The sequence below is a fragment of the Homo sapiens genome, chromosome Y (assembly GCF_000001405.40).
Source record: "Homo sapiens chromosome Y, GRCh38.p14 Primary Assembly".
NCBI lineage: Eukaryota > Metazoa > Chordata > Mammalia > Primates > Hominidae > Homo > Homo sapiens.
The window spans coordinates 7,621,944-7,901,769 of record NC_000024.10 but is presented as its reverse complement, the minus strand read 5'-3'; the positions used below and the strand labels follow the sequence as shown (position 1 = coordinate 7,901,769).

Genomic DNA, 279,826 nt, shown 5'->3' with positions numbered 1-279,826 from the left:
ACCAGAAGTTAACTCATTGCGTCTATCAATGATCAATTAAACAACATTTTGTCTATCATACTGAGGATTCTTCATTGAGGATTTTCCCATTGAAAATATAGAGATAAAGACCGGAAAAAGTAAAATAGCAACACCATGAAATCATCAGATGAAATGTAGAAATGTCATCTCCTAACATCATTAGCATTTTTGCAGAAATTTGCATGTGTATCTACCAATAAAGCTGATATTTTCACAATAAATCAGTTATATGTCAAGTGAACATATATTAAAAAAAATCAACTGGGAGTGGTGGCTCACACCTGTAATCCCAGCACTTTTGGAAGCCGAGAAGGATGGATCACTTGAAGTCAAGAGTTCAAAACAAGCCTGGCAAATGGTGAAGCACCATCTCTACTAGATATTTAAAAAATGACAGGCACTTGTAATCCCAGGTGCTTGGGAGGCTGAGGCAGGAGAATCACTTAAATCCATGAGGCAGAGATTGCATTGAACAGACATCGTGTCATTGCACTCCAGCCTGAATCATAAAGCAATTATCTGTCCAAAAAAAAAAGATACTCTTTTTAAAAACACAAAGACACACTTATGGTCTAGATATGCTCTGATGTGGAGTGGAGTGGGTGTGACCCTGTTCTGGGAAAAAAGAAAGAACAGTCAGGATCCTGGATTATGTGTGGGGGATCCATTGGGACACAAACAAAGAGGCAGTCAGGGCTTTGGCCTAGCAACACTGAGGCTTGCAGGGGCCTTCTGAAAGCAGCAGAAATGACCCATGACACTGAATGCTAGATGGGCCTGTAGCAATGGAAGATCTGTCCAGGGATCTTAGCAGTCTTGCTAGGATGCCCTGATCATACTTTTCATTGAAGACTCCTAGGGTACAGTAGCTGTCAGAGAGCCCCAGCAAACACGAGTCTTGACTGCTATGGCTGGGCCAATCTAAAATATCTCATCTCTTCTGTTTTACAAAGCAAAATATAGAAAAATACATAAGAAAAATCAAGAGAAATAAAATATAAAAATAAATGTAAAATAAGTGAAAAATGTAAGGACAAATAAAATAAACTGAAATAAAATAGAGAAAAATAATGAGAAATGCAATTAAATCAGTGAGATAAAAATTAAGATTAAGATAAACAATAAATACAAAAAAGAAATAAACAGAAATGAAATAATTTGCAGTAAAAATTTTCAGAATAAAGAAAAAATAAAAATTAAATAAGAAAAATTAATATGAAGGAATATGAAGAGAAATAAATAAAAGTAACAATATAAAATTAAACTGCTACAAACAAGATACAACTTGGAGTATATTGGAGATGAAGAGAATATAACGAGAAATAATATAAATTAAATTAACAGAAAAAATGAAAATAAATAAAAATAAAGAGAAACAAAATAAAGATGACAAATGCACAAAGAAATAAAAATGTTGAACAGAGAAATGAGATGTTAAGTTAATCTACAAAACACTTTACCCAACAATAGCATAATACATAACACTACTAATTGCATATGACACCTTTTCTAAAATAGGCAAACTTCTAAGGTAGCATACTATTTTTAGCATATTTAAACAGATGGTATTCACAAAAAGTATTATTTCTGACTACAGTAAAATATAACTGGAAGTTAAAACAAAACTAGCATGTTTGCATGTATTTGAAAAATAGATATATTCTTTACCATACTATTTTTCAAGAGTTAGAACATGCAAGATTTTTAGATATTAATGATATACAAAGTGATCTACACATCAGTGAGAACTCTTTAAACAATGATAATTTTTGCAGAAATACTAAATTATGATAAAATGTTTGAATCAATATTTACCTGTGTCACTCAGGCTGTAGTGTCATAATCATTGCTCACTGTATCCTTGAAGTCTAAAGCTCAATTGATTCTCCCACCACAGCTTCAGAAGTGCTGAAACTGCAGGTGAACGCCAGTAAGCTCAGAAAGTTTTTGTATTTTTTTTTTTTTAAGAGACAGGGTTTCACTATATTTCCCAGGCTGGTCTCAAACTCCTGGACTCAAGCAATCTACCTACCTTGGCTTCCCAAAGTTCTGGATTTACAGGAGTGAGCCAACAAATATTGCCCTATAAACACTCAAAAAAACCACAAGAAAGAAAACAACCTAAAAAAAATCTCAGAGGAATAATTGTTTTGTATTTCCAAACATATTGCAAAGTTACATTAGTCAAAATTGTGTGGTGATGGCATAAAGACAGAAAAATAATTGTTGAAACCAGTAAGAGAAGCCAGAAAGAAATCCACATGCTTATACTCAGCTTACCATAAATGAGGATTCACAATCCTCATTTTGCAGAACTTTCTCCTCACTTCAGCAAAATTGGGTTCTTCTCACATGACTGTGGAAGATGAGGCTCAGGGATACTCTGAAGGATGAGGAGTAGAGTTGATTGGGTAAAAAGATAAAAAGAAGAAAACATAAACTGTCAACAAAGTGAGTGGGAGTCCTAGGAGGAGGCCCCACCTTCCAGGTAGATTAACACTAAACTGTAACACAAGAACTGCAGAGGCCAGTCTTCTCCTTGAACAAGAGTGAACACTCCGTGGCTCCATGGCTCCAATCACTTCCCCCATTGTGGAGGTGGACATTATTCAGAATGAATTGGTTGAAAAAAGGGTGGCTTCCTCCAGGAGAAGCAGTCTGATTTTTCAGTCATTATGGTGTTTTAGGCTTGAAGGTGGGGTTTCACCCAGGACCATTTGGCTGTTTTCTAACTCTGTAAGTTCCCCATATAAAGAGGTATATCTAACTGCCATTAGAATAAGGAGAAGGATCAGGACAAACACCACTTTTAAGAGCTTCCTGCTAACAGGGGGCACTGTTTTGGAAAACCAGCAGTCAGTTTTTCCTAAAATCCCTACCTAAATGTCTCTAGTGAAAGGGGACTTGTCTGAGCCTCTGGTGGCATGAGTGTCAGAAGTTTGGTAGCCTAAATGTGAGAAGAATCAAACTGGGTTATTAAAAAACATGCATTAAAATGAAACAAGGAGAAGGTGTAAAGTACAGCGCAAAAATTCCAAGATATTTTTTCCAGTTTGCACAGGAAGAAGGGCAATGAAGGCACAACTTCAAAAGAAACTTTTTTTTTTTTTTACCCTTTTGCAAGCATGTCTGGCTTCTGTGTTCCTCTGTCCTGAGTCCAATCCTAAGCTAAGCCAACCAGTCTAAGCTTTGGGAAATTAACTATTCCAAACTTCTAGGATGCATCTGAGGTGACTGTCCCGTAGTATAAAGACATGAATACCTGTCTATAAACAGAGGACAGAGGAGAAAAAAAGGTAAAAAGTAAGCACTTTTTCAAAGGAGGCCCAAAATTTTAGGATGCATTTAAAAGGAATATAGACTGAAAATGAATGACTACACATCTAGAAAGAGAGAGAAGGTATTCCTGATTCCTTTATCTTTCTACCAAATATCCAGTGTATGTTGAGAGATAGAAGAAGGAATGTTGTCTTTCCCCCTTGCATCCTTGTATCCTCAAATCCCAGTGATTGTGATAGGGTGCAACCCATGGATGTCAAAGCAGCTTTCACTCATGTTAACATGGACCCCTGTTGGGGGTGGAAATATCTGCTGTTACCTACATATGTCATATCTCCCCTGCTGTCAGTAGTTCTGGAGTTCACTAGATCTCATTTACGTAACAGATAGTATCATGACCTTTATCCATGAAATGTGAGGCTTGGCTTAATCCACTGGAATTAGTCATGCTCTCCTCCACTGTGAATTTTAACCCCCATAATCATCTACTTCTGGGTTTCTCAGCTCCAGTATACTTTCTTAGGACTTCAACTTGAGGCTAGGAATTGAGGTTGGGACAAAAATGTTTCTCAGGGGATTGCACGGACTCCTTATTAATAGCTGAATGCTAAGATAAAGTTGTGGAATTTAGTCCTCTTTCCACAGGAAGAGAAAATAAAAATGTCTTGTGACAAACCCAGATAACTAGTGACAATAGTTAAACTTGCTAAGATGTGGGTGGGCATCCTATTTATTTTCACTACCTGAAAAATTTGCAGGATAACTGCCCAGAACCAGAATATTAAACCAGACTTTTACATTACTCATCCCTTTTTGTTTCTTCTGAGCTGCAGTTGAAGATTGCAAGTTATTTCACAGGAACAAGCATGGTTGATCTAAAATGTGGGCAAAAATTCAAACTCATGGTTTTAAAATTTAATGACAAATGCATAGTGAGTTTTGATACATAATCTTTCTCTGTCCAGTCCTCTAATTTAAAAAGACAAATCACAATAGGACTGATTTGTTTGTGAAATAAACTTTAGTCTTATATAGGGCCTAATTATTTGCATAAAGTGCAGCAAGAATAATTTTGTATCCGTAGGTCTTTTATGTTAGATTTGATGGAACTCTGTTCCAGAAGAAATTTCCGATAGGACTTTCAAAATTCATGCCAAGCAATTGGCTTGTATCATCAATTAATTATGACTTGGGTAATCTCCTGCTATGATCCCAAGAGAAACTTGGAGCTACTGGGCCTGTCAGAAAGTTTCATTCTTTACTTACCACAGATCAGGAACCCTGTGCAAGGACTGTGAAGACAAGGTATAAGCCCAGTTCTTCCAAGGGACTTTCATTGGCTCTGCAAGTAGAACTTGACTCCTTAAAGGAAAGCAGACCATTTTAGTCACGGCTTTGGTAAAACAATCAGTTTTTTTAGTTGTGTCCTGTTGTAAAAGAAAAGTTATTATTATGGCACTGATGCAAATAGATACATTGTCTAAAGTTAAAAATAGTCACAACTATTTTTCAAATTGTGCAGAAGCCAGGCAGAGAGAGAAAAACATGCTCTAAATTTTGGTCACAAGAGTACAACTTAGTCAAACATTAAAGGCTATAAGAAACTCAAAATATGTTTCCTTGACTATGATAAACAATACAATGATCATTAATGGTACAAGCAAAAGTGAGAAAGATTATTTTGGTTCTCTATTCTTCCAGTCTGTTCAGTTAACTCTTGTTTTGTTTCATAATCATGAACATTTTAGCTCTCCATGAGTCCTGTACATTTTTTCTGTTTTCTAATATCACAATCTTTAATTTTAACTTTAATTTTACTTTAACTTCAAATTTAATTAATTTGACTTTAACTTTAATTTAACTTTTATGTAAATCTACAAAGTTATCAGAAACCTGTATTTGAGAGCATCTGTGCAAAGTTCTATAGCTGATTCATCCTTTTTTTGAAAAAAATCAAAACAGGAAAAGAACTATCTGTGTATAACAAATGTCTAGGGTAATTACAGTAAGAAACATGATTGATAAAATATTTTGGCTATTTCTTTGACAAAAAAAAATTGTTTATTTCTGTGGTTCCAACAACTTAACATAACAACTTTAATTGTGGTTGATAGCATATACTTCAGATATTAGAATTTTAGAAATCCCAAACAGTTTTAAAACATGTACTAGCATTACTCACCAAAACATCATCTAAAGAATATTGAACACCATTTTGTCAATTTAATGTAACTAATCATGTCATATAATCCTGTTTGCCTCTCTTGTGGATACTCCATGGGCCCTCTGTATCATCTAAAAGCCAGAAATTCAGAATGACAATTTTATAACAAACATTGATTTTGAGAAGCATGTTACATGTTAGTGGTTTAAAACACTTAATGTTATGAAATAAAATTCCAGATTATCATAAATAACTTATTTAACCAAAACGATGACTTAGAAATGTAAAAAGCAGAAACTTTTAATAATTCTTCAAAAATTATGCTAAAGAGCAGATTATTGCATTAAGACTACTGTGCTGTTTTTATTTCAATGTTTAATTTACAAAATCTCCATATAATACCTTTAGAATTTAATTAATGTTCACATGAAGAATTTCTTTGTCATCATTTAGTTTTACAATACTTCTACAATTTGTTTGAACTGTTAACTTCATTTTATCTATTTCAAAACAATTGTTCAAGCCTAGCCAAGAATTTATATTACCATGACTTCTTATAATCTAAGTCATTTGTAAATATATTTCCATTGGTTTTGATTACATGTTGTAATGGCAAATTCTAGTAATTTTAACTTTAATGTAATGCCAGGTAAATTGTTGTTATTATGTACTAAGTGCAGCCAAGGTTTTGTCTCCTTTCAGCTTAAGGGTGTGGTTAATTCCATTTGTTCTCAGGCCTTACCAATTGTAAAGCAAAGTTGAACTGTTCTCTAAAACCAAAAAATCAGTTTATAACCTTAAAATATTTAGCAAGCCTAGTATCTGACCTGCATAATTTAGTGCACCTACTCATACATTGATGACATTTGTGTTGTTGTTTTTTTTATCATCTTTAAGGCTGTTTTTATGTCTCTAAGATGAAAATCATGTGAACTTAAAGGTATATAGCTTTTATCTTCCCTTCAGAAAATGTTTGATCCAAGGTCTTATCATTCTTTAAGTGAATTTATTAGAGCTCTTCTTTATAGATGTCACTCACATAGCACATATATAACTACACAGACTGGCAAACGAAAACCCAGTAGCCAATATGTTTTTTATTTGCGATTTTCCTGATAGAATTACTGGACTCTCATTTATGCAGGAGAGTGGCAAGCCCAAATAAAGAAAAATAATTCAGTTAGCTGAGAAAAATCCTTTCCCCAGCCAAACAAAAACCCAGAAGAGAAAAATATGTCTTTTAACCATACCTATTATTTGGATATGTACTTTTAATTGAGTTGAGTACTCTTTAAGAAAATCCTTTTACATGCTTATTACCTGATGCAAGAAGTACCAAGTAGCCAGTATTTCTGGCTTTCAAACTTTATCAGAGATACCTTACCAGGTGCTCAGAGAAGAAAAGGTTAAGGTAGTTTGTGAAGGGGAAGAGAATCTGCAAATAGCAAAATCACATGCTGATGTGAAACCAGAAGAGACACATTCCCTAAGCCAGAATTAAACCTGGGCCACCATCATAAAACTGAAGAGGCCAAAATAAAACATTACAACCTGGTGACAGGTCATGTTTCTAAAGCATAAAACAAGATGGAGGCCTGCTGCACAATTTTCTAACAATCATAGAGAATCACATAGAAAGCATGCCAGATTGGCCACAGCTCAAGATCAACCTCAAAAATACCCTTTCACGATTAAAACAGTACAAAGAATATAAGCAGTGATCGTTGGGGTCTTATCCCAGCAAAACATTTTCTATGAAGAAAAATTAAAAAACCCTTTTATTTAAAAGGAAACTGCAGACAGTGTGAAGAAAAACAACAACCATAAGACAATACAAACAATAAAAGACACAAAAACAAAAATGAAAGTCTAAAGTGTAGGGGAGGGAAGAAAATATTCATTCTTCTGCAAATGGTTTTTATCAACAGAGAGAAAAACAATTGCTTTTAGAGGAGACTGAATCCCTTGGCCAGTGAAGGGGTAGACACCATGAATGCTTGGCATTTTCCATCCCAGAGGAGATAAGGGTGAGGGCCACCATACATCTCTCCATGGGATGTGCCTGGGGCTTGTGGGGTGAGGTGGTGCAGTTTCCTCTAGCCTCAGGAGAAATCCAAGGATGAAAAGTCTTATAAACAAAATATAATTTTTTTTTTTTTGGTATACCTATTACCCCTCCTCAAGCCCCACATCTAGACACTGAAATGTTTTAGAAGTTTTTTTCTTTCTTTTCTTTATTTTGTTTTTTTTTATTATTATTTGTTTTTTGGAAAGCTAAAACCAGGATCTTGTCACATGATCAGGAGTTAATAGGCTAAAGGACACACTGAAGGGGGAAGAATAAAATTTATTGGGCAAAAAGAAAAAAATACAAACAAACAAAGAGAAAGAAACCTGTCAGCAAAGTGAGTGGGACTCCTTTTAATAGGCCCCTTTTCACAGGTTGATGAACGCTAGTTCACCACATGCCAACGAAAAAGTCCAGGCTCCTGCCCTGCCAAAAGGTGTGAATTTAAATGTCTCCACTTCCTTTTCCCAATGTAGAGGTAGATATTACTCAGTGAGAAGAGATTAGAAAAGGGTGAGTGTGAAACAAGCTATCCAGTTTTTCAGGCTTCAGGCTGTTTTAAGCTTGAAGATGGAGTTTTGGCCAGGACCTGTGACTATCTCTTGTCTCCATCACTCAAAAAGAGAATAGGTCCCTTGGCTATCTCCTGTCTTCATCACTCAAAATAAAAATTTCCCTTGACTATCCCATGTCTCCATTACTTAAAATGAGAAAAAGCCCCTTGACTAGCTCCTGTCTCTATCACTCAAAATGAGAAAGAAACAGTCTTTTTACCAAATTGGTTGGAGCGAGAGTGCTGTATGTCCGAATTACAACAAATAAAGTTGAACTGGTTGGGTGCGGTGGCTCACGCGTGTAATCCCAGCACTTTCAGAGGCTGAGGTGGGTGGATCATGAAGTAAGGAGATCGAGACCATCCTGGCTAACTGGTGAAACCCTGTCTCTACTAAAAATACAAAAACATTAGGCAGGAGTGATGGTGGACACCTGTAGTCCCAGCTACTCAGGAGGATGAGGCAGGAGAGTGGCGTGAACCTGGGCAGTGGGGCTTCCAGTGAAGCGGAATCATGCCACTGCACTCCAGCCTGGGTGACAGAGAAAGACTCTGTCTCAAAAATAAATAAATAAACAAATAAACAAACAAAGGTGACCCTTTCCACAAACATAAAATTAAAATTAAGTAAAACATATATTATAGCTCTTCTAAATATTTTTTCTTTAATTTTTTTTTCAGACGACTTATTGGTGGCATACCAAAATGCTTCTGCTGCAAGACTCTATCTCAAAAAAACCCTGCTTCTACTAATTTTTGTATGTTAATTTGGTATTCTGCCACTTCATCGAATTTTTTATTAATTCTCAAGATTTTTAGTGCAGTATTTTAGGTTTGCTATAGAGACAATCATGTGATCTGCAAACAGAGAAATTTTGATGTTCTAATTTTTTATTTGGATGTGCTTTATTTCTTTATCTTGCATAAATGATCTTTCTGGGCCTTCCAGTACTCTGTTGAATACAAATTGTAAAAGTTGACATAATTGTCTTGTTTCAGATCTTCAGTAAAAAGCACTTTCCTTTCCAGTTTGCTGTGATAATATGAGACAGGACTAGCTGGATTTCCTAGGCTGATTAAGAAATTCCCAATCCTAGCTAGGGAAGGTGACTTCACCTACCTTTAAACATGGGGCATGTAACTCAGCTCACACCTTACCAATCAATTAGTAAAGAGGGCTCAATAAAATGCCAATTAGGCAAAAGCAGGAGGTAAAGAAATAGTGAAATCATATATCACCTTAGAGCACAAGGGGATGGACAATTATTGGGATACAAACTAAAGCATTAGAGTGGGGGTGTCAATCCCCTTTGGGTCCTCTCCCACTGTAAGGGAGCTCTGTTTTCACTCTATTAAATCTTGTAAGTACACGGTCTTCTGGTCTGTTTTCTGGCTGGAGCTGAGCTTTTGCTCACCATCCACCACTACTGAATGCTATCATTGCATACCCACTGCTGAATCCCATCTCCCTAGATCTAGCAGGGTGTTCACAGCACTCCTGATCCAGTGAGGATCCCATTGCCACTCCTGATTGGGCGACAGGCTCATCATTGTTTCTGCATGGCTAAGTGCCTGGGTTCATCCTAATCTAGCTGAACACTAGTCACTGGGTCTGATGGTTCTCTTCCATGACCCATGGCTTCTAATAGAGCTATAAAACTCACCACATGGCCCAAAGTTCCATTCCTTGGAATCTGTAAGGTCAACAAACCCAGGTCAGAGAACAAAAGGCTTGCTGTCATCTTGGGAGCAGCCCGCCCCATCTTGGCAGTGGCCCCCCATCATCCTGGGAACTCTATGAACAAAGACCCACTGGTAACATTTGGTGACCCATATGGGGCTTTTCCAAAGAGGCGAGTAATATCAGACCACTTTCACTTGCTGTTTTGTCCTATCCTTTCTTAGAATTGGAAGAAAATACTGGGCACCTCTCGGCTGGTTAAAAACAATTAGCATAGCTGCCAGACTAAAGACTCAGGTGTGAGGCTTTTGGGGAAAAGGCTTTCTAATAACCCCCAACCTTCTGCATTGGGAGCATTGGTCTGCCTGGAACCAGCTTCCACTTTCACAATTATCCTGGGGAAGCTGAGGATCAACTAGAGGCAGAAAACTGTCGTCCCAAACTCCTGGCATTGGTTGGTCAAGATCATTTCACATCCAGAAGTCTCTACTCAGCAGTCACCCATGCATGCACCCCTACCTCTCCTGACCAATACCTCCTGGGTCCTGACCATGATTTCTTGAAAATGTATCAACAAAATTCTCATTACCTCTGAATCTATTTCCTCTGATCCCTGCCTCCTAGATACTAATGCTTCAGACTTTCACTTTCTTTCCCAAATTGAGTAATTAAAGGGTGGCACATATTCCTATAGTGGCAAATTGGAGCAACAAGCAACTGTACTTCTACTGTGTTTCCAAAATCCATCTGCAAAGAGAGAAAGGAGAGAGAGAGGAGAAAAGAGAGAGAGAAGAGAGATAGAAACAGAGAGGAATGAGAGAGAGACACAGAAAGAGAGAGAGACAGAGAGTAGACAAAGAGATACAGAAAGGAGAGAGAGACAGAGATGAGAGAGAGAGAGAAACAGTGGAAAGAGAGGACAGAAAGAGAGATAGGAGAGAGAGAGAGACAAAGAGGGAGACAAAGAGAGAAAGAGAAAGATAGAAGTAGTAAAGAAAAAACAGTGTGCCCTATTTTAAAAGACAGGCTAAATTTAAAACCTATAATTGATAATAGAAGGTCTTCTCCATGACCCTATAACTCTCCAATTCTACCTTGTTGTCAGTATAAACAAGGGCATAGCCTGAAAACACTTAGACCACTGACAACCCGTAGCCTTCCTATCAAAAATCCTTAACCTAGTAATGTACGGATGGGCCAAATGCATTCAGCTGGTATAAGCAACTGCTTTGCTAAAAGTAGAAAAATAACCTTTAGAGCAAACCTCATTGTGAGAACACCTCACCAGTTCAGAGCTATCCTAAATCAAAAAAAAAAAAAAAAAGCAAAAAGTTAACTTACTAACTCACAAATCTTAAAGTATGGGGCTATTCTGGTAGATAAATGTGATTTAACATTAACCACTGAAAATTCTCTTAACCCAGCAGATTTTGTAACAGAGGATTTAAATTTTAATTACCTTACAAAGATCCGACCACATCTAGGAGGAACTCCCTTCAGGACAGGAAGATAGACAGTTCATCCCAGGTGTTTGAGAAAAAAAAAAAAAAAAACACAATGGGTATTCAGTAATTGTGGAAACAGAGTTAGGAGAACTACCTAATAACTGGTCTGCTCAAACGTGCAAGCTGTTTGCACTCAGCCAAGTCTTAAAGTACTTACATAATCAAAAAACTCTATCTCAATCCTGACTCAAATAGGTTACCTACACCCTCTCTGAAGCGAATTTCCATAAGAACTCTTTATGGGAATGCATCTTGATTGGGCAACTGGGTTGTTATAAAATACTCAGGAACTCAGCCTAGCTCTAGAACTCACCCCTGAGTACAAAGGCAATGTTGGGTATGCTGGTAAAGGACCACTAGAATCCAGCAGCCTGGTTCCCTTTCTCTGCAGTCAAAAAAGGCAGGAAAAGGGGTTCAGAACTTCTACATCAGTGAGCATAACTAATCTGATAAGCAGAGGTCCATGGGTGGTTACACACCCTGGATAGAAACTCACCTCTGAGCACAAAGGCAATGTTGGGCATGCTGGTTAAAGGACCGCTGGATTCCAGCAACCCAGACCCATTTCTTTGTGGTCAAGAAAGGTGGGAAAAGGGGTACAGTACTGCTACATCAGTGAGCATCGCTAATCTGAGAAACAGAGGTCCATGTGTCGTTATGCACCCTGTAAAGGAATAAGCATTAGGACCATAGAGGACGCTCTAGGAACTAACGCTTATCAGAAAATGACTAGGGGTGTTGGCATCCCTGTGTTCTTTTTTCTGATGAGAATCATTCCCCCCAAGTCAAAAATGCCCCTATGATATATACTGGAGAATTCGGCGCAGTCAGAGTATCTGTACCTTTTTCCCTTTCAGACTTAAAGCAAGTCAAAATAGACCTAGGCAAATTATCATATAACCCTGATGGCACTACTGATGTTTTATAAGGGTTAGGGCAATCCTTTGATCTTACATGGAGAGACATAATGTTACTACTAGATCAGGCACTCACCCTAAATGAAATAAGTGCCTCCATAGCAGCAGCCTGAGAGTTTGGTGACCTCTGGTATCTCAGTCATGTCAATGATAGGATGATAACAGAGGAAAGAGAACAATTCCCCACAGGCCAGCAGGCAGTTCCTAGTGTGGATGCTCATTGGAATGCATAATCAGAACATGGAAAGTGGTGCCACAGACATTTGCTAGCTTGCATGTTAGAATAACTAAGGAAAACTAGGCAGAAGCCTGTGAATTATTCAGTGATGTCCACTATAACAAATGGAAAGGAAGAAAATCCTACTGCCTTTCTGGAGAGACTAATGGAGGCATTGAGCAATCATACTACTCTGTCACCTGACTCTATTGAAGGCCAACTAATCTTAAAGGATTAGTTTATCACTCAGTCAGCTGCAGATATTAGAAAAAAAAACAAAAGTCTGCCTTAGGCCCAGAGAAAAACTCAGAAACACTATTGAACTTGGCAACCTCTGTTTTTTTATAATAAAGATCAGGAGGAGCAGGCAGAATGGGACATACATGATTTAAATAAATAAATAAATAAAAGGCCACCACTTTAGTCATGGTCCTCAGGCAAGTGGACTTTGGAGGCTCTGGAACAGGGAAAGCCTGGGCAAATCAAATGCATAATAGGGTTTGCTTCCAGTGCAGTCTATGAGGACACTTTAATAAAGATTGTCTGAATAGAAATAAGCTCCCCCTCATCCAAGTGCCTTATGTCAAGGGAATCACTGGAAAACCACTGCCCCAGGTGACAAAAATCCTCTGAGTCAGAAGACATTAACCAGATGATCTAGCAGCAGGAATGACGGTGCCTGGGGCAAGTGGAAGCCCATGCCGTCACCCTCACAGAGCTTTCACTTGTCTTTCGATTAGGTACACCATTTGTTGTACCTTACTTGAAGAGGGAATTAATCTTGAAGTCTGGGCAACAGAAGTACAAAAAGGACAAGCAAAGATTGTCCATCCCATTAAAGTTAAATGAAAAGATTCTGCCTCCTTTCCCTACCAAAGGCAGTAAACCCTTAGACCCAAGGCTCAACAAGGACTCCAGAAGATGTTAAGGACCTAAAAGCCCAAGTCCTGGTAAAATCATGCAATAGTCCCAACAATGCTCCAATTTTAGGAGTACAAAAACCAAATGGAGAGGGGAGGTTAGTGCAAGATCTCAGGATTATCAATAAGGCCATTGTCAATCTATACTCAGATGCATCTAACCCTTGTACTCTACTTTCCCAAATACCAGAGGAAGTGAGTGGTTTACAGTCCTGGATCTCAAGGATGCCTTTTTCTTCATCCCTGTACATCCTGACTCTCAATTTTTGTTTGCCTTTGAAGATCCTTTGAATCCAATGTCTCAACTAACCTGGACTGTTTTACCCAAGGTTTCAGGGATAGGCCCCATCTATTTGACAAGGCATTAACCCAAGACTTGAGACAGTTCTCATACTTGGACATTCTTGTCCTTCAGTATGTGGAAGAATTACTTTTAGCCACCCGTTCAGAAATCTTGTGCCATCAAGCCACCCACATGCTCTTGAACTTCCTTGCCACCTGTGGCTACAAGATTTCCAAACCAAAGACTCAGCTGTGTTTGCACCAGATTAAATACTCAGGGCTAAAATTTATCCAAAGCCACCAGGGTCCTCAGTGAGGAATCCATACAGCCTATACTTCCTTATGCTTATCCCAAAACCCTGGATCAATTAAGAGGGTTCCTTTGCATTATCAGGTTTCTGCTGAATATTGATTCCCAGGTACAGTGAAATAGCCAGGCCATTATACACACTAATTAAAGAAACTCAGAAAGCTAATACCCATTTAGTCCTCCATGCCCACGCAGCAATATGAAAAGAAAGGGAATTCCTAACTTCTAAGGGAATACCTATCAAACATCAGAAAACCATTAGGAGATTATTATTGGCTGTAGAGAAAACTAAAGAGGTGGCATTCTTACACTGCCAGGGTCATCAGAAAGGAAAGAAAAAGGAAATAGAAGGGGACTGCCATGCGGATATTGAAGGCAAAAGAGCCCCAATGTGGGACTTCATTAGAAATGTTTATAGAAGGACCCATAGTATGGGATAATCCCCTCTGGGAAATCAAGCCCCAGTATTTAGCAGAAGAAATACAATGGGGAACCTCATGATGACATAGTTTCTGCCCTTTAGGATGGCTACCCACTGAAGAAGAAAAAATAATTTTGCCTGCAGCTAACCAATGGAAATTACTTCAGACCTTTCACCTAACCTTTCATTTAGGCATTGATAGCATCCATCAGATGACCAAATCATTATTTACTGGACCAGGCCTTTTCAAAACTATCAGTTAGATAGTCAGGGCCTGTGAAGTGTACCTAAGAAACAATCCCCTGCACTTCAAGCCATACATTTCAATCCCTGTACCTTTAACCATCTTGTTAAGTTTTTCTCTTCCAGAATCGAAGCTGTAAAAACTACTAATCATTCTTCAAATGGAGTTCCAGATGCAGTCCATGACTAAGATCTATCTTGGACCACTGAACTGGCCTGCTATCCCATGATCTGATGTTAATGACATTAAAGGCACCACTCCTGAGGAAATCTCAACTGCACAACCCCTACTACACCCCAATTCAACAGGAAGCAGTTAAGAGCCATCTCTGTCCAACCTCCCCAACAGCACTTTGGTTTTCCTGTTTAGAGAGGGGACTGACAGATAGGACAAGCTGGATATCCTGGGCTGACTAAGAATTCCTAAGCCTAGCTGAGGAAGGTGACCACACCTACCTTTAAACATGGGGCTTGTAACTCAGCTCACACATGACCAATCAGATAGTAAAGAGGGTTAACTAAAATACAAATTAGTCAAAAGCTGGAGATAAAGAAATAGTCAAATCATATATCACCTGAGAACACAGACGGGAGAGACAATGGTTGGGATATAAACCCTGGCATTAGAGCAGGAAGGGGCAACCATGTTTGGGTCCCTTCCCATTTTATGGTAGCTCTGTTTTCACTCTATTAAATCTTGCAACTGCACAGTCCTCTGGTCTGTATTTGTTCCTGCTGAAGCTGAGATTTTGCTCTCCGATAATCACTGCTAAATGCTGCCATGGCAGACCAGCCACTGACTTCCACCCCTCTGGATCCAGCAGGGTGTTCATGGTTCTCCTAATCCAGCTAGACATCCATTGCCACGCCTGATTGGGCTACAGGCTCACCATTGTTCCTGCATGGCTAAGTGCCCAGGTTTGTCCTAATCGAGCTGAACACTATTTGCTGGCTTCCATGGTTCTCTTCCATGAACCACAGCCTCTAGTAGGGCTATAACACTCACCGCATGGCCCAAGATTCCATTCCTTGGAATCCCTGAGGCCAAGACCCCAGGTCAGAGAAGAAAAAGCTTGCTGTCATCTTGGGAGCTGTCTGCCTCATGTTGGGAGCAGCCTACTACCATCTTGGGAGCTCTGAGAATAAAGAAGACCCACCAGTAACAATAACTGCTATTGATTTGTCATATTTTGCCTTAGCTGTGTTGAAGTACATAACATCTATACCTAATTTGTTAACTTGTTTTAATTACAAAGGCATGTAAAATTTTCCAAATACTTTTTGTTTATCTAGAATAAAAAATAAAGGTGTGTAGAAGTAGACTTAATTAAAAAGAGAAAAAGTCTCCACACAATAAATTATAAAACATTGGTAAAAAAGTAAAAAAAATAGATATTTTTCTCATGAGTTATAAAAAATATAGGTAAGATAGCTATGCTACACAAGAAATCTACAGATTCTATGCAAACTCTCTAAAAATATCATGAATATTTTTGTATAGAAATGAGATAAAGAGGCACAAAATTTATGTGGAACCAAAACAAACAAACAAACAAACTCTTGAAATAGCTAAAGTAATCCTGTGAAAAAAGAACAAAGCTGACAATATCAAACCACCTGAATTCAAAACATACTGCAAAGCTATAACAAGCAAAACAGCATGATAATGGCATAGAAAACAGACACATAGACCAAAGTATCCAGTGATCCCAGTAATAAAATTCATAAACCTAGAGCCAAGTAATTTTTGAGTGGTTCAGAACATACATTTAAGAAAAGACAATCTTTTCAATGAATGGTACTGGGAAAATTGATTATTTAAATACAGAGGAATACAACTAGGTTCCTACCTGTTACCATATTAAAATAATTTAAATAAAAATAAGTAGAAGATTGAAATGTAAACTCAAATGTATAAAATTATTTGAATAAAACATAGAGAAATTCTTTACCAAATAGGACAGGAAAAAAAATTTAAATAAGACCTCAAAAGAACAGGCAAGAAAAACAAAAGCGGACAAATAAAATTACCAGATTCTAAAAAAAATAATAATAATAATTACATAGCAAAAATAAATTAACAGAGTGAAGGAACAACTTACAGTGTGGGAGAATATACTTGCAAAATATACATATGGCAATGGAAAAATATAAAGAATATATGAGAAACTTAAAGCAAAAATAACAGAAAATTTAGTAATAGGCAAGAGACACCAAGTGACATTTCTCCAAAGAAGACATAGAAATGGCCAAGCGTGTGCAAAGATGCTCAACATTATTATTAGAAAAATGCAAATCAAAGCTACAATAAGATACAAAATGACTATAATTATAAATGATACCTGCCTAGCCCTTTCAACAGGTGGCATTGTAACATATCTATGGGCCTATCATTTAGGTAATATGACTCTCTTCTTCTGCCTGACATTACCCACAAGAGACACTGTGCCGTAGAGTTGGGCATAGACCCCCGAAGTTATGTGATTTTTCTGTGAAGAACCTGCCTACAAAGAGAATATTGGAACATTTCTGTCTCAGCATTTACGTTATGTGACTGTCATGCCTGTTTCATTACTACAGAGTAACATTTGACAAATAACTAGGCACAGCTCACAGGCATGATAATGACTCATATGTGGACCCCTGAAATAGGAGTAAGTTTGACTCATGTAACTTGGTTTAGCAATGCAAGTGATGTCTCAGATATCTTTCTGGTAAAAAGTTCACAGAAGATTATAGCAGCCTGAGATATTTTACAACTTTTGGCTTGTGCAGATAATGCCATAACAAAACCCAGCCAAAAGATGAAATTGGGAGTCTCATATACATATCCAGCTGACAGGAAGTATTGTCTGCATCTCATAAATATGAAGCCTACTGTGAAACATGAAAACAGGACATGTATGTTATTGTAAATCTCATCTCTGCAATATCCTCCAAGTGTGAATGTCATTCATATCTTGCCAAGCATCTGTGTGATTTGACTCTCCAGACAGGTTCTAGCACATATATGGGATTATAATCTCTACCTCATCCTGATCCAATGTCTAGGTGATGTGATTCTCCTGCCTGGTCCCTTTTCTCAGTAAGGATAATGACATATCACTGGATCTAACATCCAGATGATGTTATATTCTTGCCTGGACCACACCCACAGATATCATTGTGACATATTACTGTGTTCACCTCTTAGGTGATGTAACTCCTTTCTCTGGAAGGTGCCCTGAGCACAGAGGATGGGGTGACATATTGGTAGATCAGGAACACAGGTAATGATACATTTTGCCAGGGCTATATTTCAAGGAGGTCCTTGTGACATATCTCTGGGCTTATCACCTAGGTGATGTGACTGAATACTTGGGCCTCACCTGTATAGATCACTGTGACATAAAAGTTAAACCTGCACCAAGGTAATATAATTCTTTCACTGCAGTTCTGTCCTGCCTATGCCAGAGCCACAGAGAGTATTTTGAAATATCTTTGACTTATTCTTAAGTGTTTTGGCTCTCATCACTTTTTTATGTTTTTCAACATGTGGAATTGACATATTGCTGGTTCCAGCACCCAGTTAATGTGACCCTCCTTCCTAGATTCTGCCTAGAGGGAACATTCTGACATGTTGATTGCCACATCACCTAAGTGATGTTACTCTTTTTCTAACTTTTTTCCCACTGATGGGATTATGGAACATACCTTGCTCAGTTCACAGGCATGATGATCAAACCTATATTGGGATTCAGCCAATAGAAGATATTTTGCCTCTCATCACTAGGCTTATGGCAATAGAAAAAATTCTGGGTTGCATATTTGTACAAAGCTCATGGAAGTTTACAAAAACAATTCATTTTTGTATAAACTTTATGGGTGGTACAGAGAGTTTCATAACAAGGCCCAGCAAAAAGTTAAAATTTTGACTCTCAGTTGCACACCCAGGTGAAAGTAAAATTGTCACCATCCCACAATTACAAAGTATACTGCTGAGTTACTAAGTTTAACATGAGAAAACAGTACAAAAATGGAATTGTGACTCTCACATGTGCATCTGGCCTCAGGTGCGATCGTGACTTATTTTTGGACCCACCTCACAGGCATAAAAATGGTTCTCCTTCCTGAACGTAGCCCAAATGAGAGATGTTGACTATTGTACCTGAATTTAAGGCAATATATAAGATTGTGAGTTCATACAAGCATATGGGCCTCAGAGAAGTTTGCAAATATAATTCATGCCATATGAAGCCCTGGGATGTTGTAGACAATGTCATTTGGTGTCCCAGTACACATGTGACCGTGTGACTTTGTTATAGACCCCAAGCTAACAGTTAAAAGTGTCACTCTCAAAACTTAGGATATTGGGCTGAGTGTGGTGGCTCAGGCCTGTAATCCCAGCACTTTGGGAGGCCAAGGAGGGCAGATCACAATGTGAGGAGATCAAGGCTAACATGGTGAAACCCCGTCTCTACTAAAAATACAAAAAATTAGCCAGGCATGGTGGCGGGTGCCTGTAGTCCCAGCTACTCGGGAGGCTGAGGCAGGAGAATGGCATGAGCCTGGGATGCGGAGCTTGCAGTGAGCTGAGATCATGCCACTGCACTCCAGCCTGGGTGACAGAGCAAGACTCTGTCTCAAACAAACAAACAAAAAAATAGGATATTGTGTCATATCACTGGGCCAAGTACCCATGTGTTAAAACTTTTGCTTACATTGTTTCCCATGTGTGTATTTTGGCATATCATTGAGTAAGAATCATAAAAATGTGACTTTTCTGCCTGGGCCCTGATAGCAAGGGATATTATCACATTTCTCTGAGCCTATCAGTTAGATGATTTGCATATTTTTCCTTTGCTTTTGCCCCAAGGCACATTGTGACATTGCTGGTCATAGCATCTAGGAAATGTGACTCTCATCTCTTGCCTAGGTTCTGCTCACAAAAGGAATTGTGACATACTACTGAGTGCAAAACCTAGGTAATGTAACTCTCCTCTTTATTCTGGAATCAGCCAAAAGAGGAAATTATTACATATTGCTGAGCTAAGCACCTACATGGTGTGACTTTTTTTTCTTCAACCATGTCTACAGTTTACATGGTGCCATATTCCTTGAGGTTGTTACAATTTGACATGACTCTTCTGACTTGGCCTGCATGTGAAGGAGATTATAATGTATTCTGTGCTCAGAATCCAGGTAACATGACTATGCTGCTTTGTTTCTGCCCTCAGGGGAAATTTTGACATGCATCTGGGTTCAGCTTACAGGCACAAATTTAATTATCTTACCATTACCCAGAAAGGAGCGATAATTTGCCTCTCATAGTCAGCTTCATGGCCATAAGTAAAGAAATGAGTCACCTAATTGTATAAAGTTCACAAAGGATTATGACACTCAGGCATATCATATAAAGCCTGAGTGGTACAAAAACTGTCGTAACAGGGAACGCTAACCAGGTGTGATTGTGACTCTTGGATACACACCTAGCTGGCATGATTGTCATTTTCTCACAAGAATATTATCTACAAATAAGGTACTAAATCTCACACAAATGAGCAATTTAAGGTTGAAATTGTTCCTCTTATACACGGACCTGATTCATGAGTGATTTGGTTTTGCATGATTCTGCACACCTGTGAGGCTGTGACTCCCCCACTGGAACACAGTCTTCAAGTGGGATTGGGCATCTTATACATGGATCTTGCCAATTTTTGAGACTGGGACTCCTCTGCTTTGACCCAACTCACAGGAGGTGTTAACTCACATACACAAAGCCAGGAGTTGTGTGGGACTGTGAAACTTATTTCTGAATATCGTCTAGTGTGTGATTAGGACATAACAGTTATCCCAGCTCCTGAATAATCTGACTGGTTTTTTTAGGCCATGACCACAGATGAAATTGTGATATACTTGGACCATACACCTAAGCATAGGTTCTTGGGCCTATATAAAAAGGGCCCTTTTACATGTCAACTAGGACCATCTCCCAGGTGATGTGAATTATTTGCCTAATCCCTACCTATAAAAAGCACTGTGGCTTATGTCTGGGTTCATCATGTAAGTGATGTTATCCAATTCTAATCCCTTGGCCCTGCATTAATGGTGCATTGTTACAAATAACGGGGTACTGCTCCCAAGTGATGTGACTGCATTTTGGGTTTTGCCATCAGAAAGCTTTGTAACACATAACTTGGCTCAGCACAGCACCTAGGTGATGTTTTTCCTCTCTTGCCTTGCGCTGACCACAAGGGAGATTGTGACATATGGCTAAATCCAGCACCAAGTTGTGATCTCTTCCAAACATTAGTCCTGCACACAGTGGCCATTGTGACACATATGTACACCAATTGCCTAGGTGAAGTGAGTCCCCTCTCCTTTCTAAGCCCAGCCCAAAAGGGGAATTTTGATAAATCAGTTAAACCAGCATCCAGGTGATGTGACCCTTCTTCCAGAATTCTGCCCACGATGATTGTGACATCTCACTGGACCAACATCCACCCAGGTGATGTGATATTTTGCTTCCTCTGCGCTCACAAGGGATATTGTCCCATATAACTGAGACCAGATAAGAGGACTAATCATGACTCTTAAACCTAGAGCCAGGTCATAGGCATGATGGTGACTCCTATTCCTGGAATTTTCCACTAGTGTTATAGTGACATATACTTTTGCCCAGCCCCTGAGTGATTTAGTAATCCTGCCTAGGTGCAGCACACAATTGAGATTTGGACATATATCTCAGCTGAGCACTTTGGTGATTTGACTCTCCTGGCTTAACAGTATCTTTAGGAAGCTTTGTAACATGTCTCTGGACCCTCAATCTAGGTGCCTCACTGTCATGTCCCGCCTGGATTCTACTTCCACTGGAGATTGTAGTATTTCTAAGGACTGCATTTAAATGATATGATTTTCTTGCCTGGTCCTTTCAACAAGTTACCACTATAACTTATCTCTGAACCTACCATTTATTTAATATTTCTCTCCTCTTCTGTCAAACACTGCCCACAAGGGGTGTTGTCCCATACAGTCGGGCGTAGCCCCAAAGTTATGTGATTTTTCTTCTAGAAATTTGCCAAAAAAGAATATTGGAAGATTTCTGCCACAGCATTTAGATTATATGGATCTCATGCCTGTTTCATTACCACAGAGTAAGTTGGGACATATACCTAAGAAAAGCTCACAGGCATGATAATGACTGTCATATGTAGACTCCCTCCACCAAATAGGAGTAATTTTGACTCTCTTAACTTGTTTTAGAAACACAAGTGATTAAATCTCTTTATGGTAAAAAGGTCATGGAAGATTATAACAGTATAAGTGATATGGAAAAGGCTTTGTCTTGTATAGAAAGTGTCATAACAGAACCTGTCAGAAAGGTAAAATTGTGAGTCTCATATGAACACCCAACTGACAGTAAGGACTGTCACCACCTCACATATATAAAGCCAATTGTCACTAATGAAAACAGAACATGTGTGGTATTGTTAATCTTATCCTGGGAATTTTCTGCCAGTGTGATTGTGATGTAAATATTTTCTGAGCATTTGTCTGATTTGACTCTCTGACTGTTTCCAGCCCAGTTACGTTATTTCGAAATCAATGTGGGACAATCTTTAGGTGATTTGACCCTCCTGCATGGGCCCTACTCTCAGTAAGAATCGCCTGAACCATGCCCACAGAAATCATTGTGACATATCGCTGTGTCAACCACCTAGGTGATGTAACTCTCCTCATTAGAATGGACCTTGCACACAGTGGGGAATAGTGACATATGGCTGGGCCAGGCACACAGATGACAGTACTCTTTGGCTAGGGCCATGTCATAAAAAGGGCAATGTGAAAAATCTGTGGGCCTATCACATAGGTGATATTGCTCTCCTGCTTGGGTCCTGCTTACCTAGATTGTGACATATTGCTAGGCTAAGCAAACAGGTAGTGATAGTCTTTCAGCACTTCCTTGAGGCCATGCCTCAAGGATGACATTGTGACATATCTCTGGGCTTATCACCTAGGTGATGTGACTCCCTGCTTAGGCCCTATCCACATGTGGCATTGTTACATAAGGGCAGAACATGCACTTATTTGCTGTAACACTCTTGCCTGGGTACTGTCCTAAGGGAGCCTTGAGACATATCGTAGGTTCCACCATCAAGTTGATGTGACTCTTCTGCCTGGCTTCACCTCACATGTTAGATTTTTTCATATAAGGAGAGAAGGACTTAGGTGATATGACTCTTATTTTCTGCCTGAGCCCTACCTACTTGGGACATTAAGCCATATATGTGAGTCTGACTCATAAGTGATGTGACTCTTCTTCTGCCAGCCTTTGAAATGGGGTTATGTGACATATTGCTAAGCCCAATGCTTAGGTAATATGACACTGTTTTTTGTCCCAAGCAATGCCCAAGAAAATGAATTTTGATGCATTGCAGGGCCCAGCACTCAGATGATATTCCTTTTCTGCCTAGGTCAGGCATAAAGAGATAATTATGTCCTATTGCTGCCCACACCCCAATCCTGATGATGTAACTGTCTTGCATGTGTCAGAGAAACAGAAAGCATTTTTATATACCTTGTGCACACTCTGTAAGTGATTGTGCTCTCATTATTTGGGTGGGTTTACTTTTTCTATATTTGGGATTTTGTCATATTGCTGGGCCAGTACCCAGTTAAGGTAACCCTCATTTCTAGAGAATGCATTGTTACATATTGCTTGCCAAGTCCTAGATTTCCCACCTGTAGGAACTGACAGAAAAGTATGCTACCAGGCATATCATATAAAGCCTGAGGGATACAAAGAGTATCATTAGAGGCACCTGCAACCAGGTAGTATTGTGACTTTTGGATGTACACCTAGCTGACACAATTGTATTTCTTACACATGAACAGAGCCTACCAGTGAGGTACTAAATCTTACACACATAAGCAGTCAAATATTGAAGTTGTGACTCTCATACATAAATCTGATCCACAGGTGGTTTTGTGACATTTCAACCGTGATTCATCAGAGGTTTGGTCATTTGACTCTTCTACTGGAACACAATCTTCAAGCAGGATTTGGGCTACGATACATGGATCTTGCTCATTGTTGAGACTGTGACTTCTGTTACCCTTCAAGCCAACTCATAGGACGTGTTAACTCTCATACCAAAAACCAGGACTTGTGTGGGACTGTGAAACTTATTTCTGAACGTTTTCAAGGATACAATTGAAAAGTATGAGCTTACCCAGCATCTGAGTACTTTGACTATCATTTCTAGGCCCAGAACACAGTTGAAATTGTGACATAGGTGCACCAAGCACCTAAGCAAAAAATAACACTTTCTTTGGCAATGTGACAAAGGGCACTTTTACAGACCACTTAAACCAGCACCCAGCTGATGTAAAATCTTGGCCTTAACACTGATTCCAAAAAGCACTATGGCTTTTATCTAGGTCCATTACATAAATTATGTGACTTTTTTCTACTGCCTTGGCCCTGCACTTAGGGTGCACTGTGACTCATAACTGGTTATTCAACACAGGTGATGTGACTCTTTTTGGAGAGGATTCTCCCAACAGAAAGCTTTGTAACATATCACTTGGCTTAGCACCTTGGTGATGTGTCTTCTATTTTTTCTGGGCCCTGACCAGCACAGAGATTGCGACATATTGCAGAACCAAGCACCCAGGTGAGATCGTTCTCCTGCCTTGGTCCTGCACATAGGGGCCACTCTGCAACATATCCTGACCAACAGCCTAGGTAGAGTTTGTCTCCTTCACTGCCTGAGTCCTACTCACAGGCAGGATTTAGATATATTACTGAAACCTGCATCCAGGTGATGTGAATCTTCTACCAATATCCTGCTCACAAGGAGAATTGTAACATTTCACTGTACCAGTACCCACTCAGATGATGAGGCTTTCCTTTCTTCTTCCAACCCATGGGTTATATAGTGCCATATAGCTGAGACCAGATAAAAAGCCTAATAATGACTCTTGTACCTGGAGCCAGGATACGCAGGATGGTGACACTCATCTCTGAATCTTTCCACAGGGGTTATTGTGAGTTTTACCATCCCCATATCCTGAGTGATTTAATAACCCTTCCTAGTTTCAGCCTCCACATGTCATTTTGACATAAACCTGGACAAAAAACCTCAGTGATTTGATTCTCATGTTTTAACACTGTCCTCAGATGGGATTTTAACATATCTCTGAATCAATAATCTTGGTTATGTGACTCTTCTCTCCTGCGTAAACCCTGCTTCCAGTGAATAATGTACCATTTCTAAGCACTACATACAAATTACATGATCCTCTTGCCTAAGCCTTTTCAACAGGAGGCATTGTCATATATCTGTGGTCCATCCTTTATGTGGTATGTCTCTCCTCTCCTGCCTGGACACTTTCCACAAGGGACATTACACCTTAAAGCTGTGCATAGCCCACAAATTTTGTGATATTTCTCTTATGGCCGTGCCAACAAAGAGAATATTGAAATATTTGTGGCTTAGGACTTAGGTGATGTGTTTGTCCTGCCTGTTTTATAATCACAGTGGGGATGTGACATATTCCTAGGCACAGTTAAGAGGCATGATAATGACTCCCATATGTTGACCCAGCCAATAAGGCCACTTTTATAACAAGGTTGAGGGACATGAGTGATGTCCAGGATCTCCTTCTGGTAAAAATGTCAAAGAAGATTAAAACACTCACACATATTTTATAACACCCTTGCATTGTATAGAGAGTGTCATAACAGGGTCTAGCACACAGAGGAAATTGTAAGTCTCTTATGCACACCCAGCTGACACTAAAGGCTTTCTCCATCACAGATGGATGAAGGCAATTCTCCTACATGAATATAGGACTTATATGGTATTATACATCTAAGCCCTAGAATTATCTTCCATTGTGACTGTGATATATATCTTTGTCAAACACCTGTGTGATTTCACTCTTCAGACAGGTGCGAGCCTACAAATGGAATTTTGATATTTAACTTGGTCAACCTTGAAGTGATGTGATTGTTCTTCTTGGGCCCTGCTCTCAGTAAGTATTGTGACATCACTGGATCCAGCACACAGGTGATGTTACATTCTTGGCTGCACCATTCCCACAGACATGATTGTGACATACCACTGTGTCCCTCAGTTATGAGACAAAACTCTTCTCTGGAATGGGCCCTGCACACAGTGCAAAATAGTGACATATTCCTAGGCCATACACACAGGTGATGATATTCTTTTGCAAGAGCCATTTCCAAGATATGACATTTTGACATATCACAGGGCATATCATGTAAGTTATATGGCTGTTCTGTTTGGGAATTTCCTACTTGAATAGTGGCATAATTCTAGGCCAGGCATTGAGATGATGGTACTCTTCTGACAGGGTCATGCTTTAAGGAAGGCTTTGTGACTTATCTCTGGGACTATCTCCTTGGTGACGTGACTTACGGCTTGGCCTTGCCTACATGAAGCATTGCGATATAAGGATGAATCCTGCACTTTGGTGACATAACTCTCTTGCCTGGGTAATTTTTTTAAGAGGGACTTGTGAATATCTCAGGTACCTGGGCCAGGTGATGTAGCTCTTCAGCCTGGTTTCTACCCACATATAAAATTGTGGCATATACCTAAATAAGCACCTAGGTGATATAACTTGTTTTTTCTGCCTGAGCCCTGCTTACTGCTAGCTTGGCCTTATGTCTGAGCCCATGACCTAAGTGATAAGACTCTCTTCTTCTATCTTAGCCTTAACAATGGCAGGACTGTAATACACTGAGGAGTCCAGCTGCAGCACTTAGGTAAACTGACACCTGTCTTGTTGCTGAACAATGCCCACAAACAGGACTTTTGCTGTATATTTCAGCGCCCAGAACCCAGATGCTGTTTCTTTTCTGCCTTGGTCATTAATAAAGAGGGAATTATGGCATATTGCTTCACCCTGCTCCCTAATGATGTGACTCTTTGGCTTGTGCCAGAGCCACAAAAGGTATTTTGAAATATCTTTGGCCCATTCTGTAGGTTTTTTGGCTGTCATCAATTTGTTGGGTTTCTTCCTCGTGTGGTTTTTATTGCATTGTTGGCTGAAGACCCCAGTGTCTCTCCTGCCAGTGTACTACCCACAGGGAACACTATGACATATCGATAGATGTAGCATCTAGGTAATGTGACTCTCCTCTCCTGCCTGGATTCTGCCTGCTGAAGAAATTGTGACATGCCACTGAGTGCAAATCCTAGGTGACATGACTCTACTCTTTTTCCTTGACGCTGCCCAGAAAGAGAACTATTACATACTGCTGAGCCCAACACCCAGGTGTTGTGATTCTGTTTTTTTTTTTAATCTTAAAATCTGTTTACATTGGGTGTGGTGACACATTACATCAGGATGCACCCAGGTGATGTAGCTTTTCTGTCTGTTTCTACCCACTCATGAGATTGTGACATGTATCTAGGGAAGCACCTAGGCAATATGACTTTCCTTTTCTGCCTGGAACCTTCCTATAGGGGACACTGGGATATATCTATGAGCCCATGATATTAGTGAAGTTACTCTTTTCTCCTACCTGGTCTTTACAATGGGAGGATTGTGACATATTGCTGAGCCTAGCACTCAGTTTATTTGATTCACCTTTTTTTTTTTCTCAAACCATGCCCACAAACACAAGTTTTCATTTATTGGAGGGCTCAGCATGCAGTGTTACTCTTTTATCTGCATCCTGCATATAGAGAAAATTAGGGCATATTACTGGGCTCAGCAACCTGAAAATGTGATGCTCATGCCTGTGCAGGAGCCACAGATGGTATTTTGTTATATCTTAGGCCCATTACATAGTATTTTGGCTCTGATAACTTAGCAGTTTTTTTCCACATGTGGGATGGTGTCATATTGCTGAGTCCATCACCCAGTTAATGTGACTCTAATTCCTATACTCTGCCTCAAGAGGGCATTGTGACACACTGCTTGGTACACCACCCAAGTGATAGTACCCTCCTGCCTAGTTTTTTCCCCACATATGGGACTATTACCTATACTTGACTTCTGTTCACAGTAATGATGGTCAAACTTAACCTGGGATTCAGCCAGCAGGGGACATTTTTGCCTTTCATCATTAGACTTAGCACAATAGTTAATGTCCTGATTTGCATATTGCTACAAAGCTCACAGGACTTTACAGCACTAACTCATAATTTATAACCTCTTTTGGTGGTACAGACAGTTTCATGACAGGGACCAGCAAAATATAACATATTAATATAACATATAAGGTAACATATATATAGGCATGGCTCACAAGCATGATAATGACTCTCATACGTGGGGTTAACCAATAGAGGATATTTTGACTCTTACAACTAAGTTTAGGGACATATGTGATGTCCTTCATCACCTTCATGTACAAAGTCATGAAATAATATAACATTCATACATATTTTACAAAGTCTTTGGTTTATACAGACAGAGTCAAAGCAAGGCTCAGCACACATTTAAAATTTTGAGTCTTGTATGTAAACCCAGCTGACAGTAAGTACAGTCATCATTTCACATGCATAAAACCAACTGTCACACATACAAACAGGATACATGTGGTACTGTAAATCTCATCTTTGGAATTTTCTGACAATGTGATTGTGATATAAATCTTTGCCAAGAGCCTGTGTAATTTAACTCTCCAGATTTATTCCAGCTCATATATGGGATTGTGATATCTACCTTTGCCAACCTTGAGGTGATGTGACTTTCCTACCTGGGCTTTTCTAACAGTAAGTATTGTGACATAACCCTGGATCTAACATCCAATTGATGTTACATTCTTGCTGTTCCGTGTCTTCAAAAATTATTGAGACTTATTTCTGTGTTCCCCTCATAGGTGTTGTTACTCTCCTCTCTGGAATGGGCCCTACACAGATAAAGGATAATGACATATTACAAGGTCAGGCAAACAGATGATAGTATTCTTTCACCAGAGCCATACCCAAAGGAGGACATTAAAACATATCTCTGGGCCTATCACGTAGGTTTTTCACTTTCCTGCTTCAGCCTCGCCAACCTGAAGAGTGGCATAATTCTGGGCCGGGGCAGAGGTGATGGTACTAATTTGCCAGTACTGTGCTTCATAGAAAACATTTTGACATATATCTGGGCCTATCACCTAGGTGAAGGGACTCCCTCCTTGGACTCTACCCACATGTATTATTGAGGCTTAAGCAGAGAACCTGCACTGAGGTAATGTAATTCTCTTGTCTGGGCTTTTCCTAAGAGTGGCTTGTGACATATCTCAGGACCCAGCACCCAAGTGATGTGGGTCTTCTGCCTGGATTCTGCCCTCATATTACACTGTGACATATTTCTAGGAAGCACCTAGGTGACATGACTCTCCTTGTTGACCTGATTCTTTCCTACTGGGGACGCTGATATATAACTCTGAGTACATAACCTAAGAGAAGTGACTCTCTTTTTCTGTCTGGGCCTTCACAATAGAAGGATTTTGACACATTGTTGAACCCAGCATTCAGGGTATGTGAGTCTCATCTTTCTCCCTAATGATGACCACAAAAAAGTAATTTTGATGCATTACAGGGCCAAACACCCAGATTATGTTACTCTTCCACCTGGATTCTGCATAAAGAGGAAATTATGGCATATTGCATATTGCTGGGTGCAGCATATTTTGGATGTGACTGCCCTGTTTATGCTGGAGCCAGGAAACATATTTTGACATATCTTGGGCCCATTATGTAGGTGTTTTGGCTCTCATAACTTGGCTTGAATATTTTCCACACGTGGAATGATGTTATATTAGTGTGTTAAGAATCAAGTTAATGTAACCCAATGTCCTATACACTGCCTAGAGAAGGCATTGTGATGTATTGCTTGGCAAAACATCTAAATGATGTTACGCTCCTTCCTAATATTTCTACCCACAAATGGGATTATGACATATACCTGTCTTCAGTTCACAGGCATGATAATCAAACTTGTATTGGGATTCAACCAATAAAAGATATTTTGCCTCTCATTGTTAGGCTTAGGGCATTTGATAAGATCCTGGGTTGCATATTTGTAACAAGTTCACAGAATCTTTCTACATTAATTTACATTGTATAAGCCCTTTGGTGGTAGAAAGGGCCTTTAGAGAAAGCAGGGCCCAGCAACAAGTTTAGATTGGGACACTTAGTTACACACACATGCGAAATTAAAGGTTGTCATCATCTGACATTTACCATGCCCACTGTTGAGGTCCTGAGTCTAACAAGGGGATACAGCACAAAGTTGGAATTGTGACTATTGCCTTGGTTCCATGCACTTACAGTGCATTGTGAAATATAACTGGGCAAAGCACCCAGGTGATATGATTCTTCTTTTACGTTCTGCCAACAGGAAGCATTATATAATATATCACTTGACTCAGCTTTTACAAGATGTTTCTTCCCTTTTGCCTGTATTGTGACAACAGGAAGATTTTGATTTATTGCTGTGCCCAGCACCAATGTGAGGTCACGCTCCAGGCTTGGTACTGCACATAAAAGTCATTGTCACTTATATCTAGGCCAATTCCCTAGGTGAAGTTAGTCTCCTTTTGTGTCAAATTTCTGCCCAGAGAAAGCGTTTTGATTTGCCACATAGATGATGTAACTTTCTTGCCTTCTCTCTGGTCACAAGTGATATTATGCTGTATATCTGAGACCATAAGACAAGCCTAGAAACAACTCATATGCCTGGAGCCAGAATAAGTGCAGAATGGTGACTCTTATTCTGAAACCTTTCCACAAGTGTAATTGTGCCATACACCTTTGCCCAGTTCTTGAATGATTTAATAATACTGCCTAGGTGTAGCCCACAAATGAGATTTTGACAAATACCTGGGACAAGCATATTGGTGATTTAACTGTGTTATTATAAAAAGGTGCCTAGGTGGGATTTTAACATACTTCTGGACCAATCGTTTAGGTTACATGGCTCTCCTCTCTTGCCTGCACCCTGCTTTCTTTGGAAATGGTAGCATTTATAAACACTGCATCTAAATGTTATGACACTCTTGCCTGGGCCCTGTCAACAAGAAGCATTTTGACACATTTTTGGACCCAGATTTTAGGTTATATGACTCCCCTCTTCTGCCTAGACACTGCCCACAGGGGACATTTTGCCACATAGCTGGACCTAGAACACAAGTTATGTGACTTTCTGAAGAGACCTTGCTTACAAAGAGAATATTGGAATATTTATGGCCCAGCATTTAGGTAATGTGGCAGTTCTGCCTGCTTCATAATCACAGATGGAATTGTAACATATACCTAGGCACAGCTCATAGGCATGATAATGACTTTCATATATGGACTCAAACAATAAGGGATATTTTGACTCTTATAACTAGGTTTAGGAACATGCGTGATGTCGTGGATCACCTTCTTGTTCCAAGGTTACAAAATATTACAAGACTCACACATATTTTACAGCCTTTGGGTTATACAGATAGAGTCAAAGCAGGGCTCAGTAAACAGTTAAAATTGTGAGTCTTGTATGCATACCCAGTTGACAGTAAGAATGGTCATGATCTCACATGGATAAAATTAATAGTCACATTTGAAAACAGGACATGCATGGTATTGTAAATCTTATCTTTTGAATTTTCTGACAGTGTAATTGTGATATAAATCTTTGCCAAGCACCTCTGTAACTTGACTGTCCAGACTTGTTTCAGGCCATATATGGCTTGTGATAGCTACCTAGGCCAACCGTGGGGTGGTGTGACTCTCCTGGATGGGCACTTCTCTCAGTAGGAATTGTGATATGTCACTGGATCTAGCACCCAGGTGATGTTACATTCTTGCCTGCTCCATTTCCACCACAATTATTGTGACATATTTCTGTTTCCACTTCATAGGTGATGTAACTCTTCTCTCTGGAATGGGGCCCACACTAAGGAATGATAGTGACATATTGCAAGGCCAGGCACACAGATGAGGATACTCTTTTGCCAGAGCCATGCACAATGGCAGGCTCTGTGACATACTCTGGGCCTACTACCTAGATTATGTGGCTCTACAGTTTGGGCCCTGTCAACCTAGAAAGTGACATATTTCTATGCCATGCACACAGGTTATGGTAGTCGTTTGCCTGGCCTATGCTTCATAGAGAACATTTTGACATATCTGTAGACCTATCACCTTGGTAAACTGGCTCCCTCCTTGTGCCCTACTCACAAGGAGCATTGTGATATAAGCAAAGAACCTGCACATAGGTTATGTAACCCTCTGGCCTGGGTGATGTCATAAGAAAGTCTTATGAAATATCTCAGAACCAAGTTCCCAAGAGATATGGCTTTTCTGCCTGGTTTCTGTAAACATGTTAAATTGTGACATATTCCTAGGGAAGCACGTATGTGATATGACTCTCCTCATGTGGCTGAACTCTGCCTACTGGTGATATTGGGACATATCTCTGAGTCCTTGACATGTTTTGACTCCCTTTTTCTCTCTGTGTATTCATGGTAGAAGGATTTTGACACCTTACTGAGCTCAGCTCTTAGAATATGTGGCTCTCCTGTTTTCAAATCATGTCCACTAAAAAGGTATTTTGACCTATTGCAAGGTGCATAATCCAGATGTTACTCTTCTGCCTGGGTTCTGCATAAATACAAAATTATGGCATATTGCCTATTGCTGCACACAGCTACCTTAATATGACCCTCCTGGCTGTGCTGGAGCCACTGAAGGTATTCTGATATATCTTGTGCTCATTATGTAGGTGTTTTGGCTCACATAAATTGGCTGGTTTTTTTTCCACATGTGGGATTGGTTTCATATTGCTGGGTCCAACATCTAGTTAATGTGACTCAATTTCTTATACCTTGCCTAGAGAAGGCATTGTGACATATTGCTTGGCACAGCACCTAAGTGATGTTACCTTCCTGCCTACTTTTTTGCCCACAAATGGGATTATGACATATACCTTGCTTCAGTTCACAGGCATAACGATCAAACTTCTATTGGGATGCAATGAATAGGAGGTATTTTGCCTTGCATAGTTAAGTTTAGGGCAATAGATAAAGTCCTGCATTGCATATTTGTACCAAGATCATAGAAGCTTACAACACTAACTTAGTGTGTAAACTCTTTGGTGGTAGAGAGTTTCTTAACAGTGCCCAGCAAAATGTTCAGATTGGGACTCTCAGTTAAAAGTCAAGTTAAAATTGTCCACCATCCCCCATTTACAATGAGCACTGTTGAGGTCCTAAATCCAGCAAGGGAATACAGCACAGAGTTGAAATTGTGACTTTTATGCCCGGATTGGGCAACAAGGTGGATGCTGACTCATTTTGGTGCCCAGCCCACATACAAAATAATGGGTATTCTTCCTTAACCTTGATATTGGGAGATATTTTTACTATAAAACCTGGGTTTAGGGCAACATGTAAGATTGTGGGTCCATACCAGCATGAAGGCCTCAGAAATGTTTGGAAGTCTCATGCATGTTTTATAAACCACTCAGATGTTGTACAGAGTACCATACATTTACCCAGCACACAAGTGAGATTTTAACTCTAATGTACATGCTCAGCTATAAGTTAAAGGTGTCAATCTACAAAATGAAGAGACTGTGTCATATCACTGGGCCTAGTACCCAGGTATTGAGACTTTTTAACTCAAATACTTTCCCACAGGTGCATTTTTACTAAAGAAGCACCCAGGTGATATGACTCTGTTTTCCTGCCTGGGCCTGTCTACTGGGGACACTGAGATAAATCGCTGAGCCCATGACCTAAGTGTAGTGACTCTTCTTCTGCCTGGTCTTTACAATGGAGAGATTGTGGCATATTGCGGAGCCCAGCATTCAGGTTATTTGACACTCCTTTTTGTCCTAAACCATGCTGACAATCAGAAATTTTGGTCTATCACAGGGCCCAGCACCCATATAATGTTACTCTTTCACCTGAGTCCTGTATATACAGAAAATTATGGCATATTCTAGGCCCATTCTCTGATAATGTTACTTTCATTACTGTACGAGAGGCACATGAGGCATTTTGACATATCCTTGGCCCACTATGTAGGTGTTTTAGCTCTCATCTTTTGGCTGTTTTTTTTTCCCCCACATATGGGATTGTGTCATATTAGTGCATCTAGTATCAAGTTAATGTGACTCTAATTTCTATATCCTAACTAGAGAGGGCATTGTGACATGTTGCTTGGCACATCACCTAGGTGATGTTATTCTTTGGTCAATTTTTTTGCCCACAAATGAGACTATAACAAATACCTTACTTCAGTTTTAAGTCATGATGGTTAAACTTATACTGGGATTCAGCAAATAAGAGATATTTTGCCTTTCATTTCTAGGCTTAGGTCAATAGGTAAGGTCCAGTAATTCATATTTATACCAAACTCACTGAAATTTACAACACTTACTCACAAAGTGTCAACTCCTTGGGTGGTACTGAGAGTTTTGTAGGAGATGTATCAGGGTGGTGGAAAAATTATAGGAAAAACGCAAACCTTCTTGGAAGGCTGGGAGATATTCCAAACTCTTCAGAAAATAATTTGGGCTGAAAGCAGACAAATTCTCTTACCCAGAACCTGAAAGCAAATATTAGATAACAAGGAAATATAAAGAAAGTTATCTAGATAATTTGGTGTATTTATGTTTCCAGAAACCAATCTTTTTTTCATTCACATGAATGAACAAAGAATGCTGTCTAGTCAGGGAGTCAAAAATCTTACTACCCAAAAATTTTGTTTGTGTCAAGCCTTTGTCATTAATTCTGTACTACCTAAATGCAAGTGTCACTGGCTTCTGGGGGCTGCACTCTTGCTGTTGTTATGATGCACTCTTGGCAGCTGCTACACTGTATCAGTGGCTACTGCATTCTCTTTGTGGTGGCTGCACTCTTGGCTCCTGCTGCTGCTGCAGTCGTTGTTGTTGTTGTTGCTGCTGCTGCTGCTGCATGCTTGCCAGTGATGCTGAGCATGCAGTCCTTTTGTGGAGCTCTCAGGCAAAATACCTGTGTCAGCAAACTTCTTTCATCCATTGCTCAGCCAGAGTCCATGAGACAGACGCAGCAGGTGGTGTCCTGTGTGAGGAATGCTGCAACAAATCATGATGAAACCCTCAAAAATGAAGGTGAAAAGACTGTGCAGTGAGTAAGTCATTGATACCTGCTTGGGATTTCCAAATTTGAGGGAATTGTTCAGGCTAGGGTTTCATCATGGGACATCAGTTATTAGCTCAACAGCAACAGTATATAAAAATAGTGAAACAGCTGCTTAAAGCTAGTGGAGCCTCAGTTTCAAAGTCTTAATTAAGGAACCTAATGCAAACTGGGTTTTTTTTGTTGTTTTTTCATAACCAATTGTTCCCAGAAGGCACACTAAACATAGACCTCTGGGAATGAGTGGGCAGAAATCTTAAATAACATCAGGCACAAGAGTAAGTTTCCAGTAACATCTTTAATGTTATGAGCCTTAGTTAGGACTGATTTTGTCTCACTCTACACAGAAGAGAATAAGAAGAGAAGGGAGGAAGAATCATCACCTACCTTACAACCTCCTCCTCCTCCCTCAGTTCCACTATTTGAGAGTAAAAGTGCCACAGAGAAAATGGAGGTTTTCCCCTGAGCTCCCTCCTCCAATAAATTAGAGAAAGGACAAGGAATATGCTACAGATATGGGACCCTGTCTTAGGCAAGTGGCATTAGAAGGGGAAATCTTGTCCTGCCCAAAAATCAACAAGGCAATCATGTACATAAAGAAATAAGAAAAAGCATTAGAAAAAATGTAACCACTAGCCCATTTATGAGAGGGTTAATCAAGGTCACTTTACAGACTTCTTTCTGATAATGGGCACTGTTATTCCTCCCCTTCCCTGGACATGGCTCTCTTAAAATGCGATTTGGGGAGAACAGAAGCTTTTAAAGGGAGAGAAGTTACAACAAGCCCATGAATAAGCTGAGGAGCAATCAGAAGCTGGCTATATAAAGACATCAAACAGCCCTCGGAATTTGCCCTTTTTCTTCATTCAAAAAATGTCTCACAAATGGAGATTGTGCATGATTTATGGCCTATCAATGCTAATTTGCACACCCCTTCAACAGGAGATTCTTTTCACCCATGGCTATTCCTCAAGATTGGTCTATGGTCATTATTGACTTAAAAGGCTGCTTTTATACTATTCCCATTGAAGAACAGAACATAATAATTTGCATTTACCATAGCAGCTAGCAATAATGAAAGGTCAGCTCACAGATTTAATTAGAAAGTACTTCCTCAAGGGATGCTCAGCAGTCCTACTGAGAGAAAAGGCTAGCTGGATTTCCTAGACCAACTAGGAATTCTAAGCCTGGCTGGGGAACGTGACCACACCCACCTTTAATCCCGGGGCTTGTAACTCAGCTCACACCCAACAAATCAGGTAGGAAAGAGAGCTCCCTAAAGTACCAATTAGGCTGAAAGCAGGAGGTAAAGAAATAATCAAATCATATATCACCTGACAGCACAATGGAAGGGACAATTATTGGGATATATATACCCAGGCATTTGTCCCAGCAGAGGCAACCCACTTTGTGTCCCCTCTCATTGTATGGGACCTCTGTTTTCACTCTATTAAATCTTAAAACTGCACACTCTTCTGGTCCATGTTTGTTCCAGCTTGAGCTGAGCTTTTGTTTGCCATCCACCAGTGCTGGTCACCACCATCACAGACTCGCCACTGACTTCAGATTCATCCTAATAGAGCTGAACACTAGTTGCTGGGTTCCACCATTCTCTTCCATGACCTACATCTAATAGCTCTATTAGAAAATAGAGCTATAACATCCACCACATGGTAAAAAAATTTCAATCCTTTGAAACCATGAGGCCAAGAACACTTGGTCAGAGAACAAAAGACTTGCCACCATCTTGGAAGTTGCCTGCCACCATCTTGGCAGCTCTGAGAACAAAGACCCACCAGTAACACTACTGTGTGACAGTTATCACGTAAAGCAGGCTTTGATCCTCAGTAAAAAAGGATTGCCTAATTGCAAAATTATTCTGGCATATGTCATCTCACAATTGACACAATTTTTTCATATATGGAGTGTCCTACATTCCACAGGCATCCCATATAAACCCCAAGGACACAATATGTCCATTGCTCTCTTAAATATTGCCTCAGAAAACAAAGAAGAAGGAATATGAGTAAAGACCCTGCAACACTACTAGTACAAGTTTTCTTTACCCTTAATTTCTTAAATTTAAATGACAAATTTCAGCTATATAAAAGAACTTTGCTAAAACCTCTCAAGACATAAACCCCACAGTTTTATAGAAAGATTTGGTTAGTCATGTATGGTATGGTCCAAATAATTTGCTAACATGGGTAAGAGGGTATGCTTATGTTCACACCTCCTCAGGCCCTCTTTGAATTCCAATACAATATATCAAACCTAAACATAGCATAGCTAAAATGCAACCCGGTACCAGAAATAAAGGAAATAACCATGCAAACCCCACAGTCCCCCAGAATGTGGCTTATTTATACAACTCATGCCCCCAGACATTACCAGAGGGAGGCTGAAGAAGACAATTCAGAAGGCTGAGTGAATCCTGCTCTGGACACAGACACGATTCACTCCAGAAAATTTGTTCCTTGTTATGTTTTATTAACCTTTCTTATTTTCTTACTTTGCCTGCATCCCATATCTCCTACACTCTATTAGGCACATCTTTTAAATCAGCCTTTCTACTGTCCTGTTACTTAGACAGAAACCCCCTTCCCAGCTTCTAACAATGCAACTGCTTGGATAGAAAGTGTTAAAATACCCGCAGTGGGATTCGTTAGTAACAGCACACATTGAACTGAGGTGCCAATTAACACTACATGCCACTCCTTGATTGGAATAGAATGTTTATGATTATATTCATGTTTGTCTTCTGTTATTTAGTAATTCTAGGATGCAAAGCCAGAATACCACTTATAAGCACGGTATCTGACAATCCTGTTGCTGCAGACATCTGTAGTCTTCAGTAAACAAAACTTGATGAAAAAAAAAGAAAGAAAAGAGGGAGATGTAGGACATCAGTCAGGGTGTGATGGAAAAAATGATAGGAAATATGCAAATTTTCCTGGAACACCAGGACTTCTTGCAAAACTTTGGAAAAGAATTTTCTCTGAAGGCATCCAAACTCTCTTACTCAGAGCCTGAGAGTAAAGGGAAGATAATGAGGGAATGCAAAGGGGCTTATCTACATACATTGGTTTACATATGTCTCCAGAAACCAACCTTTGATCATTTGCATGCAGGACTGCTCTCTAATCGAGAAGTGGAAAATGTTTATTAAACACAAACTGGGTTTGCTCCAAGCCTTTGTTATTAAATCTCTACTAAATAAATTTGAGCGTCACCGGATGTTCACCGCTGCACTCTCAGCTACTGCTGCTCTACACACTTTGCTGCTGTTGCAATTATACTCTCTCAGCAGCTGCTGAATCCTTTTGGTGGGTCTTGCACTCTCTTCATAGTGGCTACAGTCTCAGCTACTCCTTCTCCTGATGCTGTTGCTGCACTCTCATCGACAGTGTTAAACATACAGTCAGCTAACCACACTCTCAGGAAAAATACATGTGTCAGTGATATTCTTTCATCCATCACTTGGGCTGTTTCTGTGGGGCAGACTTGGCAGGGTTTTATGAAAAAGACCTGCATAAAGCTCAGATTGGGACTATTGATTACACATCCAGGTAAAAGCAGATGTTGACACCATCCCATGTGTCCAAAACACACTGTTAAGGTCCTGATTCTAACAAGTGAATTCAGTACAAGTTGGTATTGTGCCCATATATGGATCTGGCCACAGGTCAGATGGTGGCTCATTTCTGGATCCAGCTCATAGGCATAATAATGGTTTTCATACCTGGACCCAGCCTACAGCAGAGATACTGACTATTATTTGTGGTTTTAGGGCAGTATGTAAGATCGTGAATCCATAGGAGTATGAAGTTCTCCAAATGGTTTTCAAATCTCATGCATGCTGTATAAAGACTTAATATGTAGTACATATTAAGGTTCATACAACAACCCAGGAAACACATGAGATTGTGACTCTCATATACACATTCAGCTCAGAGTTAATGGTGTCACCCTCAAAGACAAGAAGATTTGGCATATAACTAGGCCTAGTACCCAGGTGTTGAGAATTTTTGGTTTAAATTTCTTCTCTTGGGTGCATTGTGGCATATCTCTGGGTTAGAATCATAATAATGTGACTCTTCTGTGTGGAACCTGCCAACAGGGTATATTGTCACATATCTCTTGGACAATAAGTTAGGTTATTTGTCTCTCCTGCCTGTGTCCTGCCCCCAGAGGAAACTGTGAAATATGATTTGACTTAAAAACTTGGTAAAGTGACTCTCCCCTCCTGCCTGGGTCCCACTTACCAAATAAATTGTGACATACCTCTGATTGCAAAACCTAAGTGATGTTACTTTCCTTCATATTCTATACTTTGCCAAGAGGAAAGTTTATTACATACTGCTGACCCCAGCATCTAGGTGGAGTGATTCTCTCTCTCTCTCTCTTTTTATTTATTTATTTTTTTAAGACAAAGTCTCTCACTCTTGCCTGGCCTGGAGTGCAGTGGTGCAATCTCAGCATACTGCAACCTCTGCACCACAGGTTAAAGCAATTTGCTTTCCTCAACCTCCCATGTAGCTGAGATTACAGGCACCACCATCATGCCCTGCAATATTGCTGTATCTATGTATCTATGTATGTATGTATGTATGTATGTATGTATGTATGTATGTATCTATCTATCTATCTATCTATCTATCTATCTATCTATCTATCATCTATCTATATAGTGTTTTTAGTAGAGATGAGGTTTCACTATGTTGGGCAGGCTGTTCTCTAACTCCTGAGCTCATGATCTCCCCACTTTGGCCTCCCATAGTGCTGGGATTACAGGCATGAGCCACCACACCTGGCTGACTCTTCTTTTCTTCTTCACTGTCTATAGCGGGCTTGGTGAAATACTATTTGAGGCTGTAACCAGGTAATGTGACTCTTGTTATTAGGCCCAGCTTAGTAATGAGATTATAGTGTATCACTGACTCAGCACCGAGTTGATGTGACTCCCTTGCCTTGTCTCTGCTCACAGGTGAAATTGTGACGTATGCCTTGGTTAAGCACAGATGCACTACATTAAATTTCGTCTCTGGACCCAGCCAATAGAGATATTTTGGCTCTTATAGCCATTCTTATTGATAAAGAAAAAGTCCTGGGTTTTTAACTTGTATAAAGTTCACAAAGGATTATAACAGTCAGGTATGTCATCTAAACCCTGTATGGTACAAACAGTGTCATAACAGAGAGCAGCAATCAGGTAAGAATGTGACTTGTATGCACACCTAACTGATACAATTGTGATTCTTACATATTAACAGGGCCTAGTAATGAGGCACTAAACCTCACACATAAAAGCTGTCAAAGATTGAAATAATTACTCTTATACATGGATTAAATTCACAGGTGTTTTGGTCATATTTGAACCATGATTCAGCCTGTCTCTGGTGCTGTGAGTCCCCTACTGGAACACAATCTTGAAATGGGATTGCAACTCCTGTGCCTGCATCTTGCCCATTGTTGAGATTGTGACCCATAGTTCCACCAAACTCATAAAAAGTATTGACCCACATACAGGAAACCAGAACTTATGTGGAATGTGAAACTTATTTGTGAACTTTTCTGAAAGTGTGACTGGGACAGGCAACTTTTACCAGCACATGAATGATATGACTCTTTTTCTAGGCCCAGACCGCAGATGAAATTATGCCATAAGTATAACAAACACCTATGCAATATATAGCATTTATCATGGTTCTGCCTACAAAGGGAATTTTTATATATTACTCATATTGTTACCCAGGTTATGTAAATTATCTGCCCAAAACCTGATTACAAAGAGAATTTATGTTTTATATCTAGATCCATCACATAAGTAATGTGACTCTCTTCTATTGCCTTGGCCCTGCACTTACAGTGCATTGTGACACATAACACTGTACCCAGGTGATGTGATTCTTTCTCAAGGGCTCTGCAAACAGAAAACATTGTAACATATCGCTTGGCTGAGCACCTAGCTGATGTTTGCCCACTTTAACCTGTACGCTGACCACAGGGAGTTTGTGACATATTGCTGGTCCCAGCACAAATGTGAGGTCACTCTGCAGCTTTGGTACTGCACAGAACAGACATTGTGACATATATCTAGGCCAATTGCCCAGGTGAAGTAAGTCTCTTTCTTGCCAAAGTCTTGCCCACAGATGGTGTTTTCATATGTCACTGAAATCAGCATTCAGGTGATGTGACTTTTCTGCCTGTGTCCTGTCCAAAAGGTAAATTGTGACATCACACTGGAGCCATACCCACATAGGTAATGTGAATTTCTTGCCTTCTCTCTGGCCACGTGACATTGTGCCATATACCAGAGACCACAGCAAAAGCCTAATAACAGCTTATAGGAGTGGAGCCAGGACGTATACAGGTTGGTGACCTTTATTCTTAAACCTTTACAGAAGTGTAATTGTGACTTATACATTTACCCAGCTCTTAAGTGATTTAATAATTCTGCATAAGTGTAGCCTACAAATGAGATTTTTCACAAGAACCTGAGCCAAGTAACTTGGTGATTTGACTGTGCTATCTTAACAATGTCCTCAAGGGGATTTGTAACATATTTCTGGACCCATCATCTAGGTTACACAACTCTCCTCTCCTGCCTGTAACTTGCTTCCTTTAGTAATTGTAGCATTTCTAAACACTGTGTCTAAATGATACGACTCTCTTGCCTGGGCCCTGCCAACAGTAGGCATTGTGACATATTTTGGGGCCCATCTTTTTGATGATAGACTCTCCTCTCCTGCCTGGACAGTGCCCAAAAGAAACATTAGGACACAGAGCTGGACCTAGCACACAAGTATGATATTTCTGACAGAACCCTGACTACAAATAGAATATGGAATACTTCTGGCCCAGAACTTAGATGATGTGCCTGTTCTGCCTGTTTCATAAACGCAGAGGGAATTGAAATCTATACCTAGGCATGGCTAAGAGGGATGATAATGACTGTCATATGTGGACTCAGGCAAAGATGCAATTTTGACTTCTATATCTAGTTTTAGGGACATGCCTGATGCCCTGGATCACCTTTTATAGAAAGGTCACAAAAGATTATAACACTCATACATATTTTACAAAGTTTTTGGGTTATACAGAAGGAGTCAAAGCTGGGATCAGCACACAGGTGATATTGTTAGTCTTGTATGCACATCCATCTCACAGTAAGAACTGTCATTACCTCACATGGATGAAGTCAACTGTCAAAGATGAAAACAGGACATGTTTGGTATTGTAAATCTCACCTTTGGAATATTCTGGCAGTGTGATTTTGATATAAATTATTGCCAAGCACTTGTGTAATTTGACTCTCTAGACTTCTTTCAGTCCATATATGTGATTGTGATATCTACCTAGGCCAACCTCAAAGTTTTGTGACTTTCTTGCCTGGGTCCATCTCTCGGTAAGGATTGTGTCTTATCACTGCTTTTAGCACCCAGGTGATGTTATATTTTTCCCTCTGCCATGCCCACAAAAATTATTGTGATATATCTTTCTATTCACCCCACAGGTGATATAACTCTTCTCTCTGAAATGGGCCCTGCACAAAGGAAGTAGAGTGACATATTGCAAGGCCAAACACACAGATGAGAGAATTATTTTGCCAGAGTCATTCCCAAAGAAATGCATTGTGACATATCTCTGGGCCTGTCACCTAGGTTATGTGGGACTCTTGCTTGGGTCCTGTGAACCTGGAGAGTGACATTTCTAGGCCAGGTACACAGGCCTAGTTTCCAGTGCTATGCTTCACAGAAGACATTGTGACACATCTCTGTGCATATCCCCTAGGAGATGTGAGTCCCTTCTTGGGTCCTACCCACATGGGGCAGTCTGGCACAAGAAGAGAACCTTCAGCTAGGTGATGTAACTCTCTTTGTTCTGTGTTTTGTTAAGAGATCCTTGTGAAATACCTCAGGAACTAGCACTTGAGTGATGTGGCCCTTCTGCCTGGATGCTGCCCTCATATTGCACTGTAACACATTCCTAGGGCAGCACCTAGGTGATATGATTCTCCTCATCTGCCTGAGCCCTGCCTACTTCGGACACTTTGAAATATCTCTGAGCCCTTGACCTAAGTGATGTGACTGTCTTTTTCAACCTGGGCCTTCAAAATAGGAGAATTTTGACATATTGCTGAGCCCAGCAGTCAGGACATTGACCCTCCTGTTTTTCTGGAATTATAACCAGAAAGAAGGAATTCTGACCTATTGTGTGGCCCAATACCATGTAATTTTTTTCTCTTCTTCCTAGATCGTGCATAAAGAGAAATTATGGCATATTGCATATTGCTGGGCCCAGCACCCTTATGATGTGACTCTTCTGCCCATGACAGAGCCACCGAATATACATCGACATATCTTTGGCCCATTATGTAAGTGTTTTGTGTCTTATAACTTGGCTTGATATTTTCCACATGTGGGATGTTGTTCAATGCTGAGTCTAGCATCAAGTTACTGTGATCCAATTTTTTTATACCCTACCTAGAGGAGGCATTGTGACATATTGCTTAGTACACCATCTATGTAATGTTAACCTACTGTCTTGTTTTTTGCTCACATATGGAATTATGACATATACCTTGCTTCAGTTCCCAGGCATGAAGATGAAACTTACATTGGGATACAGCCAATAGGAGATATTTTTCCTCTCATTATTTGTCTTAAGGCAATATGTAAGGTCCTGGGTTGCATATTTGTACCAAACTCACATTAGCTTACAACACTAACTTATATTGTATAAACTGTTTGGTGGTAAAGAGTTTCATAACAGGGTCCAGAAAAAGGTTCAGAATGGAACTCTTGGTTACACACCATAGTGAAATTAAGAGTTGTCACCATTCCACATTTGCAGTGCCCACTCTTGAGGTCCTGAGCCTGACAAAAGAATACAGCACACAGTTAAAATTGTGACATTTTTATGTGGATTTGGCCACAGGGGCGATGGTGACTCATTCTGGACCCAGCCCACAGGCACAATAATGGATCTTCTCCCTTAAACCTGCCTATAGATGTTGACAATACAACCTGGTTTAGAGCAATATATAATAACGTGTTGGTCACTTTAAACAGCATGGACATATTCACAACATTAGGTCTTCCAATCATTGTAAAACAACATGACAAAAAGGGCGCTGTAGCTGGGTGTAGAGGCTCATGCCTCTAACCCAGCACTTTGGAAGGCCAGGGAGGGCACAGGGCTAGTTCAGGAGATCGAGACAATCCTGGCCAACATGATGCAACACTGTCTCTACTAAAATACATAAAATTGGCTGGGCAAGATGGTGCATGCCTGTAATCCCAGCTACTTAGGAGGCTGAGGCAGAAGAATCACTTGAACCTAAGAAGTGAAACTTGCAGTGAGCTGATATTGCTCCACTGCACTTCAGCCTAGTGAAAGAGTGATACTCCTTCTCAACAAAACTAAACTAAACAAAACAGGAAACTGTGTTGTTTAATCTTTATAAGTTTTGAATTTTTCAGCTTTTCTGCTGTTACTGTGTACTAGTTTCTTTCCTCTTGGGCTACAAATAATTGTAAAATTTTAGTTAAAAAATTATTAAGGCTTCTTATGTCGTGTCACATGTGGTCCATCTAGAACAATGTTTTATAAGCTATTGAAAAGAATGTGTATTCTGTTGTCTGTATACATTTGTTAGGTGTAATTATTGTATAATGCATTCAAATTTTCCATTCCTTCATTGATATTCTGTCATGCTTCATTTATTACTTAGAGTGAAATATTGATGTATTATTCCATTATTATATTGCTGTCTATTTTGGTTTCAATTCTGTCAATGTTTGCTTTATGTGTTTGGGAAAATTGTCAGATATTTATAAGTTCTTAGTGAATGAACCCTCTTATTATAATTGAATGTCCTACTTTGTCTCTTGTAAATTATGACTTAAAGTAAATTATATGAATTATGGAAGTTTTCACCTTAATAAATTGTTGCCTCTTCACCTCTCATTTGGTTAACACTTGCGTGAAATGTATTTTTATCCTGCCATTTTTAGTCTTTTTTTATTAGATATGAGTGAGTCTTTTCGAAGACATGACATAGTTAGCTGTTAATATAGATCATATTATATTTAGAGCTTTTTTTTCATTTTGAAGGATACTGTTGCAAAATATAGTATTTTTGCTTACACCTTTTTCTTTCAGGGTTTTAACTATGTCATCCGACCCCCTTCTTGCTTGAAAGATTTATGTTCATACATTTACTGGTAATCTTGCAGAAGCATGAATATAAATAATACATCTGTTTTTTTTCTTCCTGCATTTCTCATTCTCTTTTCTGTGACTTTCAAAACTTGTGTCTTGTAAATCTCTCTTACATTAATTTTATTTGAAATTTGCTGAGCTTACTGATTTTCTCATATTTTTTCTAATGTTGAAGGGAATATTAATCTTTTTTGTACTTCCACTCTACGATTTTTATTTCTTTTTGAGCTTTATATTTTTTGTTGGTTTAATTTATGTTATTTCACTTATTTCCATTTTCTTAATTTCTTTATTTCCATTTTATTCATTGAGCATCAGTGAGATGGTAATGCTAACTTTTAAGGGTAATTTATTTTTTTTTCTTTTTAAAAATGTATCTGGACTTTAACTCAAATTGTCTCTGGTAATTTTTACATCACCTTTTTTTAGTTGATTTCTGGATATATATTTTTATATTTAAATTAACCATATTATCTTGATGTTTTGAATATGTTGTAATCTTAGGTTGCAATTTGTATAATAAAAAGTGGCATCAAAATCTTTATTAAGTTTTTTATTGTCTGGGGGAATATAATACAAATTTTTTAGGCTAGATATTCTTGGGTCTCTGAAGCCTATTCTATGGATGCTTTGTCTGAGTTTGTGTGTTTTTCAGTTTAAAAAATTTTCCCTTGGGAGGCTGAGGTGAGTGAATCATCTGAGGTCAGGGGTTCGAGACCAGCATGGCCAATATGGCAAAACCCCATCTCTACTAAAAATACAAAAATGAGCCAAGTGTGGGGGTGAGCTCCTGTAATCCCAGCTACTGGGGAGACTGAGGCAGGAGAATCACTTGAACCTGGGAGGCAGAAGTTGCAGTGAGCCAAGCTGCCTTCCAGCCTGGGCAATAAGAGCAAGGCTCCATCTCAAAAAAAAAAAAAAAAAAAAAAAAAGAAAAAAGTTTTCCATGTTTTTTCTTCTTTTCTTTTCGTTTCGTTTCATTTCGTTTCATTTCTTTTCTTTTCTTTTCTTTTCTTTTCTTTTCTTTTCTTTTCTTTTCTTTTCTTTTCTTCCTCTCTCTCTCTCTCTCTTTCTTTCTTTCTTTATTTTTGAGTGGGAGCTTCACTCCTGTTACACAGGCTGGAGTGTAATGGCACAGTCTGGGCTCACTGCAACCTCCAACTCCTTGGTTAAAGCGGTTTGCCTGCCTCAGCCTCCTGAGTAGCAGGAATTACAGAAACCTGCCACCACGCCCATCTAATTTTTGTATTTTTAGTAGAGACAAGGTTTAACCATGTTTACCTTGCTGGTCTTGAACTTTTCACCTCTGGTGATCTGCCTGCCTCAGCCTCCCAAAGTGCCAATATTACAGGTGTGGGCAACCACTCCCAGCATTCCCCATGTTTCTTATTGAAATCCTGTTGTCAGTTGCTATACCCATTGTCTGTCTTTGATACTAAAGTCTTTCTTCACTTGTAACAGTCATTTATCTTTGATCTTAGATATCCAAAACTGTCAGTTACCAACTTTCCTTTCAACGCTACCATGGAATATAGAAATTAGCCTATGGTAAGGTCTCAGAAACCCAGAAGCATGGACAGAGGTGCCAATACTTTATTGCTGGATGGGGGAGATGGAAGCTGGGAGTCTATATTTAAAGTCATCATAGGATGAAGAATGGTTGTTGTGGGTACATACAAAACACTTTTTTAAAACTACTATGTGGTTTTTTGCATTTTGCTCACTTACGGTGCTGCAAACTTATACCTGATTCTTAGAGTTCTCACAAAGGCATTTTGTGAGTATATTACTGTTAAGTATAAATTTATATAAATTTATATAAATTTATATAAATTATATAAAAGAATTAGAGCCTGTAATATTTTATTGTCACCTTATTAATGTGCTTTGGTTAATTATATATTTGCAAAGTGTATTCACCTGGGTCTAATGAGGGAGAAATTTGTAGTTCTTTTTTTTTTTAGCTGGGTCTTTTTATCTTACTGTAGATATATTGCTGGAGTATGACATAAAAGAATCATTTCAAAAACTGATCCTGATAAAATATGGAAGATATGACCTTCATAGTTTAAACTTAAAGAAAGACTACCAAAGTGTGGGTAATTCCAAGGTGCAGAAAAGCAGTTATAATGGCCCTCATCAATGTTTGTCAACTACCCACAGCAAAACCTGCCAACCTAATAAATATGGCAAAGCTTTTGAGTTTTGCTCAACCTTCACTGAACATAAAAAAGCCTTAGCAGACAGAAATGCTGCAAATGTGAAGAATGTGGCAAAAACTGTAGGCTGTTCTCAGATTTTACTATAAAAAATTCATACACAGATGGTGTAAATGTGAAGAATGTGGCAAAGACTTTAAAAGTTTTCAAAACTTTCTGAACATAAGAGTTTAAACAGGAGATAAACCCTACAAATGAAAAGGATGTGATAAAACCTTTTCCTGCTCCTCAACTCTTATTAAACACAAGAGAAATTATACTGGAGACAGAACCTACAGATGCAAAGAAAGTGGAAAAGCCTTTAAGTGCTTCTGAAACCTTACTAATTATAATAGAATTCATACTACTGAGAAACCCTACAAGAGTGAAGAATGTAACAAAGCCAATCGATAGTTCTCAGAACTTCATGAACATAAGACAACTCATACTGAAGAGAAACTCTACAAAGGTGAAGAATGTAATAAAGCCTATAAGTGGTTCTCAGACCTTACTAAACATAAGATAATTCATACTAGAGAGAAACTCTACAAATACAATGAACATGGAAGAGCCATTATGTAGTTATCTCTCCTTATAAACATAAAATAATTCATTCTGGAGAGAAACCCTATATCTGTGAAGAATGTGGCAAAGCCTTTACCTACTCCTTAACCCTTACTAGCCACAAAATAATTCACATGGAAGACAGACCTTACAAATATGAAGAATGTGGCAAAACCCTTAAGTGCTTATCAGACCATACCAATCATAAGATAATTCACACTGGAGAGAAACCCTACAATTGTGGAGAATGTGGCAAAGCATTGAGCTCATTCTCACATTTCATTAGACATAAGATAATTCATACTAGAGAGAAGCTCCACAAGTGTTCAAAGTGTGGAAAAGTCTTCAACAAGTCCTCATTTTGTGTTCAACATCAGAGACTTTATACTGAACCAATGTAACATAAAGGTAATGGCTGTTGAAGAACATTTAACTTATGATCTACGAGGGTCTCTAAGAAGTTGCTTTATAATCTGAGTGCTTTTTTGGGGGTGTGTGTGTATATATAGACCTTTACTATTATGTAATGTCCTTCTTTGTCTTTTTTTAAAACCTATATTTATGTAAAGTCTGTTTTGCCAGAAACTAGGATTGCAACCTCTGCTTTTATTCTGTTTTCTATTTGCTTAGAAGATTTTTTTTTCTCTTTTCATTTGAGGTTATTTGAGATGGGTGTCTTGATTACAGCATACCATTAGATCTTGTCTGTTTGTTCAGCTTGTCACTCTGTTTTATTTTTTTGTTTTGTTTTGTTTGAGACAGAGTCTTGCTCTGTTGCCCAGACTGGAGTGCAGTGGTGCAATCTCAGCTCACTGGAAGCTCCTCCTTCTGGGTTCATGCCATCCTCCTCCATCAGCCTCCTGAGTAGCTGGGACTACAGGCACACACTGCCACACCTGGCTAATTTTCATGGCTAATTTTTTGTATTTTTAGTAGAGACGGGGTTTCTCCGTGTTAGCCAGAGTGGTCTTGATCTCCTGACCCTGTGATCTGCCCATCTTGGCCTCCCAAAGTGCTGGGATTACAGGTGTGAGCCACCGTGCCTGGCACCACTTTGTTTTTTAATTGGGGAATTTAGCCCATTTTCATTCAAGTTTAGTATTCATGTGTATGGATTTCATTTTGTCACTATGATCTTTGCTATTTTCAAATTTATGTGGTTGCTTTATAGTGTCAGCAATTTATGTATTTTAGTGTGTTTTTGTAGTGACTGGTTATAGTCTCTTTCTTATTTAATGTTTTCTTTAGAAGCTCTTAAAAGGCAGGTCTTGTGGTAAAAGATTTCCTCAGCATTTGCTTAACTGAATAGGATCATATATATTTTTTTATTTCTGAACCTTACTTTTATCGGATATAAATTTTGGTTTAAAATTCTTGCTTAAGAATGTTGAATATTGGCCCCTCATCTCTTTGACAAGTAGAATTTCAACTGAAAGATTTATTATTTGTTTGATGTCCTTCATTTAGAGGTGACTTGGCTTTCCATGGATGATATCTAGAAATATGTATTTCAAGTGGTTTTCATTCTCTCCATCCCCTTCAGGTACTCTTTTTGACCACAGATTTGGATTCATTACATAAATCTTATATCTTAGATGTTTTGTTCATTCCTCCTTATTATTATTATTATTGTTATTGTTTTTACTCTTCTTGTCTAATTTAAGAAAGCCAGTGTTGAAGCTCTGAGATTCTTTCCTCTGCTTGGCCTATTCTACTGTTTATACTTGTGATTAAATTATAAAGTTTTTGTATTGTGTTTTTTCAGCTCTATCAGATTGGTCATATTTTCCTCCTAAATGGCTGTTTTTTTCTATCCATTCCTGCATTTTTTCCCCTTCATTGCAATGGGTTGAAAGTTAAATTTGTAGCTCAATGAAGTTCCTTATTCTGAATTCTACTTCTGTCATCTTAGGCCTCACTGGAAATGTAATTTCATCATTTGGATGAAAGAAGTCACTATGACTTTTTGTGTTTTCAAAATTTTTGTACTGATTTTGTCTAATGTTTCCATGTATATCTTTGAGGCTGCTGACCTTTGAATTTTTTTATCCCATTTAATGGTCTGGAGTATTTGATGTGGAATAAGGTGTTTGCAACCAACAAGCTTTGTTCCTGGGAGATTTTTAGGCCTCACTGGAAATGTAATTTCATCATTTGGATGAAAGAACTCACTACGGCTTTTTGTGTTTTCAAAATTTTTGTACTGATTTTGTCTAATGTTTCCATGTATATCTTTGAGGTGGTTGACCTTTGAATTTTTTTATTCCGTTTAATGGTCTGGAGTATTTGATGTGGAATAAGGTGTTTGCAACCAACAAGCTTTGTTCCTGGGAGATTTTTTTCTTGGTGGTGGAGGGGCTATGCTCAGCTCACAATTCAGAGGCTGCATACTCTGGGGAAATTGTATCGAGCTCCAACTGTCTTTTCTGGCTCCTTGATATTTGGAGTCCACCACTCTTTGTGACTAAGGTGTCACAGCTTTAGAAGAGAGTTAGTGGATATGGGGTTTCTCCCTGTCTTTGGGCATTCACCTCAGTGGCAAAGACAAAGCAGCTGAGAGTGAGTCACCTGTACCTGCTGGAGACTGTGTGGTCTGTTGCACTAAAGGTGGTGTTGGCTTGGGCAGGATGCGGGCCAGTGAAGGTTATGATGCCTTATTTTTGCCCCCCCCGCCCATGAAGTAATAATTGTTCAGAGAGTGGGAGAATACACTCTTTGTTACACAGTGTTAGCAGAAAAGCAGGGATGAGGCTCTCTGGCTTTCTGCCTACCAAAGTTTTATCTACTGTAGAAGTTCCTGAGGGTAGTAGAAGCATACTGCATTCCCATTTGCTGGTGGGGCAAGCAAAGTCAAACCCACCTTTGCAGACATGTGCCAGCAAAGTAACATGGGGAATTGCCATGGTGTCAGGGGAAGCTGCAGTATGGGAAAGATACATGTAGGCTGCAGAATGGGGAAGATACATGTAAGCTGCAATGATAGTGTCTGCCTTCCTGGAGCTCTTCAGGGGCCAAGCATTGATTACCAGGCTGATGCTATGGTATGGGCTTCTAGGGTACCTGAGACTGCCCTGTAAGAAGCTTTAGCTAGACTGCGACCCTGGGAGAGGCCAGGTGGCAAAAGAGTCCTCAGTTGGACCACCCCCTTCTGATTTGCAACATCATCCTGTAGAAATTAGTTCCAATGGTTCCCCTCAGGCTAAAATCTCTTATAGGAGAAAGTTCAGCCTAGAGAACTCGCCATCACTGGCCATATTTTGCTATAGATGCTCTTGCACCAAACCCTTAGAAATCAACAAGCTGGCTTGCTGCCCCACCTGTATGCCAGTCTTCTGAAGGGCTGCAACTAAGAGAGATGTAGGTGATCAATCCCTCAGTGCAGTCAGCCCTGGATGGAAAATCTGTGCTTTTGGCCAAGTTAGGGGCTCACTGTCTGGTGAGGAGCACTGGGGAGTCTGTGGGACCCATGGAGGATGGACTGACCTCCTTTCCTTTGGTATGCTGCAGCTTGTTTGAGGTGTGAATAAGGAACTTAGGGTTTTGGATTTTTCATTAGTTTCAGGACAGCAAGGACAATTCCACTGCAGAGACAGTGAATAAATATATGCAGTTGCCCCCAGAAGCTCTGTCCATGGAGTTCTTATGTTGTTACTTGCTCAATAGCTGTGGCAATGATTGGCTAGTGGCCCAGGCCTGAAGAACCTACCCAGTGAAAATATATAAGAACAGAAACACATGTAACAGTCTGTCCACTTCTGTGAAGAGCTGCTGCAACTGCAATAGGCTGGGTGTCCACTGCAGTATCTAGTCACCTCAGAATTTCCAGCATCTGAAGTTATCACCAGTGAATGTGCAAAAAAGTAACAATGGCAGCATGCCCTTTTCTCTGGGACCTCCATCCCAGGGATGTATAAACCTGTTTTCAGCCCAAAAGCACCTGTAGGATGTAGCTGGAAATGCCTCTTGAAAGGTATTCCCCAGTGAAAAGAAAGTGATTGGGGATCCACTTAAGAAAGCAGTCTGCTGGGTGCAGCAGCTCATGCTTGTAATCTCAACACTTTGGGAGGCTGAGGTGGGCAGATCAACCAGAGTCGGGAGTTAGAGACCAGCGTGACCAACATAGTGAAACTGAATCTCTACTAAAAATACACAATTATCCAGGCGTGGTGGCACATGCCTGTAATCCCAGCTAGTCGGAAGGCTGAGGTAGGAGAATTTCTTGAACCCAGCAGGCAGAGGTTGTGGTAATCTGAGATTGCCCCAGTGCACTCCAGCCTGGGCAACAGGGGGAATACTCTGTCTCGAAAGAAAGAAGGAAGGAAGGAAGGAAGAAAGAAAGAAAGAAAGAAAGAAAGAAAGAAAGAAAGAAAGAAAGAAAGAAGGAAGGAAGGAAGGAAGGAAGGAAGGAAGGAAGGAAGGAAGGAAGGAAGGAAAGAAAGAAAGAAAGAAAGAGAAAGAAGGGAGGGAGGGAGGGAGGGAGGGAGGGAAGGAAAGGAAAGGAAAGGAAAGGAAAGGAAAGGAAAGGAAAGGAAAGGAAAGGAAAGGAAAGTCTAGCCACATTTTTGTAGAACAGCTCTGCTTTGCAGAGGTACCACTTCCATCCACAGTTTATTTGGATCCTCCAAAGCCAGGAGGCAGGAACAGCTTAGTCACACAAACAGGAAAAAATGGCAGCTCACTCTTTGCTCTAGGAACTATAGCCAAAAAAGATTTCAAAATTCCATCTACGAAACAGGGCCAGTGATGTTAGCTGGAGATACTCATTGGGAAGTACTTTTCAGTGAGGAAGAAGGAGATTGGGGACCTGCTTTAACAGGCAGTCTGGCCATGTCTTTTTAGAGCACCTGTACTGTGCTAAGAGATCCTTTGTGCTTCTAGTAAGCTTGGGCTCCTCGAAGTCTGAAGGCTGGAATGGCTAAGTTTATCAAGCAGCAAAGATTGTGGCCAACTCCTTTTTCTGATTGCTTGATCCCAGGGAGGTGCAGTGCTTCTACCAATCATTGGCTGGAATTCAAAGCCAGTACATCTGTGAGGCACTGAGAAAATGTTTCCTACAGACCATCACTGCTAAGCCCCCTGGATTCTGCCTTTTTCCTATGAGTATGTACAGGGTTGTAGCATCCTTCTTTTCTGGAATTGCAGCTACTTTTTCTGGGAAGCCTAGAAACATATCTATCTAAGGCTTTTGAATCACTGCACAATCCTGAGCGGCTGCTCTGCTGAGACTCCATGTAGCTATGTGTCCTATACAGAAGGCTTTGGTGAAGTGGGTTTATGAGGGGATCACCTCACCAGAGGGTTGCAAAGATCTGTGGAAGAATCATGGGTTCCCAGGATCTCACATTCACATTCTGCCTTACTGGGTGTGACAGTTTCCCTGCCTCCATGTTGTTTTCAAGAGTCCCAGTGTCCTGTCTTGCTTTACTCCATTCTTCTTATGTTAAGTTGCTTCTTTGATTAGTCCTGATGGAAATAACTGGAAGTTTCCACTGAAAGTTATGTATTTATGCACACCTTGCATTCCTGTCTATGGGAACTCCGCAGTCTAGCTGCCTCTTTCTAGTCAGCAATCTAGATCACTTTCCCCTAAAGGGAATCTATATTTATATTAAAATAATTTAATATTTTTTGAAAATAATAAGTATTTTCAAAAACAAATATTGATGTAATTTATCTCTTACTTTGATGTTATATCTTTATTTCTGGAATGTATGTGAAAGAACATGGTCAATAGTTGCTGCACCAGAGTTATGAGAGATTCTTCTATATTAGAAGGACAGATTTATATACTTTTCCATGGAAGATGAGGAAAACCAAATCTAATATACTTGAAGAATTTATATGTGCAGAGGCAACTTAGTGGATGGTTTAATTGGGTATCATAAATGACAGTATGATAAGAGTGTGGTAAGGGCAACATTCTGCATAGTAAAAGAAACAATTTGATTTTTAGTTGGAAATTGATTTACCATTTGCAAATTAAGGTAATCAAAATAAAGTGAATTCTAAAATGCCTTTTTAATGACAATGTGTGGACTCTATTTGTTTTAATAAACCAATATTGTTGTTATCATGTTAAAGCTATTGTACATTGAATGTGTATCTTGCCACCGATGTTAAGTTATCCCATATTAACCAAGGCTATAGGTAACAGATGGTAACAATATGCTACTTGGGGACAGGGGAATAACATCTCTAGTAATGTTTTTGTGTTGTCAGTGTTTTTTAACTTAAAATAATTTGGAAAGTATATTTCTTAAAACTTATATTTTTGTTTTCTTTGTAACTACAGCTTATTATGATGGTGGTAATGAAGATATAAATTAGTATAATGGAGCTATATGTTTCTGAATACTAAACAACTATTTACAACTTTTATCCTACTTTTGTTCTATTAAATATATGACATCTCTGCTCTGATAAACACATACAGAACTTTAGTTTTGATTTACATGAATTTAAATATAAGAAGCATATTACTGTAAAATAAACTTTAGGCATGTAATAAATTGATAGAAAATAATCATATTTGTTTATCATTGCTTACATTGAGAAGAAAAGAAAAATATTAGAATAAAACAGATAATTTTACAAGTGTTCATATCTTACCAACAAACCAGAAACTTCAAAGATTTTCAAAGCAAATCTATTTTCTCTGCTTTGTATTAAACTCCATGATGTAAAGTGTTATTGCTAGTGGCTTAGAATAATCTTCTGCAAATTTTTCTCTTTTTTTGTATGTTTGCCTGTTGCTCACCCTAAATATAATATATAATTTTTTCATCTAATTTCATAAAACACTCTTTGGGCTGGACTTGGTGGCTCATGCCTGAAATTCCAGCACTTTGGGCAGCCAAGCCAGGTAGATCTCCAGAGATCAGGAGTTTGAGACCAGCCTGGCCAACATGGTGAAACGTTGTCTCTACTAAAATTACAAAAATTATCTGGCCATGATGTTGGGCTCCTGTAATCCCAGCTACTCAGGGGGCTGAGTAATGGAGAATCACTTTAACTCAGGGGACAAACATTAAAGTGATCCAAGATGGTGCCATTGCACTCCAGCCTGGGCAATGAAGTGAAACTTCATCTCAAAAAACAAACAAACAAACAAACAAACAAACAAACAAACAAACAGGCATTCTTTCTACACTCCCCTCAGAAATTATGAAAGTGACTTAGATAAAATTTAATGCTTTTCAGAAAATAATTTTCACATGTGAGTAATTTTATAGTGTGTATATGTTATTTATTTTGTACATTTTACATTTTTCAATTATAGAATTCTATTTAATCCAATAAGCCAATATTTGTTTAGTTGTTGTCTATTTTACTCTATAAAAATGACATAATTGAGTTTATTAATTTTATTGGCCCAATATATTCAAGTAAACAATAGAATTCTTAATAAGTCATGAGGTTTTTTTGACATGTACATGAAGTAAACAAAGATAATACTAACTATGTAAAGGAAGCTACATAATTATAAATAAGTATTCTTTTTAAAATTAGACTGTGGTCTCAAGTGAAACATTTAAAATATCTATAGTAAAAAATGACATTAATTTTGCATATGAAGAGAGCATAATTGTACCAATGCTGCAAGACCACATCTCAAAGTTGAAACAAGATTAAGAGATGGACATTTTAGCAAAACTAAATGAAATCATCCTAAAATTTTCAGATTATGTTTCTACATTTAAACATCTATGGAGAGAGGTAGTGCACAAGTCTATCCAGTCAAACTTGAAATGGCTGACACATGTTAATATTATTTACCACATGCATGGTCAGAATTCTATTCATTTTGATTAACAAAGTACAGTTTTTGTCTTCCTTCTCTAAATTCTGGCTTAGACGGAATTATCAATCCTTTTCATGTAGACTTGATTCTAGATTTATTTATTTACTTACTTTTTGATATAGAATCTCACTATGTCACCCAGGCTGGAGCACAATGGCATGATCTTGGCTCACTGAAACCTCCACCTCCTGGGTTCAAGTGACTCCCCTGGGTCAGCCTCCCAAGTAGCTGGGACTACAGGAAGGGGTTTTCATGCCTGACTACATTTTTGTATGTTTAGTAGAGATGGGGTTTTACCATGTGAGTCAGCATGTTTTGGATATATTGACCTTGTGATCTTCCTGCCTTGACCTCACAAAATGCTGGCATTACAGGCATGAGCCACCATTCCCAGACTTGATTCTATATCTTGACACAACACATTTTCAACTTATTGTTTCTGAGGATAGAAAAGCTGTGTTATATGGAAGAACAAACCAAACATTTGTTATAATTCAAGGAGATTTTACTTGTGCCCTGCTGTCCTGGATTCTCAGAAGTGTAGGGCTGACAGACATTACTAGAAGGTAGAAGTGGGAAACAATCTTAATGGAAAATTGTGTGCGTGTCAAGATTGTCTTCTTAGGAACTGACAGGATCAGCCTTAAATTCTGGGTTTATTATGGGCAATTGGGTGATATATAAAAAGTGGCTATGGTCCATCATGTTCTATGCCAACCCACCTTCTGCAAGTAGTAAAACTCAGTAAGACTAGTGTTTGTTTGAAGTATGAATTTTGTGATTTTTATTTTTATTTTTATTATTTATTTATTGTTATATTTTAAGTTCTAGGGTACTTGTGCACAACGTGCAGGTTTGGTACGTATGTATACATGTGCAATTTTGGTCTGCTGCACCCAATAACTCATCATTTACATTAGGTATATCTCCTAATGCTATCCCTCCCCCTTCCCCTCATCCCACAACAGGCCCCAGTTGTGATGTTTCCCTTCCTGTGTCCAGATGTTCTCATTTTTTCAATTCCCACCTATGAGTGAGAATATCTGGTGTTTGGTTTTTTGTCCTTGCAATAGTTTGCTGAGAATGATGGTTTCCAGCTTCATCCACGTCCCTACAAAAGACACACACTCATCATTTTTTAGGCTGAATAGTATTCCATGGTGTATATGTGACACATTTTCTTAATCCAGACTATCATTGATGGACATTTTGATTGGTTCCAAGTCTTTGCTATTGTGAATAGTGTCACAATAAACGTTAAGTGTGCATATGTCTTTGTAGCAGCATGATTTATAATCCTTTGTGTATATACCCAGTAATGGGATGGCTGGGTCAAATGGTATTCCTAGTTCTAGATCCTTGAGGAATCACCACACTGTCTTCCACAATGGTTGAACCAGTTTCTAGTCTCACCAACGGTGTAAAACTGTTCCTATTTTTCCACATCCTCTCCAGCACATGTTGTTTCCTGACTTTTCAATAATAACCATTCTAACTGGTGTGAGATGGTATCTCATTGTGGTTTTGATTTGCATTTCTCTGATGGCCAATGATGATGAGCATTTTTTCATGTGTCTGTTGGCTGCATAAATGTCTTCTTTTGAGAAGTGTCTGTTCATATCCTTCACCCACTTTTTTATGGGGTTCTTTTTTTTTCTTATAAATTTGTTTGTGTTCTTTGTAGATTCTGGATATTGCCCTTTGTCAGATGAGTAGAATGCAAAATTTTTCTTCCATTCTTTATGCTGCCTGTTCACTCTGATGGTAGTTTCTTTTGCTGTGCAGAAGCACTTTAGTTTAATGAGATCCCATTTGTCAATTTTGGCTTTTGTTGCCATTGCTTTTGGTGTTTTAGACATGAAGTCCTTTCCCATGCCTATGTCGTGAATGTTATTGCCTAGGTTTTCCTCCAGGGTTTTCATGGTTTTAGGTCTAACATTTAAGTCCTTAATACATCTTGAACTAGTTTTTTACAAGATGTAAGGAAGGGACACAGTTTCAGCTTTCTACATATGGCTAGCCAGTTTTCTCAGCACATTTATTAAATGGGGAATCTTTTCCCCATTTCTTGTTTATGTCAGGTTTGTCTAAGATCAGATGGTTGTAGATGTGTGGTATTATTTCTGAGGGCTCTGTTCTGTTCCATTGGTCTATATCTCTGTTTTGGTACTGGTACCAAGCTGTTTTGGTTACTGTAGCCTTGTAGTATAGTTTGATGTCAGGTAGCGTGATGCCTCCAGCTTTGTTCCTTTTGCTTAGGATTATCTTGGCAATATGGGCTCCTTTTTGGTACCATATGAACTTTAAAGTAGTTTTTTCCAATTCTGTGAAGAAAGTCCTTAGTAGGTTGATGGGGATGGAATTGAATCTATAAATTACCTTGGGCAGTATGGACATTTTCATGATATTGATTCTTCCTATCCATGAGCATGGAACGTTCGACCACTTTTTGTGTCCTCTTCTATTTCATTGGGCAGTGGTTTGTAGTTCTCCTTAAAGAGGTCCTCCATATCCTTTGTAAGTTGGATTCCTAGGTATTTTCTTCTCTTTGAAGCAATCGTGACTGGGATTTCACTCATGATTTGGCTCTCTGTTTGTCTGTTCTTGATGTATAAGAATGCTTGTGATTTTTGCATATTGACTTTGTATCCTGAGATGTTGCTCAAGTTGCTTATCAGCTTAAAGAGATTTTGGGCTGAGACAAAGGGTTTTTCTAAATATTCAATCATGTCATCTGCAAACAGGGAAAATTTGACTTCTTCTTTTTCTAATTGAATACCCTTTATTTCTTTCTCCTGCCTTATTGCCCTGGCCAGAACTTCCAACACTACGTTGAATAGGAGTGGGGAGATAGGGCATCCCTGTCGTGTGCCAGTTTTCAAAGGGAATGCTTCCAGTTTTTGCTCATTCAGTATGATATTGGCTGTGTGTTTGTTATAAATAGCTCTTATTATTTTGAGATACATCCCATCAATATCTAATTAATTGAGAGATTTTAGCATGAAGGGCTGTTGAATTTTGTCAAAGGTCTTTTCTGCATCTATTGAGACATTGTGGTTTTTGTCTTTGGTTCTGTTTATATGTTGTATTATGTTTATTTATTTGCATATGTTGAAGCAGCCTTGCATCCCAGGGATGAAGCCCACTTGATCATCATGGATAAGCTTTTTGATGTGCTGCTGGATTCAGCTTGCCTGTACTTAATTGAGGATTTTCGCATCAATTTTCATCAGGGATATTGGTCTAAAATTCTTTCTTTGTTGTGTCTCTGCCTGGCTTTGGTATCAGGATGACGCTGGCCTCATAAACTGAGTTAGGGAGGATTCTTTCCTTTTCCATTGATGGTAATAGTTTCAGAAAGAATGGTACTAGCTCCTCCTTGTATGTCGCATAGAATTTGGCTGTGAATCCATCTGGTCCTGGACTTTTTTAGGTTGTTAGGCAATTAATTATTGCCTCAATTTCAGACCCTGTTGGTGGTCTATTCAGGGATTCAACTTCTTCCTGTTTTAGTCTTGAGAGGGTGTATGTGTCCAGGAATTTATCGATTTCTTCCAGATTTTCTAGTTTACTTGCATCAAACCAGAATTTCATATCCAGCCAAACTAAGCTTCGCAAGTGAAAGAGAAATAAAATCCTTTAAAGAGAAGCAAATGCTGAGAGATTTTGTTACCACCAGGCCTACCTACAGGATCTCCTTAAGGAAGTACTAATCATGGAAAGGAACAACTGGTACCAGCCACTGCAAAAACATGCCAAATTGTAAAGACCATTGATGCTGGGAAGAAACTGCATCAACTAATGAACAAAATAACCAGCTAATGTCATAATGAAAGGATCATATTCACACATAACAATATTATCCTTAAATGTAAATGGGCTAAATGCTCCAACTAAAAGACACAGACTGGCAAATTGGATAAAGAGTCAAGACCCATCAATGTGCTGTATTCAGGAGACCCATCTCATGTGCAGAGACACACATGGGCTCAAAATAAAGAGATGAAGGAATATCTACCAAACAAATGGAAAACAAAAATGGCAGGGTTGCAATCCTAGTCTCTGATAAAACAGACTCTAAACCAACAAAGATCAAAAGAGACAAAGAAGGTCATTACATAATGGTAAAGGAATCAATTCAACAAGAAGAGCTAACTATTCTAAATATATATGCACCCAATACAGGACCACCCAGATTCATGAAGCAAGTCCCTAGAGACCTACTAAGAGACTTAGACTCCCACATAATAATAATGGGAGATTTTAACACCCCACTGTCAACGTTAGACAGATCAACGAGACATAAAGTTAAAAAGGATATCCAGGAATTGAACTCAGCTCTGCCCCAAACGGACCTAATAGACATCTACAGAACTCTCCACCCCAAATGAACAGAATATACATTCTTCTCGGCACCACACCACACCTATTCCAAAATTGACCACATAGTTGGAAGTAAAGCACTCTTCAGCAATGTAAAAGAACAGAAATTATAACAAACTCTTTCTCAGACCACAGAGAAATAAAACTAGAACTCAGGATTAAGAAATTCACTCAAAACTGCTCAACTATATGGAAACTGATCAGCCTGCTCCTGAATGACTGCTGGGTACATAATGAAATGAAGGCCAAAATAAAGATGTTCTATGAAACCAATGAGAACAAAGAAAAAATACACCAGAATATCTGGGACACATTTAAAGTAGTGTGTAGAGGGAAATTTATAGCACTCAATGCCCACAAGAGAAAACAGGAAAGATCTAAAATTGACACCCTAGCATCATAATTAAAAGAACTAGAGAATGAAGAGCAAACACATTCCAAAGCTAGCAGAAGGCAAGTAATGACTAAGATCAGAGCAGAACTGAAGGAGACAGAGACACAAAAATCCCTTCAAAAAATCAATGAATCCACGGGCTTGTTTTTTGAAAAGATCAACAAAATTGATAGACTGGTAGCAAGACTAATAAACAAGAAGAGAGATAAGAATCAAATTGATGCAATAAAAAATGATAAAGGGGATATCACAACCGATCCCACAGAAATACAAACTACCATCAGAGAACACTATAAAGACCTCTATGTGAATTTGGTGATATTTAAAAATAATATACATGATAGGTTTTTCTGTATATTTTTAATGATTCTTTCACAAGAGCTGGTTGGCCTTATTTCTTTACTCAAGCAGATTCTTAATTGTTGTACCCAAGCAAGTTAAAAAATACACCACACTTTGAGATGAATTAAGAGTCCTTTATTAAGCTGGGCGCCAAAGAGATGGCTAATGCTCAAAATTCTCTCGGCCCCGAGGAAGGGGCTTGATTAACTTTTATACCTAGGTTTAGGAAGAGGAGGGGGACTCAAATGCAATAATTCTACAGAAGTAAAAACATGCAAGAATCAAAAGAAGCAAACTGGTTACAGAGAAATAAACAACTTAAAAGACAAATGGTTACAAGAAGAGCAATGGTAGTAGGTGCAAGGTTCTAAATCTTTCATTATAATTAGATATAGGGTCTATGCCAGACATGAACTCCAGGTTTTATGTTGTCATCTCTTTGAGAAAAATCCTGGGAACTTCATACATTGTTGGTGTTAGTACCTTGTCAGTTACTTGGGCTCTTTTGAAATGCTGAGGATCTGTTTACCCAGGCCAACTCCTTACAAAAGGGGGTTGGGTAAGGAGCCCTTAGTGTCTTATAAATTAAGGGGTCAATTGGAGTTGGTCCGACCTTCTCAGCTACAGAGAGTCTTATTTACATGAGAAGCAAGGATAGGTGATTAAAGAGACAAGCAGGACAAAATTCAAAGTAATGAGTTAGAGTAAAAACAAGGTTAGGCATTTCATTTCCCCACTTGTGTTTTAGGGGAATCAAATCGTTGATTCTTCAGTTACAGCAAGGGGGTTATATTGAGTTCTTAGAAACATAAGTTTGACAGAGTCTATGCATTGCTTTACAAAATTAAGGAACCAGTTTAATATACAAGGCCCAAAAATCAAACTCAATAATATGATGATGATGGGTCCAGCTTACCCAGTGATTAAAGTAGTTAGCCAAGGGTTCCAGTTGAACAAGCTTTGATACCAGGGTGTGTTATTTTCTCATTCTTGTTGTCACCTATCTAGATTTTCTTGAACTTTTTGGAGTTTATCTTTTATGAGTCCAGATTCATTGGTGTAAAAACAAGAGCTTTCTCCTAGAGCTGCACATAATCCTCCTTGAGAGAGGAACAGCAGATCTAGACCTCGGCGGTTTTGAAGCACTACTTCAGCTAGAGACTCTACCTGAGAATGTAGTATATCTATGGCAGACTGAAGGTTATTTAAATCAGCATCTACCTGTTGAGACAAGGACATTAGTCCAGTTTCTCCCTGAACCAGGGCAGCCATGCCAATGTCTGCTGATCCAGCTATGCTGAGAACAGCTAATAGAGGAAACAGTAGTGGGGCAGCTTGGTGTAGCCTGGGATATAATTCCAGGGAAGCGATGAGGAGTTGTCCTTCTGATCCACTGTACACGTATACCTGGGGAAGAACATGAACCAGAACACACAAGAGAGGTCCTGGTTCAGTTCCATTAATGCGGCGAGTGAGACCTGAGGTGCAGGCCAGCCAGGTTTTGTTAGGTGCTTGGTAAGAGACTGAGATCCTCATGGGAGTAAGCAGAGACTAATTACAAACATCCTGAAAAGGAGAAATAGATAAGTCATGCCCAGTACTAATTAGACAAGAAGCATTTCCAGACACATCTCCTAATGTGAAAGCACGAGGTCATGTGTGACAGGATAAAGGACCACTTTTAAGTGTCACCTCTACTCCTAATCCTACAGAATAAGGGGGTTTTGCTTTTAAACATAGTCAACAATCCTGGGCTAGTTTAGTCTGGGTGAGGTTAAGGAAATTATGTACTCTACCAAGTATAGACATCCGACTGGGTTGGAGTTATTGTCTTTGCAGCTGGGTCTTAGGAACTGAGAATGGTGGAGGAACAATTAAATCAACTTTGTCAGGGCATTTTTGGAACGTAGGGTCACCTAGATCAGTGAAAGGCCCGAGTGGCTTAGGTGGGCTTCAGGAAACCAAAATTTTCTTTTGGATGGTGAACATAGTTCCAACATCGAATCCTGGGATGTAAAGTCTTAATCCCCATGACATACCATAATATCATTGAGCTGAATTAGGTTCATGGACAATTATGTTAAGAGGATTACAGTTATTTTTAGAACATGATTTGGGATGAGAAGCACGACTTATTGAAAGAGTTGGAGATCTAGTTGATCCCACAGAGTAGGTGGCTAAAGTTACACATGTCCAATCTGGGCAGAAGAACTGTTAAGTATCTCGACAGCTAGCATCAGGGTGATTTCGAGGACAGAGGTAAAAGTCAAATTTTGGAGTCCTTTTTCAGCAGCTTTGCAGCTTCCACATCCGGCTTGGCTCCCAGAGTGTCAAAATCCTGCTGCAAGGTCGACACTTCCTGCTCCCATGACTGGCAGGTTGTTATGCTCTTTGTGGGTATGAGCCAGTTGTGGGAACAGTATACATAAGTCATTTGCAAAGATGACTTCCTTGGAGGTACCAGACTTCCAAGTAGCATTGGTGAAAACACGTCCTGTTGTGAAAGAGGTGAGGAGGAAGGAGTAGGAAGGCACAGAAGACATTACAGGCAAGGATAAACAGAAGAAGTAAATAAAAAGAATTAATCTAACAGTTTCACCCCACTCAGGTGCAGTTTTAAGGGCTCTGACCCAGGCTTGGGGACCCATGTTTCTGTTTGGGCTTTGTTGTCCTTTTTGATGTGGGACTGATGAATCCAAGCAGGAATTCCATCCACCTTCAGAGCTGTTGGCGTCATGAGGATGACAGTGTGAGGTCCCTTCCAAGCAGGAGTTAGTCCTTCTCTCTGGAACTTTTTAACAAACACTAGGTCACTGGGCTGGAACGAACGGCAGAGCCCTTCTGGTGAGGAACTGGACTGGGATGGGCTTCTTGAACAAGTGGCAGAAGATCTCTTGTACCTGTTGGAGAGACTGTATGTACTGCAATAAATTAGCTTGTGATATTTCTGCTAAATGGGCATCTTTTAGCTCAGGCAGGATACGTGGTGCCTGCCCATACATAATTTCAAAAGATGAGAACCCAGCCTGATAAAGGGTGCACCTTACTCTAAATAGGGCTAAAGGAAGAGACTTACCCAATTTTCACCGGTCTCTAGAATTAATTTTGTAAGAATGTTTTTTAGGGTGCGGTTCATGCTTTCTACCTGTCTAGAGCTCTGGGGTCGATAGGCACCATGGAGCTTCCACTGAATGTTCAATGCCTTACTGACTCACTGAGCTATGGATGAGGTGAAAGCAGGTCCATTATCAGACCCTATGGCAGCAGGCAGCCCATATTGGGGGATGATTTCATTGACTAAGAACTTAACTACTGTGTTAGCAGTCTCATTCTTGGTAGCGAATGCCTCAGTCCATCCAGAGAAGGTGTCTATTAATACTAAAAGGTATTTGTACTCAGCCCCGTGTGGATTTACTTCAGTAAAGTCAATTTCCCACTTTTCTCCTGGTGAGTTTCCTTGGAGATGGTGACCTGGGCTGGGTTTAGGACCTTGCTTGGCATTTACCTGGGCACAGGCTGTGCACCAGAGAACTGGTTGATTTGTTAGGCTTTGTAGATGAGGGATCTTAAAACAGCTCTGGAGGAGGTGGGCTAATTTTGTCCCACCTAAATGGGTGGTATAATGTAGATGACTGACTAAAGTTTCTCCAAGAGCTTGGGGTATGAAGATTCTAGAGTCAGGAAGAATCCACCAACCTTTCTGATTTTTATTTGCTCTAAGATGTGAAGCCAATTTTTCTTCTTCTGCTGAGTATGCAGGGTTGTCAGGCAGATCTGGCTGTGGAAAAGAAACTGCTGGCAGCAGGTTTATGGGCCAAACTGAAGACCGTGCCACTTCCTGAGGTGCTGAATCAGCTTTTTGGTTACCGCAGGCAATGGCCGTGTTTTCTTTGTGATGTCCTTTACAATGGATTACAGCCACCTGCTGAGGGAACCACATGGCTTCAAGCAGGGCTAGAATTTCCTCTTTGTTCTTGATAATTTTTCCGGCTGAAGTGAGTAACCCCCGTTCTTGGTAGATGGCTCCAGGTACATGCACAGTAGCAACAGCATGCCTGCTGTCAGTGTAAATGTTAATACGTTTATTCTTACCCCATCGGAGAGCCTGAGTAAGGGTGATTAATTCAGCTTTCTGCGCTGAGGTGTTCGCTGTGGTAACAGCTGCACTGGCTTTTTGTATCCCCTGCTCGAGGGAACTTCTGCTGTCCATGAACACGGTGGCGTCCGCCTTTTTCAGGGGCACATCTTGAAGATCTGGCCTGCCAGTTTTGATAGTTTCTAACAGCTCCTGACAGTCATGGACAGGAATATTAGAATCTGGATCTGAGAGTAGTGTAGCAGGATTTAAACACCTTGTGGGAGAGAAAGTCAAGTGAGGCTGATCCAACAGTAAACTCTGATATTGTAAAATGCGAGTATTTGACATACATTTACCTGAAGCACTTTGTAGTAAAATCTCTACAGCATGAGGAGCCATAAGGGTTAAATTCTGGCCTAGAGTTAACTTATCAGTTTCTTGGACTAGGCTTGCTGTAGCCACTATGTCTTGCAAGCAACTTGGCCATCCTGAGGCCACAGGATCCAGCTTCTTAGATAAATAAGCCACTGGGCGTCTCCAAGGTCCTAAAGTCTGAGTAAGCAACCCCTTAGCAACTCCCTGGCTCTCATGGACAAACAGATGAAAAGGCTTTGAGATATTTGGGAGGGCTAAAGCAGGGGCTGCAGTTAAAGCCTTTTTCAGATTTTGAAAACCCTGTTCCTCAGTGTCTGTCCAAATCAGTGGGCCATTACCTCTTGTAGCAGTATACAAAGGCTTTGCAAACTCTGCAAACCTCAATATCCAGAGATGACAGTATCCCATGGCTCCCAGTAATTCGCGTACCCTTCTCTTGGTGGTGGGAGTGGGGATTCGCAGGATGGCTTCTTTCCGGGCACTGGTGAGTGCCCTGTTTCCTTGGTTTATCTCGTACCCCAGGTAGGACACTCTGGCAAGACAAAGTTGGGCCTTTTTGGCTGAGACTCCATACCTGAGCTCCTGAAGGAGGTAGAGCAGGTCCCTTGTGTGTTGTAGACAACTGTCCATAGTTTCAGTAGCTATTAAAATATCATCTACATACTGAAGAAGAGTACAGTTAGGGTGACTAGCTCGGAAGGGTATAAGATCTTGCCGAAGAGCCTCCCCAAAAAGGGTGAGGTAACTCAGTCCAAGTCAGCTGGGTAGTGTCTCCTGATCTTGGATCTGTCCATTCAATTGCAAAAATAGGCTGGCTTTTGGGGGCCAGAGGAAAAGCAAAGAAAGCATCTTTCAGGTCAAGAACAGTACATACTGTATGTTCTGGTGGGAGCAGGCTGAGTAGAGTATAAGGATTAGGGATGGTTGGATGGACAATAACAGTCCATTTATTAACTTCCCTCACGTATTGTACTGGCTGGTAATCATTTGTCCCAGGTTTCTGGACCGGCAAAAATGGTGTGTTACAGGCCGACTGACATGGTGTAAGTATGCCAGCTTGTAACAGTCATTGAATGTGGGGATTAATCACCTCTCTAGCCTGCTGACTCATGGGGTATTGCTTTACCTGGACCAGTATGGCAGTAGCCAAGAATTCTACAACCTCTGGCAGATGGTGTTTAGCCAGTCTGGGAGGGTTTGACTCGGCCCAAACTTGGGGAAAAAATGTCTGTATGTCCAACAAAAGAGTATTAGTATTTTCCTCCGGTGATTGTGATGGTAAAACCAGAAGGTATTCTTCTGACAGATAGGTAGTTAGCAAGAGTTGGGCAGTTGGGGAAGTTTCATTTCCTAGTGTGAGATGAGCATGCTGAGCTGAAAAGGAGATTGAGGCCTGTAACTTATGGAGCAGGTCTCGTCCAAGGATAAAGGAAAAGGACACTCTGGAACCACCAGAAAAGAGTGTGTCACTCTTTTCTGTCCCAAGTTTACTTCTCGGGAGCGTGTGACAGGGTACTCTTGAATAGCTCCAGTTGCCTTTGTACAGTTATTTTTTTTATTTGAGACACTGCCCAAGGGAGTCTGCAGTACTGAGTGTTCTGCCTCAGTGTCTACTAGGAAACGTACAGGCTGGTCCTCCACTGTAGCAGTTACTATGGGATCCTGGGGGCCAAGAGTGAGGGAGCCCTGGCCCCATCAATTATCAGGCTCCTCTGTTGCAGGCAGGGTGAGAATCTTTTTGTTTTCTGACTTTTCTTTTGGCAGCAGGGGGATCTCCTTTTTCCAATGCCCAGTCTGCTTGCAATAGGCATATTGGTCTTTTCCTAGAGGGGCCTGTTCACCTCTTTTATTTTTCTGGTGGGAACCCGAGGGTCCTTGGTCAATCTTCTGGAATAGGAGCCTTTCCTTTTTGCCCTCTTGGATAGCGGTTTCCAAGATTTTTGCTTGTCTTTTACATGGCTTATCAGCGGCTTTTTCAGTTGCCTGTGTTGCTTGTTTTTGTTTTTCAAATTCTCGGTTTTCAATAACTTTCTGGGCTATTTCTAAAAGCTGACTGATGTTCATCCTAGCAAATCCTTCCAGTTTTTGGAGTTTTCTCCTAATATCTGGGGCTGCCTGAGCCACAAATGCCAAATTAAGAGCACAGCTATTCTCGGGAGCCATGGGGTCAAAAGGGGTATAAATTCAATAAGCCTCCTGGAGACATTCTAAAAACACTCCTGGTGACTCATCAGGCCCCTGGACAGCTTCAGTTGTCTTAGACAAGTTTATGGGCTTCCAAGTGGCTCTTTTAATACCTGCAAGGAGATACCAGTGAAAATCGTCCAAAGCTCTCCTTCCACCTGAGGAATGTGTGTCCCAATTAGGCTGGGTGGAGGGAAAGACCTCCTCCAGGAGGTCTCTAGCTTCCTCCTCAGGCCTGCCGGCTGATGCAAGGAAGTGCTTTCTGGTCTTTCTTTGGATATGCTCCCTCTCCTCAGAGATAAAGAGAGTTAAAAGGAGCTGTTGGCAGTCAACCTAGGTGGGTCAATGGGTCTGCAGTATGGACTCCTTCAGTGAGGTCAAAGCCTGAGGCTTTTCGGAGAAGGGAGGATTATGATTTTTCTAATTATACAAGTCAGAAGTAGGAAAAGGGGCATAAACCAGGGAGGGGGCTGAGTGTTCATCCCCTGGAGGGACTTGTGCCTCTCTCAGTGGCAGTAGAGGGGCTGCTTCCTCCTGCTGCAGTCACAGCTGAGAGGCAAAGGGTGGTGAGCCCACAGGGGATGTCGTGGAAGAGACATGGGAAGATGCTAGAGGGGCAGGTTGGTTGTAAGGTGGTGGAACTGGGTGAGGGAGACTCTCCTCTTCTTCATAGGGAGGCAAAACAGGGGGAGCTGAATCAGCTGAGGGTCGAGGCAAAAATGCGTCCTGGCTCAGGAGGATTTTGGAGGTGGAGTTGTGAAAGGCACATGAACAGAGCCATGGAGGAGGATTTTTAACCAAACTTAACCATTGATCTATATATGGAAACTGATCAGGGTGGCTGGGAGTTCTGGTAACAACTCGCCACATGCCTTGAACAATGATAGGATTTAATGACCCTTCAGAGGGCCATCCAAATCCAAACTTTGGCCATTCTAGTTCACAGAGTGTCTGGAGCTTGCCTTTTCTAAGGCGGACTCCATAGTCCTCTGAGAAACCAAGAGAAAATTTTTTCAGCATACCCTGGAGAGGGCTCCAAACTTTATAGGGCTGGGAGGAAGTGTTTCCCATTTTATTATTATTTTTATTATTTAAAGGCAATTTAGCAAAGTCTCAAGCAGGGATATCAGATCCAACACGGGCAGAGAAATTCTTTCCCTGGGGGGCTGGAGTGTCGGAAAAACAGAATTAACATGACCAGGAAGAACAACAGAAAAACCACAAAAACTAATACTACTTGCCAAATTTCTGTAGCTTTTAGATTGAGGGAGGGGGATTAGGGGTCAACCCAAGGTCTCCTGGGACGGTTCGAGCTAGGCATTCTCCCTCTTCCTCTTCCTCTAGACCTATATCCTAGATATTTTTGATGTCTCCACGATTCAAAAGCAAACAGTTCAAATTCAGCTTTTTCCCTTAAGGGTTCAAGGAGTGAGAGCAGAGCCAAGTCTTGGAGATGCTGAACTTGCTGTCACACTGGAAAACAAGATGCATGGGGTAGGGGGCAAGGATGAGGGGGAAAAGGACCACTCAGATCATCCTTAAGGTGAGAGCGTAGCCACAGGGGAACAGAATAGGAGTCTAAACGAAGTAAAGCATGACGGTCGTAGGTTTCCCTACACAAGGTCTTATTCAAGGGCACAGGAAAAGTTACAAAATAACAAAAGAGATCAGCAAGAAGGTCTGCAAGGTGGCTGTTTTGAATCCACCACCAGTTCAGTTTACAAGAGGACCAATCACTAGGACGTGGGGTATGACAATCTAAATACCTGCAACCTTAATGGTGCCAGAAATTCCGATCAGGTGAATGTTCTCCACACTCTTTTCCATAACAACACCTTACTTGTTTATGACAGAAAAGACAAGACTGTGGTGGCCAGCCTAAATGATTGATGAGAAATTTAACCTCTTGTGACAAAAAAGCAGCACTAAGGTCCTTGAAGAAATTTTTACCCAGACCTCATGGACAATATCGATGTCCTGACATATAACACCTTGACAACTATTAAACAAGACAATAGACACTGAAAAAAACAATAAACATAAAACAAACAATTGACCCTAGGGCATGTAAACAATTATGACAGTTTTCCCTTTTTTACCTTCTTTATTAGACAGACAAGGGAAGGAGTTCCCGTGATGCTGTCATTCAGATGCCCGCCTGGCTGATCCCCCAGAGGGGACTTGGGCTCCTCTTAGCATCGACAGGCTGGTATAAACCCCTGGCTCAGATCGAGCTATGCCCGGTGCTGCCTTAAGCCTTAGGAGGTCGCCACGGAACCGCAGGTGAGGGCCCACTTGAACTCTGTAGCTTTCACCATAGAGCTACAAACTGGAAGACAAATGCAACCCCTTGTCCTCCCACAGTCACACACCATTTACACAGAGTTTATAACAATTTTTTTCTCTTTTTTTCTTCCTTTTCTTTCCCAGAGATTGTCCAAGAAACCTGAACAACAGAAGGATGTAAGATAGACAAGAGAGAAAGAGAGAGAGAGATCGAGAGTCCGGTCTTCCGGAAACCAAGGCTTAGCTCCCGCCTCCTGGGCCCTGAGCTAAGTCAGTGGAGGGTCCTTGTCAGGACCACTTCCTACCCAAACCAAGATACAAAAGCACCTACCAGAAAACCAAGGCTCAACCCACTAGTGTCCTAGAGTAACAGGCTGAGTCAAAAGAGGGACGCCCTCATCAGGGCCACTCCCCTCTTACCAGAAACGAAGTCAAATCTGACTTACCTGACCCCGGGGTCAGAAGCTGAGGACTCAGATGTTGAATTTTAGGGCAATGACACGGTGGTCGATCCGCTCTCCTCCGGAAGGCAGTTACTCTTCTGGGACCTTAAAAATTATTTCCTCAGGTGGCGCCCCCCATCCAAGCCAGCCGTCCTTCCGGGGGAGCCCAGAGTGAGACCGGCTCTCACCCAGTGGAGTTAATTTCTCACTGGGACCTCCATTATGTTGTATCCAAGCGAGTTAAAAAATATGCCACACTTTGAGACGAATTAAGAGTCCTTTATTAAGCTGGCGGCCAAAGAGATGGCTAATGCTGAAAATTCTCTCGGCCCCGAGGAAGGGGCTTGATTAACTTTTATACCTAGGTTTAGGAAGGGGAGGGGGACTCAAATGCAATAATTCTACAGAAGTAAAAACATGCAAGAATCAAAAGAAGCAAAATGGTTACAGAGAGATAAACCACTTAAAAGACAAATGGTTACAAGAAGAGCAAAGGTACCAGGTGCAAGGTTCTAAATCTTTCATTATAATTAGATATAGAGTCTATAGAAGACATGAACTCAAGGTTTTATGTTGTTATCTCTTTGAGAAAAATCCTGGGAACTTCATACATTGTTGGTGTTAGTACCTTATCAGTTAATTGGACTCCTTTGAAATGCTGAGGATCTGTTTACCCAGGCCAACTCCTTACAAAAGGGGGTTGGGAAAGGAGCCCTTAGTGTCTTGTAAATTAAGGGGTCAGTTGGAGTTTGTCTGGCCTTCCCAGCTACAGAGAGTCTTATTTACATGAGAAGCAAGGATAGGTGATTAAAGAGACAAGCAGGACAAAATTCAAAGTAATGAGTTAGAGTAAAAACAAGGTTAGGCATTTCATTAATATCAAAAAATCTGCTCATTATCAGATACTGAAAGATAAAGTGAATGAATCTGTTTCAGCTTTTCTGGTTAATTAAACTACCATCAGAGAATACTATAAACACCTCTATGCAAATTTTGTGATATTTAAAAACAATATACATGATATGTTTGTTCCGTATATTTTTAATGATTCTTTCACAAGAGCTGGTTGGCCTTATTTCTTTACTCAAGCAGATTCTTAATGTCATAACATCAGCTAATTATCAGATACTGAAAGATAAAGTGAATGAATGTGTTTCAGTTTTTCTGGTTAATTCAGTTTTTCTGGTATATTTAATCTTATTTGTATAATCTTTAAGTTTTACTGAGGAAGACTAGAATACTTTTTTTAATTTTTGTCAAGTATAAAAGCATATTCATAATGTCACTTTTATAGACACTAAGAATATCAATTGTCAAGTGTGTTGATTTCTAAGATAAAATATTTGAGAATTACATTACCCAACATGTCCAAAAAATGTTTTTAAGTTGTCTGTTTACAAAATCTGTTAATTTTGATTTGCTTACCAAGATAACTTTTTTTTAAGATTGAGGATAAGATAGAAAATAATTTATACAAATACTGCAAACTAAGTTCACTGAAATTATTTACTTATTTAAGAAACTTAATTACATTCTAAATAAATTGCTATCACCTGTTAGTATTTTTGTAGCATATATTTTTAAGATTTTGCCTCTAAAACAGGTAACAATTTGAACAAAGGAGGAAACAAAAATTCAATGATTGGCATAAAAAATAAATTTCAGAAAAATAAAAGTTTTGTATGATGATCTAATTAAAATAAGGGAAAGGATAAAAGTTGTAATATTTCCTTTTTCACATTCTGTGGCAAAATCAACTATGAGATAACAATGTGCAGAAAATGCTAGTAATTATATTTTTGAAAACTTCTTACTGACTTTGGCTGTTAGGTAACCTTCAGCACAGGCTCAGGATTCCCTGTGCATTTCTTCCAGGAGAACATCCAATGGAAATGAAGGACAAGATCAAATCCAAAAAGATAAATGGATGCTCACCACCTACAGAGCAGTGGGTGCAGGTTGCAGATAGAGTAAACCATTCTTAGAGGCCCAGAAAAGGGATATGGGCACTGACTTAGAAAACGGGCCTGGAAATACACTGAGACCTCCTACCTAGGTGCTCTGTCCTGTCTGCCCCAGGCCCTTGTGTTCTGCCTCACCTGCTGGCTATTTCCACAAAGAAATCAGGATGGCAACCCCCAATAAAGTCCCACTAGAGGAAAGAGATCAAGAGTATCAAGGCCCACACCCACCTTGGCACATTAAGTGAACTATAGATTTACTAGTCAATAAGTTGGAGAAGAATGTGCTGTTGTTACCCCCTGAGATCATAATCTAGGAGGAAATCTGGATGACAGCTCCCTGAGGCTGTGCATGGGAGGAAAGATGGACAGGCCACATGGACTTCAGTGAGCATGTGCCCCTTGCCAACCCAGGAAGACATGGGCTTGACAAGAGCAGGTAATAAGGGTGGCATATAGCAGACATGCTGAGCTATCCAGTGCACACAGAGGTGTTGGCATGAGTGATCCCTGTGGGGGAGAACCCTCTCAGGGCCCTGAACTCATCCCAGAAATCCCCCAGCATTTTGAAGCACAGGCTATACCTGGAGCTGTAGGGTGGGTACTGTGTGGTGGCCTGGTAAAAGTGGGGTGAACAGCCAGTCACTGAGGGGCTTTCATTGTTCATTTTTCTGATGATTATATTGAGCCCCCAAAGCCACAAGCCAGGATAGGCAAAAGCACTGGGCTGAGGCATGAACTATTTTCTTCACTGGCTCCCATAAGCCTGACACCTGCCTGGGCTTGTATTAAAATTCCCTAGGATTGCCTTGAGGAAGAAGATCCCTCTTCCTTGTGAGTGTAGGCACAGACACAACCAGTCACGTGTGGTAAGCCCACCCACAGCCACATTTGTTGGCCTACCTGGGCCTCCTCACTCTATTGGCCTGTGAAACCGAACAGGCCAGAACTTACATTTGGTTCTAGAACCAAAGAGTTCAGCACCGTGGCCAGAGCAGAAGTGGGCCTGTTAATTCCTTGGTACACAGCCCAAATCAGAGAACTGGCTTGGCTGTTCAGCTGCATGCAAATAGTATGTATACTGTTCCAAACAGGTTCTGTTATCTTCCTGCCTCCAATTATTTCACTTGCAACTTGCCATTTATACCAGCTCTTTCTCTAACCCCCACATCCTATGGTTTTTGAAATTCCTCTGAAGTGTTGCAGGAGCTGAGCTATAGGGGTCACAGTGCTCTATCCTACACAGGCTGCACCAGGAAGATAGATCTGTCAACCTACCTTGACACTTAAGTATCATGTATAAATAGCCCCAACTCTAGGAAGAATTCTGTCACATATTCACATTCTTTTCTGTTCTCCATACCAAAAGATATGTTAGAATGACAAGTAAAATAAGAAATAAACCAAGCAGTTCTGTTTTTTAAAGGGCAACATCAGCCGGTTCACCTGAACCACAATTTAAGGGTCTCGTTGAGCATGTCCCACCATGGAAAATAGTTGAACTGGGGCCCCAGAATGTCATGCCCCAGTAAAAATCTGGTAAAGGGGCACCTCAGCAGCCTGTATACACTTGCAGCTGAAAGAGACGCTGCCAACTAAGAAGCCATCTCATTAACTTAGACAACCATACAGCAATGTGCACACACATAAGACCTTTTAGATAAACTCCTGTCAAACCAACTATTCAAGAAACAGCAAAAACTTTTTTGAATCTAGAGTCTCAGAAAGAAGAATCTCCATTGCCTGAACCGGCCTGTGTGGTGGATGCAACTGACAGTGTTAACTTGACTTTAGCATAGCTGAAGACTGATACTATATAAAAAATTCATCTTAGTGTTCAAGTTCCAACCTAAAAAATCTGGCAGTGGCCTGGCCATGTGCAGTGGCTCATGCCTGTAATCCCAGAACTTTGGGAGGCCAGGGTGGGTGGATCACCTGAGGCTGGGGTTTCACCAGCCTGACCAACATGGTAATGCTGCCTCTCTTAATAATACAAAATTAGCCGGGTGTGGTGGCACATGCTTTTAATTCCAGCTACTTGGAAGGCTGAGGCAAGAGAATCAATTGAACATGGTGGGCAGGGTTTGTGGTGAGTTGAGATTGGGCCATTGAACTCCAGCCTGGGCAACAAGAATGAAACTCTGTCTCATTCACTGGTTCTGAGTTTCTTCTTTTGACATATTAAACCTGGTACCATTTACATCAGTGTCAAATTTGACACAACTTATCCAAAAGTGAGGAAGAATTCAGGCTCTGCTCAATGTGCTTCAAAGCTCACTAAGGCATAATATATAGAAAAATGCTGTTACTGTCTTTACTACTCTCATCCAGGTCTCTTTTCATTGGACGCAGATTTAGTGGAATACCAAGAGAGATGAACAAGAAACACATCATGATCAGATGCAAGTTTAATGTCAGGATAAGCAGTGACCACTTGTAAAGTGAAAGGAAGCACTTTGCTTTTTCCTGTGGGTAGCCCTTAACTTCTCTCTTCATTTTCTGGCTTCAGTAATAGTTTTTGAGCTTCATCCTGCTTCTAAAGGAACCCTGAGCCATGGGTAGTAAACGCCTTCACATAATCCTTGTGCAACAGAGCTTTATCTTGACAAATATGATCTCTGTGATCATGATCTTATAAGAAATATGAAAAATGCACAACCTAAAAACCTATGAATGGGAGATGCGTAGGTCTCAGGGAAACAATTTTCTACTCTATTCATTGGCAAGTTGAAACAACTCTGACTATAAACAAATGTGCAGAAAAGGATAGCATAATATAACTCCTCATCATGTGAGTTTAGAACCAAGAGTTTTCAATCCTAGCTTTGAGAGCACCCAATTAAAACCAGAAGTTACTTCACTGTGCACCTATCAATGATTGATTGAACAACATTCTTTCAATCATACTGAGGAGTATTCTATGAGGATTTTCCCATTGAACATATGTGATACTCCTGTCTTGGCTGTTCTCTCAGTAAGGATTGTGACATATCCCTGCATCTAAAACCCAAGTGATGATACATTCTTGCCTGGGCCACACCCACAGAAATAATTATGACATCTCTGGAATGGGTCCTGAAAACAGCGGGTGGTAATGACATATTGCTAGGCTGGCACTAAGATTGTAGCACTCTTTTGCCAGGGTTATATTTCAGGGAGGAGATTGTGACATATTTCTGGTCCTATCAAGTAAGTGATGTAGCTCAATGCTTTGGCCTCTTCCACATAGGACATTGTGAAACGAATGTTATACTTGCATCAAGGCAATGAACTCTTTCAACTTGGTTCATCCTAAGGGAACTTGCAACATATATCGGGACCCAGCACCCAGGTGCTCTGGCTCCTCTGCCTGATTTCTGCCTATGTGTTATATTGTGACATATAATTAAAGAAGCACCTAGGTGATACGACTCTTATTTTCTGCCTGAGTCCTGCCTACTGGGGATATTGGTACATGTCTCTGAGCCATGACCTAAGTGATATGACTCTTTTATGCTGCCTGGGCCTTTAATATGGTGGGATAGTGGCATATTGGTGAGCTCAGCATTTTGGTCTTTTGACTCTACTCTTTTCTATGAACCATGCCCAGAAAGGGAAATTTTGACCTATTGCACACAGATGATGTTACTCTTCTGCCAGAGACCTCAATAAAGTGAGAATTATTGCATACTGGGAGGCATATCACCCTGATGATGATACTGTCCTGTCTGTGCCAGAGGAACAGAGAGTATTTTTGACATATCTTTGGCTCATTCTGTAGGTGTTTTGGCTTTAATCTCTTGGCTGACTGTTGAGATTGTGACTCCTCTGCTTCAACCCAACTCACAGGAGGTGTCAACTCACGTACAAAAAGCCAGGACATTTGTGGAACTGGAAGCACATTTCTAAATATTCAATTTGGTTTGATTAGAATATAAAAGTTATTCCAGCTTCTGAATAATTTGGCTTTCCATTTTAGGCCATGATGACAGATGCAATTGTGACATACGTGGGCCATGCACATAAGCAAAGTTGTCTGAGACTGCCTAAAAAGAGCACTTTTACATATCACTGTGACCAGCACCCAGGTGATGTGAATTATTTGCCTTACCCCTGCATATAAAAAGCATTCTGGCTTATATTTAGGTTCATTTTGTAGTGACATGACTCCATTTTACTGCCTTGAGACTGCACTTATAGTTCATTGTGACACATAACTGGGTACTGTACCCAGGTAATGTGACTCTGTTTTGGGTCCTGCCAACAGAAAGCTTTGTTAACATATCACTTGGCTCAGAACCTAGGTGATGTTTCTCCACTGTTGCCTCACCCTGATCACAGAGAAGATTGTGGCATATTGTTAAACCATTGGTAAGGTGATGTCACTTTCATACTTTTGTTTTGCACATAGTGGCCATTGTGATATACTTTTATGGCATGTTGCTGGGACCCCAACCCTGATGATATAACTCTCTGGACTGTGCCAGAGAAACAAAAAAAAATGGCATTGTGACATATTGCTTGGCAGAACAACAAAGTTGTCCTGCCCTCCTGACAAGCTTTTTTCTTACAAATGCGATTGTGAAATTTACATTGTTTGAATTCAGAAGCATGCTGATCAAACTTAAATTGGTATGCCACATATAGTAGATATTTTGCCTCTCATCGCTACACTTAGGGCAATAGGTACTGTTATGAGTTGCATATTGGAATAAAGCTCACAGAAAGTTACAACATTAACTCATATTCTAAAAACTCCTTGGGTGGTACACAGTTTGATAACAGGGCCCAGGAAAAGGTGAGGATTCTGACCTTGATTACCTAGCCAGGTGATAGCAAAATGTGTCACCCTCCCACATTTAGCAAACCCAGTGTTGAAGTCCTGAGTCTAACATGTAAATAAAGAACACAGATGGAATTGTGACTTTCATATGTGGATCTTGCTATAGGTGAGATGGTAACTCATTTCTGGACCCAAATCACAGGTGTAATAGTGGGTCTCATATCTGAACTTAGCCTATAAGAGACATGTTGACCGTCCTATCTGGCTTTAAATAAATATTTAAGATTGTGAGTCAATATAAGCATGTAGGCCTCAGAGTGGTTTGCAACTCTCCTGCATGTTGCATAAAGCCTTCGGATGTTGTAGTGTGTCATACAATGACTCAGAACACACATGAGATTGTGACTTTTATATACACACCAAGCTAACAGTTAAAGGTGTCACTTGAAAGATGATAAAATTATTTTATTTCACAAGGCCAATATCCCTAGGAGTTGAGAATTTTTAGCTTAAATTCTTTTCCATGGGTGCAATTTAAATTATTGTTAGGTTGGATTCATAATACTGTGACTCTTCTGTTTGGACTCAGGCAACAGGGGATATTATCATATATTTCTGGGCCTATCAGCTGGATGATGTATCTCTCCTCCCAGTGCCCTGCCCACAGGTTACACTGTGATATATCACTATATGTAGCAACTAGGTAATGTGACTCTTTGCTCTTGCCTGGATCCTCACCACTGAAGACATTGTGAGATACAATTGTGTGCAAAACCTAGGTGAATTGACTCTCCCCTTTGTCCTGGACTCTACAAAAAGAGGGAATAATAACATATTGCTGAGCACAGCACCTAGTAAGTGTGACTACCCAACATTTTTTTCAATGCTGTATACAGTGGGCATGATGACATATTATTTGAGATTGTACACAGATGAAAAGACTATCTGACTGGGTCCTGACTACAGAGGAGATTATAATGTACCCCTCACTAAGCATGCAGATGATGTGACTCTTCTGTCTTGTCTTTGTCCAAAGGTGAGATTGTGATATATAACTGGATTCAGCTCATATGCATAGTAATAACTCTCATACCTAGACCCAGCCAGGGGTGATATTTTGACTCTCATAGCCAGTCTTACGGCCATGGAAAAAATCCTAGATCCCTCACCAGTAAGAATTCACAGAAAAGTATGCTGCTCAGGCATATTATACCAAGCCTGAGTGGTACAAACTGTGTCATAATAGACACCAACAACCAGGTGATATTGTGACTCTTGGATGCTGCCCCAGCAGACACCATTGTCATTCTCACACATAAACAGAGCCTACAAATGAGGTACTAAATCTCTCACACATAAGCAGTCGAAGATTGAAATTGTTCTCATATATGAATCTGACCCACAGGTGGTTTGGTGATATTTGAACCATGATTCACAAGTCCTGTAGTGCTTTGATTCTCCTACTGGAATACAATCTTCAAGTGGGACTGGGGATCTTCTGACTGAATCTTGGCTATTGTTGAGATTGTGACTCCTGAACTTCAATCCAACTCATAGAAGGTGTTCGCTCTCAAACACAAAGCCAGGACTTTTGTGGTACTGTGAAACTTATTTCTGAATATTTTTGAGTTTGTGATTGACAATTATGACTTGCCTACCATCTGAGTGTTTTCAGTCTCCTACCAAGGCCCAGAGCACAGTTGAAATTGTGACACATGAACATCAAGTATCTAAGCAATGTATAACACCTTCTATGGCCATGTGCCAAAAGACACATTTACAAGTCACTTGGACAAGCACCCAGCTGATGTGAAATCTTAGCCTGAACACTGCCTACAGCTAGCATTTTGGCTTTTATCTAGGTCAATCATGTAAGTGCTGTGACTTACTTATACTGCCTTGGCCCTGTAGTTCTGGTGCATTGTGACACATAACTGGTTATTGCACCCAAGTTGTTTGGTGGTTTTTTGAGGGGGGTTCTCCCAATGAAAAGCTTTGTAACTTACCACTTGGTTCAGCAACTATGTAATCTTTCTTTTCTCTTGCCTGAGACCTGTCCAGCACACAGATTGTGACATATTGCTAAACTCAGCATCAAGGTGAGGTTACTCTCCTGCTTTGATCCTTCACACAGGGGTCATTGTGACATATATTCAGGACAAATGAAGAGGTGAAGTTTATCTTGTCTCTTGCCTAAACCCTCCCCACAGGGAGGATTTGGATATATCACAGAAACCAACATCCAGTTGATGTGACGACTCTTCTAGAGTCCTTCCCACAAGGAAGATTGTGACATTTCACTGGTCCTGAACCCACTCAGGTGAAGTGACTTTGCTTTCTTCTCCTTGACAACAGGTGATGTGGTGCCAAATACCTGAGACCAAATCAAAGGCCTTATGATGACTCTTGTACCTGGAGCCAGGAGGAGCAGGCTGGTGACTCTCATCCCTGATTATTTCCATGGGTGTTATTGTGACATTTACCTTTGCCCACCTGTTGAGTGATTTGATAATTTTTCCTAGTAATAGCCCACAGATGACATTTTAAATTATACCTGGGTCAAAAACCTCACTTATTTTACTCTTGTGTCTTAACAGTGTCCTCAAATAGGATTCTAACATATCTTTGGACCCATCATCTAGGTTATGTGACTCTCCTCTCCTGCATGAACACTGCTTCCAATGAAGAGTGTAGAGTTTGTAAGCACTGAATCCAAATGGCCTGATTTTATTGTCTAGGCCTTTCAACAGGAGGCAATGTGACATACGTCTGGCACCATCATTTAGGTGATATGACTCTCTTCTCCTGCCTGGACAGTCTCCACAAGAAGCATTATGTCATACAGCTGGGCCCAGTGCCCAAGTTTTGTGACTTTTCTATTACACGTCTGTAAAGAAAATATTGGAATATTTCTGGCTTAGAATTTATGTGATGTGTTTGTCCTGCTTGTTTAAGAACCACAGAGGTGAAGTTGACATATACCTATGCACAGCTAACAGGCATGATAATGACTGTCATATGTGGATCAAGCCAATAGAAATTTTGCCTTTGCCAAGCACCTGTGTGATTTCACTCTTCAGACTGGATGCTGCTGTATATGAGACTTTGATATCTACTTGGACCAAACTTGGAGTGATGTGACACTTCTGCCTGGGCCCTGCTCTCAGTAAGTATTGTGACATCACTGGATCTAGCACCCATGTGAAAACACATTCTTGCCTGAAACCTGATCACAGACATCATTGCGACATATCAGTTTTTCCACTAGTTAGAAATTTCAACTCTCCTCCCTGGAATAAGCCCTGAAGTAAAAGCAGGATAGTCACATGTTCTTAGGTCAGGCACAATGATGATGATACTCTTTTGCCAGTTCCATGCCCAAAAGAGAGGATTTTTACATATCACAGGGCCTATCTCATACGTGATATGGCTCTTCTGTTTGGGACCTGCCCACTTGAATAGTGAAATAATGCTAGGTCAGGCACAAAAGTGATGGTTCTCTTATGCTAGGGTCATGCTTTAAGCAAGGCTTTGTGACATATCTCTGGGTCTATCACCTAGGTGATGTGAGTTATGATTTGGCCCTGCCCACATGGAGCATGGTGACATAAGAGTGAAACCTGCACCTGGGTGATGTAACTCTCTTGCCTGGATCCTTTTTGTAAAGAGGGGTCATGTGAATATTTCAGGACCCAGGACTAGGTGATATGGCTCTTCAACCTGGTTTCTGCAAACATATGAAATTGTGACATATACTTAAAGAAGTACATTTGTGATATGACTCTCTTTTCCTTCCAGAGCCTTGTCTACTGGTGACATTGGGCCATATCTCTGAGTCAAAGACGTTTGTGATGTGACTCTTCTCTTCTGTCTGGGCTTTTCGAATTGGAAGATTGTGACATGTTACTTTTCTCCCTAGGTTGTGCACAAATTGGAAATTGTGGCATATTGCTTATCCCAGCAACCTAATAATGTGACTCTTCTGCTTGTGACAGAGCCACAGAAAATACTTTGACTTTACTTTGGTTCATTTTGTAAGTGTTTTGGCTCTCATAACTTTGCTGGGTTTCTTCCATCTGTGGTTGTATCATATTGCTGGCTCCAGCCTTTAGTTAATGTGATCCTGTCTCCTAGTTGCTGCTTAAAAGTGTGACATATTGCTTAGTAAAGCACCTAAGTGATGTAAAAATTCTGCCTAGATTTTTTTTGTGCATAAATGGGATTAGAACATATACTGTGATTCATTTCAAAGGCATAATGATCAACCCTATTTTAAAATTCATACAATAGGAGATATTTTTCTTCTCACTGCTTGGTTTAGGTCAATAGGTAAGGTTATTCATTGCATTTTGATACAAAGTTCACAGAAGTTTACAACACTAACTCATATCATGAAAACTTCTTGAGTGTTACAGAAAGTTTCATAACAGAGCCCAGCAAAAGTTATAGTTGTGGCTGTTGACTACACACTCAGGTCAAAGTAAAAGTTGTTACCATCCTACATTTACAAAGCCTATTGTTGAAGTCCTGAGTCTATCAAGTGAATACAACACCAACTTGAAATTGTGAATTTTGTAAGTGATTCTGGCCCACAGGTGGGTAGGTGACTCATTTCTTGACCCAGCTAGCAGGAATAATAATGGTCTCATCCCTGAAGCCAGCCTATAGGAGAGATGTTAATTGTAATACCTGGGTTTAGGGAAATATGTAAGATCGTGACTCCACATCAGTGCATACACTTCACGGAGCTTTACAACTCTTACACATGTTGTATAAAGTACTCGGATGTTGTAGAGAGTGTCACGCAATGGTCAGTAAACGTGGGATTGTGACTGTCATATACACAACTATTTAACACTTACTGGTGTCAACCTTAAAGATGAAAATATTATGTCATATGTCTTTGCCTAGTTTGCTGGTGTTGAGACTTTTTGGTATAAATTCCTTTTCATAAGGGCATTGTTAAATATCACTGGGTCAGAATCATGATAATGACTCTTCTCCCTGGGCCCTGCCAACAGGTGATATTTTCCCATATCTCTGGGTCTATAGGCTAGGTGATATGGCTCTCCTGCCAGTGCCCTGTCCACAGGGTACACTGTGACATATCAATAAATATAGCATCAGGGTAATTAGACTCTCCTCTCCTGCTTGGTGCTGTCCACTGATGAAATGTTGACATACAACTAAGTGCAAAACCTAGATGTCATTACTGTCCTCTTTGTCCTGGAATCTTCCAAGAAAGGAAGTTACTGCATATTGTTGAGCCCAACACCCACATTTGGTAAATATCTTTTTTCCTTATAAACCGGTCTACATTGGGCACGGTAACATATTACTTGAGTCTGTACCAGATGATATGGCTCTCCTGCCTGGTTTCTGTCCACATGTTAGATAGTTACATGTAATTAAGGAAGCTCCTAGTTTATATTACTCTCATTTTCTGCATGGTCCCTGCCTACTGGGGACACTGGGATGTATCTATGAGCCCATGATCTAAGTGAAGTGACTCTATTTTTCTACTTGGTCTTTAAAATGAGGGGATTGTGACCTATTGCTGAATTATTGAGTTATTTGATACTCCTTTCTTTTTCAAACCATACCCCCAAACAGAAATTTTCACCTATTGCAAGGCCCAACATGCAGATAATGTTATTCTTTTGCCTGGGTCCTGCATATAGTGCAAATTAATGCATATAGAAAGAATCATGCTGGGCCCACCACCCTGATAATGTTACTCTCAGGAATGTGCCAGAGCCACAGAAGGTATTTTGACATATTCTGAGCCCATTGTGTAGGTTTTTTGGTCCTCATAAGTTGTCTGGGTTTTTTCCACATGTGGGATGGTGTCAATTACTGAGTTCAGCACCCAGGTAATGTGACTCCAATTCCTATAGTCTGCCTGAAGAGGGCAATGTGATATAGTGCTTGGCACAGCACCTAAGTGACATTACCCTTCTTCCTAGATTTTCCCACAAATGGGACTATGACATATACCTGACTTCAGTTCACAAGCATGATGGTAAAACTTGTACTGGGAGTCAGCCAATAGAAGATATATTGTCTTTCATTGTTATGCTTAGGGCAATAGGTTAGGTCTTGCATAGCAAAATTGTACAAAGCTCACAGAAATTTACAACACTATCTCATAATGTGTATACTCCTGAGTGATATGGAGAGTTTCAAGAGATCGACCAGCGAAAAGACCAGATTGGGATTCTCGATTACACATTGAGGTGAAAGAAAATATTGTCACCATCACACATGTCCAAAGCCCAATGTTAAGTTCCTGAGTTTAACAAGTGGATACAGTACAAAGTTGGAATTGTGAACTTCATATGTGGATCTGGCTATAGGTGGGATGGTGACTCATTTCTGGATCCAGGTCACAGGCATAATAATGAGTCTCATTCCTGAATTCAGCCTACATGAGAGATGTTGACTCTTATAACTGAGTTTAAGGCAATATGTAACATTGTGAATCCATTTGAACAAGTAGGCCTCAGAGTGGCTTGCAACTCTCTAGCATGCTGTTTAAAGACTTTAAATATTGTGGATTGTCATACCATGGCCGGAAAACAAGTGAGATTGTGATGGTCATATACACATGCAGCTCACAGTACAATATGTCACCCTCCAATACAAGGAGATTTGGCGTATTACTAGGGCTAGTACCCAGTTGTTGAGACATCTCGGCTTAAATTCCTTCCCATGGCTGCATTGTGACATATCAGTGGGATAGAATATTAATAATATGACCCTTCTGCTTGGGCCCTGCCAACAAGGGATATTATCACATATCTCTGGGCCTATAAGGTAGATGATTTTTTTTCTCCTGCCTCTGCTCTGCTCCCACAGGACATTGTAAAATATCGTTTGACTTAACATCTACGCAATATGACTCTCTTCTCCTGTCTGTTTCCTGCTCACCCAAGAAATTGTAACATAGCAGTCATTTTGAAATCTGTATGATATGACTCTCTTTTATATTCTAGAGTCTGCCAAGAGAGGGGCTAATTACATATTGCAGATCCCAGCACTTAGATGGAGTGACTCTCCCCTTTTCTTCTACCCTGTATATAGTGTGCTTGATGATATACTATTTGAGACAGTACCCAGGCAATGCGGCTCTTCTGAATAGGTCCAACGTATGACTGAGATTATACTGTATTACTGGCTCAGCTTCCAAGTAATGAGACTCTCCTCCCTTGTTTCTGCTCACAGTGGAAATTGTGACATATAGCTGAGTTAAGCACACATGTGCAAAAATAACTCTCATACCTACACCTAGCCACTAGAGATATTCTGACTATCATATTCAGTCTCACTGTCATGGGTGAAGTCTTAAATTTTTCACTTGTATAAAATTCAAAAAGAATTATAACACTCAGATATATCATATGAAGCCTTAATGATACAAAGAGTGTCATAACAGAGACCAGCAACCAAGTAGGAATGTGATTCTTGTATGCACACCTAGATGATACAATTATCATTCTCACACATGAAGAGAGTCTAGAAATGAGGTGCTAAATGAAACACATAAAAAAGGGTTGAAGGCTGTGAAAATTACTCTCATACATGGATCTGATTCACAGGTGGTTTGGAAACATTTGAACTACGATTCAGCACAACTGTGGTGCTGTGACTTCCCTACTGGAACAGTCTTAAAGTGGAATTGGGGCTCATATACATGGATCTTGCCCATTTTTTAGATTGTGACTGTTCTATCTCGACCCAACTCATAGAGAGTGAAATTACATACATGAAACCAGGACTTCTGTAGGATATTTCTGAAACTTTCTGAGAGTGTGATTGGGACTGGTAACTTTGCTTAGCACATGGATAATTTGACCCTCTTTTCTAGGCCCAGACCATAGATAAAATTGGGCCATATGTGTAACAAGCAACTAAGCAATGTGTAACAACTTCCCTGGCTCTGCCTAAAATGGCACTTTTTAAATATAACAGGGGCCATTTCCTAAGTGATGTGAATTATCTCCCTGAAATCTGTGTACAAAGAGAATTATGTTTTACACCTGGGTCCATCATGTAAGTGATGTGAATCCCTTCCACTGCCTTGGCCCTGCACTTGCAGTGCCATTGTGACATATAAGTGGGTACTCCTTCTAGTTAAAGTGATTCCCCTCTTTGAGTTCTGCCAAGAGGAAGCATTATAACATATCACTTGGCTCAACACCTAGGTGATGTTTCTTCACTTTGGTCTGGGCCCTGACCACAGGGAGATTATGACATATTGCTGAGACCAGCACCAATATGAGGTGACTCTCCAGCCTTGATACTATACATAAGGTGCATTTTGACATATATCTAGGACAATTGCCTAGGTGATGTGTGTCTCATTTCTGCAAAATTCTACCCACCGAATCAGTTTTGATATGACACTGAAATCAGCATCTAGGTGATGTGACTGTTTAGCCAGGGTCCTGCCCACAAGGTGGATTGTGATATCTCTCTAGACCTGCACCCACATATGTGATGTGACTTTCTTGCCTTCTTTCTGGCCACAGGTGATATTGTGTCCATATACCTGAGACCATAATAAAAGCATAATAACAACTCATGTACCTGGAGCCAGGACACGTGCAGGATGGTGACTCTTATTTTAAACTTTTACACAGTGAAATTTTGACATATACCTATGCTCAGCCCCTGGATAATTTAATGTCTGTCTAGGTATAGACCACAAATGAGATTTTGACAAATACTTGGGCCAGAAACTTTGGTGATTTGACTGTGCTATCTTAACAATGTCCTCAAGGGGGAATGCAACATATTTCTGGACCCATCATCTAGGTTACATGACTCTCCTTTTCTGCCTGTACCCTGCTTCCTTTGCTAATTTCATCATTTATAAGAACTGGTACCATATGATATGACTCTCTTGCCTGGACTCTGTCAACAGAAGGCATTGTAACATATTTTTGCTCCCATCATTTATGTGATATGACTCACCTCTCCTGACTAAACACTGCCAACAATGGACATTGTGCCCCTTAGCTGGACCTATCTTAGATGTTATGTGACATTCTTGACAGAACAGTGCCTACAAAGAGATATTTGGAATATTTCTGGTCCAGCATTTAGGTGACATGGCTGCTCTGCCTCCTTCATAAACACAGAAGAAATTGTAACATATCCCTAGGCATGGCTCACAGCCATCATCATGGCTGTAATATATAGACTCAGCCAATAAAAGATATTTTGACTCGTCACTAGGTTTAGGGACATGCATGATGTCCTGGGTCACCTTGTCATACAAAGCCCACAAAAGATTACAACATTCACACATATTTTACAAAGTATTTGGGTTATACAGAAAGAGTCAAAGCAGGGTTCATAACTGGTGAAATTGTGAATCTTGTATGGGCACACCCAGCTCACAGTGAGCACTGTCATCATCTCAAATGGATAAAGCCAACTATCACGCATGAAAACAGGACATGTGTGGTATTCTTATTTAGAATTTTCTGACAGTGTGATTGTGATATAAATATTTGTGAAGCACCTGTGTAATTTGACTCTCCAGACTGTTTTCAGTCCATATATGGGAGTGTGATATTTATGTAGGCTAACCTCCAGGTGATGTGACTCTCATGCCTGGGCATTTCTCTTAGGATTGTGACATATCACTGGATCTAGCACCTATGTGATGTTACATGCTGGTCTGCCCAATGCCCACCAAAATTATTGTGACATATTTCTGTGCCCACCTCACAGTTGCTGTAACTCTCCTCTGTAGAATGGACCCTGCACAAAGGAAGTATAGTAACATATTGCAAGGCCAGGCACATGGGTAAGGGTATTCTTTGGCCAGAGCCATGCCCAAAAGAGGGTACTGTGATATACCTCTGGGTCTATTACCTAGGTTATGTGGCTTTTCTACTTTGGCCCAGCCAACTTGGAGAGTGACATAATTCTGGGCTAGGCACACAGGCGATGGTGCTCCTTTGCCAAGACTATGCTTCACAGAGGACATTTTGACATATATCTGGGCCTATCACCTAGATGAAGTGAGTCCCTCCTTAGGCCCTCCTGACATGGAGCATTGTGGCATAAGCAGAGAACCTGCACCAAGGTGATGTAATTCTTTTGCTTGGGTGTTGTCCTAAGAGAGCCTTGTGATATATCTCAGGATCCAGCATTCAAGTGCTGTGGCTCTCCTGCCTGGTTTCTGCCCACATGTTACACTATGACTTTCCTAGGGAAACATCTAGGTGATATGGCTCTCCTCCTGTTTCTGAGCTTTGCCTTCTGGGGACATTTGAACATATCTCTGAACCCATGACCTAAGTGTTGTGACTCTCTTTTTCTGCCAAGCCTTCACAATAGGAGGATTTTGACACATTGTTGAGACCAGCACTCAGGACATGTGACTCTTCTCTTTTTCTGCAACCAAGCCCACACAAAGAAATTTTGACCTATTGCAGGGCCCAACATCCAGATGATGTTACTCTTCTTCCTGGGTTCTGCAGAAAGGAGAAATTATGGCATGTAGCATACTGCATATTGCTGTGTCATGTACATTTATGATGAGACTTTCCTGCCTGTGCAGGAGCCAGCCAAGATATTGTGACATATCCTGGACTCACTATGTATGTGATTTGGCTCCCTTAACATGGCTGCTTTTTTTTTTTCACATATGGAATGCTGTCATATTGCTGGGTCCAGAACCCAGTTAATGTGACCCAATTTTATGCACCCTGCCTAGAGAAGACATAGGGACATATTGCTTGGCACAATACCTAGGTAGATATTATGCTCCTGCCCAAAGTTTGCCCGTAAATGGGATTAAGACATATACCTTGCTTCAGTTCACAGTTCACATGTATGATGATCAAACTTATATTGGGTTACAGCCAACAGGAGATATTTTGCTTTTTATCATTGAGCTAAGGGCAATAGTTAAGGTCCTGGTTTGCATACTTGTACCAATCTCACAGAAATTTACATCACTAACTTGTACGGTATAAACTCTCTGGTGGTAGGGAGGGCCTTTAGAGGTATCAGGGCCCAACAAAAGTTCAGATTGTGATTCTTGACTACACATTCAGGTGAAATTAAAAGTTGTTACCATCCTACATTTACAATATCCACTGTTGAGGTCCTGAGTCTAACAATGGAATACAGCACAAAGTTGGAATTGTGACTTTTTTTTTTTTTTAAATGGAGTCTTGCTGTGTCACCCGGGCTAGAGTGCAGTGGCACCATCTCAGCTCACTGCAAGTTCCGCCTCCTGGGTTCACACCATTCTCCTGCCTCAGCCTCCCAAGTAGCTGGGATTACAGGCTCCCACTACCATACCCGTCTAATTTTTTCTATATGTATTTTTAGTAGAGATGGGGTTTCATGGTGTTAACCAGGATGGTCTCGATCTCCTGACATCGTGATCTGCCTGCCTCAGCCTCCCAAAGTACTGGGATTTCAGGCGTGAGCCACCACGACTGGCCCAGATCATAGGCATAATAATGGCTCTTTTCCCTTAACCCTGCCTATAGGAGACATGTTTACTATCAAACCTGGGTTTAGAGTAATATATAAGATTGTAATTTTATATGAGTTTGTAGGCCTCTGAAAGATTTGTAACTCTCATGCAGATTTTACAAACCCCTTGGATATTGTAGAGAGTTTCATACATTGGCCCAGGACACACATGAGATTGTGACTCTACTATACATGCTCAGCTAAAAGTTAAAGGTGTCGCCTTCAAAGATGAGGAGTTTGTGTCATATCACTGGTGCTATTACCTGGGTGTTGAGGCTTTTTGGCCTGCATTCTTTCCCATAGGTGACTTGTTACATATTGCTGGGTCAGAATAATAATAATTTGACTTTTCTGCTTGTACCCAGACAACAAAGAATATAATCACATATTTCTGTGCCTATGAGCTAGGTGATGTGTTTCTCCTGCCAGTGCCCTTCCCACAGGTAACATTGTGACATATCACTAGATATAGCACCTAGGTAATGTGAATCTCCTTTCCGTCCAGGATACTGCCCACTGAAAAAATTATGACATAACACTGAGTGCAAAAGCTAAGCAATGTGACTGTTCCCTTTGTTCTGGACTGTGCCAAGACAGGGAATTATAACATATTGCTGATCCCAGCAAGTAGAAAATGTGACTATCTATAATTTTTCAACCCTGTGTATTGTGGGAAGGATGACATATTTTTTGAGACTGTAACCAGGGCATATGACTCTTCTGACAGGGTCCTGATTAAAAAGGGGATTACAAAGTATCCTTGGCTAAGAACGAGATGATGTGATTCTTCTGTATTGTCTCTGTCCAAAAGTGAAATTGTGCCATATACATGGATTCAGCGCATATACACAATAATAACTAATACATGGGCCCAGCCAAGGGAAATATTTCCACTCTCATAGCCAGTCCTATGGTCATGAGTAAAGTCCTAGATCTCCCACTTGTAAGAATTCACAGAAAAGTATGTGACTCTGTCATACTCTACAAAGCCTGAGTGGCACAAAGAATCTCATAACAGGCACCAGTAACCAGGTGTTACTGTGACTGTTGGATGCACAACAAGCTGACATGACTGTCATTCTCACATATGAACAGAGCCTATGAATGAGGTACTAAATCTCACACACATAAGCAACATAAGCTTGATTTTGTTACTCTCATACATGAGTCTGATCCATGGACACTTTGGTGACATTTCAACCATGATTCAGCAGACCCATGGTTCTTCCACTCTTCTGCTGGAACACAATCTTCAAGTGGGATTGGGGTTTTTACATGGATCCTGTGCATTGTTAAGAATGTGACTCATGTATTTTGACACAATCCATAGGAGGTGTTGACTCTCATACCCGAATCCAGGACTTGTGTGGGATTGTGAAACTTATTTCTGAATATTTTTGGGTGTCTGATGGACAAGTATAACTTTGACCAGCATCCGAGTTTTTGCCTCTGCTTTCTAGACTCGGAGCACAGTTGAAATTGTGACGTGTGCACCAGCACCTAAACAATATATAACAACTTCTTTGGCAATTTTCAAAGGGAACTTTTGCATATCACTTTGACCAGCACCCAGCTGATGTAAAATCTTGGCCTGAAACCTGCCTACAAAAGGCACCATGGCTTTTATCTAGGTCAATCATGTAAGTGCTGTGACTTCCTTCTACCTCCCTGGCCCTGCACTTATGGTGCATCGTGAGACATAACTGGCTACTGCACCTGGGTGATGTGACTATTTTCTGGGGTAGGGATATTCTGCCAATAGGAAGATTTGTAACATATCACTTGGTTCAGCACCTAGGTGATGTTTCTTCTCTCTTGCCTCGGCTCTGACCAGCACAGAGATTGCTAAATCAGACATATTGCAGAAGCCAGCACCAAGGTGAGCTTACTCTCCTGCCTTCGTCCTGCACACAGGGGCCATTGTGACATACATCCAGGCCGATTGCCTAGGTGAAGATTGTCTCCAGTCCTGTCTAAGCCCTGACCATAGGAGGTATTCCAATATATAACAGAAACTAGCATCCAGTTAATTTGGCTCCAGAGTCCTGTCCACGAGGAGGATTGTGACATTTCTCTGGACCAGAAACCCACTCAGTTAATGTGACTTTCCTTACTTCTCCCTGCCCACAGGTGATATTTTACCATATACCTGAGACCACAACAAAGGCATAATAATGACTCTTGTACCTGGAGCCAGGACATACTCAGGATTTTGACTCTCATCTATTAACCTTCTCACAGGTGTTATTGGGATATTTACCTTAGCCCAGCTCCACAGTGATTTAATAACCTTTTTCTAGTTATAGCCCACAGATGACATTTTGACATATACCTGGGTCAAGAACTGTGGTGATTTGACTCTTGTGTCCTATCAACGTCCTCAAAATGGATCATAACATATATTTGGACCCATCCTCCATGTTATGTGTCTCTCTTCTGCTGCCTGAACCCTGCTTTCAGTGAAGAGTGTAGCATTTCTTAGCATGACATCCAGGTGGCATGCCTCTCTTGCCTGGCCTTTTTAACAGGAGGCATTGTGACATATCTCTGGGCCAATTATTTAGGTTATATGACTCTCCTCTCCTGTCAGGACAATCTCCACAAGGATGATTATGCCACAGACCTGAGCCTAGACTCAAGTTTGTGACTTTTGTTAGGGCCCTACCTGCAAAGAAAATATTGAAATATTTCTGGCTTAGGATTTAGCTAACGTGGTTGTCCTGCCTGTTTAATAACCACAGAGAGGATGGTACACATACCTAGGCACAGCTCACAGACATGATAATGACTAATATATGTGGACCCAGCCACATATAAACTAGGTTTAGGGACATGAGAGATGTCCATGATTACCTTCTGGTAAAAAAAAAGGCACCAAAGTTTATAACAATGACAAATGTTTTATAAAACCGTTGGGTTGAATAGAGAGTGTCATAATAGTGGTTAGCAAACAGAGGAAATTGTGAGTCTCATATGCACACTTGGCTGACAGTAAGGACTTTCATCATCACAGATGAATGCAGGCAACTCTCCTACATGAAAACAAGAGATGTGTGGTATTGTAAATCTAATCCATAGGGGTTTTTGACATCTACTTGGGCCAACCTGTAAAAGATATGACTCTTCTGACTGGGCTCTGCCCTCAGTAAGAATTGTGACATCACTGGATCTAGAATGCAAGTGACATTACATTCCTGCCTGCCCATTCTCACAGACATCATAGTGATATATCACTGGGTCCATGACTTAGAAGAAGACATAACTCTAATCTCTAAAATGGGCCCTGCACACATGGCAGGATAGTGACATCTTCCTAGGCCAGTCACATATGAGATGATACATTCTTCCAGGGCCATGCTGAAAAGAAGGCATTTTGACATAGCACAGGGCATATAACATAGGTAGTATGGCTCCTCTCCTTGGTACCTGCACACTTGAATAATGACATATTGCTAGACCAGGTACAAAGGTGATTGTACTATTTTGCCAGGGCCATGCTTTCAGGAAGGCTTTGTGACGTGTCTCTGGGTCTATCATCTAGGTGATGTGACTTTCTTCTTAGTCCTGTACACATGAAGCACTGTGACATAAGGGTGGAACGGGCTCCTAGGTGATGTAACTCTCTTGCCTGAGTTGTTTTCTAAGGGGACTTGTGAATATCTCAGAACTCAGAACCAGATGATGTGGCAATTCATCCTCGTTTCTGTAAAAATATAAAATTGTGACATACACCTAAAGAAGCACCTAAGTAAGACGACCCTCTTTTTCTGCCTGAGGCCAGCCTACTGGTGACATTGGGCCATATTTCTGAGCCTATGACCCAAGTGATGTGACTCCCTATTTCAGCCTGGGACTTTTCAGTGAGAAGATTGTGACAAATTGATGAGCCCAACACTTAGGTAATGTGACTCTTGTCTTGTAACTGAACAATGTGCACAAAGAGGACTTTTGCTGTATTTCCTGGCCCTGCACCTGGATGATGTTACTCTTCTTTCTACCTCATGCATAAAGAGAAAATTATGGCATATTTCTCGGGCCAGCACCATAATCATGTGACTCTCCTGCCTGTACCAGAGCCACAGAAGGTATATTGACATATCTTTGGCCCATTCTGTACGTGTTTTGGCTCTCATCATTTCCCTGGGTTTCTTCCACATGTGGTTGTATCATATTGTTGGCTGCAGCCCTTGCTTTATGTGATGCTCTTTGCTAGGCCCTGCCTAAAGGAGGTATTGTGATATATTGTTTGGACTAACTCAAAAGTGATGTTAACATTCTCTTTGGTTTTTTGCTCACAAATGGGATTATGACATGTACCTAGTTTCGGATCAAAGCATGCTGATCAAGCTTATATTGGGATACAGTGAATAGGAGATATTTCACCTGTCACCACTTTGTTTACATCAAAAGGTAATGTCCTTCATTTCATATTTGTACAGAGATCACAGAAGTTTACAATATTAACTCATATCATAAAATATTGTGGGCGGTACAGGGAATTTTATTACAGGGCCCAGGAAAAATTTAAGATTGACTCTTGACTACATATGCAGGTGAAAGTAAATATTGTTACCATCCTACATTTACAAAGCCCATTGTTAAGGTCATGAGTCTATCAGGTAAATAAAGAATAAACTTGGAATTGTAAATTTCACAAGTGAATCTGGCCACAGATGGGAAGGTGACCCATTTCCAGAACCATATCACAGGCATAATCATTGTCTCATTTCTAAAGCAAACCTATAGGAGAAATGTCGGTTGTCATGTCTGTGTTTAGGGTAATATGTAAGATCGTGAGTACATATATGCATGTAGGCCTCAGAGAGGTTTGCAACACTTATGCATCTCATACAAAATTTTCAGATGTGGTAGGGAGTTTCATATTATAACCAGGACACATGTTAGATTGTGACTGTCATATATACCATAGCTAAGAGTTAATGGTGTCACCTTTAAAGATGAGGAGCTTGTGTCAATTCCCTTGGCCTACTACCCTGGTGTTGAAACTTTCTGGTTTAAGTTCCTTTCCATAAAAGCATCGTTACCTATCAATGGGTCAGAATCGTGCAGTGTGACTCTTCTGCCTGGACCCTGCAAATAGGGGATATTTTCACATATCTTCAGGCCTTTTAACTAGATGATATGTCTTTTCTGCCAGTGCCCTGCCAACAGGGTACACTGTGACATATTGAAAGATATAGCATCTAGGTAATGTGACTCTCCTGTCCTGTCTGGATCCTGCTCACTGAAAAAATTGTGACATACCACTGAGTGGTATGTCACATATTGCTGAAGCCAGCACCAAGGTGAGCTTACTCTCCTGCCAAATGTTACACTGTGACATATTTCTAGGGAGCTACCTAGGTGATATGTTATCAATGTCTGCCTTATCCCTTCATACTGGGAACATTGGGACATATCTTAGAGCTCATGACCTATATGATATGACTCTCTTCTTTTTCTGTCTGGGCCTTTGAAAAGGTGGGATGGTGAAATATTGCTGACCCCAGTGTTTAGGTCCTGGAACTATACAATTTTTTTCTGAACCATACCCACAAAGAGAAATTTTGACCTATTGCACTCAAATGATATTACTTTTCTGCCATTTTCCTAAATAAAGGGAAAATTATTGCATACTGGTGTCTCTGGCACCTTCATGATGCTACTGTTCTGCTTGTGCCAGAGCCTCAGTGGGTATTTTGACATACCTTTGGCCCATTCTGTAGGTGTTTTGGCTCTCATCCCTTCACTAAATTTTTACATGTGTAGTTGTGTCATATTGCTGAGCTCAGCAACCAGTTAATGTGACACTCCTTCCTAGGTTCTGCCTAGAGAGAGCATTGTGACATGTTGCTGGCCACATCACCTAAGTGATGTTACTCTCCCTGCCCCTCTTTTTTTGGCCAACAAACAGGAAGATGACTTATAACTTGCTTCAATTCACAGGCATGGTGGTGAAACTTATATTGGGATTCAGCCAATAAAAGATATTTTGGCTCTCTTTACTAGGTTTAGAGGAGTAGGTAAAATCCTGGATTGCATGTCTCTACAAAGCTCACAGAAGTTTAGAACACTAGTTTATATAATATAAACTCCTGGGTAGTAAAGAGCATTTCCTACTGTGTAAAACACTTGGATGTGGTAGAGGGTGTCATACAATGGCCCAGCACACACACGTGGCATTGTGACTCATGTGCATACCAAGCTAGCAGTTAAAGATGTCACCCTCAAAAATGAGAATATTGTGTCATATCACTGGGCTTAGTACCCATGTGCTAAAACTTTTGGTTACATTGTTTTCAAAGCATGCATTTTTGACAAATTACTGGGTTAGAATCATAATAATATGACCATTCTCCCTGAGCTCTGCAAACAAGGGATATTGTCACATATCTCTGAGCCTGTCAGAGGTAATTTGTCTACTTTGCCTGCACTTTTCTCTCAAGGAATATTGTGACATTGTTGCAAGTAGCATCTAAGAAATGTGGCTCTTCTGCAAAGATCCTACCCACTAAACAAATTCTGTCATACCGCTGAGTTCAAAACCTAGGTAAGGAAACTCTCCTCTTTATTCTGTCAAAAGAGAGGTTTACTACATATTGCTGAGCCAAACACCTATGTGTTGCGACTCTTCTCTCTTTCCTCAATCCTGTTAGAGTGGACATGGTGCCATATTACTTGTGTCTGTATCCAGGTTATGTGACTCTTCTGACTTGGCCCTGCCTGCAGAGGAGATTGTAATATATCCTGAGCTCAGAATCCAGGCAATGAAACTCTTCTGCCTTGGTTCTGCCAACAGTTGAACTTGTGACATATACTTGGTTTCAGCTCACATGCAGAAATATAACCATCATAACTGGACTCAGAAATTAGAGCTATTTTGACTCTCAAAGCCAGTCATGGCAATAAGTAAAGTAATGGGTCTCCTAATTGTATAAAGTTCACAGAAGATTATGACACTCAGGCATATTATGTAAAGCCTGAGTGGTACAAAGAGTGTCATAACAGGGAAAAGCAACCAGGTGCGTTTGTGACTCTTGGATGCACACCAAGCTGATCCAATTTTCATTCTCTCACAAGAACAGGGCCTAAAATTAAGTTACTAAATCTCACACATAAAAGCAGTCAAAGGTTGCAAATGTTCCCCTCATACATGGATCTTATTCATGTGTCATTTGCTGATGCATGATTCTACACACCTGTGACGATGTGACTCCTCTAGTGGAACACAATCTTCAAGTGAGATTGGGCATCTTATACATGGATGTTACCCATTGTTATTGTTGAGATTGTGACTTCTCTGCTTTAACCTAACTCACAGGAGGTGTTGACTCACATGCAAGAAGCCAGGACTTCTGCAGGACTATGAATCTTACTTCTGAATATTGTCTAGTGTGTGATTAGGACAAAAAGGTAGCACAGCTCCTGAATAACTTGACTTTCCTTTTTAGGTTATGACTAGTGATGAAATTGTGATATACATGGATCATACACCTAAGTGAAGATGTCTGGGCAGGCCTATAAAGGGCACTTTTAAGTATCACTGGGATCAGCTCCCAGGTGATGTGAATTCTTTGCCTGATTCTTGCCTATAAAAGGCAATATATCTAGATATATGTGGCTTATATCCAGGTCCATTGTGTAAGTGATGTGACTCCCTTCTACTGCTTTGGCCCTGCACTTATCATGCATTATGACACATAACTGGGCACCGCAAGCAGGTGATGTGACTCTCTTTTTTGGGCTCTGCCAACAGAAACACTTGTCTCAGAATCTAAATATTTTTTCTCTCATGTCTTGCCCTGACCACAGAGGAGATTGTGACATATTGCTAAACCCATGGCCAAGGTGAGGCAACTTTCATACCTTGGTTTAGCACATAGCAGCCATTGAGACACATATCTAGGCCAATTGCAAAAGTAACATGAGTCTTCTCACCTTCCTAATCCCTGTTAACAGGGGGAATCTTGATAAATCACTAAAATCGGCATCCTGGTGATTTGACTCTTCTTCCATTGTCCTGCCCACAAGAAGGATTGTGACATCTTACTGGACCAGCACCCACCTAGGTAAAGTCACCTTCCTGCTTGCCCTCTGCCCACAAGTAATACTGTGCCATATAACTGAGACCAGATATGAGGACTAATTATGACTCTTAAACCTGGAGACATGTCATATGCAAGACGGTGACTCCCATTCCTGTAATTTTCACCCTGTATTATTGTAACATATACCTTTGCCCATCTCCTGAGTTATTTAATAATCCTGCTTAGGTATAGTCCACAAATGAGATTTGGACGTATATCATAGCTGATCACCACAGTGATTTGACACTCCTGTCTTAACAATAACCTCAGGAAGGATTGTTGCATGTCTCTGGACCCATGATCTAGTTACCTGACTGTCCTCTCCTGCCCTGACCCTCCTTCCAATGGGGATTGTCACATTCCTAAGCACTGCATCTAAATGATGTGACTCTCTTACCTGGTCCTTTCAACAGGATACATTGTGACATATTCTGGGTTTGTCATTTAGGTGATATGAGTCTCTTCTTCTGTCTGGACACTGCCCACAATGGGCATTGTGCCATATTCCTGTCTTTAACCCCCAAGTTATGCAACTTTTCTGCCAGGAACATACCTACAAGGAGAATATTGGCACATTTCTCTCTCAGAATTTAGGTTACTTCACTGTCATGTCTATTTCATCAACACAGAGTAAATTCTTACATATATAGGCACAGTTCACAGGCATGATAATGACTCTTACATGTGCATCCCACAAATAGGTGTAATTTTGACTCTTATAACTTGTTTTAGAAAAAGGAGTGATTAAATATCTTTCTGGTAAAAAAAGCTCAAAGAAGATTATAACAGCCTCAGATATTTTATGTAGCACTTGGCTTGGACAGAGAGTGTCATAGCAGAACCCAGCAGAAAGGTGAAATTATCTCATATTCACACCAGATGACAGTAAGCGCTGTCACTGTCTTACATATATGAAGCCAACTGTTGCTCATGATAAAAGGACATGTGTGGTATTGTAAATCTCATCCAGGGAATTTTTTGCCAGTGTGATTGTGATATAAATCTCTGCCAAACACCTGTGTGATCTGACTCTCCAGACTGGTTCCAGCCCACATATGTTACTGTTATATCTACCTTGGCCAACCTCTAGGTAATGTGACTTTCCTGCCTGGATCCTGCTCTCAGTAAGAAGAGTGATATATCACTAGATCCAGCACGGAGGTCATGTTACATTTTTGCCTAAGCCATGCCCACAGAAGTCATTGTGACATATCACTGTATCAACCAGTTAGGTTGTACAAATCTCCTCTTTAGAATGGGCTGTACTCACACTAGGGGATAGTAGCACATGGCTGGGACTGGCACACTGTTGATGGTACTCTTTTTCTAGGGTAATGTCCAAAAAAGGGGATTGTGACAAATACCTTGGCCTATCAGGTTCGTATTTCTGCTCTCCTGCTTGGGTCTGGCTTACCTGGATAGTGACATATTGCTAGGCAAGGCACACAGATGGTGGTAGAGTTTCCCCAGAATCATGTCTCAAGGAGGATATTGTGACATATATCTGGGCCTGTTACCTAGGTGATATGACTACCTGCTTGAGCCTTGCCCATATGAAGCATTACAACATAAAGGTGGAACATGTACCTATTTGTTGAAACTCTCTTGCCTGGGTCTTGTCCTAAGGGAAGGTTGTGACATATGCCTGGACCCAGCCTCAAGGTAATGTGACTCTTCTGCATGGTACCACCTCACATGAGTGTTTCCCTCACCTTTTAGAAGAGTTTGTGTTTCTTTTTTAAGGGCATGACTCCCTTACCTTTATGAATTAGTCTTTCTCTGTCCTACATCTTGCTTTTCCTGCTCAAGTCCTCCCTGGGAAAAAGGGGCTCCAGGGTTGTCAACATGTGGGCATGCCCTGCTCACCCTTCTGCATAAGGTAGGTTGAAAAGAAAAAGATGAGCTGTCCCCAGCAGGTTTTTTTGGTGGATGTGATTATTTTGGTGATCTTATAATTCTGAAATTTTTAACATCTGTTATTGACATGTGGGCATGGCTAAATTTCACCACTCATCAGATTTTACAAATTATTAAAAAGAAGCAAATTACCATATACTTCTACTAAGCAGAAGATGGGGGAAAAGGAAGATGAAACAAGTGGCCTTTCTTTTCAGTTATTGTTGAGTTTGGAACTGTATTGGATTTTTAAAAATTATTTTGTTTAATCATGCATGTTGTGTGTGTGTGTGTGTGTGTGTGTGTGTGTGTGTAAGTGTGTGTGTGTCCCTCTTAGCTGCCATCATCTGTTGGGAATATTTTTTTCCTCTGCTTAGAGAATGGCCTTGATGAAAGCACTCAGCAATCGAATGGATAAGAATTGAACACATACTTCAGGATATTTTTCATTGTTCTTCCTTACATGTTCATTTTCTGAACAACAACAACAAAAAAACCCTATGAAATATTAAGGCTTTTTTTAAAACCTTGAAGTGGCATCCTTGAATAGTTGCCTTACATTATTTGTTTTAGCAGATTTCAAAGGTGACTGCCAAAATTCCCCAAGTGTTTCAAAAAAGAGAAAGACCCTTAATTGTGTTCACTGAGAGACCTCCCTTTTCCTTACTGGGACTGTCTGCTTCAAATTCATTCCGCTCTGTCTCTCTCCTTGTTGTTTTATTGTAATGAATCATTGTGATGGGAAGCAAATTAGAAGAGTGGGGAGATGGCTGGAATAAGAATCGTGGGGACTGACACACAGTCTTCTCTCCAAAGTTAACTTGTCAGTCACTGAATGTGTCTGAGCTTCAGTTTCCTTCAAATGAAGCAGGGGCTGACAAACTTTCTGTAAAGGGAAAGATGGTGAATATTTTGGGCTTTGCTGGTGATGTGGTCTCTGTTATAACTACTCAAATCTGCAAAAGCTTTTGTAGTGCCAAAGCAGCCATGGACAATATGCACAATATAGTGGGCATGGCTATATTCCAATAAAACTTTATTTACAAAACCAGGCACTGGGCTGGACTTGGCCTGTGGCCCATAGTTTGTCCAATGCTGACAAACTGTGTTCTAAAAGATCAGAGTAAAACATATTGCTTTTTTTTTTCTTGAGACAGAGTCTTGCTGCATTGCCCAGGCTGGAGTGCAGAGGCACGATCTCATCTCACTACAAGCTCCACCTCCCAAGTTCACTCCATTCTCCTGCCTCAGCCTCCCAAGTAGCTGGTACTACAGGTGTCTGCCACCATATCTGGCTAATTTCTTTGTATTTTTAGTAGAGATGGGGTTTTACCATGTTAGCCAGGATGGTCTCCATCTCCTTACCTCGTGATCCACCTGCCTTGGCCTCCCAAAGTACTAGGATTACAGGCATGAGCCACTGTGCCTGGCCCTGCCATCTTTTTCTTATCAGTTTATATGGCAGAAATTAATTATGACAATGAAAGCACTTTGAAAAATATAAAGCAGAGATTTGTTTCTAGCTAGGATTGGGTAGTCTGAGGCAAACTAACGATCCCAAGAAGTACCATATAAAATACAGAAAGCACCATTCTGTTTAAAGACATGTTGGAACATGAGGAGTAGGGGGGCTAAAATATCAAAAAGAAGAGAGCTGAGGAGAGATGAGCTGATGGTCTGTAGCTACTTTATTTATGGGGGATTTCTAATTCTGGGTGGTGACAAAATAATGTGGACCTGGGCTTTGTTTAGATGGAGTGTTGCAGCTCTGAGAAAAATAAACCTAGTATTCTCTTGGGACTGGGGTTGAGAGACAAAATTGGAGACTCGAGGAACCTGAAATTCACAGTTGGCTTTCCCTTCAAGACAGTTGCCCAATTCTGGACTGCATGGGATGAGAAGTTCAAAAGATAACCAGAATCCCTCTGGAAAGCAGAAGTGGTGTTCAGTAATCTTCTGGTGCTGAGAAAATAAGGATTACAGTTTAGGACTTGCTTTTGGAGGTTGCAAGGGGTGGGGTCATCACAGACACACCAGGCTCTCAATGAAGGCCAGGACAGCTAAGTCCTAGCCAAGGACATAAGCTAGGAGCAGCCTGAGTCTTGTAAGAGTTCCTGATTGGTTTAGATCATTAGCCAGCACCCCCATCCCCAACTCTATCTTCCTGGCAGAAGAAAGGAGAGCAAACTTTTGAGGAAGAAAACTTCATCAAAATCTTTTCAACTTTCTAATACATGATTAGAAATACATGATGTCTGGTATTCAATAAAAAAAAAATTACTCAGTGTGTCAATGTGACCATCCCCCAAAAATGAGAGAAAAACAAATGATAGAAACAGATCCACAGATGATCCAGAGTGAATAGAATTAAATTTAGCAAAAAAAAGGGGGATTTTAAAATAATGAATTAATATGTTCAAGAAAATAAATTTTTAATGGAGGAATTAGATGAAAATATGAAAAATTTAAACAGAGAATTGGAATCTATAGTTAATCAAATAGGCTTTCTATTACTTGGAAAATATATCTGCAATTAAGAACTCAATGGATACGGTTTTAACAGATCATATAAGCAGGAAACAAGCATAGTGACCTGGAAGAAAGGTTAATAGAAATGATTTATGCTGAAGTGCACAGAGAGAAAAATTGAACATATAGAAAAAGCATAAGAGACAAGTGGGACACAATGAAAAGTCTAAAATATGTGTAATTGGAGTCTCAGAAGGAGCAGAGTGGGAGGGAGTGAGACAAAAGCAATGTTTTAGGCTAAGAATTTCCCCAGATTTGTAAGAGAGATCAACCCATAGATTCAAGAAGTTGTACATACTCCAAGCATAATAAATAAAAGAAAAAGAAAATGCACAGAGTAGTGAATGGGTAAACATGTTATTCAGAAACAAACAATGCACTGGCATTGTAGATTTCTGTCTCTAGTGGATAAGACCCATTACAGTGTGAGGCTCTAGCTTCATGCTTCTTGGGTTTCCTTCCCTGAACCCTTGTGTATACTTCAACCGTAACTCTTTGCTCGCTGTCTCTTGCATTCTTCTGCTTCTTTACTTTTGTTAAGCTCAATTCATAACACCAGACCTTGGTGTTTCTCGTTTTTTAGTCACCTTTATCTTTGGCCTTATCATGTTACTGTTAACATCTGCAAGTTGCAGTTTAAAGGTCAAACAAGAGCTTCACCCATTGAGGTAGTATATTCATTTCCTGAGGCTGCTGTCTGTAACAAATATCACACATGTGGTGGTTTAAAGCAATAGATATGTAGTCTTTGGGAGCATTTGAGGCCAGAAGTCTGAAATCAAGGTGTCAACACAGTCTCACCCCATCTCGAGGCTCTAAAGGGAAAATATATTCCTTGCTTCTTCCAGCATCTGATAACCATCTGCATTCATTGGCTCATAGCCTCAGCTCTCTGCTCTGTCTTCATATCACCTTCTGCTCCATATGCCTATGTCGTCTCCTGTGTGTCTGTCTCAAAACTCTCTGTGCCTCTCTGTTATAAGGATCCCTGTGACTGCATTTAGGGACCACTTGTATAAAACAGGATAAGCACCTCTTCCCAAGGTCTTTAACTTAATCACATCCTTTGTTATATAAGGTAATATTCACAGGATCTAGGGATTAGGACATGGACACATCCTTTGGGGGAACCTATTAAAGGTGATGCTGCTGTTAAAATAATAATAGTAAGGACTTAACAACAGTAGTTATGTGCCAAGAAGCATGCTAAGTTCATTCTGTTAATTGTCTCATTTAATCCTTGTACTGTCTCTATAAATCAGATTCCCTTATTACCACAGTTGTACAGAAGAGGGCTGTGAGGCTTGGTGAGGTTTAGGGACTTGCCAAGGTCGCTCAACTAGTAAGTGGCAGAGCCAGGATTGGAACCCAAGCATCTGAGCTTCAGACCTCCTTGCCTTACGTGCTATGAGTGAGCAGGCTGGATTTCTGGTTGGACTGCTTCCAGGAGCTGGCTTTTAGACTGTTGGCCCTGGATGGTACTTCCTAGCTCTAAAGTTCCATGGTCCAGTGAGTTGTTGTCACAAAAGAAAATCTCAACCTGGATTATTAAGAGTATAACAAATTTTAATCTGCCAGATAGTGGAGAGAATTTGTTTACACTGCTAATAGATAAAACTGATAGGAGTTTGCTGTTGTGCATTTTGGTATTTGCTGATGGTTTAAGGGTGTGTATACCAGAAGGAAAAATTAGTTGTGCACACACAGGCCAAAACTACAGCATCTGAATGAATTGAAATAATTACTCAGATTATTTGGACTCTGTCTACCATATAATTGAGGTAAATGGGGTTATTGATTTGAAGTAGCTAGGTCATTTGGTCTACCTCCCTTTGATAATGTGAACATGGTCATATCATGTAATTGTATAATTGGCTGAAAGGGCTCTATTCTTTCCCTTGAAGCATCTACTATTGTCTGTGGCCAGGCCATTGGGTTGTAGTGTGATAGTGTGTTCAGTTGTTACAGACAAACCCTAAGTTCTTGGTGTGGGTTTCCTAGCGGAAAATTCATACATATATGTGTGTGTATTTATGTATGTGCATATATTTTAATTAAAAATGGAATTATAAAAAGTATTTTTAATGTATGATTATTCTTGATTATTCATGTAAGAGTTTTAAAGAACTATGTGCTTCCAACTTAAACCACCTCAGAGTCTATTTGAGGAGACAGACTCCTTTGTGAAAAGTTTTTTTATTTTTATTTTTAATTAAGCTCCACTGTAATGTCTATATTTGAATTGCCTAGGAAACTTATTATAGCAGAGCTTATTCCTTGTCAAAGATGGTCAACAGAAAATTAGATTCAGTTTATTAGCTTCTACCTAAGTCTTACTTAAAGGGGCCCATGTTGTAGTTTTGTTATTGGATCACAAACATTTAACTTGATCCTTCCTATTCCTGGCACTGGCCCATATTGTCACAGAAGCTGTGCTGCCCAAGGGTGTCTGTGGCATGGCCTTTTCAATTCACTCTCCAAAATGGCTGAGTAGTGCATTCTGAGACTCCATTTTACATTGGGACCAAGCCTGCTTTGTCTGCCGTTTGTTGAAGAAGTCTGGCTAGCCTCAAGTAGGGAGATTACATTATGAAGGGCAAGAAATTCTGCGGTGGGTAGGTGGGAGAGAGTGGGCCACATCACAGCTGATGGACACATGTCTCAGATTTTCTGGAATCATCTGGCTTTAAAATATCCTCTATGGTTTTAGACCATAAATCCTGAATTTTTGCATGGAAAATGAGGCTCAAGTGACATCTGCTCATGTGTCTCTCACATTAATTGTATGTGTAACAGGCCTCTTACATGATATTTCTACCCTTAACAAAAAAGGAGAAAATGAGAAGATTTAGGTACACACACACACACACACACACACACATGCACACACACACATATATATATATATATATATTCCCCACCTAGCCTCTGTCTGAAATGTGTGGTTTTGGTTTGGGACAGCAGCATTCATTGTTGACATCATTGATCCAATTATTTTATCTCCCACTTCACTTCGCTTGCCCAGATGTGGTCCAAAGAGTATAGGGCTGTTAAGATAAAACCAGGCTCAGGAAATTCAAATGAAATGTCTACTTGAACCTCCTCAAGTCTTCCCTGTGGGCTGTGTATTTATTTATAAGCCTGCTGGGCTTGGGCAGCAGAAAAAATGAAGAGAGGAGAAATTTGTTTCTAAAATGAAAACAAAATTTAGTTAATATAAATGCTACCAATGTGCAACTCACCCTGCCAGCTCCCAATAAATGTACAAATATCAAAATAACACAACAGATAAAAATCACAGTGGAAAAAGAGAAATTGAGACACTTCTGTATTTTGCAGGGCCAGAATAATCCACACAATTTACTCCTTCCACCAGGCATATTTTACATATTACCTTATTATCTGATTTCACATAATACTTACATTGTAATTTCTGAATCAACTCTAAAATTCATAAAAATTTGCAATAAAGCTATGTCCACTCAAAGTGTTGAAATAAGTCAATAATATGGAAAATTCATGTTCTTAAAAATGCCTTGGCTTCAGTTATCACATTTAATTTTCTTAGTTTTCTAGTTTAGTTTACAAATGTCAAATAACTAAAAGTTACAGGAACCAAAAATGATAAACTTCTCTCAAAACTTATTGTACATAAATCTTAGAGTTTTTTTTCTAGCATTTAAATAAACAACAATGGATAATAATTCTATATGTTCCTTTTTCAACTTTTTTTCTATAGCATAATGATATTGACTAGATATAAGTGACAGCTTATTTAAAGCCAGTGAGTTTTGCACATGGACTAGAATTTTTAAGAAAAATTAAAAATTTTTAATGTAGAGTTGAGTTTCATTTTAAACATTTATTTATTTACTTATTATTATTTTAGAAACAGGGTGTCGCTCTGTCACCCAGACTGAGTGCAGTGGCACAATCACAGCTCACTGTAGCCTTGAACCCTTGAGCTTAAGCAATGCCCCCACCTAAGCCTCCCAAGCAGCTGGGATACAGGCACACACGTCCGTATCTGACTAAATTTTAAATGTTTAAAGGAGAAGCTACTGCTTCAGCCTCCTAAAGTGCTAGGATTTGTAATTTTCAATGTTTTGAGATAGGAGAAAATTAAAAATAGTTTTTCACTAGGTCATGTAACTCTTCATGTAAGAGTTTAGGTGTCTGATATACTTTGTGGATATTACTTAGTCCTTTCTGGTTTTGTTAAAACTAATTTCCTTCAGAAAACACAGCAGTGGCTAGGCACAGTGGCTCATACCTGTAATTCCAGCACTTTGTGATGCTAAGGAAAGTGGATTGTCTGAGCCCAAGGGTTCAAGACTAGCCGAAGCAACATGGCGAAACCTCATCTCTACAATAAATACAAAAAAACAAAACAAAACAAAAAAAACAGCTGGATGTGGTGGTGCACACCTGTGGTCCCAGCTACTCAGGAGGCTAGAGAGGGGGAATCACCTGAGCCTGGGAGATGAAGGCCGCAGTGATCTGTGATGGCATCACTGCACTCCAGCCTGGTGACAGAGTGAGACCCTGTTAGAAAGAAAAGAAAAGGAAAGGAAAGGAGAGGGGAGGGGAGGGGAGGGGAGGGAAAGGGAAAGGGAAAGGGAAAGGGAAAGGGAAAGGGAAAGGGAAAGGGAAAGGGAAAGGGAAAGGGAGGAAAATCTACTAGTGCTGGGTTGTAACTTTTAGGGAATTCATCAAGCTGAGCACCATGTTTTCAAATGCCTCCCCTGATTTTTGTACTTCTAATCTGCTAGAAAAACAGATGAGCAGACTCATTATAAATGTGTATTTAAAAAGAACAGCTATATGGCCTGAAGGACTGCACAAAGGGGACTGAAGTTTATTGAAAGTATCATGGTTTTGAGAATTATTTGGCTTCTTGATGTTTTGTGGATCTGAGTTTTTAGTTGCTGGAATTTGACATCTAAATAAGAGGCTGTTGCTATGATATGTAAATAGAGTGTGTCATTATGCATGTTGAAAGGACAATTTACAATTTACAAAGATGGAAAAGCTCAATAAAGATCTACTATAGAAAAGATACTGCAAAGGCAAAGCTATAGATAGATGGGCTTCTTGAAGGTGAACAGAATTAATGACAAGTGAAGGAAAAATTCACATCACAAAGAGGGAAAATGTCTTCCAGATGTCAGTGAGGGGAACACTATTCCTTTTCCTTTAGGCTGTATCCTGGGAATATCACCCATTACCTGAAACCCCAGCATGCTGAGCATACCAGGACCTGAGTAATACAGCAGAACACATTCTATATCAATGTGTTTCCACACTTTCCCCTGCTGGCTTTGTAAACCTCCATTGGTTAATCATCTTGTCTTGTTTCCTTTTATCTTCCTGGTACCTAGCACAAGCATGGCACATAGTAGGTGCTCAGTAAATGTCTGTCTTAGTCCACTGTCTGTTGTTGAAACAAAATACCCAAGACTGGGTAATTTATAAAGAACAGAGTTTTTTGTTAGTTTGTTTGTTTGCTTGCTTGCTTGCAGTTCTGGAGGCTAAGAAGTCAAAGATCAAGTTGCTGACAGGTTTGTTGTCTGGTAAGGGCTGATCTCCACTTCCAAGATGGTGCCTTGTTTCTGTGTCCTCCAGAGGAGAGGAATGCTGTGTCCTCACATGGTGGAAGGCAGAAGGCAAAAGGGACCAAACTCTGTCTGTGAAACCATTTATAATGATATTAATCCACATATAAAGGCTGAGCCCTCCTGACCTAAGCACCTCTGAAAAGGACCCACCACCCAACACTGTTGCATTGAGGATTTAGTTTCCAACACATGAATTTTGGGGAGACATACTCAGACCACAGCAATGTCTATCGAATTAAGTCTTAATGGTAAAATATCTTCTTTGTCTAACAGTTGTGTGTACAATTATTCCCCACACCCCCATAAGATTAATAATGTAATTTTTGTTTCAGTCAGCAGTAGCCACTTTGAATCAGCAGGACTGAAACAAAAAATAAAAATTTTATTACTTAAAATTTATAGATCTACATGAATGGTATTTTAGGTAAGTTTGTAATGCTTATAGTTCTGAAATTTCAGCATAAAACTGTATTGAGACTTTTGGGATGCTTTGTATATCGTAAAAGAAGGTATAATGATAACTGGCATTTATTGAATACTACTATGTCCTAGAAATGTAAGCCTTCATAGGTTTCCTGTGAAGATCCTACCAGGTAAATATTGTTATTGTCCCTTTTTATACTTGGAGGAAGATTAAGAACTCACCCAAGGTCATTTGGCAAGAACACAAGCCAGGATTTGAACCCAGGAAGTCTAAATCCAGAGCCTGGGCCCTTAACCACTGAGTTAAACTGCTTCTTAAGGTGACTTGCCTGCCTGCAGTGTTTGCTGAAGGGAATGGATTTACCCAGACAGGCCTGGCCCTTGGTAGAAACACTGCACAGCTCGGTGTAGAAGCAGTGACTCATCTGTACTTGCAGAGGCTGTAAAACAAATGTGGTGAACTGTAAAAGATTAAAGAGCCAGTTTTCCTGCCAGCTACCAGAAAGCTTTACATATACTTATTAAAGTTCTTATAGTGCTGGCATCTATTATTTAAAAAAAAACTTTTTACTGACATGTAATAAACAGAATGTTTCTTTTTATGACAGAAGTAGTTCTTGAAAGAGTTACATCTCTAGAACTCTAACACACTTCTGTGTCAACCAGACATGACTCTAGTCCAGTGGTTCTCAGAGTGTGATCTGGGGACCCCTGGGAGGTCCCAAATATTTTCAAAATGATACTAAGATCTTTGTTCGCCTTTTTCACTCTTCTCCTCTGACAAGTGTGCAATGGAGTTTTCCATTGGTTACATGACACATAATGGCATCATCACTAATTAACATGTGTGCTTGGATATTCTTATTTTTAAAATGTCTTAGTTTTAAGTGTTCTAATTTGATGAATATAAATAGATGTAACCCACATAAACAAAAGTTCTTAGGGGCGACCTCAGGAATTTTTCAAAGTGGAAAGTGGTTCTGTAATCCTTTTCTAAGAGTTTGGTCAGTGGAGGGTGTTTATTGCTTTTTAATAGAAATTTATTCCTAACATACCAGAGTTTGCAATCACCTTCCAATATGTAAGGAGTTGAGTGAGATGAAATTAGAAAGACAAACCATTCAGAAAGATAAACCATTCTCCTTGAGCTTCCTCTCTTCTTTCAGGATGCTCCCAAAGCCCAGAGTAACTTATTTTCTAAAAGAAGGGGTATTCTTTCTACCTCAGATATCCAAAGATGGGGTATTTATTCTAACTTGCAAGGCATTCTTTTGAAAAGAACAGTCCTAGTTACTGTAATTGTTAATAAGGCAGCCTGTCAAGTCTCAGAATCCATTCTTCTGTGTGATCAGAAGCGGGCTGCATACGTCCTTCCTTATGTTTAATCCACTCTGCTTTGAGGTCTTAAGAATTAGCTGTTCTTGGATTAAGTGCCCTTAATCAGCTCGTTTTACATTACAATGCAAAGTTTCTCCTGTTCTACAGAGAACTTAATTTTCATTTGCTGTCTATGATCACAGAATAGTAAGTGGATTCCTAAGAAATTTCATGAAGTGAAATGATTATGCAGAGATTGGGGGAGGTGGTGGGGGATGTAAAGCTAATTGATTAGTTTAGAATCTTCTAATTTTCATAAGGAATATAGGAGCCCAATTTGTATTTCTTCCTCTTGGCATCATGTTCTCACAGATTGTCTGATGTTTCATTATCATCTTGACAGAACAGCAGATGAAGAATTTGTTGACTAGCATATCCGTTGAGTTTTTGCCATGTGCATTAGTAGTCCGCAATTAGTTTATTTTGACTCTACTAGTTGATTATCTGAGAGCTTTAAGAGTTAAGAGGAGAGCGGCTCTGAGTCCTAAGTTTTCAGTGCCACTGTCCTTTGAACACTGCAGACAACTACACCCCCAACACCAATATACTGGGCTTTGAGAACCATAAAAGACTGGTGTTAATGTCCTCTCATAATGACATTTGTGGGCAGAATGCTTCCCTATTTAGAATTTTCTTAATCCTTACATATAGCTGACCTCAGTGTTTTCATCTGTCAGCACTGGTCATTTGCATGGTTTCAGTGTTAATTTGCACACTTGTCATCCTAGGGTTGTGTTTTCCTGCCACCAACCTGTTTTTGGAGTCTCTTCCCAGTGGATTTGAAAACTCCTGGCTACTAGAGTGAGGATTTTCACATACTCACACAAAGTGGAAGTGAGCAGATTGTGGCTTTTGCCAAATAAGCCTCTTTGATATTCCCCACCCCCTAAAAATAACATCATTTCTCCAAGTAGTCGTTATAAAGAAACACCACAGAGCAAGTTTTTCTAACAAACACACACCACCTAAACAAGCTGGGCAGGCCACACGCTGCTGTTGTTGCAGCTGTTTGCTGATCACAGGGTCTAGCTCCTGTGAGCAAGGAGGTGTTTATGGCCTAGATATAAAGCCTGGCTGCAGTGAGGAGGTTGCTGGCCACCAGTCCTCATTTATCAGCTTTTTTTTCCTTACCCTTGGAAGACCTGAGATCTTTATGGGAGACAGCATGGTGGAGAGTAGGAGGCTGGGTTTTGCTGTCTTGTCCTTCTTAGTAACTGGTTCTGTATTTGCTCTATCCTTTGTTTTTGTTTTCTCAATCATGTATTAATTTGATAAGGATTTATTGACTTCTAGTTATGTACTAGGCAAAAAACTAGTTGTGAGGAGAACAAAATGAACAAGAAAAAGTCCCTGGCTTCACTGAAAGACATTCTAGAAAACTGTGATAGTGAGTACTAGATCTAGATAGTGCCTTGACACAAGGAGGGAGGCCTTGGCTTGTGGGTTGAAGAAGTCTCTTCTAGAAAGAGTTATGAAGGATGAGTAGGAGTTCTCTAGGCAGTCTGGGAATGAGGAGGGGAGGAGAAGGAAAGATTGGTGTCTTAAATATCCATCTACCCTGATTCTCCCACTCCTGCCACCTTGCAGACCTTATGAATTGATTGGGAACTGTTTCTCAGTGAGCTCACCCTTGGCTTCACAGTGTTTTTTTTTTTTTTAAACATGGCTCTAGACTGCCTCTCACAGAATCATCTTCAGACTTGAGTGAGCAAACAAGTCAATAAGCATGGTTGTTGAAATGCTGGTCTGATTGAGTAGGTCTGTGGTACAGCCTGGGATGCTCATTCCTAATGTGAACACATTCTTCCCACCCCCAGGTGATCCTGATGCAGTTGTGCTCAGCAGCTGCCACTTTGCTGAGAAGTCAATATGGCATGGTCTCATTCCATAGATGGATTATGAATTGATAAGAGCAATGTGGGGCAATTTGGCAATTGCCCCTGTAAAGATATATAAGAGTGGGATTTTAGAAAAGCATCGTGATAGAAACTATTAGGAACTATGGAAATGATTCTCATTAGGAAAGCAGAGAGGTGACTAAGGAGACCTGGTTACAGTGGCAGCCTTTTCATCCAAGGAAGCACAGATCAGATGGAGCTCATATTCCTCAGAGAGTTCTGGCATAATGCCTTGTTCACCTCTACCTTAGACTTCTGTCCTCTGCCTTCTATTTCTGCACTGTGGGCAGGAAGTCCTGGGACATGGAGAAGGTCAGTAACATGTTATTTGCATTTTGCTTTCCTTAATTATGTCACTCTCTCTTTATAAATGTCTTTGAATAACATTTTTAAAATTTAAACTGAAAAGTTGAATTTGCTTTTCAAATATTTACTTTGGTTATTTTCTTTCATCGTACCCTGAAATTAAGCATGTCTGGCTTATACTGGATATTTATAATCACTGTGGGTCAGAGAGTGTTTGCAGACTCAGCACCTGATACCCATCAAAGGTTCTCCTTTAGTGGGATCCTGTGCCTTCAAGACACTTTTCTGAGAAGATATCAGAGCAATCATACTCTTAGTTGAAACTGAGACTCCTCAAAAGTGCCTTTAAAGACGCATTATTTTTCTTATATGTTTTCTCTAAGAGCTTGGCTGCAGCAGCATTGTTTTTGGTACTGTTTATTTCTGCATAGTAAGTCCTCACTTAACATTGTCAGTAGGTTCTTGGAAACTGCAACTGTAAATGAAACAATGTATCATGAAACCAATTTTACCATAGGCTAATTGAGAAAATCAAGACTTAAATTCCTATGGCATATTTCTGTTCACAAAAACATTACCAAACTTCTCCATAAAGGCCAAAATATTTCTAATACTAAACATGGAAATAAATGTGAGCTGTACATACAGTAAAGAAAGATTAATAAAAACAAATAAGATAATGACTTGCCCAATTTTTTGTAAAACAGTGAGTGATAGTGGTTGTAGCGGTAGTGGGTGAAATCAGGGAATAAATGTTTACAAAGTGAAATTCGTAAGAAGCACTTCCCCCCACCAGGAAGTTAAAAAACAATAACAAATCCGGTGGGCTCACCAGGTGCTTTCATCCCACATTGTTAATGGTTGCGCATCTGTGTGATTATCATGGACTGTACACATTTTTATTTTACAATTATTTGTATTCATTCCTTCATTCATTTTCCAACTGATGTATTCCAGTTCAGCTTCTTGGATGGCTGGAGGCTGTGCCAGAAGGTTAGGATGCAAGGCAGGCACCAGCCCTGGACAGGATGTCATTCAATTGCAGGAGTAGTCTCTCACACACTCTCACACTCCCTCAGACTGGGACAATGTAGACATGCCTGTTAACCTAACGTGGACACCTTTGGGATGTGGCAGGAAGCTGGAGTGCCTGGAAAAAACCCATAAGGACATGAAGAAATTAAGTCTTGAGACTTTATAATTGAAAATCCGGACAGGATTTATATGACAAATCATTTTGCATTGTAAATACAGTAGTTTAATTTTTATATTATTTGTACATATTCATTAATGGCTGTCTTTGATGCCATCAGTGCAATGTACTCTCAAAATGAGAAGAACTACCAAGAATGTCAGCTATCATACTCCTTAGGAAAATGGCTTAAAACATTCACAATATCCTTTCTTCTGAGTCACAAAAAGCTCCTCTTGGATTTGGTATGGGTGAGTTTGGTTACCAGTTCTGAATAACTGGTGATCCTTTGTGTCTTCTCTGACAGAAGTACTTTTAAATGTATGAAATACTTTATTAATACTCCAGGTTCCATTTCTAGCTGGTTGCTTTTAATATTTGAGTACCCACTACTAAATCTAAGCATCAGGGCACTTGGTGTTTCTTAAAAAGGGTTCTTGATATATCTTAATCTGTGTCTTCTCTGACAAAATGGACTGGTGAGGTGAGCAATAATGCCATCTTCTGAGTTTTATTAATAGATACAGTCAATAGAAATTATTGAGGCAGTCTCATTACAAATACCTGGACACTGAATTTTTACAGCACAGTGGGGTGTGTGTGTGTGTGCATGTGTGTGTGTGTGTAATTTACTGACTATGTGTGATTCTCTGAAATGACAAGCAAAGCAATAACAATTTACCTTTCCCCCTCTCCCATTGTCATGGCAGTCTGATGTTTAACAGTCATTTGTGGTCCGACAGCCTGCAACTTAATTCATTTGATCAGGCATCTGTTGCTTTGCCAGTTACTCTCTGACTGACCTGCAGAATCTTAGGTTTATATAAGCTTAAAGAAATTATTTTAATCTTACTGAGATTCCACTGTGTGTTCATCCATGGTTTAATTAAATTATTAAGAACAGTGTTTCAGAACTCATTCAGCTCAATAGGAAAACCACAAATAACACAACTTGAAAAATGGGCAGATGGCCTGAATAGACATATCACCAAAGGAGATATAAGAGTGGCCCACACATGTAGGAAAGAATGCTTATTAACTAACTGATTATCAGGGAAATGCAAATCAAAACCATAGTGAGATATGAGTTAACATGTATTAGGATGGCTACTATAAAAAATACAAGAGATAACAAGTGCTGGTGAGAATGTGGAGAATAAGAGAAACCTTGCACATGGTTGGTGGGAATGTAAACTAGTACAGTCATTATGGAAGACAATATGGAGATTCATCAAAAAGGAAAAATAGAAATACCATATGATCTAGCAACCCCATTACTGGGTATTTCTCCAAAGGAAATGAAATCAGTATGTTAAAGGGATATCTGCACTCCATCTTATTTGCAGCATTATTCATAATAGCCAGTATATGGAAACAATCTACATGTCCATCAATAGATGATTGGATAAATAAACTGTGGTATATATACACAATGGAATATTATTCAGCTTTAAAAAAGAAGGTGATCCTCCATTTTCAATAGCATGGGTGAACCTAGAGGACATTCTGCTAAGTGAAATAAGCCAGACACAGAAGGAAAAATACTACATAATCTCACATATTATGTGCAATCAAACTAAAAATCAAATACACAGAAACAGAGAGTAGAACTGTAGTTTGGGGGGCGGTGGTCAGGGAGATGGGGAGATGTAGGTGAAAGGTACAAAGTTGCAGTTATGTATGATAAGTCAATCTAGAGATCTAATACACATCATGGGGACTGATCTAATGTACAACATGGGGAATATAGCTAATAATATTATATACTGGAAATCTGCTAAGAGAATAGATTTTAGGTACTCTTCCCACACACAAAAAAGAAAACTAACTTTGTGATGTGATTGTTATGTTGGCTTTCTTGAGTGTAGTAATCATTTGACTAAGTATGTGTACATCAAAGCATCAGGTTGTACACCTTAAATGTACACAAAAAATCAATTAAAATAGAATTTTTAAAAAGAATAGTTTTTTGTGAAAGCATATTGGTGGTTGCTAGGGCTGGGGGAGAGAGGGGAATGGAAAGAGTAATTGCTTAATGGATGTGGGGTTTCCTTTTGGGTTGATGAAAATGTTCTAGAACCTACACATGGAGTTGATGGTTTTGCAACATCATGAGTGTACTAAATGCCACCAAATTGTTCACTTTAAAATGATTAATTTTATATTATGGAAACTTTACTTCAAATTTTAAAAATAGTGTTTTAATGGTGTGGTCTCCTAAGCCTGGATATGTATGTGTTTTATTTTTTTTTTAAGTTTCAGAAACATGAATTTGTTTAATGAAAAGATGACAGAAGTCTAAATTTTTAGAGGCCTAGAATAAACATTCTCACTTATTCCACAGATTTAGAAATGACACATGTGGAAGAAATAGGCTTTGTCTTCTGCAAGCATTGTTTTAAAAATTGGACTCCCATTTCTTACCTATACAATAAAAAGTCCTGCATTGAAAAGTGATTGATTTTAATGTTTTGCTAAATTGGATCTACTGCAAAGCCCAGGCACATTGATGTTATAGCACTAGCAGTCTTGAAGTAACTTTTTTTAAAAAAAGAAAGAGATTTGGTTGAGCAGTGTCATTATTAGCTTCACCTGTGAGCGAACTTACCTGAGGGAGATGGTGTCTTTCTCACATTGCGCTCCTTGATATTGACAGATCCATCAGCTGATGTAATTAGAAAAGCAAAGTCAGACGTTGAATGATTAAGTTAAAGTCAGAAATTATTTCCAGGCAAAATAATAGTAACTTTTGCATTTCAGCCTGCTGTTTCCTGCTTTATAGAGCCGAGTGAAATATGTAGTTGCTGTATGCAGTGGTTTCTTTCTTGTGTTGGAGGCTGATACTTTCCCAATAATAAAGTCTGAAATAGCAAAGACCTCACTTTGGCCCTTTGCAAATGTCTGAAGGGCTTTATTTCAAGGGAATAAATAGGGCTGCAGAATGTTTTTCCTAAACAAAACATAGCCATAGCAAAAACAAAATTTCCTTTATCCCAGGAGTGTTAAGAAATGTGTGGTTTTGTGGATTTTTTTTTCTCTATTTTCATTCCTTTCTTTTCCTTTTTTTTACCTCTTGGAATAATGGTTTATTTATTTATATGGAGTTATTTTCTGAAAGGAAAACAAAACACTTATTTAAAAAGATGTTTGGACTCTCATACCACCCAAAACAGCTTTTCAGCAGTAGTTTCTGTATTTTGATTTTAGAAAAGCTGATTATTGGTAATACTGTCCAGAACAACAACAACAAAAAATTCCAAAAGATTCAAAATGTAATCATGTGGTTCTAAACTTTGTGTTTGTCTCAATGCCAATATAGAAAAAAAAAAAGAATTAGGAAATAGAGGCCAGTATCAAATACCTGCAGATTTGTCCTTGAAGCCTTTGATGTACCTTGTGTTGGTGTGGGAATGAACAGAATGTCATCCTCCACCCTGCATGACTGATGGTCACACTGCGCCTGGACAGTGCCAGGGTCAGAGATAGGAAGGAGGGCAGACATCCGTGCCCTACTTTTATCAAATGCCCCATCCATACTCTGCAACCTGACAGGTCTTGGCTTTGGCCATATGGGATTGAAAATAAAATTATAATTACTTGCCACATTTAAAGATTAGGAGGATTAAGATTTCTGACTTATTGAAAGTAAGAGTTAGAAGCTCTGGCACCATTGGGCCCACTTCCCCTTTAGCAGTAACCAGGCAAGAAGGGCAAAATGCTGCCCCCTTGGGCAAGATGAGGCCGCGATGTTCATTGCTTTTCCCCTGGCTCGTATCTCTTGTTTACTTTATTTCCCTGGCCCATGGATGTCTCTGTTACTGGCCTTGGGATCCACATCAAGCCCTCTGTCTCATAAGGAGATGAGACTCTGCCCCTGCCCAAGTCAGGGAGAAGCCAAGAGAGAGCTGACCTTTGCACTGCAGCACGACAAAGCCCTGGTTCGGGATGAAGATGAGCAGGAGTTCAAGACCAGCCTGGCCAATGTGATGAAACCTGATCTCTACTAAAAGTACAAGAATTAGCTAAGCATGTTGGTGCACACCTGTAGTCCCAGCTGCTCAGGAGGCTGAGGTGGGAGGATCACTGGAATCCAGGAGGCAGAGGTTGCAGTGAGCCAAGATTATGGTATTGTGGGAGCACGTGGGTGTCCTTCCCAGATGAGGTGAGTGTGGTCACTGTAAATTAAGAGTACAGAACATGACAGAGTAGAAAGTGGAGAAAAAAGTGTGATCAGCCCTCACAGCGTCTGCCCACTCTGAATAGGCTGGTGTTTTCTCTTTCTGAAGGGTAAAGGTGGATAAGACAGCCTCACCAGTGTACCTCATCTTCACACTATGAAGTTATAATTAGAAATTTTAACTTATGATGAGACAGTTCATGTGGTTCAGCCTTAGAGTCAGGTCCTGGTCAAAGGCCAGGAAGCCAAAGTAACTTCAGAATAACTCATGCCTTTTCCTTGTAGCTCTCCTCTAGGATGAAGGGGACCCATTATCCTCAGCAATAGTTAAAACATTAGTTTTCTCTCCCACCACTGGACAGGCATCTCTTCCCTAGAACTCCCCAGAACAGCTCTCCACACTCCCTTGGGGAACACTTAGCCCAGAATCCCTAGTGCCTGGGCAGGCAGAAGGCTGGAACCCTCAGGCAGCAGTGGTGTTTCTCCTGCCCACTGGAAGCGGATATCTTCTAGCCTTTTGTTCCTTGCTCCAGCAACCTACACATGCCATGTGGGTGTTCCTTATTCCAACTTTAGCTCTGATTTTGGGGAACTCTTTCAGTTAACATTGAAAACATTTGTTATATTATCCAATGTTACTTTTTAGTTAGAAACTGGTACCTTAGCCTCCAAATTGAAACATTAAAATTATTGCATTTTAAAGTTGAAAGCTCCTTTAAGGTTGAAATATCCTTTTGCAATTGACCATTTAGTCTTCATTTTGTAAATGAGGGTCCCAAGAGATGGAGAGGGAGATATATAGCTTGCCCATGGTTACATAATTTGTAAACGAAATCAGGCAACTATTAGAAAACAAAATAGTGGAGAGGTTACTCTGATAAGCAGGTTGAGAAACAGACCAACAGGCTGCAATTGGTATGTCTATCCAAATAGAGAAATCATTCCTTTGTTTATTTGCCTAGGAGTAACACTGAGGGATTGGTCACTTTATGAGAACTATGTTTTCTTTTGTATTTTAAGGTTAGGGTTCAAATAGAAACAAGACATTAAGGCCTTTAATCATATTTGCAGTAGGAGCCTTTTTTTTAATTGCTTTAAGATCATTGAGAACATTTTTATTTTTTTCTTTTAACCATGAAGCTAAACTTACTTTGACAGCATGCTTACCAAAGATTAAAGCCACAAAACTGCTTAGTTTTGACAAGAGATTCATTTTTAGATTATAAGATAAAAATTTTAAAGCTTTATGTTTTATTCAGGGAGCATTTAAATATAAAGTGGTTGATTGACCACTAAAATATTTCTAGTGCACTGACTTGGGAGCATGGAGGTTAAGAGGTGTGGGTGGGAATGGGGAAGGATTTCATGGTCCCACACCTTGTTGTCATCACCATCCCCGGGTGGGTAGTCCCCCAATTCACCATGGCCAGCGCCACTGCCCGTGATTGTTTTGTGCTCTGTATATTACACACGTCATCCCACTTGATCCTCACAACCACTCTATGATGGAAGACACGTTGATGTTATTATCACCATTTTATACAAAGAAATTGAGTGTTCACATACCTGGGGTTACCAGGCAGTGAGGAGAGCAACTGGTACAGAACTCTGTCTGCTTTCTTCTTGAGACACAGGTCTTACTCTGTCTGCCAGGCTGGATTGCAGTGGCATGATCTCGGCTCACTGCAACCTCAACCTCCTGGACTCAAGTGATCATCCCACTTCATCCCCCTGAGTAACTAGGACTGTACGCGCACACCAACATGCCCAGCTAATTTTTGAATTTTTGGTAGAGACAGGGTTTCACCATGTGGGCCAGGCTGGTCTCAAACTCCCACTCTCAAGTGATCCACCTGCCTTGGCCTCCCAAAGTGCTGCAATTACAAGCGTGAGCCACCGTCCCCAGCCAGAACCCTGCCTTCTAAACATATTAACTACTTTTATTTTTTATTTTAGTGTGGTGCATAAGAGGAAACATGTATATAAATTATCGATCTCTCAATAAAGGTTCATTTTATTATAGCTTGAAGAGCTTGAAAGATTTGAAACATTTAAAGAATATTGAACTGTAGAGACTGGCTGAGTTTGAGGGCTCATGTTTGATGACTCACAGATGCTGTTTGTATATAGTTTTATCAAAGAAGAGGGGATCTTGGTGCTGGGTAGTATTTTTAGGTTTGATTGACAACATGCAGTTGCCCTCCATCAAGGCTTACACTCCTACCTAAAGTCCATTCAGTTTTTCAAATAAAACAGTGTCTCCGCTACATGTGGTTTTGCCCTTTTGGTTCAGCAGCCTTGTAATCTGTTGACAGCAGATGAAACATGCCCCTGGTTTCCATAAGGTCCACACCCAGCATTTGGAGGATCTGGAACTAGAGGACGAAAGGAGATCTTGGGATGGGCCAGGATTAGGGTGAGGGGAATAAGGCAACGTTTTACAATAAAGACAAGATCAGTGACAGTAGCGTGAGAGTCATATTGGAGCTTGAAGTGAAAGGAAAAAACAGTGATCCTATCTTTTAATTATTTATTTATTTAGTAAATCTCTTACCCCAGGCTGGAGTGCAGTGGTGCAATCTCAGGTCACTGCATCCTTGGTCTCCCCAGGCTCAAGCGATCCTCCCATCTCAGCCTCCCTAGTAGCTGGGACTTCAGGCACATGCCACTATGCCCAGCTAATTTTTGTGTTTTTTGGTACAGATGGAGTTTTGCCATATTCCCCAGGTTGGTCTCAAACTCCTGTGCTCAAGCAATCCTCCTGTCTGGGACACCCACAAGTGCTGGGATTACAGTCCTGAGCCACTGGCACCCAGCCTGATCTTATCTTTATGAAAAGTATTGATACTTTGTTCATCATTAAGTTTTACATTGATTTTTATTTTTTAAAATATTACATTGAATATTTATTCATCTTGATCATTGAGCTTTTGGTGCTCCCTTAAAATTTGCACTTGTGGTAAGTTATATCCTCACTTTCCTCCTCTTAGTTTTTTCCCTGCCTTGGGCCTAGGAGTGCACACAAATAGGCACCATCCGGCCTCACTGCAGACTGAGGAAGAAGTCTGCATGGCCTCCAGATTGGGCCTATGGCTGCAAAGGTTTCCTTGCCTGTGGAGAGGAGAGTGTGTGGAGGAGGGCCATTGCAGGAGTGAAACTCTTTGGCGCAGTCAAACTCCCTGGGGAGGTTGTGAGACACAAATGGCTCAGATTCTGATTCTGTAAGTCTAAGGTAGGAACCAAATATTCTGGTTTTTTTTTTTTGTCTTTTTGAGACAGAGTCTGGCTCTGTTGCCCAGGCTGGAGTTCAGTGGCATGATCTTGTCTCACTGCAACCTCTGCATCCTAGGTTCAAGCAATTCTCCTGCTTCAGCCTCCTGAGTAGCTGGGACTATGGGTGTGTGCCACCACACCTGCCTAATTTCTTGTATTTTTAGTAGAGACTGGGTTTCACTGTGTTAGTCAGGATGATCTTGAACTCCTGACCTGATGATATGCTCACCTCAGCCTCCCAAAGTGCTGGGATTACAGGCATGAGCCACAACTCCCAGACAAGGTTTGTCATTTCTAACAAGTTCTCAGGTGTTGCTGGACAAGGGTGTGGATTTTGAGGACACTTGCTCTAAACCAGTGGTCCCCAACCTTTTTGGCACTAGGGACTGGTTTATGGAAGGCAGTTTTTCTACAGATGGGGTTGTGGGGGTGATTTTGGGACGATTCAAGTGCATTACGTTTACTGTACACTTTATTTATATTATTATTACATTATATATGTATTGAAATAATTATACAACTCACCATAATGTGGAATCAGTGAGAGCCCTGAGCTTGTTTTCCTGCAACAAGATGGTCCCATCTAGGGGTTATGGAGGACAATGACAGATCATCAGGCATTAGATTCTCATAAGGAGCATGCAACATAGGTCCCTTGCATGCACAGTTCACATTAGGGTTCATGCTCCTAAGAGAATCTAATACTGCTATTGATCTGACAGGAGGCAGAGCTTAGGTAGTAATGTTCACTCAACTCCTGCTGTGCAGCACCCCCATACCAGTCTGTGGCCCCAGGTTTGGGGACCCTTGATGTAAACCCTGGTGTTCAGAACAAGCTTTAGAGCAGTAGTCCCTCTCGCCTGCATCCAAGAAGCTGCTTATGAGACACCTTGACTCCATGCATGGCGAGTATGGAGAGGCTCAGGATTCTTTACCAGACTTACCTTTGGATTTGTTTGTCTAGCAGCCTATCTTGAATATACCCTTCAGGGGAAAGATTGCATACTTTTCTGCTTACCTGGCCAGTCCTACCTTGACAGGTTTCCATGCATGGGGTATACAGAGAGGCTTAGCATTCTTTACGAGACTTACCTTTGGATTTGTTTATCTAGCAGCATATCCTGAATGTACCTTCAGGGGAAAGATTGCATACTTTTCTGCTTACCTGATGAGTCCTACATTTGTCACTCTTATTAATGGAGACTTCTCCAGGATGCTGAATGCTTGTTTTAGAGTGAATCATTGCTGCAGATTTTTTTGTCCTGTCAATTTCTTGCATGATATATGGAAATGACAGCTACAGTATCTGATGTCAGGTGGTTCTTAAGTACCCCTAGGTTTTGTTTTAAAATTTGTTTCTTAAAATAGTACATTGGCTCACGCCTGTAATCCCAGAACTTTAGGGAGAGGCAGAGGCAGATGGATCACAAGGTCAGGAGATCGAGACCATCCTGGCCAACATGGTGAAACCCGTATCTACTAAAAATACAAAAATTAGCCAGGCATGGTGGCATGTGCCTGTAGTCCCAGCTATTCAGGAAGCTGAGGCAGGAGAATCACTTTAATCAGGGAGGTGGAGGTTGCAGTGAGCTGAAATTGCACCACTGCACTCCAGCCTGGGCGAAGGAGGGAGACTCTGTCTCAAAAAAAAAAGAAAAAAAAGTACATTAAGGCCCAGGCAGGAAGATCATTTAAAACCAGGAGTTTGGGACTAGCCTGGGCAACATGGCAAGACACTGTCTCCACAAGAAATTTAAAAATTAGCTGGACATGCTGGCATGTGCCTACAGTCCCAGAAACTCTGGAGGCTGAAGCAATAAGAGGATCACTTGAGCCCAGGGGATCAAGGCTGCAGTGAGCTGTGATCGCACCACTGCAGTCCAGCCTGGGTGGCAGAGCGAGGTTCAGTCTCAAAATAAATAAGAAAAATTAGAAAATTTGAAAAGCACATTTTTTAAAGTACATTAAAAACATTTTAACAATAATATTGTTTTTATATATAAAGAGGAAAATAAAAATGACTCATAAACCTTCCACTTAAATGACTCCTGTTGGTGGTAATGGGATCAAAAGTATAAAATAAAGCAAAAACCACTTTCTATGCTTTCCTCCCTACTCCAATCCTTCTCTTCAATGTTGATGTTTTTGTGATTTCTTCCAGGAAAAAAAATATTTTTATTTATATCTGTCCATCCTTCTAATATTATTTACACAAGAGTGGCCATACCATTAACACTGTAGTTACCTTTTTTTTTTAAACTTAGCAATGTATCTTGGACTTGTTTCTATATCAGCACATAACAGATTTACTTTAATCTTCTGAATGGTTTATAGGATTAATCACTGGGATATTCCAGTATATAACTATTCCTGCAATTAAGATTGCTACTAGAGCAACCCAGTAGTAAATATCTTTGTCCATATATCTTGAAAGGCATTTATGATTCCAGCCATAGAAGTACTGCCAATAGTGGGGTTGCTGGACAAACAGTGTGTGCATTTTTAGGTATGAAGGCCAATATCACCCTGCCCTCAAGAAAGGTTCACTCCCACCATGACAAGGGGCGTGCCTGTTTCCCCAACACCTTTACACACAATGAATATTACAGAAGTGAAAAAGGAAAATATAGTATTCCAATAGGAATAAAATACAGGATAACTAGAAATTAACTTGATAAATATGTACTATCTGTGTGAAGAAAACTTTAGTATGCTCCAGAGGAACCCAAAGGAAGACTTGAACAAATCAAAATTTTGCCAGTTTCTTGCATGGGAACTTGCAGCTTGGTGAAAATATTCATTTTCAGTTAGCTATGATTTGAACATGACCTAGTAAAAATACCCACAAGTTTTTTTCTGGTGGAGGAAAGGGAATTTACTGAGCAGATTTTTTAAAGATCATTTAGAAAAACAAATTAGGAGGATACAAAACATAAACAGGAATATAGGAAAATTTGAGAAATGGTTTAACCAGATATTAAAACATAATGTGAAATTAAAATTGTTTGAAGTAGTGTTTTATACAAATAGATTGATGGATCACAGTCATAAACTCATATCTGGGAATATAATGAATGATAAATGGCATATAATATATGGCATCTGAAATCAATGAGGAAAAATAGATAAACCCCTGTGTGTGGGTGTGTGGGGGAGTTAAATTCATATTGCATAGTTTACCTGGGATAAATCCCAAATCAATCAAAGATTTTTATGCAAAAAAATGAAATAAGTTTTATGAGAATTCACAAGATAACTGTTTTACAATTCCAGGTCTTTCTCCTATGACATAAAACTCAGAAGCCATTGAAAGCAAGATTGGTAAATTTAGCTTTATTTAAAAAGTTTTCCATGGAATCACTTGAACCCAGGAGGTGGAGTTTGCAGTGAACTGAGATAGTGTCACTGCACTCCAGCTTGGGCACCAGAGAGAGACTTTGTCCAAAAAAAAAAAAATTTCATAGCAAAACCTACCATATACAAAGTCAAAAGGCAAGCAACAAATCGGGGACAGATAAATAGAAACCAAATTTCCTAATATGTAAACAGTTCTTACAAACCAATAGAAAAAAGGTCCAATGACCCAAAAGGATGCCAGGCAAAGATAATGGACAGACAGTTCACAGAGAAGGAGAAACAGCATTTAAATGTGAAATGTTTAATAAGAAAAAAATACAAATTACACAATAAGAGAAATATAAGTTAACATCTCACAGGGATCATTTTTTTTTTTTCCACTGACAATAGCCACAGTATGGGAAAACAAACAACTTTATACATCACTGATGCCAGATAAATCCATAGTACTGTATAGAAGAAATCTAGCACTATCTGAAAAAATTACAATGCAGACATATGTATGACATATATATGTGTGTATATATATATATATATATATATTTTTTACACCTCTGATTTTTGATTTTATTTTTAATTTTTGTGGGTACATAGTAGGTGTATATATTTATAGGGTACATGAGATGTTTTGATACATGCACGCAATGCATGTATTTTTAACCCAGCAATTCAACATCTATGAATTTATTTTTTATATGTACTACAAGCGCACATGTGCAAAATCATATAGGAATGATATTTTTCACTAAACGATTACTTATAAAAGCAAAAGTTTTCATAGACCATGGTATATCACACAATGGATCTGTAGAAAAGACTGAGAAAACACTCTGTGTACTGCTATGAAATGGTGTCTAAGAAAAGTATACTGTTTTTGTTGTTGTTGTTTTTGAGACGGAGTTTAGCTCTTGTTGCCCAGGCTGTAGTGCAGTGCTGCTATCTCGGCTCACTGCAGCCACTGCCTCCCGGGTTCCAGAGCTTCTTCCACCTTAGCCTCCTGTGTAGCTGGGATTACAGGCATGCGTCACCACACCTGGCTAATTTTTTTTTTTTTTATTTTTGGTAGAGATGGGGTTTCATCATGTTGGCCAGGCTAGTTTATACTCTTGACCTCAAGGGATAATCCCACCTCGGCCTCCAAAAAGTATAGGGATTACAGGCATGAGCCACCACAGCTGCCTGAAAAGTGTCCTGTTAATTGATAAAAACTGATTTTAAAAAGCCAGGTGTGTAATGTTATGCTGACATTTGTGTAGAAGAGGAGGGAAATATATAGACCTATTGACTTTTGTATGAATACTTTGATTGTTAATGCATATACACACAAAAAGATAATAATGTATTTCCTCTATGGAAATAAATGTCTAGGAGGTAAAGGATAGGGCTAGGATGTAGACTTTTCACTGAATACACATTTGTACCTTTTGAATTTTGAACTTTGTTTCCCCTTCTCAAAAATAAGTAAATTAGAAGTCCAAATTTTAAAATAATTCAATAGGTAAAAATATTCCTGGTTTTGATTTGTGTAATTCTAATGCTGAGATAGAATGTTTTTTCAAATATTGGTTAGCGTTTTACATTTTGTAAGCAATTGCCTCTTCATATATTTTGCCTATGTAGAATTTATTTTGGGGTAAGGAGGGTTTCGCAAATTAAGGAAATTAGCCCTTTATCTTAAGGGTCACAGAAATTTTGTTTAAGTTTGTCTTTTGACTTTGTTTATGCTACTTATTGCCTCCTAGAATTTTTATATTTGTTCAGTGTATTTTCCTTCTTTTCCCTTCCCTTCTTCATTTCTGTTTTCTTTTTCTTTTTTTCTTTTTTTTCTTTTTTTAGAAGGTGGAAATGACTTTTTCATTGTGATCACTGAGAAGATGACTCTGGATCTAAGACATTCCATTATTATTTTATTTTATTTTTGAGACAGAGTCTTGCTCTGCTACCCAGGCTAGATAGAATGCAGTGGCCCTGGCCAGGCGCCATAGCTCACGCTTGTAATCCCAGCACTTTGGGAGGCCGAGGAGGGCGGATCACGAAGTCAGGAGACAGAGAACATCCTGGCTAACACAGTGACACCCCGTCTCTATTAAAAATACAAAATAAAATTAGCCGGGCGCGGTGGCAGGCTCTTGTAGTCCCAGCTACTCTGAAGGCGGAGGCAGGAGAATGGCGTGAACCCGGGAGGAGGAGCTTGCAGTGAGCCGAGATCACGCCACTGCACTCCAGCCTGGGCGACAGCGAGACTCCGTCTCAAAAAAAAAAAAAAAAATAAAAATGCAGTGGCCCAATCATGGCTGATTGCAACCTCCCCATTTGCGGCTCAAGCAGTCCTCCCACCTCAGCCTTGTGAGTAGCCAAGACCACAAGCACCAACTAATTTTGAGGGTTTTCTCTTTTTTTAGAGAGACCGGGTTTCACCATGGTGCCTAGGCTGGTCTCAAACTTCTGGGCTCAAGCGATGCGTCTTCCTAGGCCTCCCAAAGTGCTGGGATTATAGGCATGAGCCACCACGCCTGGCCAGAATCCAATCATTAGTGTCTTTGGGTGATTTGGAAAATGACAGTCTGCTTATGAAGTACGTTTGAAGACAGCAAAAAGTGAGACAAACTCATTTTAGCAGTAACCTAGAGGATCCTCCCTGAGGGCAAGGGGAGAGGGACTTGGGCAGGGCTGGGTGGGTGTCCTAGTGGGTCTGTGATGAGCCTCTCCTCTCTCCACTCCAGCAGAGCTCCCTGGATCCTCAACAGTAAGGCTGACCTCCCTGTGTGACCTGCCCACCCAACTCCTGGAGCTGTACCAACAGGGCTTCTCTCTGGCAGCCATGCACCCCTTTGTGCAGCCCACCCATGGACAGGAGAAGACACCCCTGGAGCATATCTTTAGGGCCATCCTCATCAAGAAAACCGACAGGTAAGGCCTCCCTGAGTAAATAGGTAGCATCCTGCTGTGGCTAAGCTATGCTCAACAGAGAAGAAGTGAGAGTTTGGGGTTGGGGGGTTGAAATTTGCATGCAGTCCTCAGGGCCTCTGCCCTCAGACAGGTGAGGCAAAAAGTTAGACAATCAGAGAGGTTTCCTAGCGTCCTGCAATGAAAAGCAAACATATGTCTAACTGCAAGTAGAGGGTTCCGTTTAACATTCTTTCTCTCTTTTAACTCACTGCATTAAGCTTAGCTAGAAAAATGTCTCCTCAGAAGAAGGATATGTCCGGAATTATGCAGCTATTAAAAGTGTAATACTTTTGAACTGAAAGGCATGGCTGGAAAATGCAATGCTTTTGTTTAAAGGCTATATACAAACTTAATGTCTTCCCCCAAAGTCTGGAAATACTTTAACATTTTGAGCCTACCATAAATTCTGTCAATCACTTAACAGTTAAAAAAATACGAAATATAAACCCCACCTAAATAAAATGCTGTAATTGGTTTGGTCTTGATTTAGATTTTCAGGGCTTGGGGATAGTTTTCATTTTTCCTTGCCAAGTTCAATGTTTATGCCTACATTTAGATTGGGCCTAATTAAGAAAAGAGAAATGGGGGTAGTCTTTCAAAAGGAACAATATTAATTAAAAAAATGAGAATGGAATGGAGAGAGCAGTTTGTTTTTGCTGCTTTCATAAAAATTAAAATTAAAATGAAGTCTAAGAAAGGGAATCAGATTTGTCTTTTGGCCAACTATCATAGAAGGAATGATAACGTGCTACAGTTTAAAGAGAGAATGCAGAGCAGCTCCTCCTCTTTCTCTCTTTTTAAAGTCGCTTTGCAGGTAGACAAAGCATTTGGCTGGTGTGCTCACAAGGGACAGCTGTGAGGCATGAGGTTGTGTGACTTGACTGACTCCTCTTTTCCTTTCCTTCCCTTCCCTTCCCTTCCCTTCCCTTCCCTTCCCTTCCCTTCCCTTCCCTTCCCTTCCCTTCCCTTCCCTTCCCTTCCTTTCCTTTCCTTTCCTTTCCTTTCCTTTCCTTTCTTTCTTCATGGTTGATCAAGCTCTGTGGCTCTTAGTCTACATCAGTGTAAATTAGAATTTGCTGTGAAAGGTGGTACATGTCTTTGCTCAAACCTAGAATTCACACATTTTTTGGTAAGGCGAGACTTTTCTCAATGTCTGCCTTTTATGTGTATTAGTTTCTCTCTCTCTCTCTCTCCTTCTCTCTCTCTCTGTCTCTCTCTCTCTCTCTTCTGTAGAAATGAGGTCTTGCTATGTTGCCTAGGATGGTCTTGAAATCCTGGCCTCAAGCGATCCTCCCACCTTGGCCTCCCAAACCACTGCGATTACAGGTTACAGCCACTGAGCCTGGATGTGCATTGGTTTCTTTTGTTTTGTTTTTTCTTCCTTTGAGATGGGGTCTCACTCTGTCACCCAGGCTCAGCTCACTGCAACTCTTGCCTTCTGGGCTCAAGCCATCCTCCCACCTCAGCCTCCCAAGCAACTGGGACTACAGGTGCATGCCACCATGCTGGCTTATTTTTGTATTTGTGGTAGAGAATGGGTTTCATCATGTTTCCCAGACTGGTCTGGAACTTCTGAGCTCAAAAGAGTCTCTTGCCTCAGCCTCCCAAAGTGCTGGGATTACAGGAGTAAGCCACCATGCCCAGCCCATTATTGATTTCTTTATGTCGATTGGCTGTTGATCATTATCTGGGTCAATCACAAGAAGAAACTATTTTGGGGGCTTCAGTGGTTTTAAGCAACACTGACACATAGGATATGTATAATAACAGTAGCTCATATTTAGTGAGCACTCACTGTATGCCAGGCTTGATCATTATCATTTCATTGGTATCATACACCTATGAAATAAGTGTCATTTCTGTTCCCATTTTAAAGGTGAGAAAACTGAGACACAAATGTTGAGTTGTCACGATCACACAGAGGCAGCAAGTAGAGCTCTGCCTTGCTCCCAGGAAGGCTGACTCCCATACCTGCATTCTTAATCCTGGCATGAAGCACATGTTGTGTCCCTTTACCCACAATTCTTGTGGATAATCACTTTAGGAAAAAAAGTGGGTGAGGATATCTTTGACATTCCATCAAGAAGCACTTCTATTACTCAACCTTTCCTGCATTTTACCCCTCAGTAGTCTGTAAGTAGGTCAGAATATCAGCAAGGAAACAAAACTGACAAATGCATTATATGGATTATATAAGGCATCCACTGGGCTCCAGTGATTCTATTCTGCAGATTATTTAATTACCCTTAGTGTTTAAAGGAGACGATTCCATTTGGGTCAGATCACCGGTGAATCCTTCAGTGTGATCTGCCATAGGTGGTGATGTGAGCTCAGGATTTGGCCTGAGCTTAACTCAAAAAGGCGAAGATGTGTCCTTTTTTCCCCCCTGCTATGTAGCAATGCTTTTAAAACTTTAATGTGCCTGTGAGTCTCCTGGGGATATGGTTAAAGAGCAGAGTCTGACATAGGTCTGGATGAGGCCTGGGACTCCGCATTTCTAACTCATTTCCAGATGGGGCAGATGCTGATGGTCCATGGCATGCACTTTGAGTAGCAAGGGTTTGGAGGACCTAATTCTTGCCTGGCTTCATGCCTGACACTCAGCAACACTACTGGGGCTTGCCACTTTACTCCCAGGAGAGCTGTAAGCATCAGGCTAGGTAAGAAAGAACACAGGACTCGTGGCCAGCAGGCCTGTGTTCTAGGCTGCATGAGGCTACTGGTAAGTAGTGTTGTGCAAGGGGCAAATCAGTGGATTTTTCTGGGCCTCCGTTTTCTAGCTGCTACAATGAGGGGCTGTTACTACATGATTTGCCTGGCTTGCGCTGAACTCTTAAGTTATCTGATGGGACAAGATGGGTGAGGCAGCCCCTCTTCAGAAATAAGAACCACCACTTTCAGGAATAGTGCATTACAAGCCAGAAGTGAAGCTGGGGGCTCAATAGAGGTTCTTTACTTCCACTTAGATAGCATGAACAAATGAACTTACTTTCCAGAAGACAAAAATGAGCAAACTATTGAAAGGAATGAGACATTGTATGCAGGAGGATTTTCAAGAAATAGAAGTTGGCGGTCTCCTTGGGTTTGATCTCACTTTAGTCCAGAGTTCCTGAACTGCCTGCCTGATGACCTTAATGAACATTTCACTCCTGGACAAGCAGATCCAGAGAAAGAGATTCCTTCGGTAATTTTGTAAGCAGAGTCGTTGTAAAATGTGATTTTAAAGTACAGGAATTTTCTCTCTTAGCAAATACAATAACTGCATTTTTTTTGTATTATGAGAAAAAGACCCCAACAATCTTAAAAATAAGCAAACGAAAAAACAACATGGCCAGGTGCAGTGGCTCACACCTGTAATCCCAGCAATCTGGGAGACCAAGGCAGAAGATTTTCTTGAGCTCAGATGTTCCAGACCAGCTTGGACAACATAGTGAGACCTAGTATCTACTAAAAATTTACAAAATTAGCTGGGTATAGTGGTGCACACCTGTAGTCACAGCTGAGGATGGAGGATTGCTTGGGCCTAGGAGGCTGAGGTGGGAGGATTGTTTGAGCTCAAGAGGTGGAGGCTGCAGTGCAATATGAGTGTGTTATTGCACTCCAGGCTGGGCAACAGAATGATACCTTGTCTAAAACAAAACAAAACAAAACAAAACAAAGAAGGAAACAAACAACAACAAAAACCAGTACTTTTTCTTTATCAATAGGGAGTTTAAGTAGTAAAAACAAAACAAAGGAAGACTTTTGTGATTAATTTTTAAATCGGACAGTTAAAGTGACACTTTTCACAAAGTCTGCCAAAGTTCTGACAGCTATAGATGCTGTTAAATGAAATGACTTAGCTTCTAAAAGGGAAAGAAATGCTTGGTTAATATTTTTCAAGTGGAGCGCATTCAAAGAGATGTAGACACACTTTCTAGATTACCACTGGTCCAAATGAAGTTCATTACCACGAATCACCATGAGATGACTGTGTGGAACTTCAGTATCAACCTAATTGTGTTTGAAGGGTTCACATTAAGTTTTTAGCAAATGACTGTGCCTTGGGATATGCCAGAACCACCAAACAGAACCCCTCAAGCCCACATTTATTCCCTCACTCATTCACTCACACCTTGCTGAAGGTGTACTCTTTTCAGGGTATTGTGCTAGGAGCTCTATGTGGTGGGAAGTTAGAGGGTGCAAGTACATGGTTCAATTGAACATGCAGCCTGGATTCCAGGTACTTGCAGTCTAAGTAATTAAATCAGATATGTGTCTTATGCCATGTGAGTTTGGGAAAAGGTGATGCCATATCTCAACGGAAGAGAAACAAAGGAAATGTTTCTGGAGGAGCAACTTTTAAATTGGGCCTGATTTCTTTTGGGCAAACATGGGGAGTAATGAGAATGAGGCAGGAAAAGTTTATTTAAGTCTCCTAATGAAAAATGTTTTCTAGTGGTGTTTGAGTAATTGGAGAGCATTGTTGCCAATCTAACTAAATTATTAATGAGTCACTCCAAAAGTAGTTATCAAGTGCAGTAACATTCCTTTGAGCTCACTGCCATGTTGACAGATTTCACTTACATCCATGAAAAATCACCTGATCTTTTCTTTTGAAAATTCTAACAACTGCCATTTCATTTTACCATGGCAGGCCAAGCCACACATCTAACTATAAATTGTTCTTTATTCTAAGTGTATTGAATTTATTGAAGTCAGTTACTTTGAGTCAAGTTACTTTGACTCAAGAATGAATAGCTGAATATGAAATACTTAGTGAATAAGTAGAAAGAGAGTTTGTACTCCATTTTCTGAACTCTTTCTTTGGAACACTTAATGATTTTTAACAGACAATATAGTTGCAATCACTCTGAATTCAAAGTATAGTTAAGTGATCCTTCATTTTTTTTCAAGTAGTTTTTCTTAGAATGAGTTGCTAAAGATCTTGAAACTTGATGGCTAAGAGAAGTCAGTTATCAAAACATCTTTTCTGATGTTTCCTGAGCGTAGTTTAATACTAGGATGTTCTATGGTTTTAGATGTAAGTGCAGTACCAAAATGCATAGTGCTTGCCATTTTTCAGCTGTTGAATTGTCATTTTTCACACATGGAGCTAGAGTGTCACTGGTGTGTTTTTCGTCAAGAATAAGTTGAAGTCATTTGGCTACAGCTTCCATAGAGTAATGCGTTACATGGTACAGGGACCAGGAAACTAGGGGACTCTGTGGACATGTATCAGGCACCTTTTGGCCGAGGATTGGGGTGTGGGCTCATGGAGAAGCTGTAGTTAACACAGAGGCTGCAATTCTAAAATTCTTGTGGAAGGTGGAAAATGTCTACAGTCAAAGTTACCCTTGAAAATCTTTTGAAGTGCCCATAAAATCTAATACTATGGCATCTCTCTACCTGACCAATGCATGTCTTGCTTCAGGACTAGATCAGATTGCTGTTTCTAACAGTGAACCCATTGGGAAGGTAAGTTGGTTTGGGTTTATAGTGAATATTCATTGTAATCACACCTAGGGTGGTGAAATGTTTGCATCTAGGGAGGCTTTTGTGGTAATTGACAGTGAGAGAACAGGAACTCCACGTCTCCCTTCTCAAGTTCGTTCTGGGGCACATCTGCCTATTGAATAGAATAGCTGGCGCTGTTTTAAGTGGTAAACATTTATCCCTTTTAGTTGGATTTTTTAAGATAAACATGTGTATGTAATTTCACCATGCAAAGATGACTGTAAGGAGCTCCTAGATCTCAAGAAACTTATCTATCTGCTAGGGAGCTGAAAAATGTATATGCAAATTATATAATTGCCCAGCTAAGTCTACAGGTCTTGGTTTGTATCTCTAACCTGGAAATTGTTAATAAAAGTACTTCAGAAAAGGAGGCTCTGTGGCTCTCATTTGCTCTGGGTTGGGCATGATGGGTAGATTGGAAGAGGCAGAAAAACAGGGGGAAGGAACTCCCCACTACTGACATTGTGGAACAACTGGAACGCAGTGTCCAAAGGGAAACAGTGGGAGGGCAGGCACGAGAAGCCTTGGGGCCTGACACCAGAGACACGCCTGGGAGAGGGTGTTTGTGGAGCTGTGGTGAGCCTCTCAGGCCACAGCCCACTTCTCTAGCTGCTGACTTACCCAAGACTATTTCAGTCCTTGTTCTAGAACAGGTGCCTCTAGTGAATCTTAGAAGAGATGCCATAGGTTGATGAGAGCTACAGTCAGCTGCTTCATTCCAAATTGACCATATGCTTGGAGTCTGAGAAAAGTTTCCTCTTAGGCCATATCAGCAAGCTGTACTCCCAAGTACTTATGAGCAGCACAGGTGACTGAATGAATCAGCCCTGATAATTCAGGGTCAAGTGATGCAAGAAAAACAATTCTTTTGGCCTTTGCTGTTTCATTTCTGGGAAAGTAAATCTCAGAGAATGCTGAGAATGTACCCTTTGTTTCTCCTCCTGAGGACCTGAATCTAAAATCCTGAAGACAATGTCTTTATTCTAAGACAGGGCTTGCAAGCGCAGATGCCTACAGGGCCTGGCTCATTGAATGGGGACTCTTGGGAAGTGGTGAGTCAATGTCTTAGCCTTCTTGTCTTAGCCACTTGTCTTCTAGATGTGAATGCAGCAGTAGGTGAGATATAACATTCAGATGTATATAAGTACATTATTAGTGATTTAAAGGTTCTTGAGATTTTGATAAAATGATTGTCTCTAAAATCTATCCAAATTTTATATTTTAAATGATTGAAAGATGGAACCATTTACAAAGATGTAAATGCTATAAAATGCTGTAAGTATGTGAAAATATGATAAATATGCTATAAATATGAGTACATCATTTCATTCACTTCCTATTCATCAACCATGAGTTGGAACTTAAAATGGCTGCAAAGGTTTTATAAACTAAATTAGTAACTTGTGTTCACATAACATCTGTTCCTCAGAGTCTGAGAGCACTTTGCTTCATTCCTGTATGTTTTAAGTGTTATAATTAACTCTCACTATGTCCTCATGATAATTGTTTTTGTTGTTAATATTTGTCAAAAACATTACTCTGTTTTCAGCAGAGGTATTAGACATACACTCCTTTGTAACTGAAAGGTACTTCCCTCATTCCCCACTTCTCATTTTATGTCTAGGAAAATGAGGCTGAAGAAGTTATTAATGACTTCTCAGTTCTGAAGTTTGAAGTGGGTAGTGGGAGTGTGTGGTGAATGTAGAACTCAAGTTCCATCTTGAGACTCATGGCACAGAAATACATCATCTTTAAGCTCAGAGATCCCAGAGCTTATAGGAACATCTTCAGAGAATTCTGAGACTCTTCTAGGCTTTGTAGCATCCCCAGTCCCCACGGCTATGCTGTGGGACCAGAGGCTTGGCTAATTCCCCAGCTGGTTTCAGAATATAGGGCTACCACTGCCAAACACTTAGAGCTCTCCAGATGGCTCCATTCAGCAGGCTGGCTGGGTCTTGTCAATTTGTGCACCAAATGATTATATGTAAAGAATGGTTCTAGGGCTATCAGTATGTTATTTTCTCTCTGCTCCCTAAAAACAAAATAAAAATGTATTCATTACATGTCTGTTGGGTTCTCTAATGTAGCAGTCTTTGTTAGAGAGAATGAGATGGACACAATTCCTGCTCTTGGGGAATTTGTAATATATTGCTTTAGTTTAAGTCTCCAAAATTGCTCCATCAAGCAACCTGGATCTCTTAGGAACAAAATGTCCCCTTTTCTTGTAAAGAACATTTATGTGTTTGCAGTTACTTCTTCATGTGATTTCTCATTTTTTATAATAGCCGTCATAGCTACCATTTATTTGCTGCTGCGCTTGGCCAGAGTCCTTGTTCATTGCTTCATGATATATATTATCCTTATTCCTGAAAACCAAGATGAAAGAAATGAGTCTCAGAGTGGTACTTGTCCAAGCCATTGTCCACACATTTCATGAGTAGAGAAACCAGGTTTCACATTGGCACCTTTCTTCTAATAGCATTCCTCTTTAATTGTTTAGCTATGAGGGTTAAGGTAGGGAAAGGGGTGGAATTTCTCAGCCTTGGTACTATTGACATTTTGGGCCAGACAACTGTATGTGGGACTGTCCTGTGCATTGTAGGATATTTAGCAGACTCCCTGGCATCTACTGACAAGATTTTATGAGCAAAGCCCCTATCCCTGCAGTTGTGACAGGTTCCAGACATTGTCTAATGTCTGCTAATGGGCAAAACTGCCCCCATTCGAGAGCCGGTGGGTTTGTTAGGGAGTGAGACAGTGAGTCTGACTTTAATTTTCTTCTAGGTAGCCACCTTTGCCAAGAGTGCTTACTACCTTGACCCATCTTTGCCATTAAATGAAATGCCACCTTTATTAGAGTTAGGATTTCTATATGTATGTCCCAACCTACTCCTGATTCTTTACTGTTCCTTTGATCTACTTATTGATTTTATGCCACTATCATGTTGTCTTGATGATAATAAATTTGTAATGTATATTATATTAACATCTAGTAGGGCACTTTTTTTTTTTTTTTAGATGGAGTCTTGCTCTGTCTTCAGGCTGGAGTGCAGTGGCACGATCTCGGCTCACTGTAACCCCTGACTCCCTGGTTTAAGAGATTGTCCTGCCTCAGTCTCCCGAGTAGCTGGGATTAGAGACATCTGTCACCATGCCCAGCTAATTTTTTGTATTTTTAGTAGACACAGGGTTTCACCATATTGGCCAGGATGGTCTCGATCTCCTGACCTCATGATCTGCCTGCCGCAGCCTCCTAAAATGCTGGGATTACAGGCATGAGCCACTGCACCTACTGCACCTGGCCAGGGCACTATTCTTTTTCAGGATCTTGATAACTTTTGTACATTGATTTTTCCATATAAAGCCTGCAGTAATTTGCTTCAGTTCCTGGTAAACTTTGTTGAAATTGTTGTTAGATTAACATACTAATTTAAGAAGAATTTCCACCTTGTGTTTTTGAGAACATAATGTTCAATATTATGGTTGAGGGTAAATTTTATCTGAGATGTTCATAATAATTCTGGATGTTCTATGTACTATCTAGACAGTGGTTACCAAAGTTGGGTAGACATATTTAGTGTTGAAGGAAAACTGAGGTGTCAATTTTTACATATTTTATTGAAAAATTAGGAGACAGATGAACTGTCGTAATATTTAACATTTAGGTTGAAGGTGGTGTTCTGGCTTGATGTGTACATCAGAGGTGACCTGGGCTATATGGAGCAGGAGGGCCTGCAAAAGAGCTGGGTTCAAGGAAGCACTTTCGAATGTGATCTCAGTGAGGTGAATTGGTGGATCGCTTTTTGTAGTTTTAGCTAAATTAACTCTCATGAGATATACACATGGCTTTAAAAAATTTCTATAAAGTGATTGCAGATAGCAGGGAATACCAGAAATGTAAATGTAAAATCCTTCTCTGTCTCTTGTACACACATGTAGAAATGGCTACACTGACCCATCTGTAAGAGCTTTGTGGGACACAGTGGGACATTAAAACACCAATGCCTACCTATTCAGATCCGATTTAAAGAAATTTGGAATTATCAAGGAGACTTTTTGTAGAGTGGATCATAATTCCATTATTTTAACAATGAATCTCATTTCAAGTGTGTATTTTGCTTTGAGGTATTAGCTATTAATAGTATGAATTTACTGTGATCGTCATTATAAAATATTGCTTATTTCATTATTTCTGATATTTACAGTATTCTGTTTTGTGTTTTGTTTTATAACACATGTAAGATGTTAGTACAGTGCTATTCAGGAATTTTTTTTCTGGCAGGCTGTGTGACCAGAAAAATTTGGAGACAATTTATCCACTCAGTATTTGAGACACACTGGAACTGGTGGCTCCTGAAAGAGTCAGAATCTTGCTACTCAAAGTGTGGTCCATGGACCAGCATCATCAGCATCTCCTGGGAGCTCTTAGAGTTGCAGACTCTCAGGCCCACACAGACCTGTCAAATCAGAGTCTACACGTTAACAAGGTTCCAGATGATTTGTACACACATTAAAGTTTGAGAACTGAGTTAAGCTGTATTTTCCTGTAAGACAGCCATTAGCGACGTAAAGCCATTTAAATTGTTAAAATTAAATAAGTTTAAAAATTCAGTTCTTCAGTTGCAGTGGCTGCGTTTCAGGTGCTCAGTAGCAAAATGTGTGTAGTGGCTATTTTACTGGACTGTACAGATACAGAACATGTCTATCACCTAACTCAGTTGGGGGCATAGGTGGGATGATTTGGAAAAGAAGAAAACAATCAGCAAATTTTAACATGTAACATGTGCATTACATGCACAGAGAAGAGACTTTTTGTAACCTAACTGGACAGGCCCCATGAGAGTCTTATGAAGACCATTCCTATGTAGCTATTATTGCTATTTTTGTTTGGAGATGTGTGACTTTTCTGAACCAGTAAATATCAGGCAGACTGCTTTTATTCAGTGTTATATTTGCAATAAAATATTATTAATTATGCATCACTACTAATACTAGATCTTTCTACATCTGTCAATGTAAAGGAGAGCCTTGCACGATTCCAGAGAAAGCAGGACCCTTACGCAGCTCCCATTCCATGTGGCTGCTCTCTTCTTTTCTGTATCCCAGCTCTCTGGGGATTGAAATTCCTTCACAGCTCCAATATACAGGGAGCACTGAGGCAAAGTTTGCCTGTTTTCCCCTTGGCCTTTAAGGTTAACAGTGCACTCCTTGTAGTGCACAGTGGCAGGTGGTTTGTCTCCCAGAGAGCTGGCCCTGACCATAAGCAGGGAGCCAGGATGATTTCTCTAGAATAAATAGTAGGATCAGATAGTGATGTCCCTGGTAACATGTCCCCAGTAGGCATGTACAGCTCCCTGAGGGAGTGTGTGATGGGGTTATCATTTGCACATCTCCCCTGACATGTTCAGAATGTTCTCAGAGATACCAAACCTTTTCCACAGAAGTGCTGAGTGTTTTCTGGTGGAAGGGGAAGGGAACATCAGAAGAAAGGACAATGAATCAGCAGTGTGTAAATTCTTCTCCTTTTTGTGCTTCCTAATTTACAACTCCCTTGGAGGACCCTATAGTGAGGTGCTTGAAATTCATTTAAAGACTCACTAGGATTTGCATACTTGCCTATTTTTCCTTAAGTATTTCTTTCTTTTTTTGAGATCAAGAAATTTAATATTTATTTATTTATTATACTTTAAGTTCTAGGGTACAGATGCACCACCTGCAGGTTTGTTACACAGGTACACATGTGCCATGTTGGTTTGCTACACACATCACCTCATCATTTACATTAGGTATTTCTCCTAATGCTATCCCTCCCCAGCCCTCACACCTTGACAGGCCCTGGTATGTGATGTTCCCTGCTCTGTGTCCCAGAGTTCTCATTGTTCAATTCCCACCTATGAGTGAGAACATGCAGTGTTTGGTTTTATGTCCTTGTGATAGTTTTCTGAGAATGATGGTTTCCAGCTTCATCTATGTCCCTGCAAAGACATGAACTCATCATTTTTTATGACTGCATAGTATTCCATGGTGTATATGTGCCACATCTTCTTAATCCAGTCTATCATTGATGGACATTTGGGTTGGTTCCAAGTCTTTGCTATTGTGAATAGTGCCACAATAAACATACGTGTGCATGTGTCTTTATTGTGGCATGATTTATAGTCCTTTGGGTATATACCCAGTAATGGGATGGCTGGGTCAAATGGTATTTCTAGTTCTAGATCCCTGAGGAATCGCCACGCTGTCTTCCACAATGGTTGAACTAGTTTACACTCCCACCAACTGTATAAAAGCATTCCTGTTACTCCACATCCTCTCCAGCATCTGTTGTTTCCTGAGTTTTTACTGATCCCTATTCTAACTGGCATGAAATTGTATCTCACTGGGGTTTTGATTTGCATTTCTCTGATGGCCAGCAATGATGAGCATTTTTTCATGTGTCTGTTGGCTGTGTAAATGTCTTCTTTTCAGAAGTGTCTGTTCATATCCTTTGCCCACTTGTTTTTTTCTTGTAAATATGTATAAGTTCTTTGTAGATTCTGGATATTAGCCCTTTATCAGATAGGTAGATTGCAAAACTTTTCTCCCATTCTGTAGGTTGCCTGTTCTCTCAGATGGTAGTTTCTTTTGCTATGCAGATGCTCTTTAGTTTAATTAGATCCCATTTGTCAATTTTGGCTTTTGTTGCCATTGCTTTTGGTGTTTTAGTCATGAACCCTTTGCCCATGCCTATGTCCCGAATGATATTGCCTACGTTTCCTTTAGGGTTTTTATCGTTTTAGGTCTAACATTTAAGTCTTTAATCCATCTTGAATTAATTTTTGTATAAGGCGTAAGAAAGAGATCCAGTTTCAGCTTTCTACATATGGCTAGCCAGTTTTCCCAGCACCATTTATTGAATAGGGAACCATTTCACCATTTCTTGTTTCATGAGGTTTGTCAAAGATAAGATGGTTGTAGATGTGTCATGTTATTTCTAAGGACTCTGTTCTGTTTCATTGGTCTATATATCTGTTTTGGTATAAGTATCATGCTGTTTTGGTTACTGTAGCCTTGTAATACAGTTTGAGGCCGGATAGCATGATGCCTCCAGCCTTGTTCTTTTTTCTTAGGATTGTCTTGCCTAGGCAGGCACTTTTTGGTTCTATATGAACTTCATAGTAGTTTTTTTTCCAATTCTGTGAAGAAAGTCATTGATAGCTTGATGGGGATGGCATTGAATCTATAAATTACCTTGGGCAGTATGGCCATTTTCACAATATTGATTCTTCCTACCCATGAGCATGGAATGTTTTTCCATTTGTTTGTATCCTCTTTTATTTCATTGAACAGTGGTTTGTAGTTCTCCTTGAAGAGGTCCTTCACATCCCTTGTAAGTTGGATTCCTAGGTATTTTATTCTCTTTATAGCAATTGTGAGTGGGAGTTCACTGATGATTTGGCTCTGTTTGTCTGTTATTGGTTTGTAGGAATGCTTATGATTTTTGAACATTGATTTTGTATCCTGAGATTTTGCTGAAGTTGCTTATCAGCTTAAGGACATTTGGGGCTGAAACAATGGGGTTTTCTAAATATACTATCATGTCATCTGCAACAGGGACAATTCGACTTCCTCTTTTCCTAATTGAATGCCCTTTATTTCTTTCTCTTGCTTGGTTTTCCTGGCTAGAACTTCCAACACTATGATGCATAGGAGTGGTGACAGAGGGCATCATTGGCTTGTGCTGGTTTTCAAAGGGAATGCTTCCAATTTTTGGCCATTCAGTATGATTTTGGCTGTGGGTTTGTCATAAATAACTCTTAATATTTTGAGATATGTTCCATCAATACCTAGTTTATTGAGAGTTTTGAACATGAAGGGCTATTGAGTTTTTTGAAACCCTTTTCTGAATCTATTGAGATAATCATGTGTTTTCTATCATTGGTTCTGTTTTTGTGATGGATTATGTTTATTGATTTGTTTATGTTGAGCCAGCTTTGCATCCCAGCCAACTTGATTGTGGTGGATAAGCTTTTTGTTGTGCTGCTGATATCCTTTCTTCCACTTGATCGAATCGGATATTGAAGCTTGTGCATGTGTCGTGAAGTTCTTGTGAAATGCTTTTCAGCTCCATCAGGTTATTTAAGGTCTTCTCTACACTGTTTATTCTAGTTAACCATTCATCTCACCTTTTTTAAGGTTTTTAGCTCCTTGCAATGGGTTAGAACATGCTCCTTTCACTCGGAGAAGCTTGTTATTACTGACCTTCTGAAGCCTACTTCTATCAACTTGTCAAAGTCCTTCTCCATCCAGCATTGTTCCATTGCTGGTGAGGAGCTGCGATCATTTGGAGGAGATGAGGCACTTTGATTTTTAGAATTTTCGGCTTTTCTACTCTGGATTCTCCCCATCTTTGTGGTTTTATCTAGCTTTGGTCTTTGATGTTGGTGACCTACAGATGGGGTTTTTGTGTGGATGTCATTTTTGTTGTTGAAGTTATTCCTTTCTGTTTGTTAGTTTTCCTTTTAGCAGTGAGGCCTCTCAGCTGCTGGTCAGTTGGAGTTTGCTGGAGGTCCTCTCCAAATGCTGTTAGCTTGGGTATCACCAGCAGAGGCTGCAGAACAGCAAATATTGCAGAACAGCAAATATTGCCGCCTGTTCTTTCTTCTGAAAGCTTTGTCCCAGAGGGGAACTTGCCTGTACGAGATGTCTGTTGGCCCCTACTGGGAGGTGTCTCCCAGTCAGGCTAGATGGGGGTTAGGGTCCCAGTTAAGGAGGCAGTCTGTCCATTCTCAGAGTTCAAACGCCCTGCTGGGAGAACCACTGCCCTCTTCAGAGCTAGCAGACAGGGACATTTAAGTCTGCAGAAGTTTCTGCTGCCTTTTGTTCAGCTATGCCCTGCCTACAGATGTGGGGTCTATAGAGGCAGTATGCCTTGCTGATTTGCTATGGGCTCCACCCAGTTCAAGCTTCCCTGCTGCTTTGTTTACCTACTCAAGCCTCAGGAATAGTGGACACCCCTCCCCTTGCCAGGCTGCAGCCTCGCAGGTAGATCTCAGACTGCTGCCCTAGCAGTGAGCATGGCTCCATGTGTGTGGGACCACCAAGCCAGACACAGGAGAGAATCTCCTGGTCTGCCTCTTGCTAAGACCATGGAAAAAGTGCAGTATTTGGGTAGGAGTGTCCTGTTTTTCTAAGTACAGTCTGTTATGGCTTCCCTTGTCTAGGAAAGGGAAATCCCCTATCCCCTATTGCTTTTTGGGCGAGGTGACTCCCTGCCCTGCTTCAACTCACCCTCCAGGGGCTGCACCCACTGTCCAACTAGTCCCAGTGATATGAACCAGGTACCTCAGAGTTGGAAATGCAGAAATCATCCATCTTCTGCACTGATCACACTGGGACCTGCAGACTGGAGCTGTCCTATTTGGCCATCTTGAGATGGACCTCCTTAAGTATTTCTTAAGTTTCGTTATAGGGGAAACGTTTAACTCCCGCAGTCTCATTGTATTTGTGTAGATTTTGTTCATTTTGCAAAGAGGGTTCATAAAATTGTGGGAAATCTTTCCCTATTGTTCTGGGACCATCTTTGGGGAGGTGCAGGTTATTACCCTGCCCACAACTACCACCAATTGCAGGAACAAGAAATACCTCTCTTCTACCCACCCACTCCATTAGACAAAAATCTCAGCACAGTTCTCACACCTGCTGTTCTAATATTCTTTCTTTCTTCCTACATCATACACAATGCTGCCTGCTTAAGCTTCCCAGAATCTTTCACTCTAAGGCCACCTGTGACTCTTCTTTCTTCACAGTTAAGGCGACTCCCATCCTTTCTCACTAACTGTGTTTCCCACAATTCTGCCCTGGTCACTGCAGAGCCCACAAGCACACACTCATTCTAACAGTGGATTCACCCACACATTCCCTACGCTCATCATTACAGCCCCTGCTGAGTTACAGGCAACATGCATCTTCACACACCTTTTGCCTAACTGATCTATTTATTATTTCTATCATATAACTCATGCATTTCTCAATCCAGATCTTCAGTAATTTCTGTTCTCATGCCTAAAATGTCCTTTTATCCATTGTCTCATGACTAACTTCCATATAGCCTCAAAGATTAAGCTCACATGTGCCTTGCTCCTTATATTTTCCCCTGATCCTTAACACTGGAAACAATTGAATTCTTATAGCACTTCTGTTTATATACAGTCTGTCAAGACTTGAGGGCAGGATCTAGACTTGAGGGCAGCACCTTGAATCCCTCATATGTGGTCAGCATTCACGCAGATGAATGAATAAGGGAGATCTTTATTGTCATTGTTATACATAAGCTAATGAAACTAGGCATAGCCTTCTTTTTCTTTCATTGACAAATCTTTTTCAGATCTATTGCTAATTTCTCCCCCTAATACTTTTTTAAAAATAGCTGTTCTGATTATTCTATTCGAGCTTGGTATTGCTTTGGGAAAAAAAAAATCTTAAAATTCCTTCCTGTTTCCCAGAGATAGAGAATTTGTTTCTGTCAACTGACATGTAGGATTTTTTTGCCTGGTTGGAGAAGTGCCTAGTAATCTGTTTTTGTTTGTCACCATTTCTTTTGATTATTTCTAAATGAAGCAAAAATAACCCTATTGATGAACTGCACATTCTCTTTCCTTTTCATAACTCCCTAATGTCCTGGGAAAAAGAAAACATTGTTTAAACTCATGGTCTTTGAAGGTGTCTCAGGGATTTATGAGCCGAAATGGGATTTATTAGGTGTTTATTATTTAAACTGTGATGTATATGATAGTTTTTAGTCACATATTTACTTTTTAGAAGTATACTTTATGAAAGTTTTCTGACAGGCAGTTGTTTTTTGGTGGCCTCATTTTAGATCTTCCCATGAGGCCAAAATACATATCCAACTTGCTGCTTGGCACTTGTCAATATCTTGAGGGTTATCTCTTTTGCCAATGATAATTATCAATACTTAAAGCACTCATAAGCATTAGCAGTACTTGTTACAAAAATGTTATTTTAATGTTTTAGGAAAGGATTAAGTCTCACCACTGTGACAGTGGAGTGAGGGGCTGTTTAAATGTGTCAGACAAGGCTGGGCATGGTGGCTCACACCTGTAATCCTAGAACATTGGGAAGACAAGGCTAGAGGATCACTTGAGCCTGGGAATTTGAGACCAGCCTGGGCAACATGTCAAAACCCCATCTCTACAAAAAATATAAATATTAGCCAGGTGTGGTGGTGCACACCTATAGTCCCAGCTACTCAGGAGGGTGAGATGGGAGGATTGCTTGAGCCTGGAAGGCTGCAGTCAGCTGAGATCATGCCGTTGCACTCCAGCCTGGGCAACAGAGTGACATTCTGTCTCAAAAGAAAAAAAATGGTGCGGGTCAGACATCGTCTTTAAGGGTAGTGAGGACCTCCGAAGGTAGCAATCTACTGAGTCATTACAATGAATGCATATTGCATTGGGCTTATGGGTTCATTATTTTGATCATGATACAATTAGATAATCTGTTCACTGTTACTTACGGCCTGGTGTTCAGCCTTCTGTCACTCACATTGGAGCTTGTGTATGTAACTCAGAGACCACAGACTGGTGGTTGAGAGGTCAAGTTCAATCTGAAAGCTGTTGGCCCACATAACATGAAGAAAATATTGTTTGGAGCAAAAACCTGACAGTTATGAGCTACATATAAACACAATTTAAAGGCTTCTTTTGAAAAATTGTAAGATTTGGCAACTCTGGCCTGGAATTTCTAGTAATGTTTGGGATATAAACTGCCTAGTTTACCATGGTTTCCACGTATCTCATTGTGTCCTCAGCATGGTAGCAACATAGCACTCACCATGTATTATCTGCTTGCGTGATTTTCTCACGGCAGAGACAAGTCTCTCTGCAACCACATTGCTCTCAGTAGTGAGACTGTGAAAGGGAATCTGACAGCACTCTGTATTTGAAGAAAATTAGAGGAGAACATATTTCTTGGTGGACATTCCTCTATCTTTTATATGAGAAAAAAATGTCTAGATTATGTACTTTGGTTTTAAAAAGAATCTTTTATAGATTGCCCATAGGCCTTTGAGTTTGAGGCCCTTGCTTTTCCCTCCAACCCTTCCCCTGCTTGGAGAATAACTACACAACCCTTGGCAGACACTAGGGTGGTGGTGAGTGAAGATCTCCAAGTGTGTCTCTGAGTTTGCACACAGTTTGCATTACAGTTGATGTTTATGTGTGAGTAATGAGGTCAACCCGACACAGAATAGGTGGTATTTTATCATGTTTAGAAACAACACTGACATCTGTGACCAGTTGTGTTGACATTTGAATTTCTCTGGCACATGGGCACATGGGCTCTTTGCTCTCTCCTTCCTTGCAGATAGGAAAGGCTTGTGTACAAGTGCTCAGTGTTTAAATCTACTTTCATATGTTTGACATATGATGTCACTTATTTAATGTGTGTGTGGTTTTTTACTTGCTATATTCAACTTTGTCTCAAGTTCTACATATAAGATGTTAAAGAAATGAGGACTGTTTGTAATGACAAAGAAGTTCTGGAGGCCAGTTGAGGTGGCTGATGCCTGTCGTCCCAGCACATTGGGAGGCTGAGGCAGGAGGATTTCTTGAGCTCAGGAGTTTGAGAGCAGCCTGGGTAAGATAGGGAGAATTCATCTTTACAAAAATTCCAAAAACATTAGCCAGGCATGGTGACATGTTCCTGTAGTACTGACTACTTCGGGGGCCAAGGTGGGAGGATTGCTTGGGCCCAGGAAGTTGAGACTGCAGTGAGCCCTTCATCATGCCACTGCACCCCAGCCTGGGCAACAGAGTAAGACACTATCTCAAAAAAAAAAACAAACAAACAGTTCTGGTAATGGATAGTGATGGTGACTGCTATTAAGTACATTGCGAATGTACTTAATGACACTGAATTGTAGACTTAAAAAATGATTAAAATGGTTAATATTATGTGATGTATATTTTACCATAATAAAAAAAATTAAAAAGTGAGGAAAGTAAGAAGTTGGAAGAAGTTTTGTGTTTTTCTGACCAGAGAAGGCACAGACCCCAGTCTTCTATTTCATTATCCCTGGTTTTTTTCCTTTAAGGTTCATTTTCCTCTTAGAATACAAGAGTTTATATTACTCATCTATGTAAGTCATTCTTTCTATTTTTCCCTTTTCCATGGACTTGTTCAGTTATCACCCAAAGATAATCTCTAGGGGAGTGGCAGATACAATGTACCCTGCCTAGGAATAACTTGAGATTTCACAGAAAAGTTGCAAAGGTATTCCAGAGAACTCTCATATGTGTTTCACCTAGTTTCCCACTACAATTAGTATCTTACACTGCCATACTATATTTGTCAAACTAAGAAATTGACAGTGGTACTTCACTATTAATTAAACTGTAGATTTTATTTGGATTTTACCATTTTTCTATGAATGTCATTTCTCAGTTCCAGGATCCAATCCAGGGTACTAAACTGCATTTAGTTGTCATGTTGCCGTGGCTTTTTAACAGGGTTTGGATGTCTTCGTTGCTTCTCCATTGCCTCCAACAGTCAGAACCACTGTTTATGTGCATTGTTCAAACTATTTTGCTATACTCCAAGGATTTGAGTTCATTTTGTCCTGTTCATTCTTGATTTCCAGGAAATCACATCTGCCAGTAGTATCCTTTTATTATCACTTCTTTTAGAAAATTCCTTTGGAATGGTGAAGTAGAGCCTCTCAACTCTCCAGTGCCCTATATAAGTGGGAGTCCCAAGATATGAGATGTGTCAGAGCTCTTTTTAGTTAATTTTTTCCAAGACTGTTTCTGAAAAATGACTCGGCAGCAAATGATGTGTTTTTTGTTGTTGTTGTTTTTTGTTTTTCAAGGAGCCAAGCAATTCTGATTCCAAATCAACATTTAAATTTGACAGTTTGCCAAATTTAGATGATTATCTGCCAGATAATCACATAAACAGATTGACAGATTTCTTCACACCTATTTGCATAGGGTGGATTAAATCCAGTTTCCCTCTTGTGATTTCAAGAAGATAAGTAAATTCCAGAGAAGATTATAAGTTTCTTAACTGAAGAAATTGACAGGGTGTCTCATACCCTTCTCCTTGTCTTACTCCCTTGATTTGACTTCTGGGAAAACAAACAAGTTCTCTTGGTTTTCTTCCTTCTTCCCTGGTTATTCTTTCTTATCTTTTGGGTGATTTATCCGCTTTTCTCCCTACCCTCTTCATGGTGGAGGGTCCCAGAATTAAATTCTTAACTCTTCTCTCTCTACATTAATGGAGATCTCATGTAGCCTCATGCTTTAAGTAATACCTGGGGCTGATGACTCCATGACTCCCAAATTTATATCTCCAGCTGCCTCTCCTGCAGTCCAGACTTCAGTACATATATTCAAGTATGTATGCATGTGCATGTTTGTGTGTATGTGTGTGTATGTATATATATAGATATTCAAATATCTACCAGACATCTCAACTTGGATATCTTCTGGATATGTCATATTCAACATATCTGAAATTTGAATTATCTTTCTTCCCCCCTAGGCCTGTGCCACCCAACCCTTCCCCATCATAGTTCTGGCAAAGTCACCGATTCTCTCAGTTGCTAGGGACAGGATCCTGGAGTCATCTTCATCCTCTTTCCTCCTTCCACACCACGCAACCTGTTTGTTTGCAAATTTTGAAGGTTTCACCCTGAAAATGTAACTGGAACCCAGCACTTCTCACTGCTTCTAGGACACTTTTGCCAACCCACTCTGAGCTACATCATCTCCTGCCTGGACCACTTAGATGGGGTCCCGGCTTCCCCCTATAGCCAGAAGGATCCTTTTTAACACTCAGGAGATCATGACATTTCTCTGTCCCACACCCTACGCAGACTTCCTCTGTCATTCTGAATAAAAGCCATTGTCTTCACTGTGGCCTGAAGGTCTATACTATCCAGCTCCCCTTAGGCTCTCCAACTGTGTTTTCCTTCCTGCGCCCTTCTGCACTGGGCCCCAGCAACAGGGCTTCTTTTCATGACCTCAGCTTAGGGCCTTTGCATGAACTGTTGTTCCCTCTGCATAGAGAGCTCATGCCCTGGATATTACCGTGTCCCAGTCCCTTACCTCCTGGAAATCTTTATTCTAAATTTCATCTCCTCAGTGCTGCTATCCTGACCACCCTTATTAGATCTACAACTGTCTCCCTGCAGCCCCTGCCATTCTCCTTACCCTGCTCTGTTTCTTTTTTTTCTTTTTTCTTTTTTTTTTTAGACAAAGTCTCACTTTGTCCTCCAGGCTGGAGTACTGTGGCATGATCTCAGCTCACTGCAACCTCCGCCTTCTGGGTTCAAGTGATTCTCCTATCTCAGCCTCCCAAGTAGCTGGAATTACAGGCATGCACCGCCATGTGTGCTAATTTTTGTATTATTAGTAGAGATGGGTTTTGTCCATGTTGGCCAGGCTGGTTTTGAACCCCTGACTTCAGGTGATCCTCCCACCTCAGCCTCCCAAAGTGCTAGGATTATAGGTGTGAGCTACCATGCCCAGACCTTTTCTTTTCTTTTCTTTTCTTTTTCTTTCTCTTATTTTCTTTTTTTTTTTTTTAACTTTCCACGGTTGGGCATAATTCCACGTTAGGTGCTCATGCATGTGTATTGTTTGTTGTCTTTTTCCTCCTGTTAGATTATTAGCTCTGCAAAGGCAGAGATTTTGTCACTTCTGTCTATTGATGAATGCTAAATTATAGTACCTGATACATAGTAGTGTGGTATATATTTAATGAATCTATGAGTAATTATGAATGGTGAAAAGTGCTAGAAAGGAAAAGTAAGAACAGAATTTTAGATGATAGTAATAGATCAGCTGCAGGTAGGATTTGTTGAGCCTCATGTTGTGCTTCTGAGCTGGGGGCTTTGCATCTTTTTGTCCCATTTAATCCTTACAGCAATGTTAAGAGATAGCAATGTTCAGAGATAGCTCCATGTAATATCCCATTCAATAGTGAAATAAACTGAAGAACAGAAAGTTTAAGTAAATTGTCCAAAGGTTCACAGCTGATTTTTGGTGTATGGTGTAGTTAGCTCTAACACCTGTAGCCTCTAACTAATAAATTTATTGGAATTTACCATGTTGGCGATGGAGTGTGATGCGGAAGCATATTTTATGATTAGCCAGGCTCTTCTCAGAGTGCCTTTATTTAACTGGATAGTGCTTAATGTTAATTTCCAGATAAAGTAGGTTGGGAGGCTTTTGCTGTTAGTTAACCCTATGTGTGTCTCCAGAAATGCATTCTATGGTTTCTTTTCCCTATTATTTAAACCCAGATCTTCCAAAATTGGAAGCCATTTGGCCTTCTGTCCAGGAGAAGTTTGGTGGTTTCCCATATTCTTTTCCAGGATGATAAAATGATATGGCCCTTTGGGGAGCATACCTAGTATTTCCCATCCCACACAGGAAGGTGGCAATGCCTGCTCAGCTGGGAGTTTCAGGTTAATGCATCTTCCATAGAAACTAGATTGAGAGCGGAATACTTATTCCTTTGTCCTGTGGTATCTCGGACAAGCAGGCCATGGCCCCTGGAGGTCAATTCTAGGTCATGTCCACTTCTGTCTCGCAGGATGGTCCCTGCCCTCAGTGACACAGAACATTCCTCACTTGAGGGAAGCTGCTGTCAGATGTCTGGCTGGATTTTGTGGGTTTGGGCCTAGGCCTGGCCAACAGTGGGTGGCCTGTTCTGAGAATGAACCTGCCATGTTTTCCTCCTCAGGGACTGTATTAGTTTTCTTTTTTCTTTTTGGTATTTATTGGGAGAACCCACCCCTAACATTTCAACGTAGGTTCTTTCTATTTTCCATAAGTGTTAGCTGGCTGAGAAATAAAGAGAGACACTACAAAGAGAGGACTTTTACAGCTGGGCTTCCAGGGTTGACATCACATATCAGGAGGACCATGATGCCTGCCTGAGTCTCAGACCAGAAAGTTTTTAAGGGTTTCAAAAGGGGAGGGGTTGTAAGAACAGAGAGTAGGTACAAAGATCACATGCTTCAAAGTGCAAAAAGCAGAACCACTGATAAGGGTCTAACAAAGATCACATGCTTCTGAGGAAACAGGGCAAAGGGCAAAAGCAAAACCGCTGATGAGGGTCTATGTTCAGTAGTGCGCCTATTGTCTTGATAAACATCTGAAACAACAGAAAACAGGGTTCAAGAGCAGAGAACCAGTCTGACAACAAATTTACTAGGGCTGAGTTTTCCCAACCCTAGTAAGCCTGAGGGTTCTGCAGGAGACCAGTGATTATCTCAGTCCTTATCTCAACCACACAAGACAGACATTCCCAGAGAGGCCCTTCATAGACCTCCCCCAAGGGATGCATTGTTTTCCCAGGGTATTAATAGTAATATTCCTTGCTAGGAAAAGAATTTAGCAATATGTTTCCTACTTGCACGTCCATTTATAGGCCCTCTGCAAGAAGAAAAATATGGCTCTTTTTGCCCGACCCTGAGGCTGTCAGACCTTATGGTTGTCTTCCCTTGTTCCATAAAAATCGCTATTATTCTGTTCTTTTTCAAGGTGCACTGATTTCATGTAGTTCAGACCCACATATTTTACAATCAATTTCTACAGTTAACACAATTACCACAGTGGTTCTGAGGTGATGTACATCCTCAGCTTACGAAGATAACAGGATTAAGATATTAAAGACAGGCATCAGAAATTATAAAAGTATTATTTGAGAACTGATAAATGTCCATATTAAAATGAAATATTCACAATTTATGTTCCTCTGCCACAACTCCAGCCAGTCCCTCCGTTCAGGGTCCCTGACTTCCCATAACAGGTATTAATTTTCTATGCTCTGTAATAAATTATAACACATTTCATGGTTCAAAACAATACGTATGGAAGGGGAACATCACATACCGGGGCCTGTTGTGGGGTAAGGGAAGAGGGGAGGGATAGCATTAGGAGATATACCTGATGTTAAATGACGAGTTGATGGGTGCAGCACATCAACATGGCACATGTCTACATTATGTAACTAACCTGAACGTTGTGCACATCTACCCTAAAACTTAAAGTATAATAAAAAAATACATATTCATTATCATACAGTTTCTGTAGCTCATCGGGGTTCTTTGCTTCAGGATTTATCAGGTAGTATCACTGTTGACTTGGGTTGCAGTCTCCTCAGAGGCTCAACTGAGGAAAGCCCCACTTCCAGCCTCCTTCAGTTTGTTGGCAGGATTCATCTCCTTGTAGTTGTGGGACTGGAATCTCTGTTTTCTTGCAGCTGTTGGCCAGGGGCTACCCAGAGTTCCTTGCCATATGGCTCTCTCTTTCTTCCTGACAGCTTTCTTCTTCAAAACCAGTAAAGGCATCTCCAGCTCAGAGGGAGTCATATAACATAATGCCATCCCAGGAGCAACATCCATCACCTTTAGCATGTTTTATTGAGTAGGTTCAAGTCACAGGCCCTGCCCCCACTCAAGGGGCTAGATTGCACAAAAGTGTGAACACCAGGAGGTAGGGATTGTTGGGAGGGGGCCATCTCAGGGTGTGTTTGCCACAGCAACCATGGTCCCCCCAACACCACCTCACCCCCAACCTCCCATGCTGGGAATTCCAGAATCTCCCTCTGGCAGCCCCATTTGTGTTTACTGGTGGATTTAATGCTGTTTTTCATAGGGTTAGTGATAAGGAGAGAGTTTCTCTTTGACTGCTCCTTCTGCCTTCAGCTCTTCTTCTATGAGGCCACAGCTGCACCATCACAGAGTGCTGACTTCATGGCTTGGCAGCCAGCATCTGTCCTCAAGGTGTTTAGGGATCCTTGCCTCTTCGTCTCCCTTTCAGTCATTCTTCAGTGTTATAATCCTTTCATTGCAAATGAGGAGCTAATTCCCAAAGACAGGAGAATGTCTATTACTTGCTCACTTATTCCTCCAATATGGATTAGATTTTCTTTTCCAGGAAACCATAGGCTGAGATGTAATTTTCCATGGTTCATCTAAAAAAATTGTAATGCCTATTTTTCTTCATTGTTTGTGCTCATTTCTGTTCAGATGTTACTGAGTTAATTATTTGATGAAATGAACCAGAGCTTCCTTTCTTGTTATAGAACTTCTTGTTCCAGAACCAAAGATGGTACTTATTAGATTCTGTGCTAAATATTATTCCCTAGAATTGATCTGGGCTGCGAGTTGCTTACAGACAGACTTGTCTCCCTTTTGTTCATCCTGTGAATGTTGTACTTAATTGATACAGCATTAACTTATTTAAAATGATTACAGTTTTTTAGCCTATTCGTTTGAAATCTCAATGGATATTTCTAACTGATCTCATATCTATATAACCTCTAAATAACCTCTGACATTAGTTTCCATGTAACAGAGCAGCCAGATTTTAGATTTCAGAACCCCCCTCCCTCATCCTGTTTTTTGTTGTTTGAGACCTCGCATGATACTTATGACAGTGTGTCTTGACCAAGTCTTCTTTTTCAAAAGTCTGGAATCACCTGCCTTAGTTCCTCTTAATATGTCTTTTGTTTGGGGAGGAGATGAGAACATGAGTCTAGTCCCTAATAAAGTATTAACGCAAAAAGTTTAGGGTTCAGAATTGATTTATTCTTTTGGATTAGTTTGTACCAGTTGAAATCAGTTTATTCTTTTACATTTTGAATGTGTGCACCATAGTACCCAACTGTTCAGAGGGTATGTTAGAAGAAAAAACAAAAACAAGCTATTGAAGTTTGCTTACCAAATCACAGGTGCACACCTGGGGAAAATCAAATCCTCTGTAATTTTTTTCACTTTTAAATTTAAGGTAAATCATACACAAATTGTTAATGGTATCTTAAATTGCTTTTAATGCTATAGGAGAATCTTAGAAGTTCATTTAAAAGCTGTATGAGAATCTTAGAAGTTCATTGAAAAATGTTGTAGCAAATAAACAATTAGAAACTGGTGAGATGCATGTATCTCAGGAGTTCAGTGTGGAAGTGCCTGCTTTACAGATTTTCTGGACAGTCCTGCTCTCACAGGGGCTGCAGGGGTGCCTCTTTGGTAGAGCAGCCTCATAAGTGGTCCAGGAGGGCTCTGCTCCCTCCTCCACCAGGGCAGATTAGCTGTGTAGATGAGCCGTGGATAAGAAGCCCGGAGTCTTTGTCTCTAATTCCCACTCCCCAGTAACCACCAGCAACCCAGGAGAGACGGTGCATTCAACCAGCCTTTAGCTGCAGTACCAGTCTTGTTGCCTTATACCTGTCTGGGCCAAGGAATCCCCTTCAATTTGTGACAACCACACGCCTTCCACTATAGTGTCATACAGGAGCCCTGCCTGTGAATGGCTGTGAAGTGCTGGAATTTCCTCTTGGTGACCACCTGCTGCTGGCTCTCCTGAATGCGCACAGTTTTGAACTGTGCTATATCACAGGGATGTCTATGTGGTGTTGCTTTGGAAAGCAGCCCCTTTGTGCAGAGATGGCAGGGTGTGCTGAGAAGTCTCTCTGTTGACAGCAGGATCACAGGCCTTCACCTCAAACAGCCCTTTACACCTACACTGTTTTCCCAGAATTTCTTTTAGTTGCTTGGTAGTGTTTATTTAATGCATCTTTAATTTTGATAGATTTTGCCAGATTGCCCTCTGAACGGGTTGAATCCTTTTAAAGTCTTTTAAAAATTATTTTTTAATTTTCTAAGTGATATACAAATATGTCATTTTCATTTAAAAATGAAAAGAAAGAGATTATAACTAAAGTCACTTTCGATCACCACCCCACACACCTACCGTCACCACCCAGCCCCCGTTCCCACATAAGCCCTCCCTGTTCCCCAGGGGTACCTGCTATTATTGGTTTGATATATGTCTTGCTATTTCTTTTTGTGTGGCCTGGCAGATATAAACCAATGGGAAATAGGCATTACTGGAGAGACAGAGAGAGAGAGAGAGAGAGAGAGAAAGAGAGAGAGAGAGAGAGAGAGAGGATAACATATAAGCTATATAGTACCAAACCCATCATTCTATAATGATATGTTATACATGATGCTACATCTTGGAGATCTTTCTATGATGCATATCTGTATATATTACTTGAGTTGTTTCTAGAAACACTTTTTCTTCAGTGCCTTTTTGACATTACTTTCAGGAAAGAATTTGGGTCTTCATTAAAGACCCAGTGATTCTTTGAAAAAAAAAATATCCAACTTGTCACGGTGCCTGACACCTATAACCCCAGCACTTTAGGAGGCCAAGGCAGGCAGATCACCTGAGGTCAGGAGTTAAGGACCAGCCTGTCCAATGTGGTGAAACCCTGTCTCTACTAAAAATACAAAGTTAGCCAGGCATGGTAGCGGGCACCTGTAATCCCAGTTCTTCGGGAGGCTGAGGCAGGAGAATTGCTTGAACCCAGGAGGCGGAGGTTGCAGTGAGTTGAGATCACGTCATTGCACTCCAGCCTGGGTGACAAGAGCGAGACTCGGTCTCAAATTTATGCAAAATATTAATCTGTGTGTGTGCATGCTTTTCTTTCACTTCATGTCTCAGAAAACAGATCTTCACAATGAAGGCTACATCTTGGAATTAGATTGCTGTTCCTCCTTAGACCACCTGACAGACCAGAAGCTCTTACCAGAGTTCATTAAGAAGGTGATCACTGGCCGGGCATGGTGGCCACCTGAGTGAATGGTCGGGGAGCTGGTTTAGGGCAAATCAGCCACACTCGAGAGGCCATGCAGGAGCCATGACCTAAATCTTTGGCAGCCCCACTGGGGAGTGGCCCACTCCAGAACTGACTCTAGAGCAAGGTGGCTAGCCCCTGTTCCCCAGGCATGTAGGAGCCTGGGTCCTGTCTTTTCAAGCTGGAGTGGGGTTAACAACTGAGAGACCTGCAGGCTCGTGCCAGGACTCCTTTCAAACCCTCAAGGTGGTGTGACTTCCCAGATCCCACCTTCCTCTTATCTATGTCTTATCTGCGAATCTTCATTACTGCCAGTCCCCTTCCCTTCCTAGTGTGGGATCAGGAAGTTACCTGGAGCTGAGATGGGAAGGATGAATGGGTGTCTTTGGCGATGTGGCTGTGCTTGGGCAGTTTGGGGAGTCCTCTAAACAGGGAACAGCATACAAGAGGGCCTGAGGCAGGAAGCAGTGACAGGAATCAAAAGAACGTCAGAGGGAGAGTGAAGGTCAGGAGAAGAGGCCAGAGACAGCTGGGACTGGGCTGTAAAAGCAGCGGGAAGCTGTTGAGAAGAATTTTGTAGAACAGCGAAGTGATTGGGTTGTCCCTTTAATGGAGATTTGTTTCTTTCCTGCCACCCTCCCTTCAAGATGTATTGAGTGTTCAGGCTCTGGGGCCTCTAGGAGCAGTCGCTCATGTATAAAGGATCTAAGGCCCATAGACCGGGAGCCAGATGATCTCTGAGGACAGAATTGCTGGTAATTTTACTAGGATGAGGGAGGCTCTTTCTAATCTGGTAGAATTCAGATTATTATTTAAGAAACTGGTGGCGGCGGGGATTAGCTTTTGTTCACCTGTGCATAAGCATGAGAACACAAGTGTTTTTATAACTCATGCAGCTTTCTGTAGAAATAGAGCCATCTCTGGAATGCTGCAAATAATCAACCTGTATAGGGACATCCTAGAGGTGGAATTTACCCTATGATCTGAATTCTGGGAAAAAATCATTGTAGAAATGTCTTGCCTGGGCAACAGCAGGGAGTGTGGCTTTCTCCCACAGGCAGGATGAGGCAATTTCCAACAGCAGGACCTGGGCGGCGAGGCCTGGAGCTAATCCTTCACCGAGGGAACAGCTTTGAGGCACTCCAATATTTTAAGTGCTTGATAGCCACATATGGCTAATGGCTACTATCTTGGACAGCATATTTTTGCAGAATTTATTCACTTAAACAATTTTCAGTTTTTCATGTTTTCTAAGTTGACAGAAAGCATTTTTGATTGAGTCTTCTCAGTTATAAGGGGATGCAGAGCACAGAACAACATATGACATGTTTGCCAAGATCTAAAAGACAATCTCCTATTTTTCCCATGAAAAAATCTTAAAAAGTTTGAGGCCAGCTTTGGCATATAGCATTTTAGGAATATATTTGAAATAATTAATTTCTGCTTATAATATTATTAATTTAGTTGCACATGCATATTTTAAATTATATAAATTGTATAAACTTGGAAATGGTGCTGTTCCCTTGTTTATATCTCATGGAATAATTTTATTTCTGTACTTTTTTTTCACGCATTGTTGCACTTGGTTGGTTTTATCATCACCAGCATGATTTTTGGGGCCATCTAACACAGTTTCAAGCTCATTCTATTTACTATCATCCAAATTGTTTGGGATTCAGCACTTCAAATGTTCATAAATCATGCATCTGTGGAAACTCTGTCCTGAGTCAAAAGTGCTCATTCACATAACATTAGGATAGTTATTTTTTTTCTTGTCCAGCTCATGTCAATAAGAAATCTCCGTAATGGAAACACTTCACATTGCTCTGAAAAAAAAAAAAGAAAGAAAACAGCTCTTTTTATTGAAGATAACATCAATACAGGAGAGTGCATAAATCATAAGTGTACTGCTCAGTGAGTTAGCACAAAATGAACACACCTGGGTAGCTAACACTCAAGTCAACAAATATTAATAGAGCAGGAGCAACAGCTTGAACCCTTCCTGTAGCCACGCCTGCAATTCCCCATTCCCCTTCCAAAGGAAACCTCTATCTAACTTCTAACACCAAAGGGTGGTTTCGCCTGTTTGTATAAATGATATCTTTTGCTCAGCACTGTGTCTGTGAGATTCATTCATGTCACAGTGGTTCCTTTGTGTTCATTTGTGTGTAGAATTCCTGCTTGCTTTTTTTTTTAAGGGACAGGGTCTCACTGTGTTGCCCAAGCTGGAGGCAGTGGTGCAGTCATACCTCACAATAGCCTCAAACCCTGACCTCAAGCCATTCTCCCCGCTCAACCTCCCAAATAGTTAGGACTACGAGCATGCAGCACCACACCCAGGTAATTTTCTAAAGATTTTTTTTATAGAGATGAAGTCATGCTGTGTTACCAAGACTGGACTCAAATGCCTTTCCTGGCCTCAAAGATCCTCCTATCCCAGGCTCCCAAAGTGCTGGGATTAGAGGTATGAGCCACCACGCCCGGCCCTGCATTGCTTTTTTAAAACCATCATTAGGAAGATTGCCTACTATAGCACTTCAAATTGTTTCCCATGTTGTAGGAATTATTTTAAATTGTTCTTAGATTTAATTTACTCCTTAAAAAAATGAAGTCCATCAGCTTACTTCAACAAATGTGCCAAACTACCTCTGATTAATATCTTTTCCCCAATAAGCATCTTGTTATTTAAAATAAAGTAACCAAGAGAGTCCTTAAATTGTGAGAGATCTTGAAAGTGTATACATGTCTAGAGCAATTCCCTCATTTTTTAGAAATAACATTTTAGGGGCTAAAATCCAGGAGATCACCAGGTTATATGTAGGCTGTATAGTGTATGACTGTTTATAAATGGTCTTTTTCACTTTCCAGCTTATGTGCACTGGAGTTTCATGGTGTAGTTACTGAATATTGGTCTCACTCTTGGCAGTGAACATAATGTCTATGGGTGCATCTATCCCTAGATATCTGCTTGGCTGACTCCTTCATCCCCTTCAAATCTTCATTCCAGGTTACTTCAGTGTACCTACCTTCCCACCTATCTTTAAAAGAGCAACTTGCCTCCTGCCACTTCTTACCTTGGTATTTTGGATTCCCTTTAGTATCCTCTATTTTTCTTTTACCTAAAGTTCTTTCATCTCTTAAGACACGTTATTGGTTTTACTTAGTTATTGTGTATATGTTTCTTGTCTTGTCTTGTCTTTTGTTTTGTTGTTGTTGTTGAGACAGAGTCTTGCTCTGTCGCCCAGGCTGGAGTGCAGTGGCAGGATCTCTGCTCACTGCAAGCTCCACCTCCTGGGTTCACACCATTCTCCTGCCTCAGCCTCCCAAGTAGCTGCGACTACAGGTGCCTGCCCCCATGTCCAGCTAATTTATTGTATTTTTAGTAGAGACTGGGTTTCACCGTGTTGGCCAGGATGGTCTGGATCTCCTGACCTAGTGATCCACCCACTTTGGCCTCTCAAAGTGATGGGATTACAGGCATGAGCCACCACACCCAGCGCTGCAACCCTTTTTTTTTTTTTTTTTTTTTTTTTTTTTTTCTGATGCTGAGCTCAGAATGGGTTATTTAGCATGTGCTCAGTGCATGTTTATAGAATGAAAGAGCAAGAACCTGTGAGTGTCCAAGGCTTGCAGGGACTCAGAATTATATGGGAACAGATGCTTTGAATGGTGATGCAATGAAGATGAAGTACAGAGGACTAGGAGACTCTTAACATTTTCTTTTTTTGCAACTCCAAGTAGATTTTTTTCAGTGTTTTAGGTGTTTGAGACTTGTTGAAAAACTTTCCATGGAAGTGACTTGTGAGGGTGGGATATCAACTGTTAATGCTTCATACTCCCTGCAGACACATTTACAAATATGGAATTTGCTGTCATCACAAGGAAAATTTCCAGATTTTTATGTATGATGCATACATATACATATATATGTATTCATGTACATATATTTATATGCACATATAACTTTTATGTATGTATGTAATATATACTTAAATATATGTAAAGGTTTATGAGCTGGAACATGTTTTAAGTTAATTAGGCACCATCAGTAAACAGATGTGGCAGCTGATTGGTTTATAGCACAGGTTGAACTTTCCCATCTGTGTGTTTAGAAGTGCTGAATATCCCCCATCATTGACGCCTCCTGTCTGGGATCCAGCACAGATAATGAGTGTGGGAATCTGAACTAACCTCGTGGCATGTGAGGGTGGGTGTCTCATCTGAGAAATGGAATGTATCTTGTCAGGCAGTTAAGCTGCCTGCTGTATCTTTCCCTGACACTGGAAGGTTTCATTTTTATTGCTTGTGGTGATGTAGAATATTTTTTGAGGGTGTTGAGAATCAGTGTGCAGAATTACAACCCACATAAGGTTTTCCCTTTTCTGCCTTTGGGAGAATTCCCACTCAAAGAACCAGATTACACTAGGATCAGAGTCAGTGGGCTGAAGTTGGCTAGAGGGCACTGCAGGAATGGGAGAAAGCACTTGGACATTAGATACTCAATTACTGAAACTGACTTGCCTCCTCAAGAAGAAATATGGAATTTTAAACCCAATTCCAGAGTATTCTCCTGATTCCAGTGAAAGAAACCCACTACCTAATAACTTAGCCATTTAGGTGGGATGTTTCTCTTTCTGAAATTCTTAACTTTCTTTTCCATAAAACAAAACCTTTGCACTAGAATGATAATCTCTAAGATTGCCTGTAGCTCTGATATTCTGTGAGTTTATGGTCAGTTCAGCTTTTAAATGACTTCCCTTTCATTGTCAAAGAGACTTATTTGATTAATTCAGGTTTACGTTAATGGTGTGCTGAGTTTTGGTGCCATATACCATCATTTTGTGAATTTAACTGGGCATGTCTCTTAGTATTCCCTCTGTTCTTCATCCAATATGGCAATGTTTGTTGATTGATTGGTAACTATTCTTGTCCTCCCATTTAACTAACAACTTTAATGGGAGCTCAGAATAATGGCAACTATTTTTACAACATTTGTTTTCCTTTTAAGATTAAAAATAAACATTGCCTTCTTTCACTCCATGGAAAAAAGTTGTGATAAAAATCTAAACTTTAAATGATTCATTTGTTGGATGACTTTTGACTTCTTATTGTTTAAAAGAATGAGAAAAAAGGCACATTACCATTACAGGGGTGGTACTGTATTCTGTACAAATAACCCAGGATATGTAAGTTGGACAAAAGATTCAAGCATTTTAATAATTCATTATTATAATTTTAGCATAAGAAATATGAGAAAATAGTATAAACTGAGGTTTCCCGTCTAAATCATTACTTTCCAATCTGGATCTTCATTCTGTTAGCCTGATGGTAGCATTCCTAATTTTGAAAAGGTAGCTGGGGGGAGTTGGGTAGTGTGGATGTTAGGGATGAGGGAGATAGAGGCGTTATTCATTGGGGTACTAGTGATGGTCTTGTTAAGTGTGATAGTGGTGATATTGGTGGGACAGTAGGGATGTTATTGTGCAACAGCAGTCAAAGGAGCTTTTAGAAAGAAAGAGTCTTCAGAAAGAAAAAGGTTGTCACATGGAGGATACAGGGAATAGAAGTCAGATGGAAAACACCTGAAGAGATGGAAAAACTTTAAAAGAAAATGTTTAAATATATTCCTAGTGGAAATAAAGTTAGATTTTTGATGGAACTATTCATCATTTCGTTTCCAAAATTGTTTCATATATATATGTGTGTGTGTGTGTGTGTGTGTGTGTGTGTGTATTTTAAGTTAAAAGCACAGGAGTCTCTGTGACCCTTTCTGACTCTGATAGTGCCTGGGAATGTGGACATCTTTCTGTGTCACTTTTGAATAGTAAAGCATCATTATTAATTTATGCTCTGCACATTTGTAACTCGTGATAAACAATAATTAAGCCTAAGTTTGCCTACAGGTTTGCTAAGCCAATTAATAATGTAAGCCATTCTGCAGGGGCACTGTTTATTTACCTCAAGGGTACCTGCTTGTTCCAGCAGTTTGTATGAACCATCACAAACTGAGAGGCTAATTACAAATTGTTTTACGACTTAATTAAAGCAGATCTCTGAAGGCTCACTTCTTGAGAGTTTTTGTGTTAACCTTGTTTACATTTCTGTGTATTTGAGAGTGCTGCTAACTGCATCTTTTATAAAGGATTATAGATTTTACATTTTACAAAATTATTGCAGTCTGGTATTTCCTATGGTTACAGATTAGTGATGATTACTTTATTTTAGAAGATGTCTATTGCTGTGTAAAAAATCACCCCAAAACATTTTGGCTTAAAACAATAACAGTTATTTATTTTGCTCACAGATCTGCAACTTGGGCAGGACTTGGCAGAGGCACCTAATCTCCATTTCTCATGGTATCAACTGGTAGTTTGGTGGTAGCTAGGGGATCTGCTTTCAAGATGAAACACTCACATGGCTGGCAAGTTGGTGTTTACTGTAGGCCTCTCCACAGACTGCTATTCCTCAAAACATGGCAACTGAGTTCTAAGAGCAAACATCACAAGAGAAGAAGGGAAAAGTTCATGGAATGTTGATGACTATCCTGTGGAAGTCACATAATGGTCTTTTTCAGCTACTCATTGGTTGAGGCCATCATAAAGACCTATAGTGGTTCAAGTAGAGGGGACATGGGTTCCAACTCTTGATGGAGGAATGGCAAAGTTCTAGCAGACCATGTGGAACAAGAGATATTGTTGTGGCCATCTTTGGAAAATAAAGTCTGCCACATACATGAATTCCGACATGCTTATGTTCATTTCTGGTTCATTCTTCTGCTAGGAGAAAACTTGGAGAATATGTAAAAAATAAAAATGAAGGCAAGAAGTGGAAACAAGTTCAGTATTGAATATAAGAGTTATTGGCCATTGAAGATAATCTTTAAATTTATAATTCTCAGTAGTTGTTAATGTAAAGCTGCTCCTTCCCTCCTGCTCCAAAAAAACCCCACCTCCTATTTGTTACTCAGTGGGATCACATATCTTCATGTGCTCTGAAACTCTCTCAAATCATTTCCATTTTCCAAAAAAAAAAAACCATCCCATGGTTCTCCAGGGTAGAGAATGTTTTATTGCTCCAAAAGAACAATAAAACATTATTTTATTTTTTTTAGCACATGGTAATGAAAACCATTCCTAAGTACTCATTTACCATGGGAGTTTCAAATGTCGTTAGGACCCTGTTATATTTTTGTTACTCTGGAGTCATGGGAATTGAAAAGTTTTTTTTTAACAAAGGGTTAAAACTAGGATGACAATACCCAATGGCACCATGTCAACATTTTGTTATAGTGCATTTCATTAATGCTTTGGAAGCCTGTGTATATCAGGGAATGGTGGGGGTAAAAAAGTCATGAATACTGGATGTTAAAGCAGTGTGGTGTGAAGAGAAACGTCTGCTCCTGGTTAAATTCTTTAAACTCATTGATTCACTCATTTAACTGTTGTGCTGAGCTTTGATTTCAATGGAGACTCTAATGCTGGTTTTCCAGAATGTTCCTGGGAGTCTTAATGAACCTTTGAGTTCTTAATGACAGGCTTGTAATTCCAAGTTCACTGGTATTACCAAAGTATAAAACAAGGGTTGTCAATCTCAGCAACTCCAAAATGCTGTTTTGTTTTGCTTTGTTTTGTTTTTTGGGACCTATATTGCCTCATCTTCGTGCCTTTGTGAAAGAAGGCCTGTGGGTATGCCTGATTATGAGGGATTTTTTACCTGATAAGAAACACTGATGTTAACAAATTGCTTATTGCTGCCTCTTTCTTTCTCCTGAGGGGAAGACTGACTTGGTTTCCTAAGAAGTGGACTGAAAACCCAAGAACCTCACATTTTAACAGCAATGCTTTCTTGAGACATGTCTCTGAAGCTGCAACCCTGTTAATGTCTCTAGGCCTCAGTTTTCTTCACTGTTAAGATGATAGGAGTAGCAAATGAAGTGCAAGTTTTCTGCATCTCAGATGAATATAATTTCAAAACATTATTCCCCCCAGATGGCTGTTTCTTGAAATTGTAGACTCATAGATGTTTCCACTTGGCGGTAACCTCAGATACTGCCAATTTAATCTCATACCTATTCATTCCTTTAATAAATGCCCACTAAGTACTTACTGTTTACCAGGAACAGTTCTAGATGCTGAGGACCAAGTAGGAGGCAAAATTGACAAAATTTCTGTTCTCATAGAGCTCTCATCTAGCTAGGAAAACCAGTTGTAGGGAGATGGAAGGGGGAACAGCACCCCAAACAGGGATCTTCAAAGTGCTGAGGCCCCCTGATGGGAACAAACTTTGGTTAAAAAAAAAAAAATAAGACAAAGGCTTGTGAAGGTGTCAGGAGTTTGGGATGTGGCCTGAGAGGTGGGCAAGGCCCAGTTCAGGGGCAAGTATTGTTGGACTCTGTGGGCCAACTTCAGTTTGGGAATGTTATTCTAAATGGGACACTATTGAAGAGTTAAAACAAGCAGCCTTAACTGGCTCACATCTTTCAGAGACCAACCTGGCTGCTGTGAGGGCTGTATGTAGGCCAGCAGGCAGGGAGAAAACCAGCAGGAAGAAAACCAGGAGCAGGAGGGTAGTGGTGAGGCCAGGGAAGAGCATCTCCAGGGGGAGAGAATGCATGGGGTGCCACAGAGGATGGGGTAGTGAGGGCTGAAGATCCTGTGAGATTTGGCTTCATGGAGGTCACAGGAGGGCTGTGGGGAGCTGCCTGTGGGAGGCAGTACAGAAGCCAGAGATTGAGTGGAGGTAGAGTCAGTGGGGCAGAGGTGGGTGGCCAAGGCTTACTTTCTTCTGTTGTTGGTTGGATTCTTTCCTCTTTTTCTTTTTTTTTTTTTTTTTAAGATAGCTTGAATTTAGTTGTATGCTGAGTGGAAGGAGCCAGGAAAGAGAGAGAGAGAAAGAGAGAGGGAGAAAGAGAGAGAGAGAGAGAGAGAGAGAGAGAGGGAGAGAGACAGACAGACCAAGGATATAGAAAAGAGAAATGATCTGATCCTAAGTAGAGTTGGGTCTTCCAGGGTGGCAGAAAACGTGAGCCCCATGGCCTAGGTTTTGACTTAACCAGATCCCACTGATGATGGGGACAAAGAGTGGAGGGCCAGAAGAGGACATGGGGATGGGCTTCTCAGCTTCTGACCTTGATTTTTTCTTTAAGTCATCTCTGGAGAATGGTAGGAAAGTGGGGAGAGGGTGGGGTCCAGGAGAAGGGAGAAAGACACAAGAAAGCTGGCGAAGCACAAGACAGCTGGTCAGGGATGAAGCAAGCCACTGCAGGATGGCCATGTGGCCTCAGCCTCAATGGGAGACCTTGAGTCTTCTTTCTTGTGATCCTAGGTGGATTGGATGGATGCGACATTTGTAGGGGGTGTCAGACAGAGAAAGCGAAGGATTTAATAGCAGGAGAGTGATGGAAGCAGTGGGTCATGTGCTGGACAGGAAAGAGGAGAAGGAACAGTCCTCTGAGTGCCTCTTAAAGCAGCTTTCTGGGTCTTTGCTGCTGATCATGTTGAACCAGGTGATCATATATCCCAGCTTGCTCAGACAGTCCCTGTTCATGCCTGTCATCTGAGCATGATTATTATTTCACCCTTTGGTTCAATTGTTTGGCAAATCAGTGTGCCATGGTATATCACAGACTGCTGCCTCTACTTTTGGTCTCCCATGGACTTCTCACATCCCTTCCCATAGGAAATGTAGGCTCTTCTGACCTTTCCCGTGAGCTCTGCACTGACTTCCAGGCCCCAGCCATGCCCCTTGCCTCCTGTCTCCTCACTGTCTTACCAACCCTAACTTCAATCCATACCACATCCTGTGGGCAGATTCATTTTCCTTAGGACAGGCTTAATTATGTCACTTTGCTCAGAAGTCATGATGGCATCTCATCACCTTCAGAATTAAAAGTTCATACTCTAAAGATGCAAGACTCTGCCATCTAGCCCTGGTATTTCCCAGTACAGCTTATGGTGTAGGAATATTGTGAATACAGCACTGAGTAGTGTAACAGGTAGTAACACAGACTCTGGAGCCAGCTGCCTAGGTTTGAATCCTACTTGCCCTTTACTAGTTGTCTGACTTTGGAGAAGTTGTCCAACACCTCTGTGCCTCAGTTCTTTAATCTGGAAAATAGGGATAAAAATTAATACTTATTGTTATTGTTATTATAAGGATTAAGTGAGTTAATCCATGAACATCCTTTAAAACAGTGTTGGGCATACAATAAACTCTCAGTAAATTATAACTGCAGATTTTCAGTGAAAGCACACTGAACATTTGCTCTTCCCTGAGTAACTTCTGAGTCTTTTTCATTTTTTCACTTTTGCTAGCCCTGTTTCTCATAGGAATCCTTCTCCCAAAACATTTCCGTATGCACAGATTTTACCTGTGGATAAGGTTAAATTCATGGTTACCAATCATGGATTTTGGCAGCCACAGAACTAACAGACTGGGAAGACTGGCACACATTCTTTGACTCCCATAGGACAGTGACAAAACTCTCTTTAAATGCTTTGCTAACATAATGTTTTGATGTTTGATTAATCCATATCCTTGTAGATGTGCAGCAGTATTTAATGGAAGCCTGGGTGTCTTGCAACCTTGGACGGGGGTGGCAGATTCTCCTGCCAATTCTCTTCCTAAGTGGTCCTATTTGAATGATGGTAGTTCTCATGAGCCAAGGTCTTCTTTGCTCCAGAATCCTGTTCTCAGCACAGACAACCACACATATGTTGAATTCTGCTGATGGGCATACACTGGGAGACATTGGGATGTTCTGGGGCAAGGAAAATCTGCCAGAGGTGACTCCTGACTGCTCCAGCATGTTGAATCTTTGTACTGTGCCCTCCTGGTCTGGACATGCATCTACTGTGACAAACTACTCTGTGTAGTGGAATAGTTGGGAGTTGCTTGGTGATTCCAAAAAGTGCTCTTAATGAACAATGTTGAGCAGACCTGAAGGAGATATGCACAGATATCCTCTGTAAAGTAGAGGAATGCTGTATCTATGCAGACAAATAAACTAGAACACAGACACTGAAACCATTTTGATGAAAATAGATGTGGACTTACTTGGGTAGTTTTGTTTGGCATAAATACCAGTTGCCTTATATAACATTTGCCTTATATCCCCTTCTTCATTTTAGTATGTGTGAATCATGAGCAAATTTCAGATTTTCATACTAGTTGATGAATGTACGTGATAGATATTTAAATATTTATTGTGCCTGCCTTGAAATTCTTCTGTTGAGAGATTCTTTGTTCCTGCAATCCTACTGGATGATTTCCAAGGAGCCATCATGTACCATAGTCAAAGCCAGTTGGCCCAGAAGTGGACATCTGACATAAGCTGGGCCAATCAGAGCCCTTCCCTGGGATATATTGCTTTGGATAATCAGAAAGTTTAGACATTGTACCTCCAGTGATTAAGCTATTAGCAGGAAAACTCAGAAGGTGGCAATGGCCATATTTTCTGCTACATGGAAAAAATTAGCCCCAGATAAGAAAAAAGAATGATGCCAAAAGATGAAAGTAGGAATGAAACTTGGAGCAAGTGTGCTGACAGTGCTGAGACACAGTTCCAGGTCTTCTTAAGTCCAGCTCTGGCCCCACCGTACTGACCACTTGACTGTTCTTGGAGAGACCATTGAGTTGTTCCTCACAGGCAGACCCTTCCTTGTTCACTTCCCATGTATATCTGTGATTTAAAGTTTTGACGCTGGATTGGAGTGTCCTGGTAGGTTGGGTTTCAGGGAGCACTAAAAGCCAGCTAAAGATCTGTGGGGGATGTGGCTTTACTGACCTCTCTCAGTAATTCCTAACTCCCATGCACTTTACCAATTCCTAACTCCCATGCACTTTATGTTCCCTGAATGGTGAAATTATAGGCACAGTCTCAGTGAAAGAACTGAGTCCATTAACACAGATAATGCAGGCAAATGGAACTCCTTTGATCAGAAATCCCTGTCCTGAACAGATCTACCAAAGGATGAATCTGTTCTCTGCTTCTACTAGAATGCTGGGTCCCACCTCTTTCTTTCATTTTTTTTTAGGTTACAATTTGCTGAGTTCTTACAGTATTTCTCAAGCTCCCCTCTTATCACCCCTAATAGCAGAGGAGAATAAACAAATACCTCTTCCCCTCAACTCAGCCCTGCCAGGGATCTTAGGACAAGCTGTGGTTCCTCAAACTGAGTATAAACAGTTTGAGAAGGGTAGAACAAACTCTTCAGAGTACCTCAGTTATCCCTTGAGTAAAACCAATGCACATTAAATGCAAGAAGGAAGGGATAGTGCCTGTGTGACTCATTGCTGTTTGCCCAGAAGCTAGTGCCCAGCATACAATTGGTATTCAGTAAGTAGTTACAGAATGAATAAATGAATATAAGTATCTCCATTTTATAGATGAAGAAGCTGAAGCTAATATAAATCAACTAGTTTGACCAATAATATAACTACCGAGTAACAGAGCCAGGTCCAAAGCTTTAAGTCTTCAAATTCTTTGTCCCAGCGCGGATTCTAAGAACTCTCTGTTGCTAAAAGAGAAACAGCAGGAAGTTTACATGATCTTTCCTCGTGGCACCTAAATGGAGGTAAACATCCAGCAATGCCTGGCAAAGCTTTCAATTCCTGCGGCTAAGTGTTATCATGTCAAAACTAAAGGCAACTTCAGATGTGAGCTCAAACCTGTGTTATTTTTGAGCCTCCCTTTTCAGAAAGCTGTAAAAGAGTGTAGGTGACAAGATGGGAAGGGTTGTGTGTGTCTGATAAAATATTCACTATAAAGACTCACATGTAACTGCAACCCAGAATGGCATTTTTGTGTCTGTTCTTGACATCTAGGGCATGCCTGTGCTGTGTGCTCCCTGCATGTGCTGTGTATGTTGTCACCTATCAGTGGTGCATGCGTTATGAGGGAGGGCCAGAGTGGGCAGTGGTCTGATCTAGGGTATATGACTATGTGGATGTGAGTCTTGGACTTTATACTATATTATATGCCTCTGAAATCACTGGCAAAAACTCTATTTTTCAGCATTTTATGTAATTTATTATGCTCTATAGCTGAGCTACCCAAGACAACTTTCTGAGATGATGGAATATTCTACATCAGCCACAAGTGGCTGGTGGGCACTTGAAATGTGACTCATGTGTCTAAGGAGTGGAATATTTAAATTTTATTTTATTTAAATTAATTTAAATTTAAATAGCCACATGTGGCTAGTGGCTGCCATATTGGACAGCCCAGCTCTCTATTTTTGTAGCAGTAAGTTCCTGTTTCCCAGGATTAATTCCTAATTACAGGCATTTCATTAACTTTATTATATAACTTGTAGAAAATAAATCCATCAGTTATAGATATAACCTCCCTTACCTGGTATGTAGCAGTTCTCCTCAAAACACAATGGGGGAAATTTCCTTTACCTGGGCAACAGTGATGGCTAAAAGCCTTCCTGCCACACTTCAGCCTCTCACGTAGGAACTGGAATCAATACCTGATGAGGTCCTAGTTGTCTTGTTTCTGTTTGGGGCTCACTGTCATTTGGGAGCCTGTACCCATCTTTTATTTCAGGCCCAGTCAGGTTTACATTTAGAGACCTCCATCAGCTTGTCCTGTGCTATATTATTCCCCCTACCTCCTGGTGGAGAGAGAGAAAGTTGATTATTTTAAGGAATTGGCTCATGTGATTGTGGGGTCCAAAAAGTCTGACATCTGCAGGGCAGTCCAGCAGACTGGAGATTCAGGTAAGGATTGATGTTGCAGTCTTAAGTTTGAAGGGGGAAAACTCAGGGAGAACTTCTGTGTTGCAGTCCAGAGGCAGAATTCTTTTTCCTTTGGGAAATCTCAGTCTTTGCTCTTGAAGACTTCACCTGATTAGATGAGACCTAATAATAGAGGAATTCAGTTTACCGAAAGTCAGCTGATTGTAAATGTTAATGACACATTTAAAAAATACCTTTACAGCAACATCTAGACTAGTGTTTTACCAAACATCTGGTCACCATAGTTCAGTCAAGTGGACAAAAAATTAACTGTGATACCTCCCTCCTTAGAGTCAGACAAAACAGTCTTGGAAGTGTCTGTCTCTTTACCCATGCTATGTACTACAGGCTATGGGCACTCTAATTGACCTGTGAGCATTGGGCTTCTCTCTTCCTTTTCCTATGTTCCATATAGCTTTCATTTTTACTAAATCCAATCTGTGTCTCACTTCCTTCTAACTGATTTCTCACCCTGATTGATACGCATCCTCTAAAGTACAAATATGTATATTTACATGCACATAGAGTATATATTGCAGTCATCATTAGTAACATGGTATTCATTTTAGATGTAGAAACAGATAATTCAGCCTTGAAATCTAATGTCATATTGTTATTTTTAATTAAAAAATTAATTTTATTAAAAATAAAAGTGATTCCTCAAATATATAACCAAAGATTTTTGTACAATGAGTTGAGACTTTTTATATAACTAAATTTTTTAAAAAAGAAATATTTTTCACATTATGATTCCTGAATACAGTTACAGTGGAGCTTATCCTTATTCATTATAGAGCAACTAACTGAAGTTGTGCATCAGTCAAAACAGCCATATTTAATTTTCAGTGCCTAAACCACAAATAGTTACTCCTTTAAGTATTTGGGGCAGAACGTTTCTTACAGACAGCAGAAATGAGAAGAAGGTGGGTGAGGGTGTATTTCAGTTTAAACAGATATCCAGCCCATCCAACCTGATGCCTCTTCAATGAAGAAGTAATTCCACAAACATTGGGGGATAAACGTGACAGGGTGTGGTGAACAGATACACAGGATTAGAGAAAGGAAAGAAGATACTGTGATTCCAGTTGGAGAGACCAGATTGACAGCGGGCCCGTCAACTGTGATCATCTACTTTGTAGGTCTGAACTTCCAAGGAAAGCCAGGGCTAGGAGTTCACACTTGGAAATAATTAACATCGGATTTGTGGAACCCATGTGAGTGCAGGAGGTCACCAAGTATACAGTGGAGGAGAGCTGGTGGCTGGGGAACTCTCATGAATACATCACAGGCCCAGCACCATGATAAACATCAGACTGGCTCAGTGAAGGTTATAAATGCATGAATGAGAAGCAGGATTTAATTTAGCCATCAATACACAGTCAAATCACTTTCTGAAAAAGAGGAAAGTGTCTATACTATGGTAAGACAGAACCACAAGAGTCGTGTCTCCTAGGTCTAGCCAAATATTGATCTTCATATAATCTAAATGTGGTCTTCTAGTTAAAAAGACTACTCATCCTTTCTGTTTAACAATTTGGCAGCCTCTACCAAGCCTTTGAAAAGTTAATATCCCTTCACTCATTAATTCCACTTCCAGGAATCTATTTGAAGGAAATAAGCAGAGCTACAAATATGCTTCCTCTTCTTGGGGGTGTGAATTTCCCTGGAACACATGGGATAAGGGCAGCATTTAACTCTGACATCGTTTGAAAGGTTTTGATCCTAGGCAGCACTATGGTGTAAGATACAATATTTGCACTGAAGTTGAAGGTTAAAGATGAGCATTCGAAGAAATCTTAGTTTTCCCTCAGACTCCCGCTCTCCTCTGTTCTTGAAGTTATGACTCTGGTGGGACAGTTGGATATGCTGGCCTACATGGTGAAGTCAGAGTTTTTGTGGGCATGAATACAAGTCCACATGTGTGTCAGTCCTTGTAATGTCTAGTCAAGCCTTATTTCTGGGCTTCTGTTGGCTTCTCACGTCATGTTCCTGAGATATGTCTAGAAATTTCCTCAACACATCAGGCTGTTGCATACTGTCAAGCTTTTGCCTGTCATGATCCATCCTTGCCTTTACATGGATTGCCCTCTCCTTTTCCTTTACATACCTAGTGAACTGTTATTCGTTCCTCAAAGCCTTCTGCAGAGTAGATCCCAAATATGTTTTACCTAGCGTGACATTTTGAAAAAAAAAATGGATTTGAATGCTTTAAGGTGAGGCATACACACTCCAGTTCTGCCACATTTCTCACTCTTCCTTTTGTGTTACACCGTGTCATTTGTTACATCCCTGATCTACTCTGAGAAATTTTCTCAACCTCCCCTTCAGGCAGAAATGATCACCATTGTCACTGTCATTTATATACCTTCATATCCATTACTATATTTTCCTCTATGAGTAATTTTTACAATATTTACTTTTTCACTACTAAAATAACATCCATGCCCCTTAGGTAAATTTTGAAAATTACACAGTAAAAGAAAAAAAATCAATCATAGCCCAACTCCCTAAATACAGTGCTGTTTTTGTTTTGGTGACTCTTTTTATGCATAGTTTATGTATGTATATTACATAGTTGTCATAATAAAGTCAATGAAGTTTAGAATCTTGACTTTTTACATACATGTCATTATGAGCATTATTGTTCCAAGATAGTGTAAATATTTTTAAAGTCTGTTCACAATAATTCATCAAATCTTCTTGAGGGTTAGGGATCCTATTTTATATTTCTGATACCTAACCACTGTGTTGGTCTGGGCCAGTGTATGGGGCTTATTAACTGTTGAATTCTAGAGCAGAAAAATGATGTCTCCATCCCTACCTTCAAGAAGCTCATTCTGGGAGAGAAGACATACTTATTCATCCATTATTTAATGTATTCATTCATTCAACGGATATTTATTGAGGACCTGCTATATGTCAGACATCATTCTATTACTGAGGATGCAGCAGTGTAAAATACCCAAGCCCTCATGAGATGTGTATTCTAGACACATTGATGATTCTCAAACATCAGGCTGCATTGGAGTCACTTGGAGGCTTGTTAAAACACCTATTGCTAGATCCCACTCTCAGCGTTCCTGACCCAATAGGTCTGTGTTAGGGCCTGAGAATTTGCATTTCTAACAGGTTCCCAGGGGATGCTGATGCTGTGGTCTGGGGACAAAACTTTAGAACCCCTGGCCTAGAGGATAAATTTGCAGTACAAAATGGCAAGGGAATATGGTTGTCTGGTATGTTGTGGGGGAAGAGAAGATGTCTGTGTCCAAGCCTTTCCAATTCTTCCAGTCCCAGTGAGGAAGGGGAGAGCTAGGATAATGCCCTGTTTCTGGAGTCCTTGTCTCTTCAGTCTAGATGACTCAGCAGTCTCTGCAGGGTTGCAGAAGCCCAGGACTGATAAAGAGAGAAGTTAAGATGCCGTCTTTATGACCCATTCTTTGGTGCACTTGCCATATGTAATATCTAAACTAAGCTTCAGTGCAACTGCAAAATAAGTGTGTTTTCACTCATTTTGTACATGAGAAAACTGAGGCACAGAAAGTTTATATAATCTACTCTGCTTCCCCAAGATGTTGAGTTACACATCTGGGGCTCCACATCAGGCCTTTTCAAAAGCCTTTAAACTTCATGCTATTTCCATGAGTCTAGTTGAGCCTGGCCTACGGTTGAGTCCTCAGTGGAAGCAGTTATTAAAATGCTTCAGTAGTCACAGCTGTTTCATCTGCATTAAGATAGTAGTAGCAGAAGCTAGTGCAGGTGTCTCCTTACTTCATTTAGGGCTGTAAAACCCATTGCCTTGCTCTTTTGGCATATGTTGCCAGGAAGCTCAGAAGTATGCTTTGCAGGTGGTGGATTTCCTCAGTCTCCAGAGTTCTTTGGTATAATTATCTCCCTGCTATTTTATTTTAAAATTTGTGTTGCTGTGCCTTCTTTTAGGAGCTTTATAGAATATATAAGCTATATGGAATATATGAGCATATATATATTTTCTTTTTATATGAAACCCTTTTGAAATTGGTGGATATCATAGATTAATGAGAGAAAAAATAAAATTTCTGAATGGAATAGATGGTTGTAAGTTTTTTGTGTGCTTTGTTTTGTTGTTTTTTTAACTTTTGAAGCATGAATTGAGCCAACTCTGGGTGTATGAGTGGACGCAAACATGCCCAAAGACATATATGTGGTTGATGCCTTGAGATGTATCCAATAAGTCTTGTGATTAAAAGAATGAACTTTGGCCCAGGCCTGACCTGGTTTTGTACTCTGGCTACTCACTGCTTGCTTTGTGACATTAATGTCTCTGGGCCTCAATGTCTTCATCTGAAATGGAGATAGTGATACCATGCAGAGTCATTGAAGGATGAAAGATTTTGTTGTTTTAACTTACGTAAAATGCCTAACTCAATGCCTAGATATAGTAGGTCTACACTAGACAGTAATTACTACTATTGTTATTTTATGTCTAGCACAGGCTAGGATTTAAAGAAAGACTGGACTGCACATTTGCAGCTTCAGTTTTCCAAGATGTGCAGTGTGGAACAAAAATGACTTTCTGTTTAATGTCAGGGTGGTTCTTCTGAGAAGAGCTGTCAGGGCTGCTTCTCCTTTAGAGAGAATAGCTCCATCCTGGTGAAACTGACTCTCTAATGATGATAGATTAACACTGCAGAGGCCTCAAGATTTTCTGAATTCATCTGCTTATGGGTTGGTGACAAAGACTTAGACAGCTCTGAGGTCTGCACCGCCTTATTTATGTGTAAAGTGACTTAAGCATTCGTGCCTGGAAAGTCCCCTAAATCCTACCTTCTGATTTGGTCTGGTTCTTGCTTGATTTTATTAGATTTTATTCCTTTCAATTTTCCTTTCAAACTTATGAATTACACTCAATCTAATTGCATAGGGGTATTTTTTAGGGAGAGGGAGAGTTCAAATGCCTCAGCATTCCAGGTGGGTGTTCATCTCCTATCCTGTTGGTACAGGGAATGAGAAGGTACCATCACCTGGCTGCTGGATGGTGTGGACTAGGACTTTGAGGGCCAAGAGTCAGTCTGTAGCTGTGGGCTAGGCATGATCTGTGGGCTCCTTTGACCTTCCCTAAGCCTAACAACACCAGGGAGCAAGGTGTCCATCAGATGGTGCATCTCGTGGAGGATGTGGCCACAGCCTTGGCACGGGGGTGATTTTCTCCACTTCTGCCCCTCTTGGCCAAAACTATTGCCCAAAAAGGGAGCTCTTTGGGTCTAAAATGCCATCTGGTCTTTGTATATGATTATATAGACAAGCTGTAGTTACACAATAGCCTGATGGGCAGGAAGTCAGTGATTCCTCTGAAAAAAAGTAACAACAACAAAAAAACACTCTACCAAAATGAACTTCCTCTTTCAAACTCTTTGTTTAGAACTTTTCCAGCCTCTTTAAAAAAAATGGCTAATAAGGACTACTGCAGTGTTTCAAAATGGTGATTTCAACCCTTCAAACCCAATGCTTTATTTTTCCATCAGACAACATATTAAAAAAACAAAAAACAAACAAAACAAAAACAAAAACAAAACAAAAAAAGCCTATCCTCTTCAGACCAGGATGTGGCGGCAGGTGTCCCTGAGGACACGGGGCTCCTGCCAGCTTGAAATTCTTCATGTGCACCTGAAATAGTTTCGCAGGCCTCAGGGAGGCTCTTTGCACTCTGCACATGCCCTTTTGATAGACGATTCCATTCACTTGGTTCCCTTCCTTTTGTTTGCCGCACAGATCCAGGAGGCTGCAAGCCAGGGCCTGAAATTCATTGGTGTTATGCCTCAGTACCATTCCCCTGTGGATTTGGCAGGCAGCAGTGCTCCGGTGTCTACTGCCAACAGCATGGAAAATGCCAGGGATGTAAAAAAAATGCACATGGGGATCATGTGTCACTGGAGAATGAGAAACCAGGGACTAGGAACATGTGTGGTGCCCTGGCTGGGAGAAACCAAATCCCAGAAACTGCTCAGGCCCCAGAGGGGAGGTACCCATTGCCCAGAAGCCCAGCTCACCCCCTGGAGAGGGAGATGGTGGACAACTTTCACCACGTGGGGTGAGCAAGACACTGGTTGACCCAGATGGCGACTCATTGGAGGTACATGAAGAGCCACTCTCAGGGAGTAAGTATGTCAGCACTGGGAGTTTTGACCCACTTAAAGAGTGACTAACAGCTTTTCATTAATCCCCATGGTATCTCAGAGAAAAAGGAATGGAATTAGAGTGTAGAGATAGCAGTCCATCAAATAGGAGAAATTTTATCAAGCAGTTATCTGGGCCACCTGACTGTTTACTTACTGAAGTTATGATTTATGGAGAGAACAGAACCACATGAAATTGACTTGCAGTGTGCTCCAAAATGTCATGTTTGAAGTGGATTCTAGACTCTTGAGTTCTTTTACCTCCTGTGCTCTCAAAATTTCCCTTGAATCATCCAGCTTTCACACAGAAAGTGGCAGCCTGCCAGGCACCAATGACAACCTACACACAGCTTGTTAAAATACCTGCCTAAAGTAAGATATTTTACAGCTGTGCAAACTGGGATTTAGAGAGGAAATTTGTTGCCCAGTCTGGAAATAGGAAGATCCGGCATATGAACCCAGGTGGACTTACCCAACATCCCTTCACGCCTTTCTACTTGTTCTTTCCTGTGTGATAGACTAAAATAATTTACTGAGGTCCTCAACAAGATTTATAGGGAACAAAGTTTCCCTCTGTTTCTCTGTATTGCCTTTTTCTCTACTTTCTTCAGGAAATCTACCATCCATATTTCCCCTTTCTCCAGGAAATCTAGCATCCAGTCATTTCCTGCGAGTAAGGTATGTAGACGAGCCATATGACCCCTTCTAGCCTTTGAAAGGTGAACAAGTATGAAGACTGACAGAAGACACCCAGAGGTTAGGAGGGCTTTCTCTTTAGGCCTTTCTGGATGTTCTCTCAGGTTAATATTGTTATTATCATTTATTTACTAATTCTTGAAATTAGCCTCTTACAAGTGATAATGAACAGGTAGTGCTTCAAGAAGGGAAAACAAGGAGAAACAGTATGTTTTGTTACTTCCAAACTTCTTGAGAAGAAAATTATGGGATGGTTAATTCCAGGGGCCTATTTGCAAAATTGATTTAGAGGGAGATATTGGAGCTGCCTCAGCTGTGTGATATAGTAAGACTACTGTTTAATCAAGGCCTTGAGCCTTCTTAAGTATGCGCAGAAATAGAGCCATTCATTTGTGTGATTTTTCACTGTTTGAAGCAGGTGCCTGCTGCACCTCATGGAGTAGCTGAGCATGCATTTAAGCCCGGTGTGTCCTCCTCATGAATGCTCAGGCCTTAATCCAGAAACCTCCAGCTTCTCAGGAGATTGGGCTTGATGTGTGTACTCTGAATCTTGAGCAAGAAGATGGGCCTCATTGGAGCCCTTCTCTGCAGTCCAGGACTGTAGGAGGGCAAGGGTCAGGCCAAGCAGAGGCCCCCAGGAGAAAAGGAGGGAGTGACAGAGTGGTGGGGAACATAGTGCTCAAAAATCTAGCCTCTGTTTACATTCCAACCTGCCTTCCATGCCTCAATTTCTCACCCTGTGAAATGGGGATAGAATGATGGTTTCTCATGGAAAGGTTAAAGAAGACATATTTAAAGCACTTGGCAATGCTTGACTCATGAGTATGAGCTGCTACTATTGGGGTACAGGCTCAGTAGTCCTGACACTCGACATCGACCTCTCATGGAATCCTGGCTTTGAGAAAGGAGGCAGTGACTACTGAGGTTTCCTCAGGATTTTTCAGATTTTTACTGTGTTCTAGAGCCCATCTTCCTCTGAGACTCCTTCCAGACCTCCTGCCTTCTGTGAGAGCATTATTCACTGGGGAGACTTGTCCTAGGAACCTTCCCAGGTGCCCAGGACCTTTATGCTATCCTGTGGCCACTCACTTCCCTCACCCAGAATCTCTCCCAATGGCTGAACACACAGAAAAATTGACACCCACAGCATCTTGGCCACTATCCCGTCACCCAAGTCCCCATTCTCTCCTGGAAAAACAGACCCCGCTAGGGAGGAATGGGTGAATGCATGTGTTTCTGGAGGCGGTCAGCCCACCAGTAGATGAGAATTTCAGCTCTGCAAGTATAGGCCAGGGGGAGGGATTAAATCCTCCTTCGAGCCCATTCTCCCTAGGCAGGTAAACACTGCCTGTCTCTATGCATAAAGCAGCCCCTTTATCTCTCTGCTCAGGCTGCAAATCTCTGAAATTTAGGCAGCTCACTGTTGTCCTTTTTTCCTCCTTTGGTGGAATAAATAAGCCTTTGGGTTTGATCATTTCACATATAAGCCTTTCAGTGGTCATGATGGCAGTCACCCTCCAAGTGCACTATTCTATGTCCTTCTCGTGTCATCTCAGTTACTCCTCACAACAGCTTTATGGCAGAAGATGCTATTATCATGTCCGTTTCACAAGTAGGGGGTGTCACCTTTTGTGGCCCCATTCAGTTAAATTTCTTTATCACAGCTTGAGCATTTGGCCTTCTTGAAGGCTGAATGTCCAGGGACCCTGTCCCCCTTGGTTGTGACCCTCATCTGACCCCCAGCCTCTCTCTTAATCTTTCTCCTGGGAAATCCACTCACCATCACTCCCCAACAGTCACAAAGAGCTACCCCCCACCGCTGCCCCCAGGCACCCCTCCCGGCTGCCTGCTCAGCTCCCAGCTTGTCTTCTCTCCGAGCCCTTTAAGGAGGGAAGTGTTTTTACTCCTCTTCTGCCAGGTGGGCTTAAACAGGCAATCACAACAAGACAATTAAAAAAAATCTGGAGAGAGTCTCCCTCCTCTTCCCACCTTCTCCTCTGTTAACTTATTTTCTTTACAGCAGGCCTTGGGGAGAGGAATCTAGGCAGTGACTTCTCAGACAGGACTTTCCAGTGGATTCTGCATGTGGAAGCAGGGGCAGGTCGTCCCTCCCCATGTCTGCGGGCTCCATGCAGCCGTCATGTCCTTGCCTCTGCAGGTTCTAGGGGAGGCCCACTATGTGTTCCTCTTCCTGCTCGCTTATTTCCTGGTCTGGGGGAATTTCCTTTTGGTTGGAGGTCCATGCTGTGCAGTGATCACCTGAGCCTGTGCAGGGACAGCCTCACCATCTCTGCTGCCACAACTTCCATCAGAGAAACAAGGAGGCTAGACAGGTTCAACAAAATTCTAATCATTCTCACTGACACAAAATAATAAGTCTTCCAAGCACTGCCCTTCCTATGCTGCACCTCCTCACTTAAAAGGCTTAGAAATGTCAGCCTGAAACCTGAGCATATGATGCCAATCATGTTTCTGGCTGAGACGATTTTATTCAGTAGCACTCCCTGGCTGCCAGCTTATTGTGAATGGCCAAAACCCAGGGGTAGGGCTTTCCTGATGTAGGGGTAGGGCTCCTTCCCTCCCTACACTCTCGGGACAGTTGGACCCCATGATATGGCCCCCTCCCAGATCTGACACTGCAGCCATCTTTCTCATCTTTTACTCAGTTCATTAACAAACAGCTATTGAGTTCCCATGCATAGTCATTGGCCCCTGCCTTCTGTGTCCTGATGAATTAGCCTCTTGTTATATTTGGGAAAGAGCCCAGAGTTTGGGGTGTGAAAGGCCCTTGGTTGTGCCACATATAGGCTTGTGATTTCTGGGGGATCCAATTAATGCTTCTGGGCACATAATCAGTGCCGCCCCCTCCCATCAAGGTTGGGAGAGTCACATGCGATGGTGAAGGTGAAAGGCCCTTGTAAATAAGGGACACATGCCTGTGGTTGTTGTCATCCTTACAAGTGGATTCCCTTGGATTGTTGTTCATGCAGCAGTCCCTGCACTTTGCCTTTCCCTGCTGCCCTGGCAAGCAGGCCTCGTGCTGGCCCAGAGGTGCCCTGCTATTAGTACCCAATCCTGACTGAAGCTTGAGCAGCCTTGCCCAGATTTAGGCATCTGGAATAGCCTACGGCCCTTCTGCCCTCTTGCCCTGCCTTGCCACCATGGTGCCCACTGCCTGCCTTCCCAATACAAACATTTCTGCTTAGTCCCTTCTGCCCATGACCTCAGCAGCCTGCAGTCCCCACCAAGTGTGATGCCCACTTGTTCTTTCCAGTGCAGGTAATAGCCAGCTGCCTCCTCCTCCCACATCTAGCCCTTGGAGCCCCAGATTTTCAGCCAGCCTCTAAACTCTTTCTTCTCACCTGACCAGAGGTCCAGAGGCCCAGCCAGTCACCTGCTTACCCTCAAGACCTGGGCTCTCTGGGGCCCCACCTGCAGGCAAACTGCAGCCTTCCATCCTGTGTCTGAGTCCCCAGACCCAGGCATAGACCTCAAGGCTGGACACCTGCCTCTTTCCTCCCCACTCCCTAGTAGCCTGGCAAAGCCTGAATGGACCAGTTTCCCAGGCTGGCAGGATTCAACTACCCCCACCCTTGGGCCCCACACCCCCTTAGCCTGCCCTCACATTCTCCTCTGGTTGGCTTAGGTCAATACAACAAACACATGTGCAATAGGAGGGATCTAAATGAGACAAGGTGGGGAAAAGGGAGAGATGAGAAGAGAGTCCCAATGGGTGCTCTGCCAGTGCAGTCCTTCAGCAATTCCCAGAACATGATCAGAACCAATGCCTTCCGTACCCCTTTGGGACTTACTGTCCCATGTCTAGAAAAATCTTCCAGCTGAGAGTCACAGAGCAGCTGAGAAAATTTAAATAAACATGGGGCTCTTTTTGCAATCTTTGGTGCTTGCTCATGTGAGGATGTGTATTGGAGAATCAATATTGGAGAATCAGAATATTAAAACATCAAAGGGTATCACTTTTGTACAGTTTCTCTTGACTGATTTTCATGTGAAGAAAGAAAGGACCAGAGCCAAGAAGATGATGGGACAGAGGAGTGAGTGTACAAGGGTTACGCATCTGCAATCAGATTTCTCCCAATATTTCATTGCTGCTGATTCTTTGGAGGCTCTTTTTTCCAATGCTCTCTCCTTTTCCTTCCTGAGAAATTTATTTCTGTCTCTGGCATCAGTCTAGCCCCCTGAGGAGGATCAAGCCAGGAAAGCTGTCCACACCATCTGCCTTTTCTGAGGGTTTCTGTCTTCCTCTATTACACCACCAGCACTCTCACTTCTCCTTTGGCCTTCCCCTTTTTCTGGTTCATTATGCATTCGGGAAAGTTGTGTTTTTGTCTTGCCATTGAGTGGGAGTTCCCTCTGTGTGATCAAGTGTTACCATGTAGTTTTGGACTTTGGCCACTTCCAAATTCCCCACCTACTTCTATGCAGAGGTTGTGATTTCCTTTTTCTCTCTAATTCATTTATATTTGTGCTTGACTGTAGCAGGCTGTAGTGAGTGGTGCTGTAGCCTATGTTGGGGTCACCTGTGGTTAGCTCTGGCTAAGCCCACAGCTTCCTTAGCCTCTCTGCCTGCAGATATTCTAGGGAGTGGGCCCTGGGAAATGAATGACTCAGGAGTAACTTTCAATTCATGAGGAAAAATGTCCCACAATCCTTGCTCTTGGTGTAAGAATCTGGGTGTGTTTTACACAGTGTCTGTGGGTCCCTGGTGGGACTGAGCCCTACTTGCCCCATTGGTAATATGCTCTTCAATGCACTTATTCACTGGCATCATCTCCATCTCCTCCGTGTTTTCCATTCCTACTCCTTCCCTCTGTTTCCTGGGATCACTTCCCAAATAAACTACTTCTACAGGAAAGCTTGCAGGGTCTGCTTATAAAGGAAACCAAATAAACCCAAGAACTAACTAAAACCTTGTTTATCCTCTTGCCCTCGGTAGCTGCAGCTTTATTTGAACCCCTGGCCGCCAGGACTGGAAAACACCCAACTGTCTAGTTTACCTCCTGCCCACCCCAGCCCCAATTTATGGCTGGATTCACTCCATTACATGTTGCTCCATTTCTAAAGTTTGTATTTTCCAGTCATGAACTAGTCTAGTGATTGCGAGCTCTATACACCAAGACCTAATTTCTGGTATGAAAGTATCTCCTAGCTGGAGATGGCTTCTGAGTAAGGAGGAGGGCTGAGAAAAGCAGCTTTGGATGGGGATAATGAACAGGCTAGAGTTGGTGTTTAAAATCCAAGTGGCCACTTCCAAAGATAGGCACCTTCCTTTCATAATTGTTCTGTTGGATGGAAAGCCTGAAATGGCTTCTGCTCATTCAGGTGTTGCTGATGACGAAGTAACATGGCCCAGCGCTGCTACCTAGTGATCTCTGCTGGTGCTCACTCAGATGGGGCTGAGAGAAGACTTTGTGACCTATGTGAGATAATTTTAGGTGTTAGACAGATGAACATATTTGGTGTTAATGTACTTCATCATCACCCCTTGTTTTTGGCAAGTGGTAGTGGATTGCCTTCATACTCATGAAAGAAAGTTTCTTTTTTTAAAAAAAAAAATAATATATTTATTTAAATAAAGGAAAAAGTCAACTAGTACTTGGATACCACAAAACATTGTGAGGTACTGAAATTTGGGAAACAGCATCAAAGAGTGCTTATGCAGGGAGCATGAATTTGCTTTGTCCTTCTTGCTAATGTCAACCATTGTTTATGACCTTTAAATTCTTGTTTCACACAAGGTGGGGATTTTCTTATGATTTAAAAAGATATTTTTGGAAACCAAAGCATATTCCTGACAAGCCTGTGTAAGCAAGACTTTTTAAGCTGGGTCAACTGATTGCTTGACTAAATGAGGAGCATAAAAATAGACTTTCAGACTTAGATTGAAATTCCAGATATTTGCTTCTGGAGGCTGCTACTGCTAACCCATGCCCAGCTGCACATAGGCAGGCTTGGCTCAGCTGATGGGTGGTGGTGATTATTGATTGCTTAAGAACTGAGCTATAAATGAAGGAACTGAAAGCTCAGCACCTCACCCCCAGTGCCTTCTTGGCTGTTTGGGCTGACCTGCCACTCCAGGCAGGAACTCTCATTTACAGGAACATATTTATTTTTACATATCAATGATGTATTTTTGATGTACTTGATTAAGTAATATGGGTTCAGCCCCAGGAAACACTATTCCAGTTTATAAATAGTGAGTTCAGGAGTATATAATATTTCTGACATTAGAGCAGTATTTTTGTTTTTATGTGTCTCTGTACCTTTACTTTTTAAAAGACCACTCTGACCCAAATACATTCTGCTTTTGTTTCCAAAACACATATTTGTATGAATTTCTAGAACCATCTGCTGTGTTCTTTTCTCAACCACCTAACTGTACACATTAATCCCAGATAACAAGTATTCATTATATTCCAGATTAAAAACCTAAGTCCCCCATTAGAAGCCCAACCTTTGAGGTCCATGTTACTTTAAGGCAGCCTCACCTTACTACTTGGAATGAGGCTTTATTATTTGACAACAATACAGCCTCACAGAGATTTCAGCATTCATCATATCATTTATTCAGGCTCCTGAGAGATTCCACTAAACCCGACGAAGCAGCTTTTTATCTTTGGTTGACTTCTTCTCTCTCCACTACCTTTACAAATCTCAGCAGAAATGTAGATCTCAGCCCTTTTCAACAAACCGAATAGCCATCAGAAGGGCCAGCAATACTTCCCTCTCACCATTCCTCTCCATGTCTCCAAAAATGGCCAGACAGTGAGAGCTTGGACACCAACCGGTTAGGGCACACGAGCGACCACTTCCAGAAAGGAGGCAGGCTGGTGAATGCAGTGTTCTGCCTTGGAATGGTGAATGGTATGGAATTCACTGTCCTTGGGTGGCCCTTTGTGAACTCTGCTCCTAACTATTGAAATCTTAGTCCCTCTTCATAGCCTATTTCATTGAGAAAACACTGCAGCCAATAACCATGCTGAATTTTATTTCTAATTAACACATCTTGAGGAACTTTCCATAAAGCCCAGGGCCTGTAGTCTCTAAACCTCTCTAGCAGTCAACCAGGTATCTTCTGAAATGACAGAGAAAGCGGAATGATTCTATATCATTGATGGTGGCCTCAGTCTCTGTTGCTTTTAAAGCCTTTTAAAAAGATTGTCCCCTGGATTTGTTAATTACCTGTTGGAAGTGTGCCATTCCAAAGTGCAAATTGTTTGTAGACACTATTACAGTTTGAAGTAGCAGTGGCAGCACCTTGAAATTAGCAGCAGAGAAATAAGTTGAACAGACTGGTTTCTGTAAGCTCCACTGAGACACTCACTGTTCCCAGGTCTCCCAGCACCCAGTACCCCCTCCCCAGTAATGTATTGTCTCTAGTGGTTTGCTGCATGGAATAGCACTATTAATGTCAGCTCTCCTAAGGCAGAAGGTCTATGTATAGTTGGAAAATGTGTAAAACAAAGAAAGGGCTTTAGGTTAATGGGAAGGCAAGTTGAGTCACCAGGGTGTGTCAAATCTAAGAGGCAATTTGGGGAATGGGACCAATGTGCAAACACGTACATATCCTGAGGGCTGCCAGTCATAGGATCCCTAAGTGAAACATAACACCAAATTTATCAATCCCAGCAAAACCTGGCAGGGAGCATAAACAGTATTGTGTGTTGTTGTTGAGCCATTTTCTCTCAAGAATTAGCAAAGTCATGAACAGAGTTTGGATTCTACATTGTTTGCAATCCTTGAAATGCCAGCAAGCATCCTGAGAATAGAGACCATTCTGAATTCTAAATGAATGTACTTTAAATCATCCAAAGCCTTAGAACATGATACAGCACAGACAGGTCTTAATTTTGGATGAAAGTCTCACCATTGTCTAATATTGACATCTTACCATAGTAGCAGCAGGCGTTGTATAGTGTATTGGTCCATAACCATTTGTTGAATGCATGAGTGACACAAGAAAGTGATTGGCTTGTTACAAATACATTCAGAGAGCTATCCAGAGCAGGGCTGTCCAATAGAAGTGCCTGTGATGATGGAGGTGTTTGTTCTGTATCTGGGTTGTCCGGTATGGCGGCCACCAGCTGACTATGGCTACTGAGCACTTGAAATGTGGATACTGCTACTGAGGAATTGAATTTTAAAATTAATTTAACTTTCATTAACTTAAGTTTAAATAACCGTATGTGGCTAGTGGCTAGTGTCTCTGGTCAGTGGCAGATGTCCATGGGACATCTTTAAAAAACTTTTATTGCAGTTTAGCACACATGTAAAAAATAGTACAGATCACAAGGATATATACCTCAGTGGCTTTTCACAAAGTGAGCACACACATCACCAGCACATAGATCAAGAAATAGAACATATCAAAACCCTAGAAGCCCCTGCATGCCCCACACTGTTTCTCTTCCCCTGGGGTAATCACAGTCTCTACTTGAAACACTATGGATGAGTTTTGAACTTTATACAAAACTTTATACAAATTTTATACACTTGTCATTGTGGGATTCTTCCACATTTTTACATGTAATTGCACTGTTTCTATCCCCCTGGGGTAATCACAGTCCCTACTTGAAACACCATTGATGAGTTTTGAACTGTATACAAACTTTATACACACACTTGTTGTTGTGGGGTTCGTCTACATTTTTACATGTAATTGCAGACCATTTTCTTTCATCACTGTATGCTAACCCATTGTGTCAAAATACACAGCTATATGCATAAGTCAGCCATTTACAATCATATTTTTATTCTTTTTTTTTTCTGCCCTATATAGGAGAGCATGGCATCTGCACAGATGTGGCCCCAAACAGAAGTCCTAAGTCTCATTGTGACCCGACTAAAATCTTATCCTAACCACCAAGGCAGAGAGAATATGGTGCATTGGTCAGAAAACACCAGCTCTGCAAGTGTAGAAACTTAGCCTGTTTAGCACCTACCCCCAGTTCCTCAAACAGGGTCTGCCTCATCATAGCAGTAGCTCAATAAATGTCTGTTGTTGAAAGGGGGTAAGTTTTAGTGTCAAACAAATCATATTTCATATCTGATTTGGCCTTTGTATTCCATATGAACATGGACAAATCATGTAACTCAGATGTCTATCCACTAAAAGGGAATGATGACTCTTACAGAATTTGGGGGAGGATTCAATGAAAAGCCTTGAACTGCACCTGGCAGAGTGCCTCACATCCATCAACCAATGAATCAGAATGTTTCTTCCCTATCTGTTCATTTAATTGGCACTGCAACTTGCAAGCTAATCTTTTTCTAGCTAAAGAGGAGTAATAGCTTTTCTAGATGACTCATTGCATCAAACTAAGAATGTAGGACGGTAGCCAGGCCTAGAGCAGCAGAGAGTGTTCAAGAAACAAGAAACGGCAGCAGCCTTGCTTATTCTTTGGTAAATAGAGCAAATTAGCTTCAGTGTGATTGTGGAGCAACATGGCACCTTTATCTGGAATTGGTTGAACAGTGATTATATTTGCCGTGGGATCACATGCCATTGACCACATGTGCAATTGCACTTATGCACTTGGCCAGTGCCAATCTTGGAATCAAGGTGGTGCCAAGAGGACTGTGCAGCCTCTGATGGAGAGAAGGCACTCTCAGAGAGCCAAGAGCATCTGTTAGGCCAGCTATTCCAGCGTAGTCAATCTAGTCCAGTCTAGTTTGTTTAAAGGACAACAGTAATATTTTGTTTTTAACCCTGCAAAAATAGACCAAATGCATTGACCGCTTGTCATGGCATGCACATTCAGGCTAGACTTTGGCGAAGCACAGCAGCCTAGGGCTGAGCCTGAAGGTTTGCTTGATAGACAGTCTTAGTATCTCAGAGTCCGCAGGAGAAGAATGGTTGCCTCATAGAATTTACCTCTTGAAATACTATGACAAATCTCCTTTCCCACATCCTTCTTGTAAATCATAAGCTTGGAATATTTAGGTGGCCTTTTGCCAAAAGGCCAGCATCAAATATTTATACAGTATGAAGGCAAATAGCTTTTTGTGGACAGTAGGGAAGCATCTTGGCTTTCATAAAAAATGCTGTGATAATGGAATGTTTTCCATAGATGGAGGGTGGTTTACCCTTTTTACATCAGAGCATTAACTCTAAGATAGACCTATTTATGCCCAAGTCAGTGCACATTACAGTGAGGCTGAGCCATGAAGGTAATGAGGAGACAAGCAGTGACAAGGCCATCAAAACAAGTGAATCTTTAAAAGCCTAGCTATCTGCTCTCTGTAGTTCATTGATTTTTTTGCTGTTAGGTGACCAGATTTTGACAGCCATTCTGAACTTCAGCCTCATGGTTAAGTAGGTGAATCAGTGCTCTGGATTCAGAATACTGGCACATTATGCTGAGGTGGGGAGGCTGGGAAGCAGGCAGTGGATGAGGTGGGTGGTGAATAACGATCCGTGTGTGTTCCTCCTTCATACCACCAAGCTAGCTGTAGCTTTCCCTGCTGACTACACAGCCCCTCTCCCAGGCCTGTGACTTAGGAGGAAGGAGAGGAAGCTCAGCAGGGAATGGAGAAAAAGTCTGGATGGGATTCAGAATACTGGAGCATTATGCTGAGGTGGGGAGGCTGGGAGGCAGGCAGTGGTTGAGGTGGGTGGAAAATAAGGATCTCTGTGTGTTCCTTCTTCATACCCCCAAGCTAGCCATAGCTTTTCCTGCTGACTGCACAACCTGCTTCCCAGGCCTGTGACTCAGGGGGAAAGAAAGGAAGCCTGTCAGGGGAAAGAGAAGAAGTCTGGATGGGCTGTGAGTGTCCCCTTCCCTCTTCTGGACCTCAGTTCTGCCATGCTCACCATGGTCAGGCTAAACATCACCATATAATTTGTGTTGAATTAGGCCCATAAGTACTTAAAGCACATGGCAGGCACATTTAAAGGGCCTGGAGGTTTTCCACTGAGAATATATGTAGGTAGAGGCTTTGGAAATTTGATGTAACATATTTTGGTAGAAGTCTTGAGGAAATGTGTGCCATCTTGATATAACCCTGAGGGGCTCATTGAGTGTCTTCTGGTCTCAAGCATGCTTAGGTCAGGATTTGGGAGGGCTATACTCAAAAAGGTCTCTTACGGCATCCCTACTGTGATGGGGCTCCAGATGGACTCCTGGAATATTACTCAGAAGTTAAAAAGTGAGCTGGATTGTGGTTCATGCTTGCCTTCAACCCCAAAATACTTTTGACGTGATTTAGCTGTACAGCAGCTGTTTTTCCCTGATCACCTATGAAATATGTCTTTTTAGGAGGCCATGGAATAAGCACTTGGGACAAATTTTTCGGCAAAACAGATGAGAGAAGCAAACTTAGAACCTGCCAAGGCTATTTGATAACAGACTGTCAGTATAGTAAACAAGAAACTGGAGCATGTTATTGGTTTACCCATAGTTATCTTACTTGAAATGTAGAATTATCTTACATTCGGATAATATTAGGATAAGGCTCCTGTGCTTGTTACTCTTACAATCATGGTTTGTTGAACTGGTTAGGCCACACTGTTATTCTCAATAAGGACCCAGGCTAAGCAAATTACAGTGGTCTTGTTTTTTAGGTCTAGGTTGAGCATTGTGTCTATCAGCTATTGCTCCAATAATGCTGAGTAACAAACCACTTCAGAACTGATTGGCTTACAAAGGTAACAATTTATTCTGGCAGATTTGGGGGTTGGCTGGAGCAGCTCTGTTGAGGCAGACCTGGTCTCAGCTGGGCTCCACTGGGGCAGCTCTGATCCATTTGTCTTTCATCCCTCTAGAACCAACTGGCTAGCTGGGGCATGCCCTCTCAACATAATAGCAAAGTCAAAAGAGGCCAAGCTCAACCACACACATGCTTTTTAGGCCTCTGTTTGCATTACACCTGATAATATCCCATTGGCCAAACAAGTCAGATGAACAGAGCCCTAAGTCGCTGACCTCCCCAATACTCAGTTTAGTCTTAATCACCTTCTTTCCTGATTCTGCTGCTCACCTGATCCTTGTCTGTCCCTCATTCACTATGCATGTCAGGCTGTCTGTCCCTTCCTCCTGGAACTCTCAAACCTCAGATCCGTATCCCTTGCTTGCTTAGTTCACTGAAATTGGGGAGCCCTACACTGATGCATCTTTCAAAAATAGCTACCACCACTGTGTCCACCTTCACACTCTCCCCTTGGCCCACTTGGCATTTTATAGCATTTATCACATCTGACATTATGTTACTTTCTTCCTCCTCCACTGCAAGGTAAGCTTAATGGGTGGTGGGGACTTTGTCTTACTGCTTGTGAGGCCTCTAGTGACTTACAAGAGTACTTGGTACATAATAGGTTCCCAGCAGGTATCATAATGAACGGCTGGAAGTTTATTCAGAGTAAACTTGAACTCCAGTAACATGTCACTCATGCTTCTGAGGCCCTATCTTACATTTTTAGACTCCTCTAAGGAAAGTTTTTCCATTAAGATTATACTAAAATTGTCTCCCCATAGTTTTAAAAAACTATTTGATTCTAGTTATGCCTTCAAGAACCTTGGAGAGGAGAGAAAAAAGGAAATTCTTTGTCATCTGTGTTGTCCATTTACTTCTGTTACACCCATTCTAACTTGTTAATAACATCACAGAAAAGGATATAAAAGAAAACTCAAATTGTGTGTAATTCCACCACTTATAACTGCTGCTAGTATTTTGTGTATTTCCTTAAGGTTTGTCTAAACCGTTTTAACATAAAAATCTATATTGAGCTCATATGGCAGTTTCATATCATAGTTTTTTTCTCCATAATATTATATCAAAAGTATTTTTCTGAATCACTAAATTCCCATGATATTTTTAGGGGCAGCCTGGTATTAATTGTACAGAAATCTCTAAATTTAACTGTTTTTCTGTGGTTAAATATTTGGATTGTTGAACATTAAGTTTTTAAGCAATTTTATAAGTAAGGCTTGTAGATGGATATTTGATAGCATTGGAGGTTATTACCTCAGGACAGAAAAGAAAGGTAAGTTTTCTGGGTGAAAGAGGGTAGACTTTTTGTGGCAAGCTACTGCAAGATTGTTAAATTGCTTTCTAGAAAGTTTGTACAGTTAAAATTCCCTTAAGCACTGTAAACTTTCCCATATCACTGTACCTTTACCAGCAGTGACAATTTTGTTTTCAAAATTTGTCAACTTGCTAAATAAAAAAGAAGTTGAGGACTGGAGCAGTGGCTCATGGCTGTAATCCCAGCACACTGGGAGACCAAGGATCACTTGAGTCCAGCAGTCCAAGACTAGCCTGAGCAACATAGTGACCCCCATCTCTACAAATAATAAAAAATTAGCTAGGGGTGGTGGCATGTGCCTGTGTTCCCAGCTACTCGGGAGTCTGTATGGGGGTGATCACTTGAGCCCAGGAGTTTGAGGCTGCAGTGAGCCATTATTGTGCCATGGCACTACAATCTAAGAAACAGAGTGAGATCCCCATCTCTAACAAACAAATAAAAAAAAAGATGGCAATTTTTTTTCAATGTTTGTTGGCCATGGAAAGAGAAAGAGAAATAATTAATTCCTAGTTTAAGTCCTTTGTTTCTAATGGTGTTTTAGTATTTTTAACTATGTGTAAAACTTTTCATATATAAATATATTAAGCTTGGCCTTTATTTTTGTTATTGTTGTTGCAAATAATTTTCTCATGTTGATGACCTTTTGCTTATGGAGTCTTTTGGGAGACAAAAGCGAAAAATTGTTATATGTTCACATTTGTCAGTCTTTTTCTTTATGACTTCTAGATACTGGCAGTTCCAGGAACTCCAACATGATTCAGAAGACTTTCTGAATTTGTCTCACTTCCCTCTCTGTGGAAAAAAAAAAAAAAAGGTCACATTATTATGGATTTGTTCTATTGAAAATTGTCCCTTTAGAAAAGCATGTCATTGAAATGTGCTTTGTATGTGTGTTAGTTTGCTAGGACTGTCATAACAAAATACCACACACTGGGTGGCTTAAACAACAGACATTTATTTTCTCTCAGTTCTGGAGGCTAGACGTCCATAGTCAATGTTCTGGCAACTTCAGTTTCCGGCTAGGGCTCTCTTCCTGGCTTGCAGACAGCCACATTCCTGCTGTTTCCTCATGTGGCTTTTCATCTTTACACACTCCAGGAGAGGGAGAGAGAGGGCTCTGATTTCTCTTCCTCTTATAATAAGGACACCAGTCCTATTAGACTAAGGCCCCATCCCACACTAATTTAAAGGAGAACTAGGACTTCATTTAACCTTAATTACCTTCCTAAAGGTTCTGTCTCCAAATATAGTCACATTGGGGGTTAGGGCTTTACCATATGAATTTTGGAAGGACACAATTGAGTCCATAATGTTATGATTGAGCATTGTTTATAGCATAGAATCTGGGAACCAAGAGACATTGTCTGTCCATCATCCCATTTTACAGATGAGAGACCAAGCCCTTGAAAGAGTCACATCACCTTTCATGGTAAAGCCTAGCCCCAAACCACTTGCTTCTAAGCCAGTCTTCTTTCCCCAAATCCCTTACCAAAGTGAACCTGGACCTTTAGGAGCCATGCACCAAACAAAGGGGCAAAAGGTGCTATCCTTAGTGTATTCTGCAGGGGCAGGGACTCTGTTCTGTATTTCTTTCTTTCCTTTTTCTTTTCTTTTTCTTTTTTTTTTTTTTGAGACAGAGTCTCGCTCTGTCACCCAGGCTGAAGTACAGTGGTGCAATCTCTGCTCACTGCAACCTCCGCCAACCCAGTTCAAGCAATTCTCCTGCCTCAGGCTCCCAAATAGCTGGAATAACAGGCACACCTGGACATGCCTGGCTATTTTTTTATATTTTAGTAGAGACAGGGTTTCACTGTTTTGCCCAGGCTGGTCTCAAATTCCTGAACTCAAGTAATCCACCTGCCTCGGCCTCCCAAACTGCTGGGATTACAGGCATGAGCCACTGAGCCTGGCCTGTTCTATATTTCTTTTTACCCTCATTTCCTAAGACAGTTCTTGATCATGCTATACATTTCATGTATACTTCTCAAATTGTACAAAGCTTGGGACCATTGACTAGAGCAATGCCCAGGGAAGCATTTCCAGTGGTAAAAGATTTGGGAAAATCCACCCTTCCCCAGATTCCACCTCTTGAAAAGAGCTACCTAAAATGTTGTCTGGACAGTGCCCTCATCATGAGAACTTCCAAGAATTAACACATCTAGAATGCATCTGACAAGCTCAGATCTGGTGTGTTGTGTCTCTTCCCTTTAATTAAAAAAAAAATTGTCACCTAAATAGTTTCTTCTAAAAACTGTCTCTAAATGACTGTGTTTTACCCTGGATAAGTTCTCACCAATGCATCCCGACACTGCAGCATTAAAAGGAAGATAAACACTTGAAATCAAATGGTGATGGCTAACAATGAAATTTGAGCTCACGAACTCAAGGATATTATTCAAAACTGTGAGAAAAATTAGCCTCATTCATTCTGATAGGGCTAGATAGGTTCTATGGCTGTGTGTGCCTTCTTTAATTAACATGCAGAAAAGATGTTCTGATTGGCATTATTAATGAATACAGTGGAAATGTTTGCTGCTTAGAAGACTTCTGCCACAGATGGTTTACAAACCCCACCCTGGCCTTTTTCTTTTTCCACAGATTTCTTACATGGCTTGACAGCTCGTAAGCCATCTTGAAGCTGTTTCCACAGAAGATAGCAAAAGCATACAGGGCTTCAATGCTATTTGGTTGAACAATGGACAGTCCTGGAACTAAGTGTGGGGTTGGCAGCCCTGCTTTTGTTTAGACAATTGTTGTATCCCCCTCCTCAATCTGACCTTCGGGTTGTTGCTCAGTTGTGGCTTTCTTCTGAGACGGAGTTGACCTGGTAGGTCCTAAACTCCCTTAGTCCTTTTATTCTCCTCTTTTCCCAGCCCCGCATAGGGGTTGGCCCTCCTCTTCCCTTTCTGTGGGAAAAACACCTTGCACGTACCTAGCCATTTGGTGGAAGGAGAGTTGTCTTTCATTAATTTGCATATAACTGACAGTTCTAAGTGATATAAATGAGGCCACATAATTTATGGCCTCTGTAATAATCAGAGCAGCATCGTTATCGGAGCCAGACCCTGTGGCTCTCTCTGCCAGCTATCTTCAGACTTATGCACATGAGCTCACTTAATCTTCACAGTAAGGCTTTTAAGTAAATATTCTTACTGCCTCTGTTTTTTAGATGAGGAAAATGAGGCACAGAGAGGTTAGCTCCCTGGTCCAAGATTGCACGTTAAGTGCTGAAGAATGTATTTGAGAAATGTTGACTCATGATGCCACCAAATTGCTGTGGGCAGGGGAATTTCTCAAACCATGTTCTGCTGGGCTTTGGAGGAGCTAATTTACTTCTAAGATTCACTAGTTTATACCTGAAGGGCAGTTTTCTAACTATGGAAGCATGGACTGAAGGGGGCTAGCACCTCCACAACCTGTGGGTGTTTCTTGTCAGGTGGGTCGAGAGACTGAGAAAAGAAATAAGAGACAGAGACAAAGTATAAAGAAAGAAAAGTGGGTCCAGGGGACCGGTGCTCAGCATAAGGAGGACCCGCACAGGCACTGGTCTCTGAGTTCCCTCAGTATTTATTGATCACTGTCTCTACCATCTCGGAAAGGGGGATCTGGCAGGACAATAGGGTAATAGTGGGGACAGGGTCAGAAGGAAAACATGTGAACAAAGGTCTCTGTGTCATAAATAAGTTTGAGGAAATGTGCTGTGCCTTGATGTGCACACACACAAACATCTCAGTGCAATAAAGAGCAGTATTGCTGCCAGCATGTCTCACCTCCATCACTAAGGTGGTTTTCTCCTACCTCAGTAAACAGAACATACAATCAGGTTTTACACTGAGACATTTTATTCCAAGGGATGAGCAGGAGACAGATGCCTTCCTCTTGTCTCAACTGCAAAGAAGCCTTCCTCTTTTACTAACGCTCCTCAGCACAGAGCCTTTACAGGTGTCGGGCTAGGGGATGGTCAGGTCTTTCCCTTCCCATGAGGCCATATCTCAGGCTGTCACATGGGGAGAAGCCTTGGACAATACCTGACTTTCCTAGGGAGAGGTCCCTGTGGCCTTCCGCAGTGTATTGTGTCCCTGGTTACTTGAGATTAGAGAATGCCAATGACTTTTAACAAGCATACTGCCTTCAAGCACTTTTTTAACAAAGCGCATCCTGCACAGCCCTAAATCCATTAAATCTTGAGTTAACACAGCACATGTCTCTGCAAGCACAGGGTTGGGACTAGGGTTACAGATTAACAGCATGTCAAGGCAGAAGAATTTTTCTTAGTACAGAACAAAATGGAGTCTCTTATGTCTACTTCTTTCTACATAGACACAGTAACAGTCTGATCTCTCTTTCTTTTCTCCACAATGGACTTTTTGGCCTAGTCTCTTGTACACACAAGGGAGAAGCTATTTGGACATTGAAAAGTAATTTCTTGGGGTGGAGCCAAGATGGAAGAATAGCAACAGATCCAGTCTACAGCTCCCAGCATGAGTGATGCAGAAGACGAATGATTTCTGCATTTCCAACTGAGGTACTGGGTGCATCTCACTGGGGATTGTCAGACAGTGGGTGCAGGACAGTGGGTGCAGTGAACCCAGCCTGAGCTGAAGCAGGGTGAGGCATCACCTCACCCAGGAAGTGCAAGGGGTTGGGGAATTCCCTTTCCTAGCCAAGGAAAGGGGTGATGGACGGCACCTGGAAAATTGGGTCACTCCCACCCTAATACTGCACTTTTCTGACAGTCTTAGTAAATGGCACACCAGGAGATTATATCCCATGCACGGCTTGGAGGGTGCTACACCCACGGAGCCTCAGTCATTGCTAGCACAGCAGTCTGAGATCGAACTGCAAGGTGGCAGTGAGGCAGTGGGGAGGGGCGCCTGCCATTGCTGAGGCTTGAGTAGGTAAACAAAGTGGCTGGGAAGCTCAAACTGGGTGGAGCCCACCACAGCTCAAGAAGGCCTGTCTCCCTCTGTAGACTCCACCTCTGGGGGCAGGGCATAGCCAAACAAAAGACAGCAGAAACCTCTGCAGACTTAAATGTCCCTGCCTGACAGCTTTGAAGAAAGTATTGGTTCTTCCAGCACACAGCTTGAGATCTGAGAACAGACAGACTGCCTCCTCAAGTGGTTCCCTGACCCCAAGTAGCCTAACTGGGAGGCACCCCCAGTGGGGGCAGACTGACACCTCACATGGCTGGGTACTCCTCTGAGACAAAACTTCCAGAGGAACGATCAGGCAGCAACATTTGCTGTTCACCAACATCCACTGTTCTCCAGCCTACACTGCTGATACCCAGGTAAACAGGGTTTGGAATGGACCTACGACAAACTCCAACAGACCTGCAGCTGCGGGTCCTGACTGTTAGAAGGAAAACTAACAGAAGGGACATCCACACCAAAACCCCATCTGTACGTCACTATCATCAAAGACCAAAGGTAGATAAAACCACAAAGATGGGAAAAAAAGAGTAGAACAACCGAAAAACCTAAAAATCGGAGCACCTCTCCTCCTCCAAAGGAATGCAGCTCCTCACCAACAATGGAACAAAGTTGGACAGAGAATGACTTTGATGAGTTGAGAGAAGAAGGCTTCAGATGATCAAGCTACTCTAAGCTAAAGGAGGAAGTTTGAAACCTCCATGGCAAAGAAGTTAAAAACCTTGAAAAAAGATTAGACGAATGGCTAACTAGAATAACCAATGCAGAGAAGTCCTTAAATGACCTGATGGAGCTGAAAACCATGGCACGAGAACTACTTGACAGATGCACAAGGTTCAGTAGCTGATTCGATCAACTGGAAGAAAGGGTATCAGTGATGGAATATCAAATGAATGAAATGAAGCAAGAAGAGAAGTTTAGAGGAAAAAGAATAAAAAGAAATGAACAAAGCCTCCAAGAAATATGGGACTATGTGAAAAGACTAAATCTGCATCTGATTGGTGTACCTGAAAGTGACAGGGAGAATGGAACCAAGTTAGAAAATACTCTGCAGGATATTATCCAGGAGAACTTCCCCAATCTAGCAAGGCAGGACTACATTCAAATTCAGGAAATACAGAGAATGCCACAAAGATACTCCTGAGAAGAGCAACTCCAAGACACATAGTTGTCAGATTCACCAAAGTTGAAATGAAGGAAAAAATATTAAGGGCAGCTAGAGAGAAAGGTCAGGTTACCCACAAAGGGAAGCCCATCAGACTAACAGCTGATCTCTCAGCATAAACTCTACAAGCCAGAAGAGAGTGGGGGCCAATATACAACATTCTTAAAGAAAAGTATTTTCAACCCAGAATTTCATATCCAGCCAAACTAAGCTTCATAAGTGAAGGAGAAATAAAACACTTTACAGAAAAGCAAATGCTGAGAGATTTTCTCACCACCAGACCTGCTCTAAAAGAGCTCCTGAAGGAAGCGCTAAACATGGAAAGGAACAACCAGTAACAGCCACTGCAAATACATGCCAAATTGTAGAGACCGTCATGGCTAGGAAGAAACCGCATCAACTAATGAGCAAAATAACCAGCTAATATCATAATGACAGGATCAAATTCACACATAACAATATTAACCTTAAATGTAAAGGGGCTAAATGCTCCAATTAAAAGACACAGACTGGCAAATTGGATAAAAAGTCAAGATCCATCAGTGTGCTGTCTTTAGGAAACCCATCTCACATGCAAAGATATACATAGGCTCAAAATAAAGGGATGGAGGAAGATCTACCAAGAAAATGGAAAATAAAAAAAAGGCAGGGGTTGCAATCCTAGTCTCTGATAAAACAGACTTTAAGCCAACAAAGATCAAAAGAGACAAAGAAGGCCATTACATAATGGTAAAGGGATCAATTCAACAAGAAGAGCTAACTACCCTAAATATATATGCACACAATACAGGAGCACCCAGATTCATAAAGCAAGTCCTTAGAGACCTACGAAGAAACTTAGACTCCCACACAATAATAATGGGAGACTTTAACACCCCACTCTCAACATTAGACAGATCAACAAGACAGAAAGTTAACAAGGATATCCAGGAATTGAACTCAGCTCTGCACCAGGCAGACCTAATAGACATCTGCAGAACTAACCAAACCAAATCAACAGAATATACATTCTTTTCAGCACCACACCACACCTATTCCAAAACTGACCACATTGTTGGAAGTAAAACACTCCTCAGAATATGTAACAGAACAGAAATTATAACAAACTGTCTCTCAGATGACAGTGCAATCAAACTAGAACTCAGGATTAAGAAACTCACTCAAAACCGCTCAACTACATGGAAACTGAACAACCTGTTCCTGAATGACTACTGGGTACATAACGAAACAAATACAGAAATAAAGATGTTCTTTGAAACCGACGAGAACAAACACACAACATACCAGAATGTCTGGGACACATTCAAAGCAGTGTGTACAGGGAAATTGATAGCACTAAATGCCGACAAGAGAAAGCAGGAAACATCTAAAATTGACACCCTAACATCACAATTAAAAGAACTAGAGAAGCAAGAGCAAACACATTCAAAAGCTAGCAGAAGGCAAGAAATAACTAAGATCAGAGCAGAATTGAAGGAAATATAGACACAAAACACCCTTCAAAAAATCAATGAATCCAGGAGTTTGTTTTTTGAAAAGATCAACAAAATTGGTAGACTGCTAGTAACACTAATTTAGAAGAAAAGAGAGAAGAAATCAAATATATGCAATACAAAATGATAAAGGGGATATCACCACCAATCCCACAGAAATACAAACTACCATCAGAGAATATTATAAACATCTCTATGCAAATAACTAGAAAATCTGGAAGAAATGGATAAATTCCTTGAAACATACACTTTCCCAAGATTAAACCAGGAAGAAGTTGAATCTCTGAAACTGGATCCCTTCCTTACACCTTATACTAAAATTAATTCAAGATGGATTAAAGATTTACATGTTAGACCTGAATCTCTGAATAGACCAATAACAGGCTCTGAAATTAAGGAAATAATTAATGGCTTACCAACCAAAAAAGTCCAGGACCAGATGGATGCAAAGCCAAATTCTACCAGAGGTACAAGTAGGAGCTGGTACCGTTCCTTCTGAAACTATTCCAGTCAATAGAAAAAGAGGGAATCCTCCCTAACTTACTTTATGAGGCCAGCATCATCCTGATACCCAAGCCTGGCAGAGACACAACAAAAAAAAAGAGAATTTTAGACCAATATCCCTGATGAACAGCGATGCAAAAATCCTCAGTAAAATACTGGCAAACCGAATCCAGCAGCACATCAAAAAGCTTATCCACCATGATCAAGTGGGCTTCATCCCTGCGATGCAAGGCCAGTTCAACATATGCAAATCAACAAATTTAATCCAGCATATAAACAGAACCAAAGACAAAAACCACATGATTATCTCAATAGATGCAGAAAAGGCCTTTGACGAAATTCAACAACCTTCATGCTAAAAACTCTCAATAAATTAGGTATTGATGGGATGTATCTCAAAATAATAAGACTTATTTATGACAAACCCACAGCCAATATCATACTGAATGGGCAAATACTGGTAGCATTACCTTTGAAAACTGGCACAAGACAGGGATGCCCTCTCTCACCACTCCTATTCAACATAGTGTTGGAAGTTCTGGCCAGGGCAATCAGGCAGGAGAAAGAAATAAAGGGTATTCAATTAGGAAAAGAGGAAGTCAAATTATCCCTGTTTGCAGATGACATGATTGTATATCTAGAAAACCCCATTGTCTCAGCCCAAAATCTCCTTAAGCTGATAGTCAACTTCAGCGAAGTCTCAGGATACAAAATCAACGTGCAAAAATCACAAGCATTCTTATACACCAATAACAGACAGAGAGCCAAATCAGGAGTGAACTCCCATTCACAATTGCTTCAAAGAGAATAAAATACCTAGGATTCCACTTACAAGGGATGTGAAGGACCTCTTCAAGGAGACCTATAAACCACTACTCAATGAAATAAAAGAGGATACAAACAAATGGAAATACATTCCATGCTCATGGGTAGGAAGAATCAATATCGTGAAAATGGCCATACTACCCAAGGTAATTTATAGATTCAATGCTATCCCCGTCAAGCTACCAATGACTTTCTTCACAGAATTGGAAAAAGCTACTTTAAAGTTCATATGGAACCAAAAAAGAGCCCACATTGCCAAGTCAATCCTAAGCCAAAAGAACAAAGCTGGAAGCGTCATGCTACCTGACTTCAAACTATACTACAAGGCTACAGTAACCAAAACAGCATGTTACTGGTACCAAAAAAGGGATATAGACCAATGGAATAGAACAGAGCCCTCAGAAATAATGCCACATATCTGCAAGCATCTGATCTTTGACAAACCTGAAAAAAACAAGAAATGGGGAAACGATTCCCTATTTAATAAATGGTGCTGGGAAAACTGGCTAGCCATATGTAGGAAGCTGAAACTGGATTCCTTCCTTACACCTTATACTAAAATTAATTCAAGATGGATTAAAGATTTAAAGGTTAGACCTGAAACCATAAAAAAACCTAGAAGAAAACCTAGGCAATACCATTCAGGACATAGGCATGGGCAAGAACTTCATGTCTAAAACACAAAAAGGAATGGCAACAAAAGCCAAAATTGACAAATGGGATCCAATTAAACTAAAGAGCTTCTGCACAGCAAAAGAAACTACCATCAGAGTGAACAGGCAACCTATAGAATGGGAGAAAAATGTTGCAATCTACTTATCTGACAAAGGGCTAATACCCAGAATCTACAATGAACTCAGATGAATTTACAAGAAAAAAACAAACAACCCCATCAACAAGTGGGCAAAGGGTATGAATAGACACTTCTCAAAAGAAGACATTTATGCAGCCAAAAGACACATGAAAAAATGCTCATCATCACTGGCCATCAGAGAAATGCAAATCAAAACCACAATGTCATACCATCTCACACCAGTTAGAATGGCAATCATTAAAAAGTCAGGAAACAACAGGTGCTGGAAGGGATGTGGAGAAATATGAACACTTTTCAGTGTAGGTGGGACTGTAGACTAGTTCAACCATTGTGGAAGTCAGTGTGGTGATTCCTCAGGGATCTAGAACTAGAAATACCATTTGGCCCAGCCATCCCATTACTGGGTATATACCCAAGGGATTATAAATCATGCTACTATAAAGACACATGCACACATATGTTTATTGCTGCACTAGTCACAATAGCAAAGACTTGCAATCAACCCAAATGTCCAACAATGATAGACTGGATTAAGAAAATGTGGCACATATATACCATGGAAAACTGTGCAGCCATAAAAAATGATGAGTTCATGTCCTTTGTAGGGACATGGATGAAGCTGGAAACCATCATTCTCAGCAAACTGTCGCAAGGACAAGAAACCAAACACTGCATGTTCTCACACATAGGTGGGAATTGAATAATGAGAACACATGGACACAAGAAGGGGAACATCACACCCTGGGGCCTGTTGTGGGGTGGGGGGAGGGGGGAGGGATAGCATTAGGAAATATACCTAATGTTAAATGTAATTTCTTTTTCTTTTTTCTTTTCTTTTTTTTTTTTTTTTTTTTTTGGAGATCTTGTCTCACTCTGTTGCCCAGGCTGAAGAGCAGTGGTGCATTCTCGGCTTAGTGCAAACTCTGCCTCCCAGGTTCAATCCCAGGTTCAAGGGATTCTTCTGCCTCAGCCTCCAGAGTAGCTGGGACTACAGGCACCCACCACCACACCTGGCTAATTTTTGTATTTTTATAAAGACAGGGTTTCATCATGTTGGCCAAGCTGGTCTCAAACTCCTGACCTCAAGTTATCTGCCTGCCTTGGCCTCTCGAAGTGCTGGGATTATAGGCGTGAGCCACTGCACCCTGCCATGGATATGGACAACTGATTTCTGAACACCTGGGAAGAACACAGGATTGGCATTGCTGTGAGGGCCTCTGCCATACCGGGCTCTCCAGGCCAAGGCAAGACAGAGGTGGATACAACCTTGTGAGGAGTGTGGGGCACTGGGATCCTCTAGACAGTCAGTGCTTGCCACACCTTTGTGCCTGCTAGATCTGCAGCCTTGAGGCAGTCCCTTGCCTGTTTTTTGAGGTGAAGATGAGGTTAGGAGTAAGTTGGATGCGCCCATAGGACACTTATACTCAGCTTTGAAGCTGCAGTGGTTCCTAGCATGCGTGAATTGGGGAGCAAGGCTGTTTGGGGCATGCCTGAATCTGAACAGGGATGGGAAATAACTGATTGCAAGTGTGTTAGCAATGGAGTACCCAGAAGAGCTGGAGGAGTCAGAAGCAGGAGATGGAAAATCACAGCATCCAGGGCTGGTTAGCATAGGGGCTAGAAGTCCTGAGGGAAGTAAGGAACGAGGTGACAACCTGGTGTGAGGTCAGCTCCACCAGTTACTCCTGTGTCACCATGGTGCCCCTGGTCTCTCCAGCGTCCATGCTCCTAACTAGATATGGGATGCAGAGGAAATAAGGCTCAGAGCAAGATGCCAAGCAAGCATGGGCAGGTCCTGTCATTTCTTAGGACCCTGCCCTTCCTCAACTGTAAGCCTAGCAAGTCACGTGCCCCATCATGTGTGGTAGAGTGAAGGCTCCAGATGGTGGTGAAATATGAAATGCCAAGAGTTGAGGATCTGAAGGACTGAGCAGCCAGCATTCAGTTTGCTCTGTAACATTTGGCTTTAACTGCAGCGATGCATGGCTGCACCCAAAACATGTGCCCGTGCTGAGTGATTGGCAGGCCATCGGGATGTGTGTAAAATTCCTGCTGTCTGTATATTAAAATAGCTGTTAAGTTAGGGCTCTGTGGTTTGTCAAAACAGATGACATGATGGCAGTGATCCAAAATCATTTATAGAATGGTTCTTGAAAATTAGTATGACTCCAGGACCGGTAGCATCACCATCATGTGGGAAGTTGTTAGAAATGCAGATTCTTGGGGCCTGCTCCAGATCTGCTGAACCCTCTGAGGGTGAGGCCTGGCAGTCTGCATTTTAGCAAACCCTGTGGGAGATTCTGAGGCTTACTCCATTTTAAGAACCACAGTACAGATGCCACTCTCACCAGATGTCTGTGGTCATGTGTGATTGAATGACATGGGTGAAGGCAAACTACCCCAATGATGTGTCCTTCTTCAGCCTTTGAAGCTAACTGTGATCTTGATGTGGAAATGAAGTGAATGGATACTATATGAAGTGTTTGCAGGGGAAGACAATGTTACAAACTAAAATAGGGACACAGTTCTCTCTTTAATTCAAAAAAGGTCAAATTTATGAGTTAACAAGCTAGTACAGGAAAGATGAACATTTATTCAGAAACTTTTCCTCAATATGCAGATTGGTTTCCAGTAGGTTTGTGAGTTTTATTTATTTCTCAGAGATTTAAACCTTTTTCCTCTTGGCCTGTTATTTTTATGCTTTAACCTATTTGATGATGTTAGTTTGGAACCAACCTGAAACTGAAGTATTCCAAACTTGGACTGTAAGCCAAGGAATAAAACCCTGAAACATGAGTGAAATTGATACAGTCACATCTTGCTTACAGACTCAATGTGATACAGTTAGACCCTGGATTCATCCTGAAAATCAGCCACTCTCTCCCTGGCCCCAGACTGAAGTTGGTATATTTTGGCCCTGGACTCAGCAAAGAGCTGCTACATTTCAAACCTGGACCCACCTGAAACCCAAGCAGTGAGATCCTGGATCAAGCAGAAAACTGATGTAGTCAGATCTTTGTTTTACATTACAATAAATAAAGGCAGATCATGAGCTTATTCAAAATCTCAAATAGTCAGTCCCTGGATGCAGACAGAAGTTGACATAATTCACCCTTTTATGCAGTCTGAAACCTTCCTACTAAGTTTCTGGCCCAAGGTTCTATCTCCAGTAGTAAAAAGATGGACCTTGCTTACAGGAAGAACACTCATATCTTGGATACTGCCTGTAACCAAAGCAGACACACACTGGATCCAGTCTGAAGCTGATATTATTGAATCCTTTGCTGTTTTTGAAGCTGGCAAAGTGAGAACCTGCATCCAGCCTGAAACAGAAATACTAAGTCCCAGAACCCACTATAAGGCTGATATAATTGCATCATTTTCTCCTCCTGAAATTGAGCCTAATGGAGAAACACTATTAATCAGTCATTTTGGCTCATTGTCCAAACATGTACCCTTTTTTGCCAGTAAAAACTGTGCCTTTCCCAGATTAGTATATTATAGTTTTGTTAACTGAGATAACTGCCACAGAAAGCCAAGATAAAAATCAATTCTGTCCACCCAAGCCAGCTTACAAGCATTTGGCTTCCTGGAAGAGTTGTTTACCAGCACTATGGCAGGAAATTAAAAATTATCCAGATAAAAGAAAACCCTGATGTCCCATGTACCTCTCTTATCTCTTTTTCTTTCTCCTTTTTCTTTCTTGTTCACTTCAATCTCCGTGAACACTGTGCCCTTCTTGTTCAGTCTTTTATTTTTGTACATTCCCTTCATTCTGCATTTTCCCACCTTGCTCCATTTTTTTCTCCTCTCCTCTGGTCTCCTCTTCTATTGTCCTATCCATAGCCTCTTCTGCTAATTCTCTTCAGAAAATATCTTCCTCAACATTTACTGAAGAGTCCATTCTTTCTCCTTCTTTTTCATCCTTGCATGCTGCTCCAGCCACACTTTTAACAAAACAACCTCTCCTGATGCCTGGATCTCAATCTGGACCCAAGCCTGGACAACAACCTCTTAGGCATGCAGAACTCAACGTTTCCCTGATTGAGTGTCAACTATCTGTGATCTGGAAAGAAAGTTTCCAGGCTTTCTGGCTCTTCGAGACAGCTGTTATTTCTCATGAAACCACAGGCACCTTTACTCTAGTCATATGTTTGAGTTAATATACTTGCTACGAAGACTCTTGTTGAACCCTAAAACCAGAATTTGTAACATCAGAGGTTATGTTCTCAGAAGTTCGGAAGACTGAAATTTAGGTTATTGTATGAATCAGCAGAGATGTCTAAATATTGAAGAATATCTTATTTTTGCCAAATAGGATTTATGAGCTATGTTTTATAAACACAATTCTATTCAGAGAACAGTATTTTAAAGATAGTCTTACTTCTTAGAAATAGTTTATTATTCCACTTGACGTATATGAATATATACACACACTATTGGATAATAGTATATTATCTTGGATATAAATAATAAGATATATATATATATCATAACTGCATATATACATATATATATTATTTGAAGGGTAAGTATGTAGATAACAACTGTAGTATATCTAAAATTGTAGGATGATGTATATTTCCATGTATTTTCTCAGAATTGAAGATACTGAATTTCCAAGCATATTTCTAAAAACCTAAAATTAGATTTCAGAAATGGGAGAGTAGTAATACTAATCTCACTCTATTCCACAGGTTTATTCCTTCTGCAGAGTGTGGATTATGCCCTGGCCATGTCCTCATGTTTCCCAACGGCTGGGAGTCAGAAATTGGTGAATTCTGTTGGATAGTTACTGTGCAGCTGTCTTTCTCCATTTCTATGGTGGCTCCATACTAAATGAACAGTGGATCCTTACCACAGCTAGATGTGCCAGTTTCAACTGTCTTTCTCCCATTTCTGTGCTGGCTCCATACTAAATGAACAGTGGATCATTACCACAGTTAGATGTGCCAATTTTACATAAGTCTAAATAATTCATTTCAAGATTAAGATATCATTATAGAGCAATCACAACATTGATATGGTTAATGAATATCTTTCTCTTTGTGTGTGTGTGTATGTGTGTCTGTGTGTCTGTGTGTGAGAGAGAGACAGAGAGAGAGTGATAGAGACAGGGTCTTGCTCTTTTGCCCAAGCTGGAGTGCAGTGGCATGATTCACAGTAGCCTCAAACTACCAAGATAAGGGATTCTTCCACCTCTGCCTCCTGAGTACATGGGACCACAGGCATGCATCACTGCATCTGGCTAACTTTTTTATTATTTTCCACAGAAATAAAGTCTTACCATGTTGCCCACCTGGTCTCAAATGATCCTCGAAAATAGTTTCTAAAGTAGTATTTGTACTTTAGTGCTTACCTGGTCTTCATCTGATTCACCTCCAGGTTTTATTCAAATTGAAATGTGGAAATAATAGAATTTTCCCTGATTTTGGTTCCCCAGAAAAATTTCAGGAGCCCTGTCCCTGGTCCAACTGGGGCATAATCATCTTCTAGATTCTGCCCAAGCTCAGACTGTCAGCATTGAACATGTCATACCCTACCTAGGTCCGAAGGCACCTCTAGGACCTGGGTTGATCTTCCTGAAGCAGCCACTACATTTTCAAACCCTGGTCCTTCCTCTATGCCCTTAGGAAAGTCTCGAACAGGAGAAATTTATACAACTATATGACTGTTGGCTACCTATTTGGTCCCTTATGAGGGGGGAGTAAAGAAGAAGACACTGGGATGGAAGAGAAGCATATTTGGAAAGAGAATAGTATCCTCTCTTGAATAATAAAAAAATTGTCTTTCTCTTCACCATACTTCTTCCTCTAATCTAGGCTAAATTTGATTTGAAAACAAACACAAACACTTCTTTTGTTTTTGTTTTTTTTTTGTTGTTTTTGTTTTTGTTTTTGTTTTGTCGCTCTGTCGTGCAGGTGTGAGTGGGGTGGCGCAACCTCCGCCCTCCGCTCACTACAAGCTCCACCTGCCGGGTTCACACCATTCTCCTGCCTCAGCCTCTCCAGTAGCTGGGACTACAGGCGCCCGCCACCACGCCCGGCTAATTTTTTTTGTATTTTTAGTAGAGACGGGGTTTCACCGTGTTAGTCAGGATGGTCTCGATCTCCTGACCTCGTGATCCGCCCGCCTCAGCCTTCCAAAGTGCTGGGATTACAAGGCGTGAGATACCGCGCCCGGCTTCTTCTCTGTTTTCCATCAGGAAGTCCTGGAATTCTGCAAAAAAAAAAAAAAAAAAAAAAAAAGGCAACTGAGCATACTACTAGTCAGCTCTTGTGCCCAATTTGGCCCCAAGCTGAGTGAACTCACTTTTTTTATGGAGGTCAAGAAAGCTATGTGGGAGCCTGGCTGTAAGGTAACAAATTCATGGAATGTGAATGCCAGGGAGAAAAAGAATATCTTGAACACCAAAAGTTACTTCTGGCCCTCCTTCAAAATACTGATTATATCTTGTCTCTTGTTTCTTGCAGAGTGACCTGGGAGCACCTTTGTTGTGCCATCTATAGCAAAAAGACACTTGGGTGCAAGTGGGAATCTTGAGTCACTTTGAGGAGCATTGCACAAAGCCCTATGTCTTCAGCCAAGTGCACCCTTTCCTTTTCTGGCTCCAGGAAGTGACATGGCCTAGCCATGCATCCTGGCACCACCAAGGGCCCGTGACTGCCTCTGCTTCCATGTCCCTTTCAGTCTCTACCTCTACAAATGCCTCAGCTTTTACCTCCACTCCCAATTCCATTCGGCCACACTACATCTCTCTGCCACAGCCTCAGAGTAAGTCTCAAAAACTTGGTAGGAGAAGTAAAGGAAGAAGAGAATGGAAATAGAAAAGAATAGAGGGAAGGAGAGGGGAGAGAAAGCTCTTCCTGAGAAATGCGTGAGTTTTTTATCTACCAAATCATAGAAATTATTTTCCTTATGGCTTACAAAGGCATTTCATACTTGATATATGATTCAATTTCCATAGTATCCCTATAGATTACTCTATGATGTAGATTATGTAACATGATTATTATAGTTATCTTAAATGCGTATTCTGACACTAGTTATGTAGAATGGATTGATCAAGTTCCCGTGGCAGAAGATGAATAGGGCTAACATTAAGACACATTCTCCTAACACAAAAACATTTCTTTACTACCACACAGTACCTTATATTTGTAATAGAGTTATTTTAAATTAAGTATATTTTAAGTTAAATATATTATGATGTTTGGAAACAGCATAGTAGTTGGTAAGTAATGAGTTTTAGGTGCTGGTGTATTAGACTGCATTACATTGAGATTATCAGTTTCCCCCTTCCCTTGGCTATCAGAAAACCTATTACGATATTAGCAATGGTTGTTTCATATTGCTGTACTTCCACTTATTTCCTTGAAAATTGAGGGATCTCTTTTGGTCTCATCTATTAAATGTGCACTTAACCACAGCTATTTTTGTAGCTACCACCTATTGCCATAGCTACATTTAGAATATAAAGGAGGCCATAATTATTTGCTCACATCCTCCAAAGACTAATTCAAATACAACTAAACTTAATATCTTAGTTATGCTTCTAATTTTATCTATATTTCCTTACCTCTTCTATAGACAGGTTATCTTCATCATTTTTATCTCTCTGTATATATTAATGAACATTGCTTCAACTCAGTTTTCTGAGGAACTCTAAAATAATTTTAAAAGTATGAGCTCTTTCCTGAACCTCAAATTTGAATTTTCTATTTAAACTATTTGTTTGATATCTCACTAAGATTATAAGTTTAGGAAGATAAGCCCCTCCAATTTAGAGACAGGTGCCTTATCTCCAAATTTTACATTATTTACCTAATATCTTCAAATCATTGTATTTTTTGTTGCCTATCTACTTCAATGACTTCTAAGGAGCTAAAATAATAGCTATATAAATGTTTCAATGGGGGAGAAAGCTGGAATGCCTCCCAATATTTTGATTAAAGCAACTTAAGCTAGAACAAAAAGAAACTATGAACTTCAAAAGGTATTAAGAGGAACACTTTTTTTCAAGAAAAATGCATAAACACAGTAGAGGTAGAAGTTTGTCTTTGCTAGTCATATTTAACAATGCTGACTTGGTTAGCACAAATAGGAGTGATTTAAAACTTAAAAAAATGGTCTACAGATGGCAATTCTGTTCAAATTAACACAGTTAGCTGATTTTTCTCCTCAGATTTAGCAGATCAGATTTCTCTGTGATATGCCATGCCATGGCAGGCTGGGATCATCAGCTGTGGCAGACAGATCTGCAGTGGTTCCATAGTTAGCAGCTTGTGGGTTCTCACAGCTGCCCACTGTGTCAGGAACATGTACACTTGTGAGTGCCTCTTCCCTTACCCTGTGATGCATTATCCCATAATTACATTGCTGAAGGTTTCTCTGTCCAAATTCGCTTCTGTAATCCATGACTATCTCCCTTATACAGATAACATTTTTGTTTTAGACTAATAAGAAATTGTCTCACTGTGTTTGGCTTATTATTACCGCTGTTAGTTAATTCCTCTACAATCCCGTTGTCTGTGGACTCTTTATTCATAGATTTCTGATTTCTCTGAAGATGAGCTAGGGACCTTGTGTATCATGACTAAAGAAATATGCTGGAAAGCCTGATGTAGGTTTAAGGTTCAGGTTTTCTAATGAATGTACTATAATAAACCTTTGCCTATGTACACAGGAATCCTGAAGACACTGCTGTGATTATTGGCCTGACGCACCCTGTGGTACCACTGAGAGTTGTGAAGTTGTCTACCATTCTACTGCATGAGTTGCAGTAGAACCCCTGGCTGGTGAGAGGGGCAGCAAGAAATGACCTGACATTGCTACTCCTCCAAGATGTCCAGACTACCATTCGGCTCTTAGTACCCTTAGGGTATGTGAAGAACCTGAATAATTCAGAATGCTGGCTCTCTGGGCCACAAATTATTATACCACATCAGCAGTTAGTTTTCTTATTGGGGTAGCAGTTAAAAAAAAATGAGGTTCATATTTTTAATATTATGGTTTAAGGAATAACTGTAATCACAATTGTATACATGACTAATTATAACATATTTAATCTACATAAAAGACCCAGTAGGAGATTTGTTTTTGTTTCATAAGATGATGGTTCTGATGATAACTTCACGGGATTTTTGATCTGAAAACAATTAGATGAGGATATTTCTCTGTACAGTCAATTTTGTAATCCAAAGTAGAGATGAGTTGCTTTCTAACTGTTTGCTAACTTCAAAACAAAAGAAAAAGAAGGTTTTTTTGTTTTGTTGTATTTTTACCTCTTTATAAAAGTGAGGCTGAACTTGACTTGGAATTTGGAATTTCATAAGTAAAACTTTACTTGTTAATTTTGAAGAGTGGCATTTAAAAAATGATTAAAGAGTGGTGATGCTGTCCTCAGTGGCTCACTCCTGTACTTCCAGCACTTTGGGAGCTTGAACTAGGAGAACCCTTTGGGCCCAGGAATGTGATACCCACTTGGCAATATAGCAAGATTTCATGACTAAACAACAACAACAAATAGCCTGGTGTGGTGTTGCACACATGTAGTCCCAGATATATGGGAGGCTGAGACAGGAAAATAGCTTGAGCCTGGGAGGTTGAGGCTACAGTGTGTGAAGATTGTGCCAATGCACTCCAGTCTGGGTGACCAAGCAAGAACTTGCCTCAAAAAAAAGAGGGGCCAGGCATGGTGGCTAACGCCTGTAATCCCAGCACTTTGGGAGGCTGAGGCTGGTGAATCACCTGAAGTCAGAAGTTTGAGAACAGTCTGACCAACATAGGGAAACCCCATCTCTACTAAAAATACAAAATTAACCAGGAGTGGTGGTGTGTGCCTGTAATCCCAGCTACTCAGGAGGCTGAGGCAGGAGAATTGCTTGAACCCAAGAGGCAGAGGTTGCAGTGAGCTGAGATCAGGCCACTGCATTCCAGACTGAGTGACAGAGTGAAAATCCATCTCAAAAAAAAGTCACTAGAAAGAGAATGAAATAGATAAATGTGTCGTGTAAAATGTTAATGGTGATAAACTGAATTTCTTTGTATAAGTTATACATATAAATTTAAAGTAATGATGAGGCATTGATAAGACATCATGATCTTATCTCAATACTTGGTGTTTAAATGTAACATATGTTCTTTAGGATAGTTATAGTCCATTTGTCTTTCTAGGAGAGACTGATGAGAATCCAGAAATGTTAAAGATGCAAGTGATGGAAGCTTCCAGCTGTGCCCACCTGTAACCTGACATAGTTCCATTGTTTGCTTCATTACTCAGGCCAAAGACTCTAATGCAAATGTGGTACACAGTCACATGTTTTTCTATCTACATGATAGAAACTATAACTTCATCCCTATATAAAAGGGTATACAGCGTATGACTAAATGATAAATATACGTGAATCACTGATCAGTAAGAAACCATTTTAAAAGTCTTTAACTACAGAACAAAATCTCTGAAAAAAATTGTTGTTAATCTCTGAGTTTTCTTACATGGGTAATTAATCTCTAGTCATACTAAATAGCTAGTATGCTGCTCTTCAAACAAATCAGATATTTTATATAATTTCCATATTCTAATAATAGTATCTTTACACCTCAGAGTTTTAAACAAGTCCAACCTTTTTCTACTTCCCCAATTAAAATAACTTTTTAAGGTTTAACCTTCAGTGATTTTTGTAGTAATATTTTTGAAGGTATTTGATCAGGATGCTTTACTTATGTACTTATCTGATGTCTCCCTTTGTTCTGTATACATATTTTATTACACACTTATTAGATCTAAGTTTAAGAAGTTGGAACAGGGATTTAAATCCAAATTATATATTTTAATTTACAGGAGTCAGTGTGTCCAGGAAGTGACATTATCTGCAGACCAATACTGGCAATGGCAGTTGGAGACAAATAGGCTTCACCAGTCTCAAAGCCCTACCTACTACAATGAGTCCACACTTCTCCTGGATTTTATCTACTTCAGCAAAAGAAGGCCACCCACCAAACCAGGCCATTGTGCTTTGGGTGGAAACTCCTAAGTCCTATAGTCTCCTTAAACAGCCAACCACACTGCCACTTTCCTCAATAATTACTGCAGCCCTGAGACTTTGGTAGCCTAGTAACTATAACTACTGATGCTACAGTCTGGTCACAGTATGATAAAACACCAGAGCAACAAAAACAAAAATATTGACTTAAGCCTTCTAAAATCTCTCTAAATATACCTTCAATAAATATGTTTTTTTCTACAGAACAACTGCTTTCTACTTCCTGAACTAACGTTTGGCCTTGGATTTTTCTCATTGTTGAAATTGATTCAAAAGTATACATTTAACATGAAGGTGATTATAGAATTTCATGTGTCAGCAACTAAAATTTTCAAAATGATGCAAAATACAAATGTGAAATTGTATTTGTGAACTTTACTATTCTTTCAAATTATATTTTCATACTTACCCATTCACACAATTTTTTATAACTATGTGCATGTTCTCCTCAGATGGGAGAAAAACAGTATCAGAGTTCTTGAGTAAAAGATAGAATGACAATACTATGCAAGTTTAACTTATACACAATACCGTATTTAGTGAATGAAAAATTAGTTTTAAAAACCTACTAAAGTATTGAGTAAGCAAATAAAACATTTTATTTCAATAATTCTAAAAGATGTGTACATGAAGAAAATAGAACAATGATTAAAATACATAAACAAACAAATGAGGCCGGCTGTGGTGGCTCATACCTGTAATCCCAGCATTCTGGGAGGCCAATGAGAGCAGACCAGTTGAGGTCAGGAGTGTGAGATGAGCTGGGCAAATACAGTGAAACCTAGTCTCAATTAAAAATACAAAAATTAGCTGGACATGGTGGCATGTGCCTGTATTCCCAGTTCCTCGGAAGTCTGAGGCAGGGGAATTGCTTGAAGCTCGAAGATAGAGGTGGCAGTGAGCTAAGATCGTGCCATTTCATGTCAGCCTGGGTGACAGAGCAAGATTGCATCTCAAAACCAGTAAACAAACAATCACACACCCCAAAAACTAACAAACAGCAACAAAAAAAATCTGTAGTAGAGAAAGTACTCACAGCCAAATGCACATATCTAACAGAAAAAAAAAATCCTTTAAAAGTTCCAGAAGGGGCAAATAAGAAAACAAATTTAAAACCTCACATATAAAATATAAATAGTAAATTGAAAAGAACCACAAGGAAAAAAAATCAAAATTTACAAGTAAGTACTCTAAAGAAGCTGAAAGTCCCTCAAAAACTTTCTAGAATCTATGTCCCTGTATTGAAAAAATGATCATAAAAATTGCCAGGAGTAGAACAATAAAAATGCTTTTTAAAACTTGATAAACTCTTCAAGTCTCACATAAGAATTGTAATGGAAAATGGATCAGTCAGCAGTTTTTTCCATACAATTATGAACAAATTATATTTCCTCATACACAGATTTGTTTTTTCAATATTCTAAGGAATTAACTTTTATACTAATAGTAGGTGATGTAAGAAAGCAGGTCTTCATCAAGATAACTGACACTGGATGTCCATACCATTACTCAGGTGGGCCTTAATTCCCAGCCAGGTTCCCTCCCTGGACACACACTGAAGGTCCCCAGCCATTTTGCAATCTCTTCACATTTCCTCCCCTGGAGGAAACTCTAAAATACATGTGCATGAAGAAAATAGAACATTTCCTCACACTGGAGCTTAGTGTGGTCCTCCAGATTCCCTGTGCAGTGGCCTGTCTCATCTGGGAAGGCAGGGCAGTGGGGATGAGGATGGCAGAGATGAGAATGCATGTCAGGGGAGCCCGGCTTCATCAAAACACAACATGACAGGCCTGGGAGAAACATTCTGAAAGGATGTAGACCTAGACGGGCCTCCTGTGGACATCTGTGTGGAGAGAGAGAGCACCCTGGTTGAGCTCAATCTGAGACCCAGGTGGTAGCAAGCCTCAGGGCAGGGGAAGGAGCTGGCAAGTGATGATAAGACAGCTATCCCTTAAGCCTTGCTTCTCACCCACTGACCTTAGCCACATATGCATTGTAGGTGGATTAGGGTTCCCCAATCCTGAAATGTGGGTGTTGCAGTTCCCTAATGGGCCTTTCTCTCTCAAACCATAAATGGCCTGGGATTGCTCACTGCAGTCTCCTCCATGATCTTTGGATTCTCTGTGTGGGGCACAGATCCAGGACTCAAAGGACTCTCAGATCCTAGCCCTAGGCTGCTCACCTGCCCTCCTCTCTGTTTCCCTCTCTAATACCATCCCTCTCTCCCTGGGGCAGTACTGCAACGGATTGAGACATAGGCCCTGGCTGATGATCTGGGGGACTGCAGAAGGTCGTCCAGGAAAGGTCAGGTCATGGCTCAAAGCCAATTCCCCAGAAGCCAAGGAATGACCAGTGAGGTCCTTTCCCATGATGCCCCACCGCAGCCCTCACCGCGACTCCCACCTCAGCAATCCTGCGAAAACCCAGGCACTCATGTTCAGCCAAACAGCTGAACAAGCTCAGGTAGGTGATGTTCTGCCTGCAGCTGGAGGCTTGACCCTCATGATCCCAGAACCACTGGACTGCAGTGGAATGAGACACCCTGTACCCTGGAGGGAGAGGAGTCAGGAAGGTTCATGCCAGGCTGACCCTCTCACACACCAGCTCCCCTACCATGCTGGGAGGTACTCCTTACCGAGGATACCAATGGTAGTACTCCTTAATTATCACTTCATTATGAAAGTAAAGGTTGTGACGAAAGGAAATCTTCATCCTGCTGCCAGTAACTGGGATGGCTGAGTTCCCTCACCTGCCTGACCAAGAAGGATAAAGTAGACAGACTCAATGGCACCATTTCATCTAGCTGGGCTGAGGTGGCCTGCTAGCTGGAGTGAAGCATGAGTTTCCCCTTCGTAGCTCTGCCACTGAGACATCCCCGGGCCCCAGGGGACCTCAAACTGCTTCAGATACCAGACCCCTCCCACAGACCCAAGCTCCCCAGCCTGACTTAAAAATCCATCATGTACCAAAACAGGACTTCATCATGGTTTCTCACACAGGATCTGGGTGTGCCAAACAATATACCTTTGGTCAAAGAGCCTCCAGTTGATTGGGTGGGCAAGCCTCATGACACCCTGAAACTTTGAAAGAGCACAGAGAATGTGGAGCAGGGTTATCTCCCAGACATTTGGCCTGCCATCGTCCTTTTTTGGTCCTCTGTCTCTGTCTGGCAAGGAGGCAATGCCACAACTGTGGTGGTTTTTTCGGGGGGTGGACCCCGGCCAAGATGTCCTGGGCTGACCAGAGACAGGAGGCAGAAAAAGTGGACAGGTGGTTGCAGCTGAAGGGGCGGGGGGCAGTGTGGTGTGAGGCAGCTGATTCCTCTGGGTTCATGAGCTGCAGGAGGCCCTTGTGTGCTGGGTGCTGGACACGCTCTGCAGATGTCCAGGTGTGTGGTGTCCTCTTATCCTGGTCTCCCTGAGGGGTGGTTCTGTCCACTTAAGGGAAGCCTTGTAGATAGAAGGGTCTGTAGGGTTTTGCCTGGTGCTTCCCATGGGAATTGCATGGGTGCAAAGGAGGTTATATATGCTCAGGGCCTACACCCCTTTGGGTGCAGCACCTCAAGGGGAAGAAAGTGTATCTGGGTAGCTGGTGCCTGCCTTGTGGAGGTCAGCAGCCCCATGCACCGCGAAGCCGTCTTAAGCACCTTGTTTCTGGGGTGAGGCTGTTGGAAACAGGCACTGAGAGCAGGGGTGGTTCAATGGCTGGCAATGGCATGCAGACTCCTCATCCTCCAGGGAATTTCCCAGGGAAACTTGCCCTTCAACTTTGTGCTGTGCCTGAAGGGACCTTGGCACCGTGATTCTCCCTTGTGAGTGCTGTGCCTGGCTCCCCGTCCTTACTATGCGGTCCCAGGGTTCCCACAAGCAAGCTGGCCTCATATCTGCAGGAACCTGGCCTCAGCTCCCACCCTGTCCCCTATCCCCTGCCTCCTGGCTGACCCCATGTGCCTCCCTCCTGGTTTCTCCCCCGACTCAGCCCCCATTCCCCCCCTGAAGCCTGATGCCCATCCGCAGCTGCCAGCCATCCCAAAGGGGCAGCCTCAAGGATATGGCTCTGGCCCAGAAGCTGGAGATGCCCTGTGGCATAGGGTATTCAAGGAGCCCAGCTCCAAGTGATGGACCTCCAGTGAGTCCATTGACGGCCCAGTTGTGCTGGGTCCAGGGCCAGGCTGTGCCCACTCGTCTATCTTCTGCCACTCCATGTCGGTCTCCTCCTCAACCACCACCTCCACATCAATCATTATGACTTCCACCGTCAGCACCGCCTCCTCTTCCAAGGCTACTTCCTTGCTCTGTGCCCCGTCTGTCCTGTCCAGCAGAGCCTCCAGCCTGAACATGGTGCCCTCCTGGATGCTCCCACAGACCCCGGCCTGTGCAGCCCAGCCCATCCTCAGCACCCCTAGGCCCTGGGGGCCGTTCCCCAGGAGGCCCGCTCCCCAAAAGACCCACAGGCCTCAAGCTGCTAAGAACATATTCCCACACCCATGTGGACCCAGGTTTCCTGATGAGCCCCTGCTTGCCCCCGCAGATCGCCTCACTCACCCTGGGACTCAGGTCCCCAGCAGTGTCAACTCCACACAGGAGATCAGGAGCTGGAGGCAGAGGCCCTGGGCTTGTAGAGCCCCACCAACAGGCACCACAGCCGCTGCTGCACTTGCAGGAGCCTATGGGTTGGCAAGGCAGTGCACAATAGCGTGCACGCAGGCCGTCTATGGCCAACCCTGCTGGCTGGCCTCTGGTATGCCCAGGGCATAGGATGAGAGGCCCTTTGGAATGCTTCTTGGAATACAGCATCCTCAGGGAGGAAGCATTGTATGCGGAGCCTGTATTTGCCTAGACCTGCGAGAGTGTTTGCCCGGGTTCTGGCCTCTGGAGCAGACGAATTCAACCTCAGCACAAGCAGGCAACTTTCCTCCCACGCGCCCGCCCTGACCCACTTTCCTCCGGCCACTCCCCCTGCCCTTGCCCCAGCAGCCAGAGAGAGTTCTCTGGATGTGCACTATTCCATACTATCTACCTGGCCTGCCTAATGAAGTGAGAGGTTTCATGTGTTCCCTGTGGGTCAATGGCTTGCCACGCCCAGGATGTCATTTAGGGCACATGGCTTCCATGCCCACAATTCCAAAGGCCACTCAGCCCGCATGTGCCTGGATGCAGCGCTACCTGGCACAAGCTCTGAGAGCTTCTCGGAGGAGGCTTACCCCGGGAGACTGGGACTGCAGGCCAGCCTCGAGTGAGGCCACCCAGGGAGACACCCACCGCCCTGGCACTGATTGGCCGTGCTGCGGAGACAGGCAGTCTTGGAGTGGCTCCCGGTGCCCTTTGCATGCAATCTGTTAGGGGGCGCCTGGAAGCCCGGCGCATGCCCCCTGAGGGCCTGCTGACCCAAGGGGTTCAATAAAGGTAGCTGCAGGGTTCTTGTCGCGTGGGTCGGGCAGCATAGGTGTTGGTCTGTGGGAGTTCGAAGAAGGGTACCGTCTTCAGGATGGAGGCTCTACAGGAGGGGGCGCCCGGGGCGCTGAGCGAGGAGGCTGCCTTGGAGGAGGAGGTGGTGCAGGTGGCGGATGACATAATGGCGGAGGTGAAGGTGGTGGCCCAGGAGGAGGCCGACGTGGAGTGGTAGGAGGAGGACCAGTAGGCACAGCCTGGCCCTGGGCCTATGACTCCAGAATCTACACTGGAGGAGCTGCTGGCTGTTCAGGTGGAGCTGGAGCCGGTTAATGCCCGAGCTAAGAAGGCGTTTTCTCAGCAGAGGGAAAAGATGGAGGAGAGGTGCAAGTCCCACCTGGGCCGGAGAGGCGACATCATTCAGAGCATCCCTGGCTTCTGGGCCAATGGTGATTCCTTTTCAGTGTTTCTTCTGCCTTTCTAGTTGAGAGGTGCTCTTGGGGAAGTGTAAGTAACATACAGGCAGCTCTGTGTCGACGTGACTATTTGGGGACCAACGGTGAGTTGCCATGGACAAATGTGACCATGGAAAGCCAGAGCAGACGTGGGTACTGTTTTCCTGCATGTGGCAATGAAACCCTTCGTGATGCCTAGCAGCAGATATTTGCGGCATCTTTTTGAAGAGCAGAAGCGAGTTCAGACCAGAATAGGTTTTTCTGTGAATCAAGCTATTTTTAAGGAAATGTGATTGCTCCCCCTTGCCAATCCAATCTGGGACTGGGCGTCTTCAGGTATAAGCAGATTCTACCACTCCTCAGACACCAGCACCTCTCTGCAAATCGCCCCTCTCCATGTCAATGCAGTTAGCCTCAGAATTACACACCCTCCGTGAACCCAGCAGGACTTAATTCAGGGGGAGGGAGAGGAGAAACGGAGGTCATATGTGGAAGCAAATCTGAGAAATCCCCTACCTCCTACCTCCGCCTCTGGGTACTCTTAGGCCTTCTTCCCTGTTGCTTCTAGCTTTACCTCCCATCACATCTAAAGTCTCTTTGACCTAAGTCAGATTGCGAACCACCCCCAGATGTCATCACTGATCACTGACTAAGATGAAGACAGGCTGAGCTACATGATCAACTTGTAGTTGAGGCCGGGAAGACTGAGGTTAGAGAGTAGAGTGGGAAGGGCAAGGGAAATAATTCATTCCTGTAAGCAACAGTGGGCACCTCACCCAAAAAGGTATTTAAGCTTCCTCCACATTGTCCTGACAGGTGGAAGAAGTGAAGCATCCTGTTCATCTCTGCAAGATCATGTTGTTCTTTCTGACGCCCCCTACTTCCAGAATAAAGTGATTACCGAGGAATATCTCGTGAACGTCACAGGTACAGGTGGCTCCCAAGATAGGTAGTGGAAGGAAGATGGTGGGTGGATCATTGCCAATGTGATCCAGCCCCCTTCCCACAAAATCATGTCTTTGTAAAATACAGGGCTTCTCATTCCACTCCAATTCAGTGGTATGAGGATTATGAAGTGGAGGCCTGTGGCCACAGACACTACAACAGCGGCCTTAACTTATTCAACTGGTTTTCTGACCACAACTTCACAGGATCTAATAGGATTGCTGAGGTGGGTCCTCGCTGGGAAACATCAGGATGACCCCGGTGTGTTCCCAGTTGCTTGGGTCACCATTCTGAGCCCTGATGAGGCCTTTCCCTATTGATTCCCCTGATAGATCCTATGTAAGGAACTGTGGTGCAATCCCCTGCAATACTACATAAGGATAAAGCCATCTGAAGAGGGAAGAGAGATTTCAGGTGAGCCATTCAGTTGTAATTGGAGCTGTTTGATTGCCACTATGAGGGGTCTGACACACCTCCCTATTTAGGGAGCCTGGGGGCTCATTTCAGAAATGTAGAAGTTGAGGCTCCCTTCATACAAGTAGAAATTCCTTGATAGGAAGACAGAGAGTGACAAAATCCAGAACATTCAGGCCATTGGGCTGAAAAAGCCACATTAGACACTGGACTGCAAAGCAGGTTATAGCTGTGGAGTCTAAAGCCCGGGGAAGCATAGTACATGTCCAGACTCACTGAGAAGTAAAGCTGAATAATTAACTTCAATGTGTGGCACTTGATTCCGTGGCCATCAACCCCACTGGCAGTCATCCTACCAACCCCTTAAGATTGGGCTCCCTGAATGTGCCTCCTTGTCATCCTTGCCGCAAACCACAAGACTGTTTAGATTAATGGATTTTCTTAAGCTATTGCCTCAACATATTTCTGTCTGCTTTTAGTGTACAATGCATCTTGTTAGCTGACTCCCATCACAGAGAATACTGGGAATGTGGCAGATATTGCAGATAACAGTTTGTAACACATGGTAGGAGGAAGTTTAAGAGATCACAAATGGGGAAGGGATAGTCTTTTCTAGGCAGGCCCTAAAATTAAAACATTTTAAAGTATGGCTCAGAAGAAGTGCATTTTGACATATGGTTGTTTTTCTCTAGGGGACATCCAGATTTTGAGTTGAATGTGATGGAGCATCAGACTTTAACTAAAACAGCACAACTCCTAATAAGTTACTATGGTATGCAGGATTTCAGTACTCAGCATGGTCTTATGCACAGGAACTAAAGGAAAAACAGACCCAGTCACAAAAAATGCAGACAGGAAAAGGGGATAAACTTGGATTGTATGGAATGAAAAATAAACACTATTAAAGATATGTGACTCTGTGTGTGTGTGTGTGTGTGTGTGTGTGTGTGTGTGTGTGTGTGTTCATCCCCTGGATTCAGGTGTCATAATGAATAGGTCAATCCATATGTTTCATTCTCTTCATGGAAATGACCAGTCTATGTTGGAGCTGGGCCTCTAAAGTTGTAGAGTGAATGAGTGTGGAATGTTTTGGTATTCTTCCTACAAGACAGAGTTGGGGAGGTAAAAGAAAGAGAAGATAGGCTACTTCTTATGGAAGCAGAGGTATTTCAAGGAAAGGGGTTAATGGGCACTAAGATATCCAGGGCCCAGTTTGCTGGGATAAGGTACCTCCAAAATCCTTCATTTTGGGCATCATCAGACACACTAAGATAGCACAAGATGATGCAAATCTTAAAGTTCACTTTCTCACATGTTCTCTTTTTAAAGGTGAATGCATAATCCTTTTCTGGGACAATCAGTCTCTCAGTACGAGGGGTCCCATCAATGTGAGAAGAAATGGGCATGTAAGGTTTATGGAGGGACTGTGGAAAAGGTTACAGAGGCATGTGGGAAGGCGTTCAGGATACACCTCTTTTTTTCTGTCATAGGTGACTAAGGGAAAACACAGACATACAGAAGTCAGGGGAAAGGGGGTGGATTTGTGGAATTTAAGATTGCAGGGGGATCGACGCATGGACTCTCTGTCACATGATAACCCAGGATATGGACACTGTTGTTGATGTTTACATCTTTAGTTCAATAATGTATGTAGCTAACAGCATTAGAAATGCATTTTGTGCTCATGTAAACCATCATGAGGATCTAGTCTCCCCAATGATTGCAACTGCAGACTGTTTCTGGAGCCCAGGGCCCTTTTACTTTCTGTGGCCTTTTCAGCATACTTTGCATAAGGTTAATAATGTAAAGAGTCTGAGTGGAGAAGCAGATTGGTGTCTGCACTCAGGGCTACTCAGATTGGGAAATGTCTGGGCACTTGCCTGTAATCAGGTCATGTGAAAACGTCTTGCCCCAAATTTAATGCATAGGAAAAAGTTGAGGAAAGGATCTTGCAATAATTTTTCTAGGAGATAAATGATAAGGAAAAGACTGTAAGTCAATGCCAGGGCTAGTTTTGGAGCTAGGCTGTTTTAAAATGGTGGTACAGGAAGAGCTTTTCCCAAGGCAGGCAGCAAACCAGCAACTGTCCACAGTGGATGGACATGCCATGGGCTGGTGGCTCAGCCATATTGTCAACCCCACCGAGCGAACATGGCTGACTGGGCTTCTTCCTCGAATCCTACATGCAGTTCAGTCTAGTGATTTAACATAAGCTCCATTGTTTAGGTATTATCAGAGATCGTGCTGAATCGTACAGTCTGTCCAATGCTTCTTCCACTGAATATCCATGCACATGGGGCACAGATGCTAAGGTCACTGACGAACTTGCATTCTGTCTCAGTAACTCTGAAACACCTCTGTCATTTCTAGTTTCAGGGTCTTGGTGTTTTTTAATGTTTAAACTGCCAAGTGTGTCTCTGTATTTGTGTATGTTTATTTCTCTGTGTGGGTTTGTATCTTTTCTCTGACTCCACCTATGTCTCTGTCTGTCCGATATGTTTCCACACTGCCTGTGTTAATTTGTACACGCCTATCTCTACAACCATGCTAGACTTTGTATCTGTGTCTTTGAAAACCTATCACTCTCTCTCCCTTCCTTATTTCCTTTCCTTCCCTTACACCCCTCCTTTCATCCTTCCCTTCCTTCCCCAACCCCCTCTCTCCATCTGCATCATCTATCTTCCAATCCTCTATCTGAATTTAGTTTGTAATTCTGAATCTGTCAGCAGTGGCATCAGATTATTGTTTTCATGGCTGGATGAAATTCCTCTTATAAAGAATGTCAGCTGAAGGAGATGAATTCTTTTTGTGAGCCATAATGAACCATTTATTTCAGCCTTATCTAGCAAAGACAGTGTTAAAAAAAAAATAACTGGGCATTACAGCAAAGCGAAAAGTCACATGGATCCTACTCATCCCACTAAGTATATCCAATAGGTGGAAAAGTGAAAAAGTGGGTTATGCCTGTGGTCTCCAAAGTGGAATGGGAACTTTCAAAAGACTCTGTCAGATCATTTTCCAGGAGGCAGCTATAGATCACAGATAAAGTGTTTCGTAAACACAAGCTCAATGATGAAATGAAGAAAATGTACTTCTTCCTACATTTTTATTTGGTATTATTCTTTTAACAAGCATCATGTATACAGCATTTTTTCATGACATGTCATAAACTATTGTTTATTGAACTCATATCTGAGTTCTTCATTGTGTCAACAATGTCAAAGAATCATGATTCGTTATGACCTGCTACAGATAAGTGATGTGAAATAACAAAGTGAGAGTGTACAGAAAAAAGGGCAGATCATGGTCTCAGAACCTCACCAAGAGGTTCAGGTGAGCTGAATGCATGTCAGGGATTCAGGAAAAGACAATTATTATTAAGGGTTTGGAAGCCAAAGGAAGTACTCTTTGTACATTCATGTCTTTTAACTCATTTGGGGAGTTTGGTGAATTATTATTTACATGTTCTCTCTGCCCTTTCTCATTGTTCTCCCCATCTTTGGCTGTTATTATGTGAAAGCTGGTTTCTTTCATTGGATCATATAGCCTTTGATGATGCTTTGTTTATTTTGATTCTCCTCACACTACATTGTTTTAATTTGCATAATGTGACTCTTATTTTTGTTTGTTTTCTGAGAATGGGTCTTACTCTGTCTCCTAGGTTGGAGAGCAGCACCAGGATCTCAGCCCACTGCAGCCTGGACACCCCACTCCCATGTGATCCTCTCAACTCAGACTCTCACATAGCTGGCACTACAGATGCATGCCACCCCTCCCAGCGACATATTAATTAACTAATTAATTACTTTTTAGACGTGGGCCCTTGTTGCCCCAGGCTGGGTTGGAACTCCTGAGTGTAGGCAATCCTCCCACCTCAGCCTCTGAAAGTGTTGGGATTACAGGTGTGACCCAGGGCCCTGGAATGGCTTTTTGAGTTTTTTGCTTTTTCCTTCTGCCTGCTCACGTCTTCTTTTGAAACATGCAGTGAAGGTTTCCGTTCATGTACTATATAGTCTATGGACCTGTGATTTCTATCTTTCATTGATCATCTACATTGGGATTTATTTTTATTTTTATATATATTTTTTAACTTACCAAACTACGTTGCATTCTGTCCTGTGTCATGAAAAAGACATTGATACAGGTAGAAAAGAAAAGCACTTCTTTATAATAAAATAGTTTATCAACATTGATTCTCTTAAGGAATTTTAAAAATTGTATGTTTATTTTTTAAATTGACATATGAAATGATACATATGTATAACTTATAGGGTGATGTTCAAAAGGTCATGTATGTTATGCACTGGATACATCCAGCTAATCAACACATGCATGACCTCATATACTTGTTATTTTTGTGGTGATAAAACTTCACATGAACTCTCTTAGAATTTTTTAGAGAAAGAATGTGTTATCACTAGTTATAGTCAGCATGCTTTAGAAAAGGTTTTTAACCTATTCCTCCATTCTAACTAGAAATATGAATTCTTGATCCGACATCTCCTCAGCACCCTCTTCACTAAACACCACCCCAGCCGTTGGAGTCACTACCTCTGTGAGGTCTGCTTTTTAGATTTCATATAGGAATGAGGTCATGTGCTATTTGCCTTTCTGATACCTGGCTTATGTCACTTAACAAAATGGCATGCACACATTCACCAGATTCACAAGCATTGTCACAACTGGCAGGATTTCCTTCTTTGTTATAGCAGCCCATTTTTCCATTGGGCATATGTGCCCCATTTGTTATCCACTCATCAACTGAGGGATACTCAGATTGCTTCTGTATTTTGGCTACAGCAAAAATGTAAATAGTGCAGCAAAAATTGCATCGGTGCATGCACCGCTTCAACATACTGTTTTGTGTATTTGTGGGTATTCCTCGGTATTCCGATTTGCTGGATCATATGGTGGGTGGTTCTACTTGTAGATTTGTGAAGCCTCTTTCTACTTAAATAAAAGCCTTAAAGCTTCTTGCCATGCCTGCCATAATTTACATTCTCACCAAAAGTGTGCAAGAATTTCCTTTTCTCTGCATGCTTACCAGAAATGAGCTTTTTTAAAATCTTTTGGATAATAGGCATTCTGACTGAAGTGAGATGAAATCTCATTGTGGTTTTGATTTGCATTCTCCTAATGTATTAAGGATGATGAGTGCTTTTTAATGTGTCTTCTGGGCAGCTGTATGTCTTTGTTTCACAAAAAGTATTCACATCTTTAGCCCATTTGTTTTCATGCTATTGAGTTGTTGGAATTCCTCATGTACAGTAAATATTCACCCATTAACAGCTCTATGGTGATCCAATAATTTCACCCATCTTGTAGGATGTCCCTTCCCTCTGTTTAGTTTCCTGTGGTGTGCTGAAGCACTTTAGTTTGATATAATGACATTCTCTATTTTTGATGGTATTTACTGTGCTCTTGCAGTCACTTTGATACCATCATTGCCCACACTGATGTCATGGAGCTTCTTCTTTGTGATTTCTTTTGGTATTTCTATTGTTTCAGGTCTGATAATGGAGTTTGGTGAGAAATAATCTACTTTTAAGATCCTTCATGTGGATATTTAGGTTTTCCCCAACCTAGTTTATAGAAGATACTTGATTTTGCATTGTGTGTTCTTGCTTCTTTGGGAAAAGGTCATGAGCTACTAATGCAGTGACTTAGTTCTGGGCCTCTGTTGTTTTTCATTAGCTCAGGTCTCTGTTTTTCTGCCAGTGCTGTTCTATTTTGGTACATAAAACTTTGTAGTAGATTGTGAAGTTAGGTAGTGTGATGCCTCCAGCTTTGTGCTTTTTACTGGATTGCCCTGGGTCTTCAGGATCTTCTGCCATTTCATAGCAAATTTAGGATTCTCAGATTGGTTTTCTGTGAAGAGTGGGTCATTGATATTTTTACAGGCATTGTATGGAATCTGTAGATCACTAGGTAGTACTGATGTCAATCCCATTTAGACAATATGTGTGTTTGTGTGCACATTCTCTGGACAAAGAGACACTGGGTGTCCTCACCAATAGTGAGGTGTGCCTTAATGCCCAGCCAGATTGCCTTCCTGGACACACACAGAAGGTCCCCTTCCATTTTACCATCTGTTCACATTTCCTCCCCTGTAAGCCCTGTGTGGTCATCCAGATTCCCTGTGCATTGGCATGTCTTTTCTGGGGGTAGGCAGGGCCTGAGTGAATGAGGATGGCAGAGGGGAGAAAGCATGTCAGGGAAACCCAGGGTCATCGTAACAGAAAATGATGGGCCTGGGAGAGCCATTCTCGGAGGACGTAGACGCAGGCCTCTGCAGGACATCTGCTTGGAGGCTGAGAGGGCCCTTGCTGAGCCCAAACTGAGCCCTAAGTGGTAGCTAGCCTCAGGACAGGGAGGGGAGCCATCAAGGGATGATGAGACAGCTACTCCTTGAGCCTCGCTTCTCACCCACTGATCTTAGACACTTATGCCTCTTAGGCAGCTTAAGGATCCCTAATCCTGAAATGTGGTGTTATAGTTTCCTGATGGCCATTTCTCTGCCAGCCCATGGATGGCCTGGGATTGCTCACTGCAGTCGCCTTCCTGAGGCTCAGGTTCTCCCTGTGGGGTACAACTTCAGGAATCAAAGGCCTCTCTCAATCCCCAGCCCTAGACTTCTCACCGGGCCTGCTCTCTGTTCGCTCTCTAATAGCCTCCCTCTCTCCGGAAGTACTGCAAGAGATTGAGCCACAGGCCCTGGCTGATGATCTGCCGGACTGCAGAAGTGGGTACAGGTTAGTTCAGGTCATGGCTCAAAGCCAATTCCCCAGAGGCCAAGGAATGAGCAGCAAGATCCTTTCCCGTGATGCCCTACCTCGGCTCCCACCTCAGTAATCCTGCTAGAACCTGGGCAGTCATGGTCAGCCAACCAGCTGAAGAAGCTCAGGTAGGAGCTGTACTGCCTACAGCTGGAGGCTTGACCTTCATGATCCCACGACCACTAGACTGCAGGGAATGAGACATCCTGTGTCCTGGAGAGAGAGGAGTCAGGAAGGCTCATGCCAGACCTACCCACCCACACACAACCTCCTCTACCACACTGGGAGACACTCCTTACTGAAGATGCCAACTCCTGAATGATCACGTCATTGTGGAAATATAGTTTGTGATGAAAAGAAAACTTCATCCTGCTGCCGGTACCTGGGATGGGTGACTTCCTTCCCCTACCTGGCCAAGAAGGAGAAAAAGGATGGACTTAAAGGACCATTTCATGTAGCCAGGCTGAGGTGACCTGCTAGCTGGGGTAAAGCATGCATTTCCCCTTCCCAGCAATCCTGCTGAGACACCTCCAGGCCCCAAGGGAACCTCAACATGACCCAGACATTGGAACCCTCCCACAGACCCAGTTTCCTTAACCTGACCTGCAAATCCATCATGTAGCTTAGAAGGACTTCATCATCATTTGTGATCCCGGCCAGCTTGGGTGTGCCACACAATCTGCCTCTGGTCAAGGAGCCACTAGATGATTGAGTGGGTGTGTAAGGAGACACGCTGCAACTTTGCAAGAGCATGGAGAGTGTGGGGCAGGGTATTCCCCAGGCCTTTGGCCTGGCACCTTCACTTCCAGGTCCTCTGTTTCTGTCTGGTGTGCGCGGCACTGTCACGGCTATGGTGGTCTTATTGGCGAATGGAGGCAGGCCCAAACAGCCTGCTCTTACCAAGGGTGGGCACAGAAGAAGTGGGCAGGGGGTCAGGGGTAGGGTGTTGTGGGGTGAGATGGCTACTTGCTCAGGGCTCCTGAGCTGCAGGAGGCCCTCTTGTGCTGGGTGCTGGACAGGCTCTGCTGCTGTCTGGGTGTGTGGTCTGCCCTTCTCCTGGTCTCCCTGAGGGATGGGCGCGTCCACGTGATGGAACAGCTGTATGTAGAAGTGGCTGCAGAGCTGTGCCTGGCTCTCCCCATGGGGCTCAAGTGTTTTCAACAGAGGTTATATATGCTCAGGGCCTAAACATCTTCGGGAGCAGTGCTGGCATAGGGAAGAAATCATGTCTGGGGAGCTGGTGACTGCCTTGAAGAAGACATGGCAGCCCAGTACATTGTGAACCCCAGTCTTGAGCACCTTGTGTTTCTGGGGTGAGTCTGCTGGACATAGGCACAGGGTGCGGGGGTAGTTCCATGGCTGTCATGGGCATGAAGACTCCCTTTCCTCCAGGAACTTTCCCAGTGAAACATGTCCTTCAACTTTCTGCCGTTTATGAACCGTCCTTTGCGCTGCTCTTCACCTTTGTGAGTGCTGTGCTTGGCTTCCTGTCCCTACCATGTGCCCTGAAGGCACCTGCAATTAAGCTGCCCTTCTATCTGCATGAGCCTGTCCTCTGTTCCCCTCATTGTCCCCCATGTCCTGAATCCTGGCTGACCCCCAGTGCCGACCACCATGTTTCCCCCAACCCTGCTCCCGGGAGCTCGGTGCCCACCCACTGCTGCCAGCCATCCTGAATTGGCAGCTTCAAGGATATGGCTCTGGCCCAGAAACGGGGGATGCCCTGTGGCCTGTGGCATTCACGGAGCCCAGCTCCAGGTGAAGGACGTCCAGCAATTCCGTTGCCGGCCGGGGTGTACCAGGGCCAGGGCCAGGATATGTCTGCTCGTCCTCCTGCTACCACTCCACATTGGCCTCCTCCTTGGCCACCACCTCCATCTCTGATGTCAGCCCCAAGTAGCATGCCTCTTCCCCCAGGGTTGCCTCCCTGCTTTGTGCACAGTTTCTCCTGCAGAGCCTCCGCCTTAACACAGTGCCCTCCTTGAGCCTCCCACAGACTAAGGCCTGTGCCACCCACCCCACACCCCAGCACCCCTAGACACTTGGGTCAGCTCCCAGAGAGGCCCACGGGGCTTGCCCTACTGAGAACACCTACGTGAATGCAGGGTTCCTGGGGAGCCCCGCAGTCCTGCAGCCTGCCACACACTCGCCATGGGGCCCAGATACCCAGCAGTATTAGCTGTGCACAGCAGCCCTGGAGTCGGAAGCCGAGGCCCTGTGCTTCCAGAGCCCTGCTAGTAGGCACCACGGCCACTGCTGCACTTGAGGGACCCTCTGCGCCAGAAGGCACTGCAAAGGGTCATTGGATTGGCGAGTATGTTGGCTGGACTCCCGTGTGCCCAGGGCAGAGGATAAGAGGTCCTTTGCAATGCCCCTGTGAGTACACCATCCTCAAGGAGGAAGCATGGAACTCGGAGCCTGTATTTGCCTAGATATTAAAGAGTCGTTGCGGTTTTCATCTTCTGGTGCAGACGAATTCCACCCCAGCAACGTACCAGTCGACTTTCCTCCCAAGGATCCGCCCTGCCCCACTCTCTCCAAGCCATCGCCAATGCCCTCTCCCAAGCAGGCAGAGCTGGTCCCTCTTTCTCCCCTGTGGATCGCAATATTCAGTACTATCTGCCTAGCCCGTCTAATGTAGTGAGATGTTTCATGTGTTCCGTGTGGGTCAATGCTTCGCCACACTCAGGATGCCAGTTAGGGTGTACGTCTTCCATGCCCACATTTCCAAAGGGCTCACAGTCCGCGTGTGCCTGAATCCACCGCCGCCCTGCACAAGCTGTATTGATGCTTATAACCACGGAAGGATGGAGCTGCAGGCCAGCCAGGGGTGGGGCACCTCGGGAGACACCTACCACCCTCACAATAATTGGCTGAAGCCCACCGCCGTGGCAATGATTGGCCGCTAGAAGTAGGTGGGATTTCCGGGCATGGCTTCTAGTGTCCTTCCAGCTCAGGCCAGCTCCAGGTGTCCTTCCCGCAGTTGGCCTTGTGGTGACCCAAAGCCAGATGCATGTGACCTGAGGGCCGGGCAACCCTCAGGTTGTTTGTCTTACTGAAAAGCACCTGTAATTTCTTTTTCTCTGGACAGGTTTGCTTTCGGCAAGAATAGAAAGCAAAGGTTTGGGATTTTATCTGTAAAAGGGGATGGGTTTTCTATGTGTGAGTGTCGAATTATGAGAGGAGACAGTGGGGAGAGAACACTTAAGTGCTATTAAGAAACTCATTTTTGTTAAACTCATTGATTTTTCTTGAGGATTCTACCTTTAGCTGTCGGACATGTACGACATGTGGGCAAGTTGTGGAAGATGGTGCTAAGGCGCCATTGTTTTCATATGCACTTTTTATTAAAGCAGTTTTTCTCTGTAAGTGTGGTCATAATTCAAAATACAGGCAATATACTTAACCACTGTGATTAAAAACTTATACTTTTAGTCAGCACATGTCACATGTCTGATTTGCTTGGCAGGAATTATCAAATTTTGACATAAATTGTGTTACTTCAGTGTATATAGAAGTCTGGGGCCATAAATAATCTCAGTTTAAATTTGCCTCTGTAAAGCCTGTAATTGTCTCCTTCCTTGTATGACAGTATTTGAAACATGTTTCATATGTCTCTAGCACGGTAAATAACGTAAAGTGAATAAGTGGGCATAATCGAGATAAATGGAGTTAGATAGCCTACAATGGGAACAAAATAGATGCGCTTAACTATCCATTAACCTGGCACACTGACTTACTCTTGTAATTCTAGCATTTTGTGAAGTGGAGGTAGGAGTATGGCTTGAGGTCAGGAGTTGGAGACCAGCCTTGGTAACATAATTGACTCCTTTAATCTATTGCCATTTTAGCATCAGGGACTGGTTTAGTAGAAGACAATTTTTCCTCAGACAAGGGTTGTGCAGGGGAAGAAGGTGTAGAGATGGACACGTTTGGCAGTGGGGGGCTGGTGGCAGGGCCCGAGGGGCAACTGGTGGGACGGGGCTTCTGGTGGGAGCAGTGTGACAGGGGACAGGTGGGGCTGCGGGGCTGCCACAGGGGCAGGGTGGGGCAGCGGGGGAATAGAGAGGATGTTTTCCAGATGAAAATGTACCACCTTAGGTCATCCTCAGGCATTACATTCAGGCCACAGATAGGTACGGGTTGAAGGCCAGGTTTAGCGATCCTTGACTTATTGTATATTTCAGAACACTAAAATATGGTAAAATATTTAAAATGCTCTTCCCCAAGAATATTTTAATTAGCTTGATTTAATCTTTTATCAAAATATTATGCTGGTCATGGTGGTTCACCCTTGAAATCCCATCACTTTGGTAGTCCTAAGCCGGCAGATCACTTGAGCGCAGGATTTGGAGACCAGCTTGGGCAATATGAGGAAACTCATGTCTATTTTAAAAAAGACAAAAATATTGCCCAGCTCTGGGAGAAAGTCCCTGTAGTACCAGCTACTTGGGAAAATGAGACGTGGAAAGATCAGTTGAGGCTGGGTGGAGGAGGCTGCAGTGAGCCACGCACTTTGGCAACAGGTGATAAACATCTCAAGAAAGAAAATACACAAAACATCAAACTGTACCTCATAAATATGTAGTTTTCAAATAAAATTGTTTAAATGAGGGCATCGTTCATATTGTAACTTAGGAAAATTACAATAGCTTTTCTTATCCAATTTTTAGAAACAAGATTTTGTCAGGTACATATTAAAATGCAGCATTTGTTCACGAAGTCAGTGCTCCTTTTGCTCTGTGTGTTACAAATTTTACATATTGAAAATAAGAAATATTAAAAAGATGTCAGCCTTTGAAAGGGAATTTTACTTGAGTTTTCAACACAGTGTGTAATAAAATTTTATCTTTTTAGCTTATTTATTTTTATCTAAGTATAGATAATTTTTTTACCTTTTACACAACAGTGGTAAAAGCAGATCATCTTGGCAAGCTTTTCATTGGTGGCCTACATAGAAAAACCAATGAAAAGATACTTAAAACGAATGAAAAGATGTGAAACATGGTCTGGTATCAGACGGTAACTCTTAAAACTGTGTGTGTGTGTTTGTATTTTCATATATATATATATTTCAATATGTATATTTAAAATATGTATGTTACATATATTTTGAAAATATATATATATTTTAAAGTTCATTTTATACATACATTAAAATGCCTTATCAAATTTAAACTCTTGAAGTATCTATTTGATTTTTGGAAAATTCTCATAGCAGCAGGTGAAGGGTATGTGGTAAGGATCACCTACTACTTAGAAAGGAAAATGAGAAAAAGTAAATGTGTTATGGAGTTAGGGAACAAATTGGAAAAAATAGGCTGACTATAGGGGTGACTTAGTATTAAGAATCATAGTAGTGATGTGAAATGCAATTATTTTTTGGTTTCATGTAACTTTCAGATGGTTACTACCTTGGTGAGTCCATTATATGAATGTAAAATGTTTTTATATATTTTAGTTCTTTTCATAAAGGATTGAAGCAGCAAATCTCCAGACCCTTTGCATTTGTTACTTTTGAGAACGCTGCAGATGCTAAGAATGCTGACAAAGATATGAATGGAAAGGTTAAGTGTCCCTTATTAATAATATTCTAACTCTGTTCTTCAATTAACAGTATTTCTAGGTCTTTTTAATGTTACTAAATTTTGAAGATAGTAGAATGCCATATGAAGCCATCCTCTTCTTTGTGCTATATACATGCGAGTGTAGTTGGAAGGGTATTGGAATTAACATTACATAAATTAATATATGGTAACATTTTTCTATGTTTGTATTCCAATATGAGTGTAAATAGATTTTCACAGGTTTCAAAGAGCTTTAAAACTTATAAGGAACCCTCATGTAAATGAAAGAGATAAGTCAACATTTATTAAATGCCATTAATGTAATTACTTCCAACTCATGGAAATACTTCTATAGCATAGTCAAACTGTGGATAGATATCTAGACAGACTCACAAGAAAGAAAGATTGTCTCCCATTTTCTGAAAACACATTCTTAAGAAAGTATATTTCAATAAGACCTTTACATTTAAGGAAGTGTTAAGTACTTGAAAATAGAAAATAATATGAGAACTTTGAAGTTGTATAACAGAAGTAACTGGCATTTTTGCCCCATCCTTGCTCTTTTCTCCTAAGGACATTTTTTTTTTCCTGTCACCAGAGTGATTTATGTAACATGAATACCTAATTACTCATTTCCCCTGTGTGTTGAGGACTTGTTTGATCCAGCAAATGGTCTCTTGTCCTACTGAGTCTTAAATCTGGGATTGTGTGTTTACTAAAGCTTTAAACTTTCATGTAATTCAAGTAACTATTGAATTCCTTTACACTTTAGTCAAGATCATTCCATTATGGGCCCTTTAGAGCTTTTTTGCTGTGTAACATTATCCCAATCAGGCCAGGCGTGGTGGCTCATGCCTGTAATCCCAGCACTTTGAGAGGCTGAGGCGGGCAGATCATGAGGTCAGGAGAACAAAACCATCATGGCCAACATGGTGAAAACCCGTCTCCTAAAATACAAAAAAAAATAGCCATGCATGGTGGTGTGTGTCTGTAGTTCCAGCTACTCAGTAGGCTGAGGCAGGGGAATCATTTGAAACTGGGAGGCGGAGGTTGCAGTGGCCAAGATCATGCCACTACACTTCAGGCTAGGGACAGAGCAAGACGCCATCTAAAAAAAATAACAAATAAAAATAATAATAAATAACATCCCAATCTGTTTTTAGGTCCTGTTAGTCTTCACGCTATCCCCAAAGTGCTTTTTTAGACTTCTTGAGAATTATCCTTCCCTGTGTGTGTCTCATAAATAAAATTTATGCTTCAAAAACCACTTAGATTTCATATTTTCTTCCTCATTGCATAACATAGGTATTTTGTACTCACTGTACCATGTATTAATCTATTGATTGTGAAGTTGTATATAGTGCATATTTAAGTCTTGCTAGTTGCTTCTCTTTCTGTTACATCTAGCTCACTTTCTGGCACATAGCAGAAAGTACATTTGTAGTCACTCTTATAAATTAGTGTTTTAAGCTGTGGTAGAAACCAAGAATAGCTTTTGGTTCATGGCTTTGCGGTACGTATGGAGATAATGTTGACTTATGTATACTAATCTATGATAATTTCTTTTTTCCCCTAGTTTTCAAGCAAAAGAGCAGGTAATTGGTGTAGAGTTCTTGTTTGGATGCTTATTTGTTTTTTATTGTTGAGTCTCACTGTGTCACCAGGCTGGATTGCCGTGGGTCGATCTTGGCTCACTGCAACCTCCACCTCCTGTGTTCAAGTGATTCTCCTGCCTCAGCTTCCAAGTAGCAGGGACTACAGGCACACGCCACCAGGTCCAGCTAATTTTTGTACTTTGAGTAGAGACAGGTTTTCACCCTGTTGGCCACGATCTTCTCTATCTCCTCACCTCGTGAGGATGTATTCGGAGTTTCTTCCTTCTGGTGGGTTCGTGGTCTCTGGCAGGGGGAGGGCGGAGGGGGGGCAGGGGGAGGGGAGCCGGGGCTGGCGGGGGGAGGGGATCCCGGGGTGGCAGGGGGAGGGCAGCGGGGCCGGGGTGTGGGCTCAGGCATGGCCGGCTGCAGGTCCCGAGCCCTGCTCTGCGGGGAGGCAGCTAAGGCCCCGCGAGAAATGGAGCACAGCAGCTGCTGGCCCAGGTGGTAAGCCCCTCACTGCCTGGGGCTTGTGGGCCATCCTGCCGCTCCAGTGCGGTGTCCACCGATCCCACGCCCACCCGGAACTCGCTCTGGCCCACAAGCACCGAGCACAGCCCTGGTTCCCGTCGGCGTCTCTCCCTCCTCCACACCTCCCCGCAAGCTGAGGGAGCCGGCTCCAGCCTTGGCCAGCCAGAAAGGAGCTCCCACAGTGCAGCGGCAGTCTGAAGGGCTCCTCAAGCGCCGCCAGAGTGGGCACCAAGGCCGAGGAGGCACCGAGAGCCAGCGAAGGCTGCAAGGGCTGCCAGTACGCTGTCACCTCTCAGTATCTCATTCTGGATTTGAAATGGATTTTTCTGCATCACTGATTATGAGTATCTGTTCCATGTGATTTTGGGGCATTTGCCTATTTTATTTGGAGTGAAATTTATTTAGATGTTTGGCCCTTTAATTTGGTTTTAATTGTAACTTAGTGATGTTTTGGATACTAGAAGTTGAAATTTCAAAATTGGTTGCTTAAACTTATGCACACAGAAATCATCCAAGTTCCTGAGAAACCAGGGATTATGCTCCACCACCTTGAGACTATGCATATCGTGATTATGGTCGCTCTAGTCGGGATGAACATTCCTCTAGAGGATGTAGGTACTATAACGTCATCTGGCTTTAATAAATAGATTTCTTAAATTGTTCATTCTGACATTAAGAAAACTTTTCTATTTTTTTTAGTTTAGTGATTGTGGTGGCTACGGTGAGGGCTATGGTAGAGATCATTCTGAACATCTAAGTGGAAGTTCTTATAGAGATGCATTTCAGAGATATGGTAAGGATCCTGGATGGATTTGTAAATTATAGAATTATATTTAATAGACCAGATTGTTATTTTAATGAAATTCTAAGGAAAGTTAGGAAGGACAAATATAACGTGTTTAAATATTGAGTATTCTTAACAATATAAAACATAGGGAACGATATGAAGGTGAGAACTTCATTTCAAGTTTAGAAAATGTGACTCAACCTTTACTTTAGAATTAAACTTGTCCAGCTTCAAAATACTATACTTACACTTCTTTTAAATAAGACCTACTATTGCAGGCTTAATTAATATCCTATCAACAAAGGCAGAGGAAAGCACACATTTCCAAATAGTACTTTAACTAATTCATGCTTTAGTGATAGCAGTAAAAATGTTTAAATGTAGTCGAACATATTATTTTATCAACCCTGCAGGGACCTCTCATGGTGCACCACCTGCACGAGGGCTTCGGATGTCTTATGGTGGAAGCACCCGCCATGATTATAATAATACACGAGATAGATATGGCAAAAGTCAGAGAGTTACTCAAGGAGCTGTGGTGATTTTGATTCTTGTGGTCATGAGCATGTTGGTAGAAAAGACCAAAGGAATCCATCTTCTCTGGATGGGTTGCACCCTGCTCCTCGTGAAGCATATGGAGCTCAAGTTATGTGGCATCTATAGGAGATGATGGGGAAAGTTGATCTGAAAAAGGAGACCGAAGCAGATATTAAAGCAAGTATTCAAAATAATAGTTATTGCATACCAAACCTTGTTTGCAAATCAAAAATTGACATGTTATTTCTGCATTGTTACCTGCGTGTTACTAAAAGAAACATGTTGGTTTTGTGGAGAGAGGTAGATACTAACTTCCCCCATGAATTTTTTGAAGTATTCAAAGGAAAAGGATTTTTTTTTCAAATTAATTTCCTACTTGTTAATGCTATTTGAAAACTATCTGTTTAGATGTAATATCTACATTAAAATTTTCAGAATAAAATTTTACAATGCAAAATGGCTGGTGTTATTGCTTAGCTGCACATGCTTAAAAACAAATTCAGTAGGAGAGTAAATTGTGTTGTTGAATATTTTCCTTTGTTTCTTTTAACATGAATAGATACAAAATTAGGCATATGTTATGTCTTCTTGCAAGCTGCACAAGTTTTCTAATTAGGCTGTTTCTCTTTAAAAACGTACAAGCTTAAAATGTTTGAGAAGTTTTCAGAAAGACTACAAAACTATCTGTCTCACAATAAAACGTTTATTTTTAGAGGAATAGTGTAGGTGAAAGGAAATAATTAGATGCGGTTGATACTAAAGTTTAAGATATCTGGAACATTCTACTTGCAGCATTCTGTGACTGAAGGAGGATAATAGTAATGAAAATTCTTTTTTACCTAAATCAAAAGTGAACCAGCTAAGTTTCTCAAGTGCATAGCATAATGAAATTAAATGTTCCTAGTTTAAATAGTGGAAAGTAAGTGTTTTGTCTTGGGAGGTACTCATGTTAATTTTTTCATGAAAGTTTTGACAATGGTTGTTGTAAGTAATGGTTTAGTAATAAGTTCTTACAAATGGGAAAAATCTAGAATGGTTGGGATTTTACCTATTTTTTTTTTTTTAGATGGAGCGTAGCTTTGTTGCCCAAGCTAGGGTGCAGTGGCTCCATCTTGGCTTACTGCAACCTCCGCCTTCTAAGTCTAAGCTATTCTCCTGCATCAGCATCCTGAGTAACTGGTATTAGATATGTGTGCAACCACAGCTGGCTAATTTTGTGTATTTTTAGTACAGACAGTGTTTCACCATGTTTGCCAGGCTGGTCTTAAAATCCTAATCCACCCTAGTTGGACTCCCAAAGTGCTAAGATTACAGGCGTGAGCCACCACTCTCAGCCTATCAGATTTAATTGATGATATGAATGGAAACACTTAAACCTCGTACTTTTGGGAAAGTGAAGTGTATAAAACATAAACAACAGCATAAAGTTTCAGATGAGATTGCTTAAAGGTATAAGAAATCATCAAATGATAAAAATAAAAAGATTTGGACCTAAATAACTAAACTAATTAATTGTCCTGGTTAATTCATGTGTTTTCATGAAGTTCCAGAAATACATGTAGTTCCAGAAGTTTCACAGTCTATGATTCTTATAATTAACAGACTAATCTACAAGAAGGAAGTATTTTCTTGAGAAAATTTAGAGAAGATCATCACTTTTTTAGGGTAAGGGTGTAAATAATTTTAAAGGGAAAGTTACAAACGTTGATTTTCAAGTGAGTTATTCATTTATGAAGTTGTGTTTTCATTTACCTGTAACATAGGATTGTGAGGATGAAGTGAAAAGATAAAACTCCCTGGTCTTGGCTATCTTACTGTCCAGGTGTGATGGCTCAGGTCTTTAATGCCAACACTTGGGGAGGCCAAGGCTTGCAGATCACTTTAGATCAGGAGTTGAAAACCAGGCTGGCCAACACCATGAAACCCTATTTTTACCAAAAATACAAAAATTAGCCAGGTGTGGTGGTGCATACCTGTAGTATGTTACAGTTAATTGGGAGGTTCAGGCAGGAGAATTGTTTGAACTTGGGAACCTGAAGCTGTAGTGAGCCAATGTTGCACCATGCACGTTAGCCTGGGTGACAGAGAGAGACTCCATCTCAAAAATAATTATATCAATCAACAAATATATAAATAATAAATAGGGTATCCTTCAGTTGAAGCACTTGTCGATTCTTTTTTCTTTTTTAGAGACAAGGTCTCACACTGTTGTCCAGCCTAGACTGCAGTGGCACCATCATAGCTCACTGCAGCCTTGAACACGGGGTTCAAATGTGCAAGCCTTCCATTTCAGCCTCCCAAGTAGCTGGAATTACAGACACACACCAACCACCGTGCCCAGCTTTTGTGTTTGTGTGTGTGTGGTAGGGACAATGCTTTGGATATGTTGTTCAGGCTGGTCTCAAACTTCCAGGTTTAACTGATCCTCCTTCCTTGGCCTCCCAAAGTGTTGTGATTATAGCTGTGAGCCTCTGAGTCTGGCATGTCATTTCTTGGTGTTAGCGCCATTCCACCTTTGCTCTTTTAATTGTTTTGAGATATACAATAAATCGTTACTAAGTATTCTCATCCTGTGCCACTGAACACTAGATCTTATTCCTTCTAAGCAACCATAATTGAACCCACCCCAACCCCTCTTTGATCCCTTCCTTACCAGTTTACGTTACTTGTATCAAAATATAGCATGTATGCCAAAAGTATCTGCAATTGTTATGTACACATTTTTTTAAATAAGTAAAAAGTAAATAAAAAGGGTATCTCCAACAAGGTGATAAAATAGGAGGCTCTAATTTGTTCCTTCATCCACAAATGCAACAAATAAAAAGCCACACCCACATCAATTCCCTATGAGATAAACTCAGAAAGAAGTTGGGATACTCTTGCACATACAATTATGAAAATACTCACTTTAAAAGAGGTAAGAAAAACTGAATTCTGATCTTGTTCTAGGGTTTATGTCTGACCCAGTGCCCTAGAATCAGCAGGGAACTGTTATTTCACAGCTTCTCTCAGAGGACTGAAGTACTAAACCACCTATGTAATGCCCCATCTGTTAACAGCTGCTTCTCAACGAAATGATTCCTAACTTGCCTATCTCTGAATTCTAACACAGATTGGCATTCATAACTCTCTTAGGACCTCCAAAATAAAAGAGGGATTTAAATATACATTCAAACACTTCTGAAACTGTTTCCTCCTCACTTACTGGATCTCAAGCAGTCAAGAAAGCTCAGTTCCCACTTTGTACCTTGAAGAACTTAGATTGTACATCTAACGCCTTGACTTCTTTATTCTTTTTTTCTTTTAAGATAGAGTCTTGCTCTGTCACCCAGGCTGGAGAGCAATGGCATGATCTCAGCTCACTGCAACCTCCGCCTCTCCAGGCTCAAGTGATTCCCCTGCCTCAGCCTCCTGAGCAGGTGGGATTACAGGCACAAGCCATCACGCCAGGCTAGCTTTTGTACTTTTTAGTAGAGACAAGGTTTTACCATGTTAGTCAGGCTGGTCTTGAACTCCTGACCTCAGGTGATCCATCTGTCTCAGCCTCCCAAAGTGCAGGGTTTACAGGCCTGAGCCACTGCACCCAGCCATATCTTTTTTTTTTTTTTTTTTTTTTTTTTTTGAGACGGAGTCTCGCTCTGTCGCCCAGGCTGGAGTGCAGTGGCGCGATCTCGGCTCACTGCAAGCTCCGCCTCCCGGGTTCACGCCATTCTCCTGCCTCAGCCTCCCAAGTAGCTGGGACTACAGGTGCCCGCCACTACGCCCGGCTAATTTTTTGTATTTTTAGTAGAGACGGGGTTTCACCGTTATAGCCGGGATGGTCTCGATCTCCTGACCTCGTGATCCGCCCGCCTCGGCCTCCCAAAGTGCTGGGATTACAGGCGTGAGCTTTTTTTTTTTTTTTTTTTTTTTTTTTTGAGACGGAGTCTCGCTCTGTCGCCCAGGCTGGAGTGCAGTGGCGGGATCTCGGCTCACTGCAAGCTCCGCCTCCCGGATTCACGCCATTCTCCTGCCTCAGCCTCCCAAGTAGCTGGGACTACAGGCGCCCGCCACTACGCCCGGCTAATTTTTTGTATTTTTAGTAGAGACGGGGTTTCACCGTTTTAGCCGGGATGGTCTTGATCTCCTGACCTCGTGATCCGCCCGCCTCGGCCTCCCAAAGTGCTGGGATTACAGGGCCATATCTTGACTTTTATAGCTTCTGCCCAGGTATCTTGCTTCTAATCCTCCTGACTTTTGGATCTGTCAAGGTCCTCTGAGAGCATGCACATATGCATTTCTCTTCAGTCTTCATCATCACTCACTCTAGCAATAAACAGAGCTTCTAAATTTTACTTCCAAGAAGTAAAATTACCAAATTTTGGTAGTACCAAAACTACCCAATTATGGCCCTGACTTCTCTGGAAGCTAATGAAGCACAGTTTTTTGTAGTCCCAGGATTCTAAAAAGAAAAAAAAAGAGATTGTTTTACAATAACTCTGCATGATTTTTAAACTTGCCTATTGATATAGTTTGGACATTTGTCCCTCCAAGCCTTAGGCTGAAATGTGGTCCTCCACACTGTAAATGGCGCATAGTGGGGGGTGTTTGTTTGTGTCATGGGGCTGGATCCCTCATAAATGGCTTGGCGCCCTTGCCATGGTTAATAATTGAGTCTTCCACTGTATTGATTCCCACAGTGGAGCTTACATCCAAACAGGTTGTTGAAAAAAGGCTGATACCTTCTCCCCTTCTCTCTCTTGCTCTCTCTACATGTGACATGCCTGTTTTCCTTTTTCCTTCTGTACTGAGTGGAAGCCTCAGAAACCTCTCACCAGATGTGGATGCTGGCACCACATATCTTTTACAGCCTGAAGAACCAGGAGACAATGAAAGCTCTTTTCTTTATAAATTTTCCAGTCTCATATTCTTTTATAGGAACACAAACAGACTATGTTTCTCTGGCTGATAACTTGCCTATATCAGTAAGCAGTGGAGATCAGCATTCACTATTTCCTGCATTCCATAGAGAACAAAGAGGTGGTTTTCAATGGTCCCGTGAGCTCTTCCTTAAATCCAGCCCTTGGCTTCCTCTAGCTTTTAGCTTCTCCATGGAAGCACTCTAACCTTTTAAACTCCTCCATTAGGACCAGTATTTTTTTTTTTTTGAGATCGAGTCTCACTCTGTCACCCAGGTTGGTGTGCAGTGGTGTGATCTCAGCTCACTTTGACTTCCACCTCCCAGGTTTAGGTGATACTCCTGCCTGAACCTTCAGAGTAGCTGGGACTATAGGCACGTGCCACCAGGCCTGACTATTTCTTTTTTTTTTTTTTTTTGTGTGTTTAACAGAGAGGGGATTTCACCATGTTAGCCAGGATGGTCTCGACCTCCTGACCACGGGATATGCCTGCCTTGGCCTCCCAAACTGCTGGGGTTACAGGCGTGAGCCACTGTGCTCAGCCTATACCAGTCTTCTATTTTAACTTGTCTGTTTCTAGGGTCCGATGTGCCAGAATAGGCATTCTGTGATTCTGCCAATTCCCACCCTCTCCACAAAAAAAAAAAAAAAAAAACAAAAAAAAAAAAACAAAAAAAAACACTATTGTTAGATAAGGACACCTTAGTGAATAATTCTATAACTTGGGATTGAATATATGACACATTTTTCAACTGTGGATCTGAGAATAGCCACACACACAGGATAAAAGAACAGTTTTAATTTGATGCTTTTTCTCCTCCCCAGGCCAGCACAGTGTTGCATACAAAAAATTTCCCTGGACTCACAGTTTCTTCACAGAGGAGAGAGTTGAAGGTGACTTTTCTTTTCCATTTTGCAATTCTTCACATGATTTTCTCTCTAGTCTTACCCTGTGGGAAATATTGGGGTTATCAGACAACTGGGTTCAGTTAGAAACAAAGTACATGGATGGGGCTCACAGTGACTGTAACAGTAATCTTACTTGTAGCTTTGCATTCCAGCCAGCAGACGTGCACCATCAGACAAACTAGGCAACAGTATCATTCTGCAGTAACCAAACATGGTTGATGGGTCTACCAGGCTCAAATCACTGGCCAATTGCCCAATCCCATCCTGGTTTTATTTGCAAAACTTCCAAAGCTGTGACAAACAGGTAGCTTGGTAGCTTGGTGATTAAACATTGGAAGGGGCATGTTACCCCACCCAATCCCAGGTTCCATACTTTTGACCATCCTAGCCCTGTGTGCTCCACCCATCCCCAGGCTGAAAAGCAGAGGTAACTTAGTGGTTAAGGATGAAGTTTCTGGCCCCACCTGGACCCAGTGGGCAAGTAGTTTTATAATAAGGCTTGGTACCCCTGGAAGGAAGATCACTTCTGATATATCTAATGGAAATCACTGGATTAGAATCTCTAGAGCATGTGACTTATTGAGAAACAGAGAATCCCAGTCTCATCTCCAGACCCCCCCAGTGCTACTGGGAAGCAACTATGGTGCTGGGGAACATGCCTACCTGAGCCAATGAATGTAGTCTATCCATGCTCTGTCCGGCAGAAAATGAATCTAGACTCTCCAGCCTCTGCCCACTATGGGGAAGACCCACTCTCAGCTCTGGCCCTTCCACTTTAGTCAAGGAACCATATCTTTGAGAAACTTTCTGGGCAATATGCAACTTTCTTAGCAGAGACCAGGCTCTAAATGATCTGTTCAACAGCAGATGTCAAGGGAGCTGATTGTCAGCCCCAGGCTCTCTTGCTGCAGGCAGAACTAGCCCATCTGTTCAGAGACCTTCCAGTAACCATCACAACCAAAATTACAAGCATGCCATTCTCTGTTCCACAACAGAATCTAAGTGGACCCAGTCTCAGCTCCAGCCTGTCCAATTTCAATTTCTGACATGGAATTATTACTAATAAGTAACCTACCAGCCAAAAAAAATAAAAAAACAAGAACTGATAGATTCAGGATGAATTCTACAAGATCTACAAAAAGCTGCATCATATTCCATTGTGTGGGTGACCCTAGTTTGTTCAACTGGTTATGTATGCATGCTTACACACACACACATGCACACACACACAAAATAAAAAACAAACACAAGCAAACAAAAAAAAACTGCATACATCTAGGTTTCATGTCTCTCAAAAAGCTGCAGTGGAAATGCCAAGTCGGCCTCTGGTATCATCTAAAGGCTCACTGGGGAAGGACCCACTCCTTTGCTTTCATTACATTGTCGCCAGCAGCCTTGTCCACAATGGCAATTTTTCAGTGGTTTCTTACAGCTCTCTAGAGAACCTGCAATTATGTTTATTTATATGGTTTACAATATATTCCTTAGCCTTTATCTCTAAACTTGAGGCTGGGTAAAATGGCCCAAGTCTGTAATCTCAGTACTTTGGGAGGCTGATGTTGGAGGAGCCTATGAGCCCAAAAGTCTGATATTACAGTGATGTGTGATTCAGCCTGGTGGCAGAGCAAGACCCCGCCTCTAAGTAAATAAATAGTGAAAATACAACTGATAGTAATATTTTTGTTTTACAGTTTGGAAACACAAATTTCCTTCATCAAATATTTGAATATTTGATAGTAACACAGCACATTTGCTTGTACATGGGAACCAGTGCAGGAAAGCAATGGGTTTTGATGCTCTTTCCCCTTAATCCCTGAACATATATATATATATATATATATATATATATATATATATATATATATATATATATATACTGTGATGATAAGGGGTGAGTTTGGATCAAGAAGGCTTTCTGCCAGAGCCATCAAAACTGTGGAAATAAAATCCTCCGCAAGTCAGGAAACTTAAAAGAGTCTTTACTGGTAAAGGTAACTATAAAATCTCTTGCAGATTTGATTTCATTTTTAATTTAGAATAGTTTAGGCAGCATAACAGAGACTACCCTGACCTTGGTAGTTTGTGATTTGATGACAAATGTCAATTAGATTTCGTTGTTGAAAACTACAAGAATCTTAGTTAACACCATAGTTATGTGAGTAATTTTGACAATATACACCAGCTTATTTTAAAGTTTCAATTAGTCCATTAGAGACCTAAATACTATTTTAAACATAGTTCAAAATTCATGTGGATAAGGGGCAAAATGGCAAGTTTTTATTTTTATTTATTTCCTTTGGGTTTTATGCCATTCATTCTGTTTTTCTTTTCTCCCCTTCCTTCCTTCCTTCCATCCTTCCTTCCTTCCATCCTTCCTTCCTTCTTTTCTTCCATTTTCTCTCACTCTCTCCCCCATCCCTCCCCACTCCATCCCCACTCCCTCTATCTTTCCCCTCGCCCGCCTTTCTTTTTTCTCTATCTCTGTTTCTCTCTTTGATATTTTTTTAGATGGAATCCTGCTCTGTCATCTAGGGTGGAGTTCAGTGGCATGATCTTGGCTCACTGCAACCTCCCCATGCCAGGTTCAAGCAATTCTCCAGTCACACCCTCCTGAGTAGCTGCAACTGTAGGCATATGACATCAATCCTGATCAATCCTGGCTACCTTTTTGTTTCTGTATTTTTATTAGAGACCAGGTTTCACAATGTTTGCTCAGACTGGGCTCGAATTCCTGTCCTCAAGTGATTCACCCCCCTCAGCCTCTCAAAATGCTGGGATTCCAGGTGTGAACCAAAATGCCCACCCAGTTTTATGCATTTCTCTCGTCAGTAATCTCTCCTATCTAGTTTAATATTTTATTTTATTTTTATTTTTGAGACAGAGTCTCACTCTGGTGTCCAGGCTGGAGCACAGAGATGTGATCTCACTTCACTGCAAACTCCATCCCCGGGGTTCTATGGATTCTCCTGCATCAGCCTGCTGAGTAGATGGGGTTACATCCATGGGCCACCAAGCCCGGATAGCTTTGGCATGATATTAGACATGGGATCTTGCCGGGTTGGCCAGGCTTGTCTCAAACTCCTGACGTCAAGAGATCCACCCACCTCAGCCTGCCAAACTTCTGGGAGTGCAGGTGTGAGTCTCCCTGACCTGCCTCATATCTGTGTTAAAGCTCAGTTGATAAGCAATATTGTCTTCCTGGAATGCTTTTTGTTTATGAAACAACTATAGTACTATTATTTAGTGCCTTCAGATAAAATATGCTAGCACACAAAACATACACACACAGACACAGACACAGTCAGTGATCAAAAGATCAGTGTAGGCCAGGACCTAAAATGAAAGATGAGTTGCTGCAGTTGTCTAGAATTAAAGCAGACCAGAGTTGACCCATACCCAGCCAAGAGATGTGAACAGAGGCCTTCAAAATACTCTCTCAGATACATGTTAGATTATTCTCCAGCCACAGCAAAGGGACATTAAAGATCTGTTGTATTTAGAAGAGCCTTGATGGTTTGACTTTTCCAGGTTATTAACATATATGATGTTGGCCTTTAAAGTTCTCCAGAATTACTCAGTAGACAACTCAGTTTTTCTAGGAGTTGAAAGTGCTTTTTAAAATTATCTAAAACTTAGTGGCTGAAAACTATAATTATAACTTACTAACTGTCAGTCTCTGCAGTCTCCTACAGTCTCTCAGCCAAACGATTGTGGTTCAGGGGCACTCAGGAGAATGCAATCTAGTGATGGCAAAGGATGGGGACATTGACAGATGTCTTCTCATCTCCCTGGTGCCATGGCTAGCATAACTCAAATAGCAGGGGCTGGACCGCTGAGATCCTCAGGCATCTCCTTCTATTTCTGTGAGTCTCTCCATGGGATGTCCCTTCTGCATAGTGTTATCAGGGTGTTAGACTTCATGATGTACTGGTCAGGGGCTCCTGAGGGGTTTGTCCCCCTGAGAGCAGGAGACTTAGGCAGAGCTATGTCACCTTTTCTAACCTAGGCCAGAGGTGGACCAGTATCCAGAAAATGCTTGCACTGTTTTCTATTCATTACAAGCAAGTACTGTGTTCAGTCACATCAGGAATGTTTTTTCAAATGGGTTTGCAGAGAATTTCAAAGTGTGTTTTAGACCACTACAGTGGCCATGCCTAATAATTACTTATTTTTGTAAGTACTGGATGGGTTTTACCCAACATAATAGCAGATACAGACTTTTAAGCTTGAAACCTATGTGTCATAGCGCCAACCATTTGGTTATCTGTTGAAACAACTCTCAAGCAAAAATAGATTTTGAAATGAGAGCCATAAATAAATAAATGAGATAAACTCATAAATATCTGGATGAAATGCTTATAAAGAGGTCAACCTTAAAAACGTCATGAGGTCACCGGGTGTGGGGGCTCATGCCTGTGTAATCCCAGCACTTTGGGAGGCCAAGGCAGGTGGATCACGAGATCAGGACATCGAGACCATCCTGGCTAACACAGTGAAACCCCATCTCTACTAAAAATACAAAAAATTAGCCAGGCACAGTGGCGTGCACCTGTAGTCCCAGCTACTTGGGAGTCTGAGGCAGGAGAATGGCATGAACATGGGAGGCAGAACTTGCAGTGAGTCGAGATTGCTCCACTGCACTCCAGCCTGGACGACAAACCGAGACTCCGTCTCAAAAAAAAAAAAAAGTCATGATGTCTAATGTGCCACTCTTTTACTATTTCTATGGATATTACTTGGACAGGAGGACCAGGAATCAGGGGACTGCTGGTCACTCTCTGTACCTTGAAACAGTGGCTGGGCCACCAGGAGTAACTCTTCCAGCCAACACCATGTGGTGAGGATGAGGAGTCCATCTGGGTTAAGGAGGGTGTCAGCATAATGTGACCTGGAGGAGAAGTACACCTAGTAGGGCGACTAGGATCCAGGTCTCTGGCACACATTGAAATCCCCCATGCCCAGCTGTGGCTGAGTGAATCCCTCGGCTTGTGCTGGGCTTCCAGGGATGCTTGGGAAGCAGCTTCCTGGGCTGGGAAGGATCCCACCATTCCCTTGCCATGAGGGAGGGTTAGGATTGTGGCCTCTGCTCTGTCCATTCCAGCTCTTTCTCTTCCCATTTTCCCACTGCTGGGTAAGGTGGCAGGACCCCGCAACATACAACAGTCCTGAGTTGTTGAAAGTTCCTGTGGGTGTCCATGTACTAGAAGGAGAGTTATCAATGAGCCTTCTGTGAGTTTGAAGGCTGGGAGGAAACACCGGTGGGGCACTGGCTCGTCCAGGGTCCAGGGACCCATCCTGGAGAATGCCAGGGGGAAGTTGTAAGCCTGTGGATCTGCAATCTACGTGGAAGAGCTGTATCTGCCATGGCTGACATCATCAGGGCAAGACACCCGCCAGGTGGAGAGCTGGGCTTATGCATTTTTATCCCTGTCCTGAAGAGACCCTGCATGCCAGCCTCTCCTGGAACCAGTGATCCTGGGGAACCTGCTCTGGGTCCACTCATGACCATAAGCTTAGGATCTTGTGTGCCTTGCTTCCTATCTGCCCAGCTGAGGCACCCTGGAGAGGATGTGCGGGGCGAAGCTTGTGTGTGCACATGCAGCACTGGAACAGGGTGTCACCGGCCAATTAGGCCGCTGCTCACCAGGCCCTCCCCTGTGCTCCCACCTGGCTAAGTGATAAGTGTCTCATCTACCTCACCCTGCAGCCCGGGTTTCTCCTTCACCTACTGACCCACGCCCTCGTGGGGAGAATGCTAGCCTCTCTGGAGACTCAGGCCCTGCTGGACCCACTTGCTGTCCTCCTGTCTCATGGGCTGGACACTCTTTGGTGCACAGGGATTCCTGGACAGCGAATCCCAAAGCCCCACAGATTCCATTGCTTCTTCCCTGAATGCCCGCCTTCCCCGACCAAACACACAGGGAGACACAAGGAGCTATTAGGTTTTATTTCCCTCCGGTTGTCATTTCAGGTCCATGATATCTCCTCTAGGTAGCTTGCGCCAGCCAACCTTTTCCTCCTCCTTCTGCCATTTTTGAGAACCACAAGGACTCTTCACGTCTCCCTAGTGTGCAGGCTTCATGGTCCTGAAGTTGGATTGCCAAACCTGGCAGCACCCTGCTTGCCAGCTCAAAAGCTGAATTTGAGATACACCTGTGGCGGGAGTGTGGGTCCTCCCCAAACCAAGGTACACAAAGGTACACAGGCACAGGTGTGCACACACGTGCACCAGCTCAGACACACAGGCTGGAACATGCCTACACTCACACTGGCATGAGGGAAACTGGGTGTCTACACCAATACTCAGGTGAGCCTTAATGCTCAGCCACATTCCCTCTCTGGACACACACAGAAGTTCCCCTGCCATTTAATTGATCCTCAATAGTGGGATTTATTTTTACTTTTATACTTTTCTAACTTATCAAAGTATGTTGCATACTTCCCCCATCATGAAAAAGACTTTGATACAGGTAAGGAGGAAGAGCATTTTTTAATAATAAAATACTTTATCTGCATCTCTACTATTAAGGCATTTTACAAATTTTATGTCTTTTTTTAATGTCATAGGTAATGTCTCGGGGCTCGGGCAGCATGAGTGAGGATGGCAGAGGGGAGAAAGAATGTCAGGGGAGCCTGGGGTCATTGAAACAGATCATGATAGGGCTGGCCATTCTAGAAGGACATAGACCTAGGTGCGCCTCGTGTGCACCTCTCTGTGGAGGGTAAGAGGGCCCTAGTTCAGCCCAAACTGAGCCCCAGGTGCTAGCAGGCCTCAAGGCACGGAAGGGACCCGGAGAAGGATGATGAGGCAGCTATCCATTGAGCCTTGCTTCTCACCCATTGATCTTCGCCACTTCTGCCTCTTAGGCAACTTCAGGTTCCCCAATTCTGAAATATGAGTGTTTCAGTTCCCTGATGGGCCTTTATACCCCAGCCCAGGGATGGCCTGAGATTTCCCACTGCAGGCTCCTCCCTGAACCTTGAGTTCTCCATGTGTGCCCCAGCTCCAGGACCCACAGGCCTCTGAGTCCCCAGCCCTGGGCTGCTTACCTGGTTTCCTCTCTGTTCCCTCTCTGAGGGCCTAACTCCTTCCCGTAGTGCTGCAGGGATTGAGACAGAAGCCCTGACTGATGACGTGGGGGGCTGCGGAAAGGGGTCTGTGACTGGCCAGGTCATAGTTCAAAGCCAGTTCCCCAGACGTCAAGGAAAGACTAGAAAGGACCTTAGCCATGATGCCCCACAGCACCCTACACCTCAGCAATCCTGGCTGACCCTGAGTGGTCATGGTCAGTCAACCCACTGAAGAAGCTCAGTTAGTCTGTGTACTGCCTGAAGCTGGGGCTTCTCCTGCATGACTCTAAAATGACTGGACTACAGTAGAGCCAGAAGCTATGTATCCTGGGGCAAGAGGAGTCTGGAAGACTCATGCGAGGCCTAGCCTCCTGCCGCTGGTACCAGGAATGGCTGAGTTCTTCCACCTGCCAGGCCAAGAAGAGGAAAGACTCAAAGAGACCATTTCATCTAGCTAGGCTTAGGGCCTGATGGCCTGGGTGAAGCATGTGTTTCCCCTTTCCAGCTCTCCTGCTGAGACACTCCCGGACCCAGGGAGGACCTCAAACTGACCAGGACCTTTGACCCTTACCCCAGACCCATGCTCCCCAGCCTGATCTGCAAATCCATCCTGTAGCTTACTTAGCAGGACTTCCTCATGGTTTCTGAACCTGGCCGACCTCTGGGTGTGCGGCACTATCTGCCTCTGGTCAAGGAACCTCCAGATGATTGGGTGGGCATGCCAGGAAACACCCTGCTACTTTTCAAGAGCTGGGAGAGTGTTGGGTAGGGCTTTCCCCCAGACCTTTGGCCTGGCACCCTGCACTGGTGGTCCTGTCTCTGTCTGGCATGGGGGGCATGGTAGTGGGTGTGGTGGTCTTGTGGGTGGGTGGAGAGAGGCCCAGAAAGCCTCTGCCAACAACAAGCGGGGATCACAAGTAGACAGGGTGCTGTGGTGTGAGGCCGTTTCTTCAGAGTTCCTGAGCTGCACGTGGCCCTTGCGTTCCAGTTGCTGGACAGGCTCTGCTGAGGGTATCTAGGTGTGCTTTCCCCTCTTCTCCTGGTCTCCCTGTTGGGTGGGCGTGTCCACTTGAGGGAACCTCAGTGAGTAGAAGGGACTACAGTGCTGTGCCTGGCGTTCATCATGGGGCTCGCGTGTATGCAATGAAGGCTTGTGTGCAATGGAGGTTATGTATGCTCAGGGCCTACAGCTCTTTGGGTGCAATGCAGGTAGAGGGAAGAAAGCCTTTCTGGGGAGCTGGTGGCTGCCTTGCAGAGGACAGCAGCCACATGCACTGTGAACCCGAGTCTTGAGCACCTTGTGTTTCTGGGGTGAGGATGCTGGACACTGAAATGGGGAGTGGGGGTGGTTCCATGACTGGTATGGCCTTGCAGACTCTCCTTCCTCCAAGGACTTTCCCAGGGAAACGTACCCTTCAACTTACGGTTGTGCATGAAGGGTCCTTGGCGCCAGTTTTCTCCTTTGTGAGTGCTAAGCTTGGCTCCCAGTCCGTACCACATGCTCTCAGGGCACCTGCAAGCAGGCTGCCCTCCTATCTGCAGGAGCCTGGCCTCTGCTCCCCTCGCTGTCCCCCATGCCCTGCCTCCTGGCTGACCCCGTGTGCCCCTGGACTGGATCCCCTGTTCCCCGCCCCCTGTAGCCCGTCGCGCACCCCCTGCTGCCAGTCATCCCGAATGGGCAGCTGCAAGGATATGGCTCTGGCCCAGAAGCCGGAGATGCCCTGGCTAATGGCCCCTGTGCCCTCCAGGCCGGGCAGGTGCTTCTGCCAAAGCTTCCGTCTCAGCCGCGGGCAGACCATGCGGCCTGGGGCATCCACAGAGTGCAGCTCCAAGTGAAGGACCTCCAGCGAGTCTGTTGCCGGCTAGGGTGTGCTGGGGCCGCGGACAGGCTCTGTCTGCTGGTCCTCCTCCTGCCTCTCCATGTCAGCCTTCTCCTCAACCACGACGTGGACCACCGCCATGATGTCGTCCACCACCAGCACCTTCTCCTCCCACAAGGGCGCCTCCGCGCTGCATGCCCTGGCTGCCCTCTCCTGCAGGAGCCTCCAATTTGAATGGGGTGCCTCTTTTGGAGGTCCCACTGACCACGACTTTCACTGTCCACTCCACGTTCAGATAAGTATATCCTTAAAATATACTTTAAAAAACTTAAAAGCATTCCTATTTCTCCACATCCTCTCCAACATCTGTTGTTTCTTGACATTTTAATGATCATCATTCTAACTGGATGAGATGGTATCTCATTGTGGTTGCACGGTCATGGATGAAGCTGGAAACCATACTAAGCAAATTATCACAAGGACAGAAAACCAAACACCGCATGTTCTTATTCATAAGTAGGAGTTCAAAAATGAGAACACATGGACACAGGGTGGGGAACATCACACACTGGGGCCGGTTGTGGGGTGGGGGTTTGGGGGAGGGATAGCATTAGGAGAAATACCTAATGTCAATGACAAGTTGATGGGGGCAGCAAACCAACATGCACATGTATCCCTATGTTACAAACCTGCACGTTGTGCACATGTACCCTTGAACTTAAAGTATAATAAAACAAAAAAAGAAAAAAAAACTTAAAAAGGAAAAATAACTCTCCAAACCCAAATACGAAATAGAAAATTAGTATCAAGTGGCCTACAATGTAACTTAAATGAAAATGTCACAAACATTCAGCAGATAGTGTCTAAATGCCACAATAAGCCTGGCAGTCTGCAAGAAGCTCAGAAAAATATAGTCCTTGCTCTTCTGAGTGTGCAGCAGTAACAGGCACAGAGATAAATGAATAATAAGTGTTGTAACTGCTGTAATAGGCAAATAAAGGAAATATAACTGGAAATAAGGGAAACAATTTTGATAAAACATTGATAAATGATGAAATGTAAAAAAATAAGACTCATGGTCTTAATAAATGTTGCCTTCTTCCCTCCAGAAGAAAACTCATGCCTTTGCTTTATTGGCTCCGACATGTTCCTAATGAGATGTAACAGCTCTGATTTGTATTACTCAATCACATTTTCATCATTTATGAAACACGAGTTTAAAAATCTTTTGAAGGTCAAATGAGAATATTTGCTGTTATTGGATAAACTGTCAAGTGCTACCCGAATATTATTTTCTCACGGTGATTTACACCATGTGTATATCACATGGTTAACATAGCATTCTCATAAAGGAAATCTTGAAATGTGTCTGCTGCTTAGTTTTCATTTTTCAGCTGTTTCAGTCATTGTTATTTATCATATGCTTCCTAGGGGCTTTTGAATTTTAAAAATAATATGTAAAAACTGAAAAGAGAAGGACAATGAAATTGTGAAGCTACAGTCATAATAATTTTATTAATTTAATTGTTTATAGAGCTAGATTAGATTAGATTTCTCCCAAAAGATTCTTGGAGAAATTCTAAGATGATGCACCCACTGTTTGAAATGGCCATAAAGTTGTTGCTTAAGTTAGAGTTAACTCTTTTTGGAGCGTGAAGATACATTAATAGTTTCATGTATTAAAACAGGGAAAATAGGATTTTTAGTGCAACTTACTGTCACCAAAAATAATCATAACTTTTAAACTGTTCCTTATGTCAAATTAAATTTTTCACTTCCCTACAACATGTTTTGGATTAGGCAAGTATTTTTAAATATGTTTTCACCCTTACTGTACTTCTGTGAGAAACTACAGACTTAAATTAATCTTATAATTATCTTTCAGTTTTACTTGTCTGTTCCTAAAGGTTCACAGAAATAAAGAATTCCATTTATGCTTGCATCTTTCAGCAACCTCATTTCAGATAATGGTGCACATTACTGCAGGTATCACATGTACAGGTCCAAAAGGAGAAGAAGAAGAATAAAGCAAGCTTTTAAGTCTATACATTTGTAACACTATATCTGAAACTCAGTAGTCATAGTGAAATCAAAAAATGATCACAGTCAAGTCCATCTCATACCTACACTTAAGTATGAAACTTCCAAAGAAAAGAAAGTTAAGAACTTTGGGCTTGTCCAAATTTTCCTATATAGATAAAATTATTGGTGTCTTTCTCTCACTAGAAAACATAAACAAAAATCCATGTATAAATAAAAATATTTTTATTTCTATGAGTTACAACATGCAAGCAAGTAATAAAGTGAAAGTACAATAATAAAATGATATAAGGAAATTTCTCTGTGTAAAAAATTCCATTGAGACTATTAATTTTACAAAAACCATAGAGAATGCTTCATGAAACTACATTATACACTACTTTTTAGTATTTTACTTAAATTTTAAATAATAAACAAATTAAAGGAAATTCTTAATCATTATTTATTATCAATAACATTATTCTTCTCAAGCAATCCTTCTGAGATTACATATTTGAAATAAAACATAAAAATAAATTGTATTGACTGACATCAACTTTCGATGAAACAATACTTCTGTATTTGTAGTCCTGTGAAGTATAAATTTCTCCTCAAAATGGCTTTTTTATAACACCAGTTTTATTATTTTCTCTGATACAAACCCTGTAATATCTCACAGCTTTACTGTATCCATACATTACATGCCTCCAGAAAGTAAGTTTCAAACAGATGGAAAAATTGTATTTATGACAAAATTCTAGGAAAAGGAATGGTAAAATGGGAGAATAATTTCAAAATTTCTAACGTTCATCAATGGATTTGGATATATTTAGATATAGACAAATATTTGCACGCTGTAAGTTTGCACATGTGCATACAAATTTATATGAGCTACTCATAATGTATGGGTTATGTAATCTTTTCATTAATCCTCAATTTTACATGTGGGAAATGTGGTAAGAGTTTACTCTTATCAAATACTCAATTTGAAGTACTACACTCAATTTGATGTAAAGCCAACAAAATCTCTGTCAACATTCATTTCAATTAATCCAATAATTGAATTGAATTAACTGCTGATAGCTTCATTCTCCTTGTCCACTGCTGGCAGCCTGAAAGTTGATTCTCACTCTAATTCAGCACTCAGGGGGCCATCCACAAGAGACTATCACCTTGCTGTGGATTGTGACCTCTGACTCCAACACTTTCGTCTTATAACAGTCCTACCTTTGCATATTTAAGGTACGTGGTTTAAAAAAGTGCAGTGAAATGTCAGGCCATGCTGCGAAATGTTCCATTGTTTCTATATCTCCAATTGACCTTTCATGTTATAAAGGGCAAAAAAAACCTCAATACATTTCTTAGTATTCAGTCCAATGCACCCTTTCTTATTAATATGCCAAACCCGTCCCGTATAGGCACTGACATGTAAACATGCCTAGATGTATCAAAATATCTTCTCACTAATAACTATTATGTTAATCACTGTTGCCCATATCTGGACTCTGTGAAATCCTCAGGTGGAAACTGCTATAATGGCTAAAACTACAGGAATGACTATCTTTTGGCATAATTACTGCTGTTATTTTACGAAAAATATCATATTAGATGGCAGCTAAGCCTGTTGATTAATTTTTAATGTCCAGCATTTATGATACTGTACAAGTAAATATCTTTGATAACTTAAATGGTTAGCTGAGCAATGACTAAAATAACTCACAGCAATTCAAACATTTGTTCACTTACTTGAAGTGCCATACGTAATTAACTCCTGATGAAAACAAAGTTGGGAAATTGCAAGTGCAGAACTGGTTACTAAAGTATGTATTTCAGGGTATTTTATAAAACTATCTGTGCCATGTATGATGCCTCGCCGGTGAGGTAAAGCTTTAGCATATATAAAAATAAATGTCTTTGGTTCTTAATATCTCTCTACATTTGTCTTCATAACCTCAACACAAAAACACCCATGTACTTGACTGTCAACTGACTTGACTACCAGTTATTAGGGTTTAAGTAAACAGAATAAAGATTTCAAAATTTGGACCAAATATGAGAAGTCACACTCTCCCCCTAAGAAATAATTATTCTCAAGTGCCACTAAAAATGCAAAATTGAAAGAAGAAATTAAGTCTACCATATTGTAATATTCTAAAATCTAAATTTTTTTCATTGAGTTCTGGTGGTTCATGCCTGGAATCACAGCCCTTTGGAAGGCTGAGAAGGGAGGATTGCTTCAAGCCCAGAGTTCAAGACCAGCACAGACTACATAACAAGACCTATCTCTACAAATGTAATTAATTAATTAAATGAATTGGGCATGATGACACACATCTGTTGTTCTGTTTACTCAGGAGTTCAAGGTTGTAGTGAGCTGTGATCACACACTGCACTTCAGCCTGGGCCAAGGCGTAAGACTTTGTCTCTACAAAATAATTCAATATAACAACAACAAAAAAAATTGAAATAAAAACTCTTTCAGATGTCTTTTGGAAGTTTGTATAATTGCTTCAAAAGCATAGACATTGTTTAAGTTGAGCAATTCATGGGGAATGGTCAATTAACATTGTTTACATTGTTTTCCAAAAATTAGGATAAATATGTTAGACTATTATATATAAATATCTAATAACCTTTTATACAATAAATATTGACAAATGTCAAGCCATTGTGTTTATAGACTTTTCCTTCAAAATATTCATAGTTTAATTGGACGATGAGAGAAGAGCAAAAATTGCAATGTACTCTGACAAGTGTTACAATAGAAACAATTTAGTAACTTAATTGGAGAGGAAGTAAGTTCTTAACCGGGTTTACAGGGGTTTGGGGAACCTTCTTAGGGCAGGAACGATTGACTGCATCTGTAAGGATACCAATCTGTAAGAAGAATGTCTGGGAGAAAAACATTGTAGAAAAAAAAGAAACATTCTTTCTATCAGTAATAGAAGTACTAACAGTGTATATGATGCCATTTGCCCAATTCTTATACCATACTAGCTCAATACATATTTCTTGAATGAATCCATGAATGGAAGATATTGGAAAAAGGATTCTGGAAAGGATTTTCAGAATCCTATAAAGGAAAGGTAAATACCCTGGACTTTACAATTTTGCCTGTTTTTCTTTACGTTCTTGTTGTTTATTACCTCATGAGCTCTATTTTACTTTTTGGTCTTTTCACAAATATGCATGAATCATTCCTGAGACTACTTCTCTCTTGATCCCTTGATAATATACTTGTCTCTGATACTCCTTTGTGTGAGGTACTGGGTTTGTACGTGCACAGATACATCACTCACCTCTTGCTAGTACTGTTCTGTAACAGAGATGCCTGGTCTCTGGGAAGCAGGGTTCCTAGGCTCCCATAAAAATTTCTTCCTGTTTCAGCTCAGTCAAGGGGTAACACTGCAGAGATTAGAGAACAAGATGAGAGAAGCCAGTTAGTTTCCCTCTCCTTCTCAGTAGGGGATATGTTTCCGCAGTGATTCCGTGGCCTGCAGGACATGCTCTCTGTGCTTTCATTTTCCATATAGTGACCCTAATCCCAGACTGGCTCTTCTAATGCCATTTTCTCCAATTATCTTCTTTAAAGGATTTGGGTACTATTTTTGGAGTTTTAAATTTAAAAAATACTGATATGGATGGGGGACAGGGAAGTGCCTGGTAGTGGAGGGTGTGGTTCTTGGTTAGGGCTCCACCCTTATGCCTATGCTTACTGACCTAGGTGAGGACATGCACTTCTGTTTTCTTGCCCAAATGGTGAGTACATGCGCTTCTGTTTTTTTGCCCAAGTGTTGCATTTTCCAAGACCACCCTGGCCTGCCATACCCCCATCCTGTGCTATAAGAAACTCTGAGACTCTAGCAGGGAGAGTCAACAGCAGCTGGACATCGAGTGGAACCATCAGCAGAAGAAGTCACAGCAACTGGACCTTGAGAAGATACCAGAGAATGAAGAGCACAAGGACTGAGGCGGCACAACATCCATCGCAGAAGAACACAGAGTTCCTTGGGGCTGTGGGAGGAGAGTGCTGACCTGCCACATTCCAAGGGAAAACCACCTTCTCACTTCATCTCCCTTCTGGCTCTCCATCCATCTGCTGAGAACTACCACTCAATTAAACCTTGCACTCATTCTCCAAGCCCACGTGTGAGACAATCCTTCAGGTACACCAAAGCAGGAAGCCCCGGGATCCAGAAAGCCCTCTGTCTTTTCAGTAAGGCAGCCTACCTAATTGAGCTAACACAAGCCACCTACACATGGAGAAACTAAATTATCAGTGTGTAACACATGCCCGCTGGGGATTCAGGAGCTGTAAACATTCACCCCTAGATGCTGCTTGGGATCGGAGCCCCACAACCTGTCCTAACTGCTCGCTCGGTGATGGGAGGTGAGGGACATTTTCCCGTTTCAGTACGAGTCTGTTTCCAAAGCAGTGTGCTTTCTGCAATACTGCAGTGTTACCTCATTGCATATATTTGACAAAATAAGTTATAAACTATAACTAATGTGGTAAGAAAATAACCGGTGGAGAATAAGGAAGAAAAATGAAACACTGTGTCAGTAAGGAATGCTTTTGGCTTCTATATGAATAGAAAAAGTAAACATGAATTAAATAAACAGGGATTTCTAGTTTTCACATGTGAACCAGCCATAGTTACGCAGTTGCTGCCTTTGATCAGTTGCTCTGTTGCATGGTAGTAGCAGAGCAGCATGGTAATAACAGTGACTTTTTTTTTTTTTTTTTTTGCTATTTTCTCCAAGGTGAAACCTAGCTTAAATCCAACACCATGTTGAGTCCAGTTGTTTCTAGCCAGCTTTGCCCACGCTTTGGTTTTTTGGAGTCTTACCAGATTCTAGTTTATGCAGCTACTTTAAGGGTGTATTTTTGCTCCTCAGGTGAAACTGCTGCTTGAGATTTCTATTATCCTGCAATCACCTAGTATGTTTCTCATCTGAAAGCATGTGCCTTGCTCATTTTTCTCCTCAGGACACTGCAGGATGTTCTTTACCTGGTTTTTTAAAAGAGCATTGGTAAACCAGTTTCATTTCCCTCAAATACTTCTGAGAATTCCTGAGAAACTTACACATGTGTTAGCTGAAAACCTGGCACTGGACCACTGCCCATGCAGCTGCCTGTTACTAACTTCTTTCTTTAGATAAGATCTCCCAGACAGCAACTGCATGGGGCCCTCCCACCCCCACTCCCACTAAAGACCAACATCCAATGTTTAAAACATTTTAAGTCTTAGATATAGCATAAAGGGTTTATAGGATACAAAACAACAAATGGGATACATATATTAAGAAACAAAATTTTAGCCGGTATCAGTCTTTGACAACAAAGTTAACCATTTTAACTCTACAGTATAAATGTATTTACAAATAAAGTGTATGCATAGGGAAATGTTTCTTGCATTGTACACACTTTTTCAAGTGATGTTTTAGGCACTAATTTAAAATAGGTCATTTATTGAATTACACTATAACCTATAATGAAAATAGTAGAGTAGAAAGTTTTTTTTTTAACAGATCACATGTACACATTATTTGGTCTTCCAATTGTACTCTTTCTTTTCTATGCCTGTGTGTATGTCTATGTAATTTTAGATAGTTATAGAGAATAGATTTAGTACAAGTAATTAGAAATTAACCAGATTTTCTTTGTAATAAAAAAGGAACTGACTTACTTTAATTGATTTTTTAGTGGAACAGCAAAACTGGGTAAGTATTTATTCTGCTCAGGGAAAAGATGTACTGTTCTTTACAGACTAAAAGAGTTCTTTCTGGAGTAAGCCAGTGCTGGTATTTACCGCAGAAATACATTTGTTTTGGTAGATCTCTGTAGCCAGCTACCTGCAGAGAAGGAAATCCTACTAGAGAGAATTCTAAGTTGAATATTAAATATTCTTTCATTTGGGTGAAGCATTCACATATGATATTCTTTTACATTCAGCATAATCATAAAAGTTTAATTTTTATTCACTTTCCAAAAAAAATTATAAAAATTAACAAGAGAATTGTATATTCCTCTTTCAAAAAGCTTTAGCCTATTCAAATCTAACAAGTCCACTCTGAAATACCTGAAAATAATATATGAAATGAATAAGAAAAGAAAATACAGCAGAATGTACCAGATTTTTTTATGTATTGGCTGTATGTACATCTGTTACCTTTTAGTGGCAGAGAGAGTGCAGTCGACATAATTTTATTCATAATAGATGCCTATGCATCATATATTCACAGATAAATATTATTTCTCTGAAGACTGAAATAGAAAGCTAGGAAAACACAACATGGCACATATGCTGAATTACATTTAAGCAAGTGTGAATTATATAGTTAAATGATCTCTTCACAGGGCTTCTTATCACTTTCTCACTGGTTAGTCTAAGGATTAATTAGTTAAAGTTCCTAGGCTCTTTCAAGCTAAGAAACACCATCTAAGTGCTTTGCATTATCATGGTGACGCAAGAGTGAGGCATAAGTGATTTGTAACATCATAGGCTCTTTGAAATGTGTGTCTAGCCTGATTGTCAGTTTTCTCTAACAGTGTTTTATGGATTGGAAAGTGCTTATCATATTTGAAGAAGAAATGTGCTTTATTGAAATCATGCAAAAATCTATCTTTGTTCTATATATTAGTAGAGTGATGTTTCTCAAAATAGAAAAAAACTTGGGCTATGATTTCGAAGTTGATATATAATAAGGTAGAATTTTGACATCAATTACAACTTGTCTATTATCATTTGATTTACTCAGCTCTTGCTGTCTTAATTAGTGCAACTAAAGTCTAGTTAATGTGCATAAAGGTTGCTATCCCATCTTTTATACTTTTAAAGGCAGTCAGGAGACTATTCACTGTTTCCATAAAGCTTATATAGATTTTATCAGCATGTTTCAATCATGTATGACTGCAATAATGTCAATTCTAAAATGTAATTTATTCCCTTTAATAATGTTTATATGATAATATTAATAATAATTTATTTCCATTAATAATATTTTTATTTTATTTTGTATTTCCACATTTATTATATATTCAGAGAGTACATGTGCAGGCTTGTTACAAAGGTTATTGCGTGATGCTGATGTTTAGTCTTCTATTGATCCTATCACCCAGAGAGTGAACCTACTACCTAATAGGAAGGTTTTCAGCCCCTGCCCCTCTCCCTCTGTCCCTCTTTTGAAGTCTCCAGTGTCTATTGTTCTCATCTTTATTTCTGTGTGCACCCACGTTTTAGCTCCTATTTATGAGAATATTCAATATTTGATTTTCTTTTTCAGCATTAATTTGCTCAGGTTAATTACCTCCAGATGCATCCATGTTGCTGCAAAGGACATGATTTTGTTCTTTTTACAGCTGTGTACTATTCCACTGTTCATATGTACCATATTTTCTTTAGGAGCACATGGATGTGCTCCTAGGTTGATTCCATCTCTTTAACATGGTGATGAGTATGAGAATTCTTGTGTCTTTTTGGTAGCTTTCATGATTTATTTTCGTTTGAGCATATACCGAGCAATAGGATTGCTGGGTGAAATGGTAGTTCTATTGTTAGTGTTTTAGAAATCCCCAAACTGCTTTCCACAGTGGCTGAACATTCTCTCCACCACTGTATAAGTATTTCTTTTCCTACGTAGCCTTGCCTACCTTCGTTATTTTTTTATTTTGGTTATTTAATAATAATAATAGTCATTCTGACTGGTATGAAATGGTAACTTGTTGTGATTTTTGTTTGCATTTCTCTGATGATCAGTGATGTTGAGCACTTTTTTTATGTTTCTTGGACACTTTTATGTCTTATGAAGATATTTTAAATAAACATGCAATTATTTCCTCTATTCATATGTCAAATTCTGCCTATGTCCTTCTCTCATTTTTTGCTACATGATTTTACATGGATAATGAGTCAAAAAATGTGATGTGCTGGTAATGCATTTTGTTTCATACTTATAAATGTAAAATTTTTTTTTGAAAGGTAACACATTCTTCAATTTTTAATTTTTTTTATTCGCTGAAAGTGGCAATGGGGACAGGGAAATTTTAAAGCAATTACTTCACAAGGTAATTCCAATTTATACAGAATATTGTTCATATAAAATTTTTTTGAGGAAGATTAAAAAATGTATACAAATACTAAATAACATAATAAATACCATTTTAATCTAACTTAAAAATAACCTCCATTAATACATTCCTTGTTCTATTTACATTACCTCTGGTTGTAATTGGGATACACCCCATCAGATTCATTTGCTTTTTTCCATTTCCAGAGGCACCATTATCATGAACCTGGTATTACCTTCATATTTTTATAAATTTATTAAAATATTTATTTCTAAACAATACTGGTGTTTTGTGAATTTTTAATATTTATGTGAATATTATAAGGTGTGTATTATTTCACATTTTTTTGTTAACATTCTTGTGGAAAGCTGCAATTATTGATGGCATAGTTCTTAGTCTACTGAATACTATCATGTTCCATGATGTGTTTTTTGAAATCCTGCAATGAAAAATCTTGCCCAGGCCTCTGGGTACACATGTGTGAGAGTTTATAATGAATGTATTAGAAGAATGGCTGGACTGCAGTGTGTGTACAGTTTTAACTCTGAGGGGTTAAAATATTCTCATTGGCCCCCAAGACTATGACTTTATTACTATTGTTCATCCATGCTAATTGGCTTAGCATATGTCTTAGATTTTTCATTTTTAATGAAGTATTATTATAAGTTACATTGATTAGAACAAACATGTTTGTTAAATGTTCATTTTGTTTAATAATTGCAGCTATTGTCAGTATTCTATCAGTATGTGAGGAAAATAAAATATTAACAGAATGATGACTTGAGTTGGGAGATAAGTCTGAAAATCAACTTTATTTTCCTAACAGTTTACACCAAACATAGATAACATGCTGTCCTTCTTTTTCAAGGACAGCATGCGGCAGAGTGACAATAAATCAATATGCACTGAGTCAGTATTGGCTAGGAATGGCTAGCTTCTTCCAGTCTTGCCTTGTGTTGGAAAAAGTATTTGACATAGTTTTTTTTTTTTCTTTTCTTTTTTTTTACCGTGTGGCTCACTTACACGACATTGCCAGATCATCATGGTGGGTTTGGGGAAAATGAAGGAAATAATAGGCTAGACATACGTAAATTATGTGCTGGAAATAGAAGCTTAGCACACAGAGAGTAGTTAACTCGTCTGGCCACAGTGGTTTTGTCATCTCTCATATACCTACAACTATTTATTTATAGGTTGCTTGCTAATGACTATTTTTAAAAAATCTGTTTCAGCAGCAATGACCTGAAAATGCAAGTAGATATTTAATTAATAACTACTTGATTTCCCTTTCAATCAAATTATGGGTTGAAAAGTGCCAGTAAACACATGGTGTAGTCATAAAGCCTTGTAGTCCATGTTGGGACCACAGGCTAAAAGTGATATCCTGAAATCCAAAATATAGAGCGCTGAGGGGGAAAAGCAACTGCTATTTCAAAAGGTAATACTTAGTTACATTAAGAAAACTATGCCTGAAGATGACATTTTCACAGGTTTAATATGTGAATTTGGAAAAATTAAGCATATAATTCCGAGATGCTTGGCTTTTTATTTGCATCAAATTGCTATTTTTTAAAATCAACTGTGTACATTTTTAATTCTATTTTTTCTGCACTTAGGAATATTCATCAGTAATTGTTAGTATGTTAGCTCCATTAGCTACAGAGGAAATTCAAAAAGAGTTGAATAATGCCATTTAGATGTTTCAAACAGAAAATTTGATTAAAACATGGTTTGAATTTTTAATCAATCATCGGCACCAAAATAAAGCTGTGGAAATATTATTGTGCCAGAAAAAAAATTGAACAATATGATAAATGGTTGTTTAAAGTTCATTTAAAAAGCTAAACTTTGTTGATAACTTTTATTGGTGACAGGAAGAGGCAACTTTGGAAAAGCTTGCAAGTAACATTATTTAAAAATCAATATAATATTAAAATAAATGCATTTTCCAGAAAAGAACTACAGATAATTATTAAGAAACAGATTAATTCATATAAATATGTTCTATATAATTATTCTCCCTATTTTTAATATTTAAATAATGTAAATTATTTTTCTATTTTGCCTCAAGATATGTAATTGTGGTTTTAAATTTTTGAAGGGATTTCATTTTTAAAAATAGCTGGAAGATAACTATTTCATAGATCCATCAATACAATAAAAATTTGCCTGAAAGGAAATAATATATTAAATATTAAATAATTTTGTGTATGTTAGTACTCTTTATTCTAAAAAAGTTTCTGTTGGAACAATGAAAGTTTTAGTCACCCTAATTTTACTAAATATCATTAGAGAGTCCTGTGATTGATGGAACCAAATTACCATTCTTTACACCCTTGACTACAAGGGTTATTATGTTATTATGTTAATTGTTGCCAAGCTAATGAACAAAAGTTGGAACGTAATGTGGTTTTGATTTATATTCCCAGATTACTAATGAGTTCAATCATCTAGCCATTTTTCATTGGTCATTTGACTTTCCTCTTTGCCAAAATGGATCTATTTACCTGTCCTGCTTTCTTCTCCTAGGCTAGATTGTTGTCTGTTTGTAAGAGTTATTTTGATCTTTTTAGATACTGGTATTTTTATGTATATTTTTCTTAGTGATTTTCTGGAGTTTTATAAACACCAAAGATAATTTTTACAATTTATAATCTGAAGATTTTCAAAAAGCTAACTCAGAAGACATTTGTGACTATAATGCTAACTTCTAATGAAAAAAATAATTTTGCCACTTTAGCAAAACATATTTTAAAGACACTAATTAGAAAGTACTAAAGTGCTCACTTCAACCTTTTTCATAAAACTTGCATTTAAATAGTCTTTTCAATAAAATCCTTTGCCCTTACTGTAAGAACCAACTATTAAATATTGATTACCTAGCTCCTGCCTGGTTGTCTAAATATTTCATAATAGTCATTTTGGTAACAATCACTTATCATACTTGTTAGAATTACTGGTTCTCCAGGTCTCATTTCAAATTATTGAACCAGGATTTTGAAGGAAAATAATGAGAATTATCTGGATATATTTGTTATGCCCCATGTAATTATTTGGGGGTGTTTGTGAAACTCTGGTCTAACACATAAGATAAAGTAAAATAACAACAACAACAACAACAACAAAAAGAAAAGAATCAAGCAAAGAACATCAAGTCAGGAGTCAGGAATAAATACCTTATCTTTTACTCACTCCCACCTTCTCAAGTCATATGCCCCTCTCTTCTTTCTCATTCTTGGTAAATACTACTCCATCTATCTCGTACTTCACAGGGGTAATTAACCTGTTAGTTTGCAATTTAGCAAAAATGAGAAATCTATTTGTGAACATTTTCTTTAGCAACATGGTTCTAGCTATACACTGTGTGTCAGTTAATGTTATGGATAGCTATAAAATAGCAGTATTTAACAAATATTTGACCACTGTGGCAAAATTACCTTCTGTAAATGATCCACTGCTACTAAGATTACATTGACATTCTGGAGACTGTACTGACATTTTGAATTTCACATATTCATGGAAGATTGGAAAGCATCTTCAGTTGTCAGCACCAATGATGGTAACAGTTAATACTTGTATTAACTTCCAAATTTTTCTGTATTAAAGCAGGTGTGCAGGTATTGAATAAACAGGTATGCCACTGAAGCATAGCTGTGGTTAAAATTGTAAAAGTTTTCATGAAATTGCACATGACAACATCTCCACAGAAAATTTCGTTTTTTGGCTCACCTGGGAGAGGTTCAAGAAAAGGACATTTTATATTTTTAATGATTCCCCAGCTGGTTCTTAAAGCGAGATAGCACAATACTGTGGAAACAGGCAGTTCTATAATCTGACATTAGTCTTTAACATATGCTAAATATTTTGAGGCCCAAATTTCAGATGTATGAACTGGATTCTAAAATATCTAGTACCTGTGTGTGCAGTTATAAAGATCATATAATAACAATTGATTCTGTTTGCCTTGTACTTTTCTGTAAAACAAAGACATCATTTAACTGTATTACTTAGTATAGCTTCATGTGGGCATTTTTAAGGAACATTTATATTGTGATAAAGAAAATAGTAATACTGGCAGAGAATGGTACTTACTTCAACGTTGACTTTGCAGAGCTCCTGCTGTTCGGTAAGAAACTGACGAGAATTGCAAAAAAAAAAAAAGTGGATGATTGAAGGTTGTTTAGGGGCCAGCCTTTATTTACTAAGACTGTAAAATTTTCAGAGAGGACACACAACCTATGAACTGTTGGATGTGAAGAGAAGAGGCTGCCTCAAGGATCATCCTCTATGTTTCTAGCTGGAAATACAAGGTATATAGTGCTGTGATTTCTGAATAGTGGAATGCTGTAGGGGGAAACATGTTTGGAGGATGAAAGAGAACATAATTAAAATAATCCCTACTAACCAGTAGAGATGGGTTTCACCATGTTGCCCAGGATGGTCTCAATCTCTTGACCTCGTGATCCGCCCACCTTGGCCTCCCAAAGTCCTGGGATTACAGGCGTGAGCCTCCACACCCGGCTAAAATTTTACTTTTTTATGAAAGCCTTTTAAACCTTATTAACAGTATTTTTCTGATATTATAAATTATTCTCTAATATTTTCTTCTGGTAATGTGGCAGCTTTGGTTTTTACATGTATTTTTAAAATCATCGTCCATTTACTCTTGTGTATACTGTGATATAAAGATTTATTTTTATATGTGTTTAACAAATGTGTTTAGTCCATTTTGCCTTTTTATGTATATTTTGGCTTTCATTTGTTATGACCTTCAATAAAATTTAGTACTTTTCCTTGAAAATTGTTGTGTTTTTTAAATGTTTATTTGTATATGGCTCATAATTTTGTTTGTTCCCATAAACTCTATCAACTGTAATTAAATCTAATCCTATTGTTTAGAATTTTAGGTGCACCTTACCTATATGCTTAAATACTCATTGTTAGTGTTATTGTTTACAATGTTATTGCTAGCTTAGGGATACGTTCTTCTTTATTAATTTCTTTACTTACCTTGCTTCTTGAATTTTCCCTTTTGTGTGAAATTTCCTCTTTCCTAAAACTTAACCTTAAGAAATTATTTCAGCAAACAAACTGTCTGTAATACATCCTTGCAAGTTTTGTATAACATAAAGTGTCTTTATTTCACCCTCACACTTTAACAATAGTTTTTTTAAAAAATATATTATTTTAGATCATGGCTTGAAAAAACCCTGCTTCTTTATTTTAATATTGCTTTTTAGAAACTTCTTGCTAGTGTAAATGCCATTCATTTATAGGAAATTTGTCATTATTTCTAATACCCTTTAAGATAATTTCATTGTGTTTGGTATCCGTTTAGGGTGTTTTTTGTTTGTTTGTTTGTTTTGGGGGAGAACAATAAAGCTCCAGTCTCTGAGCAAGTTTTTCAAGTATACAGTACAGTATTGGTAACTGTAGTCACCAAAGACAGTGTTTGCATGAGCTATCAGTGAAGTTCCAGCTGTCAAGACTTGCGGTGTATAATGAGTTTCCCTCTCCAGATGTCTCAGATCTGTAATGGTATAGCTTACTTCTCCCAGCATTTAACACCCCCCTTTTTTTTCCAAAAAAACAATAGTTTTTCTGCAAATGTGGAACCTTTGCACTCTGCCTGATGTCTGCAGATGTGTATTACCTTGCATCAATCTGAATGTTCTATATCAGACCTATTATCTAATTTTCATTATCACCGTCATACCCTGTGACTGAGGATCAGTGCAGGGACAAGCAGTGGCCCTCCTTACACTCCCAGCCGAATGTATCACATGTAAAGTAACTGAAAACAGTGTGTTTACTTTGCAAATACTGCTTTAAGACATATCTCTTAGTATCTTAGGTATATTCATTCAAGTTTAGCCCTCGTGGATTTCCCAATGACATCATCCAGACTTATTCTCTACTTCTGTTAAAAAAATGTTTATTTCATTTTGGTTAGTTTTTATTCTGCTTGTATTTATTCTTTATTTTTAAAGAGAAGAACAAGATGCAAGACTGAAATATTTTATGCACTCTACATAGCATTAACCCTCTATGTCACTTAGAATGCCTGTGTGTGTGTAGAAAAATTTGAGTTGTATGTTCCTTTTTATTATTTTGCCACTATGTCAATAAGTAGAACTTGTGTTCTTTTCCCCTAATTAACAAAAATAATGTGTGGGTATGCTTGTCTGACTTTAAAACTCAAAACAAGTTTATTTTATTATAAAACGTTTAATTTTGTGAAATCAGACATAGATGTTAAAATATCTTTAAATAAATTTAAAGTAATCTAACTTCTCTTAAATTCAATTAAGTACCTTTTTTTGTTTGTTTTTTGATGGTCTCAAATCTTGTTCCATGTCATTTTTCTCAGAAAAAATTAGTAACACAACATCAGCTTTATCAATTCAAAATTTTCAGGGCCTTACCTCTGCTTGATCTTAAAGTCTTAGCTCATTTTATTTGTAGACTACACCGTCTTTATTTCAACTAAGTTCTCAAAGATTTCAAAACTGAGTGGTTAAACAAATTACTTATCACCTATTTCTGTGAACTACTCCTACTCAGGGTGCTAGAGATGATACCACTTCATGGTTTTAAGTTTCAAATCAAAGACATACTAAATCAGATTGAATTATTCAGTGCTTTTCATTGGCCACCTGACATTACGGTCCAATCAGTAACATTTTAAAGCCTGTATGTTACATCAAAAAAAGCTCAAGGCATAGTTCAATTGGACTTCTAATTTAAAATAAGGAAAGAAGAAGGGAAGGAAGGAAGGAAGGAAGGAAGGAAGGAAGGAAGGAAGGAAGGAAGGAAAGAGGGGCTGCAAAAAGCTAAAGATAACTTATAGCTTGTCATCAGCATGAACTCTGTTACTGTATTATTTCATTAAATAAGAAAGCCAAAATTTGTGCTACACAGGAAGTGTAAATGGAAGCGGATCAATGTTATCCATATATTATTTGTAGGTTCTGGCTTCAACTGAACCAGTCAAACCCAACTTACACTGTATGGCATGACCTGATCATCTTCCTGCAGCTCTTTAAACATGGTTCATTTTTTCTGTTTATGGCTTTATTTCTTTGGTGACTTCTAGATAGTCTTATTGACCATCAGTCCCTTATTCACCCTCAGTTTATTATTTCTATGTTTATTTTTTTTTTGGAACTTTGTATTTTAGGAAAGACCCCAGTGGCACGTGTGTCCTTTTGTTTTACTCTGTCACTAAGGTTGATGTAGGGCCATCAATCCTCTGTCTTTAGAATTATACATAAACTATGACTTACACCCAGTTTGTCATAAAAAGTTGTGTACATTTTCATTCAACATCTCTTTCCACTTTGCTAATTCACCTTCTTGTCTTCTGAATGCTTCACCAACTGGACTTTGCCAGCCACCTCCCCTTTCTAGGAAGAACTTTCTTTTTCAACAGTGTGGATGAGACTGCTTTTCTAACTGCAGTGATGGAGCTAATCGGAACTTCATAAATCTTTACAAAATTACAACTCAATACACTGATTGCCATCAGTGAGGTACCACTAAAACTATTCTTGTCAAAATAAATCTTTGTGTGGAGATGGGCAGAGATGTGGGGATGGACTTTTCAAAAAGAGTACCATCAGTTTGTTTCAGTTTTTAGAATACATTTTTGGGAGTGGTAGAACGGAATATAACTGGACATTCAATGAGTTGGAATAAAACAAACCATTATCACTTCAATCTATAATTATAAGAACTTCGGAAGAACCGGTAACCTGAGTTTAAACTATAGTATCAGTTCACAAAATTCCCCCTTTTGATAATACACCATATTTCCCAAGAGGAACACTCTTTAGTCAGATGGGTCCTGTATTTACAAGTGGCTTTTGAGACTGGTGATTTTATACCAGCACTTACAGTAACTAGAGTAGAATTATTGGTTCCCTAGCTTTGTGTCTCTCTATATGTCAACAGGGGGAAAAAAGACTTAAATAATCAAAACTGATGACTCTAGAGGGAATCCCTCTAATGCCTCGGCTGTTATTAAGGCACCCTGAGGGGAACACTTTAATGGCTCTTGACCATGGCCCTTCTTTCCTGGCCAATCTGCCCCCTGGATCTTCTGTAAGACCAGTATAGCCTCTGTTAACTTTAACTCAGCAGCAAGGCACCTTTTTCTGGCTCCATAGTTCCTACTTAAACAAAACAAAACAAAAACAGACAATACATATCTTGAGTATTCTCAAAAAAGGCCTCAGTTAAAACAGAAGACAGAAATTTGAGACCAATTGATACATCATGTTTTAATTCAGCAGAACTGTCTTCTATTTCTTTATAAGAAGTGATCACTTGGTAATGAGAAACCTGGAAAAGTTGTGAAAATTAATTTGCTTCTCCAAGAACATTCAATAAATCATCCTTTATAATTTTACTGAAAAGGCAGGAGAGTGATGGTCTGCATATCATCCACTATTCTCTTCACTGCAATGAGGTTAAAAGATAGCATGAACAATGACGGTTAATACTATACTTACATTTTAACGAAAAAGTTAAGGTTTACAATGCATTTTATTTTACCCAGAAGTGGGTAGCCATTATTCCAACTGTATTCATTTGGGTGAGTTTGAGGATTAAATTCTTAATGTCTGGAACACAGTGTACAGTCGTATCTTATTCTCCCTGTCTTGTGGGTAGCTGATCCACAACATTTTGAAGAGTTGTGTCACAGATTCATGGGTATAAATGTGAAATAAGTGAAAACTAGTATGTATCTTGAGTATCCCTTATTCTTGCTAGACACAATGTCACGGACGCAGTACCTCTCACAAAGTTTTATGGATCACTTCATCACTAATAATCTATGGCAGAGTTTCAAATTACTATAACTCCTAGGAGGATTTCTACTTTGGGATTCCTGGAGCCTAGGTTTCCGTTCTTCCTACAAATTACAGGTTTCATTATTTGGTGACAAATCAACTATTTAGTAGCAATATGTGCTGAATGGTTGTGTAAAGTAAAGCTAATAAGCTTTGTAGGATGGAAAGTATTTAAAAATGATTGTCAAAGGAGTCTATTTTTAACAATGGAAACAGAAACTAGCAAGTGCATATGTTGAAGGCAGTAACATGCAGAAGCTCTTTGTGGTTTCAGAGGAAAAGATGGCAACCCAACCTCAGCATGATAGCATGTTTAACTTCAGTAGGATACTGTTTGTATTTTTAGGTACAGTGTGATTTTACGTTGCTGAGTTGGTAATTACAGTTAAGGTAGGTGCATGAATAATTCCTGATAAATGAAAATAAATATATATACAAATGATACTACTAGTCAGGTATTTAGGAATTACAAAATTTGTTCTCTATTGTCAGATATTCATTTCCTCCAATGAAAACTGTAAAAGAGCACGTTTTTCAAAGCAAATGTAAGTCTGTCTCTGGTAATAGTTGTGTGATTGAAACTCAATGATTCCTTCTCTCCTAGAGGCTTCTAATGGAGAGAGATCATTATTGAAGCACATATTAAAATATACTCCTGATAGAACATTATTTATGTCAACATGAAGAATAATTTTGGGAGGTGTTTGTAGTTCTTTCTTTTTTCTTTCTTTTTCTTTTTTTCTTTTTTTGAGACAGAGTCTCATGCTGTGTGCCCAGGCTACAGTGTAGTGGCATGATCTCAACTCACTGCAAGCTGCACCTCCCAGGTTCATGCCATTCTCTGCTCCAGCCTCCTCAGTAGCTGGGACTACAGGTGCCTGCCACCATGCCCGGCTAATTTTTTGTATTTTTAGTCGAGATGGGGTTTCACCATAGCCAAGATGGCCTCGATCTCCTGACCTCATGATCCACCAGCCTCGGTCTACCAAAGTGTTGAGATTACAGGCGTCAGCCACTGTTGACAGCCGTAGTTATTTCAATGTCCACTGAACAATTTTAACTTAAGGTAACTTCATACTTCTTTGTAACATTAAAGAGTCTTTGGATTCAACTTTAAATCTTGAAATACAGTGGATTTAACTATTTAGAGTAAGAACAGATATATTTAAGGTAATAATATTGGTTGAAATGTCTAATTTATGACAGAAGATATGCTGTCTACACTCATCATTTCGCAGTTACTTTGTGAAAGATCACAAAGCACCACAGGCAAATCCAGCATTCTATCCTTGGGCCCTGATTGTCCTTGCTGGGCCTTCCTCCAAATCCTGACTGCCTCACTGCCATTCAAGTTTGAGTGGGGCACTGTACGTGGTATAAGCAATGGATGCTGACCTGCAACCGCAAAAAAAAATTAATCATATAATTTTATTCACTTTCTTTGTACCACATTATGATACCAATCCCGCTGAGCATAGCTCACTTTCTGCAATCCTCTTGAATGAGGTCTTTGTTAATAATTTTCCATGGAAACTTACTTGATCTGGGCAATATATTCCTCTCGGAAATTTAGTTGTGTGTATCTATGATGTGTTGATTAATTCTTGGCTCTTTCACTACAAGCAACTATCCATGAGATCGACATAAAATTAGCAAAATGTCAGGTGCGATGGCTTCCATCTGTAATCCCAGCACTTTGTGAGGCTAAGTCGGGTGAATCACTTGAGGTCAGCAGTTCAAGACCAGCCTGGGTTATATGGCAGAACACCCATCTCTACTACAAATAAAAAATTAGCCAGGCATGGTGGTGAATGCCTTTGGTCCAGCTACTCAGGAGGCTGAGACAGAAGAATCACTTGAACCCAAAGTTGGAGATTGCAGTGAGGCAGGATCACACCACTGCACTCCTGCCTGGGTGAGGCAGTGAGACTCTGTCTCAAAAATATATATAAAATAAAATATAAAAGCTCCAGGATATCCTTTTGCCTATGTATCATACATCATCATTTAAAGAACAGGACAAATATTTATAAAAATGAGACTATACCAACAATAATATTAAATATAAAAGTTTAATTTTGAAGTTCATTATTAAAGGGAGCCTTAAAAAGGTGCAGAACGGATAAAATTCAAATGTGTATCTTTATTAAAATAGGAAGAAATTTTTGGATCAAAAGATGAATTAATGTCAAAATGTGTCAGATGGAATGTCATACATATGATACTGTGTATTAATACTTTGACACATGTGTTTGGCAATTTTGTGACAAAAAGAAAAAACATATCAACTTACCCTGTATTTAACAAAAAAATCCCTTCATTATATGATATAAACATATTTATATTATATTAAATTAAATATTTAACGTTTAAATATTTAATATTTCATGTTTATTTGAATTATAATAAATTTGCCATGGAGACTGTGTGTGTGTGTGTGTGTGTGTGTGTGTGTGTGTGTGTGTTTGAGAGAGGAGATTTCTTATTGTAAAATGGATTATGTTACAAAATTATTTCAAATTAGTTATTTTCAAAAGGGTATACATTTTCCCATAATAATAATACCATAAGAATTGGAAAGATACATAACAATCTTTATAATTTCAGGATCCAACATTAATAAACTCTGACAAGCAAGACATAATTCACTTTGACTTTAAAATGAATAGGAGGATGGTTAGAAGAGTGGAGCAATGCAGCCAGTGGAAGTGAGAAAAAAATCTGACAACTGAACACCTCTAAAATCAGGAGTGATGGATAAAGCTTTCTGGGTATGGATTTCTAGTAGAAAGGTAACATGTACAAGTCACTTGCAATCTAATTGTTCATGGAATAAAAACCACCTAACAGCTTATTATTTAAAATTAATAGTCCTGTTGCTTAGCACATATTCATAATTTCCATGGCAGAACTGTGTTTCCCGTTCCTTTGCTTCCTGTTAGGGGTTAATGGGATGCCCAGACATGAAAAACAGGGAAGGTCTTGAAATGTGTTTGGCAATTGAACTTACCGTCTTGCTTTCCTGCTTTTCTTTACAAGAAGAAAATAACTTAGCTGTAGGTTTAAAGAGAACACATTAGAATCGACTGAGACAAAACCAATTCCAACTAAGCTTAGAAGAGTAAAAAATCCCTCTTTTTCTGCAGTTACAAAGGCAAAAATACATGCTTACTATAAAATACCACCAAGTTTTGGTATGGGTAATTATGCAACATTATTGAGACACTAAATTGTATACTCTTTACCTAAAAAAATAGTTTTGCCAAACAAGCATTGGTACAGAAAGTGTTAGATTAAGGCCTATACAGGAAAATTCAAAGTAAGTAATATTAACAAGAACAGTGATGATAACCTCAGTAGCAATAACAATTAAAACAGAAAATTAAAAGTAAGTAATATTAACAAGAACAGGGATGATAACCTCAATAGCAATAACAATTACAACAGAAGTGTCTTACTTACATTATCTCATTTTACATAAAAAAGACAAAATTTACATTGTGAATTGGAATGCTTAAAACTTCAGCTTTTTTTATTTTAAAATACTATATTTCCATGTAAATGGGGTCCTGCATTTTTCACTCAAATCAGTGAGACATCTCTTTATTGTGGCTGAGCTGCTCTTACCTGTGTATGTGGGAACAAATCTTGTCCTAGTTTTCAGTTTCTTGAATGAAACAGCAGTAATAACAAAAATGAGAGGTCCTCATCACTGACGCTACGTATGGCTTTTTAAAAAAATCAGTGTTAGTTTCTTTATTTTTTGGTTGGCCTGTCCTTAGCTTTTCAAACAGGCAATATCTGTCTTTAGAGAACATCTATCCTTGCCTAATCCTTTGCTAGCATATAATATAAAGCAGGAGAGAGAGAGAGAGTGAGAGAGAGAAACATACAGAGAGAAGCAAATAGAGAAACAGAGAGAGGGAAACAAAGAAACAGAGGGAAACAGAGAGAGAGAGAGAGAAACAGAGAGAGATAAAGAGATAAAGAGATTCTTCAAAAACAATAAATTATGTCTGCATCTGAAAGAAAGTAAAATGTACTGATGAGCTTGAACTAGGGAATGAAAACTTTGGTTCTATATGTTTAATTAGTTTCTAATTTCTCTGTAATCTCATCATGAGTCTCTAACAGGAAATAATATTGACCATACATTTGGTACAATTAGGTGCTCATATCTTAGATCATTCTCAAGGGGCTCACTAAATTATTTACTAAGCCTAATGTATTACCAATGCAGGTTTAACTCCACCTCTAGTGTAACTGTAAAATTCAGTGAGTAAGCAGTGCCCTGTGATCATCATGGGCTTGTTGTTAGACATAAGTGAATAGAGTGCCTTGCACAGTGTCTATAAGGAAATACTGTATCACCTTGCCCTGCTCCATTAAAGGAATGAGGGTTTACATCATATTCCACACAAGGAAAACATTTTTAAATGCTTCATTTTCCCTAAGGTAAACCACAATGACAACAACAACAACAAGTAAAACAGACTCATTCTGTCTGGTTCCAAAAATTAAATCAAATCTTGAGCTTTTCTGTAAGTTACTGACTCCCTAACAAAAATAATTTTATCTTGGCCTTTGAAATGTTGATATATAAAAATGGGAGAATATCATCTAATTTGACAATAATTCAAAGAAGTTATTAATTGTCCATCATGAACATTACAGCTTTGATAAATTAAATATCTAATCATTTTTTTTTAATTTTACAGCAAGTTCTGTTAAAACCTGTACTCCAATTAATAATTTTCTGCAAATGAATTTATTTTCTTTTCTAAATGACTTAGTCTCTGAGTCTTTGACATTTGATTTCCAGTAAGTGCCCATAAACTGTTTTATATTACCATTGTTATGAACATGGCAGTCATTTTCATAGTTCATAAATATGCATAGATTCAAATATGTACTATCTATGATAAACTTTTCTTTTTTTATTATACTTTAAGTACTAGGGTACATGTGCACAATGTGCAGGTTAGTTACATATGTATACATGTGCCATGTTGGCGTGCTGCACCCATTAACTCATCATTTAACATTACGTGTGTCTCCTAATGCTATCCCTCCCCCCTCCCCCCACCCCACAACAGGCCCTGGTGTGTGATGTTCCGCTTCCTGTTTCCATGTGTTCTCATTGTTCAATTCCCACCTATGAGTGAGAACATGCAGTGTTTGGTAACTTTTAAGCGGTGATTATTCTGGTGACTTTAGCAGAGCCAGGAGACTCTAAACAAACAATTTACTTCAGTTATTTTTGCTGTGTAAACAGTGATGCATGTTTCCTCCAAGGTTCAACTGAGCATTCAACTGAGTATTCTTATGACTAGTCCATGAAGAAACAATATGATCACCTAAAAACAAACCCAGCTGAAACATGCGGGAAACACTAATTTTGAATATATGGTTATCATTTATTGCATATTTATTCACCAAGCACTGTCTTGATAAAAACTGTAAGATATGTCAATCAGCCTTAATAGACTGACTCTACAGGAGTGACTAATCACTCCCCATAGGTAGGCCTTTCTTACCTGGACACTACTGTTTGTTCTGGATATGCTAACCACTTTAAAGACGTTGATGATTCTAAACACTCATTCAGGTACCAGTGCATGATCTGTTAGGAACTGGCTGCACAGCAAGAGGTGAGTGGCTGGCAGGCCAGCAAAGCTTCATCCGTATTTACAGCCACTCCTCATTGCTTGCATTACTGCCTTAGCCCCACCTCCTGTCAGATCAGAAGTGACATTAGATTATCATACCCCGTGGTGAACTGTCTATGCGAGGGATCTAGATTGTGCACTCTTATGATTATCTAATGCCTGATGATCTGTCACTGTCTGCCATCACCCTGGGACAGAAAGCAAGTTCAGGCCTCCCACTGATTCTACATTATGGTGAGTTATATAATTATTTAATTATATATTGCAGAGTTGTAATAATAGAAATACCGGTACAGAATAAATGTAATGTTCTTGAATCATCCCAAAACCATCACCTCCCCACCCATGATCTGTGGAAAAATTGTCTTCCATGAAACCAGTCCCTGGTACCAGGAAGTTTGGGAATGTCTGCTCCAGACCAACCACTCCAGAGAAAATATAATGACTGAGCCATATCAGCGACCTGAGAAACTAAAAATTCTAAAAACACAAAACAATCTGCACAAAAGACTACTACCACAGCCTCCCAGGAGAACTTGACCTGCTCTACATTCTCACAGAGATGAAAGGGCCCATCCAAGTAGAAATTTCAAGTAATCTCTAAGTAGGTTACCTGCTACCTTTTATGTATATAAAATAAGTACACTTTCTTCAGGTTTATGTGAGTATTGTTTCACATAATAAATCCCACTGAGTACTCAGACACCCTCTGAACTGGTAAAAATGCTGCCTGTTAACTTACCAATGTTGTTGCTGTCTAATGAAGGATAAGCAATAATTGTTTATAAAATTTTAATACTTGTCTTAGTGCTTCTTTATTTAATCTTTTAAAAATTCAGTCAGCTACTGTTTACATGTGTACTATTAATATGTCCTCTCTTTAGAACCTGATAAAAAGAAAGCTGGACATAAGAATGCTTTTACTACTATGGTTTCCATAAGGATAAACTTGGACAGAAACTGTTAGTACATTCTAAAGCATATATTTAGTAAAATAATATGCTATCATCAGTAATTTTATTACTAAGCTAATTAAGTTTTGTATCTAAGATGAATGGGATTATTAGAAATTAATTACTTGAATAAAGAGAATGCATTCATGTTTTAGTATGAACTTTAGTATGCCAATTTTCTAAAGAGTTCGGTTAATGTTACTCATTCATCATTCTGTTCCACAGTTTGTTGAGCATGTACTGCACATTTGGAAATTGGAGATCCATAGGTTGATGCACAATATATGAAAACTACCTTCTCTGACATAAAAAATATTACGCATTTTTATGTCAAACACAAGCATGATATGAAAGCATACGTTTAACGACACTTTCAAGTCTAAACTCTCCTGAAACTGACATTCATTCAAATTTCTCAATAAGCTTACACACACAATTTTTATCCTAGCATCCATTGTTTTCCATACCATTCTGCAATTAAAATATTTCACTGCAAAATCTACTCAATATTGTATTTTCCTCTGCACCGTTTCTTCATGCCAGAGAAAATAAAGTAATGTAAGGAAAAGCTACAAGAGATTGGAGAGAAAGTGTAACACGAGCTGAGCCCTGAAAGGAGAATGGAACTCCAACCAATTGTAGAAAGGATTCGACTCTCAGGCAAAGGAACTTAGAATCAATTTCATGGTAACCTCAGAACCTTCATATTTTCTCTTTCTGTCTTACTTTCTTTTGTGCAAGTCCTTTCTTAGTTTCCAGGTGTGGGAGCTTTGCCTGCATTGTTACTTTGATTCAGAAGTCATCAAAAAATTTTTAAAAAGAGTTTCAATCCAGCAGTTAATAGATGGAATATGAATAAGAAACCAGCAAGGATTGTTTTTATTTTGTTTTATTTTATTTTTTCCTACTTTCATAAAGCTAAGTGAAACACTTCAGATTTAAGAAATTCTCCTCTTTCCTGGAGCAAAATTAAGCTCTAAAGTTCAGAGGCAAGTAGAAAATCAAGCATCACTTCCCCTCTGACTACAAGCAAAAGAAAACAAACCTTGCAGCCAGGATAGCAGGAATCTGGCTGGGTAAAACCGCATCAAAGCTGCTCTGTAGATCAACCAGCGATGCATCTCAAGTGGTAATCTGGGAGCATGCCACCACCATAACGCTTTCAACCCTAGTAAGCAAATACCCACTTCTAAGATGAAATCTGTCTTCTCTGAGTAACCCTCAGAGCCCATAATGTTGTCAAACCAAAAAGAAAGCATCTTTTCTCATCCTATTCCCATTATAAATTAGACATGTTTTGTAAATAAATACTGCTTAACATTGCCTAGTTTCTAACCCATGCAGAAGTTTTATAGGTTCTAAAGTTATGTGCATTCTGAGATAGGTATACTAATGCAATACCTAAACTTGTTTTTACTAACCTTGCTTTTACTAACCTTGTTTTTAGACTCTCCCTTTCTCCCTTAATCACCTAGCCTTGTTTCCATGTGAATATGCTCTCCCTTAGCTATGAAAGCCAGACGAACTCCATTTGGCTCCTTCATTTACAAGATATCAAGGACTCCTTACCCACCCCCTTTCCTCAAGGAGTTAACTTGTGTAAGCTGATTGTCTACGCATCAAAGAGTCCAATTAACTGAAGCAAGCAATGCACAAAGCAAGGTACTGAAGCAAGCAATGTACAAAGTTCCCAGGATTTCACTCAAGAGATAACACCATAAAGCCTTGAGTTTGTGTTCAGCAGAGCCACCATACCTGACATCTTATAATATATTTAGAGCCCCTGCACCTGGAACTGTTTATTTCTCTGTAACCATTTGTCTTTTTAATTTTTTGCATGTTTTTACTTCTGTAGAATTGTTGCAACTGAGCCCCCTTCCCCTTCCTAAACCAAGGTATAAAGGAAAATCAAGCCCCTTCCTCGGGGCCGAGAGAATTCTGAGCGTTATCCGCCTCTCGGCTGCCGGCTAAATAAAGGACCCTTAAATTCATTTCAAAGTGTGACATTCCTCTAACTCGCTTGGGTACAACACTAATGGAAAATGTATCATGATATGCTGTATACCTTTTCAAAGGTAAAATAAATATATAATTGCAGAACCATATATTAATCTTTCAGAGGTATACAGAGAAATGCAGAGGCATGCAATTAAACCTATGATGAATATAAATAAATGAGAAAAAGAAGAAAAATCACAGACTGTAGTGATATAATAAGAGTCATAGTTGTTTTCTTTTACTTTCATGTTTGTAAAAACGTAGTAATTGTTGGGTACCTGAAAATGTGATACTAATTCCCTTAATTACATGGTACTAAATATTTTCTTCCAAGGTTTTTATAGCCTTTAGTTTAGACAAAATTAAGTTTACCTGATGCAAATCATTTTAAAGGAGAATTTGTTTAGCAAATACTACTTTGTAATTGTAGGAAAAGTTTTTTTAATTATAATTTGTTTACATTGATCAATTTTAAAACTAGTGGAAATTTTGAATAAAGACACTTCCTGTGAAAAAAGAAAACAGCTCAGTGTATATTATATCTAAAATGCTACTAGCTTGCTTCTCCTTCTAAAAGACATAAATCTTAATCATGAGGAATAATTTTCAAATATACTCTTAAGAAGTACAAAAATGGTTTGGGAAAACTGGCTAGCCATATGCAGAAAACTGAAACTGGACTTCTTCCTTGCACCACTTACAAAAGTCCACTCAAGATAGATCAAAGACTTAAATGTTACAACTAGGACCTTTAAAATCCTAGAAGAAAACCTGGGCAATACTATTCAGGACAAAGGCATGGGCAAAGAATTCATGTCCAAAACACTGAAAGCAACAGCAACAAAAGACAGAATTGACAAACGGGATCTAATTAAACTAAAGAGCTACTGCACAGCCAAAGAAACTGTCATCGGAGTGAACAGCCAACCTACAGAATGGGAGAAAATTTTGCAATCTATTCATCTGACAAAGGGCCGATATCCAGAATCTACAAAGAACTTACACCAATGTACAAGAATAAAACAAATAACCCCATCAAAAAGTGGGCAAAGGATATGAACAGACACTACTCAAAAGAAGACATTTATGCAGCCAGCAGATATATGAAAAAATGCTCATTATCACTGGTCACTAGAAAAATGCAAATCAATCCACAATGAGATATCATCTCTCTCCAGTTAGAATGGCAATCATTAAAATGTCAGGAAACAACAGATCCTGGAGAGCTTGTGGAAAAATAGGAATGCTTTTACGCCGTCAGTGGAAGCGTAAATTAGTCCAACCATTGTCGAAGACAGTGTGGCAATTCCTCAAAGATCTAGAACTGGAAATATCATTTGACCCAGCAACCCCATTACTGGGCATATACCAAAGGATTATAAATCATTCTATGATAAAGACATGTATGTTTATTGTGGCACTATTCACAATAGAAAGACTTGGACTCCCAAAAAAAAGGTGAAGAAAGGAACCGCATGGTTAACTCACTGAGTAATCAGTAAGTCATTGGTCCGCACTTGAGGTCACAAAGCTCTGGGGGAAGTTGGTTCAAGCTGAGTTTTCATTATAAGACAACAGTTATCAGCACCTCAGAAACAGTATATAAAAGTATTAAAACAGTTGCTTACGGCTAGCGGGGCTTCAGTTTCCCAGGTTCAATTAATGAAATTAATATAAACTTTGGTCATATAATCCATGGTTCCCAGAAGAAGGAATGCTAGACGTAGAACTCTGGGAACAAGTAGGGAGAAATCTTAAACAATGTTATGCACAGGGTCGTCAGGTCCCAGCATCAGCTTTAACATGGCGGGCTTTACTAAGGATGGTTTAGTCCCATTATACACAGAAGAGCCTAAAAATGAGAAGGAGGGAGAAACATCACCTGCCTTATCACCTCCTTTTCCCTCAGTCCCACTATCACCGGGCCAAAATAACAAAGAGTAAATGGAGGGTTTGCCTGAGCCCCGTCTTACTGTAAGTAGAAAAAAAGGCAAGAAACATACTTCAGCTATGGGACCTTGTCTTAAACAAGTGGCATTAGAAGGAGAGCTCTTAGCCTGTCCAGTAATGCAAGACCAACATGGTAATCAAGTACATGAACCCATTTCCTTTCACTCTTATAAACAATGAAGAAAAAGCATTAAAGAAAATGGAGCCACTAGACCATTTACAAAAGGAATGATTGGGGCCTTAGCAGACCAATTCTGTGTGGGCCCATGGGACTGGTCAATGCTAGCTAAAGCAACTCTGGAGCCTAGCCCATTCCTCCTCTGGAAGGCAGGATATGGACGGCTTGTGCAAACAACAAGCCAACCAGAATCAGGCAGCCGGGCAAAATATAATAGCTGATAAGCTCCAAGGGAGGTGTCCTCATGCTGATGTATAAAAACAACTAAATTTTGATCCCCAGGCCTTTGCTGAAGTGTCTGTGTGCTCTCAGAGCTTGGGACCAAATTCCCAAGACCAGAGTTCAGCAGAGGTCTTTTGTAAATGTTTGACAAGGGACTTAGGAGCCATTTGTTGAGTTTATGGATCCGTTAACTCAGGCAATTAAGAGGCAAATTAGTCACACCCAGGCCACTCCTATCTTATTGCTGCAACTGGCTTTTGAAAACGCTAATGTGGATTGCCAGCAGGCAATGGCAGGCAATCAAAGGAAAGGCAAGCACCATCCAGGAGCTCATATAAGTGCCTCACCTGGTAGGAACTGAGACAAACAAGGCCAGAATATTAGCTATGTCATTAAGCCCTCCGAAAGTGAAAAGGGAGAGAAACCAAAATTGTTTTCTATGTGGAGTGAAAGGTCATGTGAAGAGGCAATGCCCCCCTAGTGATAACCGAGCTAACTCAGGGAAAGAACCCTCTTCTATATGTTCCGAATGTAGGAAATGGAAACATTAGGCAAATCAATGCAGGTCTAAATTTGATAAAAATGGCAATCTCATAGGAAATCAGTCGAGAAACTTCATGAGGGGCCAGCCCCAAGCCCTGATCCCAACTGGGACAATGCCGACAGCTTTCCTTGGTCAGCTGGAAAGCCCACAGTTCTCTCTCTTAGAGCAGCCACTACTGGGAGTGCATGACTGGACTTTCTCTGCCCTGCCAAATTAGTGCTAAAAGAGGGAGAAAGCCCTAAAATGGTTGAGACTGGGATCTGTGGCCCGCTGCCTCTAGGAACAGCAGGATTAGTCCTTGGGCAGCCTAGCCTATCCAGTAAAGGAATTAATATGCTCTCTGGGGTAATTGATAGTGATGACCAAGATCAGATATTGGTTATAATGGAATATAAAGGTCTGCATATTCTTCCCCCTGGATCAAAAATAGCTTAGTGAAAGACTTTACCATAGTGAGACCCTAATACCCATGGGAAGGAAAGGGGAAAGGGAAGTTTTGGAAGCACAGGAGCTACAGGAATATATTGGAATCAATTAATCACTGATCGGAGACCCATGATTACCTTAAAACTTGGTAATAATAATTTTACTGGCTTATTGGACACAGGGGTTGACATTTCAGTCATTAGTGATCAGAACTGGCCAGAAATTTGGACTTGGATCACTGAGAAATAGAAAATTGTCAGCATCGGGGAAGCACACACAGCCAAACAGAGCACACACCCCTGAACATGCTATGATTCAGAAGGAAGAAAGGCAGTTATACAACCTCTGATCACGCCCATTGTTATACCCAGATGAGTGAGAGAAAACGCCGCACTTTGAGATGAATTATTTAAGCCAGCGGCCAAAGAGATGGCTAATGCTCAAAATTCTCTCAGCCCCGAGGAATGGGCTTGATTAACTTTTATACTTTGGTTTAGGAAGGGGAGGGGAACTCAAATGCAATAATTCTACAGAAGTAAAAACATGCAAGAATCAAAGAAACAAATGGTTACAGAGAGACAAACAATTTAAAAGACAAATGGTTACAAAAAAAGCAGTGTAACCAGGTGTGGGGCTCTAAATCCTTCATTAGAGTTAGATATAGATGTTATGCCAGGCATGGTCTCAAGGCTTTATGTTGTTATTTCTTTGAGTAAAATCCTGGGAACTTCTTACATTGTTTGTTTCAGTACCTTATCAGTTAATTGGGCTCCTTCCATATGCTGAGGATCTGCTTACACAGGTTAACTCCTTGAGGAAGGGGTTGGGTAAGGACCCCTTAATGTCTGGTAAATCAGGAAGCCACATGGAGTTTGTCTGGCTTTCCCAGACAAGAGGAAGTCTTACTTGTATGGGAAAAACAAGGCTGGGTAACTAAGGAGACAAGCAAGGAAAATTTAAAAGTAACGCATTAGAGTAAAAACAAGGTTAGGCACTACACCTATCCCTGTTAATCTCTGGGGATGGGAATTATTAGCGCAATTGTTGGGGGGCGGGGCACACTGCAAACCCCTTTCTAACAATGACCACTGTGGTTATTCCTCCGCTACCTCTGACTTGGCTCTCTCAAGATCCGGTCTGCTTAGAAGAGTGGCCTCTGAAGGTAGAGAAACTACAGAGGATTCATGTGTTAGTTGAGGAGCAGTTAAAGGCTGGACATCTTGAACATTCTACCAGCCCCAGGAATTTGCCTATTTTCATCATTGCCAAAAAGTCTGTGAAATGGAGGCTTTTACATGACTGATGTGCTATTAATGCTAATTTACAGCCCCTGGGACTCCTTCAAAGGGCCTCCCCTCCCCAGCAGCAATCCCTCAAGATTGACCTATAATTGTTATTGACTTAAAAGATTGCTTCTATACCATTTATCCGATGTCCACCCCTGTGTCCAATAAGCCAGTAAAACAGAACAGGAGAGAGAAAAATTTCCATTTACAAAACCAGCTATCAATAATGAAAATCCAGCTTGTCAATTTTATTAGAAAATGCTTCCTCAAAGGATGCTAAATAGTCCTACCATGTGTCAGTTTCATGTAAATCAATCTTTGCTCTCTAGTAGAAAAGAATTTCCTGACTATAAAATTATTCATCCTATGGATGATATTCTACTAGTAGCTCCAAATGGGCCAACACTTTTAAATTTGTTTACTTCTGTCATAAAGAATGCACAGCTGAGAAGTTTAGTCATTGCACCTGGAAAAGTACAAATGTCCAATGCTCTCTCCTTGGAAATAAATTGGATATCTGTTAACCTCCCAGTCAGTAAGACCTCAAAAGGTTAAACTAAATACTAGCAAATTACACACATTAAGTAATTATCAGAAATTACTGGGTGATATTACCTGGCTCCATCCCATTTTAGGAATTCTTACTAATAAACTACAAAACCTTTTTTCTATCTTAAAAGGCAATCCAGCTCTTGATTCTTCCAGATATTTAATCCCTGCAGCAACAAGAGAAATTGAGGAAATGGAGCTAGCCATCTCTCAGAGGCAGCTAGATCATATTGATCTATGATATTCAATTCAGTTGTTTGTATTTCCCAACAAACACTCCCCTACAGGGTTACTAGGACAAATGACCCCTGGGCTACATTTCCTAAAATGGGTTTTTTGTTCACATACTGGAAGTAAAACACTGTCTCTCTATATTCACTTAATTACTAAAGTCATCTATTCAGGTTGCAAACATTGCAGTCAGTTACTAGGTTATGACCCTGATGTCATCAGGATTCCTTTAAGTAAAAAGCAATTTGAAGCAGTATTACCTTTGGCAATAGACCTGCAAATAGCTTTCTCTGATTACACAGGGCAAATAGAGCACATCCTCCCTACTGATGAAGTCCTTCATTTCTTATCTCACACTCTGATAATAATGCCTATAAAAATAATTTACACCCCCATGCCTAATCCTTTAACACTGTTTACTGAGGGGTCTGCTAAACATGGAAAAGTGGCAGTCTGGAGGAGACCACACTATTCAATCACTTGAACTGGGTTTACTAGCATGCAGAGAGCTGCAACTGGGGCTCTGAGTTTGGTTGGCCTTAGAAACTTTTTCCACTCAGCCCATAAATATAGTTAGGTGATTCTGCATACTCTGTTTATTTGTTACAAAACTTTGAAACAGCACTGATTAAGTCCACTCTGGAGCCAGCTCTGTTTACTCTTTTTCTCTGACTTAAACAATTCTAGACTAATGTTCACATCCTATTTTTACTACACACATTCGAGCCCACAGCCCACTCCCTGGCCCATTGGCTTATGGCAACGAACAAGCAGACCTTCAGGTTATGACATCACTGCTAGACCAAGCCACCCAATCACATCAATTTTTCCACCAAAATTGGAGAAATTTATCTAAACCATTTTCAACTTACCCAGAGGCTAGCTAAACAAATTATCCTACAATGCCCAGATTTCCAGCGCACAGGCACGCCCCCTCCTTCTACAGGTGTGAACCCTACAGGATTCGAACCTAATCAGTTGTGGCAAACAGATGTTACAGACATCCCTGAATTTGGGAAACTAAGATATGTGCATATATCCATTGATACCAACAGTCATTTAATCAGTGCACATGCTTTGCCTGGAGAGCCTACTCAATATGTCATTAAACATCTTCTTTTAACTTTTGCATTTATGGGATGACCCACAAAAATGAACACTTTTAATGGTCCAGCTTATACCAGCTCACGATTTCAACAATTTTGTCACAGGTGGAAACTCCAACATTCCACAGGCATCCCATATAACCCCCAAGGATAGGCAATAGTAGAACACAGACACTTCACCCTTAAAAATGTGCACTAATAACAGAGACAGGGTAATATAAGTAAGCACGCTGCAACACTACTGGCACAGGCCTTATTTACCCTTAATGTTTTAAATTCAGATGACAAATTTCAATCAGTTGTAGAAAAGCACTTTGCTAAAACCTCTCAAGGCATAAAACCTGCAGTTTTATGGAAAGATGTAAACAGTAATGAATGGTGTTGAGAGGTGAGAGCGTGCTGGCAGTCCTCAGAGCCCTCGCTTGCTCTCGGCACCTCCCCTGCCTGGGCTCCCACTTTGGTGGCATTTGAGGAGCCCTTCAGTCCCCCACTTCACTGTGGGAGTCCCTTTCCAGGCTGGCCAAGGCCGGAGCCCACTACCTCAGCTTGCAGGGAGGTGTGGAGGGAGACGCACGAGCGGGAACCGGGGCTGTGTGCCGTGCTTGCGGGCCAGCTGGGGTTCCGGGTGGGCGTGGGCTTGGTGGGCCCCACACTCGGAGCAGCCGGCCAGCCCTGCTGGCCCCAGGCAATGGGGGACTTAGCACCCGAGCCAGTGGCTGCGGAGGGTGTACTGAGTGCCCCAGCCGGGCTGGCCCACCGGCACTGCGCTTGATTTCTCGCCGGGCCTTACCTGCCTTCCCATGGGGCAGGGCTCGGGACCTGCAGCCTGCCATGCCTGAGCCTCCCACCCACTCCATGGGCTCCTGTGCGGCCCGAGCCTCCCCGATGAGCACCACCCCCTGCTCCACGGCACCCAGTCCCATCGACCACCCAAGGGCTGAGGAATGTGAGCGCACGGCACAGGACTGGCAGGCAGCTCCACCTGCAGCCCCGGTGTGGGATCCACTAGGTGAAGCCAGCTGGGCTCCTGAGTCTGGTGGGGACATGGAGAGCCTTTATATCTAGCTCAGGGATTGTAAATACACCAATCAGCACCCTGTGTTTAGCTCAAGGTTTGTGAGTGCACCAATCAACACTCTGTATCTAGCTGCTCTGGTGAGGACGTGGAGAACCTTTATGTCTAGCTCAGGGATTGTAAATACACCAATCGGCACTCTGTA

General features: G+C 40.7%; 4 long non-coding RNA genes and 6 pseudogenes across 5 annotated transcripts; 9 read left to right on the top strand and 1 right to left on the bottom strand.

The window, feature by feature from the left end:
- The first annotated feature begins 43,011 nt into the window (after positions 1–43,011).
- Positions 43,012–70,955, top strand: LOC105377229 (uncharacterized). Its single transcript, XR_938644.3, has 4 exons — positions 43,012–43,080; positions 68,668–68,792; positions 69,361–69,532; positions 69,680–70,955. It is a non-coding gene; the product is annotated as an uncharacterized LOC105377229 (long non-coding RNA).
- On the top strand, positions 46,927–48,060 carry ZNF92P1Y (zinc finger protein 92 pseudogene 1, Y-linked; annotated as a pseudogene).
- TRIM60P1Y (tripartite motif containing 60 pseudogene 1, Y-linked) lies at positions 55,307–56,287 on the top strand (annotated as a pseudogene).
- Positions 70,956–91,086: 20,131 nt separating the features above from the next.
- On the bottom strand, positions 91,087–97,755 carry TTTY12 (testis expressed transcript, Y-linked 12). Of its 2 annotated transcripts, NR_174112.1 has the most exons (4): positions 97,708–97,755; positions 96,691–96,846; positions 96,145–96,226; positions 91,087–91,909 (listed from the first exon to the last, which is right to left on the bottom strand). It is a non-coding gene; the product is annotated as a testis expressed transcript, Y-linked 12 (long non-coding RNA). The 2 variants fall into 2 exon arrangements; NR_001551.2 differs by lacking the exon at positions 96,145–96,226.
- LOC107987339 (uncharacterized) lies at positions 91,900–122,303 on the top strand. The gene is made up of 3 exons (XR_001756056.2): positions 91,900–92,616; positions 96,166–96,275; positions 122,256–122,303. It is a non-coding gene; the product is annotated as an uncharacterized LOC107987339 (long non-coding RNA).
- Positions 125,060–188,792, top strand: RFTN1P1 (raftlin, lipid raft linker 1 pseudogene 1; annotated as a pseudogene).
- On the top strand, positions 200,523–202,413 carry TTTY16 (testis expressed transcript, Y-linked 16). Its single transcript, NR_001552.1, has 2 exons — positions 200,523–200,583; positions 202,283–202,413. It is a non-coding gene; the product is annotated as a testis expressed transcript, Y-linked 16 (long non-coding RNA).
- Positions 212,177–214,969, top strand: TSPY12P (testis specific protein Y-linked 12, pseudogene; annotated as a pseudogene).
- Positions 223,758–230,300, top strand: RBMY2HP (RNA binding motif protein Y-linked family 2 member H, pseudogene; annotated as a pseudogene).
- On the top strand, positions 241,023–241,601 carry TTTY26P (testis expressed transcript, Y-linked 26, pseudogene; annotated as a pseudogene).